General features: G+C 43.2%; 2 protein-coding genes across 2 annotated transcripts; one reads left to right on the top strand and one right to left on the bottom strand.

Annotated features, from left to right (window-relative positions):
* Nucleotides 1-35,608: 35,608 nt before the first annotated feature.
* Nucleotides 35,609-83,823, bottom strand: GGPS1 (geranylgeranyl diphosphate synthase 1). Its single transcript, XM_065401918.1, has 3 exons — nt 83,754-83,823; nt 42,891-42,961; nt 35,609-36,997 (listed from the first exon to the last, which is right to left on the bottom strand). Exons 1-3 carry the CDS (start codon nt 83,821-83,823, stop codon nt 36,236-36,238), a joined length of 903 nt encoding a protein of 300 aa, XP_065257990.1. The 3' UTR covers nt 35,609-36,235.
* Nucleotides 83,824-93,636: 9,813 nt separating this feature from the next.
* ARID4B (AT-rich interaction domain 4B) lies at nt 93,637-253,665 on the top strand. The gene is given in 25 exon segments (XM_065401912.1): nt 93,637-93,653; nt 93,655-93,705; nt 95,515-95,578; nt 138,562-138,672; nt 146,367-146,432; nt 148,751-148,841; nt 157,440-157,519; nt 161,623-161,714; nt 170,064-170,202; nt 179,321-179,400; nt 182,442-182,515; nt 183,389-183,534; nt 189,923-189,995; nt 191,667-191,761; nt 192,932-193,029; nt 197,157-197,424; nt 199,512-199,684; nt 220,087-220,344; nt 233,653-233,737; nt 234,663-234,855; nt 238,817-240,025; nt 244,419-244,532; nt 247,087-247,302; nt 250,229-250,375; nt 253,535-253,665. Coding segments are annotated over 25 exon segments (4,071 nt in total).
* Nucleotides 253,666-263,872: the final 10,207 nt, after the last annotated feature.

Raw genomic sequence — 263,872 nt, 5'->3', positions numbered from 1 at the left:
AAACACGGTGCAGGGCAGGGCGGATAAGACAGACCCGCTAAGGCCATCGCCCCGCACCGCCGGGAGAAGGCCACGGGGGCAGGCAGTGGGCCGGGGCCCTGCACAGGCGGCGCCGCCAGAGCACAGCGGGGAGGGGCCGCCCCGCAGCCGGCACGAAGCAGCCCGCGCGCAACGGGGGAGCGGGTGACTCAGCAGCGCGGGGGCCGCCACCAAGGGGCTCAGCGCCTCCCAGGGCGGGCGGGGCCGCTGCGTGGCCCCTGCCCGGGGGTCCCGAACCGCTGGCCGGCTCCCGCTAGCCGCTGTGGCCGGTACCTAAATCCCGCCGCGGCGCCCCGACCGGCTGGAGCTCCGCCCGGTAAGAGCCGTTCGCTCCCCAAACAAACCGACAGAGACCCGCCCCGCCGCCTTCCCATTGGTTCAAAGCGCTCAAGGCCCGCCTATTTCCCCCCGCCTCCCATTGGTCGCCCCATCGGAAACACTAAAACTCTCCTCCTCCTTCTATAGTCACAGAATCGGCGCCGTAGAGGCTCCTGGGTAACGTAGTTCTTCAGTCACTCCTCATGGGGAGCCACGAGTTACCCGGACCACAAATCCCATGATGCATCGCGGGGCGAAGCTGCAGAGGAATGTGTGCGGATAGCTCTTTTCTGAATGGCTGTTGGTTGTGGTGCGTTTCCTGATTGGGCGAATAGTTCCACGCTGTTGTTGCGCGTGGCGGCGGGGATGCAGTGAGCCGCCTGGGCCAGTGAGCGTTCAGCTGCGGCCCCACTAGGCACCAGCCCGTCACGGCTTCGGGCTGATCAACTGGGTGGCCAGAGTGGATAAAAATTGATGATTTTTTTAAATTGGATTTTTAATTAAATACCAATTTATTTCAGAAAAATAAACCTACTTAAAATTAAACGTGAAATTATTACAGTTTATGGTAAGGCCTAAATTTTCACCTGTTAAAATAGTTAAGTACATGTTTGCTGCCACTTTTTAAAGCAAGTCTAGCCCCTGAAACCAGGGTTAGTCACAGCCTAAGCACTTGGAACCAGTTTGTTGAAGTGCTAAACCAGCACTTTTCTGTAGGTACAAAAACATTCTCTTTTATTTCAGTTTATTCAACTACTTAAGTTCAATGACTAGTTTATTCAAAGTTAAAAAACAAACCGGAAGTTGAGAAAGGCAGAAAAGCTTGGTTTCCTCATCCAAAAATATGAATACAAACTAGGTTTGTGAGGAGGAGATTGACTAGTTTTAAAATCTTGAAGAACATGGTGACCAGAAACAATCAATTAATTCATTAGCAACAGATACTTTCTTTGTCTAATAAATTAGTTTTAATTATAAAACATGTTTTGATACTTTTTTTGAGAAAACATTTTTATATCTAACTCATTTAAGAGTTTTATTTAAGTAATTAAAACATTTTAAATTGCTGGGTTTGTGCATTTTTAATCTGATTTGAATTTCTAATCAAATAGAGCTTGAAACAAATCACAAGTAAAAAAATAATAATCAGAGGAAATACATCATTCACCATTTTCTAACATAAAAATGTAAACATTAAAAATTGAACAAATGTAAGTTAAACTATAACATTCCTTAATTGTGTATAAATACGGTGTGCATCCTCCTGGTTAGCAAAAAGCAACACCAAAATTAGTGTAAAGACTATATTTAGTGGCAAATCAATATTTGTCTGTTAATGCTTACCAACCAATAAGAATTAACCTTTCAACTAAAAAGTACAAATGTAAAACAAGATTAAAATTGATTATTTAAATCAAGGTTTCTTGCTTGCTAATTTAAATCATTACTAAAATCAGTGACTGAAATCAATACATCTTGACATTGGTACGGAATTACTGAACAAATGTCTCCCAAGGATGCAGCATCTCCTGTGTGTTCTTATGAATGAGATACTGGACTGGGAATGAGGACTCCTGTGTACCAGGCTCAGACACAGACTCGGTGTGTGACCTTGAGCAAGTTACAGATAAAATATTTCTGAAGTGAAAGCAGATTGTAGGTGCCCAAATTAAGATACCTTGGACCTAATTTTCAGAGACTATATTGCTCCCACTAACTTCAACTGTCATTTAAAACTCAAGGCAACTTTCCAATCATAGGATCTTTTGACTGAATGAATGCACCCTGTATTCACACCCTAGACACTATTGTAATCACCTTTGTACAAAATATATCTGTTGGGGTATCATTTGAAAACTAATAATTCACTGGTCAATATCTTGGTGAAATGTGTGTAGCAACATTATATGTAAAGTTATGAAGATAAGCTGAAATCATGATGAAGTGTGTTTACCAGACAGAAGGGGTAAAGTTGTTCCTTAAAGACAAAGGTCAAGCTGATGCCTCTAGCCAGGTGTCATCAAAATTGACTGGCAATCACTGGTCAAGTGCCATTATTTGGCAATGGGGGCAGGGAAAGACAGGAACAGATCAATCTGTATTTTAACACACAACAACATGAAACTTTTTTCACCATGAGACTCCATGTCTTTTCCCTCCCAGCTGGAAGGAACTTTATCTAGGTGTTAGCCAATCGGGCTCGTTTCCCCCTGGAGCTTGTTCAATTACCCCCAAGGAGGCACGGAGACAAGGATACGGGCACCAAGTCTTTATTTCGATCAGCTGATCGGGTGCTCTATCGTGGCCATTGCCAGAGGAAAGAGACACACCTTACTGGCTCAGAGTACTCTCTTATATACTAGTGTACAAACATGTTTACGTGCGACGGTATACATTTCTTAAATTCCTCTTTGGAGATGCTAGGGGTCTGTTTAACATCTTTCCCCTAGGTATTTTTGTGTACGTGTATCTAAGAGAGATTACATACATGCAGGGATCAACTGGGATAATAAACAGAGGGTATGGATTAACTGGGGTGATAAGCAGAGGAATGCCCTGAGCGGATAGCTGTCTTTAACTATTGCTCTAACAGTTATCCCCCCTTAAAAGCATTTTGAGAGCTTCTAGACCCCCCAGTCCTCCGTTTTTATTGGTTGATATAGTGCCATCATTCGTTGATATACAATCTGATTAGTCATGCGTTTAACTAATGCAACTAAACAAGGAGCAAAGCAAGCTAGGGTTAATAGGGTTGCGATACAAAATACAACAAAGAGGAAACCCTTTCGGAGCCATTCTATTTGTGGTAGCCAGGAGGTAAACCAGTCTGTGTCCCACCCTCCCCAAGTTTGGACTGGGACATGGGTTAACTTTCTCATTTCCTTTGTTAGCTGTTTTACCACCTTCCCATTATCATCTATTTGTAAACAGCAATTGGACTCGTTTAATTTTGCACAGACTCCTCCTTCTTCTGCCAGCAAATAATCAAGGACCATGTGGTGCTGATAAATTGCATTTCTCATTTGAGTTGACTGATCAGCCAAAAGGTCGAGTGCTGTGGCTGTCTGGTTAGTGACTATTTCCAGAACAGCCTGCAATCTAATTATCCGGTTTAGGTTATAAATAGGCTCCCTGGCCCCAGATACTAACTCGCTAGGGTTCCAAGTGGCTGGTCCATAATGTTCTATAATTCTTTCAGGAGGCCACTCCTGAGCTCCCCACTTTTGGGAACTCCCGGCGGTTAAAGAGGAGTCCACGAACCATTTTTCTCTAATTAGGTCATCATATACTTTGACTCCCAACTTATTTCCCAGTGTTTGGGGTAGCAAAAAGAACAGGGGCCTAATATACCCAACATAACATACGCCCGTCCAATTTGGAGGCAACCTTCTGTAAGCATATTGCCCGCAGATCCAATAATGACCTTTTAGGGCCCAAGTCCCTTTAGCAAAGGGACCATCCCAGGTCTCAGAATCCTCCACGGTTGTGTCAAAATATAAAGAATTACCAACTCGAAAAGGCGCTCCCGTAATGGTAGGTTCACCTTCTGAGTCACAGTAGTGGCATTTCCAAGCTCCGGCCCCCGCCTTCCAGATACAATTACAGCCTAGTCTGGGCTTATCGGTGCTAGACCAAAAATGATTGAAGAAGGTCCGGGTCCCATTATGGTGCTGCCATGCCCACTGATACCACCGTACCACATGATCTTTACTAGTGGTATTGTCCCGCTGGCAACTTAGAACGAGAGCATCAAAGAACCCGTCTAATCCTACTGCCTCACAACCTTTGCCCCTGTGACGCTGATAGGAACATCTTACCCAGCTACTATTAGTAAGTTTCACATGGGTACGGTTCCATCGTCCTTGGTACCTGGAACAATCATACGTGTTACAGTTGGAATCATAGCAATCGTATCCTAGGGATAAAGTCCAATCACATTTGCTTTCTCCTAAGTACACTCCCCCTTGCCTCGTCCGGTTAAGGCAAAAGGTTCCCGTTCCGGAAGAATAGAGTCGCCAGGGACTACTATCCTCAGTCCATATTCCCGTTCCTTCGTGTACTATGCTTAAGTTACTGACCCACCATTTGGGTTGCACCGGCTGAGCTACCCAAGGCCATTCATTTAAACCTCCTGGACCCCCACATACCCAACATTTACTAAGATTAAAAGAGCTTGCTACTGTTTCCCCTAATTGTAAAAACCTATTTTCCCAACCATAGCAATAATGGGAATACATAAACAGAAATATTATAAATGACTTCATTGCCTCTTTCTTTTAAACAGTCCCTTTAGTCCGTCTAATCCTTGGTACTCCCAGATGGAGTCTTCGCCTGTGCCACCCCGGGCTTCCGGTGCCAGGGCGGGCAGAGGGCTGGTGTCCTCTTTTGTTGGCTCGTTCTCCTGACTTTCCTGGTTAGGGTTTAGAAAACGTTTTACCCGTGTATGGTGTGTCCACTTGTCGCTTCCAAGGATCTTAACCGCAGTCTGGCTGATGAGCGAGACAGTATACGGGCCGTCCCAACGTGGAGTGAGGGGATCACGCTTCCACCTCCTGATAAGGACTTGATCCCCAATCTGGAACGGATGCACGGGCTGGTCCAAGGGGAGGGCCTGGAAAGATGCCGCGTATCGATGTAGCTGTAACAAAACAGATTGCAGCCCAGATACCTGTTTCCATAAAGAATCGTTCCCCACTTCCCAGTTTACATCTTCCCGGAATCCTGGGATAAGTACCCGGGGGGGAAACCCAAAGACCAGTTCAAAGGGTGAAAGTTTAAGACCCTTACGTGGGGCCCTTCGAACGCGAGTCAGGGCAAGTGGTAGAGCATCGAGCCACTTTAAACTGGACTCTGTACATATTTTAGTAAGAGTGTCCTTGAGAGTTCTGTTCATTCTTTCTACCTGTCCTGAGCTTTGCGGCCTCCAGGGTGTATGCAATTTCCATTGTATACCGAGGGCCTGAGAAACCTGCTGAACCACTTGTGAAGTAAAGTGGCTCCCCTGGTCAGACTCAACTACCTCGGGGAGATGGAAACGAGGAAGTATTTCATGTAACAAAGCCTTAGTGACAGCTCGGGCTTGACAATGTCGAGTGGGATAACATTCTACCCATCCAGTGAGCTGATCCACAAACACGAGTATGTATTTATAGCCCCTACAAGGAGGCATTTCAGCAAAATCAACCTGCCATCTCTGAAAAGGGAAAGCAGCCCAGGGCCGTCCTCCCATTGGGGCAGGAGGGCCGCTCCCTTTTTGGTTTGTTCGCTGACAAACAGGACAATTACTGACAATTCTTTGGGCTTCCATGTGCATGCCCAGCCCCTTAAGGGATCGGGTAGCTAAATCAACCATGGCTCCCGACCCCATGTGTCCCTCTCCATGCAAAAGCCGAAGAATTTCCTGAAGCACTGGTCGAGGGACAAAGATTTCTCCCCCTGGTAATTTCCACCATCCAGAGGAAATCTGCCTGGCTCCTGCAGCCTTCGCATGGCAAATTTCCTCAGCTGTATATTGGGGAGGAGGAGCCTCAGCCTCTGTGTCTTGGACCATCAGAAGCCAAGAGGCCCCGTCTTGGGCGGCCTCCTTCGCAGCCTGATCAGCTAGGTGATTATACCTACGCTGCTCGGCTTCAGGGGCTTTTCCATGGGCGCGCACATGTATCACGGCAACCCGGAGGGGAAGCATCAGTGCCTCAAGAAGCACTTTAATGAGACTTCCGTGTGCAATCTTTTGGCCTGAAGCTGTAATAAACCCTCTTTCCTTCCATAGGGTTCCGTGCGCATGCACCACCATGTAGGCATAACGACTGTCAGTGTACAGGTTAAGAGTTTTCCCTGTTCCCATTCGGAGAGCCTCTATAAGGGCCACTAGTTCTGCTGCTTGAGCGGATAGATTAGGGCTGAGTTTAAACTTGTGCACTCCCTTGCCCTTAATCACTACCGCTGCCCCAGTAAACCGCTTGCCGTTCACTACATAGCTAGATCCATCAACATACCCCTCGATATCGGGATTGGGCCAAGGCAAGTCCGAAAGGTCAGGGCGGGGTTTGGTTTCCTGTTGCAAGACTTCAATACAGTCATGAGTGGGGCTAGCCCCACGGGAAGTCTGGGGATCAGGTAGCAAGGTAGCTGGGTTAAGGGAGCTAACGGTCTTAAAAGTTAAGTTAGGGGCCAACAAAAGCCCTACCTCATACCTAGTATGTCGGCTGGGATTTAAATGTTTTTCTCCTGCGCCTGTTCCCAGTATTTGAGGCACCCCGTGGGGGACCACAACCTCAGTGTCCCCACCCAGGGTCAATTTTTCGGCTTCCTGGACAAGGAGGGCAGTGGCCGCAACAGCCCGTAGACAGGCAGGCCACCCCTTGGCGACAGGGTCCAACACCTTTGAATAATATCCAATAGGTTGCCATGTTGGTCCCGACCTTTGGCATAGGACTCCAGCTGCTACCCCCCCTCTTTCATGAACATACAAGGTGAAGGGTTTCCGGGGATCTGGGAGGGCTAGAGCTGGAGGCTGAACCAAGGCTTCTTTAAGCTCTCGAAATGCTTTTCCCATTTCCCTACTCCATGTCCAGTGAAGCAGACCCTCCTTAGTCAACGATTCATATAATGGTTTAGCCTTTCCCCCATAATCAGGGATCCAGAGCCGACAAAAGCCAGTCAATCCCAGGAAAGCCCTTAACTCACGGGGATTCCGGGGTTCAGGGCTGTCAAGTATAACCTGGATTCTTTCCTTGCCCAAACTACGTTTCCCTTGGCATATATGATATCCGAGAAAGGTAACCTGTTGCTTAACCAATTGAGCTTTTTCCTTTGAAACCTTATAGCCCTGTGCCCCGAGGTAGTTAAGGAGTTTTACTGTCTGTTCTTTACAGGCTGCTTCTGTTTCAGTGCTTAAAAGCAGATCATCGCAGTACTGAACTATATTGCATGAGGGGTGGTTAGCCAGAAACGGAGCCAGGTCCCTTTTCAACTGGCTGCCAAAAATCTCGGGTGCACAAGTAAGTCCCTGGGGGACCACAGTCCAAAGATACTGAGCCTTGTAGTGAGTATCTGGGTCTTCCCATTCAAAGGCAAACAGCCTTTGAGATTCCTCATCAAGGGGTATAGAAAAGAAAGCATCTTTTAAATCTATCACAGAGAACCAGCTATGGTTCTTAGGGACCTGTCCCAAGATAGTATGAGGGTTTGGGACTACTGGATAGGGGGCCTCTATTAGTTTGTTAACCTGCCTTAGATCTTGAACCAATCGGTATTGCCCATTAGGTTTAGGGACTCCTATTATCGGGGTGTTATATGGGGACGTACCTTCCGTGAGCCACCCATACTGCAGAAACTTTTGAATAAGAGGTTTTAACCCAATCCGAGTGGTTAGCTTAAGGGGGTATTGTCGAATTTGAACCGGGCTGCTCCCTTCCTTAAGAGGGATATGCACTGGTAAGGCATTTCTGGCACGGGCTACGCCTCCCTCCTCTGCCCATACTTCTGAATGGACCCCTTGCAACTGGTTCTCATCCCTCCCCCGACCCTCCGGAGAGAGGTTTCTAGCACTCAAGTGCCATCTGGTAGTTAGAGGCTTGTTGCTTAGGAAGCCTGACCTCCATAGTTCCATTATCAAATGAAATTTCTGCCTGTAACTTAGTGAGGATGTCTCGTCCAAGAAGTGCTATGGGACAGGAGGGGCTACAAACGAACTGATGGGAAATCTGATGATCCCCTATCTTTACGAGGAGAGGCAAAGTCTTTTCCAAAGCTGTAGTTCGTCCCTCAATCCCCTGTACCATTGCACATCCCTGAGCCCTACCTCGGGGAGCCTTATTAAGGGGGAGCAAACTAAGGGTGGCCCCAGTATCAATAAGGGCTTCAATTGGGCGGCCCTCTATTCTGATTTTTACTGTGGGATCCAGGCTGGCGGCTTGTGCTGCCAGGAGGGGCCGCTGGGTCCCCCGGCCTCCCTATGGGGAGGAGGATTCTTTCCCCGGGAGTCCTGTATTGTTGTAGAAGATAGGGAGGGGCGGAATTCTATCCTTACACTCCTTTCCTGCAACCTGTCGTTGGGGGCATTCATTTTTCCAGTGCCCTTCTCCCTTACAGATGGCACACTGATTCCGACCCAGACGGGGGCCTTTTCCCTTTCCCAGTGGCCCTGTCCGTCCCTTACTTTTGCCCCCCTTTTCCTCATATCCTCCCCTCAGGGCCATGGCCAAGGCGCGGGCCCCTTTCTTTCGCTCTTCATCATCCCTTCGATCGTAAACCTTCATGGCAATTACTAACAGTTCCTCTATATTTTTGCCCGCCGCCCCCTCCAGCTTCTGCAGCTTTTTCCTAATGTCCTCATAAGATTGCCCAATAAAGAGGGGAATTAGTACCTGTTTCCCATTAGCACTTTCAGGATCCAAGTCTGTGTATCTTTTGCAAGTATTACAGAGCCGCTCATAGAAAGCAGCTGGATTTTCGTTCTTTTCCTGTCTTATGTTATACAGCTTGGACCAATTCGGGGTTTTTTGGATACAGCGTTTCATTCCCTGTACTATGGCCGCGGCGTACTCTCTATGTTTAGGCTCGCCAACTTTATTCTGTGGCCAGTCAGGGGGGTTCTCAGGCAGCAGATCATCCACCTCTGTCGAGGATTTCCCTTGCTCAAGTAACTGTTCGCGAGCTTTTGAGAGAACCAAGCGTCTCTCCCCTGCGGTTAATAGAGTATTAAGCGCAACTCTCATATCGCCCCAGGTAGGATTATGAGCCGTAATTAAGGTCTCAAATACCGCAGTTAGTGGGGCGGGGTCCTCCGAAAACGGGGGATTCTGCTGCTTCCAATTATATAAGTCACTAGTGGTAAAGGGAACATATATCATATTAAGCTCACCATTGTGGGCCAAAACCTCTCGAAGGGGTGCTTGAAATACTGCGTCACCCTTCTTACCCGATGGACTAACAAATTTTATTTTCATTTCCCCAGGTGGATAAGTGGAATCTATGCCCCAGTCCTGGGAGCCAACCTTGCTCCTTGTGTGACCAGCTACCGGGCTATGCGAGGGGGTTGGGGTGGACTCTTCTTCGGAGGAGTCTTGGCTATTTGACTCATCCCTTGCTTGGTCACTCGGCTCCTTTTCAATTTTTACGGGTGAAGGGTCACTTGATTCCTTTCTTATTTTTACAGTTGAAGCGTTACCCTGAGGAGGCGGGGAGGGGCCCCCATTCTGGGGTGGGGAAATGGGAAGGCCAGGGTACAAGGGAGGAGGAGGCATAGGATCGGGGGCCGAAGGAATTACAGCTGGCGGGCAAGATTTCTTAACAGGAGGACAGGGTTTTTTAATAGGATCACGGGCCAGTAGAGTTTTAATGGTCCTTGCCTTACATTTTTGCAACCATGGGGGAGGGTTAGCCACCAGGTCCTGCCAGATGTCTATATAGGGGTATTGGTCCCAATGCCCATCCCTGATCACAATACTATGTACTGCCTGTACGGTTTCTGGCTTGAGTGTCCCCCCCTCAGGCCATTCTACCCCAAATGTTGTCCATTCAAGAGTACAAAACTTTACAAGATTATCCTTACATAATGCAATTCCATAATCAGTATGGTCTCTAAACTTCTTCCAGTTACTTAGCATACATCTTAAGGGTGTCCCGGAAGAGGTACTCTGTCCGGACCCCATCGTGCTCTTATCCAACTTTTCGAGATAAGGAAAAGACAGGGCTCTAGCCCTAATTTAGGGAGACACTTGGTCACGAGGTTCGGCTGACCCCCCTTGCAATCAAGATATCCTGGTCACCGGGTTTCCCCTCGCAGGAGTCTTGGGGCGGCTGAAGTCAGCTTAAGCCTCGGACCTGGTCAGTGTTATTTTACATGAATAAAATCACAGTCTTTTATATTTTTGGTTTCCAGCAGATCATTAAGAGGAAAAACAAGATTACTCCTCCTATGAACAAGAGCACTCCCTGGGGCTTTTCTAAGTCCCAGTAATCATCCAGAATGGCCCACGGACTCGTAGAGTTAGTGGAATTATACATGGGCCATTCCTTATTTACTTAACAACATAATAACAAGGTATACACAGAATACAACAGTGCCAATACACCCTTCCTTACACAGGCTGCCTAGAGGGCATCTACCATCCAACCCACACTTCGGGGGCGTTATTCCTCAAACCCAGGAGGTAAACGCACTTACCGCCCGGAGTGGCCGCGTCCGGCAGTTGGATCTTCCCTTCTTTGGAGCCGTCCTGCTTCCGTGTCTTTTGGAGTTCTCTTTAGAGGGGACACAGCCGCCCCGGCCGATTGTAACAACCTGAGGCCCGAGCAAACCAACGCTCAGGGTGGCCACTCCTCAGAATTGCCCTTGGCCGCCGGTCAGTGCCCCCTACAGGGAGAGAAGTCCCTTCGTGGTCGCCATTTTGTTAGCCAATCGGGCTCGTTTCCCCCTGGAGCTTGTTCAATTACCCCCAAGGAGGCACGGAGACAAGGATACGGGCACCAAGTCTTTATTTCGATCAGCTGATCGGGTGCTCTATCGTGGCCATTGCCAGAGGAAAGAGACACACCTTACTGGCTCAGAGTACTCTCTTATATACTAGTGTACAAACATGTTTACGTGCGACGGTATACATTTCTTAAATTCCTCTTTGGAGATGCTAGGGGTCTGTTTAACATCTTTCCCCTAGGTATTTTTGTGTACGTGTATCTAAGAGAGATTACATACATGCAGGGATCAACTGGGATAATAAACAGAGGGTATGGATTAACTGGGGTGATAAGCAGAGGAATGCCCTGAGCGGATAGCTGTCTTTAACTATTGCTCTAACATAGGGGTAACTAACCCTCCGGAAATTGCATTTCAAAAGTGAAGGGCAAAAACACCCCGGTGTATTCTCTCTCCCTCTCTCACTTAAGATGACAAAGGAACCAGCCTTTGGACTTTGGGAGGGGTTCTGGCCTGAGAACTTGGTCAGCAGTGTTGCTGGGAACATGTGGTAAATATTTTGTCTTGAACCAAGTCTAGCTTGTTAAGTTTAATTACTAGAAAGTGTTTTTTATCTTGTAACCATTTCTGACTTTAACTCCTTATACTTGTACTCTTTGTTGTAGTTAAACAAATGTTTTGTTTTGTTTTTTAAATCAAAACTAATCCAGTGCTGTGTTTAAACTGAACTGTTTGGGTAACTCCAGTTAAAGTAGCAAACTGTTGCATATTTGCCCCTTACAGGGGCAATGGACCTCTAATATCTAAATTTCCCAGAAGAGGGCTGGTTAGTGCAGAACACACGGTTTGGGGGAAATTTGGGACTGGGAATGTGTTGTGATCATCCTGCACGAAGTAACCAAGGCTACTAGAAGCCAGAATATGGCTGGTGTGTTGCTGACAGGCTGCTGGGTCAGAGCTGCTGGACCAGGGCTGCAGCTATACTCAGAGTGTGACCTGCATGCTGTTTGTGAGCAGCCCAGGTTGGGGGGGCTACAACAGCAAAGCTTTGTGAGGCACCCAAGGTTGCAAGGTAGGTGGTGACAACCCCTCACTGGTCTGGACTGCACCCCGGAATGTGACAAGTTTGCACTGGGTTTTTCACCTAATGCAGGGATTCAATCTCTTCATCTCATCTCAACCCTGCGTGGCCGTGTTGTTCTGTTAACACAAAGTCCAGCTCTGTGAACTCAGCAGTGAGGTGAGCATAGTACCTGGCTAGGAAACGAAGCCTGGACCAGGCAGTTAGGTGTAGCAGGAGCATGGTGACTGAATGCAGAGACTCATGGACACAAGGAAGAAGGTGAGAGGGAAGAAGGAAGGAGCGTGTGTGAGAGAAAATAGAAATAAAATAAAAACCAGGTAAGAAGAGATGCAAGAGTCAACATGGAAAGAAAAGAGGAACCCAGATGTGGCACTGAGATCAGATAAGTGCCTCTGTTCTGTGCTGTACTGAGCTGGGATACTCAAGTGAAGAATATGACAGGGAAGGCTGGGAGGGAGAAGTAGGTAGTGCTGCAAATATGGGAACAAACTGGGGAAATCCCTAGGTCAGCGTGGCTAAAAAGTCAATAGTACTTCCAGAGGTTTAGTGTCTTTTGGACACATCTGGGCAAGACTGGTGCAGCAAGATGGGGAGGTTCCTGGAGCTTGAAATTTGGTATAGGGGTGGAGGATACGTATAAAATTAAAGAATTTTAATTAGTTTAAAGTTTGGTTAAGAAATATATGTGTGTTGTAAAGAAAGGCCCTTGACTAGCAAGTAGAAGGAAGGCCTTGAAAGTGATGAGGTATAAAGCGAGAAGGAATGAAGTAAGGAGGATGTCTGGTTCAAAGAATAACTAATGAGATAAGTGAAAGTTTCTAAAAACAAAGTCTCTGACTGATAAGGGTGACTGCAGATGGTTTTAAATAAGAAAAAGAATCTGTCTTAAAATGAGCCAACATGGCCCTTCCCATCCCACATACCAGTGTTATCTCAAAAACTAGGGTCTATGTGAACGGAGGTGCAAATTAAAAACTGTTGGTCAGCAGGAAGGAGGGGAAGAGAGAGGGAGGAAACTCCTTGGGGAGAAAGGAGGGTGTAAATCATATCTGGATTAAGACTGGAAATAAGGGTGAACTGTCTCACATTGGTTTTTAGCTGAAGTCAATCATTGGCAATGATGTCACTTGTTTGTTGAAGGGTATAAAAAAGTAAACTCTTAAAGGGTTCATCATTAATACCTACCTGACCAGGCTGGAGCCAACTAACATGGATCTAAGCATCCCTAGATTTAGCCTGTTTGTAAGTATCTTGATCAAATGCCTATATATGTTTTGTTACTGTTTGGATGTAATAAATTGCTTATTATTTAGGCTTTTTAGGCATGTTTAGAGCAATTGTATAAATATCATTTGGCTTTTGGATTTAGTAAAGGAATTTATACTTAAATTAGTGTTGTGGTAACATCCTGCATACATAACAACAATTCCAACAAAGGGAGTTGTAGCAGGGTATTCTGGGGACTTGCAAAGTCTGCTGCTATTCTGCAAACTTTCTGCATTTCACAGACACTTAATGAGGCAAACAGGTGTGTTTTGTCTCCTTAAATGAACAGACTGATCTTAATATTCTTCTGAATGTTGCAGGAGAGAGCTGGACATATCAGACCACATGAGTCTAGGGAAGTTTGGACAGCAGGTATATTGGTGTCTGGTAAAGACATACGTGTGCGAGATAACTGCTGGCAGGCTATTGGATTCTAAGTGGTTGAATCAGAGCTGTACAGCATACCGAAACACACAGTGCATGCTGGCTGCATGTATGTTCCAGACAGGTAGCCATAAGTAACAGAAGCATTTCGTGTTCACTCAGTTAAAATACAAACAATGACAATTTCTCACTGTTCTGAATTGCACCCCAAAATGTGACACCAACCCTCAAATATTTTAATGTCCTTTGAAGCTGCCATGGACTTAGTTCACCTTGAGGCTCTGGTCCCTGCAGGCCTATTAAAGCTCTCCAACTTTCCGTCATCCCTGGTTCTGCAGGACAAATGCGAAGTACTCCACTAAGGCAGGAACATTCAGTTGCACACATACAAAATGGAAAATGACTGCTAGGAAGGAGTACTGTGGAAACGAGTGTGGGGGTTATAGTGGATCACAAGCTAAATATGAGTCAACAGTGTAACACTGGTGCAGAAAAAAGAAGAAAAAAGCAATCATCATTCTGGGATGTATCAGCAGGAGTGTTGTAAGCAAGACACAATAAATTCTTCTGCTCTATTCTATTATAATAAGGCCTCAACTGGCGTGTTATGTCCAGTTCTGGGCACCAATTTCAGGAAAGATGTGGACAAATTGGAGAAAGTCCAGAAGAGAGCAATGAAAATAATTAAAGGTCTACAAAACATGACCTATGAGGAAAGTCTGAAAAACTTGGGATTGTTTAGTATGGCGAAGAGAAGACTGAGGGAGGACATGATAGCAGTTTTCAAGTACATAAAAAGTTGTTACAAGAAGGAGGGTGAAAAATTGTTCTCGTTAACCTCTGATGATAGGACAAGAAGCAATGGGCTTAAATTGCAACAAGGTTCCATTGCCCTTCAGAGGTTGGGTCTCCTCAAGGTGTTCTGGCTCTTGACCTACCTTACTTAATAAATATTTAAAGCTTTGAAGAAAACAAAACTAAGGATTAAAACTTTGTTTTGTCAATTTTTGATGTATGCTGTTCATATCTTCCTTTAGGTGTACTCAGTTTTAACTCCATTTTAACAAACAAGCAGCAAGAGGATTCTGAAATATTACAAGAAAATAGATTTGGAACCTGTTCTACAGAAAAACATGCCTGGCCAGAATGGAGAACACAATTGGTAACTTTCAAAAAAAAAGTTTTTAAAAAGATTCAGATTATAAGGAAAATAGAAATCAAACAACTTGGGTTAAAACTATGATGAAAAACATTGTGAAATAATGTGAAAATGTCCCATTTTTAATTAAGACATTTTCTATCAATCACTTTAGAGTACATATCTTTCAAAATTGATGTTTTTGGACATTAAAGGCAATTACTTATGAGATTATGCAGGAATAATATTAAGCATAAATGTTTTATTTTCTAAATCAAATTGAATTAATATTACATTTTAAAGTGGTTGGTTGGTGTCTGCATCAAGTTATACCCATAATCGTATACTGTAATACTTATCAAGTCAAGGAAATTTTATCACAAACACTACATATTGTAATTAACAGCTGCTTACCTGATATTAACTGTGGTTCTTCACAATGTTCTGCACGTATGGATCCCATGTGCCCCAGCACAGGAGATCAGAACAGTTTCATTAGCAGTGTCCAGTATGGGTCACACATGTGCCCTACATTCCCTCACGTCATCCTCCTCTCCCTGTCCTGATGGCATAAAGGGCACAGTAATCCCAACTGCAATTCAGTTCCTTCACTACCCAGAATACTCATTTATCAGACTGAGCTGCAGGGCTAGAGGGTGGGTCGTGAGATCCACATGTTCAGAATTTCTCAAAGAACCACAGTTACTATCAGGTAAGTTACCACTCTTTCTTCTTCAAGTTACTGCATATGTGAATCCTGTGGCATTATGCCCCATATTCTTCATAGTAATATTGTTATGATATGCTTGTGGCATAACTATGATGTATTTTATGTAAGAAGGTCATGTAAAATACCATTGAAAAGGTTCTGATTCTCTGAATATGATATGCTTATCCTATTTGTATGCATGTATCATTTTGGTAACTGAAGTTAGGAATATTATCTATGCAGCTATTACAAAAGTGTTTGCACCTGGGGAACGCCCACTAGGCAGAATGCAATCAGTCTAGATGGCTGGCTGGGAAGGGGCATTAGGGAGAACCATAGGTCTTAGAAGATGTTAATCTCCCACGGGGGTGGGGTGAGGGAAGTCTTCCTGATGACGCTACAAACAGCCTCTGCGTCATGGCTGCTGTGGCCCTAACAGGGGCATGTGACCAAGTCACCTGGTACTGGACTCCATCATAGAATACCAGTGTTTTTCCACTGAAAGGCATGGGTACTAAAGTTGGAGACAAAAGGTTCCCAACCATATGCAAAAGCTATTTAAAGCAGGGAAGTGACATCACGGTGGTTCTTGTGACTCCCCCGCCCAAAAGAGATGCTTGGAAACACCTAAGAAATGAGGACTGAACTGGGCAGAAGGGCTGGAAACAGGCTAGAGGGATTTCTAGCCTGTAAAAGGAATACCTGGGGTTTTAAGCTGCAAGCAAGTGCAGCTTGCCCTTAAGAGCCTGCAGCCAGGTTAAATCATCATTTAGGGTGAGAATTTGCTACTCATATCCAATTTCTTTAGTATATAAAGCTTAGATTACTTAGCAAATAAAACAAAAACGCAATCTGCTTTGATCTGTTTGATATCACTTTAAATCTATCTTTTGTAGTTAATAAATTTATTTTTGCTTTGTCTAAAACCAGTGTGCAGGAGACATTACTTGGCGTGGAAAGTGGTGTATATTCCTCTCCACATTGAGGGAGGGGGCGAATTTCATGAGTTTATGCTGTACAGTTCTTTGTGCAGCATAAGACGGTATAATTTTGGGTTTCCACTCCAGAGGGGGGTGCATGCCTTAGGAAGTGGGAGGTGTCTTAGCTGAGCCTTCCCATCCAGAGCTGATCTCAGCATCTGTATGTAGCTGCAGCTGGATGTGTAAAGGGAGCCCAGGCTGGTGGGTCAGGCGGGCTCAGTGGTACCCCAGTTCCAGGTGGCACCCGGGAGGAACCTATCACAGATCCCACTTATAATGATTAACTAGCAGTCATCTTCCAGGAAGTGGGAAGTAGAAGTTATTTGAAAAAGAGATTGCAAAATAGCTCTTCCAAATCAGGAGTCAGATCTTGAAGTGATGACTAATGAATAGTGTTTCTGTGAGCCGATGAGCCTCCCCCCCCAGTGGTTAAAGTCCGTGGTGGCAGCCCTGCCTAATGGTTCTGAGATAGGAGAACCCAGGCCCTCCCACTTCACTGGGTTCCGATCCAGGGGCTCCCTTGAGTCCAGCTAACACTCTCCCATGGACCTTTCCTGACATTCTACCCCTCCCCTTGGGGCACATCCTGGCAGGCTGATGTCCCTGGAGACCTGGTCCATGGGTCTCAGGAGGGTAGGGAATCTCAATTACACATAGCAGACCGCCCCAAAGGATGCCTTCCTGGCACAGTCCCTCTCCCGTGGTGAATGCAGGTCTGCCTCTTTCTGTCCACCAACCTGCTGTGCTGAAGAGACTCCCTTTTAAGACCCTCCTCCAAATGGAACATGCCCTGCAGGCCTGTCAGGGTGGGGTTTCCTGGGCCCAGAGTTGTTCTTTCACTCTTAATGCTCCAGTGTGGGGTTTATCCACCCCATCAGACACACCCCTTTAGTCTGGTGCTGGGGTGTCCGAGTCAAAGTCTTGCAGTCCTCGTCCAGGGAAAAAAACCTCTGCATTCTAGTGTTTGTTCCCTGGCCTGCGGCCTATATGGAACTGAGCTAGCGGAAGGGTGCATGATCCATTATGAAGAGCAAGGGATTTCCCAGTAGGCAATACCGTAATGCTTTTATAGCCCATTTTACCATCAAGACTTCTTTTTCTACACTCAAGTATGTCTGATGAAGAGTATTGGATGTTCTTCCCCCTCAAAGTCCAGGGATAATACACCCCAGCCATACATCTGAAACATCGTCATGGAATATGAACCGTTGCAGAAGACTGATTCACTGCGCAGGAGATCTTTCAAGGTCCTGAAGATTTGGTCACAGGCTTCAGACCAAGCAACCTTCTTGAGGCTAGAATTCTTCACCAGGTCCGTGAGGGGTCTGGCTATCATGGCAAAGCTGGATATGAACTGTCCATAGTACTTGGCCCATCCCAAAAATTGTCTAACTTGCCTCTGTTCATGGGTAGGGAAGTCCATCAAAGCCTGGACTCTCCTAAGTGAAGGCCTAAGTTTTCCCTTTCCGACAGTGTATCAAAGATACATCACCTCATGAAACCCCAATCAGAACTTGGCTGCGTTTACTCTGAGGCCAGCGTCCTCAAGGGCCCGTCTGACTGCCAATATATGCTCAAGGTGTTTCTCCCAATCACAACTATAAATGATCATATCTATGCAAGTTGCTGCACACTGATGGTACAATTGTAGGATTGCATCCATCAACCTTTGGAAGGTGACAGCAGCCCCATGAAGGCCAAAGGGTATAGTCTTGAAGTGGTACACGCTGAAGGTTGTTGCAAAGGCTGTTTTCTCTTGAGACCCAAATGTTATCAGAATCTGCCAGTAGCCCTTGGTCAGATCTAGGGTCTTGAGCACCACGACAATGGGGCTCTGCCACCTGCTGTGAGATTCCTCTACCATCCGCAGGTCCAACATTGCCTGAAGCTCCTGATGTACAGTGCCCCGCATTTTTCTGGCCAGGGGTGGTGGCTTTCCCAGACCTTCTGCCCAGGTTGTTATGATGTGGTGACAAATCAGCTGGGTTCTCCGAGTTTGTTCTGAGAAAACAAAAGGGAAAGATCGGACCACCTGCAACACTGGAGCCCACAGGGATAGCTAGAGCCCTTCCCCCTCAAGAACCATGTCTGAGTCCTGAGATAACAAAGCCTGGAGGCCCAGTTCTGGATTGGGAGGGAAGGATGTTATGAACATGCTCTCGTGGTCCTGCCAGGCCTTTAGAAGGCTTATGTGATAAATCTGGGTCTCTTTCCTCTTCCCCAGTTGCTGAATTTCATAATCCACTGCTCCCACCTGGCATACCACCTGAAGGGCCCTTGCTATCTAGCCATTAAGTTTGACTCTGAGCTGGGCAGTAGCAGCAGTACTCTGTCATCGAGTTGGAATTCAGGTGGGCTAGCATCCTTGTCGTAGATTTATTTTGACATGCTTGGGCCCTTAAGAGAGATTTTCGTTTGTAAAGGCTCCTAATGTCTTCAGCTTTTCTCATAGCCAGAGAATGTACTGTACTACCCTGGTCCCAGGTTTCCCAAACTAGATCTCAGATCCCCTGGGGTTGCCTTCTGTACAACAACTCAAAGATCAAAAACCCCATCAAGGCCTGGGGGACTTGGCACACTGCAAATAGGAGGGGTGGTAACAAGTGATCCCAGTGGTGGGGGTCTTCAGCCACAAACTTTCTTAGTGTCCCCTTCAGTTGAAGCATTTGACTAACCCATCTGTTTGGGGGGGGGGGGGGTGATAGATGGACCTTCTCAAAGATTTGATTTTCCGCAGCTCACACACATTCATCATCAGTCATGATATGAAGTTTGTCCCCTGGTCTGTTACTGTTTCCTTGGGGATCCCCACCTTTGTGAAGACCTTCATGAGTGCTGCCGCTATGGTCACCGCATTAGTTGTGCAAAGCAGAATAGCCTTAGGATACAGTGTGGAACAATCTATGATCATCACTATATGTTGGTGTCCAGTCATGCTCTTCTCTAGTTGCCCTATCAAGTCCATATCAATTCTCTCAAAGAGAGTGTCTATTACTGGCATTGGCGGTGTTCTTGTGTCCTGTCAGCTGGCACTCCAGGCAGAACATGCAGTAATCTTTCACCTTGTTAGCCAAATGGGCTCGTTTCCCCCTGGTGCTGCCCAATTACCCCAAGGAGGCACGGGAGTCTAGAAGACGGCTTCAAGTTCTTTATTGATCAGTCAGCTGAGTGGGTGCTCCCCTCGGCTAGTGCCAGAGAGAGAGACACACCTTGCAAGCGCAAAGCAGGCCTTTTTATATCCAGTAACAAACAACTTAGCGTGCATACATTCTGCTAACCTATGGAATTTTTAAATTCCTTTCTAGGGGTAAATAGGATACATCTGTTGGACCTCCTTGATTGATTATTCTTCTGGGGGTCTTCAGGATGCATATGTCCGACTTCCTTGATTGATTGTCTTGCTATACATATATCCGGGAAACGGGGCTATGTGCATGTGGGAACAGCTGGGATAATAGGTGAGTAGTTGACCTTTGCTCTAACAACCTCTTTGTGGATGCCTAGCCAACAGAACTGGCTGGTAATTCTTTCCATTGTTTTCTCCCTCCCCAGGTGGTTGGCACATGGTATTGAATGCACAAGCTGGAGAAACTCCCTCCAAAAGGGGTGGGGTACCAGGAGTTGGGCCCAGACTTCACTAGTCAGGGAGTCACCCTATAGGCCTATACCAAGCAGTAAAAGTGTTCCCTATCTGTACTCAAAGCTTGGCCATCATACTGCCCTCTGTGGGTTAATTACCTCCCTGTTGACAGCAGCCAGCTGTTCATATGCCTGGCTCATGGTGCGATCTTTGTTCGGTTCCCCGATGACATCCTTGTTCTGGGTCAGCTATTCCGTACCCATGGGGCTTGGAGTTAGTGGGTCCTGCTGGTCTTTCAGGGGCTCCCCTGTCTGTTGTGAGATCCCTTCCCTGGGATTTGTTCACACTCCTGCATTAGCCAGTTCTACTTCTCCCATGGTCTTGAGCTCACGCTCAACCCTCTGGGCTGAGTCCCTCTCCCACACTTGCAAGACTTCAAAGTACTTCCATTCTCGGCCCAGGACCATGGGGTAGGCAAGAGCAGCTGCCCCTCCCCCCACATAAAGAGTCTCAGTGTGGTTCTCCACGGTCAACTGTAGCTCCTTCGTGCGGTATGGGCGTACGTCCCCCTGTATACACTGAAGGAAGACTGTGTTGGACAGCTTCCCATAGGCCTAAATCAGCTTTTCCCTCACAAAGGTCTGGCTAAAGTTAGCCTGTGTGGTTAGCCAAGCCTAGCCCAGATGCAAGGAGTCACACTATAAAGCCCTACCTAAGTTAGTGTATTCTCTCTGATGCTGTGTTCCCTAGTGGCTTGCTAGGGCTTCTGGAGTCAGATCCCATGGTTCTTTGTGCTGCAGTAAACTACTCTTCTCTGTGGTTCTTTCCCAGTGAATTGTAGGACAACTTGTCTGGCCTTCTGGGCACATGGGGTGGGGAGTCTGTGGGAATTACAGGAAAGCATTGGAAGTGATTTAGCCTGTGTTCTCATTGCAAGGGGGGTGGCTTATCAGCTCAAGTGAAAGCAGAACAGATACTCTAACACACCTAACCCCAGCTGTGCTAGCTAGCTAGGATTAAAAGCACCACTTTTCTCAGAAGAGAGGTTTTTATGTATGCATAGAAGGATGACATAGGGCAACATCTGAGCTTGAGCCCAGGCTAACTCTGCAGTGAAGTTATCCTGCAGTGAAGATATACCCGTAATAAGCCAATTTTATGAAAGATAAAAACAATAAGGGTTGAAATAGAGATCAATAAACTAGGCCCCTGGTTTCCTGCTATGCTACTTGAGTTTTGGTAGTAACTGGAAAAGGAAACCACAAAACATCAACATTGATGAATGAAGTCTTAGTTTTCTATTTTACAGCACTGTATATATCAAAGTTATCTGAGAAACAACTTGTATCATAAGAGCACCTGGGCCTAAAGTTTCAGGGTTCTAAAGTTAACATTTGTGCAAGTGCTGCTCAGAGCTACTAAAAAATATCCAGTAATGATTCTATACAGTAGATTCCATCTCTTTAGCTGCCAGCAAGAAGTTACTTTTATCCAGCAGTTGCTAATAAGTAAAAGATAGGTTTGTGACGCTCCAGCCAGGGACAGAAGTGCGGGGAGGCCTTCACTGCCTGCAGTCCTGCAAACCTGCCTGCAGGGAGGACAGCAGCCTAGAGGCTGGGGCTTTCTACAGGGAACGGGAGTGCTGGAGCTGACGGAGCTGCATACTCATAACTCTTCCTGCACACACTCCAGGAGGTTAAGGCTCAGCACATTGTTCCCTGCATGAAATTCCCCAGCAGGGCACAACCTGGAGAGCACAGGGAGAGGAACCATGCAGTTCCAGCATCAAGACTATAGCCCCAATCCCTGCTACTGGTCTGCCTACAGCCTCCCCTCCCAGCCTGCAGGCAAGTTTGCAGGGCTGCAGCCCCCTCCTTCCTCTTGCCCTTCCCACAGCCTCTCTTCCCAGCCCACAGCCTCTTACCTCCTGTGTGCAGACAGATTTGCCAGGTGGCAGCCCCAAAAGGAAGGTCTGGGGCAGGCTGAGCACCGACTGCAGGCAAGTTTGCATGGCAGCAGCCAAAGAAGGCATGTCCCAACACATCCTTCCCTAGCTGCAGCCTCCAAACTTGCCTGCAAGTGGCACCTTTCTTTCAAAAAAGGTTGATAATAAGCAGCATGCCCTTGCAAATATCCAAATCCTGTTAACAGTGATGTTAATGATATGGGATTGGTTCCCAGCAACATGTTGCCATTAACTGGAAGTTGTGAATATCAGGATTTCTATTAAGTGGAATCTATTGTAGTTACGTATATCAGACTACCCCTAAAAAAAAATAAAAATGTAATTTTCAGTCAATTCTCATGCAATACATAGATTTTTTTTTTTTTTAAACCAGGCAGTATTTGCTTCTGCTGCTCCATTTAAAATGAGGAACTCCGAGTATGGCTGGATTAGCAATACCTTTGTCAGATTTTCTCATCTTCCACCCATTCTTCTCTTGGTTAAGCACAAAACGGACTGAAGCAAGTTTCAAATTTGATTTCCATTAATTGGTTGTAAGGGAAGATGTTAATTTTATACAAGATTATCCAGACAGCATGGAACAGATTGTTTTTCTGGCAGCAAAAATTGGGAGATTGTTAGATGAAAACACAATATAGTTATGTAACTATCTTTGCTATTCACTGATTTTTGCCCTAGTTTTAATCATGACCAGGAAAAGCTAGTTGTATGACAGTTACATGTAATCAGTAGCTGATAATTTATGAATTGGGTAATTTTAAGTGTAATACCTATTGTCTTCCAACACAATTTTATAAACAAAGGGAGGAATTCTGCATAATTTACACACCATATAGTCTTTCCTAGCAGCAGGATGTGTGTCCCCTTTAAAGTTCTCTCCCTTTCAACTGAAACAGTTTAAGTACTGTGATTGGTTTCATGCTGGCTCTTCCAGAGGAAGGAGCTAGCACTGAAACATTACGCTAGATGAACTGCTCTCACTTGGCTTCAAATAAGGAGAGAGCTGCAGATAATGAAGATATATCAGACCAATCTCTCAGCAGGAAGGTGTTCTTCACCTCTGGGTAGCTCAGTACAGGAAAAAGAAGGATATTGATTTTTTTTTTCTCTTTCCTGAAACAGTAAATCCTCACAGCCTAGTTAGAGGAGTTCCATTTAAATCCTCATCCAGCAAAAGCTTCCATTGTTCCAGACAGAACACTTATGTGCTACTGCTTTCAAACAGTTTTTTTTTTTTTTTTTTTTAAATGCAGAGGTAGCTCCTTGAAAATGAATTTGCCTATAACCTTGAGAAGGCAGAGCAATGAAGACTAGAATAAAGAAGAGATGTACCATCTACTGAGCCCCACGTACAGCTATTACGTTTGATAGGAGTTCACATTTGCTAAGTGTACAGTAATTAGAACTGATCCAATAATGAAAGGTTGACAAAGAGTGAAGTTCTCTAATGGCAAGTGCATTTCTAAACCCCACATTTAGTATTTTACATTACAGTGAAAATAAAATAGCATATAATGCCGCAAGAGGTTGCATTGCCCTTTTGGGAAAGGCTGCTGCTGGAGCTTTACTGGCCACAAGAAAGCAGGAAATTCATTGGCTGGGTTAACTGGTTAACCCTTGAGAGGAGGTGGGGGCGGAGCCAAGGTTTAGTGTGGAAGTGGGAGAAGAAATGCTTAGCACACCATTCGGGTCCTCATTCAGCAAAGCATTTAAGCATATTATGCAAAGGTAAATTAGAGTGAAAAGATTTTTGGAGAAAACACTTCAGTCTGTTCCCCCATTCTTTGCACTTTTGTCACTCATGTACAAAACACATTCAAGAGACACGAGATTTTTTTTTTTTTTTTAAATATTGGAAACATTAGGTTCTATTTCAATCTGTAGAATCAAAGCAAAAAGGGAAGGAACGACAGCAGCACTGAAGCTGTTGCTCTAGCCATTAGGAAACAGTAAGTTTGGAAAATGTCTAAAATGCCTGAGGACGGGAAGAAAATGGGTGGTGATTGAGATCATGCCTAGTCCATAAATCCAGCTGTCACTAGATAAGGAAGAGGAGAAAGTATGTGGAGTTACGTTTTTGGGGGCTTGGTTTTAGAATCTAGAAGTTTCTGGAAGGTGACCTTTGTACCTGACAGTAATGATATATAAATATAAAACATTAACTCATTTTATTTTTCCCTAGGGCAAAATTCATTGGGTGGTTTCTCATCCTAATTGTAGTAAGAAAGCTGCTGCTCAACACAGCTAAAAAACGGCTACTCACCTCGTAACGGTTGTTCTTAGAGATGCATTGTTCATGTCCATTCCAATCAGGTGTGTGCACGCGCACGTGCACGGTAGCCAGAAGATTTTTCCCATAGCAGCTTCCCATCCGGTCAGCCTGAGCACCCCCAGGAGTCATGCCTTCATGGCACTCAATATAGAGGCCTGCCGACCCACCACCCCCTCAGTTCCTTCTTGCCGGCTACTCTGAAAGAGGGGTAAGAGGGTGGGTATTGGAATGGACATGAACATCATATCTCGAAGAACAAGAGTTACGAGAAGATGAAGAAAAAATGATTACTCAAGTGCTTGTTCATGTCAATTCCAATCAGGTGATGCACAAGCCTAAGTTTAGGAGATGGGGTTGGAGTCTTCCACTGATTGGAGTAGTACTCGTCCAAAGGCCGCATCGTCTCTGGCCTGCTGGGTAATCGCATAGTGCGTGGTGAAAGTGTGCATGGAGGACCACGTCACCGCTCTGCAGATTTCCTGAGTGGGGACCTGCACCAGGAACGCTGTTGATGAAGCCTGCACCCTGGTAGAGTGCGCAGTGATTGGGGGTGCGGGAACCCCCACAGGTTGTAGCAGTCACGAATGCAGGACGTGATCCATGACGAAATGCATTGTGATGACACACGCAGAGCTTTTCAGAGCTGCCACGAATAACTGGACTGATTTTCTGAACGGCAACATTCTCTCGATGTAAAAGGCTAGCGCCCTGCGGACATCCAGAGAATGAAGTCTCTGCTCCTTGCCGGTGGAGTGCAATTTAGGGTAGTGTAGTGGGGTGATCACCCCGCTCTAGTCAGAAAGGGGTTAAAACAAGCGCTGGGAAAGGGCTGCCCCGAGGAGCCAATCAGGGCAGCGCAGGTAGCAGCCAATCTGGGTCCGGTAGGGCTGGTATAAAAAGGGCTGTGAGCTAGGAGGCAGGCAGTCTCACTCCAGCCTTGGGGTGGGAAGGACTGGGCTGCGTGGGAGCACAGGATACCTTCAATAAAGCAGTGCTGGGGAAGAGGCAGGCTGAGTTGGGGAGCTCAAGCCTGGCAACCTCCCAGGCTGAGGCCTGACAGGAAGATGCATCTGAAGAAGTGAGGTTTTTACCCACGAAAGCTTATGCCCAAATAAATCTGTTAGTCTTTAAGGTGCCACCAGACTCCTTGTTGTTTTTGTAGATACAGACTAACACGGCTACCCCCTGATGCCTGACAGGAAGGTCTAAGGAAGTACTGGGGCTGCAGGAAAAGGCAGCAGGTCTAACCCCCTAGCCAATGATGAGTGGCCATTGCAGACTGCAATTTACCTCTGAGTAAAGGGGCTAGATGAGGACTGGCAGTGGATCACAGACGTGAGGTGGGCTCAGGGGAGTGGGGTTCCCTGGGTGAGGGGCAGCACGCCAAGGTAAGGGGCACCGTGGTCCAGGAGAGACGTGAGGCCTATACGTGGTGAAGATAAAGGGACTGCAGAGGGGTAGGTGACAGAGGACGAGACACCGGCCCATAGAGGACGCTCCAGGGCTGAGAGCTAATTCCCAGACGATCAGCAGGAGGCACCGCCGGTGAGTCAGCGATCTGCTACAGTAGAATACTGGGAGAAAGATGTCCTGGTTGATGTGAAACTGTGATACAACCTTTGGGAGGAAAGCAGGGTGAGGCCTGAGCTGAATCTTGTCCTCATAGAACATGGTGTAAGGAGGCTCTGATGTTAGGGCGAGCTCACATACCCTCCTCGCAGAGGTTATCGCTACCAGGAATGCCACCTTGTAAGAGAGGTACAGCAAGGAGCATGTGGCCAACGGTTCAAAGGGTGGTCCTATGAGCCTAGAGAGGACCAGGTTGAGGTCCCAGGTGGGGACCGGCTGACGGATGTGGGGGTATAGCTTGTCAAGCCCTTTTAAAAATTGTCTGATCATAGGATTAGCAAACACTGAGTGGCCACCCCGCGCCCGGATGGAAGGCCGATATGGCAGCTAAGTGCACTCTTATTGAGGACAACAAAAGCCCCCGCTGCTTCAGATGGAAGAGGTAATCCAGAATGAGCAGCACTGAGGCTAGTGTCGGGCATGAATAGTGCTGCGCCGACCAGACTGAAAATCTCTTCCACTTGGCAAGGTAGGTGGCTCTAGTAGAGGGTTTCCTGCTGCCAAGGAGACTTAGTCAAACCTGTTCTGGACAGGAAATCTCCATTGGGTTCAACCATGGAGCTTCCACACTGTGAGGTGAAGCAACACAAGGTTCGGATGTGGAAGACGACAGTGATCTTGCATCAGAAGGTCTGGGAAGAGTGGAAGGGTGACCAAGGCTTCCATGGACATGTCTAGGAGAGAGGTGTACCAGTGCTGACGGGGCCAGGCTGGTGCTGTCAATATGACCTGAACTCGTTCCCTCCGGATCTTGAGTACCACCTTATGAATGAGCGGTATGGGCGGAAAGGAGATGGCCTTCCCATGGAAGGAGGAATGTGTCCGCTCTGAAACCTAGGCTGTGATTCTGGAAGAAGCAGAACTGCTGGCACTTTCTGTTGTGTCGCATGGCAAATAGGTCTATCTGGGGAAAGCCCCACCTCTGGAAGATTGAAAATGCGATGTCCAGGCGAAGGGACCACTTGTGGACTTGAAACGACCTGCTGTGGTGGTCTGCTAGCTCATTTTGTACATACACAGATGTCCCTTCAATCGTCCTGAGAGATCTTGATGAAAAGTTCACAGAGGTACTCTGTAATCCTCAGCCAAATGTTTTAGAGAGGAATGCCTTATTTCTTCCTCCATAGTAGGACACTTTTCCAGCCATTCACCAGCAACTTCAGCAGGCACCATTGCAGTACACAAGCTAGTAGCATATGGACCCAGGTGGCTTCGGGATGCCAGCAGCAGCTGTGCTCGCTCTGCCTGTGTTACCTTCAGGAGTGCTATATCAGCTAAAATCACCACTGCCTGTGGGAAATGGCACCAATATTCACTGCCTTCTACTACTAGAATCATGCAAGCCAACAATTTCCTCATTGAAACTCCTGGTGGGCCATACTCACCCAGGCTCATGCTGTGACTGGCACAGTACACAGGCAATTCCAAGCAGATGTCAGAATGTAGTCTTAAAACTTTAGGGGAACAAAGGGAGCAAGTTCAGCATCTTAAGTTTGTTTCTATAGTGAATATGTTGACAATTGACCTCTGTGTTTTATCTTCAGCTGCTGTCGCTGCAGCCTCCAGGGTCTCTCCCTCTGCACCTCTGGGACACCTGAGCCAGTAAGGAGAAAAGGGGACTTGGGATGACCTGTTCAATGAGATCTGCATGCCCGTGCTGCATTGAACAATGAGGACAGGGCCTGGATGATGAATACTGAGCAGAAGGAAAGAGTGGACAGGAGAAAGGCCCAGGAGTCCCAGCAGAAGAAGGAAATGCACCAGGACATAAGGGGACCTTTCAGGCAGCAAAGACAGATGCAGTAAACTCTGGTGGACTTGCAGGTCCAACAATCCTAGGCTTGTGTCCCTCTGCAGCCCATTGAGAACTCAATCAGGACCACCCTATTTCCTGCTCTCCCCACCCCAACATTTCACATGGCATCAGAGATCACTGCACTATCTCTATCACTGCTCCCTGCGGGCCATTAAAGACAATCACAGCTTCACATGAACTGTGGCTTCCATATGGCAGTATGTGTATATGTCTAAATGAAACAGACACGAATATCATTTCCGTTTCATAAGCTCTGTTCTTAATGTATTCAGTTTTGTTAATTTTTTTAATGTATTTGTTTTAAAATTGCCCATTTCTTGCACTGATTTTGTTACATAATTAATTAATTAATTAATAATTAATTAATGGAGATATCCCATCTCCTAGAACTGGAAGGGACCTTGAAAGGTCATCAAGTCCAGCCCCCCGCCTTCACTAGCAGGACCAAGTACTGATTTTGCCCCAAATCCCCAAGTGGCCCCCTCAAGGATTGAACTCACAACCCTGGGTTTAGCAGGCCAATGCTCAAACCACTGAGCTATCCCTCCCCCCCTATATAATACATAATACAACTCTATTATTTGGAACATAATTCAACTTTATTAATTCACAACATATGCTGCCAAGGGATCAGCAGTTCTGAACATTATCAATTAGCTGTTATTGCATAGTGTCACACAACTCATAGGATCATTTACAAACAAAATTACTAGGTGCATTGACATACAGCAGTCACCACATGACTCCTACCAGGCCACCAAAAAACATGGCCAGGTATAGAACACTACAAAATGCTGGCTCGTTGTTAAAATGGTCTTTCAAAGGCTCTGAGCCGTATACCTCTAAGTTGAGCTCTTTTAAGGACCCTGGTATCCAGGGCTGGCTTTAGGCCGATTCCCCGGAATCAGGCCCCGCGCCTTAGAGGGCCCTGCACCTTAGGCGCCTTTTTAATTTTTTTTACTCATACTCACACTCACTTGGCGGTGGTCAAATCCGGGTCTTCGGCGGCACTTTGGCGGCGGGGGGTCCGCTCCGGGTCTTCGGCGGCATTTCGACGGCGGGGGGTCCTTCAGTGCCGCGGAAGATGCGGAGCGGACCCGACCCCCCGCCGCCAAAGTGCCGAAGACCCGGACTGCCGCCGGGTATGCGAATCGGGCCCCGCAGGTCCTAAAGCCGGCCTTGCTGGTAGCTGGCTGTTCAAATTCAGCAGACAGTCACTCCACCTTTGCCCTCCACTCTGGCAGAAATTTTTCCCCATCACTTCACATATAGCATGCAGGACACAGCGTATAGCTATAATCATTGGGATATTTTTCTCACCAAGGTCCCATCTTGCAAGTAAACAATGTCAGCAACCCTTCAAATGGCCAAAAGCACATTCACCTGCCGTTCTGCACTTGCTGAGCCAATAGTTGAACCGTTCCTTGGTGCTGTTGAGGTGCCTGGGGTAGGTTGGGTCACCCATGATCAGTATTGGCATTTGAATGTTCCCAGTGGTAATCCGCTGGTCAGAAAAGAGTCTTCTTGTAGCTTTCTGAACAACCCTGTGTTCTTAAATGAGTGTCATGCGCCTTCCCTGACCAGCCCACACTGATGTCAATGAAGCATCTCCAGTGATCGACCAATGTTTGCATAACCATAGAAAAGTAGCCCCCTCTGTTGATGTACAGTGGCAAGGTGCTCTAGTGCCAAAATAGGGATATGCATGCTATCTATTACTCCACCGCAGTTTGGGAATCCCATTGCTGAAAATCCATCCATCATGTTCTGCACACTGCCTAGAGTCACAGTCCTGCATAGGAGGCAGCAATTAAGGGCCACTATGGTGGATTTCCTCACTTCAAATTGCTACCGTCAGTCAGGAATCAATTTGGCATCGCAAGTTTCACAGTACAATTGCCACTCGCTTCTCCACCATCAGTGCAGCTCTTGTTTTGGTGTCCTTGCGCTAGAGGGCTGGGGCGAGCTCAGTGCACAGATCCAGGAATGTGGTCTTGCATATTCTGCAGCCACTGCTAATCATCCCAAATCTTATGATCCCACAAGTTAGTGCTTGTTTCTTGGGCCCAGAAGCAGCGCTCCACCATCTGCAGCTGCTCCATGAATGCCAATAACTTTGAACTGGTTCTCACTATGTCCCACAGCAATCTGTCCTCCAAGGAATAGTCATGTTCCCCACTCATTTAGTTGTTCTTGTTGCTCTGCAAATATTCCAGGATTGCGTACCCAGGGCTTGCAACGCTCATGACAACAGAGCAGAGCCATGTAGGTTCCATGCTACTGTCAGAGATGGCAGACCGTGAGTCAATAGCAAACTGGGAAGTTGACCCCATGCTCCTAGTCACCCCTGCATGACTTATTTTAGCCCCTTCATTCATTGCCAAAACTTCCCAAAAGACATCGTGCTGGACTGCACAGTGGGATAGCTACACTGCACTCTATCGATACAAGCCCCCTGGTGAGTATGTGCACCGCCGACACAAGGAGCCAAGTACACATGTGCACAAGCGATGTACTAACTGTGGTGGCAGTATGCCGACGTAACTTGAGTTGACATATGTTTGTAGTATAGACGTGGCCCTACAGTCACCCAGAAATTGAAATGAGAACTATGGGATTGTGTGCATACATATTTTCTCAATTACATTTAAAGTTTAAGACATTAAATCACAAGGAGAATTTTTGGCAATATATCTGAAGCACGGAGGTAACTAAAGACAGTAGGTGACCATTTGCTATGTTACTATTTGCAGTTAATCTGTTTTTATGTTGTTGTTTTTTAAACTGTCACCAATGAAATGTTTTTTTTAAACTTGCGTGCCAGCTTTAACATCCAATATGAACCTTTGGCTATTAATGCAGGTTTGACATACCTTTAAGTCAGAAAATCATCTGATTTGATATAACCAAACTAGTCTGCTCTAATACTTAAGAGATTCCATCACAAGTACAAAGGAAGTAAATACTCCACTGATTCTTAACTCAGGCCTGGTCTACACTAGGCGTTTATGTCGAATTTAGCGCCGTTACATCGAATTAACCCTGCACCCGTCCACACCACGAGGCTATTTAGTTCGACAGAGAGGTCTCTTAAATTCGACTTCTGTACTCCTCCCCAACGAGGGGAGTAGCGCTAAATTCGACATGGCCATATCGAATTAGGCTTGGTGTGGATGGAAATCGACGCTAATAGCTCCGGGAGCTATCCCACAGTGCACCACTCTGATGCTCTGGACAGCAGTCCGAGCTCGGATGCTCTGACCAGCCACACAGGAAAAGCCCCGGGAAAATTTGAATTCCTTTTCCTGTCTGGGCAGTTTGAATCTCATTTCCTGTTTGGACATCGTGGCGAGCTCAGCAGCACTGGCAACGATACAGAGCTCTCCAGCAGAGATGGCCGTGCAATCCCAGAATAGAAAGAGGGCCCCAGCATGGACTGATCGGGAAGTCTTGGATCTGATCGCTGTGTGGGGCGATGAGTCCGTGCTTTCCGAGCTGCGCTCCAAAAGACGGAATGCAAAGATCTATGAGAAGATCTCTAAAGCCATGGCAGAGAGAGGATACAGTCGGGATGCAACGCAGTGCCGCGTGAAAATCAAGGAGCTGAGACAAGGCTACCAGAAGACCAAAGAGGCAAACGGACGATCCGGATCCCAGCCCCACACATCCCGTTTCTACGAGGCACTGCATTCCATCCTAGGTGCGGCCGCCACCACTACCCCACCACTGACCGTGGACTCTGAGGATAGGATATTGTCCACGGCCGGTTCCTCGGACATGTTAGCGGACGGGGAAGATGAGGAAGGAGATGAGGAGGACGAGGCAGTCGACAGCGCTTACCAAGCTGATTTCCCCGACAGCCAGGATCTCTTCATCACCCTTACAGAGATCCCCTACCAACCGTCCCCAGCATTTAACCCGGACACAGATTCAGGGGAAGGATCAAGCAGTAAATGTTTTAAACATCTAAACATTTATTTTTAACAGAACTGGAATATTAACAATAAGAACAATGTGTTTTTAATGATTTGTTTGCCCTAGGCGCTTAACTATTCAGTCCCAACTATTTAAAAAAAATCTAACAGTGTCCGGTTGTGCATGATTCTGCTGCCCAAGCCGCTCCACTCTTTAGTCCCTGCCAGTGCAGCTATATTAAAATCCGGTCTATATGTCCGGGGATAGAGCTGAAATCCTCCAGGGACATCTCGAGGAAGCTCTCCTGGAGGTAATTGGAAAGCCTGTTCATCAGGTTCCTGGGGAGAGCGGCCTTATTGGGTCCTCCGAAGTAGGAGACGTTTCCGCGCCAGGAGATCCTCAAGTACTCCGGGATCATAGCCTTGCACAGCATGGCGGCATACGGCCCTGGTCTTTGCAGGCTTTCCCGAAGCATCCTTTCTTTATCGCTGTCTGAGATCCTCATGATTGTGATGTCGCTCATGATGACCTGCTTTGAATTAGGTAGGGGACTGTTAGTATTGGGACTGCTTGCCCGTTCCTTTACAGAACTGTAACCACCGGTTTACAGCCACGCGGTGGAGGCGGGAGAGGGGCAGCATACAGGGATCTTTCCCTGGGACAGCCGCGAGGGGGTGGGACAGGGGCAGAGTTCATGCTTGGCCGATTGCTGGCAGCAGAGACTGGCATTGCTTTCAATGTGAAAGGAGGCCAGTGCTACTATTAAAGTTTTAAGCAGCCACAAGTCTACGGCTTACCATGTCTGCCTGCTACAGAAATTCCGGTGTCCTGCCCCGCTTCACAGATCGGCAGTGCAAGACCCCAGGCACTGAAGGCGAGGTCCGAAAATTCGACCTTGTCCTGAGTGCGCATGTGATAGGTGCAGTGCATGGTCTTGTTCACAGATCATGTTCTTTGTTCACAACTACATTTATTTTTCGGAGGAATTCACTACCTTTTTCTCATTCCCACAGCCACATCTGCGACTGTCTCCCAACCCAGCCTGGCATCACACTCCCAGAGGCTAGCGCACATTAGGCAGAGGAAGAAGACGACGCGAGAGGACATGTACTCAGAACTAATGGGCTGCTCCCGAGCCCAGGCAGCACAGCAGAACCAGTGGAGGGAGAATTTGTCCCAAATGCACCGGACACACATGGAACGTGAGGAGAGGTGGCGGCAGGAAGACCAGCAGGCGACTCAAACGCTGCTTGGACTTATGAGGGAGCAAACGGACACGCTCCGGCGCCTTGTTGATGTTCTGCAGGAACGGAGGCAGGAGGACAGAGCCCCGCTGCAGTCTATCAGTAACCGCCCTCCCCCGCCACCAAGTCCCATACCCCCCTCGCCCAAAGTCCAAACAAGGAGGGGCGGCAGAGTCCGTGAAAACTCTCACTCCACCCCTGCAGACTGCTCAAGCACCAGAAGACTGTCATTCCCCAAAATTTGAAAAGTCCTTTCCTTCCCACCTCACCCAAGCCCCCGTCCAAGTTTCGCCCCGCAGTTTCATGTGTGGTTGTTAATAAAAAATATGTTTCTGTTCATTACTGTTTCCATCATGTTCTTTTGGAGGAGAGTCTGTCTGAAGGGGGGGAAAGGGCTTGGTAATTGGACAGGACAGTCACCTTCAGCAGGGTACAGAGGCGGGGGCAGGTCCAGCAGGAGGGCACATACACAGTGCAGTGACTAGTTACCCTGGTCATTCTGGGAGGTGGTTTTCATGTTATGTGTGTGTGTGTGGGGGGGGGGTTGCTCTGTGACTTTGTGGCGGGGGAGGGCAGTTACAGATCTTATGCAGCGGTCCTTTTCCTGGATCACAGAGCCACGCAGCAGGGGATCTGTAACCCTCCTCCCCCTGCCATAAAGTCACATAGCCCCCACATACACGCAGTCCCGCTCAGGAGGGCTGGCAGGCTCCGTTGAAACAACCAGTCCACCACTGCAAATCCTGTCATTCCTGGAGTTTAGAAGCATCATTTGCATCAGTACACTACACCCGCTCCCCACCACAGTCTGCGTCCCAGGTTTAAAACATTCCCGCGAAAACAGTAATAAACACAACGGTGTTCATTAAGAAAATAAAACTGATTTTATTTTTTTGGAAGGGGGTGAAGGGGGTATGTAACTGGAGAGGATAGTCAACATTAACTGGGTAAGGAAACGGGGGCAGGTTCAGCTTCTCTGTACAGAAACTGAAAAGTCACTGGTAACCGTGCTCACTCTGGAACCTAGCTTTCAAAGCCTCCCGGATGCACAGCGCGTCCTGCTGGGCTCTTCTAATCGCCCGGCTGTCTGGCTGGGCGTAATCAGAAGCCAGGCTATTTGCCTCAACCTCCCACCCCGCCATAAAGGTCTCCCCCTTGCTCTCACAGAGATTGTGGAGCACACAGCAAGCTGCTATCACAATGGGGATATTGGTTTCGCTGAGATCACAGCGAGTCAGTAAGCTTCTCCATCTTCCCTTGAGACGGCCAAAAGCACACTCCACCACCATTCTGCACTTGCTCAGCCGGTAGTTGAAGAGTTCTTTTTCAGTGTCCAGGGCGCCAGTATAGGGCTTCATGAGCCAGGGCATTAGCGGGTAGGCTGGGTCCCCAAGGATCACTGTAGACATCTCCACATCCCCAAGAGTTATTTTGTGGTCCGGGAAGTAAATACCTTCCTGCAGCCGTCTAAACAGACCAGAGTTCCTGAAGACGCGAGCGTCATGAACCTTGCCCGGCCATCCAACGTTGATGTTGGTAAAACGTCCCCTGTGGTCCACCAGTGCTTGCAGCACCATTGAAAAGTAGCCCTTTCGGTTGATGTACTGGCTGGCCTGGTGCTCCGGTTCCAGGATAGGGATGTGAGTTCCATCTATAGCCCCACCGCAGTTTGGGAATCCCATCGCGGCGAAGCCATCTATGATGACCTCCACGTTTCCAAGGGTCACTACCTTTGAGAGCAGTACCTTAACGATTGCGTTGGCTACTTGCATCACAACAACCCCCACGGTAGATTTGCCCATGCCAAAGTGGTTCGCGACTGACCGGTAGCTGTCTGGCGTTGCAAGCTTCCAGAGGGCTATGGCCACTCGCTTCTGGACAGTCAGGGCTGCTCGCATCCGGGTGTCATTGCGCTTCAGGGCAGGGGACAGCAACTCACAAAGTTCAAGGAAAGTCCCCTTCCGCATGCGAAAGTTTCGCAGCCACTGGGATTCATCCCAGACCTGCAGCACTATGCGGTCCCACCAGTCTGTGCTTGTTTCCCGTGCCCAGAATCGCCGTTCCACAACATCCACATGACCCATTGTCACCGTGATGTCCTCGGCGCTGGGACCCGTGCTTTCTGACAGGCCTGTGCTACTCTCAGACTTCAGGCCCTCACCGCGGTGCCGTAGCCTCCTCGCCTGGTTTATCTGCATCTGCCTCTGGGAAAGGTGGATGATAAGCTGCGAGGCGTTGACAACGGCCACAACTGCAGCGATGGTCACAGCAGGATCCATGCTCGCAGTGCTGTGGCATCCGCGCTGTCACTAACCAGAAAAGTGCGCGAACTGATTTCCCGCTGGCGCTTTCAGGGAGGGAGGGAGGGCGGTAGTGACGGACGGATGACGACAATTACCCAAAAGCACCCTCGACACATTTTTTTTACCCAGAAGGCATTGGCGTCTCGACCCAGAATTCCAATGGGCAGCGGGAACTGTGGGATAGCTGCCCACAGTGCACCGCTTCCAATGTCGACGCTTGCCCCGTTAGTGTGGACTCACAAAGTCGAATTACTGTCCTTAGTGTGGACACACATGTTCGACTTTGCAATATCGATTCCACATATTCGATTTAAGTGAAATCGAACTACCCTCGTAGTGTAGACATAGTCTCCTTTAGGTAACTGAGGGTATCAAGAAATTGGGACTACGGTGGTATATCAGACCAGAGTGTTAGTGCCACTTGAATGGACAATGCCTGTGCCCTTGCTGGCCAAGCTAATGCTCTGAATGATTCATGCTAAAATAACTCATGATTTCAAATCCATTTGGCAACACTGATTTGCCTATTATACCATCGTTCCCCACATCTGGCTCTGTGGCGACACATCTAGATTGGTTTGTTGTACAGCAAAAGTCATTGACCATTGTGGAGCCTTCCTTCTCCTTCCATTCCACTTTAATAAAACCTATTTTTGTTAACTTTAAAAAGGACAAGGAATATATTGCAAAAAAGTGTTACCTAAATCTCCATGTTTAAAAAAAAAAATACAAAAGTTCCTAAACAGAGCAAATTCAATTTAACATGGAAATTTAGTCAAACCTATCTCAATCAGATTAAAACCTGCAATGATCTTAGAGGACACAAACTCTATAGCTAAAATAAACACCACTGACTGTGCAGTGGAGATTACAACTGAAAGATTCACATGAAAAACTAAAATTAACAATTTTACCTTAACAGATCTATGCAAGTTTATTTCTCTATGCAATATTTTGTAAGCAGTTGTAATTAAAGCTGCAGAGATAATTTGTGGTGCATACAAATACCCTTCAATTACTACTTACACAATATCTAATATAGCAGTTTCTATAAGTAATTTTAAATAAGCATCATTTCTACACTTTTCTTTACATCGATTTAGTAAGAAAGTCTAGTTAATACATTCTGGTTTTAAAGTTTCCCTCCCCAAACCACAAGTCAAATCAATTACTTAATTTTCATTTTCTTTGAACATTTTGCTTAAGTGTTCAACTAGTGCTACAAGTTCAGGATTTCCCCCAAGTGACTCAATCTGTTTATATGCTTCAGATTCAAGCTTTTGCAGCGTTTGCCGAGTGTACTCAAAGGAACCTACATTCTCAAGGTAATGTACACAGTATTTTTTTATATCTACATTTTCTGTCCTTTGACGCAAAATATTCTGCACCTGAGTGCTTTCAGGTCTGGACCAAATAGCATGAATAGTTGGGAATGAGAACTTGCCCTCAGTTAAATCTTCGCAAAAACTCTTGTTCTCACTATATTCTTTGGAGTGTAAATTAGCATAGTCGTCTCGTATTTGGAAGAAGAGCCCAAGTGTATTAAGGAGTGGTTTTAAGTCTCTTTTATAATTGGAGAACAACTGCATGAGGCCCACAGCTAATCCAAAGAGACCACCTGTCTTTTGCAGTACCATGGCTTTATACTGTGCTTCTGTAGGACAGGTGTATGTATCTCTCCAGTAAATATCCAAACCTTGGCCCTGATGGAGTTCCAGCAGCTGACGAGTGAACACTTTCACAGCTTCTGGGTGATCAAGTGTTAAAACCTTCTGCAGACCAAGGAAATACACATAATTAGCAGAATTTATTACAGATGGAATTCCATAGATGCTATGAGCCACCGGAAAGCCCCGTCGTAGCTTTGAGTTATCTTCAATGTCATCTATGAGTAAGCTGGCATTGTGCAACATCTCTGTCACTTCAATAATAACCTAATAATACAAGAAGAGAAAAGTCTTACATTGTAAAATAAGTTCTAAATTTGTGGAATATTTTGCATTTACACTGAATTAACTTAGTATTTTGCTTATTTTTAGTTGGTCCACCTCCTCCCTCTGTTGCGAGGGGCTCCCTAGAGCTCCATTATTGGCCTTCTGCATGAAAATTATTTTTGCAGCCACATCACACTGGTAGCTCACGGTCATCCTGAGATCGACCAACACCCCCAGGTCTGTCCTCCTCTGTTGTTTTCAACTGATGTGCCTCCAGACTGTAGCAGAAATTAGACCTTAAATTCATGACCTACATTTTTGTACTATTGAATTTCATCCCATTTCTGTCACTCCAATCTTCAAGGTCATCCAGATTTTCCTGTAGAACATACTGATCCTCCTTCATACTGATGAGGCCTCCCAACTTTGTATCAGCAAGTTTCATTAGTACACTCCTACCTTTTGTGCCAAGGTCATTCAGAAAAATACTGAACAAGATTGGTCTTGGAACCAATCCCTGAGGAACTCCTACTAGTAATCTCCCTCCAGAATGATAATTCACCCCTCAGTACTACCGTTGCTCTCTCCTCTTTAGCCAGGCAAGGGAGAAGTGTGGTTCCAAGATGAGATTTTTGGAAGCAGATGAACAGTCAGTGGGAAAGCTAGTTTAAAATGGCAGAAACTGTAGAGAAAAGACACATGCTAGCATTGAGATTGTATGAAATCAGAGTACATTAGATGGGGGCATGGCCTGTAAGATAAGATGGAACAACTATTTTATGAGAGGAGACTAAGAGGTTAGCTTGTTTAGCCTAGCAAAACGAAGGCCGAGAAGGGATATGAATTGCTCTCTATAAATACATCAGGAGGTAAAAACCAGGGAAGGTGAAGAGCTATTTAAGCTAAAGAACAATAGTGCCACAAGGACAATTGGATATAAACTGACCATTAATAAATTTAGGCTGGAAATTATAAGGTTTTTAACCATCAGAAGAGTTAAGTTTCTGGAATGGCCTCCCAATAGGATTTGGGGGGGCAAACATCCTAATTAGCTTTAAGAAAGAGCTTGTCAAGCTCTAAGAGTGGGATTGTATGACAGGGATGTTCGGGGCATGGGGGGGGGAGGGGGGGCAGGGCTCAGCCATCCTGGGGTCCCCTTCCAGTTTAGGTCTTATGTTTCTAAAGCTCATGCTTCAGGGCTTAAGATGATCACTTGCCGGGGTCAGGAAGGGACATTCTCTCCCCTCCCCAAATACATTTTTTGGATCTCCTTCCTCTGAAGCATCAGATGGAGATAGGACACAGGGCAGGGTGGGCCAGTGCTCTGAGATGGTATTGAGAATTCTCTCTCAGATTCTTGCTCAGAATCTCATCGCCATATGTGGGGTTGGGAAGGAAATTGTCCCCCAGGTCAGACTGGCAGTGACCTTGGGGGGTTTTTAGTCTCTACAGCTTGGGGCATAGGTAATTTGCGAGGATCATCTGGGTATCTTTCACTTAATTCCCTGCCATTGCATGGGGCTTAGGTATTGGTACATCTCAGTCTCTCCTATCCTCTTCCTGTGAACACAGTAACAGTCTCCTGAGGGTTGTAAAACTTTGGTCTAATTTCAGTTGTTGAATTTAGGTGTGTGGATGTCTGGATGGTATTAGTGGCCTATAATCTACAGGAACTCAGGCTATATGATCTGATAATTTCTTCTGGAGTTGAACTGACTATGAACACCATGGAAGGTGTTTAAAAAAAAATAAAAAGCAGCAGCTTTCAACTGGATCCTGGCATAAATAAGGAGACAGTGGAATTGACAGGATTGGGTAGTGTGGAAGTGTTTCTTTGTACTAGAGAGAAAGAAGAACATAATTTTGCATATTCTGAAATCAAACAACTAGGACTTGGGGAAGCAATCATCTAGAAGAGACTAACAGAAATGTTCATCCATCCTAACCGGTGGAGATAGTGTAGCAGTGTTCACAAGCAATGGTGCAAAGGTGATGGGTGATATGTAGACTTGGAGATGCAAGATGCAGCATTCGTGAACAAGGATGATATTTGCTGTCAAAACTTTAAGTAAGGGAACAGTTGTTTGATGGTGCTTCTTTTGCTCAGAAGTGATTCTGACATTTAGCTGCCTGGTAAAGAAATTAAATGAATCCACAAATGTATTTGGTCAAGACAGCCAGTGTGGTGCCAGTGAAGAACATAAAGGTGTCAGAAGATATGTAATTTGATTATCAGTGGCTTAAAAGTGATAGTTAAGTTAGGGGAGAGGTCAACAGTCAGGAGATTGAAGACTGCAGTGATCTGAGAAGTTAGCCTCGTAGGATCCCTTACTGGAACCAAAGAAAGAAATGCTTAATAGAAAGAGCTGAATGCTGTGGACTGCCCCATATTACAAGGCTTCATGCAGTTAAAGTCACAATGAATTACAGAGAGGCAGCAGCTGCTCCATAGTTAAGGCTGAAGCCAGCTTTCCATTCTAAGCATGATTTTCAAACCTACCCCTTAAAGAAAGGAAAAAAAAAAAAAAGAAACCCAATTCCCTGATATTTCATGCACTGTATCATCCCACTATAGACTCTCTGGAAAGTTTGGTACAAAGTCACTCAGAAGTTTGTGTTGTAGTTTTATTTCACTCATACATTGTTGTTCATTAAGTTTTTTGGCTAGATCTCGCTGATTTGAAGTTTCTGTGAACCACATTCTACTAAGAAGTCTTAGCCTTTCCTAAATTTTAAGATGGTATCTGCAGGTTTTGTGGTAACATTTCAGGATGTTATCACAATAATAAAAAAATGTGTGTATGTCTATATGCACAAAAAGTATACTACACATATTTTAAAGTTATACATTTTAATGTACTTTTCAAAACATGGATGGCCCATGGGTAGATGCTCATGAAGGGTGGAAAAGAATAGCTGACAGGGAACTAGACAGAGTGTATGTGGGTCTGGAGTGAACGAATGCGATGAAGCCACCTGGGCACAAGTAGTATTGGGAAATGGGAAAAGGAAGCCCCGTGGAAGAGAGAGGTTTTCTCAGAAGGAATGTGGCCTATTCCTGCATTGCTTCAGTACTTCACTGGAATCCCTGCACTGCTTGAGGGGCCTACAGGAACAATCACTGATTAAGTTAAACATTTAAAATCCAAGGATGTTGATAGAGCTAATACAGCCTTTGTTAACTTTGACTGGAAACAAATATTGTTTCAGAAAACAAGAATACCGCCATGCTTTTATATCATCACAGGAAAATGGAAAAGAAAATAAAGATTATGCTTCAGATGTGCTGTCTCTGAAGGTAGGCAAATACATAGTTCAGGTCACCCAACCAAACTTTACTCTGTCCCTAAAATGCCACCCTCAGAACAACCAGAAACAGACTTCTTTATCCACACACTGCATAGGAACTAGGACTGTTGATTAATCACAGTTAACTCACGTGATTAACTAAAAAATTTTTTTTACTGCGATTAAAAAATTAATTGAGATAAATCGCAGTTTTAATCGCACTGCTAAACAATAGAATACCAATAGAAATTTATTACATTTTTGATGTTTTTCTACATTTTCAAATATATTGATTTCAATTACAACATAGAATACGAAATGTAAAGTGCTCACTTTTATCATTTTTACCATGCAAATATTTGTAATAAAAAATAATATAAAGAAATAGTATTTTTCAATTCACCTCATACAAGTACTGTAGTGCAATTTCTTTATCATGAAAAGGCAATTTACAAATGTAGGGTTTTTTGGTTACATAATTGCACTCAAAACCAAAACAATGTAAAATTTTAGAGCCTACAAGTCCACTCAGTACTACTTCTTGTTCAGCCAATCGCTAAGACAAACAAGTTTGTTTACATTTACGGGAGATAATGTTACCCACTTCTCATTTACAATGTCACCTGAAAGTGAGAACAGGTGTTTGCATGGCACTTTTGTAGCCGGCATTGCAAGGTACAGTATTTACATGCCAGATATGCTAAACAGTCATATGCCCCTTCATGCTTCAGCCACCATTCCAGAGGACATGCTTCCATACTGACGCGAATTAAAAAAAAAAAAGTGTTAATTAAATGTGTGACTGAACTCCTTGGGGGAGAATTGTATGTCACCTGCTCTGTTTTACTTGCATTCTGCCATATATTGTGTGTTACAGCAGTCTCTGATGATGACCCAGCACATGTTCGTTTTAAGAATGCTTTCACTGCAAATTTGACAAAACGCAACGAAGGTACCAATGTGAGATTTCTAAAGATAGCTACAGCACTTGACCCAAGGTTTAAGAATCTGAAGTGCCTTCCAAAATCTGAGAGGGATGAGGTGTAGAGCTTGCTTTCAGAAGTCTTATAAAAACAACACTCTGAGGAGGAAGTTACAGAACCCGAACCACCAAAAAAGAAAATCAATCTTCTGCCAGAGGCATCGGACTCAGATGATGAAAATGAACATGCTTCGGTCTGAACTGTTTTAGATTGTTATTGAGCAGAAACAGTCATCAGCATGGATGCATGTCCTCAGAATGGTGGTCGAAGCCTGAAGGGACATATGAATCTTTACCACATCTGACACAAATATCTTGCGACCCTGGTTAAAACAGTGACCTGCGAATGCCTGTTCTCACTTTCAGGTGACACTAAAGAAAAAGCCGGCAGCGTTATCTCCTGTAAATGTACACAAACTTGTTTGTTTGAGCAATTGGCTGAACAAGAAGTAGGACTGAGTGAATTTATGTTTTACATTGTTTTATTTTTGAATACTTGTAGGTGAACTGAAAAACAAACAAAATAAATAGTATTACAGTGCAAATATTTGCAATAAAAATATAAAGTGAGCACTGTACACTTTGTATTGTGTTGTAATTGAAATCAGTATATTTGAAACTGTAGAAAACATCCAAAATATTTAAATAAATGGTATTCTATTATTGCTTAACAGTGCGATTAATTTTTTTAATCGCTTGACAGTCCTAACAAGAACCTCAACATTGAAGTACGGTCACTAATGAAATCAACGTATGGACTGGCTGGATAAGACTGTCAGAAATAAGAGTTGGAGAATTGATCTCGTCAGATAATATTTGGTGAGAAGAAGCTTTTATACCTTAGATGTAGTTAATTTAGAAAAAATGCACTGCAGACTAGATTTCTGAAAAGAATGTTTGACTTGACAGAGCCACATGGTGGGGGCATACAGCCAGACACTGAGGGTTCCTGACATGTAGTCAGAAGTGACACCTGCCAGGAACTGAATATTAGGTGAAAGAACCCTGATCCCTGGTTCAGTGCGTCTGACTAGGGTGTGCTGGTGACCATCCATCTCTGCACTGAGGCGCAACATGATCATCATCTAGATGCTTTGCTCAAAACTGGCACACAACAAACAACTGATTAGTTATTGAAGACTTCATACAGCCGTTGGCTTGTGATTTTGACATGGGAAATATCAAGCAACAAATGGCCCTTTCCCAACCCACTGTGCTTAATGTATGATTTGCAGAGCAATTGGCTAGTTTCTCAGACAGGTCACTGAAAGTGCTGTGTTAAGGGATCGAGAGGAGGACAGTGATAGCTGTTCAATTACAACCTTTAAGGATAAACAGGTTAAATACACATTTTGGAGAAACACGTTACACACAAAAACGTAACATTTTGAGTAATGTTAATAAGCAGATGTTTTCCTTTTTATGAACATTAAATTCACAAGGCTGCAAGGCATAGGAAACTGCTTTCCAACAAGCCAAGCCACCTTCTGCAAAAAATAAATGGAAGAGTTCGGGATTCATCAGTATTCGATGCTATCTAAACTAAGGGAATCCGTCATCTGTATCTCTTATAGTTTTAAAAATACCTCCTTTTTTAACCAATAAAGAGAAAGTGACTGGTACCTGTATTTTATCTTCTGGAACATTCAGCCAGTGATTAAAGGCCTGTGACAGTTTGGTTCTCACTTGTTTACCTGTAAAAAAAGGTTTAAATATTGAGGAAGGAAATTCCATAAGATCAAATAGACAAAAAGTCAAATACCGGTACAATAATTCCATGCCTCTATTTCTAACAATTACCACCCACCACTATAAGAACAACTGGTTCAATAAGAACAAAAGTTGATCAGTACCAATGTCCCCAATGAGTTTTGACTTAAGTTGGCAGATTATAGTAGCTTAAGTACTGCGGGAAGTGGGAAAAGGTGGACTGCTTCCATAACATATAGAATAAGCAGCATCTTGCTTAGTCATATCAGTGGCCTCACGTTAAACATCTCATGGTGCTATCTAGAAACAATGCTACACTACATATTGCTATCAGTTACAGTAAGTTATATTTAGACATTGCTGTAATTAAATTGGTAAAATAGTTTATCGTTGACCATGGTGGATGAAGGGCAGACTGCAAGTCTGTAGTTTATATAAATCTGACAGCAACTGACAAATTTTATAAACCTAAATTTGTCAACATTAAGGACTTTTTTGGGGTATGTAACAAGAGTTATAAAACAAGGTTTCAGAGTCAGATCAATCATTTAACTATCAAACATCTGATCTGCTAGTGCACTGATCTCATGTTTTATTTATTGATCATCCCTTCATTTGCAGCTGGTCCTCCCACAATATACCAGTCTTATTTTTCCCTTGGGCTAACTGCCATCATAGCAGTCTGTATTCCAGCCAGGACAACAAAAGTGGAATTTGACTTATTTCCGTTTCTGCATCGCATTGGAAATCCACTAACTAGTTCAATGAGGTTCGTTGGCAACAGAAAGGTAAGCAACTGGGCAGCAGAAATAGTCTGACAGAGCCAATACCAAAGAGATCCTTAATACACATTTTGAACAGAAGGGAAATTTTTTTTCAGAAGTTTTATAAAACTATTTGTTCTGGAAATCTCTCCCAAAAAACACTAATAGTAATACTTGATTCTCAGAATTAACCAAAATAGAGCAAGCAATCACCTTTTTCTGAGAAAGATGAAAGACAGAAGATTTAGAGTCCAAATTTCACTTTTAGAGGAGCCAAGCTAATAATCATTCTAACTTCTGTTTTAACACAAAGTAGGAAAAATTAAATTTTAATTAGTTTAATGCATATTAATACGCATATGCCTATACATTTTTTGGAATGAATAGCAACTACCAGATCAATTAGGGAGAACACTAAAACAGATATCTTAATACGAACATAGAGTTCAGGTTCTCCTGAGCTCAGCTTCCTGATGGAACAATTTCAAAATCATATTAAGTCAAGCATCTCTGTAAATACAGCTCTTACTAAGAGTTCCTGTGAAAATAGCTTTATACAAACCACAAAGCTGGGCATGCCAGAATCAGGTTTCAGACTGTTTTTACCCTATTCCTTGCAGAGCAAAATTAAAGAACTTGAAACAGATCAATTTCACATGACTAAATTAGTTTTGGGGACAATGACCAACCTCTGAGCATCCTGCAAGTGTTTTAAAGTTGGACTGTTTAAGTTAAAGATTTCAGAGTGATAGCTGTGTTAGTCTGTGAATCTGTAGTTTTAAGAATGCTTGATAGAGATCTTGTAGGTGTTTGTCTCTGTCTGAGGGATTGGAGCAAATACTCACCTGCTGAAGTGAAAAAACAGATTGACAGAGCCAGAAGAATACCTACTCCAGGACAGGCCCAACAAAGAAAGTAACAGAAAGCCACTAGCCATCACCTTCAGCCCCCAACTAAAACCTCTCCAGCGCATCATCAAGGATCTACACAACCTATCCTAAAGGATGATCCCTCACTCTCACAGATCTTGGGAGACAGGCCAGTCCTCGCTTACAGACACCCCCCAACCTGAAGCAAATACTCACCAGCAACCACACACCACACAACAAACACACTAACCCAGGAACCTATCCCTGCAACAAAGCCCGTTGCCAACTCTGTCTACATATCTATTCAAGGGACGCCATCATAGGACCTAATCACATCAGCCACACCATCAGAGGCTTGTTCACCTGCACATCTACCAATGTGATATATGCCATCATGTGCCAGCAATGCCCCTCTGCCACGTACACTGGCCAAACCGGACAGTCTCTACGCAAAAGAATAAATGGATACAAATCAGACGTCAAGAATTATAACATTCAAAAACCAGTCGGAGAACACTTCAACCTCCCTGGGAACTCAATTACAGACCTAAAAGTCGCAATTCTCCAACAAAAAAACTTCAAAACAGACTCCAACGAGAAACTGCAGAACTGGAATTAATTTGCGAATTGGACACCATTAAATAAGGCTTAAATAAAGACTGGGAGTGGATGGGTCATTACACAAAGTAAAAACTATTTCCCCATGCTAATTTTCCCCCTACTGTTACTCAAACCTTCTTGTCAACTGTTTGAAATGGGCCATCCTGATTATCATTACAAAAGTTTTTTTTCCTCCTGCTGATAATATCCCACCTTAATTGATTAGTCTTGTTAGAGTTGGTATGGCAATACCCATTTTTCATGTTCTCTATGTATATATATCTTCCTACTATATTTTCCACTGCATGCATCCGATGAAGTGGGTTCTAGCCCACGAAAGCTTATGCTCAAATAAATTTGTTAGTCTCTAAGGTGCCACAAGTACTCCTCGTTCTTTAAGTTAAAGAGCGTCTCTCCAATTGCTCTGTGAAGGACCTACCCAGAACAGGGAGTATGAACAGCATGGGGCACTGGGAATTTGCACATGAGGGGGTCAAAGCCCCTTGCTGTGCATGCACTCCCAGGAGGCAAAGGTCAGCCACCCCTTTCTTTAAAGACCCAGCTGCTCTTGGCTCTTTTACTCCCATGGAAGATGGAAGGATGTTGGGTATGACAAAGTTCACTGTGCCTACCAGCCCTCCCAGGCTAGCCTGTGCTGGTGGGGGGCAATCTCAGTTGTCTTCCCAGCAGGCAGAGGGCAATCTGTGCTGTCTTTTCAGCCTATCTGCTCCAGGTCACAGATTTTGTGGGGGAGTTGGTCTGAGGATCCCTACAGCATGCCTCTTCCAAACTCAACTCACATGGTCCAAGTTTCCTTAAGGGAACAGGGTAAGCAACCCTGCTTCCCCGTCTCAGCCTAGGTACTCCCACTCTCCTGTCTCTTCAGGAGACTAGGAATCCCCATTACTCCTGTCCCCTGCTCCTTCTGATTCCTCTTGTGTGTGTGGTCCCTTCCAGTCCCCACACTGCCTCTCCTCTGCTGGGGGAGACCAATGAGGGGTGCTGCCTCCCCTTCCTCACCTGGTTGTTTCACAGATTTTTTTTTTTTAATTCAGAGGAGAGAGGCTTCTACTTTCCCCTCCAAATCCACTGTCTCTTGGCTTCTTGACCTGTTCTGTGGTAGGGGTCTTACTCAAGGTAATCTACCCTTCAGGGGGGCTTGCTCTCCTCCAAACTATCTCTGGAACCTGTTGATGAGCACAGGGGCAAAGCACTAAACATAGTGCCCCATATCCATGTTGAAGGTTCTAGGGAGCAAAGAGAGGAGTTCTCTCTCCATCCTGTGCAGAGATCCGGGAAAGTAAACGTCCTTCTGGTCCCAAACTTCAAAACAGGAGCAGCTAAAAGCTACCATGGTACTCATACTGCAGAACCTGGAGAATAGCATACAGATGAGTTCCCTTCAGAGCAGTTCACAAAAGTAATCATCTTTCATATTGAAATAGGAACATTTACAAGTTAATCGAAAGGTCTGAAATCCATTTGAGGGCTTCAGGAGATGCTATAGCTCCTGTAAATGAAAAGGTGGGGCACTTGGTTCACAGTGTTTGACAGTTTGGAGGTCTCCGCATTCATGCTGTGGCAAATCCTCGATTCTTCTTTAGTGCAGCAGGTGCACGCAATCCATGTAACGTCCCAATACTGCTGATAGTCATCCACTGTCTTTAGCAGAGCAAGAAACCAGGAGAGGTTTAAAGAAACCAGGATCATCTTCATGATGTATGTTATTTATGTCAGAGCCTGCCCATTGCATCTGCCAGGGTTGAAGTTGATATCAGAAGAGCTTCTCTAGATGCTCAGAATGGTCAGAGGGGCTTAAGACAAGTGTAAGGTCATGGAGTGGGAGCTGTGGTTAGTAACAGCTTTCTTGTACTTATGCAACATATTCCTCTCTCACTGGCTGGTTGGAGGAAGGATGTTTGTGAGGACTGGAAACCAAGGCAGTACAATGGACTTCAGGGTACCAGTTACAAGTCTGAGACATTTAGTTGGATATCAACAAGGTCTATGCAAGCTTTTCCCCTGAACAGGTACACAGTACTTAGCCGTGGAATAAACTGATCCCTTGGGAGGCCATTGTACAGACTCTGCTTTTTGCCAACCTGACTGCTGATGGAAATGGAACGCTCTGTCCAAAAACACTGACCTAATGAATCAAAACATCTGGTTGCACTGAAGAGGTTGGATCACTTCAGCAGAGCCCCTTATGCCAGATAGTGTCACAGGCTGATGACAAGTTGCAGCTGTTTTAAGCTTCTGCTGAAAGCTGGCCTCAATATGTGTAGTCAGTGCAAACAACTGGTCACAGCAGTTTTGCCCTGCCCTGAAACCTGCCTATGCTGGGGGAACCATAGTCTGCCTCGCCAGGATTGCTCGCGCCAGTAATCTCTCTCTCCTCTGTACAACATACATAGGGCAATAGCTTTCGGGGTTATTGAATGGTTTTCCAGGTGTGACACTGTGTAATTAAAATATAATCATCCAAATCATTATTTCTACCATTGTTATATACTTGCAACGAATCTTATGAAGAGTGTAACACGTGGCCAGAAAGGGTTAAGCATCCTGCAGGCTAATTAACCCACAGTCAGCCTGTAGAAACATGTTAGAAATGGTAATTAAGGCTACTCAAGGCTAGATAGGCTAGAACTTTGAAATGCAAACCTGTATTGTTAAAGAATTAGAGGTTATACTAATGGTGTGTATCTTAGAGGATAGCCATGTAAACAGACATTTTCTGTCTGTCACTATCACTATTAATTCAGAGATCAAAAGGGAATATTAACATTTAGATGAATCTTGGGTGAAATAAGTCATTGTCTATATGTTTCTTTGAAGTTTGTAATAGACTGTAATGAATAAATTGCCCTATGTTAATTTGTGTAACTAATTACTGGTGGTGTTCAGGAAACAAAGTTACATCAAAAACTTATTGTTTACCGATGACTGTATGGGTAAACAGGCTGCTAGAAAACTGTATAAAAAGACCTATGGGTCCTGATCCTGTCATCTCAGATCTGCTTGAGGCTTCAATGCAGGAGAATCTTAAGATACAAGATTGAGATCCCAGTGCTGACTAGTCTGCCCTGAATATGATATTGGACATTGGACTATAACCTATGGACTAAAATCTACAAGAACTCTTTGCAACTATAAAGCTTACCATCTCTGCTATAAATCTGAACCTCAAGAACTGAACTCATGTCTGTATGTATATTGATCTTTTAACCATACTCTCTTCTTTTTAAATAAATGTTAGTTTACTTAATAGTAATTGGCTGTAAGCATGTATTTGGATAAGATCTGGAACATTTATTAACCTGGGAGATAATGTGTCTGATCCTTTGGGATTGGTAGAACCTTTTCTTTTATATGATGAAAGAAGATTCTCAAAATCATAATATTTGACTTGGGTACCTGGCTGGAGGCCCGAGGCTGGATTACTTCAAGGGAACTGTGTTGTTGGCTTTTGGGCAGCCAGTGAGGTAATAAAGAAACTGTTTTGTGCTGGCTTGGTAAATTTAAGCATAGAAAATATCCACCAGCTTTGGGGATTATCTGCCTCATTCTTTGCAGATCACCCTAATTGAGTGACCTCAGCTGCCTTCCTCCCCCCCACGACCCCAGTCACACCAGGTTTTAAAATGGCAATGACCTTGGTGGTGATGGGGGACTTCAACTACCCAGATATCTGTTGGGAAAATAACACAGCAGGGCACAGATTATCCAACAGGTTCTTGGAATGTATTGGAAACAATTTTTTATTTTAGAAAGTGGAGAAAGCTACTAGGGGAGAGGCTGTTCTAGATTTGTTTTTGACCAAATAGGGAGGAACTGGTTGAGAATTTGAAACCCAAAATGGAAGACAGCTAGCATAGGCGCCGACTTCTCCTCTTTCCCCTGGGTGCTCGACCCCCTACCTCTGCCTCTGGCCCCACCCCCACGCCATCCCTTCCATGAGGCCCACCCCTGCCCTGCCTCTTCCCACCCCTTCCCCACCCCCATTCCAACCCCTTCCCAAGTCCCCGTCCCAACTCTGCCCCCTCCCTGCCAATATTCCAAACCCTTCCCCAAATCCCCGCCCTGGCCCTGCCTCCTCCCCTGAGCGCGCCACGTTCCCGCTCCTCCCCCCCACCCCCCGAGCATGCTAAGCGCCGCCAAACAGGCTGGGAGGGCAACGCTGGGAGGTAGGCGGGGGAGCAGCGATGTGGCACGCTCGGGGAGGAGGAGAAGGTAGGGCTGGGGGAAGGGGAGCTTGGCTGCCGGTGGGTGCAGAGCACCCACTAATTTTTCCCCATTGGTGCTCCAGCCCTGGAGCACCCACGGAGTCAGTGCTTGTGGCAGCTAGGGTGCAAGTGATCATAAAATGATAGAGTTCAAGATTCTAAAGAATGGTAGGAGGGAAAAGAGCCCAATAAAGATAATGGATTTCAAAAAGGCAGACTCCAGGATTTGGTAAGTAAGATCCCATAGAAAACAAGTCTAAGGGTGAAGCCTGTTCAAGAGAGTTGGCAGTTTTTCAAAGAGACATTATTAAGAGCACAAGAGCAAACTATCCCAATGCATAGGAAAGATAGGAAGTATGGCAAGAGACAACCCTGGCTTAACCAGGAGATTTTCAATGATCTGAAAACTCAAAAAACATACCAAAAAAGTCCTACAAAAAGTGGAAACTAGGTCAAATTACAAACGATGACTATAAACAAATAAGTGTGTAGGGACAAAATTAGGAAGGCTGAGGCACAAAACAAGATTAAACTAGCTAGAGACGAAGGGTAACAAGAAAACACTCTACAAATGCATCAGAAGCAAGAGCAAGACCCAGGGCAGGCCCATTACTCAATGAGAGGGAGAAAACAGTAACAGAAAGTGTGGAAATATCAGAAGTACTAAATGACTTCATTTCAGTTTTCACCAAAAGGTTAGTAGTGCCTGGACATCTAACGTAGTGAATGACAGTGAAAATGAAGAATCAGTCTAAAATATGGAAAACAACAAGTTAAAAATTACTTAGACAAGTTAGATGTCTTCAAGTCACCAGGACCTGATTAAATACATCCTAAAATACTTAAGGAGCTGATTGAGGAGATATGACCATTAGTGATTATCTTCGAAAAGTCAGGAAAGACAGGAGAGATTCCAGAGGACTGGAAAAGAGCAAATATACGACCAATCTATAAAAAAAGGAAATAAGGACAACCCGGGGAATTATGGACCCCAGTCAGTTTATTTCAGTATCTGGAAAGGTAATGGAGCAAATAATTAAGCAATTTGCAAACACCTAGAAGATAATAAGGTGATAAGTAATAGTCAGCATGGATTTGTCAAGAAAAAAAAAAAGTCAAACCAACCCAATAGCTTTCTTTGACAGGTTAACAAGCCTTGTGGATGGGGGAAGCAGTAGATGTGGCACATCTTGACTTTAGTAAGGCTTTTGATACTGTCTCGCATGACCTCATAAACACACTAGGGAAATACAACTAAGATGGAGCTACGAGAAGGTGGGTGCATAACTGGTTGGAAAACCATTCCCAGAGAGCAGCTATCAGTGGTTCAGAGTCAAGCTGGAAGGGTATATTGAGTAGGGTCCCGCAGGATTCTTTTCAATATCTTCATCATTGGTTTAGATAATGGCATAGAGAGTACAATTAAAATTTATGGACGATACCAAGCTGAAGTAAACAGGACAAAATTCAATAAAGACAAATGCAACTTACTCCACTCAGGAAAGAACAAATCAGTTGCATACATACAAAATGGGATATGACTGCCTAGGAAGGAGTACTGCAGAAAGGGATCTGAGGTTCATAGTTGATCACAAGCTAAATATGAGTCAACAGTGTAATATGTGCAAAAAAAGCAAACATGCTGGGATGTATTAGCAGGAGTGTTGTAAGCAAGACACGAGGAGTAATTCTTCTGCTCTACTCCACGCTGATTAGGCCTCAACAGGAGTACTGTGTTTAGTTCTGAGGGCCACCTTTCAGGAAAGTTTTGGACAAATTGGAGACAGTCCAGAGAAGAGCAACAAAAATGATTAAAAGTCTAGAAAACATGACCTATGAGGGAAGATTGAAAAAATGGGTTTGTTTAGTCTGGAGAAGAAAAGAGAGGGGACATAACAGTTTTCAAGTACATAAAAGGTTGTTACAAAGAGGAAGGAGGTAAATTGATCTTGTTAACCTCTAAGGATAGGACAAGAAGCAATGGGGCTTAAATTACAGCAAGGGCAGTTTAGGTTGGACATAAGGAAAAAAACTTCCTGTGAGGGTAATTAACCACTGAAACAAACTGCCTAGGGAGGTTGTGCAATCTCCATCATTGGAGATTTCTAAGAGCAGGTTAGACAAACACCTGTCAGGGATGGTCTAGATAATATTTAGTCCTGCCATGAGTGCAGGGGACTCGCTTAGATGACCTCTCAAGGTCCTTTCCAGTCCTACGATTCTATGATTGTCACCAAGCTGTTGGGAGTTTGCTGGTGGTGATGACTACAGTAAGTAGCGCTGCCATCCAGTGTGCAAGTATCTAAGGAAGTCTGGAAGAATGCCGTCAATGCCAGCATCAATCTCAGTTCTTGTAAAGGACTGACAGACTTGACAAACGGGCACTTCGTGGGCAGAACTCCGTAAGAGGTGTTTTTGCCTCTTTTTGTTTTGTCAGCTTACAATAATTTCTGAATTAGGTGGCTAGCAATGCTGCTAACAGTGACTTGCGGTATGCGCACAGGTAATGGCACCACTTCACAGAAGGGTCCACACTTTACAGCTTGAGTGCATGAAGTCTGTGACCTCCACTGTTGCTGTCCATTGTTGTCATCTTGTAGACCAGGGTGCCCAACCTACGACCCACCAGAGCATTTCAGAAGGCCCGCAGCCTGCTTCAATGCAGGAGATTTATTAGCATTAGATTTACTGCACCATCTACTCAGGACACTCCCTACACTAACACAGGAACAAATCAACATACCCTCAGAGCCCCGACCGGGGTTATTCTATCTACTACCCAAGAGCCACAAACCTGGAAATCCTGGACGCCCCATCATCTCTGGAATTGGCACTCTCACTGAAGTACTGTCCGGATATGTGGACTCTCTACTCAGACCCTATGCCACCAGCACTCCCAGCTATCTCCGTGACACCACTGATTTCCTGAGAAAACTAAAATGCATTGGTGATCTTCCAGAAAACACCATCCTAGCCACCATGGATGTGGAGGCTCTCTACACAAACATCCCACACACAGATGGAATACAAGCGGTCAGGAACAGTATCCCTGATGATGCCACAGCACAACTGGTTGCTGAGCTCTGTGACTTTATCCTCACACACAATTATTTCAAATTTGGTGACAATATATACCTCCAGGCCAGTGGCACTGCTATGGGCACCCGCATGGTGCCAACATTTTTATGGCTGACCTGGAACAACGCTTCTTCAGCTCTCGTCCACTCACGCCCCTTTTCTACCTATGCTACATTGATGACATCATCATCTGGACCCATGGGAAGGAGCCTCTGGAAGAATTCCACCCCGATTTCAACAGCTTCCACCCCACCATCAACCTCAGCCTGGACCAATCTACATGGGAGGTCCACTTCCTAGACACCACGGTACAAATAAGTGACAGTCACGTTAACATCACCCTATACTGAAAACCCACCAACCGCTATGCCTACCTTCATGCCTCCAGCTTCCATCCTGGACACACCACACGATCCATCGTCTACAGCCAAGCGCTGAGGTACAACTGCATTTGCTCCAACCCCTCAGACAGAGACCAACACCTACAAGATCTTCACCAAGCATTCTCAAAACTAATATACCCGTACGAGGAAATAAGGAAACAAATCAACAGAGACAGAAGTGTACCCAGAAGCCTCCTGCTGCAAGACAAGCCCAAGAAAGAAACCAACAGAACTCCATTGGCCATTACCTACAGTCCTCAACTAAAACCTCTCCAATGCATCATCAGTGATCTACAACCCATCCTGGACAACGATCCCTCGCTTTCAGAGGACTTGGGAGGCAGGCCAGTCCTCACCCACAGACAACCCCATGTTTATATTATTTTACTTTACACAGGTGAGTAAACAGAAACAACCTACGTACAGTATTGTCTATCTAAATATATATGAAACAAGTTTAACTTAAAATATAAATCAGTACAGGTAACTTTAAATCTTATTAAAGATATGTAGAATCTGTTTGGTCCACACAAGGTTGTGCTTAGGTTTACGTGGCCCTCTTGTGTAATAAAATTGGGCACCACTGTTGTAGACTCCATCATCAATTCCAGGAGAGCTGTGGCTAAGTCCAGGTCACCAGTAGCTTCATACTCCCTTAGGAGCGTTTTGCTCTCTCAACTCCATCATGGCATAAAGAAGTTCCTGTAACCAAGGGTGATATTCTTCTTTGAAGCTTCAATAATAAGCTTTGTAAAAGAGTCAAAGTTTTTGGAATTTGGTGGTATGCTACTGATGTTTTTTTTGAGACGCTGGTAATGACAGGGAGTTTGAGGACAATGTATGCCACCACTGGCCAGTGCTGACTGTGCGGAAAGTGGTCCAGGACAGTTTGAGAGGCAATAAGTGATGATCTGCTGGAGTCAATGGACACAAAATGTAAGTCAGGTGTCTATTCTTTTTTCTTTTAGGCTGAATGGAAGGTACCCTTTTGTTTTGCATTGAACAGCTCAGTGAGCTGTTCACCTGCAGCACTGTTTGTTGAATAACCCCATGCTATATGGTGGCTATTAAAATTGCCAGGGTACACAGACGTCTTATGATTGATATTATGATTAAGAGTAAAGTCATCATGCTAATGCACAAGATGAAGTGCAATAGACTAGAAACAAGACAATGAAACCATGCACAAATTAAAAAAAATGAGTCACCTCCTACCTCTCGTTATAAGCTATTTCTGTGTTCACTGTAACAGCTGTAGGTACACACTTAAGTGCAAATACAATTTTCAAATTGGTCCTCAGTCACATTAAGAGGACTCTAGTTATAACAAACTTATTATCTGTACCACTCAACAAATGGGACAAGCAAGCACATTTCAGCTATGTGCTGTAAGTTTTCACATTTCCTGATAAATGAGCTAAGAGTTCTCCAACAAGGTGCTTTAATTTTCTAAGAGATTTTCTTGGAGCAGATCAAACTAAGAACAGCTGCTGGGGAGAAAAACAAAAAACAAAACAAAAAAACACCACCAAGTCTGCAGTTTCAAGATACTGAATATATCCCACAGCTGTGTACATTTAGTGAACAGTGTTGTCTGCTGGTGAAATATTTCAATACTTCTATGGGGAGGACTATTCAAAGGTAATACTGCACTTAGGTAATTTTACTGCGGTGCTGTTAGACAACTACTATACCAAACCCATAGCAACATTGTTTACTTTGCTTACTCCTTAGTGAATTACATGCCAACGGAGAGAATAGTTGGTTTTAATGCATTAGGCAGCTACTTCTGCTGTTATAAGCAGGTTTCCTAAAAATAAGCTTACAGAACATTTGATGTTCAATAACTGATTTAATCATGAGATATACAGCTCTGCATTAGTATGAAATCTAGATGGACCACTACATTATATGAAGAATTTAGCATATTTTAGTCACTTGTCCTAGACAAGCATTTGAATTGTTAGACTAGTCTACCCTAAACAGTAAGGCTGTCTAGACACTGTATTCAAGGAGAAAGAGAACACCATCTGTACAGAAAAGCATTCATCTTTCCCTTTATTTGCACAGATTTCCTGTGACCCACTTTTTGAAGAAACACTATTGCATCTCTCCATCTTGCTGTTCTAAGGAGTCAGTAAAGTCAGGGATACTGGCATAGTTTAGTTACGTGTACTTGCTCCATTTCCCTATTTTTGAAAAATGCTGACAGCTATAGCATAAAGGCAAGGAACGAAAAGCCTCTGAAAGGCCATACTAATATAACTCAAGTATATGCACAACAGCATGCCACTACCTTGTCCAGGCAGGAGGCAAGCAATCAAATAGAGGAAAAAAGACAGACATTGAAGGAAAACATACAGATAGAAAACTGACAGGTCTGAAACAGATGTCTTAAAGGGCACTGGGAATTTATTTCAGGGAGAGTGAAAGGAAAAGGAGAGTAGTTTTAGATTTAAAGTCTTTACCAGATGTGTTCAGTCTTTTAAAAAAAAAAAAAAAATCAGCACTGTGTATTATTACTGCTCTGTCAGTCACTCTGGGAAAAGCCAGACACCAGAGAGATTATATAGCTCAAGGCATATTGTGGTCTACTCTTCAGAGTAGAAAGAGCTTATTATAAGGCAAGGCAGACCACAGTACATTTACAGCTGTAAAATTCCTGGTTAAAATCAGCTTGTTGCAATCAGAACACTACCAGCCACCTAATTTTATTTGAAAAATCAAAAGGCATTATTAATACTTAAACAAGTAGAAGCTCTGGATAGGAAGACCACCTTTCCAATGTTATTATTTTAAATACAAGTATTTTAAATAAGAGAAAGCTAGCTAGCTTAAATAAAAATCAAACATATGAAACATGCAATATTTGAATCACCATCACTACTATAACAAGTTGGGGCACGGTAGGAATAAAACCTTAGCATTAAGAAAGGAGGATTAAGTTTTCCAGGTACTAGTCTAATAATTGGATGCCCATTTTGCTCTCATTTTCTATGAGTTTCCCACATCATCTTTTAGGGTAGATGTAGATCTCTTTCACGACATGGTTGGCATTTCATAATTCTTGCTCCTCAGGCCTCCAACCCCCATCTTCCTCTTCCTAGAACATCATGGGATATATTGCTAATGTGTGGATAGTTGCAGCACTTCCGCAACTTTCATATGACTTTGAAGAGGACAACTGAACAACACCCCCACCCAGAATTTTCCCTACTGTTCTTAAGAATTAAGCCTCCAAAACAACTCTTAAAAAGCAGATTTCTCCACTAACTGAGGCAGCTACCCAGGGCCATGGCCTGGTTGCATAAGGAGCATCTATAGGATTCTTCTCCTTGCATTTGGTTCGTCAGCAACAGCATTAAAAAAAAAAAAAAAAAATTTAACTCCATTCTTTTATAACAGCAATCTAGAGATAAACTTAGTATTATATACAAATATACAACTAAGTTGGTGTATGGAAATCCCTAAAGCTGTATTGACAAGTCCTGCTACTAATCACTTTCTTCAAACTTAGTGACATTGATCACATTGTGGTTGATGTTTTTCTACTGTGTCCTTTCTTTTTACTTGATAGTATCAGTTAAAGTCTTTCATCTCATGTTTATCTACAAATTTCCGCTTTTCTTACATTTAGATGCATGACCTGTTTATAAATTTTCCTATCAAAACTCTACATAATAAGCTTTTCTCCTTCCTTCCTTATTTTAATATCTTAATTTTGAGTTTAACTTTGGCTATTGTTAAAGGGATTTCTCCCTTCATAAGTAGTCAAAAGTTTGTGTCTATGCATCCATCAACTTTCCATCTTTTCATTAACATAGCTATTTCCTCTAAGCTAGCTAGAGATTACTTTATATAGAATGGAGAGTAATCCTTCGTATTTCACAGATGTAGTGAATAGTTTTTCAAATTCTATCAGCTTTCTGCTTAGGTTTGCCTTTTTGTGTGGGTGAGTTGGCAAATTTCTCAATGATTGGTATTGATATATTGGAAGTTTGGTGTCTTTTGGTGAGTTGTGTATCATCAAGCAATCAAAATGTGTGGTTTCAAAACAGCCGGCCAAGTTGATATACCTATAAGTTCCTAAACATCAAAACTTCCCAGGCTTTTACTGGGGTTAAATTCCATATTATCTACTATGAGCAATGGCTTAGCTTTCTAAATAAGTTATCCCAAGTTTCTACTATTGCTTTCATAAAAGGGTGATTATACATTGATTTTGGCCTATAAAAGATTTCTTTAACCAGGGAATTGGGTAAATTTGATCCCTCAAAATGAAATCTTTCTGGGTCTACCTGCTGCTTATTAGGGTTTGGCATTAGCTACTACACTAGGTTTCTAATCTGACTAGCTTTATAAATGGCGCTTAATGTTTGATAGTGTCAATAGTTTTTGCCATGGTCTCTGTAAACTAGACTGCTTAACCCTGGATTTCTTATTTACTCAATTTAGTTTAATCAGAAACTGCCCAGAACTAAAACCAGAGGTGTTTGGAAAAGGATGTTAATTTAAGGTAAGATATTCATCTTAACTGATGCAATTTTGCCTAGCTATGAAATTTTGTATTTTGACCAATTTTCCAGATATATCTTGATGCCCTTAAATCAATGGAGCATAATTATTATAAGTCTTACTAGCTTTTAGGAATGTGTATTCCCAGGTATCTTACAGAAGTAGTTACCAATTTGTATTTGTAATTCTCTTTTATATCTTTCCATAGATCAGAGCACACACTTACGTGCAGGAGTTCTGATTTACCAGTTTTTTAAAATCCTGATGTTTTGCCAAATGATAAGATTTCCTCTTGAAACTCTAGTAGCATTAATACCATCTGCATAAAGTTACCATAGGGAACACAAGTTAATTTCATTTATATTAGGATTATTTCTGACCAGTTAGATGAATGACTCCATTACCATGGCAAAAAGAGGTGAATAATGACATCCTTGGTGTGTGCGCACACGCCTCAAAAAAAGGGAAAATTTTATGATAAATATCCAGTTACTCTTACAGAAGACTATCGGTTGGAAAATAAGACCAATCTAATTTTGAAATTTGGGGCCTAAACCAAAGCATTCTTTACTTACAAAAAAGAACATTAACTAGCATGCCAACTATTGCTCTGCAATGTTGAAGATTTAACAGATGGTGAAATAAATTCTAAGACTGTTAGATCAATAGGTCTTTTAATCCTAGTTCTGTGTAATGCCAGGTTTATTATAGTATTAAAACATCAGGGTGTCTTTTTAATTTAATAAATGCATTGTGATTGAGACAAAGCCACAGGCAGAGCACCAAACATCACTAGACGCTTATATTAACTGTTCACTCCCTCTCATATCTTAATGTTCTAAAAGTTATAGTATTTTTTTTCTCAACATACTACAGAAGAGAGATTTTAGCAGAAAGTATAAATGTAACATGCCTGTTTTCCACACTACTGTCTTAACATTATTTAATATTGTAGTACTTATTACATCACACATCTTCAATGCACTATTATGTATCTCTATAGTTCTGAGAGTCAACTGTCAACCCTTCTCCCTCAAAAACAGACAGGTTCTCACAGGTACACCAACTCCTTCCAATATTTGTATTAAACACACATTATACCAAAAATCAAGCAGCTGGGCTATAGCGGGAAGTGAAAGTGTAAGAACTTGTGGACTAGAACCTGGGACAGCTGACGTTCCACTGTGCTACTAGGAGGTCATGTGGAGCCACAGCCAGGGAGCACTATGGATCACAGGTGCCACAGGAAGTACCACCCAAGGAACCCAGGAGTGACAGTACCCTACAGCTCTCTGATTGGCCAAGTGCCCTATTTAATCTTGGAGGGCGCCTGAGGAAGTTGTCTGGGCAACCACAGACTTTTGGCTTGCTGCATCTTCAAAGCTCACCTCATCCCCGACCCCAGCTTGACTATGAAACGGACTCCTGCCTCCAAACTGGTTCTACCTCTAATTGGCATATGACTCTGATCCTGGCTTACTGAACCCGGCTCTAGCAATTCCTCTGACCCCTGCTCACCGACTACCATCCCTGATGTGTGGATCCCAGCCGAGCTGTAACTGCTAGGCCAGACTTCCTACGTCCCAGTCTTCTACAGAATGCAATTTCAAACTCAACACATCCTGTTGGCTGTGTCCACTCCAAGCTTTTTCTGAAAATCACCCAACTCTACTGGTAATAAGGATCAGAAGATTAGTGTGAACTGGCCATTAATACTGGTGAATAAAAAACACTCCAAAAGAGGTGACCAATATATTCTAGTGCTTCTGCTGTGGCTCATCCCAGTGGAGAGGATCCAATGCAAAATTTTCAGGTATGGCTCACTGCAAACAAGATCATAGTGTTTTCAGAAACTAGGTAACTTTCATACCAAGAAAGAGCAATTGGAGGCCAGGGTAACGTAGTTTTCTCCCACATATGCAGCTTCTACACTGTCATGCTTAACAAGAATTCCCTGTTGACAATGCAATTTTCACCATTTCCTTCTTAATAATGAATGGTAACTAACTTGGCACCATCTACACAACTTCCAACTTATTGTTCCAAAAGAAAGTTAAAAGCTCCTAGGCTAAGCATACACTGCTAGACAGAGCTGGAGAGTTCCGATTTGGGGACCGGGGGTAAAGAAGTAGACTTCAAAGAAAGGGATAAGAGTACCTGTAATGAGGAATAAAAGGGGTGTGCCCCTTTTTTGATTTATGATACAAAGCCTCAAGTTGGTTTTTATTTTTAAACTAGAAATGGCTCAGGTTTTGCCCATCATGTCTCCTCCTTCCCCACACCCACAAAAAAAAAAAAAAAAAAAAAAAAAAGTTAAAAGATAGAGAAACCATGTAAATGAGGTATGATTAAGAAAAGAGGTCTTTAAGAATTTAATCTCACTCAACTGAAAACAGATATAGACTGAAGGGCTCAGAAAAAGCCCACAAGGAGTCCACAGCAAAACATCCAAGCCTTCTTTACATAAAATTTAGTGTCTTTCTGTGTGTGTGTGTGTGTGTGTGTGTGTGTGTGTGTGTGTGTGTGTGTGTGTGTGTAAATTGCAAAGTCAAGCACATGCCAGAATTAAGGTTGCCTGTGCAACCTTAACTTGGCCCCTTTATGCATGAGAATACAGTCTTTAATTACCGGTACATAACACACTCCAAACTCCTCCCTCTTTCAGTGCTCAGAATGGATCTGCTCAGGAGATGAATCACGGTGGTGTAGCACAGGAGGCTCTTGGCTGTAGGACCCCTACCTCATTCGGGGAAGTCAGGGGTGTATCTGTTGTGGTAACTGGAACAGGCAGGCCTAAGCCTACCCACAACTAAGGTCCAACCCCCTCAATTGAGGCTGTTAAAACGCCAGTAGGCAAGACCTGACTGCTCAGGCATCAGAGAAACAATCATGGACACCAAATGTTGGTTCAAGAAGAGGGCCAGATGCATGCTGGAGGAGTAGGCCCACAAAAAGTTAAAACGGGAAATGTAAATGTGGTCCAGCTGGGAGTGGGAGAGAGATGAAAGTGTGTGTGTTGGGTGTGTGGGTTCTCTGAGGCCTTTTCAATTAGAGACTCCAGGGGATGGGCAGCATTGCCCCACTTTGCTGCCAGAACCTCTTTGGCTAGCTCCAGCTGCTGGACCTTCTCCTGCAGTGTGGTAGTAGGAACAGCAGTAGTCCCTCCTCCCCCTTTTAAGACGAGAGAGAGTTGCTAGGCCAGTGACTTGCATTTGCCACACTTGCCTCCATTCCCTATCACCAGTATCCAATCCTCATTGGGGGTTGGAGAGTAGGCTCACAAGGCAACGGCGAACAGATGGGGACCAGAGGTATGAGGGTTAGTTAGGAAGATGGGGAAAGGGCAGTTTCCCCTCAAGATGGACTGGCTCCCTGACATTGCCTATAACCCTACCTTCTGAGTACCCCACCTGACTGTTAACAGCTAAGTGGTCCTGTCAGCTCAGTTAGGTGTAACTACCCCAGTGCCAGGGTGGATTTGATTTAAATCACTAGTCAGGAAGACTATTTAATCATGGATTTCTACATAAGAGTGCATTCTTGTTGGTTATAACCTTAATACATATTCTTCTCTTCACAACTCAGAGATAGATGTAGGTTTCGTTTTTAGAAGGTACACATTATACATTTTTAAGTGATTTATTTTGAAAGCTTTTCAGATTAGTTTTACAGCTGTATCAGAAAATGAATGATTGTTTGGTTATTTCATTTACCAAAGGTAATTGAAGCAGATATTTATGAAGTCATTGGGAGGTGAACAATCTCCAATTCAACAGGTTAATCATTAATATTTGGAGGATTTTCTTGCCATGCTGTATTAGGAGGAGAACATCACCAGACAGACATTTAAATTGTTTTATTTAACTAAAACAACAACATTATGTATTCGGGATTTTTTTCTTCAACAGTAAACAATATTTTAACAAAACAAGCATATGAATTTTTGAATTTAGTTAAATATTCAAAGTTTTAAAATCAGGTTTTTGTTAAAATTGTTTTAACTAAAATAGTTAAATGAATTTTAAAAAACAACAACAACAAGAATTAAATTGACTAGGTCAGCCAGATCAACATGAGAAACTTAAAATATTGGCTTCGGCAGCTAACTCAGTTATCTTCACCTTCATTTTCCTGTTTGCTCATAATCTGGAAAAGAAAAACGAGCTTTGCTGCTTTTTCAGGTCCCAAACGATTTCTCAATTTGGAATGAATTAGTCCAAAGGAATAAAATATTCTTTCTACACCGGCAGAAGATGCTACGGCTGTTAAAAGTGAGATCATCACTTCCACAGTCTCTGAGTCCAAGTGCAGATAACTCAAACTATAGAAAATGATGGTCATCTTGAAGGTGGATAGTCTTCAGAATCCTGTATGTTGAGGATGGATTCTCTTAAACAAAATAAGTCAATGCAGTTATTTAATTATTATTACCATACTGCTCATTTAGTACTACTCACTGCATTCACTGATACTCAGTACTACTTTAAAGGTGAAATTGTAAAAGAAAAAAATGCCTATTTCAACTATTTTTTATTACAACTGCATCTAAAATGCTAGTACCATAAAGTAACAACTATATTTTTTGCTTAAACATGAAAATTCAAGAATAGTCCAGAAGGAAGACAGGCAGTCCTTAAGAAAGAAGTATGAAATAAAAAAAGTTTACCAACCTGAAGATCCTGTATGTTCAGACATGTTCCTTTCAACGCAGCTTCCTCCTGAGAAGGAACACTTCTCATGATGTTGTCATATTCGGGCAACCAGGCCTTGCATTTCTTTGTTGCACTCTTTGCATTTTGCACGTATTCCTGTCTTACCCACAGGTAGAGGAACTTCATTAAAATATTCCCAAACTGGGTCTCTTTTACAGCTTTCTGCCATTATAGGTTTTTCCTCCTAGTGAGAATGGTATGGTAGATCTCAGATCAATGAAAGCTACACTCAGACCTCAAGACTTCTGGAATATGCTGCTCAAACAGTTTCACTTTTGTTTCTACTGCCTGTCCCTCCCTTCTCACATTTATCTCCAGACTTCTCCTTGTCCAGATCTATTCTGCCCCCAACAATCTTCTATTCATTGAACTTTTTGAAACTTTGAACTTTTAGAGAGAGGTAAGGGACTGACTCTCTGTACACAAATTTGCAGAGGGACAACAGGGTTGAGGTCTGTTATTTCTCACCTTTATATATTATTTAAAAACATTTTTGCTGTTAATAAGCATGTTATCTCTGGAGACAAATCCACAGTTTGAGAACTGAAAAACTTAGCATCTCTGATGGTATCTTCTAGACTGAGCACTGAGTCCCATTGGATAGATAGAAAGATTAACCTAAATAATCTATACAGAAGCCCCTGGAACCCCATAAAATTGGGTCCCTAATCCATGAACTATTGGAATTCATTTACAAAACTTTTCTTAAACATTACATGAATATATTCTCATACTATAGAATTAGAATTTATAATCCCTATTCCATGATGAGATATCTTTGAGCTATAATGCATCTATCTTTAGATGGTTTTTTCCTCAAAAAAATCCGATTTAACTAAAAAATGTTAATTTTTTTTTTTAAATTATTGATTTTTATCCACCCTGCTCAGTGCCTAAGTGGGATTTGTCAGAGACACAGGGGCAGAGGGAACCAGGCAGTGAGAGTCCGTGGTGGTGGCGGCAGGGCCAGCACCCTCCTCGGTATTAGGGGTGCCCAGCATCCTTTGTCAGGCCAAGGGACAGGTCCCTCCTGACATGCCCCAAAGCCTGGCAGAAAAGCAAGCACTGAATGAATCCAGTAGAGGAAGCCCTGATAGAGTATTACAAAAGACCCCTCCAGATTCCCCCTGCCACTCACTAAGGGCTTGGCTACACTCGGGACTTCACAGCGCTGCCGCCAGTGTAGTCGCGCTGCCAGCGCTGCGAGAGAGCTCTCACAGCGCTGTATGTACTCCACCTCTCCGAGGGGAGTAGCTTGCAGCGCTGCGAGTGAGCAGCGCTGCAGGCACTGATTACACTGGCGCTGTACTCGCTGCGCTCAGGGGGGTGTTTTTTCACACCCCTGAGTGCAGCAAGTTGCAGCGCTGTACAGCGCCAGTGTAGCCAAAGCCTAACTGTAGAACCTGGGAGGATTACTTGCCAGCGGAACAAAAGCATGCAACAGAGGATGGGATCTTTGCAACCCAGGTGGAGAGGGGTACTGGGAAAGGTGTTTTCCCAGGGATGTAAGAGGAAGCTAAAAAGGTAGCACTGTGGAGGAAGGACAGGACAGAGCCGAGAGCCATCAGTACAGCCAGATCCTCCAAGGGCTCGAGAGGGACAAAGAGGCCCCCACCAAAAATGCTTTTCTCCACAACCTTGACGACGGCCTGAGATGGAGGCAATGTGGGGCCATAGTAGTGGCAGCAGCTAATAGAGGGATAACAGATGGCGATGGGACAGCAGGTGGGGCAGTGGCCACCTAGGTACATGGCCTGGGGGTGAACGGCAGATGCTCCCACAGCTGGTAAAAGGGACAATGGGGTTGAGATGGGTGGGAGATGTGGTAGCAGTAGCCACTGCAGATTTCTGGGCAGGGCTTGTTCTTGCCCTGGCCTTCCTTGCTGACTGAGGGGGCTCTGCCAGTAGTGATGGTTTGGCAGGGGAATCCCTGCCTGTGCCTTCTGCTACAGACCTGATGGAAGTGCTGATGGTGCTGGTAGAGCTGTTGATAGCCATGGGTAGGGCCCTACCAAATGTGTGGACCATTGTGGTTAATTTCACAGCCATAGGATTTGAAAATTGGTAAATTTCATGTTTTCAGATTTTAAAATCTGAAATTTCAGTTATAACTGGGGGTCCTGACCCAAAAACAGATTTTGTGTGTGTGTGTGTGTGTGTGTGTGTGTGTGTGTGTGTGTGTGTGTGTGTGTGTGTGTGTGTGTGTGTGTGAGAGAGAGAGAGAGAGAGAGAGACAAACCTGTTGTGGGGGGATGGGTCATGTGATTGCCACCCTCACTTCTGGACTCTGAAAGGCTCAACTTCCTGATTGGTAGATACGGGCATCTGAGACAGTTTTGTAGGGTAGTGCGCTCAATTGGTAGCCTCAAACTTGAGAGCCACAGCCTTAAGTTATCAAAAACAAGTGAAAAAAAGTTCTGGTTTCAAATGTCATTAATTGAATGTCAGCATGGAGCATCCAGCAACTGTGTCTTTCTTCAGTGCCTGTCTCTGTACTGAAAACACCTGTCTGAGTTTAGACCTTGCGCTCTCTACATCCACAGAGTTTGTTGGAATTGTTAGACAGCGCTGAGCTAGCCTTGCAAGATGGGGGATTCTGCCTTCCACTGAGTTCCAAAACTGTAGCATAGACAAACTACAGTCTGCTTCTTTTGCAATATTTTTGTAAGCAGGCATCTCCAGCCTACAATTCTTATCAAAGCCAGAAATTGCATTAAGTGAGTTTAAATCCACCATCAACAGATGCATTTGTACAGGGTCAAAAATAGGCACTGTTTCTAGGAACCTTGCTGCAGGTTGTGAAACTTTTGAGCCATTTTTGCTACATCGCTTGACTCTTCCCCGTAGTAGTAGTATTGTTCTTGCATGTTCAGCGCAGCTCAGACACCTGCTGACCACTGGCATTTAACTCAGCATTGTCAGAGTGGTTTTCATTTTGACTGTGCTTCAGCCCAGAACAGTACGTACATCCATTACTTTGTTGTATGCTTGGTAGATTGTGACATGTCGAGATTCAAACCAAATGATTAAGTCCATGAGTCCTGTGACATTCTTGGCAACAAACTGAACATCCTCTTTCAGCTGAGCATCGTTTAGAAAAGTGGACAGTTCTGTTAAAACCTGCGTTTTCGGTGTCAGTGTCAGCTCTTCTGAGACAAACTCAGACTAGTACTTCAGGTGAGCTGCATGGTATTGGACAGGCCAAAACTGGGAATTCCAATGAGTAATTACTGGCTCGGGGTGGGGGGGAGAATGCAATGTTTTTGTTCCCCAATTTCAGTCATGTTTGCAATGTGCTGCCTGTATTGAAGTTTGAGGTTAGGGCAGTGTTTAAATATCTTTTTAATGTAGCTGACCAGTTTATTACCTTTATCAAACTTGCATCTCCACAGCTCACTGACAAGAGAAATTATATGTGGATTACATGTAATATGGACAGCATTTTGCATCAGACCTCGGAGAAACGATTTGAAAAATTGTCACAAGTTGCATTGTCACTTATGAAAGTAGATACTTTGTCAAAGTTTGCACTGTTAACTACACTATACTTTCTCAAGCGATAATTAACAGCACCCTAATAAATGCTATCGGCGAGCACTGTTAGCTTTCTTGTCTATACATCTTTGGCCTTGTCAGAAATAAAAATCAAACAGAACATGCAGTACACCGTTGTCTTGCTTAATCGGTGGACTCATCCGAAATAATTGCAAAAGACTCACATGAGTTAATTTGACTTAATCACCTCAAAATGTGTAGCAAAAGCCTTTGGAAGGTAGTTCTGTTGTAGCTTATTCGCACTTGGTAAGCAACCGGCATTTTGTACATTCCGTTGAATTAACTCATGCAGCTTTGGATGATCAAGTTTTCCAACGGTATATTAGCACTTGCAAATGCATGCACAAGTTCCATTCTAGCTAAATAACAGGTCTCAGAGCTCTGTCTTATTAAAAAGAGAAGATATTTTTTAAAAACTTTTTTGTTTACCAGCAATGCACTATCCGCAGCCCTCTTTTTGCTTCGATGGGTTTCCGAGTCTAAGTGGCACTGAACTGTTGCCCAATGTGTGAGATCCAGTGAAACACTGCAGCTTATACAAAATAATTTGGCTTCCAAATTCTTTAACGTGATCCGCTGCAGTAATCTTTGAGGTTTGATTTACTTTGAACACTCATTTTACAGTAATTGCACGTCTTCTGGTAGGCAATCAACTGAGATCACTGTATTACAATACCTCCCCAATGTCCATATCTACCACTCAGTGAGTTGAGCCCAGAGTGTGATTTGCTACTGTAAAGTGTCAATCAAAAAATTCTGTCAAGTGCCTCACCTTTCTTTTTATTAAAATAAGCTAATAATTGCATCTGGAAGGAGGGGCAGTTCCCTGTACAATCTCCCCTCTCCAGGCAGCTGCAAAAGGAGGGGGACAGGAAGCGAATGGGGATGAGAGGGTGCGGGAGAGATACCCAAGAGCAGTCCTGCAGAGAAAGAGCAAGTCCTGTCCTGCCCCATGCCTGGATTAAGCAACTAGGACAGTGGTTCTCAAACCTTTTTACTGGTGACCCCTTTCACATACCAAGCCTCTGAATGAACCCCCCCCCCTTTATAAATTAAACACTTAATACATTTAACACCATTATAAATGCTGAAGACAAAGCGGGATTGGGGTGGAGGCTGACAGCTCACGACCTTCCATGTAATAACCTCCCGACCCCTTGAGGGGTCCCAACCCCCAGTTTGAAACCCCCTGAGCTAGTAGCCCTCAGCTTGGGTGCTCCCAGCAGCACAGGGAAGATCAAACCCACCTCTTGGTGCCTCCTCCAGCTGCAGGAATCTCTGGGGCTGCTGCCCAGTCCCAGAGCATCCTGCAGGAGGGGGAGGCACCCAGAAGAGGGTCTGATCTCCTTCCCCCCCACCCCCCAGTGGCTGTGCAGGGGGATGGACAAGTCCTGTCCCTCCCCAGACCAGACGAAGCTAGGAACCACCTTTGCTGGGGTGCTCCTAGCACCAGGGAGAGATACGATTTCACAGGGAAAGGCTTATTTCATGGTCCATGACCCGTTTTCCACGGCTGTGAAATTGGTAGGGCCCTAGCCATGGGGCAGCTGGAGAAGAAAGCCAAGGTAGGATGACAAAGGAGGCCAGGGATTCCCCCCCTTCCCTCAGTCTCCCCCACCAGATAGACGAAGGTGCCAGAGCAGAAGACTCACCCATCGCTGGGGTCCACCCTCAAGCGACGGTGGTAAGAACAGCCACTGGAGTGGGGGGGGCAGGGGGAAGAATATAAAAAGGGGTGAGGGTAGGGAAAACAGATGTTACCCACTCCGCTCCATGGGGCTGCACATGTGGGGAGGAGAGAACTAATGGAAACTGGAAGGAGTAGTCAAACAAATGAAAGGGAGATTGGGGATTACAGTTGGCACTGGGGTGGAAAAAAATCCCAGCTCTTCGAGCTGCACTGTAGGGACTGTATAAGTAAGTGTGTGGGGGGTGGGGGTGGGGTGCAATGATCGGTGAGATAACAAGGGCAGGGAATGCACAGTACATGGGGCGAGTGGGGCCAGCTGAAGCAGTAGGTAACAAACAGCAAGGGAATAGCTCAGGCAATGAAATGTGGGAGAGAGGGGATAACAAGAGGACTATGTGACGTGTGTGTGTGAGGGGGAAGATCAGGAGCAGTGAACCATAAGCGGGGGACTTGTGGACAAGCAGGGGGAGAAGAGGGCCCAATTAGCGCAACAGAGTGAGGGAAATCTGAGGAGGAGCACATGCGCACCCATGTGAACTTGCCTAGTAAGTAGGTGGTTACTGCAGACCCAAGGCAAGTGAAGACAGGCAGGTGGTGAGCAGACTCAACGGGGGCGTGGACAGAGGGCTCCAACATAACTCCTCCTGCCCTCCCAGCAGCAACGGCAGAAGCCAGCAAGCAGCCTTTTTCTCCAGCAGCAATGGGAAAAGGAAGTCCGTCCAGAGTGATAAGCACATCTAGGAGCGCCGCCAGCTTTTTTGCCGCCCTAGGCAGCAGAAGGTCCCGCCCCCGAAATGCCGCCTCCGACAGAGGCGGCGGAAGGTCTGACCGCCACGGTTGCCGCCCCCCCAAATGTTAGTGCCCTAGGAGACCGCCTAGGTCGCCTAATGGGTTTCGCCGGCCATGTCACTTTTCACAGGTGGTCACTAATTCTGTGTGTCCAAACTGATAGAGTCTTACTTGCAGGAGTTTTGGCATGCACAGCTGTAAATGAAGTCAATGGAGCTGTGGCTTTGAACACAAAATGTCATATAATGCTAAGTACTCCAAAAAAGTCAGGTCTTAACTGTGTCAAACTGGGCACCCAAGTTTAGTTGATACTGTTAACTTTAAGCTTTCTGTGCTTCAACTTGCCATCTGTAAAATAGGGATACTACTACTCCCTTTCCCCACCCCAATCTCACAGGGAAAATAAATTGATCAATGTTTGTGAAGCACTCAGGTCTTACACTGATGAGCACCATGGAAGAGCCCACGATGACATAATTCTGTACTGGAAGAAGGGTTTGAATAATGTGCTGTAAATAAAAAAAGACCTAGAGTCACATATTGAACAATGAGAACAAGAAGATATTGAACACCACAGTGGACACATCATCCTGTTCACTAAGCCAGGCAATCACATGCAGGAGAAGGAGCGTGTTCAGTGTGCACAGAATCTTTAAGATTTTAGCTGCTAAAATCTTAAAGAGCTCTATGACGATGTGTAAACAGGTTTTCCCAAAGGCTTCTAACTTGGCCAAGTTCGGGTGGATTTTCAGAGGATCAGTAAGAGGCACATCCCTGACACAAAAGCCATCCACCAGCCAAAATTTTAAGTCCCTGCTCCAAAGCATGTGGGCATTAGAGTTTCTCAGAAAAGTAAATCAGAAGTTTTTGAAATGGTAGAAAAGCATATTTTTCCTTAGCCTTGTTCTCAAACAGGTGAGTTGTTTTGCCCTGAAATTTAAAAACAAAACAAAAAACTTTAGCCTGAAGTACACTATTTCAACCCAAATGGCTTAAGTTTTGACAAAAAATAAGCAACTGAGAACAGTCTTATAATGGGAAATGTTGGGCAACTTTAGGTAGTGCTACCATACCAGCCCCACCATAAGTAGATCCCCATAAAAGTAGATCTGATACTCTTAAAATCCTTCACAAAAAAGGTAAAATATCAAAGGTTAGTATGACTAAAAAGTTGTCCAGAGCACTTTTGAAGTATGTTACATTTACTTTGTAGTCTGGAAGCCAGCGATAATGCCAAGGGGTAGCTGGCACCTCCCCCCAAAATAGTTATTTCTACCCCTTCTGCCTGAAGAAGCAGAATAGTAAGGGAACAAACCGCTTCTGCTGCTGTGGTATACAAGGTGTGACTGTGGAAGTGATTGTTTGTATTTCACTAAACAAGTACTTCCTTACCTCAGAGAACAGGAGACTGCTGCTGAAATGCACAGCCTATAGGACACACACCATCTGAAGTGATATTTCAACTAATGACCATTCCTGCATCCCTGCTTGATTGGGGAATATCCCTGAAGGCTATGACGCTGCAATTCAGACAGAGGCACCCTGTCTTCCTCTCCCCACCCCAGCAAACAGAAGCCAGAGGGGTTAGCTGGGAGGGACGCTGCTCTCAGCCTGGCCAGATCCCTTAGGTACTGGGCCAGAGCCAGGCCCAGGCCAGTCCACATGCAGGGGGGCAGGTGCAGTTACACCCACCCACCCCTAGCCCAAAACAGTAGCTTGCAAGAGGGGCCTGGGACCCACCTGTGACACCCTTATTTCTGTATACAACTGAAAAAATATCAAGTGATCATTGACAATTTCAGAACTTTTCTGAAAACAAAATGCAAAGAAAAGCAGCTACTCTAAAATTTGCCACGACTCACCCTCAACTTCAGAAATAGGCCTAACTTTGGAAAAGCCAGCAGGAGAGTGCTCTACCAGCATAACCTCTGAACTCTGTACCTTAGGTTATGTCTACACTACAGTCGGGATCAACACTCTGAGATCAATCCACCGGTGGTCGATTTAGCTGTAGTTGCGTTGCGTAGGTTGACTTACCGCGGTAGTGTAAACATAGCCTTAGATAATGACAAAGGTGGCATCGTAGAAGAATCTGAAGTAGAACATTCAGCATCAGATTCACCACCAGATGAAGACGACGTGGAAGGAAATGACTGGGTAATATGGTGAACAGAAAGCTGAAATGGAACCCACTTGATAACAAGGTCATCCCAGGGAATAAGATTCCACCAGGACCAAGTGATATTGTGCAAGTTGTATCTGACGGCCCAAAGCAACCACACCTAAGATCTTATCCTCAAATAAAATACAAGAACGCGTGGAAGCAGTTTCAGAAGAGCAGCTTGGTTTATGTTCATGGATTGAATATAGCAAAATACCAAATGCAGCTTACTGCTTCCCATGCACATTTTTTTCCAACCTCCACTGCTGTAGAAAAATCTGTTTATTGGTAATGGATTCAGCAATTGAAAAAAAGCTCTGGCAAAGGATAGAGGATTCTAATAGGATGAAAATAGAATCACAAGAGCTGTCAAGTGGTATAGGTAGGCTTCATTTGAAGATATTCAGTCAAAAGATGGTCTTTCAGTTCAGTCACAAATTACTGACACATTTGATTTACTGCAAGAGAACTGTATGTATATCAAAGTTGTGGTAGATGTCCTGCAACTCACTGCAGTCTGGAGGATTGCTCAAAGAGAAAGCAGCAATGACAAGGGCAACTTCCTGGAGCTTCTGACTAACAGCCAAATACAACGATGTGTTAAAGAAAACAAAGTGAACCATGCAATGCAAAATACACCCATTCATCAATACAATATGAAATCATTCAACATTCCTGACAATATATTTGAATGCATAAGCCAAGAAGTGAAAGAGGCTAATATTTTCTCTATATTGGTTGACAAAATTAAGGATGTTAGCAAAACAATTGCACTGAGGTATTATTTGCATAGCACTGTATGACAGATTTTTTGGTTTTCATCCTGCCAAGTCACTTGATACAAAGTCCTTAAATATGTGAAGAACACATTGTCAGTGTGGTATTGATATACAGAACTGCATTTCTCAGACTTACGATGGTGCCAATATTATGAGTGGAAATTTTAGTGTGCAAGTTCCTACGGGAAGAAGTACGGCAAACATTGCACATTCACTGTTTCAACCACAGGCTCAATTTAATTATTGTTAATGTATGCAAAGAAAACAAAACATTGGATATCCCCCCCCCCCCCATATCCTGGATCAGATATACTTGCTAAATTCATAGCCTTTCAAAAGGAAGTACAATCCAAACAAAGTTTTGGAATTGAAGTTGTGACACTCAATGGGCATGACAAGTTTCTGCTTGTAATGCTATGAAAAAGACAGTTTAATCCATTCTCGTGTCACTAGCTGTATCAAGATATGTCAAGAGGTGACAGGGCAGTGGATGCACAAGGTGTTAGTGCAGACTGACTTTAAGTTGAATTTTCCTTCACATCCAAAGGAGAACAATAAAGTTACCTGACAACTTGCAAGCAGCTGAGTGTGACTTGTCTCAGGTATGCTTATCTATGAACACTAATATCAGTGAATTTCTGAACATGAGTGATTTGGAAGATGCATCTGATGAAATATGGAATCAAGCCATTACAATCGCTTCAGAAAATTATTTCAAGCTACCTGAAGTTTGGGGACTACATAGCTGTGTATGAATTGTGTGGGACTAGGTGGGATTATTCCTCCATCTAGTGCTGCCTGTGAGAGAATATTCTCATGCCTTCCATGTGTGCAAGATCACCTGAGGAACTGCATGACAAGTGATCGGCTAAGGGACTTGGCTGTCATGGCTACTAAAAAACAAAGTTGAAGTCTCTTGAACTGAAGAGCGCTGTCAACAGATTTGCTGCTGCTCACAACAGGCACATCAAGCTTAAGAAGGTAAATAAATTGTCAGACATTTATCCCCATTCTATAAAGTATGTGTAATAAAATCCTTGCTCCCCCAATAATGGCTCGTCACCCCTTTGCTCCCTGAACTAGTTATACTAGAGTTGCCCCTGCTGGAAACATATGTAATTCTGTCGACATATTAATGATAGAAAGGTAAAAGGTGTCATTTGATTGAAATTATGATTGTTGATTTTTTTTTTAAAAACCAGTTATATCACCTTCCATGGGGTGGGGGTGGGAGTGGGGAGAATGAGACCCATCTCTACCCCAGCTCCAGGTCCTTCTGTTGGTGGGAATTGATATAAGGTCATTGGAAATGGATGACTACAGTTTCATTTGAAAGCTCTTTCTCTCATGAACACAATGGTACTAAACATGACAAACCTAGAACAATTACATAGATATAGATGAGAAAATGTTTAAAAATGAATGTTTTTTAAATTATACTTTAACGCAGGCACAAACACAGTTAACACAATACTCTCAGTTGAGGGCCACAGTTTATCAGTTAATGCTCAGAACATGACACCAGATATATAGATCTAGATCTCTCATATATTTATTTATTTATTTATATTTTAAGATTATTATAATGGAAAGAGTGCTTTAAGTTTATTTGCGATCAGTAAAAGAAGCAATTCAGTGGTACTGATTATCAGCTTAGTATATTATGCCAAGAGTTGTAATGAGGCACTGGTTAAAATATCAGCATCCAGCTAGAAGTTAGTAGAATCCATCCAAACAGTATGCACAGTTACATAAAACATACATTTAATAATTACAATCCCAAAAGAATTTAAAATTTCCTATCATTTTTAAGCATCACTGGGAAGATGGAACACTGACTAGTAGCTGAATCTTTAGAAAATACCACTCCAAAAGACCTGGTTAAAAACAATGCTTGGTGGCACATCATATGCTACAACAAGCACACCCACAAACTGAATTTGGAAGGTTGGAAAGGAAGTACATTGAGCATCTGGGAAAAAGTTGAAGATGTCGGGCAAGTGCTAGCTGTGGGCAAGGCTTGCCTTATACTAGAAAATCATGCCATGAGACCAAGAATAACTGCTTCTTGAAGGCAACCATTAAGCACACTTTCAACATGTGTAACAGGTGAGAAACAGCATGAAGCAGTCACTCTAAGGGCTAGTCTACACTGGGGGGGGTGGGGGAGAGATCGATCCAAGATACGCAACTTACGAATAGCGTAGCTGAAGTCGAAGTATCTTGGATCGAATTACCTGGGGTCCAGATGGCGCGGGATTGACAGCCGTGGCTCCCCCGTCGACTGTGCTACCGCCGCTCACTCTGGTGGAGTTCCGGAGTCGACGGTGAGCGCGTTCGGGGATCGATATATCGCGTCTTAACGAGACGCGATATATCAATCCCGGATAAATCGATTGCTACCCGTCGATACGACGGGTAGTGAAGACGTACCCTTAGCAAGAGCACTGCACAGAAAGTAAAGTTAAGTGAGGGTATTGATTCAAGACGCCCACACATACAATGAATATCACATTGAGCACTACATCAGGAATATATGTAATATGTTGCATCAAGAAGGTAAAAGTAAAGACTCTGATTTTACAACTGTAAACTGTATGACTGAGCTGGAGTTTATGAATTACCTTGCAGAGGTTCTAATGGGGATAGGGGAAGTGATGGCGATGGCCAATGCACAGGCTAAGTATGTATAGAAAAATATGTGGTTTGAATGGGAGTGAAGAACAAATGCTAAACAGAAAAGTTCTTGAAGACTCAAGATTAACTATGGATATGGACATAATTTTTAGCAATCCTATCTACAGAAATAAGTCACAGTGCATATTCTTAAGAGCTGCAAAAGACATGCAGCTATCAAAAGCAGAAGGCGGCACTTAAGTCAACAATAATAGAGACCATTTGCAGCTGCTAAATTTTTACAGAAAAGTTTTTTGTCCTACAGTAAGTCGGAGTTTCAGGGATCCATAGCTGATGTCAACCCTGAAAAAAAAAAAAAAAATAGTGACACATGTACTTCAACTGGTGCATCAGTGGTCACAGGGACTTCAGCACCAGCATGAGGAGCACAAGGCTGTCACTTTAATGGAAAGCTTCACATACGAGTGCTTAACTGAAAAGCAGATTTCCAAAACGTATATGACAACTATGTGACATGTGTAATCTACCTTTACAAATGGCTGTTGGTTTAACAATTCATTCCAAAGCCCACAGAAAATTCCTCGTGAAGCTTATGCATATATTGGGTCCTCCACTGACCACAACAAAGTGTTCCACATGGAGACTCCAACTGCAAACAAGGTTATTTGCCACATGGAACCGAATGAAGGTTTCTATATTCTCTCAGACTTTGTCAAAGGTAGATCTATATTTTGTGCTGCCAATAACTTAAAGTTCCTCAAAGGTACAGCAGATGGCAATGGTACCCTTTGCGCTATTGTTATGGTCTGCTACCAGGAGCATATTAAGAGAGACCAGTCCCAGCCTCAAGTGCTGTCTGGACCAGCAAAGAACCACTCCCTGAAGGAGCTTCATGATTCACTTTCCTACCAAAGGGTACTCCTAAGGGAATTCTGCATCAAAAAAATTATGCAGAAGTCTGCAAATTTTATTTTTCAATAAATAAATGTGGAGGCTTCAACATGGTAGTGGGGAGCACAGGCCACTGGCTGCACAATGGGGGATCTGGATGCACGCAAGTTCATTGGGTGGGGGTTTCCAGGTGCAGAATCCCATTGCCCCTGCAAGGGTTCCAGGTGAAGGTGGTTCGGGCTCAGCAGGGGGGAAAATGGGTATGGGGGCTCAGCGAGAAGGGGTTCGACGGGCCTGATTAAACAGGGGAGCTCCAGCTACTGCCAAGCGGATGCTGGGCTCCTGCTTCCCCCCATTCCTCTATCCCCCTTCCTTCCCAACTGCCTCCTCCCCTCACCCACCCCGGGCATTCTGTTGTACAGAAAACAGGATGGCTCACAGCACACAGGAGAGCAAGAACAGCATTAGTACCACAAGACGGCATCCATCTGTAGAGTCAACTAGCCATAGGGGAACCCTTGTCCACCTGGGCAGCTCTGTGCTTGCAGAAATGGGGGGCAGCGACATGTGACCCTGTGTGCCCCCCCACCTCCCCTCTCTTTAGAGGGGCTATACCCCTGGGCGTCCCGAGCTGCTTATGGAGATTTACCTCTGCCAGCTGCTCTGGGCACTGGAAACCATGCCAGTGTGTAACTGCTTTGCATCTTCCCTTTGCTTCCCCATCATTTTCTGTGGGGAAGCAAAGAAATCTGCAGGGGGACATGAATTCTGCATGCACACAGTGGTCCTGAATTCCCCCAGGAATAAAGGTCCAAAAATTCTAAAGTAAGTCATCCAGCTTTCAATGAAACAGTAATTAAATTCGCTATAGTAGAGCTTTCCCCATTCACTAACCTTGACCTAACTTGATTAGTGCGCAAAAGTAGGATGCGCTCCAGAAATGAAAAAAATCATTCAGTATGGCTTCCATCGAAGAGCCAGAAGATGTACCCTCAAGTGATCCGGTCACCCAGGACATACCATACTGCACCATTTCAGGAGAAAGGTAGATTGCAACTTGGTCAGCCTTTAAAACTCAGCACCACATGAGGTGCCAGAGTAAAAGACTCATATATGCATCCTGCCAACCACAACTGCTAGCCTCACTGATTGCTCAGGTCACTCAGAAAAATCGTTACGAACAAGGGATCGTGTAATAGTCCGGTGCGGGGGTCGCGCCCTCTTAGGGGCCGTCGGGCGCCAGGCCGCTTCACTGCACGGCCAAGTCAGACCTCGTATCCGGGAGGTCTAAGGGTTCCGCCCCTTAGGCAGGGGCTAAACAAAAGGCTCCCTGCCGCTGAAAGGAGTTCCAGCCCTCAGGCAGGGCGGGACAGTGGACCAGTCCTAAGCTCCGGTTCCTTCAGCCGGAGCTGGGGACTTACACAGTTCAATAAGCCCGAAGGCTAGCTCAGAGCGGGGTGATACCCAGGGTTCGAAAAGGGGCTCAGGTCCTTGTGGGAGGAGCTGAGCACTAACCAATAGTTCAGGGGGGCTCAGGTCCTTGCAGGATGAGCTGAGCGCCACAAACTTAGTAACTCCAGTCCCTCAGTCAGGGAGTGAGCAGGCAGGTAATGGCAACCCAGGCCCTAGGTCGGGGCAGCAAACAATCAGCCCAGGCCCACAGTCAGGGCTGAGCAACAGAGTCAGTAATTCAGCCCAGGCCCTCAATCAGGGCGGGGCAGCAAACAGTCAGTCTAAACTCAGGCCCTCAGGTAGGGCTGAGCAACAAAGTCAGTGGTTTAAGCCCAGGCCCTCAGTCAGGGCGGGGCAGCACAACAGCAGTTTTAGGCTCAGGCCTTCAGGGAGGGGCTGAGCAAACACACACGCAGTTCAGGGCTCAGGCCCTCAGGGAGGGAGAAGGAGAGACTGCCACCCGGCGTGGGGGTGGCAGGGGGGAACACAGGCCCACCCACTCCACTGTGTTCCAGCCCGGGGCCCTATCCGCAGCAGTCCGTCTGCCGCGGGGTCAGTGGGGATCCTGCCCGCAACACACTGACATAGGCTCGGGGTCTGCTATCCCCGGGCTACTTCCCATCTCCTCCTCCATGGGTACCTGCTCCTCGCTGGGCTCGGCAGCGGGGTCCCACACCATGGGCTCCTCGGGTTGCTGGGGGTTGTCTAGGTCGGGCCGCTCCTCCGGTCTCGGGTCCGGCTCAGGTCCGGGTGGCTCCTCGGGGTACCGTGCTCGGGGCAGGCTCGGCCAGTCCACCTCGGGGTACCTTCCTTGGGGCAGTCTCGGCCGGTCTGCCTCGGGGTACCGCGCTCGGGGCAGGCTCGGCCAGTCCACCTCGGGGTACCTTCCTTGGGGCAGTCTCGGCCGGTCCACCTCAGGGTACCGCGCTCGGGGCCGGCTGGGCCAGTCCACCTCGGGGTACCTGCCAAGCGGGAGGTTTGAGTGGCGCTGGGTATTAGAGTGCCTGGGTCTGGGGAGGCTCGGCCCGTCTGCGTCCAGGTACCGGGCTCGGGGTAGGCTCCGTCTCGCAGGAGCTCGGGCCGGAACGTCTGTCCTCTCCGGCCGCTCGGCTCCAACTGAGTGTTGGGGCCGGGCTTTTATACTTCCTGTCCCGCCCCTTGACTTCCGGGGGGCGGGAACAGGTGGTGGTAGCTCCGCCCACTTGAGTGGCGGCTCTGGCTCTTCCCCCTCTGGGGTTGGCTCCGCCCACCTGGGTGGCTGTTCTGGCTCCTCCCTCTCAGGGGCCGTCGGGAGCCAGGCCGCTTCACTACAGATGCGTTCACAAGTTATCAAGTAATGGAATGACACTGGGTGACTGAGCGCATGCAAAATTACCCTCCTTTCTCGGGCATACGAGTCTTGGAGAATGGACTGCTCACACCATTTATGTATGAAATACCATGAGCTCACAAATAAATCCTTCAGCTAATCAAATGCTCTTATGCAAACACCAGATGCTCACTAACCTGCATGTTTGGCAAGCAACCTACTTTGTACAGAAATTTGCAAGTGCAGCGCGGACAAAGATCAGTGTGATGTTTTAGCAGCGATGCCCTTGATAGAGAGGACACCGATGACTACTTTGATGAATAAATGTTTTCAATCCTCCATGTCAAGGCTGACTTCCCTAGGATTAGTCAAGATCATTGTGTTTATGTAACCAATACACTGCTGTGTTAAAGTAGAACTAAAAATGTTGATTTTTAAAATTTCTCAAATATCTACATACTTGTTCTAGGTTTGTCATATTTGGTACCATGGAGTTTATAGGAGAAAGTGCTTTTGAATGAGACTCCTCTGAACCCATTTCCGACAACACTATCATCAAAATTTTCACCAGCTGGAGGATGCAAAGCTGGGAGGAGTAGGGGGAATTCTTCCCCTTCCATGCCACAAAGGAGGACACCATGGAAATAATGATTTTTACAGATCAAATGACAAATCCCTTTCCTTTAAACCCTCATTCCATGGGTGAGGGATAGACTATACTATGCTCCCAGACTATCGTTATATCAGTGTGTTCTACAGAGTACAAGTGGAATCATATATACACATAAATAAATAAATAAAAGAAACATACTTTATCAGACCTGCAGTCCACTTAATCCTGTATTCTGCAGTGGTTGGGTCCAGATGCTTCACAGAAAGATGCAAGAAACCAGACAGAAGTGGGATTAGCTGCACCTCATGAAGATCTCAACCTAGTCTCTGGTATTTAGAGAGAAACCCTGAGCCATGAGGTTCTCTCTTCCAAAACTCTAAAAGAAGAGTAACTAAAGACCTCTGGATATTCTGGTTATCCATATAATTGTCCAAAACTTCTTTGAAACCTTCTTGTCCTCAGTGACATCCTGTAGCAATGAGTTTCACAGTAATTACATACCAAGTGAGAAAGCATTTCTTTATTATAGAATTTGTCACATTTCAATTTCATTGAATGCCCATTTGTTTTAAGAGACCAGGACCTTCTGTTCTCCTGATCTACCTTCTCTAGATTTGTTATATCCATTCTAGGCTAAGGTAAACAATCCCTGATGTTTCAGTCTTTATGTGAGAGGTTTTCCATACCCCTAATCATTCTCATTAACTTTCTTTGACCTCCCTCCTTTAAGATGCAGTGACCAGTACTGACAAAGTATTCTAGATAAGGGCATCAACTACTGATTTATAGTGCTATTACATTTTCTGAATTGTTTCCCATCCCATTCCTTACACATCTTAACATTGCCTTTTTGATTGCAGCTGCACATTGATCAGAAATCTTTATTGAGCGGTCTATAATGATGTCAAGTTTCTTTCCAGACTGGATATTGTTTAGAACTCTAAGGTACATGAGTAGTATTCCGCACATTCCTAAGTGTGCATTACTTTGCAATTTATCAACATTGAAAATCTGCCACTAAGTTGCCCATTCAGCTAGGTTGGTTAGGGTCCCTCTGAAGTTCTTCTGTGTTCTCTGGACTTGACTAACCTAAATAACTGTCATCTGAAAGAGGTTTTCTATCTCACCATGCATCCTTCTTTCCAGAACATTATTAAAGTGTATGGTAACACAAAAGAAAGGAGGTAGCAAAGGAGATGCACAAACGGAGAAGTGCCACTCCATGTTTCTTCCATGCTACAGTAGAACCTCAGAGTTATGGACACCTTGGGAATGGAGGTTGTTCGTAACTCTGAACAAGACACGATGGGATGCTCCTCAGGACAGACTGCTTGGAGCAAGGGCTCACAGCTCTGCCTGGCGAGTGGGAGAGGGCAAAGGCAACTAGTTCTAGCCCCCTGGGCTGCAAGGGTGATGAGGCACCTGGGGGCACTGCAGCATCAGTGGGCACACAGTGCAGGCTGTGGCCCTTTAAAACTGAGCTGCTCCTCCAGAGTGTAGCGTGCTGGCAGGAGCTTGGGCTTCAGTAGCTTACATTCCAGGCCAGGTTTCAGTAGCAACTTGGGAAGTTTATTTCCCAGGCTCTGAGCTTGCATACTTCTCCCCCTTCCAGCCAGGGTGGGGAAGAGAGGAGAAAACAGCATTCACCACCTCTTATCTGTAAGTGGCTGCCTTGCACTGTGGCAAATAGGGGGTGGGAGTGGGGACAGGCAGCCCAGATGTGCCTACCTTTAAGATGCAATACAGGCACAGTACAATATTTGCTGGTTTTGTCTCTGCTGATAGCTTACTTCCGGTTCTCCATTGTGTCCAGTTGACCGGTCAGTCTGTATCTTTGAGGTTCTACTGAACTCTGCTAATGTCACTGACAAAACCATGCATCTCTTCCATGGATAGAGGACTGCAGTCTCAGATGGGTCAATCCCTCATCTTTCTAAAGTACAGAATATGCTTAAACTTTAAAAAAGGAATTACTAGTAACATCCCCTACAGATCTCGGTCATAGCCAAGACCATATGCCCCTCCACATAGATGGGGATAAAAAAAGATGTTATATCGGTTTACACTCTAGAGATGACCCCTTAGAAGTGTTCTCTTTTGAAACAGCCTTCTGTCAATCTCGAAAGTATTATAATGATAATAAATGAGGTCAGCAAAATGAACAGTCCATTTCATAGTCAAAAATGTACAGGGTGAAATAAAGACATCACAGTAGAACCTCAGAGTTACGAACACCTTGGAAATGGAGGCTGTTGACTCTGAAAATGTTCTCATGGGTGAATACCCACTTCGTCAGATGCATGTAGTGGAAATTTCCAGAGGCAGGTATAAATATGCAGGCAAGAATCAGTCTAGAGATAACAAGGTTAGTTCAATCAGGGAGGATGAGGCCCTCTTCTAGCAGTTGAGGTGTGAACACCAAAGGAGGAGAAACTGCTTTTGTAGTTGGCTAGCCATTCACAGTCTGTTTAATCCTGAGCTGATGGTGTCAAATTTGCAAATGAACTGAAGCTCAGCAGTTTCTCTTTGAAGTCTGGTCCTGAAGTTTTTTTGCTGCAGGATGGCTACCTTTAAATTTGCTATTGTGTGTCCAGGGAGATTGAAGTGTTCTCCTACAGGTGTTTGTATATTGCCATTCCTAATATCTGACTTGTGTCCATTTATCCTTTTACTGGCAACTTCTCTTCTCCTTCCCCACTTCAACCAGAAATAGTTGATAGTCACACTGGAATTATATGTGGTACACAGATTATAACTGCTGCACTCGTAGGGATTAACAATGAAGTTCACCATAACCAAAGGGAAGTTTCACTACAAGACCCTGCCTACGTCAGATATTTGGCATGCTAAAGAACCATCTGTACCCAGAGTATGCCTATTAATGCCACTTGACCACATCTAAAATTTCCCCCAAGTATGCACAGGCATTCACATCATTTTCATTAGACTTACTTTTAGTCTTCAAGAGAGTTCACAGTACAAACTGGATGGAAGTCACTGCTGTAATGTTTTACTATTTCCTTCCTATATGGGACTAGTCACTGCTTTGGTGGCTTCTCAGATTTATTTTCTATACTTCACTGCTCAGGGATGAAAGCTACAGAAGCCACTTACCTGTACACACACCACAACATATGCTATGGTGTTGATTTGTGAGTTATTGTCCTAGTGATCAGCTTCCTTCTGCCTGAATTGTTACCATGTCTCAGAGGAGGCCCTCCTCTGAACATACTACCAGCTGGCCTGAGACCAATATACAACCCCCGGCTGACCATCTGGGGAGATTAAGTGACCCAGAACAGCAGAAATTGGTCCAAAGGAAAATTCTGGTGTATGACCAACTGTTTAAGCAGCATGCTGAGAAGGGCGTAACTGAGAAACTAACAGTACAGAGAGATCAAAAGGTCCAAATACACCAAGGCACCGGTCAACAGTAGGCTCAGGATTGACTATGTCCATTTCACAAGAGCTGGACCAAGTCTTTAGCACTTTCCGTTTCACCAACCAGAGATATATTGGACCAGTGGCTCCAAACCTTTCCAGACTATTGTACTTCTTTCAGGAGTCTGATTTCTCTTGCATACCCCCAAGTTTCACCTCACTTAAGACCTACTTGCTTACAAAATCAGGCATGAGTGTCACAGCACACTATTACGGGGGGGGGGATGATGCTTACTTTCTCATTTTTGCCATATAAAAATAAAAATGTACATAAACAAATTTTATGAAATTTTAGTTTGTACTGACTTTACTAGTGCTTTTTATGTAGCCTGTTGTAAAATTAGGGCTGTCAATTAATTGCCGTTAACTCACGCAATTAAAAAAATGATTAATAGCAGTTTTAATTGTATTGTTAAACAATAGATACCAATTGAAATATATTAAATATTTTGGATGTTTTTCTACATTTTCAAATATATTGATTTCAATTACAATGCAGAATATAAAGTGTACACTGCTCACTTATTTGATTACAAATATTTGCACTTTAAAAACAAAAGGAACAGTATTTTTCAGTTCACCGCATACAAGTATTGTACTGCAATCTCTTTATGGTGAAAGTGTAACTTACAAATGTAGAAAAAAAAATAACTGCACTCAAAAAGGTAAAACTTTAGAGCCTACAAGTTCACTCAGTCCTACATCTCGCTCAGCCAATCACTCAGACAAATAAGTTTGTTTACATTTACGGGAGATAATGCTGCCCACTTCTTGTTCACAATGTTACCTGAAAGTGAGAACAGGCGTTCGCATGGCACTTTTGTAGCCGGCATTGCTAGGTATTTACATGCTCGATACGCTAAACATTCGTATGCCCCTTCATGCATTGGCCACCATTCCAGAGGACATGCTTCAAAGCTGATGATGCTTGTTTAATAAATGTGTTAATTAAAATTTGTGACTGAACTCCTTGGGGAGAATTGTATGTCTCTGGCTTTATTTTACCCGCATTCTGCCATATTATCCGAGACTATAACATGAAATATGACTCAGCACATGCTATTCATTTTAAGAACAGTTTCACTGCAGATCTGACAAAATGCAAAGAAGGTACCAATGTGAGATTTCTAAAAATAGCTACAGCACTCAACGCCTTTCAAAATCTGAGAGGGACGAGGTGTGGAGCATGCTCCACAAGTCTTAAAAGAGCAACACTCCGATGCAGAAACTACAGAACCCCAACCACCAAAAAAGAAAATCAACTTTCTGCTGGTGGCATCTGATTCAGATGATGAAAATGAACATGCACCAGTCTGCACTGCTTTGGATTGTTATCGAGAAGAACCAGTCATCAGCAGGGACGCATGTCCTCTAGAATGGTGACTGAAGCATGAAAGGACATGAATCTTTAGCGCATCTGGCATGTAAATATCTTGCAACGCCAGCTACAAAAGTGCCATGCGAACACCTTTTCTCACTTTAAAGTGACACTGTGAACAAGAAGTGGGCAGCATTATCTCCTGCAAATATAAACAAACTTGTTTATCTGAGTGATTGGCTGAATGAGAAGTAGGACTAAGTTGACTTGTAGGCTCTAAAGTTTTACATTGTTTTGTTTTTGAGTGCAGTGTTTTTTTACATAATTCTACATTTGTAAGTTGCACTTTCACCATAAAGAGATTGCAGTACAGTACTTGTATGAGGTGAACTGAAAAATACCGTTTCTTTTGTTTTACAGTGCAAATATTTGTAATAAAAATAGAAAGGGAGCACTGTATACTTTGTATTGTGTTATAATTGAAATCAATATATTTGAAAATGTAGAAAACATCCAAAAATATTTAAATAAATGGTATTCTATTATTGTTTAACAGTGTGATTAATCACAATTACTTTTTTTAATCGCTTGACAGTCCTATGTAAAACTAGGCAAATATCTAGATGAGTTGATGTACCCCCTGGAAGACCTCTGTGTATTCCCGAGATTCTCAACCAGGAGTATGTGTACCATTGCATTAGACAGTATATTGGTTCCTTACAATGGAGTGGTGAGGGGAGGGGGAAGAACAATTTCTCTGAATTGGATAGGTCAGAGGGACAATCTCAGAAGTGCTAGATTTCTCCTAGTCTAGTCCTAGTGGTTAGGATTTTCTAAATAGAAAATTCTGCTCCTTTCAGTAAAAGAATTAAACTGCTCAGAATCAAATTCCATACAAGTCAAGACTGGACAGAATTGTCCTCTACTTATTCTTTTGAATTTGATCACTCTCTGAAAACAAGTAAACACAACAAAATGGTAAAAGGACACTTGCCTGGCAGTTGAAGTAAATACTTGTATGGCTCTAAAAGAATTCTTTCAGAGGTTTCTTCCATTCCCTCCATTTCAAGAAGCAGTGTTTCACTCTGTCAAAGAAAGGAGACTTCTTACTACCACAATCAATGTTAGAGAATTAAAAAAATATATATAATGGAAGTCAGCCCCTAATTCTAAGAAAGAAGGGAAGAGATAAGCATGCTTAAGGGATTTAGGACAAAGGCCCACTTAAAAAGTGTTGCTTGAAAGAAAACCATCGCTTTCTAACCATCACTGGCTTTACATTACAAAATAAAGTCTGCTTGCTGTTGCTTTATATACTTTAACCAGCACGTTTTAAAAACAGGGGAACTTGTTTTGATTTTTGAGAAAGCAAAAACCATTTAAATTGAAATTCATTATAAACAATTTTAAAATCTGCTTTGATGTTCGGGTCTTTAGACATTTTAGATATTCTGGCAAATGGGTATTTAAAAAACTAGCTAATAGAATCCCACACAACTATCAAGCACCATTATGTAGATATTTCTAAAAGTTAGAATCAGAATAATTCAAATTCTAAACATGTGTTTATGTCCAGGAACGAATACACACAATACACAAGTTTACTATAAGCTTCTGGATTAAAAATAAAACAAACTGAATTTTTAAGGCATATTTTAAAACACTCGAAATTTTTGGCTTACTTATTCTTTCATATTTGTTTTAAAATTCATACCATTATGTCTGCTATGTCCTATTCTTTTATATCCGTTTAAGTGTTTGATTCTCTATCCTTGTTTTTTCTACCATGTATTCCATTTGTGTCTCAAGTTCTCTTACTGCCAATTATGGATTTGTCTGTATATCTTATTCATCTTCTAATGTTCATTTCTCAGTTCATGTCCTCTCTCTCTCAGGCTCTCCATTTGTGACTTTTTTCAGATTTCTTTCTGTAATCCATTTTCCTTCCTCTCACCTCTAACCTTTCTTGCTGCACTGCAGATGCAGCAGCTCAAAACTCAATGCTTTTAATGTCATCTGAAGACTGGAGCTGCAGTGGTAGTATGAAGTTTCATTTTACTTCAGCAGCAGCCCTTGCCTGTTTAGAAGGCATCTTGCAAGGAGTGTTTTGCCTTAGCAGTTGAAGAATGTCCTTGGCTACCAGCCAAAAACCCTGCTGCTAGATTTATAAGTGTAATGTACTCATTTTGAAAATAGGCATATGAAGGAGAGTGATCAAAATTTTTGCTAAAATGTAACTTTATTCCATTTACTATTTCCAGACCGTTTTCCTAGATGACTCTTGGTAACAGTTTTCTCCACATACACAGGAAAGACTTGTATTACAAAAAACATAAATTAACACTTAATGTAGCGCAGCCTCCTTAACAGTTAGTTAATTTATGGGTAATCCAGACTGCAATACCCTTCCTCACACTGAACAGAGTACCTTGCACCATTAGTCGCACCAAATTCAGTGGGACTACTTGCGAAGTAAGAATATCACAATCTTACCCCAAAATAAGGATGGAATTGGGTAAAGAAATAGAGACTAGGAAAAAAAAGACAAAGGGAGATCCTGGAAAGGTGAGAAACAATTCTATGAACTGCATTATGCAATGCTATGAGTTTATCATATTGCCAAAAAACTGTATTCAAATGGTTATCCAAACACATGCCCTTTTTGTAAAAGCACAGGGCCAAAAGCTAAGATTCTGAAAGCTGTTAATTTCAGAGAATACGAATTTGAAACTTAAGATTTCCCCCCAGATGTTTCCCAGAGCTATACAATATGCAGAGTTAGTTGCACACTCTTCTGCTACAGTAAAAGTATTTGGCAGTTATTGCCAAATGAGATTTCTAGAGAAAAATGGTTTTTCGATAGAGTTCTTCAAAAGGTGAGCATATAGGTTTACCCTCTCTTCAACATAAAAATGTTGTTTTGTGATGCCTTACGAAGTTCTCGATCAGATACAAAATATTCAGAAATTCCTACTCACACGGTGCTGCGCTCACTATGCAATGTCTTCAAACTGTTACATACATGCCCAACCCTAATTCCCTCTGCCCTTTCACAACAAGAGGTCACTAGTTAAGACAGTTTCCCATACCGAGCTGTAAGTCACTGGGTGGTCCATGGAGAAGATATCATTGCCTCTTTCTTGTTTCCAGATGCTTTTATGGGTGTCCAGACTAGGCTTGACAATCTGGTCAATTGAGCAGTCAAATAACGTTAACCAACCATCTATTTGATCAAGGTAAAATATTGTTCTATATTCCACCAAGAATGCCCCAATGTAGGAGGTGACCTAACCTTTTAACTGCACCATAGAGCCATTCTTCAGAACTTCATTTTATTGAGTTTCTCATTTTTCAGCGTTAAAATAACTCACTTAAGTAACTTGTTTTTTGTAATTAAGCATAAGAATTTAAAGCTAACCTTATTGGAAATCATACAGTATTCTTTTGGTACTGCTCTAATAGTTAACACTTTAAAATATCTGACCGTTTGACATTTGACAATATTTGACCAATTATTTTTGGACCAGTCAAATGCCCAACCTTAGATCGGACTATTTTTTGTCAAGAAGAGAAGGGAATCCTACAGAAGCAGCTGAAAAAAATAAAAGGCAGCCTAACTACTTATACAGAGAACAGGAACTGATGGTCAATGCCACAAGAAGAGCCCCATGAAGAGGAGAACAAAGCAGTCAGGCAGTAGATCCACTGCAAGAGGGTCAAGTGGCAAGGCAACACATCCAGTAGAACAAAGAACAGAATGACAAGAAAGTCTGTGCAGGGGAAGGGAATTTAAAAAAAAAAAAAAAAATAAAAATAAAAAAATAAAAACATACAGGCAACAGAAGCATGTCCTCTTGCACAAGTGGCAGAGAAACTTGAACACTGAATAAGAGAAAAGAGCAACACTAGAAACTGGAGAGGGCAGATGAAGACTAAAAACAAATTCCGCACCCTGCCCATTGCATTAGACACGCCTTGCACAAATACATGAAAAAAATAATGGGAAAGTAAGCAACTGATCAAGTTGCCATAAAGGAGTTATGCAGTTGCAAACAGACTAGGAGGTGATCTATGAAACCTCCTCTATTAACATATGGTCCACAATATGAAGGAGCTTGAGAGCCCCCCCATTAGGAAAAAATGACATTTAAAAAAATAACTATACTTTTTGACCGTTTCCCAGTGAAAAAATAAAACAAGGTCTCAGTCAGCCTCATGTCATCTCTGTCACCCAACACATCTTCGGGTCACTGTGAATTAAATTTGAGCAAACTAAGGCCACTTTACTTCTGAATGAGTGCACTCACAGGGATTTAACATGCTGTTTTCAATTAACGGAAGATGTGAATTTAAGTAAAACTAATAGCAAAAGGAAGAATAAAAAGATGGAAGATATGAGCACTCTGCGCGCACACACACACACACACACACACTAAAGACACTGAACAACATTAATCAAGGAACCAAAGGACACAGAAGAAATTCCTGAATTGCCTCTGCACTCATGCTAGGAGCTGGGGTAACAAACAAAAGAGTCTGGAATTGCTCATTTATGAGCACAAATTTCGTCTAGTTTGTAGTACTGAAATCTACTGGGATTATGTGCATGATTGGAATGTTAAAACAAATGGTTATAACATTTAAGAAGGATGGAGTGGGCAAAAGGAGAGGGGAAGTGGCGCTATGTCAAAGATAGCATTACCTATTTCTGAGTCTCTGAACTCAGAAGACAGTGATCTTGAATGCTTATGGATCAATGTCCTAAAAGATGGGGTATTAGTTGGTGTCTGGTACAGATCACCAAGTCACACTAGGTTCCTGGGGGCTGGTCATCCTGTTCCCTATTTATAATATTTAGGAGGGGAAAGGTGCATGCTCACAAGGGACTTCAGTTTGACTGACATGCTAGAAGTCTCATGCTTCCCATACTAAAACATTCTTGGAATTTCTAAACATTACAGATGACAATTTCCTAACTCAAGATGTGTTGAAGCCAACACAGGGGAATTCTTTATTAGACCTTGTCTGAACAGATAAAGAGGAAGTGATTACAGAACTAAAATTAATGGTAGCTTCAGTACAAGAGATCATAAATAAGTAAATAAATGTGCAAGCAGAATAAAGTCCATACCAGTAAAAAAAAAAATAAAAAAAATAAAAAAAAAAATTATATATATATATACATATATACATACACACACACATACATACACACACACATACATACACACACACTTGGTTCTTTAGTAGGGCCACTTTCACAAAGCTGAAAACAATTCTGAGCCAAATCAGCTGGAAGAATTTAATTAGAAAAATGAATAACTGGAAATCATTTAAGAACACCTTACAAGATGCCCAAAAAGCCACAACAAAAGAAAGCAGCAGATCTAGTTAAAAAAAACTAATCTGCTTTAGAGGGGAAGTGAAAGCATGCATATAGATATAGATAAAAAACAAGTGGAAAAAAGGGAAAGTGATAATGAATGAATATAAGGCAGAAGTTACAAATTGTAGCAAGCTGATATAGGAAGCCAAGGGACACAACGAAAAAATAAATAAATCTATGGCCAGCAGAGTTAAGGACAATAAGAAGGAGTTTTGCAAATATATTATGGACCATCAGGATTCTTTTTGTTCCTTACTAGCTGAAAGTGGTAGAATCATCAATAATAATGCAAAAAGACAGGAAGTGTTCAATAAATATTTCTGTTCTGTATTTGAGGAAAAACAGATGATATAGTCTCATCATAAGGTGTATAACACTTTCCATTTCACTATCTCTCTGGAGGATGTCTACTAAAGTTAGATATTTTTACCTCAGCAGCTCCAGATAGCATTTTTAAACCTCTGGGATTCAAGTTAATTGGAGAGCTCACTGGATTTTTAATGCTGATTTTCCAATGTCTTGTAGCAATGAGGAAGTTCCAGAAGACTGGAAAGACGCTAATGTGTGCCAAATTTTTAAAAAGGGTAAATGAGATGACTTGGGAATTAAAGGCCTGTCAGTCTGACACTGATCCCAGACAAAATAATGGAGTAGCTGATACAGAACTTGTTTAATAAATAAAGGCGGGTTAAGTAAGGTAATTAATGCAAAACTGCATGGGTTTATGGAAAATAGACCCTGTTAAACTAACTTGATTTTTTTTTTTATGAGATTACAAGTTTAGTTGATGAAGGTAATGGTGTTGACACAGTATACTTTGACTTCTAACGCATTTCACTTGATACCACACAACACTTCAAATAAAAGACTAGAATGATATAAAATTGACATGGCACATGTGAAGTGGATTAAAATTGGCTAATTGTAACTATAAACAGGGAATAGTCATGGATCAGTTGTATTTCCAGTCGTGTCCAGCAGGGATTGGTTCTTGGCCCTATGCTTAACATTTTTATCAATGACCTGAAGGAAAACAAAAATCACTGAAAGTTTGTTGATGACACAAAAATTTGGAGAGTGGTAAATAAAGAAGAGGACAGGTCCTTGATTCAGAACAATCTAGATCACTTGATAAACTGGGCACAAGTAAACAATAAGCATTTTAATACAGCTAAATGTAAATATATACATCTAACAAAGAACGTAGGCCATGCTATACGATGGGGGTCTCTTTCCCAGGAAAGAGTGACTCAAAAAGATTTGGGGGGTTGTCACAGTGGATAACCAGTGGAACATGAGCTTCTAGAGTGATGCTGTGCCTAAATGAGCTAATGTGATTCTGGGATGCATAAACAGAGGAATCTCGAGCAGGAGCAGAGATCATTTTATCTTTGTATTTGGCACTGGTGCGTCTGCTGCTGGAATACAGTGTCCTGTTCTGATGTCCACACTTCAAGAAGAATGTTGATAAATTGGAGAGGTTTCAGAGAAGAGCCATAAGAATAATTAAAAGACTAGAAAACATTGATAGACTCAAAGAGCTCAATCTATTTAGCTTAGAAGGTTAAGAGGTAACCTGGTTACAGTCTATAGTATCGTGGGGAACAAATATTTAATAATGGGCTCTTCAATCTAGCTGAGAAAGGTATAACATTATCTAATGGCTGGAAGTTGAAGCAAGACAAATTCAGACTGGAAGTAAGGTGTAATTTACCACTGGGACAATTTACCAAAGGTCATGGTGGATTCTCCATCATTGACAATCTTTTTTCTAGGAATTATTTTGCAGAAACTACGGCCTGTGTTATACATGAGATCAGACCACACAATCACAATGGTCCTTTTGGACTTGTAATCAATAAATTTGGCTTTACTGTCCTAAATGTGCCAGTATAGACACACCTTAAAATATATGTCATCATGCCACCTAAGCCAGTGATTGAATAGGAGACCTCCAAAGAAAGTGGCACGAGCAATTCAGCAGCTAAGAAGATTCCCCAGGAGGGTTAAAAAGCACGTGCAAGGAGAGAGGCTCTATTTCAGACCTAATATAGAAAAGTTATTGTTTGTTATAAAAAGCTTTCATAGCCCTCTTTGCAAGAGCAAAGGTGTTCACAATGCTGTTTCGGCCAAATCCCAATTTGGTTATTATATTAGTTTACAACAATTAGCTTCAGTCTGAAAATTTATTCTTCACTTTGCCTCCTAGACTGCTGCATGGTGTTGCTGGTACCAAATGAGGTATGTTCCAATCCATGGGCAGCTAAATATTTCACTTGTGGAGAAATGATTTCTTAATGGAGGCAAGTGTTGCCCAAACAGCTCAGTAAAATATATACTTTAATAGAGTATTTAACTTTTACCGTAATTTTTGCGCTCTCATTTTACTACCACCAATTCTATTACTTGTTTACATTAACATCATAGTATTCTAGCACTTTCCAAAGAGCTCTCAATTTAAAAGACAAAATCAAAGTAGAGACATGCAGCAAAACAACTTAAGTGATCAAGGAGGTATTAGGCTATATAGTAATCTAATTGGCTAGCACAACGCATTCCGTTTTGTGAGTATAGCTTAGCCAACTCCTTCAACATAAGAATCACCTCAATATTTAAGGGACTACAAAATGTAGATGAATGCAAGTTAGATTTATTCAAAATGTCCTCTAAAATATATTTATTTAAGCACATCCCCTTCAGCATTTGCCACGTTGTTGTAGCTGTGACAGTCCCAGGGTATGAGACACACAAAGTGGGTGTGGTAATATATTTTAATAGCCCTTCTGTTGGTGAGAGACAATGTTTCAAGCTTACACTGAAAAAGAGCTCTGAGTAAGCTTGAAAACTTGTCTCTGATCAACAGAAGTTGGTCCAATAAAAGATTATCTCACCCACCTTGTCTCTAAATACGGTCTGCAATTCTTAGAGCAGCAGCATCTAATAAAACCAGAAATTAAAACCAGGCTAGTCTCAATATCCAAAACATATGCATTACAAGTTAATATTGCTAGTTTTAGCAATCTAAGCAGTTCAAGAATGCCAAGCAGTTTTTACCATTACTGTTGCAGCAGGTCCTTGAAATGGCTCCTATTGAGCCAATTTACAGGTTTATCTTAAAAATTTTACTCGAGGGCATTCTGCGCAAAAAATTAAAAATTCTGCACACAATATTTTTAAAATATGCAAATTCTGCAAGTTTCATTTGTCAATAAATAAATGCACAGGCTCCAGCATGGCAGTGGGGAGCACAGGCCACTGGCTGCACGAAGGTAGGAGATCACCCTACAGTCCCCCTCAGCTCCCAGACATGGACACTGCAGTGAGGCTGCACCTGATCCTGACGCAGCACAAGGCTTGGGCTTGCCCCAGAAATACCCTGGGGCCCTGCCCCTCTGCACCAGGTGCGGGGCAGGCAAGCTCAACCATGCAGGATCCAAGTGTGGATGGTCTCAGCGTGGGGGGATCCAGGTGTGGGGTGAGAGAATTCTGTGTGGGACAATCTGGGTGCAGGCAGCTCAGTGGGGGAGTAGGGTGACCAGACTGCAAGTGTGAAAAATTGGGACGGGGTGGGGGGGTAATAGGAGCCTATATAAGAAAAATACCCAAAAATTGGGACCGCCCCTATAAAAATCGGGACATCGGGTCACCCTCGTGGGGGGGGGGGTGGAGAGATCTGGCTGCATAGAGGCTTGTTGGGAGGGTTGCAGGGGCAACTGGACTCCACAGGGGCTTCCAGGTGAAGGTGGTTGGGGCTCAGCGGAGGGTCTGGGAGTGGGGGTATCAGCAGGGATGGTTGTGGGAGTGGGGCTTGGTGGGGTGGAAGTCTGGGTGCAGCTAGTTGAGGGTCAGTGGCATGAGGATCTGGATGTGAGGGCTCAGGGTGGTACAGGGTGGGGCATCAGGGTTGGGGGTTTGATTGAAGGAAGCTCAGTGGGGGGTGGTCTGGGTGCAAGGGGGGGTTCTGGTATGGAGGGCTAAGGGGGGGGGTTCTGGATTACCAGGTGAGGCTTGGCAGAGGTGTCTGGGTATGGGAGGTCCGGATGCATGGGGGTTGGGTGGATGGGGGAGCAGTTCCCTGTACCGAGACCCCTCCTCCCACAGCTGAGGAGAGATGGGGGCAGGAAACAGGGGAGGATGCTGAGCTCTCTGCAGCTGGGGGAGGTTTCTGGGAGTAGGTCTGACATAGCCCCAGCAACTCCTCACAGGGGAAGAGGAAGTCCCATCCTCTCCTGCCTCCAGCCCAGCCGGGACTAGCAGCTGATGCTAGCTCAGGGTAGGAGCACCTGGCTGGGGTGTCTCCAGCCCCGTGGTGATTTACCTCTCCACTGGCCGCTCTGGGGGTCTGAAACAATGTGCCTGCGCTGCTAAGGAGTGGTGTGAGAGTGCTCTTGCATCTTCCCTTTGCTTCCCTGTCAGAAATTTTTTTTTCTGCGGGGGAAGCAAAAAAAATCTGCACGGGACATGAATTCTGCGCACATACATTGGTGCAGAATTCCCCCAGGAGTTTAAAAAGATTAGTCATGGCCAGAAGTTACATAGAAATACCATCTTATTACAAATTTACCATTTATTACTCAAATGACTGAATACATAAGTGCAAATTTTTATTATTTTAAAGTCACTTTTAGCCCAGCAGCACCTATACAGCAGTAATAGGTGATGTCTTGGCAAACACTGTCTTTGATCCAAGCTATCATCCATAGGGTTGTCAGGCGTAACTAAGGGCAGAATTTGGTCTACCGAAGTCTATTTTTAGTGGTAACAGAGAAAGCAGAGAAGGACCATTCTGCTTTTAAAAACCTACATTAAATTTGCAGGACTGGCAATTCAGACATACAATCTTTTAACTTGTAAACTGAATGAAACTGAAGTCAGAGAAACAGTCACCATGGAACCTAACTATGCCACAACTACACTATTTTCAGAGCTGAACTGCACTTTAAATATCTTTACAAAGAAAGCAAAATACTCAACAGAACACCAAATGGCTAAACCCGCAATGACTTAGTAACAAAACTCAACTACACACGGTTCATACTGAGGGCTATTTATTGCTTACCTCTGCCAAAAGCTGGGTACATCAGCTCCAGCAGTGGCTTTGATTACGTATATATGCTGTTGTTGCTTAAATTACAGCGCCATTTCAGCAAAAGCCAGAGCGAGACCAAATAGCGGCCCCTTCAGCCCCCGAGAATACTGGAGCCAGCTCAGCTCAGCTCTGCCTCCCGGGGAGGCGCCACCCTCAGAGGCCGAGTCCGCTTTCAGAGCGACCCCAAAGGAATGGAGCGAATAGGGAGTCCGGATGCTGCCGGCCCTTTGCTTCCCCTCAGTTCTCCCTGCCGGTGCCGGCCGAGCGGTCAGGCACAGTACTACCCGCGGCAGGCTCCGGGCAGCGACCGAACCGGCGGCTGCGCCGCGAGACCTGCTCCCGCTTTCCCCATCTCGCCAGCCGGGACCCGGGCAGGTCCGCGCGCAGCGGGGCGCTCGTGTCATGGCGCAACGTTGCCCCGGGGCGCGGCGGCGGCGAACCAAGCCCAGCGGGCCGAGAGGAACAGGCCGGGTAGGCGCCAGGGGGCCGGGCAGGTGTCGCTCCCAGTAGGGAGCCTCCCCCGGCAGCACAAAGGAGCCCGGCTGGCGGCACGGACCGGGGAGACCGGAGCACAGGGGTGGCGGAGGGGACCGGCGGCGCCCGAGCCCCCCACCTACCGCCGGCCGGGGTCACATCCGCCTCCTGCCGCCTCCTCGTTCCCGGGCCTGGCCAAGACGCACCCCGCGCCGCCGTTCCGGCCCAGGCGGGTTCCCCAGCTCCGACACCGGCAGCAGCGCGTTAAAAACTCCACCCACTTCCACCTTAACTGCTACCGCCACCACCCTCTTCTGTTAGGGGGGAAAATGCGCCACCAGGGCTTCACTGCGCAGGCGCTAGGCCCGCCCACTTGTTTTAATTAGCACTCGATTCGTCCCACCCCCTGGCGGCCCCTCATGCGCGATGCATCATGGGATATGTGGTTCGGGTGTGAAGCTCAGCTGCTTCATGGGCGTAGAAGAGCGGCGAGGGAAAGAACGGCGTTACCCATGAGCCTCTGCGGCGCCGAGTCTCTGTTTCCATAGAATTGGTGGAAAAATGACGTTAGTGTTTCCGATATGGGGGCCAATGGTGCAGGGAGACGGGTGGGCCTTACCGGTTCCGGACCAATAGAGAAAGTGCAGGGCGGGGAGGGGGCGGGTCTCTATCCGTCAGTCACTTTGTGAGGTGGGGGGAGGGGAGTGAGAGGCTCCGAACGGAGCAGCCACCGCCAGCGCCGGGTCCGGGCAGGGGGGATCGGCCCCATCATACGCAGCGCGGAGCTGCAGCCGTAGCCAGAGCCCTTGCTGGGGGATTGATCCGGGGCCAGCACCAACCCAACGGGTCGGGAGCCGGGAGGAGGCTTCGTCCACCATCTCCTCCCGGGTCAGGGAGAGCCGCGGGCGGGCGCCGCGGAACAAAGGTAACAGCGACAGCAGGAGAAAGAGCCGCCCCGGCCCCGCCGCCAGCGGGTGAGGGAGCGGGGCGGTCGCTGCTTGTGGCCGTTCCCAGGCGGGAGCGGGGTTGTTTTTGTCCTGGCGAGACTGCGGCGGGACTCGCTGATTTCCCCCCCCCCCCCCCCGCGCGTGAGGTGGGGGGTGGTGAGGGGCTGGAGTCGCTGCGGGGCGGCGAGGAGCCCGAGAGGGGCTGCCTCATTACTGCCTCTGCTGATCGGGTCCGGCCCGCTGCGCTGGGCAGTTGCGGCTGTTGCTGTTAAAACTCCTGTCGCGGAGTCAGCGCTTTCTTTTATGGGGGTGGGAGAAGCTGCCGCCTCTGTCGGGATCCACAGAGCCGCAGCCCCTCCAACGGGGAGAGCTGCCACCCAACCCCCTCCTCTTCCTCATACAATGGAGGAGCAGCGGCCCCTTCCCCCCCCCTCCGCCGCAGCAAAGTGGGGGGGTTTCCAGGGATCAGACATCGCCGCCCCCCTCTAGCCCGCAGGTCTCTGGGGAGAGGATTGAGAGCCCCGGCCCCTGTGAGCTGGGCGCGGAGCGGGGACTCTCCTGGAGCAGCCGGAGAGGCTGGGGGTGGGTTGTTGTTGTGGCAAGTTTCTCCTCCTCTGACAGAAATGGCGTCAATGGCAGCGAGTGAAGGGGAAGCCGAGCCGCGGTGTGTGGGGGCTGGAGGGAAAGCAGTGGCCGAGCAGGGGGAGGGGGGACTGAATGGGGAGATATCGCAAATGGGGGGTGGCGAGATCTGGGAGAAGGGGGGTTGACCAGGATCCCGGCGGCTCCCCCGCCTGTTCCCCCCGCGCTCCGGTGCAAACGGCTGGTGCGGTGGCTCAGTGCTTTGTTTTAATTCCAGGTCCAGCCTCGGCCGCTCAGCCCCGATCGGGGGCTTTTTTCCGCAGCCTGAGCTCATCATGAAGGTAAAACCCTCGTCTCTCTGTCTGGGAAGGGATGGGGAGAGGGTTGCTTGAGGGAATGGTGCCCGATTTGTCCCGGCCCCGCTCCCCGGTGCGAGGCTCGGCGCTGGTGCGGATCTAGGCTGCTTCGCCCCACTGCCGTGGTGGTGCCTTAGATGCCTTTGGTGTTTGCTGTGCAGGTTTGGCTCCGCCAGGTTTTGCTGAGGGACTGTGTAAGTTCACTGCGAGCAGGTCGTTCCCTTTCCGAAACCACCGTTCGTAGGGGAATAAGGACATGGCTGCCGGGCCAAGCTTGACGAAGGAATAGGGGACAATCACTCCGCTTCGGAAAGTAACATTGCAGAGGAAATATCGGCATTAATTGAGGTTGAATGATGGATTTACTTTCTGTGCCTTAACGGGAGTTCTGTAGAATTAATAATCGTGAGCTGAGGAGGTGGTGTCTGTATAGAGGATGCTCTGCAGTGAAGGTAGTGCTGTAGGATGCAGAATGATTTTCAAACAGCTTTTTAGTTTCCTTTTTAGTGCTGTGTGCAGTATCCACATACACCATTGTCAGTCAGAGGCATTTGTAGACCATTGATACTTGGTATATTAGGCAAGCCTGATTGAAGTCATTGTTCCACTCGATATAGATGTTTTTGTGAAGAATCTTGCATTTCATTAGTAGATTTATCAAGTGTGATTTTCAGTCTTTTCCCTGATTTACTCTTGGTGAATACAGTGTCTTGTTTTAAATACTGTTATTTGTATTACACTAGCACCCAGAGTTCTTAATCAGGATCATGCCCCCATTGTACTGCATTAAATCTGGCTTCTAAGTTTTATAAAACTTATCAACTACATTTGTTGTATAACTGCAGAAAAAAAATTGGAATATATGTACAGCCTGTCAGCTTTATTATTCGTTGCTAAATACAGTAATCTCCCGCTAGAGTCAAACTTCTTTGGGGTTCTGTACATGTGTGCCCATGTGTATATTATATCAAATGTATATACAACATTGTATTTAGGAAACACTAGAAATAGTAGAGGATACAAACAGTTCTATTTAACTGGATTCAGTAGGGGATACTAAGCACAGTAAAGTACCTAAGGTTCAGTACATTCCCTTTTGATTACCAATGAAAGAGCCATAAAATGTACAGTTTTAACTATTATTCCCTATGTCTTTTCTTTAATGGGGGAATAACTTAGTGAGGTCTGAAGTAGTGCGCCAATATTTGTATTTCATTAATAGGTTGCATCTAGTAAGAAATAAAAACTATGGTTAAACGTTTACAGCAGTGTTATATGGAAGTTCCCAAATTGTGGTCCATGGCTTGCTGGTCTGTGGAGTGCTGGCTAAATACATGGTCCTCTTTCTACTCGTGTCCATGTGGGGGGATGGAACAGATAGGAGCAGGAGATGAAATCTAGAGCAGGGGTTCTCAACCATTTTCTTTCTGAGGCCCCCACAACATGTTATTAAAAACCCCATAGCCCACCTATACCATAACAACTATTTCTCTGCATATCCTGTAAAAGCCAGGGCCGGCATTAGGGAGTAGCAAGCAGGGCCACTGCCCGGGGCCCCACACCACAGGTGACCCCACAAAGCAAAGTTGCTCAGGCTTCGGCTTCACCCCAGCTGACCGGTCTTGGGCCTCGAGCTTCAGCCCTGCATGACGGGGCTTCAGCTTTCTGCCCTGGGCCCCACCAAGTCTAACACTGGCCCTGCTTGGCAGACTCCCTGAAACCTGCGTGCGGACCTCCAGGGGGCCCCGGACCCCTGGTTGAGAATAGCTTATCTAGAGTAAAAGGAGACAGAGTGGTGAACTTTTTTTTCCAAAAGGATCTAAAGGCAGCTAAATATATAGAAGTACTTTTCTAATACTACTTTTCCGTGTAAACAAATGCGTAATTACCATGGAGATACTGTTGTTCAGATACTGTGGTTAAAGGATACATATAAGTGCCTACATATACAACTGTGGAGGTGAGGACCACAAATGGGAGGGGAAAGTGTGCTATAGCACAGCATGAAAACCCCTCTTTTAGCTCAATTGAATAAGTAGCGAAAGGCTTAAATCTTAAATATCAGACACAAAAGCCTGTTATAGATCCATATTTTAGACAGTATTTTAACAAAAGCTAGAAGTTTCTTTAGTTATACATAAGATTCAGACTGCCATTGACACAAGAAGTTTGATTTTTTAGCAGGATTTTAAAACTTGTTTTGTGATTTGTTCATGATGAGATCTGAACTTCTGTGTGGTCAAGATGAGCAAACCGACTGTCTGGAATTTCCCTTTAAAATTTATTTGGGATTTAAATTGGAAGATGTAACTCTAAAAAGGAGCTTCACTGTAACTAACAGCACAAAAATAAAATAAAATTTTAGCGGGTTTTAAGCTTCCAGAGAGTAATACAGCATGTCTCATGCTAAATAAATGTATATCAGTTTACAATTTTGTGAGTTAGTTTGCATATCCATAAGGATATTGCGAGGATACAAGTTTGTCTAATCAGAAGTAATAGAAGAGAGTGAACAGGGAATTCTTTTTTTCTATTCACCTACATCACAGAGTAACTGAATGACTGATAAAACAGAGTGGGATGGTGCTTAAAAAACATGACTGATTTTGTTTATAAACTACTGGAAGAGTGTAATGATGGACATTTTTGCATTTAGAGGATTGAACTCTAAAGACCCAGTTTTACAATGAGCCTGCCCATATTGTGCCTATTGCAGGATTGGGGCCTAAGCCTTGATTATTGATTTAGTGATCCTTCCTTCAGATGAAGGATTCATAGATTCTAGGACTGGAAGGGACCTCTAGAGGTCATCGAGTCCAGTCCCCTGCCCACGTGGCAGGACCAAATACTGCCCGCATGGCAGGACCAAATACTGTCTAGACCATCCCTGATAGACATTTATCTAACCTACTCTTAAATATCTCCAGAGATGGAGATTCCACAACCTCCCTAGGCAATTTATTCCAGTGTTTAACCACCCTGACAGTTAGGAACTTTTTCCTAATGTCCAACCTAGACCTCCCTTGCTGCAGTTTAAGCCCATTGCTTCTTGTTCTATCCTTAGAGGCTAAGGTGAACAAGTTTTCTCCCTCCTCCTTATGACACCCTTTTAGATACCTGAAAACTGCTATCATGTCCCCTCTCAGTCTTCTCTTTTCCAAACTAAACAAACCCAGTTCTTTCAGCCTTCCTTCATAGGTCATGTTCTCAAGACCTTTAATCATTCTTGTTGCTCTTCTCTGGACCCTTTCCAATTTCTCCACATCTTTCTTGAAATGCGGTGCCCAAAACTGGACACAGTACTCCAGCTGAGGCCTGAGTAGAGCGGAAGAATGACTTCTCGTGTCTTGCTCACAACACACCTGTTAATACATCCCAGAATCATGTTTGCTTTTTTTGCAACAGCATCACACTGTTGACTCATATTTAGCTTGTGGTCCACTATAACCCCTAGATCCCTTTCTGCTGTACTCCTTCCTAGACAGTCTCTTCCCATTCTGTATGTGTGAAACTGATTTTTTCTTCCTAAGTGGAGCACTTTGCATTTGTCTTTGTTAAACTTCATCCTGTTTATCTCAGACCATTTCTCCAATTTGTCCAGATCATTTTGAATTATGACCCTGTCCTCCAAAGCAGTTGCAATCCCTCCCAGTTTGGTATCATCCGCAAACTTAATAAGCGTACTTTCTATGCCAATATCTAAGTCGTTAATGAAGATATTGAACAGAGCCGGTCCCAAAACAGACCCCTGCGGAACCCCACTCGTTATGCCTTTCCAGCAGGATTGGGAACCATTAATAACAACTCTCTGAGTACGGTTATCCAGCCAGTTATGCACCCACCTTATAGTAGCCCCATCTAAATTGTATTTGCCTAGTTTATCGATAAGAATATCATGCGAGACCGTATCAAATGCCTTACTAAAGTCTAGGTATACCACATCCACAGCTTCTCCCTTATCCACAAGACTCGTATCCTATCAAAGAAAGCTATCAGATTGGTTTGACATGATTTGTTCTTTACAAATCCATGCTGGCTGTTCCCTATCACCTTACCACCTTCCAAGTGTGGAGTCCGTGTATTTTGTGGATAGGGCATTAATTTGGGAGTCTGGAGATCTGTTCTATTCCCATCTCTGCCACTGGCTCTTTTTGTGTGAACAGTTCATCTTTACTATGCCATATTCTTCCCATCTGTGTAAAGAAAATAGGATATTTACTCTTCTTTGTAAAACTCCATGGAGGAAGAATGCCATATAAGAACTAAGTAGTAGTATTAAAGTAGTATTAAGTTCACTTAACATGCTTAGTTATGGCTTAGAACTGTGAGGGGAACAATGGTGATATTAAGTATCAGAGGGGTAGCCGTGTTAGTCTGAATCTGTAAAAAGCAACAGAGGGTCCTGTGGCACCTTTAAGACTAACAGAAGTATAATGGTGATATTGTCTCCCAACACAAGGTTTCTCATCCTTTTTTGAATCACTCCCCACCTTAGCATTTTTTTAACATGGACCTGTCCCCACATCCACGAGGGTACAGGCACCATTTCAGATTTCAATAGGAGGGACAACTTTCAGCTGGGGTCCAGGGGCCACTTAAGCCCTGGATGCTCTTGGATATTTTTTTAAGATAAATATGTAAAGATCAGTCTATTTCAGAAGCATTGTTGTGATTATTTCCTATACCACCCAGCAGTGCCCCCCAAATTCATTCCCCCAAATCACCTGACAGGGCCCTCCCACCCCATGCTCCTCCCAGATTACCTAGCAGCGCTCACCCCCCTACTCCTTGTAACCCCACCTGGCAGTGCCCCCACCCACTGTATTGCCCCAGCTTTAAATGACCTGGCAGCGCCCTCACTTGGTATCTTCCCCTTCCCTCAATCACAAATCCATGGCTTCTTCCTACAGTGAGAGTGGAGGGCGGGGGTACGTGGAGAGGATTCTGCTGGAGGGAGGAGTTCCCACTCCACATACTGCTCCTCTAGGTGTTCCTGCTCCCCAGGGTCAGTACTCTCTACCACAGGTTGGAGTTCAGCAGGTGGAGTCCCCTCCCATCTAGAGCTGCAGTGACTGATAGCACCACAGGCCAGTCATGGCTCTCCTGTGAAAGTTGGGTTCTGTGAAGCAATCCTAGGGTCCACTCAAAGCACCAACTGCAGCCCATCCTCCATGCTCAAATCAGCTGGCCATTTGGCCCACCTGTGGGCCCCTCCCTCCCTCCCCCCCAGCCTCCTTGCCTTCTCCTAATTTGTGTACCACCCCTTATAGTCAGTGATAGCAATGTATTCCCCACAACAGCACATCTAGATCCAAAGAAATTAATCCCTTTGTATACTAATATGTAACACCTCAGCCTACCAAGAGTGCTATGTACATAAGCTGCAAAGATGAAAAAACATTACAGTTTTGTTTATATAAATGTTGGAATAAAACCAAACTGGATGTTCTACTAGAGGTAAACAAAGCTTTTCTCTCTTGTAATCACATACTGGCCTAAACTAGAGAAAGGCTAGAGTAGTGTGTGAATTGCTATAGCAATTTCTGAGTTCTAATTGGGATTTTCTTAATCACATTGCGTGCCTTGCACATGACTCTTAGCAAAATAAGAGTGTTTCAGATGGTTAAAGAATCTTGGATTGCCAGCAGGTACCTATTTACGAAGTAATTATGTTCCAACAACTAGTTTTATATAACACAATTGTTGAAAAGAAGTCTATAAGCTTTCTATCTTAAATTTTTTTAAAGTCGGGATTAACTCTACAAAAAAGACGTACAACATGAGGTGTACTTTTTTTTGTTTTTTTAATCTAAAGTTAGGGCTGCAGATATTTAATTGGAACTTAAGCACTATAGTTAGATATTTAAAAAGTGTTTCTGAAAGTATTTTCCTTTACCTTTTGTTAGTGAGAGCACTTAATATAAAATTTCTCACTGTGGCTTGGAAATGTACTTGATGCAGACTAGCTATATGATAACAGAAGTAGTCAATATTGTAGAAACTTAGAGTTGCACTGTGAACCAAGTACAGTAGAACCCCATTTATCTGACCCTCCTTTATCCAACTCTCCGTATTAACGAAACAACCAGCAACACAGGTCCAGAAGCAGATGATCTCTCCTATGGCCACTAGACGGTGCTGCAGCCTTGCGTTGTCCCATTCTCCGGATTATCCGAATTTTTGATTATCCGATCTGGTCCTGGTCCCAGTTAGATTGGATAAACGGGGTTTTGCTGTGTGTGTCTGGTTAGATCTAATGTGGTTGTAACAAAAGAAAATGTTGAAAAATACCTATTTAAATGTTAGTATATCCTTGACCTTTAAAATTGGAGCTTTAATATGCCAAGCCTAAATTACAGTTTTACATAGTTGTAGATATATTTGTATTCCATAGCCTCAGGTGTGGGGTGCTCATTCAAAACTGACAAAGCTGTGCGACAGGAAGAATGTGTTTTTTAAACATCTTCATTTTAAATTTACATATTGGTTTCAACAACAGTCATTTCACAGTGACCTATCTAGCTCTCCTACAGAGGTCACTGGTGCAGGCTTACGCTACGACTATGCTGCCAAAAGCCAGTCTGCTACTCCAGTCCATTGTGTTATGTCCATATTTCCAAAGTGAAATATGTCTTCTAAACTTTTAGTAACTAATTTCCATCCTGCAGCACAGGTCAGCTGAAAGTCAACTGCTCTCATGCTCATGCTACAGTCTAGAAACTAGTTAAGGAATTTAGTGACCTTTCATTTTCTAGTCAGCTGTGTGGGCGGCAGCAGAAGTGCTGGGGTGGCACAGGAACACTACTAGTTGGGGACTGCTCGCGTGAAGAAGTAGGAGAACAGGTAAGACTTGTGGTGTATTTTTCTCCAGAATTGGTTTTTGGTTTGCAAGAAACCACTCCTTTTAGAAGAAATGCTCCCCTTATGCCCCTTACTAACCAACTTCTGGTCACTTTTCAATTTCCTCATGCTTACATAATTACGCAGAAAGAAAAGCAAACACTGCTTTACAGAACATGTCTGAATATCTTAGACTGGATAGAATTTGACTTCTTTCATAGCTGAAATGTCAGCCACCTTATATCATACAAGAAGTGTATAATTTGAAAATCCATGTCTTTAATATTTAATCATTTAGTAGAAACTGAGATACAGGAGCTCCAAGGTAACCTAGGCTAGCTTGGGCGGTGGCGGGTGGAGAGGTCTGCTTTAACTGAGGAAAGTTTGTTACTATCACAGTTCAGGGCAAATGCTTCTGTATTTTCCCTCAGTGGTCCAGCAAGGGCACCCATTCTCAGACTTCAGCTCCCCAGCAGTTGCCTTCCTTGGGCAGAGACTGGCATCTTTTTCCTTTCTGACTGGGGAATTTCCAGGCTGCACAAATCCCTGCCTTCACTGTGTTATTCCCAGCCGAGACAGGCTGTCCACGCACGCCTGCTTGCTTTAGAGAGGTTTACAGGTGTAATTGCTGCAGTTGTAACTACCACACACTTCTTCTTATGCAAACCTATTTTATTCTGAAGATAAAAAAGCACTACAAAGAAAACATATTACAGCCAATAAAAGAACCTACACGTGCTAATAAGCTTACTTTTATCCTAACATGGATTCTGGCAGGAGCAGTCCTTCAACCCCCCCACCCTTGTGGTTACCAATTTGTGACAGCGTCAGCTGAGAACAAGCCCCCAGTCTTACAAAATCTCAGTAGGCCCAGTCCCTCCAACCCTACTCTAAGGATTGGGGCGCTCCGTGGACCAGGGTTCTGTCCATTTACTGGATCAGGAAGAAGGCCCTGAGTCAGTTTAAAACCAGGGTATTCACCCAAAAACCCTATCTTTGTTTGTTGGTCCCTGGAGAATCTAGTTTGAATTAGTATTTATGTAGCTTTTCCAAGGCGTGGCTTCAAAGGGCTGATAAGGGAGGAAGTACATTAGCATCCCCTCCCTACTAGAGAAGGTGCATACAATACTATAATAACATGTACACAGTTGCATTTTTAATACAATGTACCCCAAATTTATTAACCCCAATTCAGTAAGGTTCAATTTAATTCAGTAAACATTATCTTAAGTCCTCAACGTTTGTTCTGGATATTATAGGATATTGTCAATCTGTCGCAATTAGCAGTATATGAGTCTAGGAAGAAAGTAGATTAGTTTTCGTTTGTTCTCAATCTTGGTATCAGATATATTTGGATCAGTATTTTCACGTGCAGGGTAACTAGTGTACAGAAGATACTACCTAATGTAATAATAGAAGCTGCAACACTAAATATATGATGCTTATGCTCAGTAAAACATTTTTAACTGGACAATCAGTAGCTTTTATAATCTGAGAATATGATTGCTGTATATATTGCTGTATTTGTGTGTGGTGTAGGACTGTGCAAAATGTGTGCTACATTTGTACATTTTTAAAAGATATGATTTTTTTTGCACTATATTTTAAAGCCATAGAGAAGAAAATGTGAATTCTTACGCAATGTGCTGATAGCACCACAGAATACATATAGCTAATGTTTTACAGTTAAACGAGACAACCTTTACAAGGTTCAGACTTCAAAAAGCTGTGTGGCCTTTTTGTGGGAAGATGGGGGGGCAAGTCTATTGGTCTTCCCACAAATTGCTTATTAAGAGTCTTTACTGAAAACTTAGGCATTTTCTACACTACACAGTTTGGTCGGCAAAAGGCAACTTTGCCGACCAAATAGTGGAGGTGCACACACTAAAAAGCTACTTGTGATGGCAAAACAAAACCACCTCAACAAGAGGCATAAAGCTTTTGTGGCAAAGTTAAAGCGACAAAGTGTCCGTGTAGATGCTGCTGTTTGTTATGTCGCCATAACTGCCTCCCCCAGTATCCCAAAATGCTGTTCACTGCTCTGCTCACTGTTTTGAACTTGGCTGCCCTGCCTCTCCCCTTTCAAACTCCTGGAAGCTTTGACATTCCTCAGCCTGGAGAGCTCACAGAGCTGCTGGGGAAGCTGCTCCCAGCAGCTGAGAAGGCGGTGGGAGGAAATCACAGAACCATAGGTAGGCAGACATAGCGGGCTGCTGCTATGGGGGCGGGGAGAGACTGTTGTCCTATACAAAGCTGGGGACTGATGTGGAGGGGGGGGATAAATACCCACAGTGCACTGCTCTCTGTGTCAGTGCAAGAGCTGCTAGCATGGATGCGCTCTGCCAACACAAGGAGCATAGTGTGGATGTGCAACAGCGGTTTAATTAAAGTAGCATAACTTTTGTCGACAAAACTTGATAGTTTAGACAAGGCCTTACTATCGTGCACGTTTTCCACATATACCTGAGTTTTCTTATTCAACTGCAGCTTGAAAGTACACAGCATTTTGGACTCTTCTTATACAGTTGACTGAATAAGTATTTTAATGCCATGCATGTGAGAGACAAGTATTTTAATAATGAAAATTTAGAATTTAAACTTGTGTGGAGCCTTTCAGCCTCTACAGTCCCCAGTTCTGTACTGACCAAAAGTTTGTGGAAATATGATGGTGGTTCCTCTTAAGTTTCATCCATCATAATTGGCAATCTAGCAATTTTTAGAGGAAAGCAAAAGTCAGAATATGCATATACTTTGAACTTACTCATCTCCAGGGCAGTGGTGAAGAATATAGACAAGTTACAGTTCATGAGCTTGCACTTCTGCTGCTCTTGTTGCCTGTGTATCTGAGTAAAACGTGCTTCTCTTGTGCTTTTCCATTTAGCCCTTTGAATGCTAGGCAGCTATTTCTGTGGGTACACTTGCAGTTGTGCTGTCCTCTGGGTACCTCTTTCTCAGTGCCTAGTACAACTCAGAAACAATGGCTTCTGAGAGATTTCCGAAGGCCTCGGGGGAGCCAAGGGAAATTGTTTAGTACCATCCTAATAAGAAATCTTACTTAGTGCACTGTAACTGATCTAAAGTATTTAGAAACATGACTAAACTGGCCTTCCCATATTGCTAAACGTGGAGGATTGGGAGGTAGCTAGATGGGATGATGACTGCAGGGCTTCCAGTACAAAAAAGGTTGAGAACCACTGTACTACCCTAACTTGCACAGAGAGTAGCATTTCTTGATAAGAGGTTTTCCCCCCCACCAGACTGAACTCCTGTGTGCTCTTGTCCTTCACGCTGGCCTCCATTCTGAGTAAATGTTCAGCAGTCACTCCCTGCTCAGCAAGAAGTGTTTTGCTGGAGCTTTGGAAAAGTAGCTATGAGGTAGTCACAGTGAGGTGTAGTGGAGTGTTTCTGCAGAAAGCTAGAGATAGTGGCAGACCAATTCATAGTTCACAATGCAACTGCTGGGCACCAGCCACTGCCCAAGTGAATGCACGTGGACTGTACTTGCAGATGGAATACTATCTTTGAGTTCCAACCACATTTTATCAATTTCTGCTTACTTTGCCTTTTAAGCAGGAGCTGAACTGTGCATTCATGGGTTCAAATATTTTAGCCTGTGCAAAAATCTCAGACTTTTTATCAAGAGATTTAAATATTGATTTCATAGAGTAGATATTTATGCATACATTTACTGATTTCATGTAAGCCAATTATTTATAGCAGGCAAGTACACTACAAATGCACTTTTACAGTGAGTTAGATCCTCTTTTGACTACAATATAAATTGCTGTCAGTGCTGGTGAAGCAAATATGGGGTCCTTAAGAATATAACCCTAAATAGCACAGAATTATTTTATAATTGTGCTCTACACTAGTGGCATCTGTGTAATTATTTAACCAATAAGGCTTATGGGATTAAGACTGCTTGTAATTGAGGAAGTAATTTATTTATTTTTAACATATTTTATATATCCATGATTTCAGTTTAGTGAAACTACATAAGATTTATTTTTTAAAATCACCTTGTTTTAAAATGAACTAATGAGTAAACCCCTCCCCCCAGTAGAACTTGTTGCCCCACAATACATAAGATTACTCAATGTCAAATATTCACTTGGCTGTTCTGAGTGTTCGTCTATCAAACATTGTTTCTATTTTCTAGTGTAAAAAACAATGATTGAGAAACTTAAACTGTCCCAGATTAGGTGTCAATGTCCAACCTCTGTTTATACATTTTATCTGTTCAGTCTGTATGCTAATAATAACAACAATAATTAAAAAACAAAAATAAAAATCTTAAGTAGTCTTTATAGAAATGTGGAGGAGTGGTGACAGAACTGAACTTCGTTATACCTAATTCATCACATGCCTAGGTTCTGCCCCATACAAGCAGATTTTTGGGGGGTTCCATGCCTTACTCTGTAGCTGGATACTTTTTTATGACTTCAGCACATTCTTTCCTTTGCAGTTTTAATTTGAAGGATATTGAATCCCATCTGCAAGTAGGATTGATCTCTGGAAACTTTACAAGGAAATGTTTCAGTACCAAAGGAATTACAGCCTGCATCCTCTTCTGCCTGCTAGTGTCTCTTTATTATAAAGTATGTGGGTACATATGAATTGCCCAGTAATGTCAGTGGTCCATCTAGTCTGGTATTCTGCTTCCTGGTAGTGACCAATACACGATGCTTTCAAGGACTGCAAAACCCCCTATCGTTTACTTAACTGACCAATCGTACAGTGCTCTAGCGTGGGTGAGAAGTTATGCTTTCAGGTGACTATTTTACATCCTAATTACCTTCTTAAAACTTGTAGTTGTGCAAGCCTATTGATCATAAAATTTAGTCTCTAAAATTCCACCACACTAATAATGACTTTCCTGTAGGATTGTAAGAAAGATAGGGTATAAAACAAACCTTAGTTAAACATACTGCTTAACTGATTACTTGTACTATCTTTCTTAGGGTTCTTTGAATTTTGATGCTTAACTAAACAAAAGGACTCTATAAAATTATATTAAAATTTCATTTTATTAACTACCCTTAACAACATCAACTACTAACATAAGGCATAAGAAGGCAAAAATAGTATTGGACTATGATTTTGCTAGCATAAACTAGAAAATTGATTCTGAAAACCTGGATGGTTATCGTATCAACCAAACAACACAACCACAATAGAAAATAACACTTTATAATCAACCGTTGTCCTGGGAAGGTGATTTTGTTCAGATATTAGACTGAGTCCCTCAGAATAGGGCCTCACTTGTGCCAGTTGGTTATTGACTCGGGTGTTCCTAACACAACGGAGGAAAAGCCAGCCATAGCTAAAACATAAGACAATTTGATCAATTACTTACATGCCAATTCACCAAGGTCTCCTTCCCAATTAATTTATAGTAGACAACCCTTTTAACTTACTTCCCAATGAATTATATTAGCTCTAGGATCTGATTAAACACTCCTAACTGTCCAACATAAGGACCTACATTTAAGACAAACTGTATAGACTGAGTGCAGTTCAAGAGACTTGCACACATGGTCTCATTTTATGCCTGTACACACCTAGAACTTGAAAGACAGCATGAAACCACAGTGTTTCACAGGCTTAGTTAACCTGTTACAAAAGAAGAATATACGCTTACTCTGTGGCAATCTTTAAAGCAGATACAGAAGCATGTATGCTTCCTTACTTATCAGATACCCAGTTTCAGGAAGTAGTCAAGTGATTGGTTTGGGACATGACACAAGAGAAAGTCTGTCTGTTACTTTTTGCCAGATTTTTGCTCAGCCATCAGCTTTCAACTGTTACTGGTCACAGCAGGAATTGAGACTACAAATGAAGGTGGAGCAAAGGATGGACACAATTACAGTCTTTTCCCAGTTTGCTAGCAGGCAACATAAATTCCTGTAAAATAGAAAGAGATAGTTAAAGGTGCCTATCTGAGAAGATACTCCATATCACCAGGAGGACGCCCAGGTGGCTGGCCCAGGACCTCCGTCTTCTCCTTTATAGGTGTCCTCAGTTTTCGGGAAGCAATGTGTTGAAGGAGGCAGGCCATTTTATTCCATTTCTTTTGGTGGTTCTTCTCAGAGATGCTGGTGTGGACAAATCAGAAGGTGTCCATACTTCTGCCAAAGATTCAAAATGAGAGGGGGAGGGATAGCTCAGTGGTATGAGCATTGGCCTGCTAAACCTAGGGTTGTGAGTTCAATCCTTGAGGGGGCCACTTAGGGATCTGGGGCAAAATCAGTACTTGGTCCTGCTAGTGAAGGCAGGGGGCTGGACTCGATGACCTTTCAGGGTCCCTTCCAGTTCTATGAGATAGGTATAACTCCATATATTATATTTTATTTATTTAGAGTTGTCCTCTCACCATTCATTTGGGGAACAAGGCATCATCTGTGAGTTCTTGCAACGGGGACTGGAGTTTTCCACTCTCTTGATGCAAAACATCTTGTCATACCAGCTTGCATAAGATAAATTAGGCTGTAGCTGATAGTACAGCCTATCTTGGGACGTACACCAAATACCAGCTGGTTTGATTCGGTCAGCAACTTACCTCTGCAAGTTGCTTTTCATGGGTCCTTTTGCGGTGCATCCCTTGGCCAACTTCGCAGGCTATGTTTGCACAAGTTGTAGTTTCTCCATCATCACTCTGCTAGTTGCTGAAATGTTCAGTTTAAAGGTCATAGTTTATACAAAGTCCCTCCACATTCTTTGATGCTTTTTAGACTTGTTTTACTATGTAAAGTAAATATGTAAAGTCTCTTCAAGAACGACTGTTTTCCAGCAGGCTGGAACAGATGTATAAATTTTCCATTTCAGTTCTCCTTATTTTAAGAACAACGATGGGACCTTTGTTTGTATGGCTGAGCTGTGTCTTATTGATCAAATAAACAATTACATGTTCTGATTATTATTCTGTGATCAAGTGTCTGTATAAACACTATTTGGTTACAGAGGAATTTATTTATTGCCTTTTCAGCACGGGTGTATTTCACTAATTTGATAGCATAAGCATGTTTGATTGCAAATAGCCTTATTTCTTCACTTTATTGCTAAACTAAAATCACTATGAATGCAACCCTTGTCTTTCTCTAACTGGATTGCCCATGAGGTAAACCCTGTTATTAAAGTTTATATTTTTCCCAAAGCTGTATCACTTATGGTCTACTTCTATTTTACACATGTAACATCATTTAATCACAATCATTGGTTCAGTTTGGTTCCTTAAATTTTCCAACTACTGTATCTGGCAACATAATATAGTATCTTAGTATTTGATATCTATATTTTAATTCATTCACAGATAAGGGCAAAAAAAGGAAGACTCATCAGCTAGACCAACAGTACACTCTTGTGAAAGGCTGCAGAAACTCTCCGTTTCCTCAGACTGGAGAGTTTGAAGAAACTGTCATTAGACTTTGAGGGTATTTTTCTCTCAGCCCTCTCTCTTTGCTTTTTTTAAAAGCCTTGATGCCTGCACAATTCTTAAATAGTAGTAATTCGTAATTTTGGGGCCTTAGTTATTACAATAGCAACGTCTATTGCTATTGCAATGAAGTTGCCTATATTGCTGTGATAAGGATGATTATTTTATTAACTCACCTATCGTGGGAATGTTGCATTTTTCTTGTGGCTAGCTGAGGTCTTCTAGAAATGACTCTTGTAGAACTTTTGATGACAAAACAGAATTTCAGCTATACAGGGGGAAACAGTGGAATTGACTATGTCAGTTGTGCCAAGTAAAACTAGAGAGACTCTTTGCTCTTTCAATTATTGTAAGCTTAGGTGTTGCTTGATTTCCCCTCCACACCTTTATTTTTTATGTTGACTGTATCCCTTAACTCTCTCTTCTCTTCCCATAAATGATTGCAACATTATACTACTTTAACCCTCCCTCAGAGCATGGAGTGATTTTATTATTAAGAAGGCAGATTATCTGATCATTGGAAGCTGGTATTTTTCCTTGCTGGAATCATTTAACCCTTTAGCCAAGAGTTAAAACAGTCTTTGGGCAGAGCTGCTCACTATAACGATTCTGGGATAATTCAAAGCCTGAGGAGTTGTAAGAAATAATTGAGTGTTGCAGAATAGCTTCAGCACTTCTGGAAGTGGTGATACGAAACTGGGGCCTTCTCAGTAAGTTAAAATGGTGTGTGTGTGTGTGTGTGTGCGCGCGCCAACCATCATAGCCACAAGGCATAGGCCCCAGCAGACAACCATTATGTGCACTGGTGCAGCAGTCAGAACCAAAGAAACTGAGGGATTCTGGGTGACTGAATTGTATAAAACATCTGAAACAAGTTGCTTTAGATGACTTCATTTGCTAGCTCCTGGGAGCCAGGATGGTCTGAATAGCTATACATGCAGAAGTTCCTATTTACTGTAGAATAAAAATCAGACCCCCATTTCCTCTGTAGTATGCATAGACTTAAATTATGTGGCCTGGCTTCTAGAATTATGAAGCTCTGTCCCCTGATTCCTCTCTTTTCACACCTACACTCAATCAGTGAGATATTTGGAATTTAAATTCATTTCTTTATACTACCTCCAAAGTGTACATTTTCAGTTTGCTTCAGATTTGTATTGACAAGGAATAACTGCATTGTAGGAGCTGTTGTGAAAGCTAGAGGTTTTGATATCAGATCAATGGACAGTTGGTGCTTTTTGGACCCAAAAAGGCATCTGATTTGCTTTTGGTATCCAGGAGGCAGTCAGGCTTTGGATGCTATGGAATGGTTGCATCCCTTCCTCTTTAGGGCAGAGCTGGTTTTTAAATTTGAGAGGAGTGGGTTTGACTTCCTCACGCCACCCACCATGGACAGGATCAAGCTACACTACTTCAACATATGCACCCCTTTCCACTGTCTGCCACTACATCCACTAATGGCATAAGTCTAATTAGAGTGGTGATTCAGCTAAAATAATCAGTAAAATGGTTAACACTGAATCCTGACAACACTTTTTAAATAGTAGAACTCAATTTAGTTGAATAGGAACAGTTCACGTCTCTGTTTCAGACTAGCTATAGACTGAGACATCACTTTATTGGTTGCGTTCAGTTCACTTTTTGAAGCCTGTCTTCATAAGCCCCAATGCATAGTTTAAATGGACACTAAGGGCTAGATTCACGAGGGTGACTTAGGTGCCTGACTTTCACTTTAGGTGCCTAAAAGTCTAATATTTAGGTACCACTAGCATTCACAAAACCACTGTTCAGCGGTTACCTAACCCTGTAGGTGTGTAAGTTTCCACTGGTAAAGTCATGGAGGTATCTAAACTTCTGCCAGTATGCATGTGCAAAACCACCTACATTCTGATGGAGTTGAGCAACTTGTGTACTAAACCCCAGAAGGATTCTTAAGCTAGCATTCCCCTTCATATCTCACCTGTGGGGCCTGATCCAGTAGACATGCTCTGAACACCCACAAGACAGGGAAAGAGATAGTGGTTTGTCACACAGGTGACTACTGCTTTGCCTCTGTGGAGGTAGACGATAAAGAGGGGAATGGACTGCTAGCAACCTCCAGTTTAACTTCAGCCTGTGGGACTAAATCAACAATAGATTATTGACAGGAAGTAGAGTGGGTTGGGAGAAGAGACGCTCATATGTATATACCAGGGGTTGGCAACCTTTCAGATGTGGTGCGCCGAGTCTTCATTTATTCACTCTAATTTAAGGTTTTGCGTGCCAGTAATACATTTTAACATTTTTAGAAGGTCTCTTTCTATAAGTCTATAATATATAACTAAACTATTGTTGTATGTAAAGTAAATAAGGTTTTTAAAATGTTTAAGAAGCTTCATTTAAAATTAAATTAAAATGCAGAGCCCCCTGGACCGGTGACCAGGACCCGGACAGTGTGAGTGCCACTGAAAATCAGCTCACATGCCGCCTTCGGCGCATGTGCCATAGGTTGCCTACCCCTGCCTGGTATATACTCTTGTTAGATTTCTGCAATTTAGGAATATTACTGTTCCTCATACGTGTTTTACAGAGGAGTGCTGTAGATTTAAAAAAAAAAAAAACCCCACACCTCTTCCCCAAACTAAGACTACTGCTATTTAAAGGTGGCATTGTCAAAATTGAATTAGATCCAGTTATCTCTGTTTACGATTATGCAGCCTGATGATCCATGCATGTTTTCCTCATGAGACATAGTACTGGCAGATATTTCCATTAATCTGGGCAAAGCAGGAGTGCATTGCAATTACACAGCCTCCCACTGCTGGAAGTCTTGCTTCAGATCCTGATAAAGTCCAGTTTGAAAAAGTTTAGTGATCTCATCCTGGTTTCTCGTATAGGTTTGTCTAGACAGAACTGGCTCACTGATTGATAATATGTTCTGAGAAGAGTAATTTCTGTGACCCTGGGAGTTGTTGCCAGTCAGGAGTAAAGTGTAGCATTGGGTCTATCTATAGTAGACAGAAATGGTACCGTTTATTTTGTGGCACCCACATCTAGCTGGGAGGACTTTTGTTTCTTTCCCCCTCCCAGATCCAGCAGGCTGCTGTGAGGTATGTGGAAGACATCTCCATTACTCTACCCCTCTTTCTTCCTGTTTTGAGAATCTCATGGATCTACTCATATCTTTTACCCAGCAGGGTAAATTAAGATGATTATCTGTTTCACTGCTGCCCACAGGGTTATGAATAGGACCTGTGGAACAGATAAGAATCCTCTTAATTTCAGTCTGCTTCTGATGCTTAGAAAAGGACAGAAGCTCTGCCTATAAGATCAGGAAGATCAGTGCATCAGTTTGTAGTTGTGAAGATAACCCTTCCTAATGTAAAGGTTAAGCTTTCATTAAAGATTAAAATTCTGCAAAAGTTGATGGCTTATGGCCCCACACTTGTTAGGGAAAATGTTGCAAGTAGAATCTTCAGTATCTATGCTAAAGGTCAATTCAGTTGTGACCCCAAAATTAGTCTGTCTCCAAAAGTTAAGCTATAGGTCTCTAATGCCAACCATCCCTGTCATAGGTGTAGTGATAATTTAAATAGGCACCAGTCAGACTAAACTGTTTGCCCTCCTCCTATATCTTGTTTGGATATCCTCGGATTTCTTACCATCTCTCTCCTACTTTTTCCTGGGATCGGAAACTGAACAATTAATTGAAGCAAAGCTATTAAAATTTGATTTTTAATGTAAAGTCGTTTTTTGTTCTAAATATCCCATTTGTATTACAGTAGCAGTTAGGGGCCCTCAATTAGTGATGATGGCCCCATCATGCTATGTACTGTTGCATATATACCATAACAAGACGGTCCCTGCCCCAAAGTGCTGCTGGTGAAAGTGGGTGGGCATGTGGGAGAGGAGAAGCAAAGGCTTTGCTTAAGGACCATTCTGAATATGAAGAGTGGTTTGTGGACATAACTAATATCGATACTAAGAGCAACAGTTTTAATTGCTGTTTTCTCAGAAATTTTCCTTTCAACCATGTTGAGGTTAGACTAATGCTCTGTAAAAAGTTAAAAGAATATTGATTTGGGCTCAGTTTTCCATTCATTATCTAAATAACTTTACAGGATGGAAGCTGGCCTCACTATGTGTGAAATGATATTACAAAAAAAAGTAAAACTACAAGTAAAGATCAGTCTAGACAAAAATAATCTATAATCTGATTAAGGTGTTATTGTAAGGTTTTGATCCTTTACTAGTCAGGTAGTTCTTTTCTCACTGCATTTCATGGGATTTGTTACTACCTAAACCTAGTGATTAAAAGCTAATAAATGTAGCAGTATGTAATACAAATGGTGTTTTCTTTAGCTGTTTTATTATATATTATTCTGGGTTTGTTAAAAATAGAACTACTTTTTACACCACATGGGATTTTCGTTTTTTTTAATGTAGACTGCAGTAGAGCCAGCTGAATAACAAAGATTTCAACACAATGCCATAGGAGGTGAATTAGGTACAGTAACTCCCCACTTAACGTCCTCTCGCTTAACGTTGTTTCTATCATGGAGATATACCTATCTCATAGAACTGGAAGAGACCCTGAAAGGTCATTGAGTCCAGCCCCCTGCCTTCACTAACAGGACCAAGTACTGATTTTGCCCCAGATCCCTAAGTGGCCCCCTCAAGGAGTGAACTCACAACCCTAGGTTTAGCAGGCCAATGCTCAAACCACTGAGCTATCCCTCCCCTCTCTTACGTCCCTGCTCAATTATAGAACATGCTTCATTTAAAGTTATGCAATGCTTCGCTATAATGTCGTTTGGCTGCCACCCATCAGCTCCCCTACGCACACCCCCCCCAGCGCCTCCCACCCGCTGGCCGACCCCGCGGATCAGCGCCTTTCCCCTCCTCCCCCCGCCTCCTGCCCGTGGCAATCAGCTGGCTTGCGGTGTTCAAGAGGGAGGGGGGAGAAGCGAGGACTTGGCATGCAGGCTCCCCCTCCCTCCCCTGCCTCCCGAACGCCGCCAACCAGCTGATTGCCGCGAGCAGGAGACAGGGGAGGGAGGGGGGAGGAGCAAGGATGCGGCGTGCGGAGTAAAGGGGGAGGAGGGGGGAGAAGAGGTGGGTTAAGGATGGGGGCTTGGGGAAGGGGTGGCATGGGCGGGCCGAGGTTTCCTATAGAGATCACTCTTGGGATGAGAGCTCAAAATCCTCTGCATAGCAGTGGCAGGAAGAGACTATTCTCTCTCACCGATCTCAACACTCAAGATGAGGGATTGTCACATAATTTCCTTTTGACCATCAAAGGCTTTGTCCCACTCCCAGAAACAGGTGGAAATATGGAAGTAGTAGCCCTCCAGAGACCATCATGAATGGTCCAAAGTCCAGTTTAAGAACCTCTGATTTAGTAGATTAGCTGTTTGTTCGGAGGGGTTCAGTCTGTTGGCTAGTTTACCTTTGTTCTTCAGTTCAGTCTCTTGTTTGGGACATTAAGGGATTCATAGCTGTAACTGTGGCACAGTGGAATCCAGGAAAGGCAAACTTTAAGGGCTTTCTATTGCTGGGTCAAAAAACTATTAATTAATTTTGTCTGAACTACAGGGCATTTGCCAGAGTTGTATGACTTTAACATTTTTCCACTGAAGGCTGAAAGGAATGGATAATGCTTCATAATTTCGATGATCAGAAGTATAAAGCTACTTAGACCTGAAATGAGGATCTGAGCACATCTCTGCCCCAGCATTCTTAAATTTATATTGTGCCATTATCTAAGGAAAAATCTATATATGGATCAGCTCAAAATGCCTTCAGAAAGCTTGAGGTTGGTTGACCTACAGATTTTAAGCCTTAAACATCTTTGTTGACACTAAAGAAGAGGAGGAAGGGGAGGACTCATTTTAGCTCTGCCCAGTTCCACTCCTGCTTGAACAAGAGACATGAACCCAAAGATAAGTCAGTGAGGAAGGCATCTGCTTGACCAAGATAGTGTGTTTGTGCTGTATACATTAGATCCAACAGGGACTAAAACTGAGTGACTGGCTTGCCTGTGCCAGTTCTGAACCTTCCAGAAGACTGACTAGAGAGGGTGTAATACTGAAGCATGATATTAGGCTTTCCATTTTGTTCTCTCTTCCGTTTCCTGGTAGGACTCTCTTATTAGACTCAGAAGGCTCTGCACAAATTTAATACCTGGAAGAAATTCTTATTGAAAGAGCCTTCTTAGAGGTAAATCATGGCATCTGAGGGCTGAGGCGTAGGCTTATGTAGAGATCTTAGACTTGTGCTCTGTTGTCTGCCATTGGTCCTGAGATCGGGTGAAGGAGTTTAAAGTCCCTTCCATTTATGTTCTGCAGTGACTTGCACCAAGGATCTTACCTCCCTGGCCTTCTCTAATGATTTGGGGTGGATTTACAATTTTACCATATGCCTTTGATTCTTAGGCCTCATAGATCTATTCTTGGTGTCAGCCACCTATGGGCAAATCTTTAAACTACAAACCCAACCATATTATGCCAGGCTACACCAATTAAGTATTGAAAGGATCCTATGTTACTGTTTGAGAAGACTAAGCCCATTTGTAAGTATAGGTGGTCAACATTTGGAATTTCCATCCCATAGGAAATGCCAAGATTTTGACATTTCTTTTTCCCAAATGGGACAAAGTTGAAATTGTGGAATTGTTAGCAAAACAAAATATTGCAAAAATTGTTCCTCTAATGCACTAACAAGTGAAAATGAAGTGTTTTGTCAGTGTGACAGGGTTGGAGTAGACCCCATCCAGTGCGGGCTGAGTGCACCCCATCTCTCTTAGGGCATAGAGGTGGGAGGTACTTAACCTACATCTGTGCCTCCTTAGTCCGAGTCAATATACTCGCCCTTCTTAGCAGGGCAATGAGGCCTAATGGCCAAAGTAGATGTACTCTCCCCTAATAGCTGGGCAGTGCGGCCCAATGGCCAGGGTCCATATATTTGCTTCAGTCGGCAGGGCAGTATTCACCCCTCTTAGCAGGGCAGTAAGGCCTTGTGGCCAAAGTCAGTACATTTGTCCCTGGTAGCAGGGTAGTGAGGCTCAGTGGGGAAGGGGACCACCACGCACAAAAAGGGGGGTGGCAGCCCGGGTAGGGGGGTCCAGGCCTTACCTCTCCACTGGACCCCAGCCCAGGGCCATGGTAGTGGCAGGAGCGTGTGCCACTGAGTCAGCGGGTGGGGGGGGGGTTCCAACCAAAACATGCTGACTCCAAATTCCAGTTCACTAACCAGGCCGCTATCTAATTCCCCATGGCTGCTTCCTACCATAGTTCCCACTTCTGTAGTCTGGGCATCTCTGCAGTCCCCAGCAACTCCGGACTCTGCGGGGCCTCCATAGGTAGCTTGGTATCTGCCTGGGTTGCGGCGTCTCCAGCTCCCATGGCCTCGGGCTTCGGTTGATCCTTGGCTGGAGCCAGCGGCATACCTCCTTCTTCCCTGGCGGTCAGCCACAACTGAGCTGAGCTGCTCCCTTTTATACTAGTGCATTTGGAGCAGTGTTTCTCAAACTATTGTACTGGTGACCCCTTTCACATAGTAAACCTCTGAGTGCGACCCCCCCGTTATAAATTAAAAACACTTCTTTATGTATTTAACACCATTATAAATGCTGGAGGCAAAGCAGGGTTTGGGATGGAGGCTGACAGCTCGTGACCCCCATGTAATAATCTCGCAACCCCCTGAGAGGTCCCGACTCCCAGTTTGAGAACCCCTGATTTGGAGCATGCCCAGTAGAGTTGAGAGGATGTGGTTTCCTCAGCCCACAATGTAGGGTTAACCCTTCCCTGTCCAGTTCGGGGCCGAGTGTGCCCCGTCACAGTCAGTTTTCAGGGAAAATTGACAATCAGTATGTGTTTGAAATGTTTAGATTTTGTTGAATCAGCATTTTCCAACTAAAAGGTTTCCCATTGGAAGGTTTTCCACTAGCTCTATTTTTAAGTATCATACGCCATGACACCTATGGTTATAAATCTTGTGGCATACTCTACTCAAAAGCAGTCTAAATGTATTCAACGTTGTATTCCATCTTGTTTTGACCTAGAGGGACCAGAGCATATGCAACTCGATTGAAAGCCACTTCAAAAGACTTGGCCAAGGTGTCAAACTGAAGGTTGCTAGCTAGAGCTCAACTCATACATTTACACAGCATTACTCTTGACTTACTGGCTAAGTCTTACTTCAAGGATGTCCAGTTTAGGAGAGCAATTAAAAAGGGACTGTCAGTTTGAAATCTAATAAAAAAAAATGTTTCTAGTTATGTGCTTGTGCCAATTGCCTCTACCCAATGTGTGGCATTAGGCTCTGTTTTTAAAAGTTGAAAAGTGCTGCTGGGGGATTGCATGGGGCAGTGAAAAAGAAGTGATTAGTAAAGCTGATTACAGAAAGTAGTGTCACATCCACAATAAAATTGGGAAAAAAGGAATATTCATCTTTGTTGAAGTAATCTTGGTTGTTACTGTAAGAGCTGCACAATTCAGAGAGAATGAAGATATGTCCCTTTATAAGTTATAATCCTCTATCTCTAAGGGCTTGTCTATACTTACGCGCTGGTTTGGCGGCAGGCAATCGAACTTCTGGGTTCGATTTATCGCGTCTTGTCTGGACGTGATAAATCGAACCCAGAAGTGCTCGCCGTCGACTCCGGTAATCCTGCTCAGCGCGAGGAGTACGCGGAGTCGCCGGGGGAGCCTGCCTGCTGCGTCTGGACTGCGGTAAGTTCGAACTAAGGTACGTCGACTTCAGCTACATTATTCACGTAGCTGAAGTTGCGTACCTTAGTTCGAATTGGGGGGTTAGTGTAGACCAGGCCTAAGAGTGGGGTTTCCTACAGACAATACTCAAAGGAGAATATATTTTTGTCATCACCTTCATTTATTTAAAATCACTTTTAGTCCTTCCGTTCTTAAAATAATGATAAAGAATGCTAGGATTTAAAATTCTGAGATTTTAAAAGTCTATGTAAAGTTGAGGATATACTGACCTGGAGCTAAACTGCTTTAAGCCTATTTTGACTCAGAAGTGGAAACTATAAATAACTACATCATGATGCTTGACTGCTCGAAGTATCACAACAGTATTATTAACAAAACTTTTCTGTATTTCATTCTTAGAATAATTCCATGTTAACATGACTTCTGTACAAAGCAGTTGTGCCTTGTAACTTTGAGGCTTACCGTATTTTTACACTAATAATGGGTCTTGAGACATCATCATATTATATCATTAGTTTCCCCATCAGTTTTACCAACATTATAGATCAGGGATCTGCAACCTTTGGCATGCGGCCCGCCAGGGTAAGCACCCTGGCGGGCCGGGTTTGTTTGTTTACCTGCCACGTCCGCAGGTTCAGCCGATCGCGGCTCCCACTGGCTGCGGTTCGCCGCTCCAGGCCAATGGGGGCGGCGGGAAGCGGCGGCCAGCACATCCCTCGGCCTGCGCCGCTTCCCGCCGCCCCCATTGGCCTGGAGCGGCAAACTGCAGCCAGTGGGAGCCGTGATTAGCTGAACCTGAGGACGCGGCAGGTAAACAAACCGGCCCTGGCGGGCTGCATGCCAAAGGTTGACGATCCCTGTTATAGATAGTTCTAAACGGCTAGTTTACATTTCACTATTTAGAATTGTCCAGGATGACAACGTAGACTAGACAGTTTCATATTCTCACACAATAAAGTAGCACAAAGTTTAGGTTGCAAATACTACTACCGTATGTTGAATTGAGTCATTTTTCACAGTAAAAAAATTGTATATATTTTTTTAAACAATGAAACATCGGGCCTAGACAACCTATCCCCTTTAACAAGTGAAGTGTTATTTATACTACCACGTCACAACACGCAAAAGCTGATAAAGCAACTACAGAGAAATTTACCAAGTTATGCTACCAGATTTTTAAAAACACTAAGAAAAACACATTGATATTCTAATCCTCCTATAATGGGATGCCCTAGATTTAGTGGTAGCCACGTTATTGCAGGGATTACATTTACCTATGAATATAAGGAAGAGAGAGTCTGATTTGGCCTGTATAGCTGGGAGGCAAAGGGGTGAAGGGTGTTTGCTAGAGTTCAGCTTCTTAAAGCTAAAGCAGTGAACAGATTGTTGCTAAGTAAAGTGTTTGTAGTGTCTTTTCAAAACTAGTATTATGATAAGGTCTCAATTCTAAACTGAGATGCAGCCACATGTGCACTGCCTATCTGTCTGCTACTGCTTTGAACTCATTTCTAATGGGTGGAGGAATAAGATTTGATGTATATTATCTCACATCCAAAAATTATAAAGCTTATCTCCTTTGCTAGAAAACTATAGGATGGTGGGTTCATAATCATTCTGAATATTTTAGAAATGTTAGTTGGTTAGAAAATAATCTTATTAGATCCTTTGGTACAAAACTCTTCAGGAGCTTTTAAATTTTTTTTGTAACAACCCCAGCACTTTACTTGGTGATTCAATACTCATTCAAAATTGAGAGCAAATTCCTTCGATTAAGGTTTGAAGGTACCATCATGATCTGTTAATCTGAGCTACAGATTACTTAATGCCTTTTGTGTCTAGTGCAATAATTTGTGGTTTAACATTTTAGAAAGACATCCATTCTTGATTTAAAGACTCCAAGTAATGGATAAATTTACCCCACCCCTTGGTAATCTGTTCCATTGGCTAATTACCCATGCTGTTAAAGTTTATTTTCAGTTTGAATGTTTTAACTTTGCACCATTGGATTCTTCTGTCTTTGCCTGCTAAATAGTCTTCCAGTATCATTTCCCGCTCTAAGTTATTAGAGTATTGCTCCTAGGGGAATTCTGTGCCAAAAAAAAAAAAAAAAGATTCTGCAAAATTCCATATATTTTATTTGTCAGAATAACATAATTTTTTACACCAGTTTCAATTATTTTGGTAATTTATTTCAAAATATCTGTCAGCAAGTATGTCTGTAACAATACAGACAACAAAAAAGATTCCCCCAGGAGTAGCGAGTTTAAAAAAAACCCTGCAACAACCCAGTTCCTGTTTCTCTGTTATGCTTTTGTTGGGTGCCTCAGTCTGGGTGTGTCACATTTGCCAGTTGGGCACCTCTCAGAGGAGAAAACTGTCCCTCCAGTCTCAGACACCCATACCCCCTACCTTCCAGAGCCCATGGATCCACAGAGAAACAGCTTGATGCTGGGTCCTGGGCTTGTACAGAGTTTCCTGCATGCCACCTCCTTCTTTCAGGAAGTGCTGGGAACTGCAACTGCCTGGCACCCTCCAGCTCCCCCTCCCCCTCTCCCCAGCAGTGTCTGTTTTTGCAAGATGGAGAGCTGGGTTCTTCTGATCCAGCAGCCCCTAGTGGCAGCCAGCAGCTGTGCAGCACCAGTTCTGCGGGGGGAAATGAAATTCTGCACAGAATATTAATTCTGTGTAAATTCTGCATTGTGCAGTGGCGCAGAATTCCCCCAGGAGTAGAGCATGATCAAGCACCTTTTAACCTTGCTTTCAATGAACTAAATAAATTGAGCTTCTTCATTTTCTCATTGTAAGATATTTTCTAAACTCATTCTTTTAGCTTTTCTGTGACCCTTTTCAAGTGACATCAGAACTGTGTACTATACTCCAATAGTGGTCTGACAGGTGCTACCAAAAGGTGTTTAAAAAAACAAACAAAGCCAAGCCATCACCTTCCTACTCCTACTTGATATTCCTGTTATACATTAGCCCTTTTAGCCACAGCATTGGAGCTAGTGTTGAGCTGCTTATTCACTATGACCTTATGGGGCTAGTCTACACTTACAGCACTGCAGCTGCAGTGCTTAGTGCAGATGCTACTTACGCCTCCCTGAGAGGTGGTCGCTATGTTGACAGAAGAAGCCCTCTGTAACAGGGGCTTGGGTGGCTGGCTGCCTAGTGGTGAGATTGCCTGGCTCTCAGCTCCCTGTGGCTGTGTGGCCTTAGCCTTTAAGGCTGGGGAGAGAGGGACCTTGGCCCTCCCTCTCCACCAGGTCCCAGCCCAGAGGTCTGGATTGTGCCTTGCTGTGGTCCCAAGCTCCTTCGGGCGTGGCAGCCACCAGCTGGTGAGGATGAGCCCCACAGTCTCCCTGGGGCATTGGTTCTCAATCCATGGTCCACTTGCAGCCTAGTCAGCACACAGCTGCGGCCCATGTGACATTTTCAGGGCCATACAGATAGTATATACATAGTGTGGATGCGGCCCACATAACACAGAGAGCGCTGCATATGTGGCCCACAATGGTAAATAGGTTGAGAACCACTGATCTGGGGTTTTCCTCAGTCAGTTATCTCCCATGCTGGAGATTTCTTCACAGTCTCCCTTAGCTGGGAAACCGGTGCTTACCTCCAGGTGGCTGCCCTGGCTGGCAGGCTTTTTCTCTGTCCCTGCAGGCTGGGAGACAGCTAGTTCCTGCCTCTTCACCAGTCAGCCCTGAACTAAGCCAGGCTCCCTTCTTTTACCCCCCTCTCCTCCAGGCCTGGCATTGGCTGCGGATATAGTGGAGTGGGGCTAGCTGGGCCCAAAGGCATTCTTTAAAACCCTGGCTTTTCTGGTTGGCAGTTTCTCTGGTTCATCACATCCTCCCCTCGACAGAGTGCTGTCTACACCAGGAATTAGACTGGTGTAACTGCATCGGTCAGGGGTTTGGAAAATCCACACCCTTGAGCGATAGTGTGGACCAGGGCTAAATAAGTTCAGATGTGCATTAAGTCCTCTTCAGAGTCACAGTATGGGCTGTATCCTGGAAAGCAATAAATATAGCCTGCATTCTTTGTTCCTAGATATACAACCTTCCTGATTTTTAAAAAGTCCTTTGGAAGTTTGAACAATTAATCCCTTCAGATTTTCAGTTTCTGTGCTAGAGGTTGTAGTCTGTTTCAGACCTTGTTAAAACTGAAAGAGGTCATTCAAATTTTTGTGCTAGAGAAGAAGCCTGATAAACTCCTTCAAAAAGGAGCTTAGAAAAGTCAGGTTAGGTAGTTATCTTATTCTTCTGTAACAGTTCATCTTTAACATTTAACCAAGCTATAACTTAACTCAGTTATATGCTTCTCTTGAAAACAGTATATAAAAATGCAAAGTCAGTCAAATTTGCTTTTTAAAACTTTATTAAAAATGTCAGTTGGTTGCTATGGAAATGATTGTGACTTCAAACAGGATTATGGAATGGAGGTGAGGATAGAAACAGCAAGAGCAGTAATTCAGAATATCCTGCTTTCATGCAGAGTCTTTAAGAATACAGAACAAGAGAAGAGACATACAGACAGGATTATACAGAAGCAGGATTATTTCTAAATAGAGCCATCAGCAGCTCTTAAGTGTTTGATTCAATAAAATGTTTGCTTTCTGTGGTGATACGTAATAGTAATTATGAAAATACAATTTTCTATCCAAGGATTTCAAAGTACTTTGTAAACATTAATGAAGTCTTGGTAGCCCTGGAGATAGGTATGTATTATACCCATTCTACAGATATGAAAGCTGATGCAGAGAGTAGAGACTTACAGTTTTACAGGAAGTGCATGTCAAAGCTAGGACTAGAATCCAAATGCTTTGTTTTCTGGTCTGGTGCTCTGTTACTATTAAACTGTCAGATTTGTTTTATGCTAACTAGAGTACCACATCAAATATCAAAATCTTCAAAGCCGTAAGATGAGAAAATTAAATACAGTTTGAATTTGTGAGTAATCACAGCAGTTAAATTCCTGAATTTTAGAGAGCGTAATTGATCCTTGATCCTGACCTGGCTAGATTGATTTAAATCAGCAAGTAGGAAACTATAATTTAAATAATAAATTTTCATCTTGTTTTGCATATGTACCTTAGCTGCTTTCCTAAAGAAAAGTTGATTCTCATTATTAGCATAACCATCAAAACATGTTTTGCAACAAAATATAGCCTTTACACTAAGTTTGGTACATTTTTGCTAGCCAGGAGGATATGCTACACACTGTAAGCAATTCTATAGCTTAATATGTTTGTTTAGATTTTTAATTTTTGCGTTTTTAATGTAGAAAATGAGACATTTCTCATTTATTAGTATTAACTTGTTATTTGTGTCAAACTGCACCTGGATTGGAAATGAAATTCAATTAAATGCGCAAACAGCATTTTAAAATGGTTATTAGTTAAATAAGACTACCTTAATGTGCTGCAATTTATTAATGTTTTTATTTAAAACTGATTTATTAAACAGAGGAAGTATAATCTGTAGTGAATTGAATTGATTGTTTCTGGTCACCCTGTCTTTCAAGATTTTAGAAGTAGTAGTTCTCATTCTCACACTTCATTTTTATTCAGAGGATTGGAAGAGAGGAAACAAGTTTTCCTGCTTTTCAGCTCCCAGTTGGTTTCTCGACTTTGTATGAGCTAGTCATTGAACTGAACTAGTTGAGTAAATTGAAAAGAAAATGTCCTCTCTGCACCTGAAGAAGACGCTACTACTGTCAAAAGCTGGTTGACTCTCATCTCTGGTTGGCACAAGATGAGGGAACAATGAAAAAGATGCAACAGCTTGTTTAGGGGGATAGTATCAACTTGAAATAGTTTAAAAAAAGCCCCAAATCTTAATCTTAGTTTCAAGTGTCATACCTGCTATGAAGGAGCTATGCCAATTTGTGACTTAACACTTTTTTAAACAAGTGTTTGTCACCACTGTTGCTCTGTGAAGGTTACTCACACACAGGGTATGTCTACACTACGGGATTACTCCGAATTTACAGAATTCGATTTTTGGCAACCGATTGTATAAAGTCGAGTGCATGCGGCCACACTAAGCACATTAATTCGGCGGTGTGTGTCCATGTACCGAGGCTAGCGTCGACTTCCGGAGCATTGCACTGTGGGTAGCTATCCCATAGTTCCCGCAGTCTCCCCTGCCCATTGGAATTCTGGGTTGAGATCCCAATGCCTGATGGGGCAAAAAACATTGTCGCTGGTGGTTCTGGGTACAGCCTCACCCCTCCCTCCGTGAAAGCAATGGCAGACAACCGTTTCGCGCCTTTTTTCCTGGGTGAACTGTGCAGACGCCATACCACAGCAAGCATGGAGCCCGCTCAGCTCAAGACAGCAGTCATGAACATTGTAAATGCCTCGCGCATTATCGTGCAGTTTATGCTGAACCAGGACCTGAAAAACCAGACGAGGAGGAGGCGGCTACGGCAGTGCGGCGACGAGAGTGATGAGGAAATGGACACAGAATTCTCTCAAACCACGGGCCCCGGCGCTTTGGAGATCATGCTGTTAATGGGGCAGGTTATAGCCATGGAACGCTGATTCTGGGCCCGGGAAACAAGCACAGACTGATGGGACCGCATAGTGTTGCAGGTTTGGGACGATTCCCAGTGGCTGTGAAACTTTCGCATGCGTAAGGGCAGTTTCATGGAACTTTGTGACTTGCTTTCCCCTGCCCTGAAGCGCCAGAATACCAACATGAGAGCAGCCCTCACAGTTGAGAAGCGAGTGGCGAAAGCCCTGTGGAAGCTTGCAACGCCAGACAGCTACTGGTCAGTCGGGAATCAATTTGGAGTGGGCAAATCTACTGTGGGGGCTCCTGTGATGCAAGTAGCCAAAGCAATCACTGAGCTGCTGCTACCAAAGGTAGTGACTCTGGGAAACGTGCAGGTCATAGTGGATGGCTTTGCTGCAATGGGATTCCCTAACTGTGGTGGGGCGATAGATGGAACCCATATCCCTGTCTTGGCCCCGGAGCACCAGGGCAGCCAGTACATAAACCCCAAGGGGTACTTTCCAATGGTGCTGCAAGCACTGGTGGATCACAAGGGACGTTTCACCAACATCAACGTGGGATGGCCAGAAAGGGTTCATGACGCTCGCGTCTTCAGGAACACTAATCTGTTTAAATGGCTGCAGCAAGGGATTTACTTCCCAGACCAGAAAATAACCGTTGGGGATGTTGAAATGCCTATAGTTATCCTTGGGGACCCAGCCTACCCCTTACTGCCATGGCTCATGAAGCCATACACAGGCAGCCTGGACAGTAGTCAGGAGCTGTTCAACTACAGGCTGAGCAGGTGCAGAATGGTGGTAGAATGTGCATTTGGATGTTTAAAGGGTCGCTGGCGCACTTTACTGACTCGCTCAGCCAAACCAATATTCCCATTGTTATTGCTGCTTGCTGTGTGCTCCACAATCTCTGTGAGAGTAAGGGGGAGACCTTTATGGCGGGGTGGGAGGTTGAGGCAAATCGCCTGGCCGCTGATTACGCGCAGCCAGACACCAAGGCGATTAGAAGAGCACACCAGGAAGCACTGCGCACCAGGAAGCGCTGCGCATCAGAGAAAACCAGTTTCATGACTGGCCAGGCTACGGTGTGAAAGTTCTGTTTGTTTCTCCTTGATGAAAACCCGCCCCCTTGATTGACTCATTCTCTGTAAGCAACCCACCCTCCCCCTTCGATCACAGCTTGCTTTCAAAGGAAATAAAGTCACTATCATTTAAAAATCATGTATTATTTATTAATTGATTATAAACATAGGGAGAGAACTGACAAGGTAACCCGGGTGGGGTTTGGGAGGAGGGGAGGAGGGAAGGAAAAGGCCACTTCAAAAGTTCAAAATAATAACAGCCTTTTGCTTGGGCTGTCCACTGGGGTGGAGTGGCAGGGTGCACGGAGCCTCTTTCCCTCCTCCCCCCCCCGCCCCCCCCCCGCGTTCTTATATGTCTGGGTGAGGAGACTATGGAACTTGAGGAGGGCAGTTATACAGGGGCTGCAGCGGCACTCTGTGATCCTGCTGCTGTTCCTGAAGCTCCACCAGGCGCCGGAGCATGTCCATTTGATCCCGCAGCAGCCCCAGCGTTGTATCCCGCCACCTCTCATCTTGAGCATCCCTCCTCTCCTCACGCTCGTCCTTCCTGGCCTCACGTTCACTGGCAGCTTTCCTGTACTGTGATATCGTGTCCTTCCACTCATTCAGATGAGCTCTTTCATTGCAGGTCGATTCCATGATCTCAGAGAACATTTAGTCTCGCGTCCGTTTTTTTCGCAGCCTTATCTGAGATAGCCTTCAGGATGGAGGAGGGAGGCTTGAAAAATTTTCAGCTGCGGGAGGGAAAAAAGGGAGAGAAATATTTAAAAAGATACATTTTACAGAACAATGCTTATACTCTTTCATGGTGAACAACACTATTCACATTACATAGCACATGTGATTTCGGTACAAGGTCGCATTTTGCATCTTAATATTGAGTGCCTGGGGCTTTGGTATTAGAAATCACAGACGCAGGTCCGGGCAACAGAATTCAGCTAGCATGCGGCCATGGTAAGCCATTGTCTTTCAGCTTCTGCAAACTTCATAAAAGCAGTGCCCTCCTTTCCCACATACCAAGCAAAGCCCGTTGAGTGCTGCGGTTTTCCTGTTAACGTGCAGCAGCAGAAACCAAACTAACCCTCCCCCTCCCTCCAGTTCTCTGGGATGATCGCTTTGCCCTTCCCCCCACCGCGTGGCTGGTATCAGGGAAGATTAGGGTGACCAGATCACCCAGGTCAAATATCGGGACGCGGGGGGGAGCAAAAAAAAAAAAAACTGCGGCAGACCAAAAAAACAACACCCCCCCCTTCCTCCTCAAGCGCTGGAGGGAGGCCCCAGAGACACAGGGGGAGCACGGGGCCGGGGTGAGTGAGAGTCCGGCCTGGCCCCGAGCGCAGGCAGGACTCAGTCGGGCGGTACCTGGAGGGAGAGTAGGGGGGCGACCCGCGGGGACAGGCGGCGGCTGTTCTCCCCACCTGGGCAGCGGGACTCGGGAGCAGCCGCTGCTGCAGCTCCCGCTGCCGCGGGGGGAGGAAGCAGCCACTGGCCAAGCTCAGTGGCTGTGGCTCTGGCGCCCGTGAACCCCCCCGAGCCCGGGCCTGCTGCGGGGACCCAGGGGGCACGCTGCGCCCAGCCCCTGGCCAGTCGCGTCTGGGCTGGCTGCCTAGCTGGTGCAATCCCGCGGGCGGCCCCGGAGTGGGGGCAGCAGGCCCCAGCACCCCTGTCCCCCCAGGGGAATGAATGGGGCTGGGCTGCCGATGCCTCCGCCCCGGGGCCGCTGCGGGATTGCACCAACTGGGCAGCCAGCCCAGACACGACTGGCCAGGGGCTGGGCGCAGCTTGCATGCTGCTGGGTCCTCGCAACAGGCCCGGGCTCGGGGGGTTCGGGCCAGAGCCACAGCCGCCGAGCGCCATGGCCGCTTCCTCCGGCTGCGGCAGTAGGAGCTGCAGCAGCGGCTGCTCCCGAGTCCCGCTGCCCAGGTGGGGAGAACAGCAGCCGCCTGTCCCCACGGGCCGCCCCCCTACTCTCCCTCCAGGTACCGCCCGACTGAGTCCTGCCTGCGCTCGGGGCCAGGCCGGACTCTCACTCACCCGCGCTCCCCCTGCATCTCCGGGGCCTCCCTCCACAAGCGTTGGAGGGAGGAGGAATGGCGTGCTTGGGGAAGAGGTGGGAATGTGGAGAGGGAGTCAATGGGGGAAGGAGGGGGCGGAGTCGGGGGGGGGGGGGCGCGAGCCCTTCCAGGCTCCGGATCCTTTGCTTGTTTGTCCAGTGTCCCGACCTAACATTGGGACAAACAAGCAAATATCGAGACAGTCCCAATAAAATCGGGACATCTGGTCACCCTAGGGAAGATCCCTGTTAGCCAAACGCAAAAAGCTCAGCGCCAGTGCCCCCCCCCACCCTCCCCCCTCCACACACACACACCGCTTGGCTAACTGCAGGGAAGGATTTCTTTTCAGCCACAGGCAAACAGCCTAGTAGGAACGGCCACCTCTGTCCCCTTAATTAAATTCCCGTATTTCAACCAGGTTACCCTAAGCGATATCACTCTCCTGAGGATTACACAGCAAGATAAAGAACGGATGCATGTCTGTTTGCTCACGCAGCAGCCCCAGCGTTGCATCCTGCCTCATCTTATCTTCCTGACGCCACCTCTCATCTCGAGCGTCTCTCCTCTCCTCACGTTGGTCCCTTCTGTCCTCACGTTGGTCCCTCATGTCCTCACGTTGGTCCCTCCTGTCCTCACGTTCACTGGCTTCTTTCCTATACTTGCAAACCGTCTCCTTCCACTCATTCAGATGAGCTCTTTCACTCCTGGTGGATTGCATGATTTCTGCAAACATCTCGTCTCGCGTCTTCTTTTTACGACGCCTTATCTGGGATAGCCTTCGGGAAGGAGGAGGGAGGCTTGAAACATTTGCAGCTGCTGGAGGGAGTGAAAAAAGGAGAGAATTTTTTTAAAAGATACATTTTTCAGAACAATGCTTATACTCTTTCACGGTGACAAATACTATTCACATTACATAGCACATGTGATTTCTGTGCAAGGTCGCATTTTGCCTCTTAATATTGAGTGCCTGTGGCTTTGCTGCTAGAGATCACAGACGCAGGTCCGGGCAACAGAATTCAGCTTGCATGCTGCCATGGTAAGCCACTGTCTTTAGGCTTCTGCGCCCTGCTTTCCCACATACCAAGCAAAGCCCGTTGTGCTGCAGTTTTCCTGTTAACCTTCAGCAGCAGAAAACAAGCTAATACCCCCCCACCATCCAATTGTCTGGGATGAGTGCTTTATCCCTCCCCCCACCGCGTGGCTGGTATCAGGGAAGATCCCTGCAGGAACCAAACTAACACCCCCCCCCCCCCCAACCCGCCATTAATTCTCTGGGATGAGTGCTTTATCCCTCCCCCCACCGCGTGGCTGGTATTAGGGAAGATCCCTGCTAGCAAAACGCGAAAAGCTCTGGGCCAATCCTCCCCCCTCCCCCTTTGCACTTGGCTAAATGCAGGGAAGGATTTCTTTTCAGCCACAGGCAAACAGCCCAGTGGGAACGGCCACCTCTGTCCCCTTAATTAAATTCCCGTATTTCAACCAGGTTACCATGAACGATATCAGTCTCCTGAGGATAACACAGTGAGATAAAGAACGGATATTGCTTGAATGCCAGCAAACACTGGGACCATACGCTGCCAGGCTTTGTCATGCAATGATACCAGATTACTTGCTACTAGCATGGCGTGGTAAAGTGTCCTACCATGGAGGATGGAATAAGGCTGCACTTCCCAGAAACCTTGTGGCAAGGCTTTTGGAGTACCTCCAGGAGAGCTTCATGGAGATGTCCCTGGAGGATTTCCGCTCCATCCCCAGACATGTTAACAGACTTTTCCAGTAGCTGTACTGGCCGTGAATGCATCCCAAGTCCTCAGGGCAAATTAATCATTAAAAAACGCTTGCTTTTAAACCATGTTTTATATTTACAAAGGTACACTCACCAGAGGTCCCTTTCATGGCTTCATTGTCTGGGATACCGCCTTGGGAGGGTACTTCAGTCAGGCTGAGAAAAAGATCCTGGCTGTTGGGGAGAACGGAGTGCTGTGTGCTCTCCGTAAGCTCATCGTCGTCGTCCTCCTCCTTCTCCTCATCTTCCCCGTCCGCAGAATCCTCAGGCATGGCTAAGAGTACCTCCTCCTCGGAATCGACGGTCAGGGGTGGGGTAGTGGTGGCGGCCCCCCCCTAGAATTGCATGCAGCTCAGCGTAGAAGTGGCATTTCTGCGGCTCTGACCTGTTTGCTTCTTTGGTTTTCTGGTATGCTTGTCTGAGCTCCTTAACTTTCACGCGGCACTGTAGTGAGTCCCTATTGTGGCCTCTCTCCATCATGCCCTTGGAGATTTTTTCAAATGTTTTGGCATTTCGTCTTTTGGAACGTAGTTCTGCTAGCACGGAATCCTCTCCCCATATAGCGATCAGATCCAGTACCTCTGGTACGGTCCATGCTGGTGCTCTTTTTCGATTCTTGGACTGCATGGTTACCTGTGCTGATGAGCTCTGTGTGGTCACCTGTGCTCTCTACGCTGGGCAAACAGGATATGAAATTCAAAAGTTCGCGGGGCTTTTCCTCTCTACCTGGCCAGTGCATCCGAGTTCAGATTGCTGTCCAGAGCGGTCACAATGGTGCAGTGTGGGATAGCTTCCGGAGGCCAATACCGTCGAATTGCGGCCACACTAACCCTAATTCGAAATGGCAATGTCGATTTTGGCACTACTCCCCTCGTCGGGGAGGAGTACAGAAATCGATTTTAAGAGCCCTTTATGTCAAAGTAAATGGCTTCGTTGTGTGGACGGGTGCAGGGTTAATTAGATTTAACGCTGCTAAATTCGACCTAGACTCGTAGTGTAGACCAGGCCAAAGGAAACAACAGTAGAACCTCAGAGTTACGAACTGACCAGTCAACCACACATCTCATTTAGAACTAGAAGTACGCAATCAGGTGGCAGCAGACACCCTCCCCCCCTCCAAGCCAATACAGTACAGTATTTTGTTAAATGTAAACTACTAAAAATAAAGGGAAAGTTTTAAAAAAAAGATTTGACAAGGTAAGGAAACTGTTTCTGTGCTTGTTTCATTTAAATTAAGATAGTTAAAAGCAGCATTTTTCTTCTGCATAGTAAAGTTTCAAAGCTGTATTAAGTCAGTGTTCAGTTGTAAACTTTTTGAAAGAATGACCATAACGTTTTGTTCAGAGTTAGAAACAACCTAGATGTTCCTAACTCTGAGGTTCTACTGTATACAGTGAAATTGACTATGCATCATGTTAGATACAAAGTTCAACAAACTGCATAAATGTAAGTAGTCTGTTCTAGTAATACGTGTTTCCTGAAAAAATTATACTTACAATAACAGGAACAATTAAGTTGATGTCCCTTTTTAGCTACGTTGGATAGTTGTAACTGAGGTTCCCACTAGAGTTACTTGAAGTATAAACAGCAATAGTCAACTATTCAGTGTAGTTTTGTTGACTGAGGCCCTGATCCTGCAGTAAGTTCTGTGGGCAGTTCTCTTGTGTGGAGCTTGCTGCAGTTGTACTTAGCTATGAAAAAACTGAAGAAAGTTTTCCCCTCACAAGCTGGTCTGTCTCAAAACTCTTGAAGGCAGTACTTTAAGCCTTGTCCGTTTCTAATGTATGGACGCTTTATGTGGTGACAGTGAGAAGACTGAAAGTTTATTAGGAGAGCAGTAAAATAGTTTGTGTTATGAGGAAGAATTAATCAGATTTGGCCTGTGTGTAAGACAGTTGTAGACAAGTTGGAGTATATTAGGGCAGGTCCACACTATAGTTGATATAACTTACATCACTCAGGGGTGTGAAAAAGCCCCCTCACCCCCCACAGCGACATAAGTTTCACATTGTCGACACTGGCACTATGTCAGCAGGAGAGAGAGACGAGACATAGCTTCTGTTTCTCGCAGAGGTGGAGTAATTATGCTGATAGGAGAGTGCTTTCCCGTTGGCATAGTGCGTCTTCACCACAAGCGCTACAGCGGCACTCCTGCGCTGATGTAGCGCTGTAGTGTACACTTGCCCTTAGAGGTTCAGATGTGAAACCAAATGTAACTTGCAGTAGTGCAAGTAGTAATATTTTTTTATGTGTTGGGTGTTAGAAGTGAAACTGTACTTCAAATATTGAGCTAGATGTAAGGGGTTAAGATAGAAATCACTGGATTAAATGGTTATTTGGATTTACAAGTGTTATCCAAAAGAAACTTGAACACCTGTTTTTCAGGGGAAATAGCCTTTATCATCACTCTGTTCAATAATCCGTCATCTCAAGCTAATCAGACTCAGTTGCATCACTTCAGCAGCATAGAGTCAAAATAGCTTAATAATTAGCCATCTCTGAAGAGGCAGTGGTTGAGACTGAATAGATCATGCTTACATTCTAACAAGTCTCAGTAAAACTAAGTTAAATGCTATAGTCTATCTGAATACCGTAAGCAATCTGCTGCATAAGAAAACATTTAATTTACCAATAGGGGGTAGAGATCTGAATCTGATGCAAGATGATGGATTCCCTGTAACCTTCAAAATTATTATTCATTTGGACAATTGAAAGATCTGATTTAGTTGGGGATTGAGTGACTGCTAGAGCTGGAGGCAGGAATTGCACAGTTGACTTTTGCTCCTCTAAGCAAACCTTGCCTCATATCTTGCTGTATTCTCTTGGTTTTGAACCTCTGCTTTCCACTATTCCATTTTTTTTAAATACTCATGGATTGGGGTGGCTAAGGAATGCTAAAATTTGAAGAATAGGTAAATGCAGCAAGTGCCAACTCAGCTGCAGCATGGGTGCAACCGACTTAAATTGTGGAGGACATGCAGGGCATAAGAAGGCTTAACACAGGGGTGGGCAAACTACAGCCCGGAGGCCACATCTGGCCCTTCAGACGTTTTAATCCGTCCCTTGAGCTCCCGCTGGGGAGCAGGGTCCGGGGCTTGCCCCACTCCACGCGTACTGTAGCTCCGTGCAGCTCCCGGAATATGTCCCCCTTCCGGCTCCTACACATAGGGGCAGCTAGGGGGCTCCGTATGTTGCCCCCACCCCAAGCGCTGGCTCTGCAGCTCCCATTGGTCGGGAACTGCAGCCAATGGGAGCTGCAGCGGCAGTGCCTGTGGACAGGGCAGCATGCAGAGCCACCTGGCCACGCCTCTGCATAGGAGCCAGAGAGGGGACATGTCGCTGCTTCCGGGACCTGCTTGAGGTAAGTGCCACCCGGAGCCTGCACCCCGACCCCCTCCTATGCCCCAATCCCCTGCCCTAGCCCTGATCCCCCTCCTGTCCTCTGAGCCCTTTGGTCCCAGCCCAGAGCACCCTCCTGCACTCCAACCTCTCATCCCCAGCCCCACCCCAGAGCCCGCACCCCCAGCTGGAGCCCCCCCCCCCCCCGCCCCAGTCCGGAGCCCCCTCCCACACCCTGAACTCCTCATTTCTGGCCCCACCCCACAGCCCTCACCCTCTCCCACACCCCAATCCCCAATTTTGTGAGCATTCATGGCCCGCCATACAATTTCCATACCCAGATGTAGCCCTTAGACCAAAAAGTTTGCCCACCCCTGGCTTAACAGGTTCCTCGAAAAGTATTTTAGTTTAAAAAGTTATTGAGGAATGCAGTCTTTTCTGCTTGATTTTGACTTTAGAAGAAAATCAGGCATGTCAAGCTTGGTCTCCCCCCCTCCCCCCCCCGCCCCCCACTTAAACTTCGAGGACCTGTTTGGGGATCTAGGCATATTTGTGAGCCCTTTTCAACAGCTCAACTTTCATTCTTTTGGCTCTTCTGAAATAATTTCTCTAAGTTATCCAGTCATACTCTTCCAGGCTAGATAGGACCTGAATTTCTAATGTTAAAAAAACTAAGACTTTCAAACCTCCTTTACATAACAAGTACAAGAATTTCCAAGAGCCCCCCCCCCCCCCCCCCGCCTTGCACATTACCTTTAAAGCTGCAGAGCCGGCTTTCCTACTGAGCATGTCTGCTACGTTTGTTGGTTTAATGCTTAATCTTGTTTCTGTGTGGCTTGCTCAGAACATCCTATGTGGTGTGTGGGGTACAATGAGGAACACAGATTAGGATATAAATTATATAATTTAGGTGAATATATAAAGCTCTTGGGAATCCTGAATAAAAGGCAGCATACAGAAGTAATAATGACATGCCACAGACTTTAGAGTCATTCAGATCCAATAATACTATGCAATTTTGCGAGAAGGTACAGTGATGATCTCATCCCACATAGCTAAAGAGAGCTGACCTCATTAACAGTCCCCAAAGAAGCTATGTAAGAACAAAGTATCACTTACTTTTGTTCTTCAAATACTAATTTTTAAGTGTTCCTGTTTGTTCTGAAGTGTTTTCAAACCTTTAGCTCCTCCATCTCATTTGAAAGATCAGAACTACAGTGCTGGATTGATGTCTAACTGTAGGAGAGATGGATTCTTCTATGGCATGGGCATCTAACTGTCAATCCTATGACGCATAATCAGTTTGAAGGCTGAAGCTGAATCACTCCAAAAGTATTGTTGGCTGCCAAAGAAAATTCAGCCACTGAACTGGTAGAAATTGCTAACAGGTCACCTAGAGACAGCTTGTATTTAAGTGGTAAACCAGCTTTAACAGCACTAACTGCCCCCTTATATATACAGGGACTGTTTTCTTCAAATAGACTACATAACAGTTCATTTGAATTTGAGGAACTAGTGAGCTAAGAGAGCAAAGAAGCTAGTCTTCCTATTTCAATTAACGAAGAATTAAGACCTAGATAAAGCTGCAATATTCTAGAAAGCCTAGTGGGTAACACTAATTACAAAAGTATTTTCTTCTTGGTCATTAGTTTCTCATTTTATTTTAAAACTGATCAGTGGTTTTGATGCTGGTCAATTTTTCTGCAAAAGAAGCAATGTGTTGAGGATCAAAGAATACCATAGTTGCAAAATTACTCCAGGTTTGTTTATATTGCCTAAATTAGTATCATACATGTCAATCCCACTATGATGATGCACAAGACTGACATAGGAAGTTTTTAACTTGCTGACAGAGCTAGTCCTGCAGTAAATATTCACTCTGCCCTCTTTGGGCCCCTAGAGCAGATTCCTTTCTGAGACAATGTGGAGTGCCTCTTTTAATTAGTCTTCACCCACCTCACTTCCTTGGTTAGTACCATTAGTTTGTATGGCTGAGGTTGATTTTTAAGTTAACCCAGATATGGAAGTGTGGCACTAATGAGCAACAGGAAGAAATCCACATATACCACCATTGTTATAAACACACACACACTGTACATTTTAGCACATAGATAATCCCTGAGCTGTTGTGCATTCTCAAGTCCTCGATTAGCAAAATAATCATAAATTCAGTGTTACTTTTCCTACTGTATCCACAAGCACAGATCCAACGGCATATTACAAGCACAGCTCCAGCAGGCCCTTGGGCCTGTGCTCGATAAGTTACTCTCCACAGGCCATCAGTCATGAAAAGCCTTGCCTGCAGCTTTGCCCATCAATCTCCTTAAGAGGACACATTTAGTTTAACTACAATCCTTACTTAATCTAATGCAGTCCCTGGATTTCTCGCTGATCCCAGACAGAAAATATAGGTGTTTCCTGCTGCAGCAGCTATACTCTGGTTTCAGTCAGTGAGTTAGAGAAACTTCTGGCAGACAGCTTCCAGTTTCAGGCTCCTCCTATCAGACAGCTCTTCTTAAAGTGACAAAACTTGTAATAGGTCATTAGTCATAACACTTCCCAGGGCTGGTGGCAATTGCATAGCTATTTAATACATTGTTATCATAGAATTTATTTATTTAATTTGATAGTTTTTAATGAACTTTTTATAAGCCCAATATTCCTCAAGTACCTTAGTTTTAACAAACAGACTTTAGAACCATTTCTCTTTTATTTAAAGAGACTTCCATTTTGTCACAGAGGTGCATCAATGTGTACTGCTGTTACTTTGGGAAAGTTGGATTATCAGGTCCATGCTGAGAAAAATAACTCCACATAACTATCTGGTCATAACAGTTGTCAAAAACAGTTATAATTACTTATTGCAGCACACCTAGCATATCTCACACAGAAGTCTTTCCTACATGTGAGTGTGTAAACTGGGAAAGTTCAGCTGAGTTTCTCTTTAATTCTTCTAGCAGGAGTGGGATTCCAAGTGTTTCAGGCTTCACACTGTGGCCCCTGCATTTTACACTGCCCTCTGGAAGGCATGACTCTTGCAGCACCTGTCACTGTGCTGCCACAGCTACTCCTAAGAACACTCACTGGGGTAGAGGTGGAAAGGATTCTGAATGCCATGGGGAAACAGTCTGCAGTAATTTGGGCAAGCTTCCCCTTTGAACTTGAGGGCTGAGGAGAGGGAAGCAGGTCCCCACCAGATTCTGACCTCCACCTATAGCCAATGATTGTAGTGTATTGTTCATTTACTGTGTGGTTATAATTAACTAACATGTTATGTCATATATAATTATTGTATGCTAAATAGAGTTAAACTTTAGGATTATAGAAGTATAAGATTGATCAGTATGTAGAGGGAATAAGCTTATTCCTTAATTAACACCTGGGCACACTACAAAATACAACAGGGTATCAGGCAACAAACCCTTGCTCTTGTTCTAATCTATGCACAGCATAGGGGACTCTGAGGTTAGGAAGGAAGTGAGTGAGCATGCTGTGGAAGTGGCACTCCTCTCTTCCTCAGTATGTCGAGAACTGCATGGGGGCTTAGGGCCTTAGTTAATGTTAATATGGTGATATCAGTATGCCTCAATAATATTCCTTCAATAGGGTTATTTTACCCAGTGAAGGGAAATGATGCTTACTACAGTTAGTCTTCATTAATTATACATCTGTTGGTCCCTGTAAACAAGTTCAATGTTTATTGGTCAGCAGTGGGTACACAATATTTAATACTTACAGCACTTTCTATGCATAAAGTGCTGTACACATGCTAACTGATCTTCAGCACAAATATTTATCTCAATGGGTGACTATAGGCCTGAATCCCTAACTAACAGAAGCTTTATGCTCTACAGACGGTGAGCTTTCAAGATTGTGAAATAATTAGCCAGCTCACAAGCATGCCAGAAAACTTCTTGTGACTGGTTAAAATGATGTGTCCTACTCCTGTTAAGAGAAGATCTGGGGGAAAAATTTTATTGGTGTCAGTATTGCAGAAACAGGTGATTTTCATAGGAAATCAAGTTTATATAAAAGAAAGGCTTGGAATATGGAGAATAAAGTGTATTGAAAGTATTCATGACACATGCTTGAAATAATGTATCAGTTTAAGAGGAAGTTTTGAGACTAATCAGTGCCATAAAATGTCTATTTTAAATAGTGAGGAGTTTAAGGAATGAATGTTAATTTAGTGAGCGTAGTAGGCATTGAACAAAAAGGTATGTTATATCAGAGACCAGTGCCCCGTTATAAAGTGCCCCTTGAGGTTTTGTAGGTAAGGTTGAATTGACTTTTTCTCTTGAATCAGGGATTCATCCACTTCTGTATAAAGAATTCAGCATATCCTCAAATTATAACACTTACTGAATATATAGAATGTGTTATGTATTTGTGGCTTAAATGCTAAAGGTTCTCTTCTAGCCCCCAGGGCTTCAGTCTGGCTCATTCCCCAGCACACTGAATATATAGAATGTGTTATGTATTTGTGGCTTAAATGCTAAAGGTTCTCTTCTAGCCCCCAGGGCTTCAGTCTGGCTCATTCCCAGCACACTAGGAATTTATATTTTTAAGTTCAGGTTCTTTTCTGGGGATCAGTAGAAAAAAGATCTTTGTACCTCTTGCTCCAAGAAGGTAGATTAGGTATGGTAGTCATATGTTCCCAAGACCTTCCACTGGAATATGTGGAATGGCCATCTAACTGATATAGCAATAGCTGATGTCAGTAGCATGTGTCTGCCTATGTGTGTTCACATTGGATAGGTTCAAGCATGGGTAGTCATGTAGATTCAGATGAGACCTACAACATTTCCATAAATTAATCTTCTTAGTCTGATAATTACCTTTTTAAGTTAGGAAAGTTTGAGGGTTTGAAGAGGCTGTCAACATCGCTATAATCTTTTAAAGGTATCAGTATTTGCAAGAAATTTAAGGGGGTATTTTCTAATTTAGATTTTTACTAACTGCAAAAGAACATTCGCCACAGACTTTGGACACACTTGACAACTTAAAACAGACCAACAGTTGACCTACTGAGAGCACTACCCTAGCAACACCAAGCTTACTACTGCAGGAGGGGGTCCCTGCCCTTCCCCAATTACAGCCATTATGTCTCTGCTATAGCTGTAATGTCAATCATCTTGTGTTTGAGGACTGATAATCATGGAAGTGTTTGGGACATTAAAGGCCCCTTGTGTTCCTCTCTCTTCCAGGCCATTGATGAGCCTCCATATTTGACAGTGGGCACTGATGTGAGTGCTAAATATAGAGGAGCCTTCTGTGAGGCCAAGATCAAGACAGCAAAAAGACTCGTCAAAGTCAAGGTATGTAGTTTTCCTGTTAATTTTTCAGAAAAATTCATGGATATTGTGAATGCCATAACATGCAGATACACTTTACTCATGATACACTCAAGGGGCTTAGTCACATCCATTACTCAACTCCCCTTCCATGCTGACTGGCATTGAAAAAAGGTGCGGCATTAGGGCTCCTGCATGTGCTACCTAACCATCCCTTCAGGAGCATCATGCCTATTTCTCTTCTTCAGGCAGTGTCTTCAGTTGCCCTTCCTGTGATGCTCCTTTATGCCTGCCTCCCACACTGTGGCCCCTAAAGCCACAGGCTTGTTGTACAACTATAGTCTTAGGACTTGTCTAAGCAAACTGTGTGTGGCAAGTTGGGAAGTAAATGTGCCTCATACTAGCTTGCCAAGCCCTAGAGGTCTGAGTGGACCCTGCTGATGCTCATTAAAGGTTTCCCCGATGTATTTTATCTACTTCCACTGTGAAAGACATGCTTTTACATTGCAACTTGCCATGTACTAACTGTTCATATAGACAAGCCTTAAGATGAGATGTAGTTCATTTTACAAGTATCCATGTTAGTCTGTATCCACAAAAACAACAAGATGTCCGGTGACACCTCAAAGACTAACAGATTTATTTGGGTATAAATAAAACCCACTTCTTCAGATGCATGGAGTGAAAATTACAGATGCAGGCATTATTATACTGACACATGAAGAGAAGGAGAAGAATGTGTCAGTATAATAATGCCTGCATCTGTAATTTTCACTCCATGCATCTGAAGAAGTGGGTTTTTTACCCACGAAAGCTTATGCCCAAATAAATCTGTTTAGTCTTTAAGGTGCCACCGGACTCCTTGTTGTTCATTTTACAATTATTTTTCCATAGTTTAAGGCAGTGCTTTTTAGGAACACATGACTTTACCATCTAGCAGACTACTACTGCTTCAGAGAAAGGGGAAGCCTCTTCCATCTTCAGATGAAGCATCTAGTTAACTGTTAAATGCTATTCATATGTGGACAGGAATTCCTTCCTGATCCCTAAGCTGTCCAGTTGATAATTGACGCAATCAGTATAAATCAGATATAGTCTATCTGCATGTTGTAGAGGGAATACTCGGTATAGCTTTTAAAGACTATTATAAACTAGTTAAAATACAACTAGAAGTATACAGGGCAACTTCTGGACTTGTCTTGAGCAGTTAAATCTATTATCGATCATCTAAGTTTGTATGTTTGAATAACTGTACCAGGAAAGTGCCTGCTCAAGTTTTCTTATCCATGCCTATGAAAAACCCAGTGGAGAAAGCTAGGAGGGATCAAGAATTAAGGAAAACTCAGTACTGTAATACTATCTGTTGTTAAATTGCATCTGAGCTATTGTGACAAAACACTTTATTGAATAACGAATCTTCAAGAAAATATTTTTCACACTATAGCTCAGCTGAAATCTAGGAGCATAATATTACAGTACTGAGCTTTTCCGTAAGTGCTCTTGATCCCTGCTCGATCCCTCCATTGAGTTGCCTGGTTGGAATAAATGAAACACCAAAGTAAGTTTTCATCGTTGTTGTTGTAGTGAGCACTTGACTGTTTCCTGCTATTACTGACTTGGATTATAAAGTGTTTGACTCCAGTTGCATGACTTAGCTCTGTATAGACAGCCATTGCCTTAGGCTCTCAGCTGGTGTCCGCTATAATGGTAGACAGCTAACACTTATACCAAAATGTAGGATGTGTTTTAAAAAAACTTTAACAAAATATAGTGCTAAAAGAACAGTTCACGAAGTTGTTGCAACATGAACAGTTAAGAATTTCTCCTCCAGCTTAGTGAAATCTGTGTTAGGAAACCCCTCCAGCGTCCCTAAGCATTTAATATAATTTGACCTTATTTATGAAAAGTGTGCATTTACAGAATAGCTTAGACATTCTGTAAAAGGAAGCTGCCTTCAGTATGAACAAACAATGAGTGGAAAGTGTAAACTTACACCTTATTAGGGCCGGCTCTAGGCACCAGTGTAGGAAGCAGGTGCTTGGGGTGGCCAATGGAAAGGGGCGGCATGTCCGGGTCTTCGGCGGCAATTCGGCGGCGGGTCCCTCTCGGAGGGAAGGGCCAGCTGCCGAATTGCCGCCGAAGAATGAAGCGGCATGCTAGAGCTGCCGCCGATTGCGGCTTTATCTTTTTTTTTTTTTTTTTCCTTCGCCGCTTGGGGCGGCAAAAAAGCTGGAGCCAGCCCTGACCTTATTGATCTGTATGAAATGATAGACACCGGAAAGGCAGCGAGAGTGGGATACAGGTGAGACCCACTAGCCTGTGCTATGAAGACCTTCCATAAAAAGTTATCACAAAATGGATTTTATGGCCTGAAGATTACCTGAAGCATCTCCTTGAAGTGGTAGAATAAGTCTTTCTTGCCTCTATCTTGTTTTATTAACATCAGAAAACATCCACCACCTGCCCCAGTTAAAATCTTAATAAAACCATTTTATACAAGAACTACAAGGACATTTTAATATGGATAATGTCAGGTTCACATAGGCTGAGGCAGAATTTAACACAAGGGGCAATAGACGTGTACTAACTTATCTTTATGGTCCGAACTACCATGATTGTTAGCTTCTTGGGGCAGTGACTGTCTCTTCACTACCCATTTATACAGTCTAGGACAATAGAGTCCCAGTAGCTAGTTGGGACCTTTAAGTGCTACAGCAATACAAGAAGTTAAAATAGACTAAAGTAAAACAGTGATGTTCCTAAGTCTATTTTAAGTTTGAGATGTTTAACAAATAAGGAATTTTAAAAGTTCTTTAATCTAACAGTGACCCCTGATTTTCCCAAAAGTTATTCAACTCTTTCTGGCACACTTCTGATTTTTCAAGATTTTCAGCTGACACTTGGGCCATACGGGAATTTTTCATCACCAACTGAGTGCTTCTGAAGTTTTTGGTAGCTTGCTTGCTGCATATTTCCCTACCCCCAGTTGTTTGTAGCCTCTACTCCAGTCTCCTATCACACATAAGGGAGTCATCTTCATTTTACCAGGGAAATCAAAATTATCTTTATAACATGAATTTTAGCTTGCAGAGTCTGTTTAAATGTCATCAGCATGGTCTATTTTACATAATTCATGTAGGAAGAGCAACAGGCTTTTCAGGACTAGAAATGACTTACTTGATATATAATAAGTAGTTTTAGCTGTTCTCTTTTCCTCTCCTCCCCATTTAACTTAGTGGTGTATTTCTAGAGGCAGTTGTACGGTCTTGTATAAAAAAAATCCTATATAAAAGGCACAAGATCTTAACATAATTTAAGTTTTTCAGCAAAGAACCATTATTTCTGCATCAACTTCCATTCAACTCAGTAAACTGAATTAAATATTAAAGCAAATAATCAGTTCGGTATTTTTTGTTAGTATTGAAGTCATTTTTAGAATGTCTCACTTTTACACTTCCCCCTAGTCTTACGGGTGCTACCGAATTTTGTAACAGTGCAATCGTATTATAAAAATTGAAGTGGGAGACAGCTGAGATTTGGAGCAGTTTGGACTTCTAAAAGGTGTAGGAGGCAGTAAAGTTTCATGGTTCAAGAAGCAGAGGCTTTTGGAATGGAGATGGTGGCTCATTTCTTCCCCCCTCCCACCAGATAGTGTTGGGCATGTTAGTTTTACCCAGCGAATATGGCAGTTCTCCCCTCTTTACCTTATCCCCAATATAAACTGCTGCACCCAAAGCTAAGCATGTTAGTTGAATGTTTTAGTGATCATTTTTTAAATAGTTATGATATGTAAATAATCTTGATTAGGCTTCAGTTAGTGCCTAATTAAGATGAATAAAGGCAGTTCATACTTTGAGCTATTTTTCCAGCTAGTTCAGTTACAGACTTGACACACCATTGCTCAAGTAATTTCCTTCCCAGCAGTAAAGGCTAGAAACTTAATTTTTTTTTAAAAGTTAGAGTTTTTTCTTCCAAAATCTCTGGCAAGGGGTGGTTGTTTCTTTAACTAGTTTGTTAGCATTAGACACAAGACCTCCTGCATGTCGAGGTCCTGGACCATTAATTGTTGGTACATCAGCACTGAATTATAAAAAACCCAAATACAGTGTTATGTATACAGATAACTTCATGACTATCTTCCTTCACTTACCCTTTTGTAAGTAGGATACAACAGTTCCTCCTGGTGAACGAGGTGTTTCTAGTGCAGAGGTGGGCAAACTACGGCCCGCGGGCCACATCCAGCCTGCGAGACCGTCCTGCCCGGCCCCTGAGCTCCTGGCCGGGGAGGCTACCCCCTGGCTCCTCCCCTGCTGTTCCCCCTCCCCCGCAGTCACGCTGCCGTGCGGGGAGCACTCTGGCCCGCCGCTCGTGCCGGACTGCGCGGCTTGCGCCTGCCCACCTCCCAGGCTTTCCAATAAGCCAGTCCTGCCACTCTGAGCGGCATGGTAAGGGGGCGGGGAGCTTGTGGATAAGGGGTAGGGGGTTCTGGGGGGCAGTCAGGGGACAGGGAGCAGGGGGCGGTTGGATAGGGGGTGGAGATTCTGGGGGGGGCGGTCAGGGAACGGGGGTATTGGATAGGCATGGGAGTCCCAGGGGGCCTATCGGGGGTGTGGATAGGGGTCGGGGCAGTCAGAGGACAGGGAACAGGGGGGGTTGGATGGGTTGGGGGCTCTGAGGGGGGCAGTCAGGGGGCGGGAAGTGGGAGGGGGCAGATAGGGGGCGGGGGCCAGGCTGTTTGGGGAGGCACAGCCTTCCCTTCCCGGCCCTCCATAACGTTTCACAACCCCGATGTGGCCCTCGGGCCAAAAAGTTTGCCCACCCCTGTTCTAGTGTGTAAGAACTGTCCAGATACCTGCTTTGTCTGGAACTACAGTCCTAAACAGCCACACCTGAAACTAGACCACTTGCATGTTGAAGTACAAGGGATCCGTCCTATCATTCGTACTTGTAAAGAAACCATAATACCTGCGTTTCTCCAAGCTTTATAAATATGGGTTAAGAATTAGTCTTTAAGAAAGCTACTTGTGTCAGAATATTTCCATCTTACACAAAGTGCAGTGGGTATGTGTGACGGGGTTTGAGGGTGTAAATCCAGGCCAGTAAGAGGTTGTATCACCACTTGCTGTGCTACTCTTTGTGCCTCTCAGTGCTTTGCTGCTATAGCTCCCAGCCTGGGATGCTCATAACCAGCCTACAGGCATGCAGATCACAGCTCGAGTGTCTGTGTGCTAGACAGCCCTGGTTCAGCAGCTCTGACCCCAGCAGCCTGTCTACAGTCCCACTTTGGCTTCCACCAGCCTTGGTTACAACTGCAAGGTGACACCCCCCCCCCCGACCCAGATTTCCCCAAAATCATGTGCTCTGCAATGTCCAATCCTCTCCCGAACAGTTTAGAGGAACAAACGAACCATATTATTTCTCTGAAGACACAAAAGCATATGCTCAATAACTTAATTGGGGTAAATACGCCCCTTCATTTAAATAGTGCACTGAGTTGGTTTATAGTAAAAATAAAATTTATTAACAACAGGACATAGGTTAAGTGATGCCAAGTAAAAAAGAATAAAGTTAGAAAGGATTACAACCCCCCAAAAAGTGAAAACATGCATCTAAAAGTCTGAAACTTAATCTAGCAGAATACAGGCTTTGTGCAAGATGGCTTCTCTCACCAGTCTCCCTTCTTCCCTAGCCATGGCTGACTTTCTCTCAGTCAGGAAGTTCCACAAAAGCACAAGGGGCTGACTTCCCTTGTCTTCCTAGGTGAAAAGATCTTTGCCTAAACAGGTTTCTTACCTATATTTAGTTCCAAAGACTTCAACCCCCCTTTGGTTGAAGGATCCATCTTTCTCAGTTCCTAAGAGTGCTGTTCCCTTGTGTCTGTCTAGTAATGGATGCCAAAGAGCTAAGGGTGAACCTACCTGGTTCAGCACCTCCCCCTCCCCAGCAGCAGCAGAGTTTGGGTGTGGGAGGGGCAGGGGGTTGGGGCACGGGAGGGGGTGAGGCGGGCTCTGGGTGGCGTTTTCCCGGGGGTTCCCCAGAAGCAGCGACATCCCCCTTGCTCAGCTAATAAGGGGAGGCACGGCCAGGAAGTTCTGCGTGCTGCCTCCGCCCAGAGCACTGGCTTCACATCTCCTATCGGCTGGGAACCACAGCCAATGGGAGCTGCAGGGGCGGTGCCTGCAGGCGGAGGCAGTGTGCAGAGCTGTCTGGCCACACCTCCACCTAGGAGCTGAGTGAGGGGGATGTCGCTGCTTCTGGGGAGTCCCCCAGGTAAGCGCCGCTTAGAGCTTGCCTCACCTCATCCCATACCCCAACCCCCTCCACACCCAAATTCTGCTGCTGGGGTGGAGGGGGCGCAGTGGCCAGAGACTGCTGCTGCAAAAGTCACGGAGGTCATGGAAAGTCACAGAATCCATGACTTCCATGACCTCCGTGACAAACTCACAGCCTTATTCATAACTCTTAAGACCCACAGCGTACATACATTACGCAAGAATACTAATGATCAGTGAGTTATTAGTTTTTAAATGATACCTCAAGACATATTTTGTACAAAGATTATTACAATTGTATGTATGGTGTGAATACAGGGGTGCTTAGTGTCAAGGTACCAGTCCAGTGACACTCAGCATGAAGAGTCAGAATGCAAAGTAGTTTTATTCACCTGAACTATACATTTCTGGGCTTCATAAAGTCTATTTAAATGTTTTAGTGTTTGCAGTTTAGAAAACTGCACTACTCATGATTTCCTACCCACCAAAAAAAAAAAATTAACTCTAGCTTACCTAAGTATTTTCCCCCTGAGCAACATATGAATGCATGCATAGAATAAAGCATTGTTGCCTTACACCCAAACAGTCCTCCAAGAAGTTTGCATGGTATTTACCTTTAACAGGACAATGACAACTTAACACTCCTCTGAAAGTTTACCTAGGCTTTGTCTACACTACACAGCTTTTAGCGTAAAAGTTGGGCAGTGTAAATGCTGTTTGTCGGCACTTTTGCCGACAAAATAATTCCACCCCCTACGAGCGGGGTTCGCGTTGTCAACAGGAGAGTGCTGCTGGCAGCAAAACTTTTGTCTTTCGGGTGGGGCTTTTTTTAAGTGGCAGTGTAGGCAAAGCCTGACTGTTAAAAGTAACACTTAAGATCACCAACTGAGAGGCTAGAGAATTCTGTTCAGCTTGTACATTTGACAGCATGTTGTCTATAGCCACTTTTACCACTTCCCTGCAGAGTTTCCTCTGTTTTACATGTATCTTTCACTCAACAATGGGGAGAGAAACAAAACAAAAGTGAGATTGTAGAACCATAAACTGAGGCCAGGAGTACAATCTGAAGCTGTTTTTTTAAAGTTATAAATTTAAATAGAACCATTGCTTTAAGGACTATGTTTTGGGTCTAAATATGTTGACTTTATCCTTTTATTTGACTGATCAACCATTTTAGATGGCACCAGTTAAAATCTTTATGCAAAGTTTGTTTGTTTTTACAGCGTTTCTTTGCATCAAGGTCACTTGCAAAATAACTTCTTGGAAGTGTTTAAAGTTATCTTGTAAAACAAAAATATCTGAGTGATAGAGCTTCAGCAAATTGAACAGCTACAGGAGGCTGGTTGAATGCAAGATGAGAATTAGAGAAAAAGGAGTGCTTACGCTTTCATGTACTTACGCTGCTCAACTGTATCAAGTGATTGTTAGTTGAATTATATTTTCTAGGTAACATTTAGACATGATTCTTCAACAGTGGAAGTGCAGGATGACCACATAAAGGGCCCATTAAAGGTAATACATTTTTTGAATTTCAGTAGAATTCAAAGTCATTTATCAAAATGTGTTGATAGTTATGTCTATCTAAGGTTACACTTTTTTCTTTTTTGGGAATACTGATTAGCAAGGTAGAAGTCTTTCTGTAGGGATGAGAATTTAAAGAGTTTTTAAATATGTAGGGTATGATATGGAAATCTGTGGCTGGTCTGAACATACAGTCCTGCCATGACATAAGCCCATTCCATTGCCCATTGCAAAGAGCGAAACCCAGCACTGCCAGTGTAGAGTGACAAGGTATAAAGGTCATTTGTTTAGCAGATTCCCTGCTAACCACAAGGAGAAGATTAACAAGAAACTAGCCATCACCCTGAATATTAAGTAGTTTTAGCCGATTCATTTAAGATTTCTACCCTGCTACCAGGGGAGAAAACAAAGCTGGTTCCTCAGTTTAAGTGCTTGGTCACAAATCTTTTTTGACCAGCTTGCAGATGTTTTGGTGCAAATCACACACCCAATTTCCGTTTTTATGTGGGCTCCTTAAGAACATGAGGGATGTCCCTGTTTCCCTGGAAAAATCTTAAAGCCACACCTATTAGTTCCCCATTTTATTTTCTACCAGATCAAGAGATGTTAAATTGATAAGTCAATGTTAAATTGATTTTAGTATTCACAGGCATTTCATAGATTCATAGATTCTAGGACTGGAAGGGACCTCGAGAGGTCATCGAGTCCAGTCCCCTGCCCGCATGGGGGCACTAGTTTAAACCTGTCCTTACAGATTTTAGAATCTATATCAACTTTGTTTAGTTCAGCGCTAAATGCTCTCTAATTATGAAAGTAAATCATGTTTATTCACAATTTTTAATAGGGTTGGGTCCTGCCAGCATGGCGAGAACTAAGACTGACATGCTTATGCCCTAACTTTTGTTGAAGCTTTGTGCATATATACTGAGCCAGAATTGAGAATTGTCATGTCACAAGGCTTGAAGGTTTTTAAACATTGAAAAAGTCTCCGATATCATTCAGAGGCTGGATGTCAGCAAACTAGCCAGCTTTCTGGCTAAAGATGATGCAGAAACAATCAATCAAACTGCTTACCAAGGATCATATACTGGTCACCAACCTTGCAAGAGGAACCAGGCCAGTAATCCTAGGTGAACATGACACATTGATCAGTTGAATTTTTAAAAACTGAACAGTGCAACAAGACACTCTAAGGGCTTCCACACTACAGGCAAGGAATTTTAAAGAAATAGGTCTTGTTGACTATTTTACTGAGTTAGTTTACTCAATTGTTACTAGAAGTAAAGACTTTTATAGTAGTGGGAGAATTAACTTATGTTTTAGGGATGGGACTTTTGTAAGAAGTACAACTATGACCACTTGCCAAAGTTTAAGTACAGGAATTTGTCAAAATATAAAATACACATTAGTCACATTCTTTCAACTTTAATATTTCAGTGTAAACCAGTTTATATGGACTTCAGGTTTCAAATACCAATTCAGGAAATCAGATAATCTTCCTCTTGAAGCCTTTAGTGACAGCTTTTTTAAAAGAAGATCCTACTGGCTCAGATTTTCCAGTTAAGTGTAGTTTGATGAAAGGAAAACTGCTTCTTACCTCTACCTCATAGGGCCTACACCTCCCTCTCTGTGTTCAACAAAACACAGAAGCAGATAGGATAGTAAAGGGAAAAATAAAAGTGGACAGAAGGCATGAGTAGTAGAGGAACAGTATTGAAGGAAGCTGCAAAGCAAAAATGGTTGACATGATTTGTCTTCTGCAAAGACTAGTGGGGAGAATAGGCTTATAGTGCTCTCAGTCTCTTAATCTTCATATTGCTTCCTTCCTCTGGAGGTGAAGGGGATGTGAGCACTCAGTGCATAACTGATAGGCTTTTGGGCTTGAAGCTAAGAAGTTTGATTGGTTCTGGTTTTAGTCACTGTTGCTTTGGAAAAAACTCAGCTGGATGATTTGAACTGGCAAGCTGTTATACAAGAGAATGACATAACTCAAAACAGTTCTTATTCCCCACTTGCTGGCAGCAAAGAATGAACCATATTCAGTTATCTGGATTGGTTTGGAAAAATAAAGTAACAAATTTACAAATATAATTTTGAGCGAAGGTAAAAGGTAAAGTACATTTAACTGCGCTAAACTAGAAATTCAGTGCATCTGAGGAACACAAGGTTGGACCTGTTCTAAGCAAAGTATTTTTAGCATCTTACCCTCATTAAGATTTGCTGATTTAAAATATTTTTTACAGTCCTAATTCAGATGAATTATCTGTTTGAAAGTTTTCAAAAGTTAAGTAGCTTTTATATTATTTTAGGTAGGATCTGTTGTAGAAGTAAAGAATCCAGATGGAACTTACCAGGAAGCTGTCATCAACAAATTAACAGATGCAAGTTGGTATACTGTAGGTAAGAGAAATGGATAACTATGTCCTCAAACTGGAAAGTACACATCAGAAAAACATCACCACTTATCCAAAGATTAGCAACACTCGATCTGTTTTAAATTTGAGAAAATGCCTTTGGGCTATAAATGTATATCAAGAATATTCTCGGTGGGAAGTACTTAATAAAAACAAGATTTTGTATCTGTAGAAGCAGTTGCTTAACAGTGTTCCCTGTGCTGCACACTTTTGTCGAGATGATTTGGTAATAGCATATGGACAGGCTTAAGTTCACACTTTATGTACTGCAGGTAGTCTCATTTGAAGTCGATGGAACTGTGTAAAGTTAAGCACATGCATAAATCTTTACAGGATTAGCACCATATAGAAAATTACATACTTGAGTACTTTTAAATAGCAAATAGGTAAACACTAGACCAGTAGATAAAGTTATTCAAAGTTGAGTTGTCTCATATTTAAAGAGATTCACTCTCAAAAATGAGTTTTCTAACAAGATATACATGTTTTATTAGTCTAGAAAAGCAGTTTTCAAACTGTGGTACATATAGGTTGGTTTAATCAGAATAAGAATCCAGTCTAACTACACTGATAAATTGTGAAGGTGGTACACCAAATATTTTAGTTTTAGATGTGGTATATTAGGTCCTTGCTTGAGAACTATTGGTCTGGACTCTAGAATAATATGCTATATTGTACCTGCTTTTGAGGGTAGTTAGAAATAACTCGTGGTGATTTTAAATATTACAACAGCTGCAGTAACAGTTTACAGTACTTATTTCCCCCTAGTTTAGAACAAAGATAAAAGCTATCATAGCTCCTTTTAAACAAGCACATAACAATGTTGACTCTTCCTTTAGTTTTTTCCATTATCTAATCAAGTCCTAAAACATTTTTTCCGATGACTTAGTCCAAATGCCCTAGCAAAGCTTGCTTTCTGTATGCCCAGTTCAGATGGCCCTCGCTTTTCAGTGCTGTTTCCATGGCACGTCAACCAGTCTATGAGAGGCAGAAGGGTAGAGTACATGTAAAACTAGTTTTTCAGGTCTCAGGAACCAATACTCTCCTTAACACAGCCCTAAATATGGGAAAATTAAAAAGCACCAATTAAGGGTTTTTTAATTTTTTTATTATTATTATTTATTACTACAGTAACTCCTCGCTTAACGTTGTAGTTATGTTCCTGAAAAATGCGACTTTAAGCGAAACGATGTTAAGCGAATCCAATTTCCCCATAAGAATTAACGTGAAGGGGGGGGGGGGGGGGTTAGGGTCCAGGGAAATTTTTTTCACCAGATAAAAGACTATATATATATACACACGCACACAGTATAAGTTTTAAACAAACAATTTAATACTATACACAGCAATGATGATTGTGAAGCTTGGTTGAGGTGGTGAAGGCGGATGGTGGAAGAGGGTGAGATATTTCCCAGGGAATGCCTTGCTGCTAAATGATGAATTAGCACTCGGCTGAGCCCTCAAGGGTTAACACGTCGTTAATGTAGCCTCACACTCTACAAGGCAGCACGAATGGAGGGAGGGGAGACAGCATGGCAGACAGAGACACACACCCTGTGTGTGTGTGTGTGTGAGAGAGAGAGAGAGAGAGAAAGATGAGCATTGCCCCTTTAAGTATGCAGATCCCACTCTAAGTACATTGCCTTTTTAAGTAGATCAGCAAGTTGAGACAGCAGCTTCTGCTAGTAAGCTGCCACTGTCCTGAACCCCGTCGTGTCCCCTCCCCGCCCCCCCCCATAGAGAGATGGGGTAAGCGGGGGGCAGGAGCAGGGGGGAGGGGGACACCCTGACAGCCCCCCTCATCCCCCCCCTGCACAGTAAGCAGGAGGCTCCCAGGAGCAGCTCCAAGGCAGAGGGCAGGAGCAGCACATGGCAGTGGGGCGAAGGACAGCTGAACTGCCCAGCAATTGATAGCCTGCTGGGCGGTTGCCGCACAGGGAACTTAGGGGAGCGGGGAGCTGATAGGGGGGCTGCCGGTCCGCCCTGGTTCCAATCCCCCACCAGCTAGCTGCAACGGGCTGCTCTTTCTGCAAGCAGTGGACAAAGCAGGCAGCTGCCAAACAACATTATAAGTGAGCATTGTGAACTTTAAACAAGCATGTTCCCTAATTGATCAGCAACAAAACAACGTTAACCGGGACGACTTTAAGTGAGGAGTTACTGTACTGAGAAACTTGTCCTCTCCCCCTCCCTCCCCCCGAGCTCCATCATACAAAGAGATTAGGGGGAGACTGACCGATGGCAGTTTTTTAAGGTGAAGGCTCCCCTTGACAGGTAGTCTCTCCCATTACATAGGTTAATGTTGCTGTGGGGATCTTGTGCATGGACCATGTTTTTGGCTGATCTAAATGAAGCTTATTTTGGACTCCATGACCTCTAACATTTCTAAACTGGTAGACTGATCTGTTACACACAGGGATGCATAATATAAAACAAGATTTATAATACATTCATGCACATCATTAGCTGCAATTATGCATAAAGAAAAATATTAGCAATTGTGACCATTTATTATTAAGGGTTGCTAATTGTAAACTGATGCTGGAGAACTGGCAGATGAAAACTGACTTCAGGAAGTGTGTGCTAAGTGGAGTTCTGAGCAGAGTGATAGTTCTTCGAGTGCTTGTCATGTCCATTCTATTCTAGGTGTGTGTGCACCCATGTGCACAATCGTTGGAGAGTTTTGCCTTAGTGGTATCCGTAGGGTCGGCAGTGGCACCTCCTTGAGAGCCCCCCACGCTCACCCCCCATTCTCCACCTATCAGACTTGTGGGGGGGAGCTTGGGACCTCTGCCTTGCAGTGGGCTGGTGGGGTAGGGCTTCTGCCCAGTGGGGAGAGAGGGTCTCGGGGCTTCAGCCCCACAGAGCATGTCCGCTGAGGCTTGGGGCTTCAGCAGGAGCAGGGCTGAAGCCCCGAGCCCCAGCAGGTACGCTCCAGCTCTCAAACTTCTGAAGATTGTCGTATGCAGCTCAGAGGGTCAGTAAGTTTGGCCACCCCGGTATATAGTTTAGGTACTTAGTTAGCCTTTAAGTTAAGTGTGAGGTAGTTCGGTAGTTAGAGTCCCGGCTGGGACTTCACCCCGGAGTGGGGCATGCCCTGCTCTCCTGGTTTTCTGGTTGCTCGTCATGCAACAGGCCGATGCCTATTAGTGACCCCCACGACAGTTGTCTGAAGTGCTTGGGGAAGTCCCATAGAAAGAACAAGTGCAGAATCTGTAAGAACTTCGCCCTAGAACTCAGAAGGAGTGGGATATCCGCTTGAGGGCGCTCCTCATGGAGACTGCGCTTCGTCCTGCGTCAGAGCCCTCCCACTCTGATCCCACACTGAGCAGCTCGGCATTGGTGCAGAGCGCACCGCCATCGCTGGCTGCGTCAGACCTCGTTCCCCCTCACCGGCGCCGAAGCGGCAAAAGAGGAAGAGCCCCCCGGCACCAGAAGGGAAAGCAGCCTCGGGCAAAAGACCTATGTCAGGCCATGTGCCTGCCCTGGGGCTTCATGAGGGTACTGCTGAGTTCGGACCCTCCAGCCCGACCAGGGATCCACCTCTGACTCCCGGGAGCGGCAGGGGACCCCAGCTTCTCCTAGGTCCCTCGTTGCCTGAAGTGGCCCCGTGGTTAAAGAACAAGCCGTCTGACACCATGCCAGGTGCTAGACTCGGCTAAGGCCCCAATGCCTAAGGGCAAACCGGTCATGAGACCTCCCATAGGGCAGTGGAGCACCCTCTGGCCCCAGACTGGAGGCTTAAATCCCTGTCTCCGTGGCCTAGGACCCCGGTACCACATTCCCGGTCTCGGGTCAGAAGACCCAGGTCCCCGACGCCGCGCTCTCCCCCTACAACACATAGGACACTGGAGTTGAGGCACCAGTCGCCGTAGCACCGATACCAGCGAGCTGCCCTCCAAAGATCGCCACTGTGCAAGTCACCCTTGCCCAGATGGTCTCCAAGACATCAGTCCCCACTGGGGCGGGCTCGCTCCCTGTCGCAGCACTGGTCTCCATCCCCTCAGTTCCACTTGTCGGGCAGGCACCGATCCTCGTCCTCACCTCACTAGTCACCAACCAGGGTCAGTCGGCAGACTCAGGCCTCAATGGCTCCGCCCTGGTCTCCGTAAGGGCAGTGGTCGGCCTCGGACCGGGAGTTCAGCTCCTCGCCAAGAAGGGGTGATTTGCCGCCGAACTGCGAAGCTGGCACAGCACCTGCAGCGACGGCATGGCAGCAGGGACAATGGCCCGCTCAATGGCCATACTGGAACCCGTGGGGCGTGCCCATAATGCCAATCCTGTATTCCCACCAGTCCTCCCTGACCACCTCGGACAAACCGCCGCTGGTACTGAATCCAACGTGGGGGGCAGCGCATAGGACTCCAGCACCTAAGGAGCTGTCCCCGGAGAAGGAAGGGGAACCTGCCCCTCCCCCAGCGGTGCACTCGTCGTCATCTCCTTCCTAAACAGGCAGCCCCCCGATGACTTCAAGGAGCACCAGGCTCTCCTTAAGAGGGTGGCTACGAACTTGAACTTAAAAATTGAGGAGGTCCCGTAGGAGTCTGACGACCTCTTTAACTTTATATCCACCCCAGCCTGGGTTGCACTGCCCATCCACCCAGGCGTCCTTAAGATTGCTAGATCACTGTGGCACACACCCCTCTTCAATTCCGCCTACTTCTAAGAAGGCTGAAAAAAAGTTATGTCCCTGCAAAAGGGTTCGAATATCTGTGGCATCACTGGTCGATATTCACTGCTATTAATGAAAGGGATAGGCAGGGCCAAGTCAGTGGCACGCTGAAAAACAAAGATGCCAAGAGACTGGCATTTGGCAGAAAGATTTATTTGATGGCAAGCCTGCAATTTCAGGTGTCTAACCAACAGGCCCTGTTAGGCAGGTACAATTTTAACCTGTAGGACTCCCTTAACAAATTCAAGGAGGCCCTTCTGTAGGACTGAGCTCAGGAGTTCGCTGCTTTGGTGGACGAAGGCACAGTTGTGGCAAGGGGGGCCCTTCAGATGGACTGGGACACTACTGACTCAGTGGCCAGAATGGTCGCCTCTGCGGTAGCCATGAGGCGCACCTCCTGATTGCAGTCCTCCGGGTTATCCTAGGAGATGCAGGCCACTATACAGGACCTCCCATTTGAGGGGAGGGGCTCTTTTCCGAGATCACAGACTCGAGACTCCATGGCCTTAAACACTCCCATGCCACTCTCCGCTCCTTGGGCCTCCATACTCCTCACCAGGCCAGGAAGCCGTTCCGCCCTCCAACTCCTCCGCCTCCGCAGTCTAGGTCCTTGGGGACTCCCTGGCTGGGCACCTACAGGAGGAAGGATAGAGACAAGGGGTCTAAGCAGCAACACCCGTCATCTTCCTGTTGGTCTGCTCAGCTTGGGTCTTCCAGAAGCAGTCATTTTGAGGGTGCCCTTGAGGACGATGCCCCAGTCACCTCCCAGGATCCACCCTCCCACTCTTTCCTCGACTGCCTCTGCCCCTTCTGGTTGTCCTGGTCTTAGCTGACCACGGACCGTTGGGTGCTCAAAGTAATATCCTCAGGTTACATCCCGGTACACCTAGAATGGAATCAACGTGAGCACGCACTCAAAGAAGAAAAAACAGTTACCTGTCTTTCATAACTGTGTTGCTCATGTCCATTCCATTACCCGCCCTCCTACCCCTCTGTCGGAGTTGCTGGCAAGAAGGAATTGAGAGGGCATAGGGTCAGCGGTGCCTATATACCAGCGCATGGGTGGGGCACTCAAGGGGACGCCACAGCTGACCCTACGGATACTACTAAGGCAAAAATCTCTGACGACTGCATGTGGGCACGCATACACCTAGAATGGAATGGACATGAGCAACACATCTTGAGGAACAACAGTTATGAAAGGTAGGTAACCGGTTTTTCTCTTTTAAAAGAAATGGAGATTTTGTGAGATAAGTATGTTGTTCCCGGTAGGTATTACTACAGAGAAATTATCTGATAGAATAAGAAAGTAGGATGAGGGCGGGACATGGACAGAACAGAGGCCAAAATAGAATGAAGGGGAAGAGGCAGAGTAATAGAGAAGGGTGTGGCCATGAAGAAGAGGTTTTCATAATATAGAAGTGGACATGGGAGTTAGTGAGGTGGTGAAGCAATAGTGTATGGACATGTAAATAAAAAGTATACTTCAGAGTTCCAAATAGCCTGAAATTTGGATGGAATTGTAAAATGTGATGTGACAAATGCATGAAATCAGCAGTTTGCCAAAGTAAGTGATGTAGAAATAGATATGGGCTAAATGGTGGAGGCAGCTGGCGCAAGGAGTTGCAGTTTGAGGTTCAAAGTGACATGTGCAGCTGTCAAAGATTGAGCCTGAAAAAGAAAGGGAAGGTGGAAGTAAAGAAGGGAGGAGAAAGCTGACCTGGAGATGTGATTGAAGTTACTGTGCTTACCAGATAGGATGATGCCAATCTTGTGGGATCAGTGAAAGTTGGTATCACAGCTGCCAACTTCATCATGTCTAATGCAGTTCGGGAGTGAAATGACATTCGTAGCAGCAGCAGATTAGGAATATACTTTACCAGGCGGGTGAATAGAAGCAGGACTGAAAAAAAAACTTTGGAGATATTGGTATCTGTGGATCTGAGGAAAGTCTGGTTGAGAGCTGGGTGTTCCTGTCAGACTCCATAATGCTCAGTTTCCTTATTCAGCAAGTTTGTCTAAATTTACATTAGCACCCAGCCATCTTTAAGTACTGGGTGACATCACTAATTCAGAGAGTGACCTTGCTCACAAATTCCTCTGCTGAAAACTTCACTTGGCAAACAGTAAACACCATAGCAGTTATACAGCAAATTGTTACACCTTAGAGATTAATTCAGTTTGTGGCTCAGAGTCTTTATGGAATCATGCATTTGGGAACTGCTTGAAAACTGTATGTTCTACAATATCTAGGCACAGTGGGGAACCGTTTAAAGGCATGTCAACCTTCCTTGCTTTTGTAGGGCTAAGGCCTTGTCTACACTCAGGTTTTGATGTGGGCATGAGTCTTTCCTACCAAAATAATCAATACAATCCCTAGCTTGGGTCCAGTTATATTACTATTATAACAAAGGTGCCTTTTACCAGTATAGGTTATTCCCTTTGCTATAGTAGTATAAGGCAGTGGTTCTCAACCAGGGGTCTGGGACCCCCTGGTGGGCCACGAGCAGGTTTCAGGGGTCTGCCAAGTGGGACCAGTGTTAGACTCGCTGGGGCCCAGGGCAGAAAGCCTAAGCCCTGCCATGCAGCGCTGAAGCCAGTGGCCCTGAGCCCCGCCACTTGGGGCTGAAGCGGAAGCCTGAGCAACTTAGCTTCATGGGGCACCCTGTGGCTTGGTCCCCCAGACAACTGCTCTGCTTGCTACCTCTTAACGTCAGCCCTGACTTTTATATGCAGAAAAACAATTGTTGTGGCACAGGTGGGCTGTGGAGTTTTTATAGCATGTTGTGGCAGCTCAGAAAGAAAAGGGTTGAGAACCCCTGGTATAAGGCACCTTTATATACTGATAAGAGTCCACACTGTTGAGGTGTGGGGTTGGTACCATTTTACATTTTAACTATACCAATATATAGTTAAAGCAGTATTACTGGTGTATGGACAAGGACTAAGTCATGCCCTTGACACTTCTGATCTTTGTAACATCATTTGTGTATGTACAAGCACCTGGCTTATTTGGTGTCCAGAGCTTTTGCATAGAGTTCTACATCTTCAAGAATAAGCCTGCTGATGGGCAAGTTCCTCCTTTCTCTAAGATCTTGGAATAGCTGATTTGCATTTCAGTGACTTTCCCTGAAACCTTGATCTCTTGGTTTCCTTTGAAATTTTCAGTTTCAGGATAGTTCCTTTAAATGCAGTAAACTACTGTACTTCTGTCTGATAGAAAACTGGAACGGTTGCCTTGCTGGTGTATTTTGAAGGTAAAGAAGAAGAATATGCAAATGTGGCAGAGCTAGCATCTGCTCTCTACATGGTTTTTCACCATGCTTTTTGGCCAGATAAGACATTCTCTTGTGGGGACTTCATGTTGTTATACAGCTTAACAAAAGAAAAGGAAGATGCTCTCTATTATTAGGATGCCCTCAGCCAGGGGTTGGGGAGGAGTTAAATAAATTAGTCAAAATAAACACAGTATACAGAGTCTAACTGTCCAGGGTTCATAATGCAGGTACCTACCAAGTTTTAGGCATACCTTGGGAAGTTTTCTCCTGTTATAATCAGCTTGCGGAAACACACATATGTTGCAGGTTTTGGGATTACAGCCAAACTACACAAGTTCCCTGGAGTAATAGTTGATCTCAATCCTCTAGGTCCCTGAAACACTTCTAGAACTATAGAAAAGTACAGTTACCATCTAGTTTGGTGCTCCCTCTTAGTGATGAAACTGGGATTGGGTGTGTCATGTTCAGAAAGGGTGGTTCTCAATGCCCCGTCACAGAGAGTACTGGATTTCATACAGGGAAAATATTCAGGGAACTGAGCAAAGGATATTTCCATAGCAGGAAAATACAGACCAAGTATTTTTTCCAGTTTATTAACTAATAATCTGCCTTTCCTTTTTTCCCCTGGTGACAGTATTTGATGATGGGGATGAGAAGACTCTTAGACGCTCGTCTCTTTGCCTGAAAGGAGAAAGACATTTTGCTGAAAGTGAGGTAAGTGATTGGTGTCAGAATGAACACATCTTAATTCCACAGTGTTTATATTTAAAAATAATCAAAAAAATGCCTTTCATCCCAATTTCATCAGTTTAATTAGTGCCTTAGACTTTCAAAGGCTAAATATATTAATGCTGCTAAAATTGTGACTATGCAAAATATAATCCACAAAGTCTAGCTCATTCCTTTACACCCAGAAATAAGATTTGAGAGTGACTTCTCCAAACTAAAAGATGCCGTCAAAATTGACACTTCATATTTATTTTTTGCATAATGGGGTTCAATAGTGATATTACTTTATAAATTGAATTATTTTTGCTAGAAATACTTTTCTTAGCTTTCTCAGTAAGCATTGATTGAAAAAAGATACTGCAGTGTAGTGCATGACACACATTATGATTTGTATCCTCTCACATAATTACACTTTAATGGGAGCTGGTGCGAATGACCATGTTTAATTTGTAAATGTTGTTGTAATAGCTAATAAATTTGAAATCTCAGATACATCTGTGTGCTGTTGTTTTAGGTAGATTATAGCCTCTTGTCACCTGTTATTTTGAAGAAATGTTTGTCCCTCCAGAAATAAAAAAACTTTTCATATTTGTTTGATGTTCTAGCCTACAAACTAATTACTTCTAAAATATATAAATGCTTTCTAAACAATTACAGTGTTAAATCAGATGTTTATTTCTGCTTATTACACAAGACCGTGTGAACAGACAGACAAGCAGATGGACCAATATATGTGAGCATATTAATTTATCAAAGAGCTGTTTGAGAAAGTGTTCTGCTCAGTAGGAAAATTCTTTCTGTTCTATACTCAATTGAGCATGTTGCTCAGTTGTTGTGAATTAGGCATTTTTACTGTGCCTTTGTTAAGGTGCTCAAATTCTCTCACTAAAAATTCCAAGTGTATGTGCCTAACATTAAGCTCCTAAGTACCTAAATATGGATTTAACTATCAGTGGCCTGATTTTCAAAGATGATGAGCATCTGCTGCTCCTGTTGAATTTTTGTGATTTGTAGTTTCTCAGTGCTTCTGAACATCGGGCTGCTTATATATATTAAATATGGGGTTAGGAGCCTAACTTTAGGAATCCATATTTGAAAATTTTGGCCAAGATTATTATATAGGTTAATCTACCTTCCTGCTGTATGAACAAGAATGTCCATCAGTTCAGATTATTGTCTCTGATTCGCAGAAACCTAATTTTAAGGTAACCTCTCCTACTTTTCACTTTTGCCAGTCCCTTTTCTTTTCGGGTATCTGAGCACTTGGTGTTTAGCCAAAAATCACTGATTTCCAGTTCCCTCACTGTAATTGGGGGTTTACTCTGCAGTTCTAGTAATTGGTTCATGATATGTATTCCTTTACACTTGGAAGTTAAAATTGCACCTCCACTTTCTTCAGCACTTAGGCCATGTCTAAACTACAGTAGAACTTCAGAGTTATGAACCCCTCAGGAATGGAGGTTGTAACTCTGAACAAAATGTTATGATTGTTCTTTTAGAAGTTTACAATTGAACACTAACTTAATACAACTTTGAAACTTTACTATGCAGAAGAAAAATGCTGCTTTTAACCATCTTAATTTAAATGAAACAAGCACAGACAGTTTCCTTATCTTGTCAAATCTTTTTTTTAAACTTCCCCTTTATTTATTTTTTAGTTGTTTACATTTAACACAGTACTGTACTGTACTAGCTTTTTTGTTTTGTTTCTGCTGCTGCCTGATTGAATACTTCTGGTTCCAAAGGAGTGGTGTGGTTGACAGTGGTAACTCTGAGGTTCTAGTGTACATCATTTACAGCGGTGCAGCTGCACCTCTGTAGCGCTTGTGGTGAAGATGCTCTAAGCCAATGGGAGAGAGCTCTCCCGTCGACTTAATAACTCCTGCCTCCACGAACAGTGGTAGCTATGTCAGTGGGAAGCTCTCCTGCTGACATAGCACTGTCTACATCAGTGCTTAGGTTGGTATAATTTACGTTGCTCAGGGTTGTGGATTATTCACCTCCCTAAACAACGTAAATTATGCCGAAGTAATTTGTAGTGTAGACATAGCCTTAGAATTATGCCACGGTGCTGTTCTCTTGTTCTGAGCTAGGGTTTTAATTCTGTCCATGCCCATCATTCTGTGTAGAGTAAATATGTAACTTCCATCACAGTCACAGACAGATGTGTGTTTGCTTTTTGGTTTGAAAGAGGTGGGCTTCATCAGCTGCAGTGAGTTCAGTCTGACCTACAGAATATTTTTAATGAGAATCTGATGTATTCTTCATAGTTTGAAACTTGCATAGAATGAGAATGGTAAGATAAAGAAAGTTTTCACACTTCTTGAAGTGTAGTCTGGTAACATTTGTTTATTGTGTAACTAACTGGGGGAAATACCTCTTGTTTTTTATGAATATGATGCATGCCTTTATGTGTGTATATATGATGGGTTACTTGCTATGGAGTTAAATCAAAAAGGGTTAAAGGAACCAAGCAGGAAAGGTATAATAATGGCCTAGATAAGGGGCATCCCAAGGAAAATTCAAACACAATAGTCAGGTTTATTACCATGAATAGTGACTCCTCCAGCCCCAAATCTGGTGACATAGCTGTTTTGCCAAGGCTAGGAAGAGAGAGAGAAAAGGGAACACTAAGACATTACAGGATCCTGGATATAGAAAAGGATGAGGGTTGTGTGAGTGGCCAGAAAACTGCCCAGGAAATGACAGGAAGAGCTGACAGGCTGGCAAGGGGACACACAGAAACAGAAAGAGCCTGCTGCAAGCAAGACAGTCTGTTATTTCCAGCTGGAGATGGAGGTTGGCTGGAGTGAGGGGAATTTAAAAAGCTGGCAAGGAAAGATTAGGGTGTAAGTAAGACCCAGGTGTATATGCCTTTTATTGTTTTTATCCTTTAATCTGTGTGCTTTGTACCATTGGGGAAGGAATAAAAAAACCTGTATTTTGAAGATGGGTTCTTGTCACTTCAATCAGCTCCTGGGTGCTAGGAGTTAAAGAGCTTACAGGCATCAACTGCAGTTGGGCCTGTTGCATTAACACAGTTGGGAAAGGGGCCCTGATGCTTAGAGACCAAATCCCAGAGTGGTTGGTTGCATGGTTCCATCTAGAGTGAGGTGCAAGACACAGGGCCTGTCACTTGAGGGTATACTTGAGAGGGACTAGAAGGGTTCTAAGATGCAGTTTGTCCCTTAACTGTGTCAACTTGCATTTAAATAACAATAAAATATGCCAATAGAAAAAGCTCTAGGTGCCCTAACAACCAGTTATTTACAATTGTGAATGATAACAGAGAACGACTTCTCCATAAGACTCCCATTTCAAAGGCTTGCTATATAAGGTGCTGGAGGTCTGTGAGATCCTTCTTTTTTCACCCTCATGCTGAAAAGACCTAAATTAAGATATCGTGCTCTCTCAGCCTTTCCAGACAGTAAGTACCCCCCTTCCTAAATACATCTGTTTTAGAATCTTTGAGGAACATGTTGTTCTTGCCAGACTCTGTTCTTCACTCTTGCAAGAACACAGTTGTGTAATATTTTGTCATTAATTGATAAGAAAGTTAACTTCATTTGGTTTGCTGGTCTCTGTTGGTCTGCCTTGCTAACTTCAGTTTTTCTACATGAGGGACACATGTCCATTTCCCTTACATGTATAATTGGGATGTGGATCTAAGAGTGCTTCAGAAGCAGAATGTGCTTCATCTAGCAAAGGGAAGGGAGTATCTCATATCAGGATGTCAGACCCGCTGCCTGAGTTTCAGTTCTCCTTTACTGATAAGTGGTCTCAGAACAGGGCCTTCAGGGAGTGTGTGTGTGTGTGTGTGTGTGTGTGTGTGTGTGTGTGTGTGTGTGTGTGTGTGTGTGTGTGTGTGTGAAAGAATGTGTGGAAGAAGTTAGTTTCTGTGAAATGTTAATTTCTAAAAGACAAGGCCATTGTTTTTAAAGCAGTGCTGTCTCTGTTCTAAGTACATTGTCAGTAGGGAGACTTTCCAGTTACAAAAAATACATTTATTAAAGTATACAAACTTAGACTTTGTATAAACTCTTGAAAAATTGGTTTGAGTTTTAATGAGTTTAACAATCTTCCAACAGACATTAGATCAGCTCCCACTCACGAACCCTGAACATTTTGGTACTCCTGTCATAGGAAAGAAGACAAACAGAGGAAGGAGATCTAATCATATGTAAGTTAAATACCTTTCAATCATTTGTTTGAGCTCTGCATTAATTTACCTTGTTATATTGCGTCATTAATTCCAGAAGTTTTTGTATGTTTCAGACTTCTATAAATTATTAAGATACTTAGCAAGTTGAGTGAAAAGTGACATTATTCTAAAGTTGAAGGGAAAGTCAGGAAATAATTTTCCCTGTGTTGCTGTACTGCAAGACTTGTAACAAGTGCTCAATGTGTTTTCCAGCTAGCACAATTTCACTGTTCATTATGGACAAGAATTTTAAAAAAGAAAAAAATAAGAAAAAAACATGCAATAGATTTCCCTCTGGCAGGATACTAGCATAGGTTCTGAAAACAGTGGTTGAAATTGTGTTGGGCTCTATCTGTTTGAAAACTTTTTCAAACAGTTACAAGTCTATGATGGAAGGCTTTCTCTAGCTGACATGAGGTCTTTTTAGCCTCTAGGGTCCTGAAGCAGACTTGGGAATTCTTTACATAATTCTAGTCCCATGGGTAAAGATTGTTCACCCTCTTCAAAAGGGTACAACATTTGCAATCAGATGTGACACTGAAGAATAAACTGCTACAAATATGGTGTCCAAATTTCCATGGGACAAAACATCTTGATAGTCATGATCTATAGAAAATCTACATTAAAATCTCTGTTGAATAATTCCTCTTTCTTTTGCGTTAACAGCTCCAATGGTGAGCACAAGTTATTAACATAGTTATCAGAAGGTAACTTGGTTGTAATGAATCCAAGTTACTGCTCTTTTAGCTTTGTGTAATTGGACCTCTTGGATAGTATCTGCAAAGTAATGTTCAGTATTTTGCTCTGTGTAATTCATTTGACAGCTTTTACTCCTGGGGGAATTCTGTGCCAAAATATTTCAGCTTCTGCACAAATATTTTAAAATTCTGCATATTTTATTTATCAAAATAACATGATATAATGACACCAGTTTTAATTATTTTGGACATTTATTCCAAAATACCTGTCAGCAAGTATGTCTGTAACAATATAGACAACCAAATAGAGTCAGGAAATGTTTTTTGAGAAATACATTCATTACTAGGCATATTAACACAAAACTTTGAGTAATAATTCATTTAAACTACAATCCAGAAACATATTTTCTGCTTCCCTCAGAAGCAGTGCAAAGGCTTGGGGGACTCAGGGGTAACAGAGTAGCTGAGTAGGTAAGTTTTAGGAATGTGTAGGGGACAATTTCCTGGTGCAAGTGCTGGAGGAACCAACTAGGGGCAGAGCTCTTCTTGACCTGCTGCTCACAAACAGAGAAGAATTAGTAGGGGAAGCAAAAGTGGATGGGAACCTGGGAGGGAGTGACCATGAGATGGTCGAGTTCAGGATCCTGACACAAGGAAGAAAGGAGAGCAGCAGAATACGGACCCTGGACTTCAGAAAAGTAGACTTTGACTCCCACAGGGAACTGATGGGCAGGATCCCCTGGGAGAATAACATGAGGGGGAAAGGAGTCCAGGAGAGCTGACTGTATTTTAAAGAATCCTTATTGAGGTTGCAGGAACAAATCATCCCGATGTGTAGAAAGAATAGTAAATATGGCAGGCGACCAGCTTGGCTTAACAGTGAAATCCTTGCTGATCTTAAACACAAAAAAGAAGCTTACAAGAAGTGGAAGATTGGACAGATGACCAGGGAGGAGTATAAAAATATTGCTCAGGCATGCAGGAGTGAAATCAGTAAGGCCAAATCACACTTGGAGTTGCAGCTAGCAAGGGATGTTAAGAGTAACAAGAAGGGTTTCTTCAGGTATGTTAGCAACAAGAAGACGGTCAGGGAAAGTGTGTGCCCCTTACTGAATGGGGGAGGCAACCTAGTGACAGAGGATGTGGAAAAAGCTAATGTACTCAATGCCTTTTTTGCCTCTGTCTTCATGAACAAGGTCAGCTCCCAGACTACTGCACTGGGCAGCACAGTATGGGGAGGCGGTGACCAGCCCTCTGTGGAGAAAGAAGTGGTTCGGGACTATTTAGAAAAGCTGGACGAGCACCAGTCCATGGGGCCGGGTGCACTGCATCCGAGGGTGCTAAAGGAATTGGCAGATGTGATTGCAGAGCCATTGGCCATTATCTTTGAAAACTCATGGCGATCGGGCGAGGTCCCGGATGACTGGAAAAAGGCTAATATAGTGCCCATCTTTAAAAAAGGGAAGAAGGAGGATCCGGGGAACTACAGTCAAGTCAGCCTCACCTCTGTCCCTGGAAAAATCATGGAGCAGGTCCTCAAGAAATCAATTCTGAAGCACTTTGAGGAGAGGAAAGCGATCAGGAACAGTCAGCAGGGATTCACCAAGGGCAAGTCATGCCTGACTAGCCTAATTGCCTTCTATGATGAGATAACTGGCTCTGGGGATGAGGGGAAAGCAGTGGACGTGTTATTCCTTATCTTTAGCAAAGCTTTCGATACGGTCTCCCACAGTATTTTTGCCAGCAAGTTAAAGAGGTGTGGGTTGGATGAATGGACTATAAGGTGGATAGAAAGCTGGCTAGATCATCGGGCTCAATGGGTAGTGATCAATGGCTCCATGTGTAGTTGGCAGCCGGTATCAAGCGGAGTGCCCCAAGGGTCGGTCCTGGGGCTGGTTTTGTTCAGTATCTTCATTAATGATCTGGAGGATGGCGGGGATTGCACCCTCAGCAAGTTTGCAGATGACACTAAACTGGGAGGAGTGATAGATACGCTGGAGGGTAGGGATAGGATACAGAGGGACCTAGACAAATTGGAGGATTGGGCCAAAAGAAATCTGATGAGGTTCAACAAGGACAAGTGCAGAGTCCTGCACTTAGGATGGAAGAATCCCATGCATTGCTACAGACTAGGGACCGAGTGGCTAGGCAGCAGTTCTGCAGAAAAGGACCTAGGGATTACAGTGGACGAGAAGCTGGATATGATTCAACAGTGTGCCCTTGTTGCCAAAAAGGCTAACGGCATTTTGGGCTGTATAAGTAGGAGCATTGCCAGCAGATCGAGAGACGTGATCATTCTCCTCTATTCAGCATTGTTGAGACCTCATCTGGAGTACTGTGTCCAGTTTTGGGCCCCACACTACAAGAAGGATGTGGAAAAATTGGAAAGAGTCCAGTGGAGGGTAACAAAAATGATTAGGGGGCTGGAGCACATGACTTATGAGGAAAGGCTGAGAGAACTGGGATTATTTAGTTTGCAGAAGAGAAGAATGAGGGGGGATTTGATAGCAGCTTTCAACTACCTGAAAGGGGGTTCCAAAGAGGATGGATCTAGACTGTTCTCAGTGGTACCAGATGACAGAACAAGGAGTAATGGTCTCAAGTTGCAGTGTGGGAGGTTTAGGTTGGATATTAGGAAAAACTTTCACAAGGAGGGTGGTGAAGCCCTGGAATGGGTTACCTAGGGAGGTGGTGGAATCTCCTTCCTTAGAAGTTTTTAAGGTCAGGCTTGAGAAAGCCCTGGCTGGGATGATTTAGTTGGGCATTGGTCCTGCTTTGAGCAGGGGGTTGGACTAGATGACCTCCTGAGGTCCCTTCCAACCCTAATATTCTATGATTCTGTGATGATTCTATGAAGTAATTGCCAGGAAGGAGCCTGGGAGTGAATCTGGAAGGTTGTTGGGTGTGGGTGGGAGAAGTATGGAACAGTTGGGTTTTTTTTTTTTTTTTGGCGGGTGGTAGGGATTGTTAGGGAATTGGGGAGTTTCCCCCATGCAGACCCTGGCTGACCCCTAGCCTCTCCCATTCAGTCAGGCACATCTGTCCCCATTCCCCATGTGTCCCTGCACCCCCACTCAGCCACTCCTCCTCCCCCGTCCCCATGTGTCTCCGCACCCCTCCTCTTCCTGTCACCGTGTGTCCCTGCATCCCCCACTCAGCCATCCGCTTCCCCCGTCCCCATGTTGCCCTGCACCCCTCCTCCCCCATCCCTGTGTGTCCCTGCACCCCCATTCAGCCATCCCCTTCCCTCTGTTTCCATGTTGCCCTGTACCCCTCCTCGCCCCATCCCCATGTGTCCCTGCATCCTCACTCAGCCATGCCCTTCCCCCATTCCCATATTCCCCTGCAGCCCTCCTCTCCCGTCCCCATGTGTCCCTGCACCCCCACTCCCATTCAGCCCCTGGTTCAATGCTGTCATCCCACTAGCTCCTATGCTCCCACCTCAGTCTGTCCTCCCCACTAGCCCTTCTGAACCCCAGTCTGTGTGACCCACCATGTGCCCCGCTCTGTCCGTTCCCCCCACACCTTGAGCTGCCTTACCTGGTCCTGAGGGCAAGGCGCTGTGAGAAGCGCAGTCTCTCACATTCCCTATCCGTGGCTGGCTGAGCGGCTGCCTTCTCTTCTGGTGCCATAGCAGCCCCAATGGGGAAAAGGTGTGATTGCAGTGCCTCTCCAGCAGAATGTATTTTCTGCAGAGAAAAAAAAATCTGCGGGGAACATAAATTCTGCATGTGGTTAGTGACGCAGAATTCCCCCAGGAGTAAGCTTTGCACTAGAGCAATTGACTGAAGACATTACCACAAACAAAAAGACTACCCTAGTGCTTCAGTGTTCCTATTAAAAAATGTACTTCCTTCCAAAAAAAGAGAGGGAGATTTCTGAAGATTTCAAGCTGCAGAATTGACCATATGGTTCTACTGCAAACCCTACTTCTTGGAAGCAGAATAAAACATTTTGTGCTGTAGTGGGGAAAAAATAACTATATACAGTAGAAGTGGGTTTTATCAAAAATTTCAAAAGGTCTTGTGATTCCTTTTTTAGACATCCTGTTATTTTTCAAACAGTAAAATTGTTGATCCCTGAAGTCTTCAGCTTTATTTAATACTAAATTTAGTATTTAAGAAAGATGTGCTTCACAAGAATACAGTAGGGTCACCTTCATTCTGACAGGTGTGTAAGAAGAAATTTAAATAGTCATTTTTAAAAAAGAGTGCTTATATTTAACTCTTCCCTTGTTCATAATACTCTTAAATGTGGTGGATTTTTATACATTTTATTCTTTTCTATTTGGTACATTGAACCTGCCTATTGGGTTACAGAGCTTGAAATTAACACGTCTTTTCAGTTAACTTCCTTGTTTGCACCACCATCATCAATGATGTTTGGAGGGCTCTGTGAATAAAATTTTACTTTAGAGGCAGCATATTTACACATGAACCCAAACCATTGTTCTGCACCCTGAATACTTTAGTTTGTGATGGATTGCTTCACCTTTTGCATCCAACTGACTTGTGGCAGAGTCAGTTTGATGTACTTTCCTCAGTCTGTCTCTCTGTCTCTCTCTCTCTAAAACTTATTTTTCCCGGGTGTTTGTCTGTCTGTATAGGACATGGTCACAGCAGAGACAGCTCCCTCTGTTATTTTTATCTTATTGTCGACACTGACTGAACTGAAGTAAAGGAAAGGCAAATTGTGCACACACTGAGGGAAAGCTCAGCAGCAATTTCTCTATTCCCCCTCCCCTCAGTGTCCTGCTTTCCCTCCACCATACTGACTGATCTGACAAAGACGTTGGGGGTTAGACTGCTCCTCCTCTTTAAAGAGGTTCCAAAGTCTTATGAAGCAGCCTGAAAGATTTCTTTAAAAAGATTATCAATTTATGTGATCGCTATTTAAAAAAATTGGGGAAAAAATGCTTAACAGCATGATAAAGAAGGGAAAGAAAAGATATAATTGGGGGGGGGGGGAATTGAGACATGTAACACTTTTTTTTTAATCCTCCAATTATTCTCCTCATCTCACACTTCAGTCATTGGAGAACAGACCACTAAAGAATAGCAAAATTGTACTGAAAGGTGACACAGAAGAAGACATCTTTCCTATCTATCTAGCCTAACCATTAAATCCTCAGCCCTTTCTAGTTGTAAAACTTTGCCTATAAATTCTCCCAGCAGCCAAGTCCAAATAATACAAATTTCCAAAGGAAAAGGTTTGTCCCAAAGGCAGACCTTTTCTTGGTTTTCTTGCTTTCAGTTCTACCAGGTTCTCCATTCTAGTTGAAAGAAACTCTATTCCTAAAGAGAAACTTGAGGCCCCTGAAAATGTTCGACTATTCTGATTTCTGGCTAACTGATTGACACTCCCTTCATGTAGCCTGAGCACTGCTGGATTGGCTCACTGAAATTCATTTTCAGAATTAGTCATTTAAAAAAATTAGCACCTTATGCCAGATCTTTTTTGTTATTGTCCGAGGTGATCTTAATAATGATGGCATGACACAGACTATGAACTTCCCATAAAGCTAAAACTGACTAAAATCTTTTTTCATAGGATGTTTGAAGAATATTTTTTTAGGATTAATTGACATTTTTTGGAATTATTCTTCATAACTGAAAGTTTCTCCTTCCGCAGAGCAGAGGAAATGTTTTTGTTTAGAGAATTCCATGAAAAGTTGTCCTCTTTCAAAATGGCTGCTATCTCCCATTGTTGTCAATGGCACTGAGGCCACTGGCTGCCTATAGCATAAGATGGCTACTGTAGTAACACTGTTGGGGGTGGAAGGAGAACAATTTAATGTTTCTACATATCTGTTTAATCTAACTGCTTCAAATAATCATATACTATGACAACAAGGTGGAGTTAAATTTGTTTGGGTGTCCTGACTGTGTATTTTGGTATCTTAACACCTTTACATTTCTTTTAACTGTAACTGTAGCTTTGAATGTCCACATCAATAATATTTGGATTGGGGATAATTCAACATTCCTGTAATGTAGTTTGCCCTAAATTACTAATGTATATTCTCCACCATAACTCCATTTTAATTTCATATTTATTTGGGAACGTATTCAGGCATTCTGAATATCTGACCAATCTGCCTTGAAATCCTATTATTAGAGCTCTGGCCCTGGTCCTGCAAACATTGCTCTGATTCTTACTACTCACGGTAGTGATGTTAATCACATGCTTAACTGTTTGCAGGATTGGGGCCTAAGGTTGTGCTGCATATCATGCCATATGTCATAACCAGGTTAATTTTCCTTTAGATATGCGATAAGAATTTGACCCATGAACTTCATGTCACAAGTTATTCCTCCATAGAGATTCTTTACCTGTAAAGAACAAAATACATTCATTTTGTGCAATTTTCTATAATTATATTAATTCACAAGGATAAACTTCTTCATTAGTTTCTAAACTAACAGGGCTCAATGAATCCCCTGTGAAACTCTGTTGACTACCTTGGAGTTATACCAAAGATGAACTGGAGTCATTAACTTCTAAAATGTAATCTTCACTGGGATGGGAAGCCCTACAAGCATTAAGTAACATGCTGTTGGAAGAGTACAGCATTAAGAAAACAGGAAAATTAAAGAGTTGCAAAGAGATTGAAGAGCAAGTATTTAGTAGTTTTGATACATACTGTGAAACTTTGGCAATTCTAAAGAGGAATTTGATTATTTGTAAAAACTTTTCTATGGTACAAATCACAAGAGTATCTAAGTGCTTCACAATTAGTGTAGCCTCACAGCCCTTGTGAGCTTGGAAAGTATTGTTAACCTCATTCTACAGATGTGAAATTGAGGCACAAAGAGAGAAAGCAACTTGCCCAACGTAATACAAGAAGTTTGTGGCAGAATTGGGACCAGAACCAAGATCTCTTGAGTTACAATTCAGCCTTAACCTAACCAAGAGATAGTTGCTTTTGAGGTTTTCTTTTATTTAAACTGGTAACAATTGGAAAACTGAAGTGTTTTTGTAGCTGTGTTGGTCCCAGGATGTTATAGAGACAAGGTGGGTGAGGTAATACCTTTTATAGGACCAGCTTCTGCTGGTGAGAGACACTTTCAGGCTTACACAAAGCTCTTCTTCAGGTCTGAGAAATGTATTCAGTGTCACAACTAAATACAAGGGTTGCTGCTAAGCTTTGCTTCCTTTTTCTTCATGCTGTGGAGTTTCCATATGTATTAACTACTTAGGTTAAACTATCTGTTCCATTTTGTGTTTAGCTGTGGCACTCTGAGTACATTTCCCAGACCTGAAGAAGAGCTCTGTGTAAGCTTGAAAGCTTGTCTCTTTCACCAACAGGAGATGTTCCAATAAAAGATATTACCTCACTCACCGTGTCTCTCTGGAAAAAAAGAAGGCATTTAAAGATTTAATACGTTCTGTGATTTGAATTTTTATGCTGTGGTGATTCAAACTGCATCCTGAAAATTCTTTGGAGTTATAGTATGTGGAGCCTTTTCTATTTTTGTAAATTTCCTATAGAAATTTGAAAAAAATCTCTTATTATCCATGTTTTAATTTTGTTTCAGATAGTTAGCTTTGTACCCTCTCTGATTGGCAGGTTATAAATCTATACACTATTGTGAAGTTAAGTTTAAGTCTCTCTTGTTTCCCATTGTAGCCCAGAAGAAGAATCCTCTTCCTCATCCAGTGATGAAGATGAAGATGATAGGAAACAAACTGATGAACTATTAGGAAAAGTCGTGTGTGTAGACTATGTTAATGTGGATAAAAAGAAAGTTCTGTGGTTTCCAGCCTTGGTAAGTGTTTAATTTATATTTTTAGAGGCTTTTAATCTTTTCTAAGCACCAAATGAATAGTAATTGTCCTTTTTTCTTTGTCATGTAGGACTCACATGCAACTAGTGTACACAGTAGTATGTTTCTTAAAATTCAACAGTATCATAATTGTCCAGGGGAAATATGTATCAAAAAAGTTTGCTAATAAAAGCAAATGCTAATGTGGTTGTAATCTTCCAAGCAGTCAGACTTACTGATTTTCTTAATTTCACTTGAATAACTTGTGTTAGGGTTCACTGCTAAATAACCAATGTTAGCTTTTCTAGATTACTGTGATTTTTACTTCAGTACCAAGATTCATTAAAATGGATAATTTAAGAAATGCTCAGTAACTGAATAAGCACCTTGTTTTTTCTTCCATGATCTTTCTGGCTGAATACAAAGATAGTTTACTATCATGTTTTCAAGGAAATTTCCACTTAACTTCTTTGACTAAATATCTGATTTTAACTGATTTTTTTTTTTTTAACTGAAAACACCTAAAACTTAATTTGCATCTGGCTGGTATACTTAGTAAATGGTTTTCTCATACATAGTACAAGAATGGCTATGACTTTTTCACTGTGAGGTATTCTGCTCTTTTCTTTTTGGCTCTGGGAGCAGTCTTGCTGAAGACTCTTTATTTTTCATTTTAGCAAAGAGGCCTGTGCACTCCCTCTGTTGAAAAGTTGCTGTACTGCACCATCAGCCCAGTTAACTGTCCCTGGTGAGTGCAGTAGCTGTCATCCTCTGCTCTCACTCTGAAACTTGCTATTCCTCTCCTCCTGTGGCTTGCTGTGCAGTCCAGTGGCTTTCCGAGGGAGTGCAGCAGTGCCTGTGGAGGTGTGGGTGATGAGGCTCGGAGGGGAGAGTCATCAAAGCTGGCAAAAGCTAGCCAAAAAAAGGCAGAATATCTAGCAGTGAGATGTTGGTGTTAGTGGATGGTAGCATTATGAAAAATTAAAAATAAGTAAGGAAATAAAACATTTTACTTAGTTGAAGGCTGTAGTTAAAACTATGGTGGGATATCCCCACACCTCCTGGTCAGTACCTCTTGAGACAATTAGTTCTATTAGTTTAAACCTTTTTGTGTCCCTTTGGTTGGACAGGCTTCCTGGACACACTCATAACTGATCTACAAGTTCCCTTGATTATACCTTTGGCAACCTTCAATAGGTATTGGGTTTATCTGAAAATCTACGGTAGTGTTACTCAAGATAGCTAGGAGCTAAGATCTTCAAGTATAGCTGGATGGTGACAATGAATCTTTCCAGGAACTTGGTGAAGGCAGGAGATGTTTCTTTTGGCTTTTTCTTGGAGATTAAAATAGTTTGTTTTTCTTGGAAAATATTAGGTAAACAAAATAATTATTCTCTGGGGTATTTGTCCTGAGGACTACAGATCCAGAAGTTTAGCAATATTTTTTACTCTCTCTCTCTCTCTCTCTCTCTCTCTCTCTCTCTCTCTCTCTCTCTCTCAGAGACCAAAGAGGCAGTCATTCTTTAAAACTACAGCATACATCAAAGTTAGTTCAGTAGTGCAGCACAGTTCGAAAATAAAACTTCCCCACCACTGTGACCAAAACCCAGCAATTGTTAATCTCTCAGGTTGTTGCCTGAGTAGCCAATAACATTAGCCATAATAATAGCATAGTGTTGTCTCTGTTGCTTACCCAGACAATCTGGAACTGTGCAGAAAGTCTCAAAAATAAGCCTCTACTTGAATTGGCAAAATGAAAACTTCCATGCAAAAGCCTTGCTTGGGACAGGTTATTTTCAGAGCTTTTAGTGCTTGTCCTAGCCAGCACAGATTATTTTATACAAAACTCTATTCCACAGAGATCTACCCTATGCAAGCCACTGTCAGAGTAATACATATGGAGGGGAGGGTTTGTAAGTAGTCATAGTTCAGAAGCTCTATCCTACCCTCAAGTATGGAGTTTACATTTCCCCACATAGTACTGTTGTGCAAATTTCCCAAGGGTCAGAAAGTAGAGCATCACACTTACGAAATTTCATAGGACAACAACCTAGTTGTTATTCAACGTACTTAAGCTCTCTTTTAAAAAAAAAAAAAGTGTGTGTGTGTATAGCTTTTTCTCAAAAATGTAATCTTAGTCAGAAGTATTCTGCTTGGTTGTGGGTATAACTGCTTCAAGCTATAACTCACCTTGAGCAAACAAGATCATTCTCTTTCAGTAGATCATACTGTTTTAACCAAACCTAATATGACTAGAAGTAAGATCCCTTTTGTATTTATACAACTCTTTGCAGTATAGAGAACATAAATGTTGTAATACAAAAGTAAAACTGAAGTCTGTTTCATTGTCCAAACTGAGTGAATACCAAAGCAAATGAAGAGTATAAATAGTGAAAAGCAAATTAGATTTTAAGATTTGTGTTTCATAATGTAAGGTGTTAATGCAAACAATGAATCTTTTTTAATATAATTTTACAATTTGTTCTTACTGTCTCTTGAAAAAACAAGATTCGACACTTGTTCTGCTGCTCACCCTTCCACTCATTCTTCTCCAATTTCAACTCTTCTGTTTCATACATCATTTTCCATCTAATCATATGCCAGTACAGAGCATACTGTTGGTGCTCAACAAATGATTAATAAACACACTGCTGCCTTTTTGTTGCTATTATGCTGTGGTTTACTTATTCTCAAAATTTTACAGTTAAAACTTAAAAATGTGTAATCTGTACAAATTACAGAAACATACCCTGTCTCAAATTAACCAGAGGGTGTTTTTAAAATATAGTTTAAAAATAAAGTTAGTCCCCACTGTGGTTGTGAGGACTACTTCTTCCCAAGTACTATGAAGTTTGTGGTGTAAAGACGAGAGGAGAAAGAGAACTTATTTCAGTGCCTTAGCAGGAACCATCCTCAAGTTAACTTTGTAATCGGTTACGCAGCTCCATAATATACACAGCACATTGTGTATAGTGTAAAGTTAGTGCCAAAAAGATAAGATTCCTGCCGCCAAGGACTTATTTTCTCAGTTCGTTCAGCCAAGGATTTATTGCCTCCTTAAATTTTATCTTCTAAATAACATTATTTTGTTGTAGAGAAACTTTGGCTTAATTTTATTATACATTATAGTTAATAATGACTATATATTGGTGTGAATAATAGAGACATATACTTAAAATGCTGAATAATACACATCCCAGCATACGTTTTTTTTACTCTGTTATACTGTGTTTGGTATCATAGTACATATTCTCTGGACCACAAAAAAGATGGAATATCTTTGATGCTTCTGAAATGCTATGCTTAGTCAAGATACTGCGCAAACCTTAATTCTCAAAATATTCCTTTGTGGTAGGGAGAGGTTCATGGACTTGTTTGAACCTACACAGTGAGTCAGTAAGAGAGCCAAGCTTAGAAGTGAGGACTCTCTATGTTTAAGTACACTAGACCAGGGGTAGTCAATAACTGGACCGCAGGCCAAATTTAGACCACAAGCCAAATCTGGACTGCCAGGCACTTTTGAATGGACCCCAAATCTTTTTATTTGCTTACTCTCATTGTTATTTTTTATTATTGTCTCTGACATCTGGACCTTGACCGTACGTTGACCAAGAAATTTGGACCTTGCCAAAAAATAACTGACTACCCCTGCACTAGACTACGTTGCCTTTAATTTAAAGACCTAATTTTGTTGCGGAGTATACTAGAGGCTGCTCTTGTATAGTCTTGATCTAACCTACCTGAATGTTGTTAGAGAGGGTGTTCTGTAGGGCTCCATCTTGTCATCCCTCTTATTTAATGAGTACATGAGACCTTTGGAAAAGTTAGTGAGGTGGCATGGGTTGTATTGTTTTCAGTCTGCTGATTCCCTGCAGCTTTATAACACCATCTCCAGTGACCCACCTGGAGCTGTTGGTTTGCATTACTTATTGTCTGGAGATTAGAGCATAGAGGACGGCTAGTTGGCTGAGATTTGATCCAGAAAAGACTGAAGTGGTATAGGTTGAAGTAAGTCACCTGAGGCGATAGTGTGTGGGTGCTGTTTCTTCTCCTTTGAGGATGTGCACTGCCTTTGATTGACCAGGTGTACAATTTTGGGGTCTGGTTAGCTCCTGGCTGCTATTAGAAGATCCGGTAACAGCTACAGCCATGACGGCCTTTTTCAATTTGCAGATGATTAGGAAATTGCATCTGTTTCTTGGGCCTAGCAACAGTCATCCATGCTTTTGTCGCCTTGAGATAAGACTACTGTAATGTAATAAGACTACTACATGGGGCTACAACTTAATCTATTCAGAAACTGCAGCTGGTGCAGAATTTGATGTCCTGCTTATTAAACAGTATTTCTCTTTGTGAGCACATGAAACCTATGCTCTACAAAATGCACCAGCTATCTGTTGGTTTCCAAATGGATTGTAGATGTTGATTTGACCTATAATGTCCTACATTGCATAAGCTCTACCTATCTAAGAAATTGTTTCTATCCCAGTGAGGCCTTGGGACAAGTGCAGTCAGTGGAGTTGCCTGCACTGAAGCTCCATTACTATAAGAGGTGAGGGTGGCTGACAGGGCACTCTCTTTAGGTCCACAGATGTTTGGAATCCCTTTCTCCTCAGGTTCATAACATCCAGAGTCGAAAGCCTTCATGGCATTTGGCAATCATGGCATTTGGCAATCATGGCATTCGGCAAGGCCCACCCCTTGCATATGAAAGTTGGGTAAGGCTGGTTGTGGTGCTGTAGGACTCGGGGGTTGATTAATTTCTATTATATTTATACTGTTGCTGGGTTTATTTTTAAACATTGGTTGTGGGTGCCAGTGCCTTTGCTTGGCACATTTTTTATAGTTTATTTTAAAAAAATTCAATCTGCGTAATAAAGATTCTTCTTTGAGTGCTTGTTCATGTCGATTCCAATCAGGTGTGCGTGTGCCATGTGCACGGTCATTGGAAACTTTTCCTTTAGCAGCTCCCATCAGGTCGGCTAGGGAGCCCCCTGGAGTGGCACCTTCTTTAACTCTTGGGACGCTACGTCCAAGTACAAAGAAATGCTCCCTGCAGAGTCAAGAGTGGAGTTCTCAGCTCTGGTCGAGGAGGGGAAGGCAGTGGCCAGGACATCCCTTCAGCCTCCCTTGATGCGGCTGACTCAGAGGCATGAACCATCTCCTCAGGGATGATCATGAGGAGAACCTCCTGGCTCCAGGCTTCAGGTCTTCCCCCAGAGGTCCAACAGACCCTGCAGGACCTTCCCTTTGAGGGTGCAGGGCAGTTTTCAGACCAGACAGACCCAAGGCTCCATAGCCTCAAAGATTCAAGGGCAACAATGAAATCTCTGGGGATGCATATGCCTGCTAATCAGAGAAAACCTTTCAAGCCTCAACCCCAGCAACAGCAGAGGCAATATCAACCCCACCCATGGCAGGACCCTTACCGCCGTAGGGGCAGGAACAATAGGCATAGGCCTCCTAACCAGTCGTCATGCCAGGGCCAGGGTCCGACTAAGCAGCAGTCAGGATCCAAACAAGGGTTTTGATGGGGCACCTGAGGACAGCGTGCCAGACTCCATACCGGATCCTTCCCCCTGCTTTCTGAACCTTCTATCCCACTTTTACCGTGCGTGGTCCCTTATAACATCGGACCGTTGGGTCCTTCACACGGTAGAGGGATATTTTCTCCAATTCTGCTTCTCCCATCCCTCCCACCCCCCCTTCCCCGTCTCTCTTCAGGGACCCTTCTCATGATCAACTCCTTGTCCAGGAGGTGCATTGCTCCTCGCCTTAGGGGAAGTGGAGGAAGTTCCTCAGGAGCTAAGGGGCAAGGGGTTTTACTCCCATTACTTCCTAATCCCCAAAGCAAAGGGGGGGTCTCAGGCCCATCTTAGATCTGTGAGGACTCAACCAGTATATGGTAAAGTTGAAGTTCCACATGGTCTCCCTGAGCTCAGTCATTCCCTCCCTGGATCGGGGGGACTGGTATGCCACTCTCGACATGAAAGATGCATACTTCCACATAGCCATTCGTCTAGCCCACAGACATTTCCTGAGGTTTGTGGTCGATCACAAGCACTACCAGTTCACGGTGCTCCCATTCGGTTTATCGACGGCCCCCCAGGTGTTCACCAAGTGCATGTCGGTGGTCGCGACCTTTCTCCGCAAGAGGCAGGTACAAGTGTATCCCTACCTCAACGACTGGCTGCTACGGGGGTGTTCCAGGGAGCAGGTGGAATTCCAAGTCCAGTTAGTCACAAGTACCTTCCAGAGACTGAGTCTCCTCCTCAACGTGGACACATCGACGTTGTCACCGACCCAAAGAATAGAATTCATTGGTACGGTACTAGACTTGGTTCAGGTGAGAGCGATACGGACGGGGTCCAGATTCCAAGCACTAACAGAAATCATTCAGACTCTCCAGCGATACCCCACCATGACTGCAAGGGTATGCCCGAGTCTCCTTGGACACGTGGCAGCATGCATCTCTGTGGTCAGACATGCCAGACTGAGACTCAGGCCACTCCAGCTTGGCTCACCTCAGGTTATCACCCAGGCCAACACAGTTTGGACTCGGTAGTAACAGTGCTGGGACGAGTCCTAGACACCCTATGCTGGTGGCTGGCCCCTCACATGATATGCAAGGGAAACCCATTCAGCGCTCCTCAGCCGTCCGTGACCTTGATAACGGACGCATCAGATCTGGGTTGGGGGGCCCACCGAGATCTACAGATGCAGGGCAGGTGGTCGCAGTCCGAGATCCCGCTCCACGTCAATATAAAGGAGCTCAGAGCGGTGAGACTAGCCTGCCAGACCTTCAAGGACAGATTTCAAGGTCAGTGCATGGTGGTGTTGACCGACAATACCACTGCCATGTTTTACATAAACAAACGGTGCGGCCCGCTCCTCCCCTCTCTGTCAGGAAGCTCTTCAGCTTTGGGATTTCTGTATAGCCCACTCTATTCACCTGGAGGTGTCCTATCTCCCAGGCCTGGAAAACGAGATTATAGACCATCTCAGTAGGTTGTTTCTCAACCACGAGTGGTCAGTCCATCTGGATGTCTTACATTCCATCTTCCAAAGGTGGGGCTTTCCCCAGGTAGACCTATTCACCACCAGGAGCAACAGGAAGTGCTGCTCCAACGTTCTGCTCCTTCCAGAAACACAGTCCGGGCTCCATCTCGGACATGTTCCTGCTACCTTGGGGGAACAACCTCACATATGCCTTCCCACTGGTCCCACTCATCCACAAGGTGCTGCTCAAGATCCGCAGAAACAGAGCAGACGTGATCATGCTGGCCCCAGCGTGGCCATGACAACATTGGTACTCCATGCTTCTGGAGATGTCGGTGGACACCCCGATAGCACTGCCACTTTACCCAGATCTGATCACACAGGACCATGTTCACCGCTTTCACCCAGACCTCCAATCCCTTCATCTTATAGCTTGGAAGCTTCACGGTTAAACCCAACAGAGCTCTAATGCTTGGATTCGGTGAAGGAGATGTTGCTTGCTAGCAGGAAACCTTCCACCAGGGCCACTTATCTAGCTAAGTGGAAAAGGTTCTCGTGCTGGTGTGAGCAGTGTCGCACATCTCCACTTCAGACATCTATACCACTCATCCTGGAATACCTACTACATCTGAAACAGCAAGGGTTGGCAGGATCATCTATCAGGGTACACCTTGCGGCCATCTCAGCGTTTCACCCTGGAGAGTCAGGGTGCTCTGTATTCACCAACTCCATGGTAGGCCGTTTCCTAAAGGGTTTGGAAAGGCTATACCCACATTTTCAACCACCTGTACCCGCTTGGGATCTCAAGCTGGTCCTCTCCAGACTAATGGGAGTCCCGTTTGAACCACTGGCTACATGCTCCCTTCTGTATCTCTCGTGGAAGGTAGCGTTCCTAGTTGCCATCACTTCAGCCAGGAGGGTGTCTGAGTTAAAAGCACTAACCTCTGAACCCTGCTTCCCCCCTCCCCCCCCGGTCTTCCATAAGGACAAGGTACAGCTCAGGCCTCACCCAGCCTTCCAGTCCAAGGTGGCATCTCAATTCCACATTGGACAAGACATTTTTCTACCAGTCTTCTATCCCAAGCCGCATGTGAATGTGCAGGAGCAGAGTCTTCATTCGCTAGACGTCCGGAGAGTGCTAGCGTTCTACATTGAGTGCATGAAACCTTTCAGGAAATCGAACCAACTGTTCCTAGCGGTGGCAGACTGGATGAAAGGACTTCCGGTCTTCTCACAGCACATTTCATCATGGATCATGGACTGCACCCGTACTTGCTACGCCCTCGCCAAGGTTCCAGCTTCGCCTATTATAGCACACTCAACGAGGGCTCAAGCCTCATCCACTGCTTTCCTGGCCCAGGTGCCCATCCAGGAGATCTCCAAAGTGGCGACCTGATCATCCGTGCACATGTTTACTACCCACTATGCCATCACACAGCATGCCAGAGAGGATGCAGCTTTTGGCAGGGCAGTTCTCCAATCAGTGGTTCCTTAACTCCAACCCCACCTCCAGGGGAGAGCTTGGGAATCACCTGACTGGAATCGATGTGAACAAGCACTTGAAGAAGAAAAAATGGTTACTCACCTTCTTGTAACTGTTGTTCTTCGAGATGTGTTGTTCACGTCCATTCCAATACCCACCCTCCTTCCCCTCTGTCAGAGTAGACGGTAAGAAGGAACTGAAGGGGGGTCGGGTCGGCAGGGTCATATATTGAGTGCCATGAAGGCACCACTCCAGGGGACTCCCTAGCCGAACCAACAGGAGCTGCTAAGGGAAAAGTTTCCGACGACTGTGCATGCAGCGCGCACGCACCTGATTGGAATGGATGTGAACAACACATCTTGAAGAACAACAGTTACCTGAAGGTGAGTAACCGTTTTTTCCTCACTAAGGGCCCCTAACACTTGTATAGAGGAGCAGATTTCCTCTCCTGAATATTTGCAAGATTGGCCCCTAAAGGTGAAATCCTGAGAGTTGCTCAGCACCCTCAACTCCCACTGAAGTTAATTGGAATTAAGGGTGGTAAGCATCTTGCTTGGTTAGGCTCTAAATACTTTCTAAAAGTGTTATAAAAACAATATATATTTTTTTAATGTTTACCTCTTTCTTATCTTTTTGTAGGTGGTTTGTCCAGATTGTAGTGATGATATTGCAGTGAAAAAGGACAATGTTCTAGTTCGTTCTTTCAAGGATGGTAAATTGTGAGTAGAAACATAGAAGCTACCAATTAAATATGTGCATCATCTAAAGTGTGTGAGGAAGTAAGGGGTGTAGCAAAGAAACTGCTTTTAGCCGATCAATTATTGCAGCAGCTTTACTCTAGGTTTAGAAAGATATGAAAATGAACCATGTTGATGACAGTTCTATACTTATTACCTACAGGAAATATAAATCCACCCTTATAATTATCATCCCAAACTATATATGTGGTATAGCAGGCAAGGACTGCACTCCTGTGGGAGTTTGTGGGACAACTTAAGATTCTTGCTGCTTTGTTTAGAAGAGATAGCCATGCCTCAGAGAAGATTTTATAGGCCCACAGATATTGGAAAGGAAGGGAAAGAAGAGAATTTCTCAGTAGCCTGTTTCTTCATTAAGTCAATAAGATTTGTTTACCAGTATCATAGGAGTCTAGGGCAGAATTACCATTTCATCTGATTAAGAAAGTGCTCTAATATTGATTAGCAGAAGAGAAAAGAATAAATAAAAAATAGAAAATGAGAGTGCTGGCTCATGAAGGAAATATGTGCTCTTAAATGCTTGTGAGGAAAGGTGGGGCTTTGGCAACAGCAATGGAATAATTTTTTTCTTTTATGACAGATTCCATTTTTTATTCAAAAACGGTGGGTCCCCTCTGAGCTAATTTATGCCACTTGATTAAGTGTGACAGAACTCCTTTGCATTTTGCAGAAAGGATGTTGAAATATAGAACAGTTTCATTATAGCTTAGTTTTAGTTTCCTTCTTAACTTTAGAACAGTGGTGCACAAACTTTTCCAGTCACACCTCCCTTTACCATTTACGGAATCTGTCTGAAGCCCCACGTTCATTACTGCATGGCCAAGGCTAGTCGGTGTTAGGCATAAGCAGAGTAAGCAATTGCTTAGGGTCCCGAACAGCTCAAGGGGGGCCCCTATATGCTTTTTATTATTTTAAGGCTCCAGTCAGTTATGGAGGTCACGGATTCCATGATTTTATGTGACCTCTTCACCTCAGTCTGCATAGCGGGGCATCAGCTTTAGCCCCAGCTGGCGAGGCTTCAACTTCAGAAAATATATCTGCTTAAGGCCTACAATGGGTTAGCACTGCCTCCGGGCTGGGTGGCCCGCTGAGGTGTCAGTGGGTGGAGGTGGCGCTCCCTCCCCGCACCATCTGGGGGGCCCTGGCACGAGCCACCTGGCATCGCTGCTTGCTCCCCTTTCCCCCTGAACATTCCTCCACGCCCCACAGTTTGTGCACCACTGGTCTAGAATATGATTTCAGCAAATTGCTTGACAGTAAGTAATTCACAGAACTGTGCAGGTCAGTAGAGGAATCCACCTCGCACCATGGAACCCCAGTTCAGATTGGGATCTCTGGATATGACTACAATACCTATTACTAATATTTTCTGTTTATATAATTCTGAAATCTTTTTCACACTGATAATATTTTTTGTTAATTATATCAATAATGGTGTGAAGTTTTTGGTGACTTTTTAAATTAACATTATGCCTTTTCTGAAATCTCCCAAAATATTACTATTGATTATTGTGACACCTGCTATTAAGAGAATGCTTTCCTGAATGTGCTAATGAATGGATGCTCATGATTAAGGCTACGATTTAGTCATGGGTATTTTTAGTAAAAGTCTTGGACAGGTCACGGGCAGTAAACAAAAATTTATGTTCTGTGACCTGTCCATGACTTATATTATAAATACCCCTGACTAAACCTTGCGGGGATGGGGGGCGGACAGCGGCACCAGCTGCTGGGGACCACTGCCAGAGCAGCTGCTGCTCTGGCTGCCATGGGGACCGCTGCTTGGGCGGTCCCTAGAACCAGCTGCCCGAGGCCGCCCGAGCAGTGTCTGGTGCGGCTGGCTGCGGGGCCACTTGAGCGCCTGGCTGCAGAGCCGCTCCAGCAGTGGATGATGTGGCTGTCCCCGGGGCCACCTGAGCAGCTGACCCCGGAGCCATCTGCTTGGGCAGCCCTGGGGTCAGCCACACTGGCTGCTGCAGAAATCACGGAAGTCACAGATTCCTGTAGTCACGGAATCCATGACTTCTGCAACCTCCATGATAGACATGGAGCCCTGCTCATAGTCCACCCAAATTTTTAAGGCAGTTGGATTTTTTCAGCTCAATTTTTTTAATACTGTACAAAACTGTAATAGTGAAAAGGGTATATTTTAATTAACTGTCAGCAATATTTAACTTGCTGAAGAAGGTATTGTCTTATTGAAATAAACTTGCATGATAACTGGTGATTTATTGATGCCATTGTCCAAATACATTTCATATGCTCTTTCTACACATTTAATAGCTCTATGTATTGTTTGATATTATCCCTTTATAACAGGGACTGTCAAACTTTTTTTTTTCTGGGCCCCCCCCTTTGAAAATATTTCAAGCTATGATGACCCGTCCGCCCACCCCCGTCCCCCACCCGCCACTTTGTTACCGGACATAGCTTTCGTGGCATCAGTGCACATCCCTACAGAGCTAAGTAACTGTACCATGCCACCCTTACTTCTGTGCTGCTGCTGGCAGCATCTGTGCCTTCAGAGCTGAGCAGCCAGCTAGTAGCTGCAGCTATCCAGCTGCCCACCTCTGAAGACAGTGCCACCAGCAGCAGCGCAGAAGTAAGGGTGGCAATACCATACCATACTATTCCACCCTTACTTCTGCACTGCTGCAGAGTGATGGCAATGTCTTCAGAGGTAGGCGCTCGGCCAGCAGCCGCTGCTGTCCGACCACCCAGCTGTGAAGGCAAGGAAAAAGGATGAGTCAGGAAAAATCACGGACGTTTGTTTGTATTTCAAAAATCCGCCCGGGCAGAGATCGGAGGACCAAAAAAGAGGTCATGTCCAGGAAAATCTGACATATGGTAACTCTCGATCTCACGACCCCGCTACAATAGCCTTGCGACCGCCTTTGGGTCAGGATCCCCAGTTTGAGAAATGCTGGCTTTTAAAAATATGTGATTTTTAAAAAGTATACTTCAAATAATTGTTGCCTTGTCAACACTCTTAAATTCTCTAGTGCTTCTGTACCAAGAAAAGATGTTCGAGAAATTAGTGAAACTTCACCAAAGCCTGATGCTTTGTTAAAACAAGGTAAGAATTACCTTTAAATACAAAAAGAGCAATTTTTTTCTTGTTTAATTACAATTAGCTAGTGGTATATATCGCACCAAATATATAAGAAAGCATGTTTTTGCATTCTGTAAAATTACAGAAATATGGCTTCCCTGTGATGTTGTCTACAGACGTTTAGAAATGAAAAATTTCAATAAGTCATCAAGCACAATCTTTAAAAGCATTAAAACTATAATGCATTGATTATAAATGCTGGAACAACAAACAAAGGGAGTAGTAATGTAGTGGAAACCAGCTTCATGGATTTTGCCTGAAATCCAGTCCCCTGTGTTGGGCCTTCATAAAGTTGTTTGCATCATAGTGCACACATGATAGCCTTGAAAGGGTTGCCTTCACACCTTCTGCATGCTGGAGTGGTGGGCTCTTTGGCAAGCTACATGGTGTGCTCAACTAATCTTTGCAAAATAAATGCTTATATTATTGTTACCTCAATCCTCTTTATTCCCCATTCCTACCCTTCTATTTATCCACCAGTTGTGTCTTGTCATTAATTTGAACCCTAAATTCTTTAGGACAGGGATGCCTCTTAATTATGTGTTTGTACATGGCTTAGCACAGTGGGTTGGTGCCTTTAGGCATCACTTCAGCATAAATAATAATAACTGCAAATAGGTTGGAGTGCCTGATGCAGAGACTAATGGGTATGCATGGCTGAGCACCTCTGCATAAGGATGCAGATAAGGAGTGGCTGTGGAACAACACTGCTAAAGTCCTATGATTTGGGGATGGATTCTCACCCTTCCCTTGCCTTCCCCTAAGCTTTTTGTTTTGTTTTGTTTTTGAGCAAATTGATCCTTCTTCTAATGCTAATAAATGCTGGTCTTCTTGCAGCCTTTGACCAAGCCCTTGAATTCCGTAAAAGCAGAACTGTTCCCAGTAACTGGAAGACTGAGTTGAAAGAGGAGAGCTCCAGCAGTGAAGCTGAAGAAGAGGAAGAAGATGAAAAAGAAAAGGAAGATAATAGCAGTGAAGAAGAGGCAAGTATAACATTGCAAACTGTCTCTATTCTCATCAGCTGTATATTGGCACTCTGCTTAGAACTCATCAGCACAGATTTTCATGCTCCTTGTATCTTTAACACACATGTCTTTCTCAGATCAAATTCTCATTTGTAAAACCTCCCTGTGGAAACAAAATTAACAATTGTTAATGGACTCAGGAAGCTACCTCTTCACACACACAGTCAAAGGACTGAATCAATAGGAGCTAAAGATAGGTGCAGGCCCAGTGTAACCACTAGGCAAACTAGGCGGCTGCCTAGGGCGCCAAGATTTGGGGGCGCAAAAAAGTGGTGTCCGGCGTCACGGGAGTCAGCTGAGCGGGGCAGAGCAGGGAGCGAGGCCTCCATAACAAACCCACCCCCGCAGTGAGGGACGCTGCGCAGGGCGGTCAGTGGGAGCCTGCGGCGGAGCAAGGAGGAGACAGCGGCCGGGCGCGGCGACCAGCGCGGCCGAGGGACGGAGCTGTTGGGGGAGGCAGGACACGGTCCTGAGCTCAGGTGAACTTCGCCCTCCAACTCGCCACGCCTGGGGCTGGGCGCAGCTACCTCCTGGGACGAGGGAAAGTGAAACTAAACCCCGCAGCGTGACGGAGGGGAAAGGGCTGGCGCAGGTGCCGGTTCCAAATACTGACACACACACACACACACCCCAGTGGCATGTGCCAATGCACGGAGCCGGCCCTGATCCCCAGGGAGATTCTCACCTGCTCCCTGGGAGAGACCGGCTCTGCCCTCCTTGCCCCAGGGTCCCCCCCAGAGGGCGAAGTACTCAGAGCCTTGGAACGTTTAGAGACCCTGTTAGCTGGGGGCATTCTCAGCCTCCTCCTTGCTCATAGGTTCCCCCAGGCCAGAAGAGACCATTGTGATCATCTCCTCTGACCGCCTTGTATTAATTCTAATGAACAATGCCACATTATGCAGTATTCATTTTTGAAAGTTTATAATAAGCGATGCTCCGGGGGGAGGCGAGGAGGAGGGGGGGCGCAAGGTGGAAGTTTCGCCTAGGGCGCAAAATATCCTTGCACCGGCCCTGGATAGGTGAAAGTCCAAATCCAAAGATCGAGCCTAGGTTCAGATATAGCCCTCACTGCACCTGAAGCAGCAATATGTAAGGGCCAAGAGCTATGTTGTTGGGATAGGGCAGGATGGTGCAAGGGTGAGATGGGAATGAGAGACGTGCTGCCAAGTGTATCTTACTGTTACTCGAAAAAAGAACAGAACATACCCCTGACTAATATACATTCCTGACTACAGCATGCCTGCAAGCTAATTGTAGAGACTGAATGTCTCCTAGCTGTGGTTAAAATATATATATTTATTGTAACTATATTTATTGCAACAAAAATGATTAGGGGAACGGCTTTCATATGAGGAGCGATTAATAAGACTGGGACTTTTCAGCTTGGAAAAGAGACAACTGGGGGGGATATGAAAGAAGTCTATAAAATTATGACTGGTGTGGAGAAAGTAAATAAGGAAGTGTTATTTACTCCTTCTCATAACACAAGACTTAGGGGTCACCAAATGAAATTAATAGGCAGCAGGTTTAAAACAAACAAAAGGATGTATTTTTTCACACAACGGAAAGACAACCTGTGGAACTCCTTGCCAGAGGATGTTGTGGAGGCCAAGACTATAACAGGGTTCAAAAAAGAACTAGATGAATTCATGAGGATAGGTCCATCAATGGTTATTAGCCAACATGGGCAGGGATGGTGTCCGTAGCCTCTGTTTGCCAGAAGCTAGGAATGGGTGACGGGATGGATCACTTGATGATTACCTGTTCTGTTCATTCCCTCTGGGGCACCTCACATTGGCCACTTTCAGAAGACAGGATACTGGGCTAGATGGACCTTTGGTCTGACTCCAGTATGGCCATTCTTATGTTCTTACCTGACTTTCTGCTATCAACTGCCCCAAGGCTGGGTTCCACTAGTTTGTGGTGGTGAAACGTGAGGGATGAATTTGTCCTAATACTTTTTTAATCTTTCAAATAATTACAAAAAAATCTAAGTTGTTGTATCTCTCCTCTTTCCTCTCCTGTGATAGAATTGGTTCACTAGACGTTATCTCTCTGCCTACCCTGACAAAAAGAAGCAGAAGAACTTTCAGGCAAGGCGCCAGCCCACCCACTCCTCTTCCACCTCTGTCTTTTCTCCTTTGTTTTGGAAGTATGGAGTGCAGTCCTGTGCCTGTCTTCTAATTAACTGTTATTTTTCCCCCAGTCTCCAGTCCAGAAATAAAGAAGACAAGAGAAAAGATGAAAGTCAGAGGAAAGAACTCTGCTTTACAGCTGGCTATGAGGCTGTGTGTGTGGAGGGGGTCTGATTCCTTTATTTCTTCTGTACTTTCTCTTGGTGCTCAGATTCTGGCTCTCTCCAGAGCACCCCTCCTTTAGCCAGGGACTGGGAACTGTTTCTCTTGACTCAGTTATTCATCCCTGCAACGATGACTGCAGTGCAGCAGCCTAATTCTCCCATCCCTGGGTGGAGCTGTAGACACGAGGTTGAACTGACTGGGTCCTAAACGACTACTGTACTCTGTGTCTCAACCCATCTTCCCTGGTTGGGGCTTTTCAGGAGGCTGCAGGTGTGTGAGGTTGGAATTCTGCCACCTCTCAGGCTCACTTAGTCCTCATATGGGGTTTCAGGGTTTCAGGGTTTGCCAACTGCAAGAATGTCTGTCTCTGTCTGTTCTTACCTACTCATGCTAGCAGAAAGTGTGATGCTCACTTCTCCTGGAAGGGCCACTTGGGAGGCCATGGGTGAGGAGAATCTGAGCTCTTAAGTACTTCTGTTTTTAAGGGCTTGGCCTTTAGAGCCTTTGCCTTTGGGAGGTAGCTACAGCTCCTTTTGTGAGCCTTGCCTTCTTTGGTGAAGCTGCTGTTCCTTCCCCAGGCAAGCTCTCTAAATGCCTTGGTGAACAAGCCTAGCTCTTGACACCTTCAAATCTAATGGGATTTGCTTTGGTAGTTCTGAAATTGCTTCTCTAGTGTCTCCGGCATCTACTGGGCTGGAGGTTTACAAAGTAATGGCTAGAGCTTCACTTTCTTTTTTTGAGTGGCAGCAATATGATCCTGCCCTGTTTTTCTCCTGTCTCCTCTTTCCATTTCAGTTGTTATGCTCTGTGAGTTCCCTGCATGGGAGGCCTTTCTCCTCAGACAAAATATGTGAGAGAGCACTCTTGGAACTAGACAATCGTTCCCCTCCAGATTGCTCTAGCTCATCCCAGGCCATGAAGAATTTCATTGGTTCCCTTTTTACTACTCACATGGCCTCTCTAACTGTGCAGTTCAAGTCATGGGTAGGAACAGTTCTTTTATTTCCATCATCTTCATTTCACACTTAGATACCATGGTGATAGGTGCCATAGAAATCTGAGAGATTAGATTCTTTCCTGCTCTCTTTTTATTTTTTATTTTTTTTAAGGCTGCTTTCTGTCCAGTGTCCCCCTCCAAATGGGGCTCTGCCTCCCAGTCTCTTCTCCTTTACTAGTATGATGGGAATAGGAGGACTAGATCTAGCTTCAGCCAAATATGGAGGTGTGGACCTGGGTCCACTTTGAGTTATAATAAAATATATACAGTATGAGGGTTAGCAGTGAGCTGCTTGCTTCCTCAAGTTAGAAACAAGCTACTTTGCTGACTCCTTTAACCTTCATAATGCTGACAGGTACACTGGTATTCCCAGAGTGAACACCGATGAGATTATCTAAAGTAGCAATAGGCTGAGATGGCAGAATATTGAAGGTTATAAGTCGGCATCTAACAATCTCCCAGGATGCCTTGGCATCAGACTACAGACAGTTTGGTTCTTCATGAGATTCTCAGAATAGCAGGGATCACCTTGCTAAAGTGTCTCACTTCACTCCCCCTGCAAAATCCACTGGGTCTGCACACTCTGAGGATGTAGAAACACTCTTCTGTAGATCTTGGCGTATCAAACCTTAATTCTGTCCCATTAGCACATTGTCCTAGAATCTAGCAGGGAATTTAATTACAACAAGGGATACCTACTTGCAGTTTTGGTACCTGGTGTAACAAATATCTGCTCTGTGCTTTAGGAATAGTATCTTAGGGTATGTCTACACTTCAGTTAGACACCCACAGCTGGCCCGTGCGAACTGACTTGAGCTCATGGGGCTCAGACTAAGGAGCTGTTTAATTGTGGTGTAGATGTTCAGGCTGAGGGTTGGAGCCCGGGCTCTAAGACCCCATGAAGTGGGAAGATTCCAGAGCTCGGGCGGAAGCCCAAACTCAAATGTCTACACTGCAATTTTAAACAGCCCTCTAGCCCAAGCCCCACAAGCCTGAGTCAGCTGGCAGTGTCAAATTGCAGTGTAAGATACTCATAGGGTCCACAAGGGATGGCAGCAGAACCCGCAGCACTCTGCTCAGTATCTACAGCACCTCTGGTTTTTGGCTCTCTTAGCACTTGAAGGAAATTGGATACGTGATACTTCTTGAAACCGTAGGTATCCTGGGAACATCTGGTCAGTGCTTTCCTCCCTGACCTCTTATGGTTCTATGTGGTCACCCTCTCGTGACAAGCATTTTCTTGGTTGTGAGCCATTTGCCAAATCTAACTTTTTTCCTTCTCTTCTGACCCAGATTACTTCAGGGAAGGAAATTCCTGAATTTCCACAATATCTGAGACTTTTGGTCTAGATAGAATACAGTCCTACTTCTCATTTTGCAAAATATCCCTGGCCGTTATTTTGTTCCTTCTTTTCACATGCAAGAGAAGGTATTTATTTCAGTCAGACCCAGCACAACCTCCCTTATTTCATCTTGATGTCAAGAAGGATCTCTAGCTATGTCAGTGATCACATTAGTAGTTTGGTATGGGAATTTCTTTTCCCTCACTTTATACTAAAAATTCTTAATCTTTAGGCTGCTGTCAGCAACTTGGGCTGACCCTTCACCCACACGATCTGCTAAATTACTATATGGCCCTCTTTTACGCAAGTTTTTGTTATTAATTAATGTTAAATGGAGAATATGCCAACACATTAGAAGTATGTTTTCCTCTTGACTTCTACTGTGTATCCAATTAGTGTATGATGAGGGGGAGGACACGTACAACAAGAGAAAACTTCTTACTGGTAATTCTGTTAATTGTAGGCTTTGCCAGTCCTACATTCATCCCTCCACCTGTTGAGGCTATTAAGTGAGGAGTTATCTTTTTTATTTATATCATATTCTTAGTAATTGTATTCAAATTTTGTAAGTTTCTCAGCTGAGGTCTGGTGCGTCTACACACGTCTTGATGAATAATACTTTTGTCTCCGTGCTTCTGGATTGGTGAAGTCATAATGCTTAGGGTAAGAAGTAGAATGGGAAAGATGAAGGTGATATAGCAACAAAGTAATTTTTCTTTATTTACAGAAATGATACATCAGTTATACTCACAGAAAGTCTGCTATGGGTCAGAATTAAAAGGAATACAAAGAATTGAAACTAACTCCTACTCTGCATGCCTCTTTGAAATATCTTAAACTTAGTGATTAAAATTCCTAGAAGTTATGATTACACTAGAAGTAAGATGATACTCATATGGGAGTATCATCTTACTAATTAATTAATATCAGTTGAGGCACATGGTATTTCTGGGGATTTCCTAACCAGCTTGGGAGGAGCTGTTGGACTGAGCCACAGTGTCTTGCCATTGATCTCTGCTGATGGTTAATCTAGTGTAGAGGTTTATTACTGTCATAAGTTTAATAGCCACAAATATTTTTGATGTACCTATTCTGGATTTGTTTGTTTCAAATTAATTCAGTGTATACCATGTACTCTACTCCTCTGGCAATGTGCATGCAATGTCATTAACCTCAGCATGTTACTAGTGGCTTGTGGAACCACTGAAGAAAAAAGTACAGGCACAATTTTATCTTCCGCTTCATCTTTGAAAGTGACTTAATCCATCCAGGCATTAAAGAATAACCACATCTAATTATAGGACAAATGAATCTCAGAATTGTGTGTAATCTTTTGAGGAGCAATACTGGTGTCTACCAGACTCTGTTTTCTGCCTAATTTAACACAATTGAGAGCTTGTGTTGATTTATAAGAATTCTTATGACATTTTGATGATAATCTATTGAAAACCCCTAAAGATCAAACCATATATTTTTTACAATTTTTATTAGCTGGAAATAGCCTTTCCTGTTTCCAAATCGCTTAACATTCAGAGACCATATGCCCTCTGTATAGCATGCCGTCAGTGTCATTAAATTCTACAGTAAATCAAACTTTTTAATGTAAACTTAATTTGCTATAATAGTTTTCCAAATTAAAGTCTGGTAGTTAGAAGTGCTTAACAAGACAAGTGATAAATTTTATTTTCTTGTATTACTTATATTAGGAAGAAATAGAGCCTTTTCCAGAGGAAAGGGAGAATTTTCTACAACAGTTATACAAATTTATGGAAGACAGAGGTGGGTGTTTTATCTTCAATTATGTAATGTATATTGAAGCTTTGAGCTATGACCCACTATTGCTTTGCAATTCATTTTTGGGAACCAGTGTGGCCATATCCATCTCTTGCTGTGATCTGGGAGATTGTAGTCTGTCACTTGACCCTCTTTGTCTTCTCAGCATTCATGAGTGCTAAAATGCAGACATATCCCTGCTTTGAAAAATAAGTGGATATGCTTCATATACCCCTGTATATCATACACTATATCCTTGTGTTGTATATAGCTGTGCATTTAATGCCTAGTTTTGTTCTTAATTCTATTACTGCATACATTCCATTTCATAATTTTAATAAGATGCCTCAATAAATTTATTTTAGAACGACAAATATCATTTGGATGGTTCAATTCATTCTGGTTTTAGCTCGTGCCTTGTAATACCACCTGAATGTTTGTGGTGTTGATAAGGGAAACTGAAATGCCTTTAAAAACATATCCCTTTAATATGTCAAATCCTTAACAGATATATAGGGAGAGATTACAAATAAATATGCTTTCAGAAATCAAATACTTTCTCTCTTAATTGTGTGGTAAGACTTGCATTCAGAGGCCTCTGTTTCACCTACACACACACACACATGAATTGTGATATCTTTAGTGGATTGAGATAAAAGTGAGCTTTTAAATAAAGCTGTATAGTTTGATTATGGTTTTTATTATCTTATTGTTAAGGGCCTATCAAATTCACGGCCATGAAAAACACGTCACGGACTGTGAAATCTGGTCTCCCCCTATGAAATCTGGTCTTTTGTGTGCTTTTACTCTATACTATACATATTTCATAGGGGGGAGACCAGTGTTTCTCAAATTGGGGATCCTGACCCAAAAGGGAGTTGCAGGGGGGGTCACAAGGTTATTTTAGGGGGGTTACGGTATTGCCACCCTTACTTCTGCGCTGACTTCAGAGCTGGGTGACGAGAGCAGCGGCTACAGGCCGGAAGCCCACCTCTGAATGTAGAGCCGCCACCAGCAGCAGCACAGAAATATGGATGGCATGGTATGGTATTGCCACTCTTACTTTTGCGCTGCTGCCTTCAGAGCTGGGCAGCCGGACAGTGGCGGCCGCTGACTGAGAGCCCAGCTCTGAGGGCAGCAGCGCAAAAGTAAGAGTGGCAATACCATACCATGCCATCCATATTTCTGTGCTGCTGCTGGTGGCGGCTTTGCATTCAGAGCTGGACTCCCGGCCTGCAGCCGCCACTCTCCAGCTGCCCACCTCTGAAGGCAGAGCCGCTACCAGCAGCAATGCAGAAGTAAGAGTAGCAGTACTGCAACCCCCCCTACAATAACCTTGCAACCCCCCCCCCCCCCCAACTCCTTTTTGGGTCAGGACCCCTACAATTACAATACCATGAAATTTCAGATTTAAATAGCTGAAATCATGAAATTTGTGATTTTTAAAATCCTATGACTGTGAAATTGACCAAAATGGGCCGTGAATTTGGTAGGGCCAGACTTATTGTATAAATAGAAAAATAAATAAAGACTGTACTATGAACATGATATGGTCAGAATCAAAGAGCTTGCAGTAATATAATTAGTAACGTGAAATAATTTAGGTATAAATTTCTGGTCTTGTGCTCAGTAAAAAGACACATTTCAAAATATTTTAATAATTGTATTCTTCCACAGGGACTCCTATTAATAAACGACCTGTACTTGGATACAGAAATTTGAATCTCTTTAAATTATTCAGACTTGTACACAAGCTTGGAGGATTTGATAATGTAAGTATTAAAGTTAAGATGGAAAGTATTTCAGACGCATAAAGTCTGAGGAAAAAAATATTAAAGATTAGATTTAAGTCATAGTAAATAAGACTCCTATACAAAAACTCTAGGAATCTGAAAAATTAATCCTGCAACATAGTACACCCAGCAGCATTATTAAAAAAACAAACATTCAAACAAACAGATTACATAATTAATTTCTTTGTGATACATGCAGTAGATCTAACTATTGCTGTATAATAATGTAGTCAGTCAGAGTACTTCCTTTTTCTCTGAGGATTCAGTGAATACCTGTCTGAGAACCTTTGTTTTAGACACTGAGCAAATAGTAGAGACTTCTAAATCGCTGCACAAGACCTCAAAAGATACAGACTAACACGGCTGCTACTCTGAAGACCTCAAATGTAAGCAATCTGAGTTAAGGTTTCTATGGCATCCTTAACTCCTCCCCACTGTGGATCATATATAGAAGACTGTGCTGGCTGGAATTAGCTGAACTGATCTTGAAGCAGCAATTGGATCACTTACTTGGAATTCCTGGGGAAGTAGACTCTATTCCTACTTTTGATGTCTTCCTATAAAATTAACTTATGAATTGGTCATGTATATTCGTACAGTAAAATGCAGTGTCATCTTTCTGATGCTAAGGGTCACATACTTAGAGAACAAGATGTGTTACAGTACCTTTTGAGGACTGTTGGAACTGAGCATACTAAACAGGTTACAAAACTTGAGCACATTAAGAGAGTAAAAGGCAGTGGAAGAGCTGATAGAGGCAGTTTCTGGGGAACCTGGGTATTGCACCATTCAGGACTTTAAAAATTGCCACATACGTTTGAACTGCCTTCTTTATTTTAAATTAAAACTCCAGCTTTGGTAAATAAGGTTACTATCAAAGTAAGTTTTTGTTATAACCCACTTGGCTGACTCCTGCAGTTTGAGACTGTGGCTTACTGAAATGCAAAATGACAGAAGTTCTAAACTGACGATAATAATTCTGTGCAGCAGAACAGTGATTTTTTTGTTGAATACATTCTTTTGTGGATCTGAAGAAATTTTTTAAAAATTGTTAGCATTCATCTATTGTTGCAAAGATAATAGACTTAAATTAGTCTTATGGTTTGTACTAGATTAATGTGCACATTTGTATTTTGCTGTGTGTAACAGATTGAAAGTGGAGCAGTATGGAAGCAGGTGTATCAAGATCTTGGAATACCTGTGTTGAACTCAGCTGCAGGATATAATGTTAAATGCGCTTACAAAAAGTAAGTGATACAGCACATGTAAAATGGATGAAATATGAACAGTGATACCATTGTGGGGTGTTTATGTATAGATTCCAATGGAAACACCTCTTTTATGAAAAATAGTTACTGTCAATTGCATATTATTAATTATTTTGGAATTTTAAGAATCAGAAATGTAGGACTGGCAAGGACCTTGATAGGACATCTAGTCCAGTCCCCTGCACTGAGTCGGGATTACAGCCTTGTCTACACTACAAAGTTTTGTCAGCAAAAGTTATGCCGCTTTAATTAAAGCATTTTAATTAAAACCACTGTTGCATGTCCACACTAGCTCCTTGTGTCGGCAGAGCACATCCACACTAACAGCTCTTGCATTGACACAGAGAGCAGTGCACTGTGGTGGCCATCCCACTGTGCAATTGGCTGCAGGGTGCTTTGGGAAGGGTTTGCAATGCCTCATGGGGCAGGTACAGCGTCACATGATGAGGTTTCTCAATCCCATCCTACTAGATTGCCAGTTGCTTTTCAACTGAAGTTTGGTGTGGGGGAAGGAGGGAAAGGAGAGTGGTGTGTCTGGGGTGGGGGAGACAGCAGGCTGACCAACCTATCCTGAGGCAGGGGGAGGGGGACATCCCCTCCACGTCAGCCCCCAGCTCTGCTCGGCATAACAGTCTCTCCCAAAGCAGCCTGCTCTGCCTGCCTGCCTATAGTTCTGTGATTCCCTCTGAGTTCTCCCAAAGCCTCGTCAGCTGCCTGGAGCAGCATCCCGAGAAGCTCTGTTTGCTCTCTGTGCTGAGGATTGTCAAAGCAGCATGGCAGTCCTGCCAGAGGCTGTATTCCTAGTGCAGGGCAGAACAGGAGCATTCCACATTAATGGTTAGTTCCCAATCCCAGAGCAGAGCAGCAGACCCAGCTGTCAGATACTTCCCGGAGCTTTGAAAGGGAGGGGCGCATGCCTGCAGGACAGCAGAGATTAAAACAGAGAACAGAGCGGTCACAGCAGGCATTGCGAGATACTGGTGGAAGCCAGTTATGTCAACAAAACAAACAGCAGAATCTACACTGACGCTTTGTCACTTGAACTTTGCCGCAAAAAGCTTCATGCCTCTCGTTGAAGTGGTTTTATTTTGTCGGCAAAACAGCAGAGTTTTGCCGCCAAAAGTAGCTTTGCAGTGCGTACACCCCCCCTTGTTTTGTCTATAAAAGGCAGCTTTTGCTGACAAAACTTTGTAGTGTAGACAAGGCCTAAGTTGTTGTTCACCTCATGCTATACTTAGGATTGTATCTCTTCTGTAATGTATGTTGTTGTTCTCTGTTGTGTCAAACATAAGCTACTTGCCTTCACAACCTGTCCATTCCCTATCTGTCCTCTCTCATTTAGCATCAAAAGGTCAACTCCTACCTCTTATTGACCCCATGATATCAGCCTCCTTTACCCACTTGTGAAATTTTTCAAACCAGAGCCTTTGTGCATTCTACCATTCTGCCCCTCACGCTTGAAAGAAGATTCCTGTAAACATCTGCAAAACTAATTCACTATTCTTCTCTCCTTAAAATTCTCCTCTGCCATTAAGCCTATAAAAAACTTGACAATAGCTGGGCCACTAGCGTATCAAGACCGCTTCCTACCATGCTGACCAATACTGTCTCACTGTTTCCTTGTACTCCCTCTTTGGTCTGTTTGTATCTATCTGGTGTCTCTTGTTTTACACTTAGATTGTAAGCTCTTTGGGGCAGGGACTGTCCTTTTGTTCTGTTTGTACAATGCCTAGGACAATGGAGTCCTGGTCCAGCATTGGGGCTCCTAGGCACTATGATAATACAAATAATAAAAAATAATAATAGATATAAAAACTTCTCCAGTGCCAGAGGAACTTAAATCTGTGGTTTTGGATGGGGGTTAGTTTGCCACAATATCTTAAAATATGTATATATTTTGATGCATTTTTGCTCTTTTTTTAAAAAAAAGTACAGTAAAAGTTTTGTTATCCGGCATGTTGGAGGAATGGGGGGTTAGTCAAAAATTCCAGTTAACTAAGAGTTATGCTTACCAATGGAGGGAGGGAGTTTGGTTGCGGGAGGCGGCTAGGGCTGAGGGTTGGGGTGTGGGCTCTGGGAGGGAGTTTGAGTGCTGGAGGGGGCTCGGGGCAGGGTGTTGGGGTGTGGGAGGGTTTTTGAGGTGCTGGATCCGGGCGGCGCTCACCTTGGGTGGCTCCCCGCAAGCGGTGACATGTTCCAGCTGCTCCTAGGTGGAGGCGTGGCTAGGCAGCTCTGTGCGCTGCCTCTGCCCGCAGGCGCCAACCCCACAGCTCCCATTGGATATCCAATGGGAGCTGCAGAGCCAGTGCTCGAGGCGGGGCGGGGATAGCGCATTGAGCCCCCGTGGCCATTCCTCTGCCTAGGAGCAGCCGGGACATGTCGCCGCTTGCAGGGAGCCACCCGAGGTGAGCGCCACCCGGATCCGGCACCCCAAAATGCCGTTTTCTAGAGCTTTCTGGTTGGTAAAGTCCTGGATAACACAGCTTTTACTGTATTGGGAAAAAAACAAAAAATGGAAGTGTAAAAGATAATAGGAAGGTAAATCGGAGGAGTGGAAAACCTTGCATTATTATACATTCTATACTGCTGGTTGTCAAATGTTTTTCCACAAAGCCCTTGATGATGTCCACAGAATGAAGTAATTGGGAATCAGTAGTAGGGGATTGGGATGTTAGGAGGATGGGAGGTGGTTTGTGAAATGATCTCTCGCTCTGTTATGAAGTGGTCAGTAGAATTGAAGTTTTTGAGGATAGCTATATGGTATCATGAGAGAACTATCATTAATTTCTATGGTCAGGTGGCTTTCACATTTGTATTTTTTTGATACTGATGTTCCTAGATAAATGAGTAAAAGGTAAAAGATGGTGGCTTTAACAAGTTTTTGGTTAATTTTTAATATTTTTTGTAATGTCAAGACACTACTTTTGATAGGTATTAGCCTTATGTTAGTCCAGTGCTTAAAATATTGTGGATTTTCTTTAGCTGTTCTGGAGAAGCTCTGTAGTGTAAAGATAAAGATACAGAATAAAATGGTAAAAAGGTACAAGAATGAGAAGATTATAAATAAATGTATAAAAGAAAAAGCCAAGCATTTGACTTGTTTGTAATGATATTTATACATTACTGGGGTAAGGTTTCTGGAACAAGGAATCTCAGCACAGTGAAATAATCTTTGGTAAATATTTAGGTATGGTGTTACCATTAGTATTCTCCAAGAGCTTTAAGAAGTCAGTTCAAATTCCATAGTATTAAGCTAGTCATTGCTAATGATATGATTGGTTTGAATGATCTTCTTTCTGATGCAGATATAATAGCATTTGAGAAAGGAAGATAGAGGGGTAGAATCACAGAATATCTGGGTTGGAAGGGACCTCAGGAGGTCATCTAGTCCAACCCCCTGCTCAAAGCAGGACCAATCCCTGCAGAAAAATAAAAAATGCTTAATGCAGTATTGCAGTAAAAAGTCACTTTGTGTTACAGGATGACATATCCCAAATTCACTGAAACCAGGGAGTATTATCAGTTTTGAAGTTTGGAGTGTATTGGTTTCAAGGGATTGCTTGTTTCTGTCAGTGTTTATAACGTGCTATCACATGTGGCCTATGTCATAACTAATAATCAGAATCAAGTAGGTTTCTTTCTAGGAGGCTCAGAAAATGCCAATTGTAATTATAAGCTTAATTTTCAAATTGGTTTGACAGTTCATTCAAGATGAGAAGCACTTCTTGAGTTTCCATATTGCAGGGCTGAGCAAACTGGACACTGCTTTCCTTTGATTTTTCCTTTCCTGAATTGGTAGAATATTTTTATTCCTGTTCTTAAATGTTTTCTGTATTTTGGGTATTTCTGTTATACTGGTTGATTAAGAGGTATCGTTTGCATGTGTTTAAATATAGTAAGAAGTAGAAACAAAAAAAGAAAAATGGTCAAACTGATACCAGATTTTCACAAACAAGTTTTATTAGTCAGTTTTAATATAACCTATTTATTGTATCCTATGAAATACATGTATTTTATGTATCAAAGGTGTAAAGATCTCACTAGGTTAATATATATGTAAATTAATGTTAGCGTCATGTCATGGAATTTAATTTTTCTTCCTTCAGATATCTATATGGTTTTGAAGAGTACTGCACATCGGCTAATATTGAATTTCAAATGGCATTGCCAGAGAAAATGACTAATAAGCCCTGCAAAGAGTGTGAAAAAGAAAAAGAATTGAAAATGCGTGAAGAACCTGAACAGGATGTAAAAGAAATAAAAGTTGTTAAAGAAGAGCATAAGGAGGAGGAAGAAGTGATCATACAACAGGAAGAAACAAAACCAGCTGAGAATGATAATGAATGTAAAGAAGATGATAAACCCACCTTTCTGGTAAAATACTTTGTTTATGTTAAGCCAAGTTGCTAAATTGAGGTAGTGTTTGTGAGGGAAGTAGGAGGTAGGGTATTAAGTAGGGCTGAAATCACCTTGGTGGAGTTAAAAAAAAATAAACACCTAAACAGTTTAGCACGTTGTCTTGATAATGCATTGTTCTTTCCTTATTATTAATACTGATCATATCACAGCTCTGAAAATAGGGTTTGGTGGCTGACAGCAGCTGCATAGCTAAAGGAGGATAAGTACAACATACTATGGGCCAGATCCATCTCTGGATGTATGCTGGCTGCTGCAGAGGGTCTTGGAAGCAAAACGTCCATGACCTCCTACAGAACAGCTACAACCTACAGTCAAATTCATACCAAAATGTGTGGCCTACTTTGGCCTGAAAGGGGCTGTATCCTCTTAGCAGCTGTAATTGTAGGATTTCTGTTTTGAACCTGGCTTTAGATTTAGGTCTCAGTCCTATAGTGCATTGCATCTGCATGGACACCTTCCATTCCCATCCCCACACCAAAATCAGTGAAGTTCCACAAGAATTCAGGGATCCACCCCAGGGCAATGCATTGCAGGACTAGGACCTATGCACTTCAGAGGGATCTGCAGGCACATGTTTAAGCCTTTAGAAAGTGCCATTGAGGTTGTTGGGATTCTATGTAGGCATAAAGATTTGTCTGAGGCCTTGGCTACACTTGCAAGTTACAGCGCTGTAAAGCCTCCCCCAGCGCTGTAACTCACTCCCCGTCCACACTGGCAGGGCACTTACAGCGCTGTATCTCCCTGGGTACACCGCTGCAGGTACTCCACATCTCCGAGAGGAATAACAGCTGCAGCGGAATGGCTAGGACTCACGGGTGTAAGTGTAAACGCTTGCAGCGCTGTACTAATCACCTTGTCAAGTGGCCAATCCTCTCCATTGTTGTGACCGGCTGCAGGAATGCCGGTTTCAAAGCTCGTACCACAGAGAGAAGCAAACAGTTTGCAGCTTGCTTTGAGTGAGTGAATGAATGAGCAGGGGGCCGGGAGTTCGGAACTTGCAAACTAGAGAGCTGACATGCTCCAAAAAGCACTCTCTCTCCCCCCACACTCCCTGTCACAATCCACCCCACCCCCCCATTTTGAAAAGCACGTTGCAGCCACATGAATGCTGGGATAGCTGCCCATAATGCACCGCTCCCAACACAGCTGCAAATGTTACAAGTGTGGCCACGCCACTGCGCTGGCAGCTGTCAGTGTGGACAGACTGCAGCGCTTTTCCCTACTCAGCTGTACGAAGACAGGTTTACATCACAGCGCTGTACAGCTGCAAGTGTAGCCAAGGCCTGAGTGAAGTCATTTGTAAGTCAGGACTTCAAGCTACTCCCACACCACCCCCACAAAGACACCTGAAAAGGGTGGCAGGAGCACTACTTGACATCTGTTTTTAAGGCCCACTGCATTTAGGGTGAAATCTTTAAAAGGAAATTATCAAAGAGATGCTGTCCATTTAAAAATTGCATTTAATAAAAACACTAGGACCTAAGATTATTAAAGATGACTAAATTTAAAATATTTTTATTTTTCATTTGAATGCTGTTAATTTTTTTAGTGCTGTTCAGTTTGGAGAATGAAAATTGATTAGTAGGTTTTACTTTTAGTTTAGTTTCTAGTCAGCTTCGCTTTTGGAGTCTCGTGAATTTGGCACAATTAAACAATTTTGAGCTGCACAGAAAAAAAATGTTAGTTTTTTGTTCAGAGGTTGTTTCCATTGGAATTGAACGAAATGTAAGGGAAACTAGAATGTCTTGAATGTTTTTAAAGCTCGTTTTTTGAAAGAAATTTGGGTGCGGATTTGTTCTGGCAGCTTCACTTTAAATGTTTCTTCTATTTAAAACATTAATGGTAGATTCTGTAGCTCTGACTCAAGCAATCCTTCTGCAAAATTTAGTCATTTAATAACAAAGAATATACAGGGAATGGTAACACTCCTAAAACTTTGAATTATTTCTTCCAGTTGGTTAAGTGTGTTTTGTCTGCCTTTTTTCAAATACTTGTCATGTTGATTTCTATTGTAGGTTAACTGCATTTTTATATTTTCTTAGGAAAACAAACAAAACTTGCAAGAATCTATGTATACTCAGTCTGACCAGGAAAAGGAATTCAGTTCAACCAAAACAGAAGATGAAGCCAATCTTGGAGATAAAGAGGAAGAGAATATTAAAGAAATGGAAATTCTTAACACAAACATGGAGGCTGAAGAAAAAGAAAAATCAGGGTAAGAGGTTTTTTTTTTCAAGTTAAGGAACCTGATGTCACTGATGTTTTAGTTAAAAATATGTTTGAACGTCAACATCAAACGGTATTGTGAGACCCTAATCCTGCAAAGACATAAGCATGTGCTTAACTTCATGTACCATGAATAATCCTATTGAAGTTAGCGGAGCTACTCACATTGCTAAAGCGAAACATTTGTATGAGTCTTTCCAGGTTCAGAGCCTAAATATTTAAAACCCAGTGAGCAAGGGGAAACATACAGAGTATAAGTAATTTAAGTCTATTTGCTTAAAAAAATAAGGTGGCCATCCTAGTGGCCTAGTGTTTGCTCAGCTCTGCTACCTGTATGGGGTGGTTTTCTGGTTCCCACCTCTTGCTCTTGGGAGTGTTATGGAGACAGTGTTATAGGAAGGGAGTATCTTGCATCTCTCAATAGCAGTCTTTGGTTGAGTAAGAGATGATTTTGACAGGATCAGAAGATACTCCTTTCCAGTTCTTCACAAGAGAAGGCGAATGCAAGTGAATTAAAATGAAGTAATATCGGTGCTGGGGCCCAGAGAGTCAGTGGATGAAACAGGGAAGCAGAACTTTCCTCCCTGCATGCATGTGTGTATGTATTCTCCACAAAACAATGGATAGAAAGGTTTTCATATTTAAACGCAAAAAGATTTGTTCCATGTATTACCTTCATATGTCTGCCCTGAGGTCAAAATGGAATGGTCAGTTCTTAATTAGACCTAGCATAGCTAACAATTTACATCCTTGACAAGAACTGCATATACATTGTCGTGTGTCTGAGCGCTATTCAAAAGTTGGGAAATCCTAAACCATTGTGTTTTGGACACACATCCTGCCCCTTAGAATCATAGAATATCAGGGTTGGAAGGGACCTCAGGAGGTCATCTAGTCCAATCCCCTGCTCAAAGCAGGACCAATCCCCAGACAGATTTTTGCCCCAGATCCCTAAATGGCCCCCTCAAGGATTGAACTCACAACCCTGGGTTTAGCAGGCCAATGCTCAAACCACTGAGCTATTCCCCCCCCCCCCCTTTCTCATCTGAGGGTGAGAGCAGCCCAAAAGATGATAGAACTTGTGTGGTTGAGCTGCAGGTGTGAAGAAGGTGTGCAGAAATGCTCTAGAACTGTGTTTTATGGAGATTCCATTCACTATACCATGGAAGGGTTTCCTGAGCCTGGAATATAGATGTGGCCACTGCACTGGATTTGGCCCATAGGAAATTGGTGAAACCATTGTGTAAATATTGCATCATTGACACATTTCACTATTTAGAAAGGAGATAGTAAATAATTGATTATACAAAAAATATATTAGGTAGAGTAAAATAATTTGCATAGTTAAAATATAAGATGATACATTTTTAATTGGAAATCTACCCAGACAATAGAAAAAGTGTGGTGAAGAGAGTTATGCCTCTTACTTCAGAACTGAATTTGGCTCAGTGTCTTTAAAATGTCACCCGGCAAGGTCTTTTAAAAGTGTGGGACATCTTTCTAATACTGATGTTGACCAAATAACAATGTAAATGAAATAATAAAATTATAAAACTATTCTCAAATAACAATTTGTATCTGTTTAACTTGGGATCAGATTAGTTCCTCTACATGAGGAGAAGGCTTGCCTAGAGGATAGGAAGCTCCATGAGTTTCTCCTTGCACAGTTTCTACCAGACTGCTCCATTGTGGGGAAGGCAGGATTTCAGTCCCAGCTTGCAGATTTTAGGATATCTGCTGGAGGCCAGGAGTGTCTTTCTAGAGGCCCTGTACTCCACCTACCAGTGTCTTATCACTCAGTCCTTTTGAAACAGGGTTTTCCTGCTGACCTCCCTCCTGTAATCCCTTCTAAATTGGGTTCCGCAACACAATGGGGCTCTGTGCAAAAGTTAATACAGAATCAGGTGGTATTAACTTTTGAGCTTTTCACTTCCATTTTATTTTGTGTAGAGGGGAGGCTAAGTGTGATATCTGCAGCACACTAATTCCTCTCCGGTGCTATTCCCTGGCTACTCTTGTATCCCGACCATGTTGAGTAGTCTACACAGATCTGAAGACAGGGAGACAAAGCAGCAGAGATAGCTGACATCTCCCCACCCCTTCTCTATGGGCAAGGATTGATGTATATGTACGGTCCTTTGTGTGCTGATTGAGAGGTAGACAATCTCTGGGCAATAGAAGATAATGAAAAATTGGTTTCTTAGTGTTCTTATTAGTGTCTTAGTGTTCTTATTGAGTATGTGGAACATCACTCTTATGTTGTCTGTTTCAAAGAGAACTTTCCAGGGTTTTGGAAACTCATCCTTCTGCCTAAATTAGAATTCCCTCATAGTTAATGTGTCCAAGAATAAAATGGCAAAAGGCTATCAGTCTGGCAACTTCAGGACATAAGTTTAACACTGCTAGTGTCAGGAAGAAATGTCCTCCAGCTACCTCAATGTAGTATTGCATAATTAGGTGCCTTCCTCTGTTGTGTCTATTGAATTATTCATTTTGTAAATATTGAAGGCCAGATGGACTATTTTTCTTCAATATGGCATTTCTTGACTTCCTAGAAATTGAATCATTTGACAGAAAAAAATCCTTTAAAGATACCTTATGTGGAGACATGCCACATATATAAAGTGCTATTGAAACAATCTGGCCCAACATTCTTTTTTGTGAGGGGATTTCTCATGGATAGTCAATGAAACTAAAAGGCAACAAATTTAAAACTAGTAACAAAAAGTACTTTTCTACACACAGAACAATTAGCCCATGGAACTTACCCCCTCAAGATTGAGGCCAAGAGCTTAACAGGATTTTTAAAAAGATTGGACATTTATATGGATAACAAGAATATCAACTTTTTATCATAAGGATTAAAAAAGCCAAACAAGATTTTTGAAACAGATAAAAGACCTCATGCTTTAGGGCATAAGCCAAGCTCTGACTAATCAGAATTGGGAAGAAACTTTCTTTGTGGATCCATAACTGCCCTCTGGAGGGGTTTCTTAGGGTTACCATACGTCCGGTTTTTCCCGGACATGTCCGGCTTTTTGGTAATCAAACCCCCATCCGGGGGGAATTACCAAAAAGCCGAACATGTCCGGGAAAATACCGGCCGGGCACTTCCCCTCCCGCGGCTGCTCTGCTCCTCCCCTGACTCTTCGGCTCTGTTTAAGAGCCGAGCTGCCCGAGCGCTCTGGCTTCGGGCAGCCCCCGTGCCTCCGGACCCTGCGCCGCCGGCCGGGCACTTCCCCTCCCGGGCTCCAGCTGCTCTGCTCCAGCGGCGCAGGGTCCGGAGGCACGGGGGCTGCCCGAAGCCGGTAGCGCTCGGGCAGCTCGGCTCTTAAACAGAGCCGAAGAGTCAGTGGAGGAGCACAGCAGCCGGAGCCCGGGAGGGGAAGTGCCTGGCCGGGGGCGGAGTGTCCGGAGGCATGGGGGCTGCCCAAAGCCCGAGCGCTACCGGCTTCATGGTTTGCTGGGCAGCCTCCAGACCCTGCGCCCCCGGCTGGGCGCTTCCCCTCCCGGGCTCCAGCTGCGCTGGGGAAGCGCCGGCCAGGGGCGCAGAGTCTGGGGGCTGCCCGGCAAACCGTGAAGCCGGTAGCGCTCGGGCAGCCCTTTTCGCGTGGCTGGGAGGGAGGAGGGGGAGTTAGGGCGGGGACTTTGGGGAAGGGGCGGGGAAGGGGCAGAGTTGGGGCGGGGCCGGGGGTGGGAAAGGGGTGGGGCCAGGGCCCCGTGGAGTGTCCTCTTTTTTTATTTTTTGAGTATGGTAACCCTAGGTTTCTTGCACCTTCCTCTGAAGTATCTGCTATTTTAGGATTAGTCTACGCTACCACCCTACATTGGCACAGCCGCACCGATGCAGCTGTGCTACTGTAGCGCATCTGGTGAAGACACGCTATGCCAACAGGAGAGCTTCTCCCCCCGACATAGTACAGTGTGGACACTGCTTTAAGTTGATGTAACTTATGTCGCTCAGTGGGGTGGTTTTTTCACACCCCTGAGCGACATAACTTACATCGACTTAAGTGGTAGTGTAGTCAAGCGCAGAGACACAATATTGGATTAGAAGGACTGCTGGGCTGAGACAGTTTGGCAATTCCTGTGTTCCTGAGTATTGCCTTAGGGTTAGTTTACACTTCACTGTTCGTTAGTTTACATTTCATTGTTTATATTGATGTTCCTCTGGCCTGGAGGTAGCCAGATAAGATTCTCTTTGGAGCCCTTCAAAGTAACTCTTGTTATAGTGCTGGAGGATCATAACTGAGAGATGCAAGATGCTCCATTCCTCCATGCTCCTCTTCCTGGCCTGACTATGCTGTCTCTGCAACCCCTGCCTGGCTTGGGGTGCCATCGGCTGGATCTCCCTTTGGACTGTTGCTTACTAGCATAGAGCACTAAGAGTGGGAGTACTGGACTAGCCCACACCCAACATTCTCTGCTTGCTAGTACCTGCAGATGGAATTCTAACTTTCACTGGCTTGAAATTTCCTGGACTCTTTCTTTGAGAGAAAAAGAATCTTGCTTGACCAACATCTACTAGGTCCTCAATTAATTTTTGGTTGTTGATGGAACATATGGTTAAGTATTTCTGACCAAAATATTTTCTTTTCTAAACGTATAGTTTTGAACTCCTCTGATCCTGATACTTCCACTTTTTAGCACTTGACCACAAATTTTCCTAGGAATTGAGACTAGCAGATTGTGCCAATATGGAAAAAAATGCTATTTAGCAGACTTAAAAAAAGTCTTATAAACTAATAGCTCTTTTAAAAAATTAAATAAATTACTTTAAAAACTAGGGGAAAACTCATGGTACATAAAATAGAGATCAAAATCTGATGGCAATTTTCTTCTCTGAGTGAACCTATGAATAATAAGAGTGGGCCTCACTAAGTGATTTAAGATGATCTTTCTCACTTAATAGTGAGGATAACATTGAAAACTTAGCCCTGTATGTGAAAGTGAGCAGTGAAATACCAGACAGCAAGACTGTGAACGCATATCTTTGCATGCACAAAAACCTGCATTTGTGTACCTTACTACCAGCTATGCATGTGCATATGTAAGCTTTTGTTTAAGGAATGCAAATTTTGTAGGCATGTTAATGGAGACCATTAGATAGGGATTTTTTTTAAGACACTTAATGACAAGAATATGTAAGAAAGTAAGTCAGAAGCTGTGTTTCACATACAGGAGGTAACAGGTTAACAGATGTAGTGTGTTTCTTCTGCCCTTTGCAGTTTATTCTGTGGGTACTTCGAAAAGTAGCATAGTTTTTTATTTACTATTGTTGTAGCTGTGTTGGTCCCAGGATATTAGAGAGATAGGGTGGGTGAAGGACCTGAAGAAGAGCTCTGTGTAAGTTCAAAAACTTGTGTCTCTCACCAACAGTAGTTGGTCCAGTAAAAGATACTACCTCACCCACCTTGTCTCTAGTTTTTTATTTGTCAGAAGAGGTATATTTTGAAGGCTTTGTGATGAATGAATGTAAAATTGTAGGAGAGGGATTTAAAATATCACAGGAAGGTGTGGGTTAGTGTGGCTGGCTGACAGTCATATTGGTTGGCTTTGAACCAAATAAAGCACTATACATTAAAGTTAACTCATACAGTAAAATTTAATTTTGTGTAAAGTAAATTATTTGAGGGGGGGAAATGCGTCGTCTTCCTTGCACAGTTGGTGTGAACACCAGTTTAAATTTTTCACTGTTATTGTAAGCACAAAAAGATCAATTTATACCAAGTACATTTGTATAGCGTCATATATAGGGACTCACCCATTTGGTCTGTGCATTGTATTTCTGTGTGTATGTGTCATCGGGGCATGCCTCTCTAGGATATCCTCTTGTGGTTGTTGTGGCCCTGCAGGTGCATTGCACTCAGCACCCCTTGGGTCTTTTTCAACAATTGCCCAGAGCAGGAAATGGACCGCTTGTGTGGATTGATCTAGGCTGAGGTTGATGGTGGGATGGAAATTATTGAAATCATGGTGGAATTCCTCAAGGGCTTCTTTTCCATGGGTCCAGATGATGAAGATGTCATCAATGTAGCGCAAGTAGAGTAGGGGACGAGAGCTAAGGAAGCGTTGTTCTAAGTCAGCCATAAAAATGTTGGCATACTGTGGGGCCATGCGGGTACCCATAGCAGTGCCGCTGACTTGAAGGTATATATTGTCCCCAAATGTGAAATACTAACACTAAACTATCTAAACTGCTACATGCCACAAGGAGCCACAACAGTAGTTCCCTTAACCCAGCAATATTGTTAACCTTTCCAGCTATACTCTTAGCCCAGCAGAAGAGTCTGTCCTATCTCGGGGCCTCTCCTTTTGTCCCTCCAGACCCACGAACATGATACAGTTCTGCGGTGACCTAGAATCCTACTTTCGACGTCTCCGACTCAAAGAATATTTCCAACATACCTCTGAACAGCATACTAACCCACAGAATCCCCCCTACCAGCACTACAAACAAAAGGATTCTGCATGGACTCCTCCGGACGGTCGAAACAACAGACTGGATTTCTACATAGATTGCTTCCGTCAACGTGCAAAGGCTGAAATTGTGGATAAGCAACATCACTTGCCCCATAACCTCAGCCATGCTGAACACAACGCCATCTACAGCCTCAGAAACAACCCTGACATCATTATCAAAAAGGCTGACAAAGGAGGTGCTGTCGTCATCATGAATAAATTGGAATATGACCAAGAGGCTGCTAGACAGCTCTCTAACACCACATTCTACAGGCCATTATCCTCTGATCCCACTGAGGATTACCTAAAGAAACTACACCATCTGCTAAAAAAACTCCCTGACAAAGCACAGGAACAAATCTGTACAGACACATGCCTAGAACCCCGACCAGGGACATTCTATTTGCTACCCAAGATCCATAAACCTGGAAATCCTGGACGCCCCATCATCTCAGGCATTGGCACCCTAACATCAGGCTTGTCTGGTTATGTGGACTCTCTCCTCAGACCCTACGCTACCAGCACTCCTAGCTATCTTCGAGATACTACTGACTTCCTGAGGAAACTAGAATCCATCGGTGATCTTCCAGAAAACACCATCCTGGCCACTATGGACGTAGAAGCCCTCTACACCAATATTCCACACACAGATGGACTACAAGCTATCAGGAACAGTATCCCCGATAATGTCACAGCTAACCTGGTGGCTGAACTCTGTGACTTTGTCCTCACCCACAACTATTTCACATTTGGGGACAATATATACCTTCAAGTCAGCGGCACTGCTATGGGTACCCGCATGGCCCCACAGTATGCCAACATTTTTATGGCTGACTTAGAACGCTTCCTTAGCTCTCGTCCCCTAACGCCCCTACTCTACTTGCGCTACATTGATGACATCTTCATCATCTGGACCCATGGAAAAGAAGCCCTTGAGGAATTCCACCATGATTTCAATAATTTCCATCCCACCATCAACCTCAGCCTAGATCAATCCACACAAGCGGTCCATTTCCTGGACACTACTGTGCTAATAAGCGATGGTCACATAAATACCACCCTGTACCGGAAACCTACTGACCGCTACACTTACCTACATGCCTCCAGCTTCCATCCAGGACACACCACACGATCCATTGTCTACAGCCAAGCTCTAAGATATAACCGCATTTGCTCCAATCCCTCAGATAGAGACAAGCACCTACAAGATCTCTATCAAGCATTCTTAAAACTAGAATACCCACCTGCTGAAGTGAAAAAACAGATTGACAGAGCCAGACGAGTACCCAGAAGTCACCTCCTACAAGACAGGGCCAACAAAGAAAATAACAGAACACCACTAGCTGTCACCTTCAGCCCCCAACTAAAACCTCTCCAGCGCATCATCAGAGATCTACAACCTATCCTGAAAGATGATCCTTTACTCTCACAGATCTTGGGAGACAGACCTGTCCTCGCTTACAGACAACCCCCCAACCTTAAGCAAATACTCACCAGCAACCACACATCACTGAACAAAAACACTGACCCAGGAACCTATCCTTGTAACAAAGCCCGATGCCAACTCTGTCCACATATCTATTCAAGTGACACCATCATAGGGCCTAATCACATCAGCCATACCATCTGTGGCTCGTTCACCTGCACATCTACCAATGTGATATATGCCATCATGTGCCAGCAATGCCCCTCTGCCATGTACATTGGCCAAACCGGACAGTCTCTACGCAAAAGAATTAATGGACACAAATCTGACATCAGGAATCATAATACTCAAAAACCAGTGGGAGAACACTTTAACCTGTCTGGCCATTCTTTGACAGACCTGCGGGTGGCTATCTTAAAACAGAAAAACTTCAAAAACAGACTCCAACGAGAGACTGCTGAGCTGGAATTGATATGCAAACTAGACACAATCAACTCAGGGCTAAATAGGGATTGGGAATGGCTGAGCCATTACAAACATTGAATCTATCTCCCCTTGTAAGTATTTTCACACTTGCTTCTTATCAAACTGTCTGTACTGAGCCATCTTGATTATCACTTCAAAAGTTTTTTTCCTCTTACTTAATTGGCCTCTCAGAGTTGGTAAGACAACTCCCACCTGTTCATGCTCTCTGTATGTGTGTGTATATATATCTCCTCAATATATGGTTCACTCTATATGCATCCGAAGAAGTGGGTTGTAGCCCACGAAAGCTTATGCTCTAATAAATTTGTTAGTCTCTAAGGTGCCACAAGTACTCCTGTTATTCTTACTACAGGAGTCTCCTAGCTCTCCTCCTTGAAACTGGAAGTAGATTTTAGGTCAGCTGTAGAGCTCAAGCAGTTTCTCCCCAAGCTGGCCCTTTTCCCAATTTAAAAGTGCTGAAGGATACAATTTTAGGCTGATGCTTTAACCACATTAATTTTAATAACGGGTCTTGTGAGGTTATAGTCCAGTACTTCATGTTGAACAGCCTATTCCAACTTCCTGATGTGTAAGTGTGCAAAAGTCTTTTTTGTTTTCTTTCGAATGATCTGTCCAAAAATGTCTGAAAAAACAATCACACAGTAGTTCTTCTTCGAGCGATGGGTCCCTATGTGTATTCCAAACATGGGGGTGAGCATGCACGCCATGACTCTGGAGCTGGAAGGTTTTCTTAGCAATGTCTGCTGACCTGCATGTGTGTCATGCGGCGCCTCATGTTCACAGCTGAGGGTATGATAGGCCTGTCAGTGCCTCTCCAGTTGCCTCTTACCGCCATGTGCCTAGAGTTGGAACCATTGTTCCTTCGTGCTCTTAGTCTTTTCGCTAAGACAGTGACTTGGTCAGTTTGTATGTAGTTGTTCCTTCTTGTAGATAGCCGTATATAGTAGTTGTTAATTAGTTAGTGATAGTTCACCCCTTTTGGGATACACTCTCCCACCCCCTGGGGACTATGCCCTGCGTTCCGGGGTTTAAAAACTGTTTCCTGCCCACGCTTGTTCTCCCTGAATGACGAGCACTAGTGGGGTCTTTACTGCCTCAGCGAGGCTCACATTGCATCTCATTGCTCGATTTGTAAATATTTACTGCCCCAAACTTGGGAAGCTTGGGAGCTCCACCTCCGAAAACATCTAATGGAGTAAGCAATGAGATCGAATGCTCACTCAGATTCAGGACCATCAGAACAGCATTCGTCACCGGCGGTGAGTGCTCCTCCCAGCATTTCACATGCCCCGGATCCAGCAGTACCGATGGCCAAAGAGAAGCCCAGGCATGAGAGTAAGAAGCACTCTCATGGGCATAAGAGCAGATTTCCATCATGGGCTGCTTCTAAGCGCAGCGTTTCCTCCTTAAGCCAGGCCAGGTCGGGTGAGATGTCGCTCACCAACACTGCTGCACCAGCACCCAAGCTTCCCCAGGTGGAGGGTAAAGCTAAGTGGAGATGGGATCTGGCGGTACTGATGGTCGAGCCAGTACCCGCTCACCCAGACCAATCCCTGGCATGTGCACTGCCCGTCTCACCGCCACCTTCGAGCCGTCTAGGCCAGCCAGCCCGTGGATACTAACTAGGTCTTCTGGCATCTCCAGTAGCACTCCCCAAACTCCAGGCCCTTGGGAGCCCCTTCTCTCAGCAGAGGAATTGGTTCTCCACTCCCCACTGGACTCCCGCTCGCTTGCGAGGTCCCCACTCCAGTGGAACTGCTCCTATTCCTGCCGGACAGGCCCCTCCTGGCACTGCACTGAGCCCCACCCGTTTTGTTGGTTTCACGACTACCAAAGTCATCTTCAGAGTCCAAGGACTTCTCTGAGCCAGAACCATCCTTCTCCCCAATGGCTTGGTGCAGCTCGGACTCATGTCCCAGGCCGCCTCATCCACCGGCATATGACCCAGCAACGAGAGTCTGGTATCGGTACACGTGGGGCCCACCGCATGCCCAGGACCCATCCTCTTGGCTTCACTAGGCACCCTGGGACCCCTACCACCAGTGCTATCCGCTCTGCCAAGCCTCCTACAACTGTGCCCAGGCTCCTCCACCAGCACTGTTAGGCTCAGAGGAACAGGCAGATGTATAGCCAGTCCTGCCGGTCCCTATGGTCGCTTCCTCCTCACCTGACGAGGCGCTCATTCCTCCCTTCCTCTCTCCCCCAGATGATCAAAGGCAGTATCAGGACCTGTTGCGGAGGGTGGCAGTGGACTGGGCATACAGCTGGAAGAGGTTCAGGACCTGCAACCCCAGCTTCTGGACATCCAGGCCTCAGGGACCTTCTAGGGTGGCTGTCCCTATCAATGATGCCATTCTCCAACCAGCACAGACAGTATGGCATACCCTTGCCTCATATGCCCCCACACCAAAGCAGGCAGAGTGGAGGTATTGTATCCCAGCTAAGGGAGTGGACTTCCTCTTTTCTCACCCACCTCTCTTGTGCATGCAGCAGAGGAACAGGTGCACCAGCACACACAAAAGTTGACCCCCTCCAGACCAGGCGGCTAAGCGATTGGACCTATTGGGGAGAAAGGTTTATTCCTCAGCAGCGTTGCAATTTAGGATTGCAAACTACCAGGCTCCGCTAACCAGGTACGATTTTAATAACTATGTGTGGCTAGTAGAGTTCCAGGATGAGCTGCCACCAGAACAGCAACAGCAGTTTCAGGCACTGGTGGACAAAGGGTTCCTGGTCGTCAAGGTGGGCCTCCAAGTGGCGGTTGATGTGGCCAACACGTCCTCTTGCTCCCTTGCAACTGGAGTCGTCATGTGCTCATGGCTCCAGTCATCCAGCTTTTCTCAGGAGGTTCAAACTACTATCAAGGACCTCCCCTTTGACAAAGACAATTTGTTTTATGTGAAGATGGACAAATCTAGGGTTACCATATTCAAACATTTAAAAAAGAGGACACTCCACGGGGCCCCGGTCCCGCCCCCGGCCCTGCCCCAACTCCGCCCCGGCCCCGCCCCAACCCCACCCCTTCTCCGCCCCCATTCCAACCCCTTCCCCAAAGTCCCTGCCCCAACTCTGCCCCCTCCTCTGAGCACCCCGCATTCCCCCTGCTCCCTCCCGCTCTGATCTTGGTTGGGGGTTGCTAAGTGCTTCCCTGCTCTCCACTCTTCCCCCCGCCCCTGCAGCCTCTGCGCCCCCTGCTCCCCACTCGCCCTGCAGCCTCTGCACCCCCCTGCCTGCCCTGCCCCTGCAGCCTCTGTGCCCCCTGCTCCCCACTCGCCCTGCAGCCTCTGCGCCCACCTGCCTGCCCTGCCCCTGCAGCCTCTGCGCCCCCCCTGCCCCTGCAGCCTCTGTGCCCCCTGCTCCCCCACTCGCCCTGCAGCCTCTGCACCCCCTGCCTGCCCTGCTCCTCCTCGCCCTGCAGCCTCTGCACCCCCCCCGCCCCTGCAGCCTCTGTGCCCCCTGCTCCCCACTCGCCCTGCAGCCTCTGCACCCCCTGCCTGCCCTGCTCCTCCTCGCCCTGCAGCCTCTGCACCCCCCCGCCCCTGCAGCCTCTGTGCCCCCTGCTCCCCACTCGCCCTGCAGCCTCTGCACCCCCTGCCTGCCCTGCTCCTCCTCGCCCTGCAGCCTCTGCACCCCCCCGCCCCTGCAGCCTCTGCGCCCCCTGCTCCCCACTCGCCCTGCAGCCTCTGCGCCCCCTGCCTGCCCTGCCCCTGCAGCCTCTGCGCCCCCCGCCCCTGCAGCCTCTACACACACCCCCTGCTGCCTGCCCTGCTCACCCGGCCGAGTGAGAGCTGCGGGCTCCACGTGGACTCTAACACTGCCGGCTGCTCTGTGGGGGAGGAGGGAGCGGGGGAGGGGGAGGGACTCTGGCTGCTAGAGGCCCTAGTGGCTGGGAGCGGCTTTCAATCAGGCCAGGCGTCCAATCAGCCGCGCCGCACTCCACAGGAGGGGAAATCCCGGACATTTCTTCTTGATTAGAAATCCCCCCCGGACGGCCATTTAACACTGAAAAACCCGGACATGTCCGGGGAAATCCGGACGGATGGTAACCCTAGACAAGTCCCTTCGCTCTTTGAAGGACTCCAGCGCCACTTTATGATCCCTAGTGATCTACACCCCGGCTCCGCAATGCAGGCACCTGCAACAGCAGTTCCTTCCCCACCAGTATACACCCTACCTGGCCTATTACGAGGGGCAACAGAAAGCCCCATGTAAGTGACACCAGTTCCAGCAACAGTGACCCACAGCCTTTGCCATGGCCACCTCCTCAAACCACCCACAACCAAAGTCCCAGTTTTGATGGTTTGATTGAGAACTGTGAACATTCCCCTTTGCCACCTGCAGTGTCTCATATCATCTTTGGGGGCTATCTTGCCCCATTCACTCACAATTGGGGCAAAAAGTACCACGGACAATTGAGGCCAGAATGCATATAAATGTGCTAGAACTGAGGGCAGTCCATCTTGCATGCCAGGAGTTTCTTCCTTTCATTCAGTCCCACCATGTTCAACTACTCTCCAGCGTTGTAGTGGTGGTATACATCAACAAGCAGGGCAGTGCCAAGTCTCCCTACCTCTGTTCCAAGCCCATCCACCTTTGGAAATGGTGCATCAAACACCATGTGTAGGGCCCTGCCAAATTCACAGCCATGAAAAACGCGTCACAAACCGTGAAATCTGGTCTTTTGTGTGCTTTTACCCTATACTATACAGATTTCATGGGGGAGACCAGCATTTCTCAAATTGGGGGTCCTGACCCAAAAGGGAGTTGCAGGATGGTCACAAAGTTATTTTAGGGGGTTGCAATATTGCCACCCTTCCTTCTGCGCTGCCTTCAGAGCTAGGTGGCCGGAGAGCAGTGGCTGTTGGCTGGGCGCCCAGCTCTGAAGGCAGCACTCCACCAGCAGCAGCACAGAAGTAAGGGTGGCAATCCCATACCATGCCACCATTACTTCTGCGTTGTTGACTTCAAAGCTGGGCAGCCAGAGAGTGGCAGCTGCTGACCAAGGGCCCAGCTCTGAATGCAGCAGCGCAGAAGTAAGGGTGGCAATACCATACCATGCCATCCTTACTTCTGTGCTGCTTCTGGCAGCGGCTCTTCCTTCAGAGCTAGGATCCCTGTTAGCAACCGTCACTCTCTGGTAGCTCTGACGGCAGCGCCGCCACCAGCAGCAGCACAGAAGGGTAACAGTACGCAAACCCCCCTACAATAACTTTGTGACCCCTCCGCCCCCACAACTCCCTTTTGGGCCAAGACCCCTACAATTACAACACCGTGAAATTTCAGATTTAAATATCTGAAATCATTAAATTTACAACTTTTAAATTCCTAAGACTGTGAAATTGACCAAAATGGACTGTGAATTTGGTAGGGCCCTAACTATGTGACACTACAAGCCATGTACCTCCCGGGCACCCAAAATTCCCTAGCTGATGCCCTCAGCAAGATACTCTTCCTCAACCATGAGTGGGAATTGCACAGTGCCATACTCCAATACCTCTTCCACAAATGGGTCACCCCATTCTGGGATCTCTTCATCACTTGTGAGAACTGCAAGTTGCCCCTTTATTGTTCCAGGAGAACCATATGGGAGGACTTGCAAGACAAAGCTCTTCTCCCTGGACAGGTGACCTCCACTATGCTTTTCTCCCCATTCCCCTCCCACAAGTGCTATGCAAGTTTTGCTAGGACTGAGCTACCGTAATACTTATAGTCCTGTTCTGGCCCCATCAGTTTTGGTTCATGGACCTCCTTAGACTCCCCACCTATACACAACTCCATCTCCGATCTTCTCACACAAGATCAGGGCCAAGTATGGCATCCCAATCTGGGCCCTCTTCACCTCATGGCCTGGTACCTCTGTGTTTATGCACCCCACCACCATCCGTTTCAGGAAAGGTCTCCTCAATACCTTCCCACCAGTACTCTGGCTCACACCCCCATGGGACCTTAATCTCATTCTATCCGCCCTCACAAAGCCACCCTTCAAGCCAGTGGCAACATGCTCCCTCTCCCATCTCTCCATTAAAGTAATATCCTTAGTGACCATTACCTCATCTAGATGAGTCAGCGAACTGGCGGCCATGATGGCTGACCCCCCTTGCACCGTATTCCACAAGGATAAAGTTTCCTTATGGCTCCACCGTAAGATCCCTCCAAAGGTAGTGTTGGAGTTCCACTTCAGTCAGTGCATTCACTCTTTTCTGCCTCCTATGCAGACAGGATCCTGCACTCCCTCGACATGCACAAGCATTCTTATCTCCAGAGGACCCGCTCCTTTTGCGCATCGACTAAACTGTTTGTGACCATTGCCGACTGGTCCAAGGGCCAATCACTTTCCTCCCAGCAAATCTACAAATGGGTCTCCAGGTGCATGCACAAATCCTACACGCTATCCAACGGACTGCCGCCTGACAGAGTTACAACGTGTTCTACACAGCGCAAGCAGCCACATTGGCCTGCCTAGTGGCTGTCTCGTGGCAAGACTTTAGTCATGCAGTAACATGGCGCTCCGTACACTTGTTCATATCTCACTATGGCATGACCCAAGGGGTGGCTGTGGGTTGCACCGTACTACAGACTGCACTTCCTCTCCCTTCCTCACACCGACCTCCACAGTGATCACTGATCACTGTTCACCCACGTTTGGAATACCTGTAGGGACGATCACTCAAAGAAGAGGAGGAGGCTACTTACCTGTTACTCAAGGTTCTTCGAGTTCTGTGGTCCCTATTTGTATTCCAGTACCCACCATCTATTCCCTCTGCTGCAGACTGGACTACTCAGCAATAAGAGAGTCACTGGAGAGGCATTGATCCACACGGCCTATTATACCCTCAGCTGCAAGCATGAGGGGACGCACATGCAGGTCAACAGACACTGCTAAGAGAACTTTCTGCCTCCAGTGCATGGCACGCATGTGCACCCCACATTTGGAATATGTGTGGTCCCCACAAATGGGGACCACACATCTGAAAGAACCTCCAGTTGCAAGTAAGTAACCTCTTTGGTGGTAGTAGTAGTGTAATTCTACTAGTGAGTACATGAACAGACAGCTGGAAGAGAGGTAGGGGATTTAGAGATTTGGCAGCGAGAAGGTTCATGGGGGGTGGAGAGGGGCTCTTCTGTCTACGAAGAAAAGGATGGAGAGTCACTTCTCTAGATACACCTTTTGAAATAAATAAAAGCATTGGAGAGGAGACTGTTTAAGGATTTGGAGGCTGCAGTGAGGTCCAATGACAAAAGCTTTGGCAGCATTGCAGCTGATTCAGACATAAGAGTCGGGAGGTAATTGGTATAGTGAAAAAAGCCAAGGGGGTGTCAACAGAAGTTGAATTCCCTGGAGGATTTTCATTCGCAGTTCTGGGAGATGTGGAGGATCATCCTAAGGCTCCCTGCTGTCTTCATAATTTGTTAGAAATAGTAGTGTGTGCCAAAGCTAATGTGATCCTCTTTTGTCTCTTCTTCCTCCCTTGTTCTGATATTTTCGTTTTCCTGCCTTTTAATCATGTGACAATCTTTCCATATTATTACTCCTGTAATTAAATCTACAGTAAACATGATTCCATTTGAGTCCCACATAAAGAATGCTATATTAATGTGTAGTAATCCATGTTGTTTTCCTGGGTCAAACAAAATAAAGGGCCAAAAGCTATATTCCGTACCAAAGCATTTGTATGAAGCAAGCTGAGAGACAAACATCTAAATATTAAGATTTAAAACAGCAAACTAAAATTATATGCAGGAGTAATAAGTCGACAGTTCAGCATTTATATTTAGACAGCCTGTCTCAAGTATACCTAATATCCAGTCCCCTGATGCTTCATCATATTTATAGAATTACAGATGGAGACCCCAAAAACCTTTTTTTTCCCCCAGATATTTTATTTTTATAGTAGCAGCTAGAGGCCCCAACCAAGATTATAAAGAGCCATTGTGCTAGACATTGTATAAACACATAAGAGACAGTCCATGCCTCAAAGAGTTTGCACTCTAAACAGACGTGAGAGACAGGAAGTGTTCTTATCTTCATTTAACTATAGGAACTGTGGTACAGAAAAGGTTAAATGTCTTGCCCAGTGTCACACATGGAATCTTTTGCAGAGTTGGGAATTGAACCCAGATCTCCTTGAGTCATAGTTCAGAGTCTTAACTAAAAAACCCATCCTTTCAAGCCAGATGATGTGTTCAAATAATGAAAAATATTTCCCACTTCAGAAGGACTATTCTGACTTTGACCAAGCGAGGATAAATTAAGTTGACAGAAGATTCAGCACCCCAGAAATCCACAGATCCCTATATTAACTTAATGCTTGGTTACATTACTCTTACATTTGTTAATTATTATTTATATATGCTGCCATGTTGTTGGTACTGTATGTATGATGAGATTTGGTTTTGACCCCATCCTGGGGTTGTGCAACAACCCTAATCAAATGAACTTTTTATTGGCTGAAGATGCTGGAAAGAACTTTTACAATAAGGATTGGTAACACTCTTTCTGTCAGACACAATGGCCCTAAAGATTACAGGGTATAGCACTTTCCTACATAACAGTACATAACACATACTATTTCATGCATTCATATTTATTTGTTAATATACCCGCACAGTGGGTATGTTTGTATTTGGCCTATGTGCCTCTGTATTGACAAAAATGCTACTGTAGAGTAAATTATGGCTATAATTTTAAGTAGTTTTAAAATATTTAAAACGTTTTAAACTCCCTCACTGTATTGTTTGAGTTTTGTGATATTCATGTATGTGTGTGTGTATTTACACATATTTTAATATATTTGCTTTATTATTACCAGATATTTTAGAATTATAAATGCTTCCTCCTGCCTTTGATTTTCTGCTTCTAAGGGCTGAAGCTTCCACTCTGTGGAGTTTGAGGGTTTCTTTAGCTGGTTGCTGTAATTTAAATAAGTGAGCTACTTACAACCCAGTCCTTCTCACCAGCTGTTTGGTATTGTTTGGGTTGTTGGAACACAGTTATGGTAATGCTCCATTTATGGTAGTGCTCCACTGTCTGCCTTTTCAACATAAATGCATCTCTCCTGTTGTGCAAGGGAGGGGGCTTTCATATCGCTGCAGCTTTGTCATGACTATTGGTTGGTTTGTTTTTGTTTGTTTTTATTTTTAAGATTGTAATTGCTTCCAAGAGTCTTGTTTGTTTCCTTTTTTATTAGAATTTGAATGAACAGCAATGCAAGAAATCTGACATTCACATGCATGCATATATAGCCAAATGAGATTTCTACAATGCTCACTGGAATGCCCTGGCCACAATTTTCTCTAAGAACTTCTGCTTCACAGCATTCAGTTCCTTTCTCTTCATCTTCATACCTGGGTTTGAGGTCTTGAAACAGGAGTTTATGGCCTTCATAAAACAGATTCCACTCTTTCCTTGCAACTTCTGGAACATGCTTTTCCTTTTACAGAGTTCATTCAGGGATATAATCTGGCAGTTCTGCTATTCCCAAAATATGAATATTCTTGGCTTTTGTTTGGTTTTCTAGATTCTCCAACCTGCGATCTAACGAGGCCACTTCTCACTGCACTCTTAACTGCAACCATCTCTGATGACATTTCCTTATGCTTCCTGGCATTTCCCTCTACCTGTTACAGTCCGCTCTCCACCTTACCTACTTGACCATCCAAGTTGCTCAGCTTTACAATGAGGGTTTCAAATATCCCCTCCAGAGAAGTCCTGGTAGACTGTTGTAGAGTCTATTTTCGCATGAAATCCATTGATGCACCAAGAAAGCCACCATATCTGGTGGGTGGTAAGAGGAGACTCCAAACTAGTCCAGGCCTGTGGGTTGCTTTACAGTCGGCTGCACCGTAATTGGACAGACTTTGGAAGAGTCCTTGTTTCTCCTTTTCAGGCATGATTTTCCTCTTTCAGAAATCATTAAGGATTCTGCCATCAGGTTTTGAAAAATTTCGCTCCAATAAAGTTTATTTCATTAAAATTGCCAGAAAATCTCCATGGCACTGAAAACTCTCAGGCATATCTTGCTTCTGCAACATCTTGGCTCTACCCTCAACCCCTGTCTGATACTTTTGTTTCCATAACTTTTTTCTTGTAAGTCCTTAAAATTACAGTAACCATGAGCTGCAATTTGCTAGGATTTGTAAATTACAGCAGCACTGGAGCACTTTGAGAGCACTTTATTGAAAGCTAAATACCAGACAGGTCTAGGTCATGATTGTCAAGGAATTCTCCAGCCTATGGGCCAAATCCTGGTCTCCGGGAATTTAGTGGGAGTTTTCTGGTTAATTTTTGGGTCAAGTATTTGACTATATTGGGAGAGATTGGAGAGGAAAAGAGTTGTAAAGTAGCTGTTTATTGATATTTCAGTTTAATAACTTTGGTGGTTTTAATTATATTAGCAAAATAGACCATTTGAAGTATGTTGTATAATTAATGTGATATTCATTAATACAAAACTCTGTAGACTTTTAAGGATGGAAGTGTCTGTTTAGTAGAGTCCTCTCTATCCTTGGTGTGTATTGAATTTAATAGATATATTTTGGGTTAACTGATAACATAGTACATAAACACTCTGGGAGTTTTAATTTTTTTCTGATGGCATATGCATGTATGCATGCAATGGGCCATATCTATTCCTAGTGCAAGTCCATTGAAATCAGTGCAGTTGTGCTAGGGATGAATTTGGCCCACTATTTAGAAATCACATGGCAGCTAATTAAATAATTGTGATTTGATATTGGCCAAATGCCTTTGGTAGAAAACAGTAAAATGTTGTTTGATCCCTTTCAAGAGAGAAAGTGGCTGTGTTAAATTAATATTTTTGCCTGTACAGTCATATGGAAAAATAGACTCATATCAATATTAATATAGACTTTCTTATTTGTACTGTATATTAAAAACAGAAGTTGACTCAAAGGCTGATAGTTGTATCTCTTCATAAACAGTTTTTAAACTGTGCAAGAATATTTGTTCTGGTTTTCAGGTTTTAACTGATAGGAACCTATGATTTTTAAAAACTCCATGTGTGGCATGGATCTATTATAGGTTGTATATGGAGGAATAAGAACAGTCCCAAAATCCAGTAAGAATGTGCCTTAGAGAATGTTTAGAGGTTAAGGCCCAAATAGCCTTTGTTTTGGGCCCCCATCTCTAGAAACTTAGCACCAGATTTTCAGAGGTGCTGAACACCCTATAGGTGTCACTGATTTAAATCAACAGGATTTATCTGTGCTCAGTACCTCTGAAAATCTGGCCCTATGTTTCTAAAATCACACCTGAAATTACAGAGACTTCATGTGAAATTTTTGGGTCTCAACATATGTATGTGTGTGTGTGTGTGTATGTGTATGCTTGGCTATTTTATTTTTGAAAACCTTTAGCAAAGAATAACAAGGTCATAAATTGGATATTTTTTTTTAAATCCTCCTATTTAGGATCTGTTGCACAAAACTTGCTTTAATGGCAATCCTTTCAAAAGAGAATTGACTCATTTACATGGCCATTGTGAGGCAATGGATGTAACAGAGCGCAGATCTTTATATGGTAGCCAGTCTTACAAGTTTTACAAGTGGTAACTTTCTATCTTGAAAAATGAAACTTAGGAATGTTTTCTCTATATTGAGAAGAATGGGTTTGAGGTGGAAACATAGGTATTTTAGCTACGGGACCAGATGAAGGATTTGAGAATTGAATAATAAAAGCTAAGAACATTAAACAGTTTTTATACCATACAGTACAACTTCACTTCTCTCAGATGTTGATGGATTTTTTTTCTCTAAACCGTCATTTTTTAATCTTCCATTGCTGTAAAAGCATCTTAGTGTCATTATATTCTATGTGTGCTTTGCTCTATTCTTTTTAGTTGATAATACTAATATAACACTGAGGCAATTTCACATATATGGAGCCTGCTGTTTCCAGCCTCTAATGCATCCGCAATATTTATCAGTATATGTGGTTTGGAACTGAAAAGCTTATGAAGTATCTTTTATTAACTCTACAATTTTTTAAACCTTTCAAGAGATGACACGAATAAGGAGGAAGATGAAGATGAAGAAGAAGCAGAGGAGGAGGAGGAGGAAGAGGAGGAGGAGGAGGAGGAAGACAACAATGACAACAATGAGGAAGAAGAGTTTGAATGCTATCCACCAGGCATGAAAGTCCAAGTGCGGTATGGACGAGGGAAAAATCAAAAAATGTATGAAGCTAGTATTAAAGATTCTGATGTCGAAGGTGGAGAAGTCCTTTACTTGGTGCACTACTGTGGATGGAATGTGAGGTAACTTAAGTTTTAGCTAGTGATTACTTCCGTAAAATACTTCTAAAATACACTTGTGTATTTTAAAAACTAACTGCATATTGAATTCCGTACTCTTAACTTTTAGTACTGGTATTCTATGAAGGTCATTGTACTGTATTAAATTATTTAGATTTTTAACATATATAAATACAGTACTTCGTGACTTAGAGCTTAGGAAAAATCTTCTTAAGGTGACTTGTTCAAGGAAAACCTCACTCCTGTCTCAGTTTTCTTTTAAACACCACCAAACAACAAAGGAAATGGCAGTTAGCCCAGTTCTTTAATAAATTTCTTCTGTGGCTCTGTTCAGCCAGTTTTACTGCATACCACATTTGAGTAATCATACACTTGATTAAATCTGTATATGCACTTCTCAAAGTGCAGCACAGAGTACAAAAGCAGTTTGGTGGCATTTACCAGTAAAAAGAGATAGGAGGCCAGTTTTCATTTGGAAAAAAGATGTATTTTTTGCTGGACATCCATACTTGAGAAACCATATTTCACTTTCAGCTTCAGGTTAGACATATCAGTCACTCTGTGCACCCAGGATTCTTAATTGCACATTAGTAAATTGCAGTAAATAATTTCACTTCAATTGTTCAGACCTATTTTTTCCAATTGCCCCAATCTTCTGAACAAGACTCTTCTTAGCCTGGTGGCTTGTTATGCCATTCTTATTTTATTGGTACCATACCTGGAGTTTGTTCTTAATATAGTATTATTGAAAAACTGTTGAGGCTTAACTTATTTTTTTAAGTAAATCCTGTAGTAGAAACTTTAGTGGGAATAAGATACAAGATACTTTGAAAAAGGCAAAAAAAGTAAAGCTTCTTGAAATCTTTTAAGCCAATTATCTAGTCTTCTGCTTTTTTGCCATTTCAACATATCCTTTTCTGCTAACTGTTCTCAGGCTGCTGTCTTTTTAAACTTTGTTTTACTCAGTATGAGATTAACAGGGCTTTAGAAGCAAGAGGTTTGAGGCAAATCTAACTTCCTTCATGAAAACCCTTATGAACCTTTTATCATCTTCACCTATCATCTGGACTTGCATTACTTTAGTACCTCTGGCCAAGAGGACAGAACAGAGGTTTCTTTGGACCTTATACAGTGCTGGCCGGATCAGCTGGCAAGGGTCACAATTGTAAAAGCAGGCCACTTTTCTCCTTCCGTTGATTCCACCATTTGCATCTGATTTCACTGAATGCATCACCCAAGCACCTACTGATCTGGGGAATTACCGTTCATTATTGAGGCCTCTGACTTCAGTCTTTTGCAGTATTTGTAGCTTGTACACCGTACTGGAATGGCCTAATTTTCTTTTACATAAAAAAGAGTCTTCAGGAAACATCAAGTAGGCATGTCAGAGAAACAAGGCTATAGGATCCATTCCTTAAATGTCAATATACTGGGGGAAGCAGAGGTCAGTTTGGGGTTTAGATAGGATTTGGAACACTACTAGTATTTCAGTCATTGCCACGAAGGACTTGCCTTAGTATCCAGACTGATGAAATTTGCACCCTGGGCCTTTGACAGTTGCTGCATAGACTTCAAAAGGGATTCGCATTTTAAAAGTCCTTTTGAGATGTCTTCATTGTTTTTTAATTCAAAGGAGAATCTTAGGAAGAGCTTTACGAATAAATTCTCTGTCTCTTCAAAGTAAATGTTATCAAACATGCTACCGGGTGAAAGAGTCGGAGGGGTTTACTCAAGCAGCACTACTTCTTAAATCTGGAAAAAATCAGAAGTTGAAATCCAGCCTTCCTCTTGCAGACCCTCAGCAGCTTCATTGTTAAAGGAGAAGTCAAGATTGTGTGTTTGTGCGCTATGAACTCTGAATTTTAAACAAATGCATAGATTGATATCAAAAGGATCCTTCCTATAGCTAGGATGTATTAGATATTAAGGGCACCTTCAGTTAACCATTGACCCCCACCTCCACCAAGGTACAACAGTTATTTTCGACGTTTTGAAGTCTTCACTTGCTGCTGTTTGATCTTTTCTGCCAGCTGAACTGCATGTATGTTCCTTTCTAAAATGCCGCCGATCAAGGACAGTCTTTTTGGAGGGTTGAGAGAATATATTTCACCAAAAAGTGTTTAATCGTTTGGGCCTTCAGAAATTTTCTTAACCCCATACAATTGCTATTTAGCTACTGGAATTTATAAAGACCATCACACAGGCTAGTTAGTTTAATTCAAATGAGATAGCGGGAAATGTTGGATTAGACAGTCCATCACTATCAGGGCAGGTGAGTCTACTGCACTCCACGTCTACAAACAGCATTTGTCACAACTGTGACATGCCCCCACTTAAGGTAACATCTTGGAATTTTTGTGGTGTCAAGATATGTAGTCTGTCACATATTCAGCTTGACAACTGTCTTTGAGTCAATTCCAGACTTGAAAAATAGTTGTTTTTCCTTGGTGTTTCTTGGTATTCTATTGCTCCAGGGAGGTTCATCTTAGAGGTGTGTGTGTGTGTGTGTGTGTGTGTGTGTGCGCGCATATTCTTTTTCTGTTAAGTCTTGGATTTTATTCAATTTTTAAGTAGAACAAGTGATTTAAAAACCTTAGTTCATGTAATAATTGTCTCAGATGGTTTAGAATCCATGGTCTTCTTATCTCTGTTCTTTTTTCTTTAAGTTTAAAATTGTTTTTTCCTCCATTCTAAACACTATATCATGTACTACGTATTCCTCAAACCAAAAACAGTCTAATCAAGAATTCTTCAACACTGATGGCATTTACTTAGAAGTTCTCATTCCAAGAGGATATTATCCCTCCCTCAGTCCATGCCTTATATCAGTATATCGGGGATGAAAGTAATATTAACTGTTCTGATATTCAGAATATTTATGCTTCACTACACTTTTTTGAAGAACCATTTAGTGATACTAAGCATAGTAGGACATTGTCAACTTTCTTGTATTAATTAGGGAAGCCTTGAAACTGAGTAATTTTCTAGCTGCACTTTATCTTGTGGAGGAGATCACCATTACTACTTGTATGGATGAAGGAAGTGGGTACTGCCGATAAGGGAATCTAAGTTGGGTCTCTTAGAACAGGAATCAGACTCTCTTTAATGGAAGAAAGAGGTAATGGTACTGGTACTAGTACTAGATGCATGTTCTCTCTTATTAGAAAGAAAATTGTTTACATACCCCATATTTTTTAATATTAACCAGAAAGCTCGAGATAGAGAACAATCTTAATATCCTTTTTGCCCCTGAATAGGAAACTTTGGTTTACTTTACACTAGTGATGACATTGGTGTTAGATCAGGTAGCTAAAGCTAATCCCAACAGACTCAAAACCTTACTAGTTTTTTATGCTTAGAACTAGATTCTGATGACATCTATTTGAGGTGGGGACTAGTATATTTAACCATTCTCCTGAAACCTGGGGGAATGTATCTTTTGGGAAGTAACAGTCCTAGAGAAGAAGATTACTCTGTATTCAGTTTGAAGATTGAAAGGGGAGATGGAACTAACCTAGTGGACTCAATGGGAATGAGATGTTCTCAATCATAAAATTGCAATCCTGCTACCATGTTCGTCTGAGGAAAAAGTGAAAAATTCTCAGTTGCAAAAGACATTTCTCGTGAGATTTTTGCATTCTGGAATTGCTGATACATAGTTCTATAAAGTTGTTATAGTCAGATGCTTAGAAGTGTTGGGGATCCCCTTTGTGGTTTGAAGGGTCACTTGCTGAATTTTGCACAATTTCTATGGATCTAAAACTTCCTTAGAACGTGCAGTACAAGTCCCTCTAATTGTGGTATTTGCAGTTTTCAGCTGACAACACTATGCAGATAAAATAAAATACATTGAAAGGTGAATTACAGAGGGTTTTGAAATATGAATTAACCCTGCAATATGTGCAGAATGCCCCAAATAGCATGGCGCAGAGGAGCATATTCAGCACAAATTCTAAATTAATAATCTTTGTAGGTCATTTAAACTCTTAACAGGCTGGCTGCCAGATGCTCTGACACCCCAAAATGCATCATTCTTGGACGTTACAGCTATTCTGAAATTATACCGTATCCCTTTTTCTTTTGGAAATTTGGTTGGGGGAAATATTAGTTACTTACTTAATTGACTGTTTTAAGTTTTTTGTGCTTCACAGTTAGATGTTGAAGCAAAAGAGGCTTGAGGTACCCCAGGTTTGAGGAGCCCCTGAATAGTGTATGTAATTGAGAAAAGTTATGAATATTCAGAGTGAAGCCTGCTTGAGGGCATCACTTGAGACCTTCAGAACCTGGTTAAGTAATATAGGAGGCTTTACCTAATGGTCCAGGCCATTTGGAAACCAGCTTTAAAGCACACTCAATATGAGGGTTGCTCTCTAAGTAAAACTCCGCATGCCTGACAGTCATTGGCATTGACTAAACTGATATTGAGGAGTGTTTTATTTTATTCGTTTTATGTGGACTCATCCAGGGTTTGAAAAATCCACTTCCCCATCTGAAGTAGGACTCTGTTGGGTGAGTGCCATTAGCTTCTGCAGAATTTTAGCTTTCATAAAAAAAAAAATTCTAATCCTTATGGTTGTGAAGATAATCTTCCAAACACAAACTGAGTGTAAAGCAATGCAGTTATGTCTTCCTAAGTCTGCAGAGACTGCTCCAGTACTGCTAGGGTGGAAGGGGAGCCCAGCTGCTGCTCTTTCTGCTATGGAAGTCTCACAGGATAATCACTCCTTTTAGGAGTAGGGTTCCCTAGAAGTGCCACCTTCCCAACCCTTTGCACCATGGAGCACTGTGGAGGGGACACGCCATCCCAGCAGAGGGCTCTGTGTTTGTGTGGAGGCCTCACTGACATTTCGCTACCCCATCACAGCAGAAGGCCAGCACACATACACAGAGCGCTTTCTTGGGGTGCAAAGAGAAATCCTATGTACATGTGACTGACTGGCTGGAGGGGCATATGGCTCAAGAAGAGCTGTGAGTAGGAGTACCATGTATTTCAGCTTGGCATGTAGGCATAGTGCTATGGGCTAGCATTATGGTAATATCAATAATTATTATTAATAATAATAACTAATAGCCAGCATTGGGTATGTTTTTTGTGGTTTGAACACATAAGTGCACTGTATGTCGGCACACTTTGTCAATAAATACATTCTTCTCAAAATGTAGCTGGTTGTTCAATAGTGTGCAGAATTCAAGAGTAAAGAGAAAAGTCTCAAATGGAAAAAGGGTTGCTAAATGTGCAAAACCACTTAATTTTTTTCTATGCGTTTTGAAGAAATAAACAGAGGAAGTATGAAAATTGAATTTGTTCTTTTCTCTATTAGGATAGCAGAAGTTTTGTGCCTTTTTGGCAGAAAGCTGTGTGCGGTTGTCTCTACGATGGTATAGGCTGCAGCATCTGTCCTTTCAGTTCTCGACTATGCATTGATGATGGTCAGGGAGTTAGTTTTGTCCATGCTTTCAGGGCTTTTATTAAGAAGGTGAAAAGAAAACATCTTCCACTGATGCTGCCTTGTCAGACCCTAGCCTGTCTCTTGAGAGCCTTGCAAGCAGAGAGAGCCATCTCAAAGGACAAAATCCAGAAGTTCACCTTATTGTTACTTATTAAATCATTCAAGAGAGATACAGAAATGTTTTCAGCTCCCTCACCTTTAGTGTTAATCTTAACAAAAAGAAATACTTTTACAGATAGGTTGTGGAACTCATTGCCACAATATGTCATTGAGGCCAAGAGCTTAGCAGGATTTTAAAAAGGATTAGACTTCTATATGAATAGCATACTCTGCGTTGTTATAGTAAATATTTTTTTTAAAAAGCTTTGAAAGGGATATAAACCCTTAAACTTCAGGGCATAAGCAACCCTCTTCCTCTCAGGAATTAAGAGGAAACTTTCTTGGCGACCAGCTTACATCATATCTACCTACTGCAGAGTTTCTTTCTCTAAAGCACCTGGTACTGACTGTTGTTGGAAACAGCATCCTGGACTAAATAGACTTTATTCACCTAAGGAAGTGGTTCCCAAATTTTAACAACCCGTGAACCCCTTTCACTAAAATGTCAAGTCTCGCGAACCCCCTCCTAAAAATGAATATTTCCAGGGATTTTCTCCTTTACCTGAGTATAAATTATAAAAGCAGTGATCTTGGGAAATATAAAATTTGTTTTTATGACATGCTTATTACACACTAATTATTTATCATTTCAGTATTTTTATTACCATATATACTCGATCATAAGCCGGTTCGTTTATAAGCCGACACCCCCCCAAGATGGATAAGTAAAAATAGAAAATTTTAATAACCTGTTCCTAAGCTGACCCTATAATTCAGGGGTCAGCAAACTTTGGCTCCCGGGCCATCAGGATAAGCCGCTGGTGGGCCGAGATGGTTTTTTTACCTCGAGCGTCTGCAGGCACGGAGGTAAACCTAAGTAAACAAAGTGTCCCGGTGCGCCAGCTGCTTACCCTGACAGGCCGGGACAGCAACTGGTGGGGAAATTTTTTGGGGGGGGGAGAAGCTGGGAGTCAGGGGAGTAACCCCTGTGACCACCCCCCCACATGATCCCACCCCTAGCCCGGGACCCCCACACTCTCCCCATCCCATCCCTTCCCACCTTATCTGGGGAGGGCCAGGGGAGGATGTCTCTGGCCTGGCTGGAGCTGCTCCGGCAGGCTGGGCAGCGCGGCGACAGCCTGCTCCAGCGTCCAGAACAGGCGGCGCGGCCGCAGCATGGTCCAGCAGGCTGGGCCGGACAGCATGGCTGCAGTATGCTCTAGCGGGCTGGGCAGCGCGGCCACAGCCTGCTCTGGGGGGTGGGGCCGAGCGGCACAGCTGCAGCCTGCCAGCCCCGGAGCTGCAGCTGCTTCGGAGGCTGAGGGGAGAGCAGCATGGCCAGAAGCGGAGAGACTCTGGCCCTGCCTCTTCCCTTCTGGCTTTGCTGGCTGCGCTGCCTCTCCTTACTCCCTCTGTTGGGGGGAGGGGCGGTGTCCCACCTCTCCCTCTCTATACCCGTTCATAAGCCGACCCCCTTCTCTGGTGCTTCCCTTTTTTACTAAAAAAATTCGGCTTATGAACGAGTATATATGGTACATTATGAAAATGGCAACACTCTTCCAAGATCTCACTTTCGTAGCTTATATCACTTTGAATAAGCCTGTTATAAGACAAGGCTCCTAGGAGTATCAGATGTGAAACAGCATGAAGGTATTTAAAAAGCCAACTCAGAGTTCCTCCTACACAGGCATTCAGGTCTTGAGCAGTCCAGGCAAACAACGCACGTTACAACAAAGCTTAAACTTGTTCTTCATAATAATTTTAAAAACAATACAAGCTGCCTATTTAATTTTAAAAACAGCAAAAAATATCCACCTCCCTTTCAATTTCTTATAAGGAGTCTTGAAGTTTAAATCTCCTCAGTGTGATAGATATGCTTGCTTTGATCTGCTTGGCTCTTGGAAGTCCAGGGGCTCCGGGCTGCTGGCCCCGTACTGTCCAGAGTTCTTAGGGACAGCTCTGTCCACCATTAGGGATTTTTTTTCCCGAGAACCCCCTCAAACATTTCACGAACCCCCAGGGATTCACGAACCCCAGTTTGGGAACCACTGAGCTAAGGATTTGGTCCTGTATCCTGTGGTCCATCTTAATGGCATACTCAGTGTGGATGAGTACCACAGGACCAGCAAGGATCCCCCCAGAGGGATATGAATTCTTTATCATTTTCTATGAGTGAGTGTTCATTTTTCTTTCCTTTTTTTTTATTCAAAACAGGCTTTCTGAAGGCAATCATTTTAACCAGAAAGATAAAGAAGCTTCAATCCCTTCTGGTTTAGTCCTCCAGTCTTAATTTTGATTAAAAATGAATGGACTCTTCTTCCTTGTCATAGATTTCTCCCTAAAGTATTTCACATGAATTTTACCTTTTTTGCCCTTATACCTTTCTGTTTTTAATGAGTCATTTCATAAAGATACCTTTCCTTCCTTTTGGGCATAGAGCCAAAAGAGAACCTGTCTCCAAGCAATATGATTTCAGATAGTAGACTTTGCAAATAGAATCATAGAAATGTAGGGCGGGAAGGGACCTCAAGAGGTCAAGTCCAGCCCCCTGCGCTGAGTCAGGACCAAGAATATCTAAACCATCCCTGATGGGTGTTTGTGTAACCTGGTTTTTAAAACCTCCAGTAATGGGGATTCCACAGCCTTCCTTGGAAGCTTATTCCAGAACTTAACTACCCTTGTAGTTAGAAAGCTATTCCTAATATCTAATCTAAACCTCCCTTGCTGCAGATTAAGACTATATTGGTTTTTATCCTACCTGCAGTGGACACAGAAAACAGTTGATTACTGCCCTCTTTGTAACAGCTCTTAACATATTTGAAGATTGTTATATCGCCCCCTCCCCAATCTTTTCTCAAACTAAACATGCCCAGTTTTTTTAGTCTTTCCTCATAGCTCAGGTTTTCTAAAGCTTTTATAGTTTTCTTGCTCCCCTCTAGACTCCCTCCAGTTTTCTTAAAGTGTGGCACTTGAAATTGGCACAGTGTTGCAGCTGAGGCCTTGTTTGTGCCGAGTAGAGAGGAACAGTTACCTCACGTGTCTTACATACAGTACTCCTGTTAATACATCTTAGAATATTAGCCTTGTTCACAGCTGCATTACATTGTTGACTCATCAATTTGTGATCCACTATAACCTCTAGATCCTTTGCAGCAGTCCCCCGCCTGGCTAGACAGTTATTCCCCATTTTGTTTTTGTACATTTGATTTTTCCTTCCTAAGTGTAGTACTTTGCACTTCTCTTTATTGAATTTCATCTTGTTGGTTTCAGAGCAATTCTCCAATTTGTCAAGGTCATTTTGAATTCTAATCCTGTCCTCCAAAGTGCTTGCAACCCCTCCCTGCTTAGTGTCATCTATAAATTGTATAAGCATATTCTCCAAGTCATTAATGAAAATACTAAATAGTACCAGACCCAGGAGATACCCCAGCAGGACCCCCTATAAACATCCCCCCAGTTTGACCATGAACCATTGATGACTTCTCTTTGAGTCCAGTCTTTCAACCAGTTTTCACCCACCTTATAGTAGTTTTATCTAGATCACATTTCCCTAGTTCACTTATGAGAATGTCATGTGTCTGTGTCGTGTCAAATGCCTTAATAAAATCAAGATATATTATGTCCAGTAGGCCAGTAATCCTGTCAAAGATGGAAGATAGTTTGATTTGGCATGATTTGTTCTTGGCAAATCCATGTTGGCTATCTGACCACCCTCTTTTCCCTTAGGTGATTACAAATTGATTGTTAATTTGTTCCAGTATCTTTCTGGGTATCAAAATTAGGCTGACTGATCTATAGTTCGCCAAGTTCTTTTTGTTCCCCTTTTAAAAGATAGGTACTATGTTTACCCTTCTCCAGTCCTCTGTGACGTCACCCATCCTTCATGAGTTCTCAAAGATAATGGCTAACGGTTCTGAGATTGCTTCAGCTAGTTCCTTAAGTATCCTAGGGTGAATTTCACAAGGCCCTGACAAGTTGAATACATCCAACTTATCTAAATATTCTTTAACTTGTTCTTTCCCTATTTTGGATTGTATTCCTTCCCCCTTGTTGTTTATATTAATTATGTTATCTGGTCACATTTTACCTTTTTAGTGAAGACTGAAGCAAAATAGGCATTAAACACCTCAGCCCTCTTGAAGTCATCCATAAATAGCTCTCCTTTCCTCCTGGTCTTTCTCTTGCTCCTAATGTATTTATAGTACCTCTTCTTTATTTATTTTTATTTATATTTATTTTCTTTTATGTCCTTTGTTGGGTATAACTCATTTTGTGCCTTAGTCTTTCTAACTTTGTTCCTACATGCTTGTGCTATTCGTTCGTACTCATACAAATACTTGTACCATATACAGTCAGTTGCCCATTCTGGTAAGTATTTAGGATCCATTCAGTCAGTCAGAGCCCTGGTGGCTTCTGAGGTATTTTTTTTCTAACTCCCTGTATGTGAGTTGTTAGATTTTGTAGAACTGCAAGACTAACATTGACCTTTCTCCACTCCTCACCATCTCCATCCATCCCTGAGAAGTCACTACTTCACAGTTCTCCAAAGGATGCTATTTTGTGGACAGAATCCCAAACTGGAATAAGTAGGTTTTATTTACCAATAACTGGTATTCTCCTTTGGATGCATCTATCTATTTTCAAATGCCTACTATTCTCTGATCACACGCCAAGTGAGGGGAGGACCTGCATTATACAGACATGTGGGTAAAGCGGGTCAATAGACAACAATTCATGTTAATGACTTGAATATTTTCTAATGCCAGTGTCTATGGGGAATTATGTGCTGTACACATAAATCTCTAAATACCATGGAACACTGAAGATGACGGTCCACTTGGAGAATTCCACTCGCAGCATAGTAACCCAGGTTTTTCTCTTATTAAAAGTGCATGTTTCTTTTAACCTAGAACTGAAGAACTTCTTTTCACATTCTCAACTCTTGTTCTTCTTTTCTTGAGTGAGCAAATCATTTGAAGCCCCATTTATGAAGTAGAGATGGTTCAGTTGTGTGACTTTAAAAATGTTGCAACTCTATAGGGCAAAATATAAGACCCTGCAAAATCTATAAATTCCTGAATGTTCTTTTGTACTTGTCCCTAAGGATCATATCCTCTCAGTGCTTTAAAGGTTTATGCTTCTTAAATTTGAAATGTGTGTGTTGGTATAGATAATGCACACAGTAGCATTTTCCACTGAAAAGCCACTTTGGGGATTTGGACACCCAGTTCCCATTTAAAATTGAGAACTGTATGACCAAATCCTCTAGGAGACGTTTTGAACATCTCAGTCTAATGTAGCTATAGGTATTTCCTACCAGATTATTGAATTTAAATTACACCAACTGGTATGGCAGCATTCCAGTGTCATTCATCTGACAGTGATGACATACTAACCTTTGAATATCAATCTAAGTCTAACCTAACATTGAGTGTTTTAAGTCACTGGAGACACATGCAGTGTTTAAAGTTAGTTTCTTTATGTGGAAAATTATTTTTGTTGGGGTAGCATGTAGAATCGGTGAATAAGGCTGCAAGTGGTATAGTGATGTAATCAAAATTGAAATGAAATTTGTAGAGTACTCAATTTTCTCTGTGAACATGTTCAATCCTAGTGCTGCTTTCTCTCATAAATTTAGATCTAAAAAAATCCCTTAGCTCTGGAGTGCATGGTCCATTCAGAATTCGGTTTGGTGTGATTCCATCATGTTAACATGAGCTTGATCTAAAGAAACCTTACTTTAAACCACAGCAGTTATGAATTTGCTATTGGCAGGTTTACCTGTCACCTAAGGATCTAGAGAAAGAAAGAAATCTGGATCTCTCTACCTATGTCTAACCTGGTCATTAAAATTAATTTAATCAAAATCATGTCCCTGATAGTGTGGTCACTCTCAGTACATTAAGATTTTCTAGGGAAAAAGACTATGAAAATTTGTCAGCATTTAATAAAGAGAAAGGTCCATATGAAAAATAATATTGAACATATTTGTGTTCCAATATGAAAACCTCTCTCCTTTCATATCATTATTATGTTTCTGGATGTCATTCTTTGTTTTATGAGTGTGGGGGATGTGAATGGGTAAAGCACTAAATTTATCTTCTGGACTCCTCTGTTCAAATCTTGATTTAGGTCATAAATGAAAATGAGTTTGGTGGCCTCTTCAATCCCTACATTGGTCAGTATCACAAAAGTTACCAGAGTTAGGCACATTTGTCAATGGTTGCTAAGATGTGGCCTGGGACTGTAATAGCAGAGGCTCTACAAGTCAAAATAGAGGTGTAATGTCAGATCTGTGTGAGAAAGCTTAGCATGAGATCTAGCTCTGCACTGTTGTGCTAGTTGCATACTGTATTTTCATGATACTGTATACACATTTTCATGACTACCAAATGAACTCCATTTATACACACACACACACACACACACACACACTTATTTGTTTTTAATTAACACATTTCTTATTCAGACACTTTTTGAATTCACAGTGTAGGCAGGCCAAGGTATTGTGTTCATAATAAACTCATTTTTTTTATTCTTAACTTTACATAGTGCGTTTTGTTTTTTTTAATTGTTGTTAGCTTTCTAGTCTGAGCACATTTCTATCATGAATGTTCTTAATGAGAATATATATGTTCAGCAGTCTTGGATTTTGTACTTCACATGTACAGTTTCAGGAGGTGGGACACATGAGGCAGTTGATGTACATATGTTAGTACTATTTATAGAGCATCTAACTGATAGTACCTTCTGATATCAAATAAAAAGTTCCTAATGCAAAAATCCTTCTAGATCTCAAGGGGAGCTTTATAGAGGATACAGAATCAGCTACAAGGAGTTTTTCTTTTCTTTTTTTACCAAGCAATCAGGTTTTCTATTACTATAAGAATTTGTTTTTAATTAGTAAGATGATATACTATATTGGGAAAATTTACCTTGCATATCTGTACAGCAGTATATGACTCAAGTATTCTGCTTTCCCTATGGGCATGGATATCCCATTATTATTTGATATAAATTATATGCACAAAAGGAGAGCAGAATATTAACTTTGAATACTACCATCCCAGTATGAGAGGAGAATTTTGCCCTATATGCTAAGAAAGAAAAGATTTGAGATTTTGCAATACTTTACAATACCTAAGAATATAAGAACACCCATACTGGGTCAGCCCAAAGGTCCATCTAGCCCAGTATCCTGTCTTCTGACAGTGGCCAATGCCAGGAGCCCCAGAGGGAATGAACAGAACAGGTAATCATCAAGTGTTCCATTCCCTGTCACCCATTCACAGTTTCTGGCAAACAGAGGCTAGGCAGGAGCACCGCCAGCTTTTCTGCCGCCCAAGGCAGCGGAAGGTCCCGCCCCGAAATGCCACCCCCCACAGAGGCGGCGGACGGTCCCGCCGCCGAAATACCGCCGCAGTCGCTGCCCCCCAAATTGTAGCGCCCTAGGCGACCACCTAGGTCACCTAATGGGTTGCGCCGGCCCTGAGGCTAGGGATACCATCCCTGCCCATCCTGGCTAGCAGCCATTGATGGACCTGTCCTCCATGAACTTATCTAGTTCTTTTTTTAACTAGAAGATACGGTAGAAATATATTCATTACTTTTCACTCTTAAGTACAGAGTCTGTCTGCATATGGTTTCCATTACATGTTTTACTACTTTTTCTTTCCCCTGTAGAATGTGTCTTATGAAATTTTGAATGTTTGCTTAAAATTCTGTTTATATATATTTTTGAAATGCTTGCTTTCACATTTAGATATGATGAATGGATAAAAGCAGACAAGATAGTGAGACCAGCTGATAAAAATGTGCCAAAAATAAAGCATCGGAAGAAAATAAAGGTAGATTTTTTTCTATTAGATCATTTTGCTGCTTAATTTACTTTCATATAGACTGATTTTATAATTATAGCCTTTAAATGGACTTGGAAATTCATGATAAATTTAAAATTAGTTTCTGTTAGCCTCTTAGAAGCATACACTTTTTTAAGCATGATTTTTGTCCTTCCCTTTTGAAAGATAGCTTTTTCCTCCTCCTCTTCCCCCCGCACTCCCAGTTCGTCTGGTGCACCAACAGGAAACAGAGCCATTCCCTCATCAGCGATGGCAGCACAGCACCAGGAAATAAAATTTGCTAGCTACCCTGCTGGCTTTGAAGCACAAACCTGTGTCGAATCTACATAAATGTGGCTTGTATCTTGCTTTTAACTTCTTGCCAACTGTGGTAGATTTAAAAAAAAACCACAGATATTTTGGGCCAGATCCTGGTCAATTCCTTGTGCGGGGCAGAAGGGTGTGAGCAACCTTTCCCCCCCCACCAACAGGCTCCATGGCCATCCCTGCACTCTGAACACAAGGACTACTAGAATCCAGTGCCTCTGATAGAGCCAGACTTGCCTATAGCCTCTCCTCCTTCCTCATTAGCACAGCACAAGGGTGTGCCATTCAATCCAGGCTGTCACAACAGTCATGCCTTCTCTCTGCAATATCCCTTACTGCAGGGTCTAGCATAGTGGAAGAACGGTTTAGCCCTTAAATGCTGAGAATATTCCTCATCAGATATAAGTGTTAAGGAATTCACATTTTTGGTGTTAATACTTGTGCATAAGACAAAATACAGTACTTGCATATTCTTGTAAAGGAACAAAGAAAAACTTATTCTTAGGTTTTGTGTTCAAAATCACTGTCTGCATTGCTAATTGTAATTCACCTTAAATTATATGTTAGCATTAGAAGAGTTTTTAAAATGGTTTTTTCCTTAACCTAGAATAAAACTGACAAAGAGAAGGATGAGAAGTATTCTCCTAAAAATTGTAAATTGCGACGCTTGTCAAAACCACCCTTTCACACGAGCACATCACCAGAGACTGAGTCCAAACTTGACAGCACTGAAGCCAAAAACTCTGAACAAGCTCCAGTTAAATCCATAGAAATTACTTCTATCCTTAATGGGCTACAAGGTATTGTACATGGACTTTCTAATTCAGTATGTAATCATTTTACCAGTATTTAAAAGTGACAGTACAGAGCAATTGAAGCAAACTATAAATAAGGCTGCGAGTTTGTCATGGAGGTCACGGATTCCATGACTTTCTGGGAGTTCTGCAGCAGCTGGCCCAGTGGCCACATGAGCAGCTCGGGTGGCCCCCAGGCCAGCCACACCGGCCACTGCTGGGGCAGTCTCAGGCCACCGTGCCCCTCCCCCCAGCAGCAGCAGGAGTTTGGGTTTGGGAGGGGGCTCAGGGCAGAGGCAGGGGGTTGAGGTGCAGGAGGGGGAGAGGGCTCTGGGCAGCGCTTATCTTGGGGGGACGAGGGGGCTGTCCAGCTCCCAGGCAGAGGTGCGACCAGGTGGCTCCGCATGCTGCCTGTGTCCACAGGTGATGCCCCCGCAGCTCCCATTGGCTGTTGTTCCCAATCACTTGGGGCAGGGGCAGCATGCAGAGCCCCCCTGGCTGTGCCCTCCTCCCAGCACCAGCAGGGGCCATGGGCCACCGCCCTCCCCCCAGCAGCAGCGGATCCCCTGGGCCGCCCCCTACCCTCCATACCATGCACATTTTAGTTAGGGGTATATAGTACAAGTCATGGACAGGTCACGGGCCGTGAATTTTTGTTTACTGCCTGTGACCAGTCCATGACTTTTACTTAATATACCCGTGACTAAAACATAGCCATAACTATACATTGAAACTTGTGGAAGAGGAAGTTTCCTTCAGAGCATTAGGAGATTATTATTATAAATTCAGAGTCTGTCTCTCTCTTTGCATGTCTTTTTATTTATAAATTGTTTTATATATATTTTGCACATAAATAGCACATTTTTGTCTAAAGTGCTAAAAACATACACAAACTTTCTGAATAGATATTCTGGATTCAGATGATTTCTGTAATCTTAAAAATAATCAGTTCACTTGTAAAATAATACTTTGAAAAGTTTTTCTGTTGTGTTTTCCCCTTTTTGTGTTTGACAAAGTATCCTTGGCTGTTCTTTTTAGAAATAACAAAATGAAAAATTATAAAATTATACAGGAAACTAATTCTACCAGTATAAAAAAATATTTAGGAGCCGTGATAGTGACATCATTAGTGACTCCGCAGTTAGTTATAATTGGCTTTTAAAAGCCAATTTGACATGTACACAAGTACTTTCTCAAAATAGGTGCTTTCATCTGAAATCTCTTAACTTTTTTGAAAATCTTTAAAAATAGTGCATCAGATTTTCATGTGGTTGTAAATCTGCATAGCTCCATTGCAGTTGATATAACTATACCGATTTACACCAGCTGAGGAGCCACCCCCGAGTTGCAAAAACATCATAGCCTAGAAACTCCATGTTTGTTTCATTCAGTTTTCCTTGGTAATTAGTGCCTTAAGTATTTTTAGGATATTTGGGTGGTTTTATAAAGTTTTGGAGCTGTTCACTTCAAGCTTTTCAAAACGGTCAGGTTCCTGTAGAGTTTATGAACTTGGATGGTTGACTCTTTCAGATGACAATATTAATCTAAGCTTTCATTTAAAGGTGACATAGAAAGGAAAAGTGGATTACTGCTATTATTTATGATGTATAAAAAAGACCTGAAAGAGGTGTGGAGATTTTTTTCTGCTGGAGCTTTAGATTAGAAATTCAGGTCCTGTCTACATTGAAAGACTCTGTGGAGAACTAGCAGGATTATGACAGCACAAGTACTAAAAGTGAAATCTGATTGAGGGAAAGAATGTTTTTTAGTTACACAGTCTAAAACAATGTTTTAATACCTATTTAACTAAAGTACTGGGAGAAAAGTTCTTTTAGAATTCAATATCTTAACCCTTCATTTAAAATCTGAGAAAGTTCCCAATATACATTTTGCAGTCATCCAAGAAGGCTTCTTGCCGAAAAAAGAATGGAAGTGTGACAAGCAGAGAAAAAACAACTTTGAAAGATAAACAAAATCCACAAACCTTTCACACCTCCATCATAAAGAAGAAAAATACACATATTTGTAGTTCGCTGTAGGCTAGTGGGCAGATTCACCAGCCAGGCAGTCCAAACAAAGCCCAAACCCCTCATGTTCAGTTTCCCATCCCTTTCATCTGAGCAGGTTCTCTGATAAACAGAAGATGCAAAACTTTTCAAAACAATACAAAACACTTGGTAACCGAGATCTTCCTGCAGGTGAGAAGTGGGTGGACACATCTTTTCTCAAAGCCTTCTCTTTCCCAGCTACTGTGGAGACACCCACACTAGGACTTCCCTGACACTGAGTTTCTCTAGTCTGCTGTCCCCGCCTAAGAGACAGGAAGCTATATACCTGGTTTCCTGTAGGTCACATGCTTGCACCTAGCCATGTGCCTGGAGACTACAGCTCCCATTTGTAAAGGGTCCTAGGATGCTAAAAGGCGCACTAAGACATGTACATCTGCCTCACGGCCAACTGGTTTGTTAGGGTACTTCTACACATCAATAAAAGCCCTGCAGCAGTGAGTCTCATAGCCCAGTGAAATTACTTGGACTCGTGCTGCGGGGCTTTAAATAGCAATATAGATGTTTGGGCAGTGGGCTCAGGCCAGAGCCCGGGCTCTGAGATTTTTTTTCCCCTCGCCAGGTTTCAGAGTCCAGGCTCCAACCCAAGCAGGAACATCTACACTGCTATTTTTAGCCTTAGTCACTTTAAAAAAAAAAGTCAAGTCTGTATCCTGAGTCACCTAAAAAACCCTTCCAAAAACACACACCACAAGCTTCCAGCCTCATTGTGAAGATAGTCTTCAAAATGTAAACTAATGGCTGTGCTTGAAAATTTTTGTGAAATGTTTATTAATAAATAGTCTTCAAAGCTTTGAACCTCTATCCTCTCCAACATGAGCAAAAGTTTCAAGCCCTAATTTTGGAGCAATATTTTGCCCAGTTTAAAATTAAAAAAAAAAAAGTTGAAAAATAGCACAAAATAATGAAGTCTAAAAACAAACAAAAACACCCTCAGCTCTTTGTGTTGTTGGAGCTTGTAGGTGACTGAATCAAAGTAAACTTTTTTTTTTTTAAACTGGGCTGTGATATGAATGTTTTCAGCCAAAAGTGAATATGTGTTGCCTTGAAAACTAGCAACAGGGATGAAAGCCTAGTCCCATTGAAGTCATTGACTTCAATGGGGCTATGATTTTGCCCTCTGTTTTGAACATAAAACTTGGTACAATTTTTAATTTAGATGATGCTAGCTACAGGTCAAGTATACTAGTAAAAAGTGAGCTTTATTTTGTAAGGTGTGGACATAGAATGCGTGAGACTGCAAACCCAGATTTCAGACATATTAAGGTTTTTAGAAGTGAGCTTCAGATGGTAGTGTTCCTCAAGTAATAATAATAGCATAAATCATTAACAGTTAGAGATGATAAACCTAGCTGGAATTTACAAGTCGTATGCAATTAGAAAAATGTTGTAGTCTTTTCTTCTATACATCTATATTTTTCAGGTTTGGAAGTAGGGCAAATAGCATTTGTAAATTGTAACTATTAGTTAATATTAAAGATTTAGTGCATTTAAAGTCTAATATTAAACATTCTTTTGGGCTGTCATGTCCATTTGTGTTATACAGAAGATTCATATATGTGTGGATTAATAAAACAGAGTTTTATTTAGACTTGAATCTGTCACTTCATGCTTTCTCTGGTTCTTCAAAAAAGTATGCAAATACCTTAGAGGAATTCCATGGAGATGTTTTATTATATGGGATTTGCAAACTGACAAGCATTGCTGCTTATCTAGTTATTACACTTCCTAATAAAATGAAGTTTTTAAAAATCTGGTTTTTTTTTTTCCTACTGGGTACATGAAAACAAAGGATTTTAATAGTACTAGCTTTAGTGTGTATTGCTATCTGTTTATCTATAATATGTTTGTTTATTAGTTGTTTTTTTAGTATTACTTGTAACAGATTTTTTTTTTAATAGCTTCAGAAAGTTCTGCTGATGATAGTGACCAGGAAGATGACCAAAGTGTCCAAAATGTACATAATGATGGCAAGGAGGAATCTCCAGATGAGACTGTGAGCCAAGACAAAAATGAACTCTGTCCAAAAGAAGAGCAGAGCAGCTCATCTCCCCAAGAAGAGGGGAAAGCCCTTGCAGACGTAGCACCACCTAAATCAGTATCCAAATCACCAGAAAAATTGCGGAAAGAGCTGGAAGAATTATCTGATGATACGGACTATGAAGGAGAGGATGAAGCTACAAAGAAGAGAAAGGAGGTCAAAAAGGAGGTAGTAGATAAAACAACAAAGTCACAGGTAAAACGTGGTAAGCGAAGGTATTGCATCACTGAGGAATGTGTAAAGACTGGGTCACCTAATAGAAAGGATGAAAAGTCCAAGAGCAAAGACTCCCATAGCTTAGAACATAGTAGTAACAGCTCCTCAGATGAAGATGAGGAGGACAAATCTAAACTAAAAATAACACCAACTAAGAAATACAATGGGATAGAGGAGAAAAGGAAGTCTTTAAGGACAAGTGGTTTCTACTCAGGGTTTTCTGAAGTGGCAGAAAAAAGAATAAAGCTTCTAAATAACTCTGATGAAAGACTTCAGAATACCAGAGCTAAGGATAGAAAAGATGTATGGTCCAGTATTCAGGGACAGTGGCCCAAGAAAACATTGAAAGAACTTTTTTCAGACTCTGACACAGAGGCTGCAGCCTCACCCCCACATGCTTCTGAGGATCCTGCAGTAGAGGAGCAGCTGCAGACTCTTGCAGAAGAGGTTTCTTTGCCCAGCTCTGAACTAGAAAAGCCTTTACTAGCCAGCATAGATGTTAAACCTGTTGAGGAGAAACCAACGGAAATGAGTGACAAGAAAGTTGAATTTCCAAGCAGTGGGAGTAATTCAGTGCTAAATACTCCTCCTACAACCCCTGAATCACCTTCATCTGTCACTGTAACAGATTCTAGTAGACATCAGTCCAGTGTAACAGTCTCAGAGACATTGGCACCAAATCAAGAAGAGATACGAAGCATCAAGAGTGAAACTGATAGCACAATTGAAGTGGATAGTGTTGTGGGGGAGCTGCAGGATCTTCAGTCTGAAGGAAATATTTCTCCAACAGGCTTTGATGCCAGCGTCAGCTCTAGCAGTAGTAATCAACAAGAACCAGAACATACTGAAAAAGGTAAGGAGAAAACCTGAGTTGTCGAACATATATTCCTCCTCTCATTTCTTATACTGCTAATTTATTTGTGTTTAACTGTTGCTACGTTACTTGGAGATTGGTTTAAGAACATAAGAATGGCCCTACTGGGTCAGACCAAAGGTCTGTCTAGCCCAGTCCTGTCTTCTGACAGTGGCCAGTGCCAGGTGCCCCAGAGGGAATGAACAGAACAGGTAATCATCAAGTGATCCATCCCCTGTTGCTCATTCCCAGCTTCTGGCAAACAGAGGCTAGGAACACCATTCCTCCCCATCCTGGCTAATAGCCATTGATGGACCTATCCTCCATGAATTTATCTAGTTCTTTTTTGAACCCTGTTATGGTCTTGGCCTTCACAACATCCTCTGGCAAAGAGTTCCACAGGTTGACTGTGCGTTGTGTGAAGAAATACTTCTTTTTATTTGTTTTAAACCTGCTGACTATTAATTTCTTTTGGTGACCCCTAGTTCTTGTGTTATGAGAATTAGTAAACAACACTTCCTTATCTACTTTCTCTATACCAGTCATGATTTTATAGACCTCAATCATATCTCCCCTTAGCCATCTCTTTTCCAAGCTGAAAAGTTCCAGTCTTATTAATCTCTCCTCATACGGAAGCCGTTCCATATCCTTAATTATTTTTTTGCCCTTTTCTGAACCTTTTCCAATTCCAATATATCTTTTTTGAGATGGAGTGACCACATCTGCACGTATTCAAGATGTGAGCATACCATGGATTTATATAGAGGCAACATGATATTTTCTGTCCTATTATCTATCCCTTTCTTAATTATTCCCAGCATTCTTTTCGCTTTTTTGACTGCCGCTGCACATTGAGTGGATGTTTTCAGAGAACTATCCACAGTGACTCCAAGATCTCTTTCTTGAGTGGTAACAGCTAATTTAGACCCCATCATTTTATATTAATAGTTGGGATTATGCTTTCCAGTGTGCATTACTTTGCATTTATCAACATTAAATTTCATCTGCCATTTTGTTGCCCAGTCACCCAGTTTTGAGAGATCCTTTTGTAGCTCTTCGCAGTTTGACACTCTTAGAGGAAGCAATAGCCTGCTGTGCCTTTTTAAAACTATGAAAATAGTACAGTAGAAAGGCCTGTAATCAATCAGTAAATATTTGACACTCCTTCAGGAAGTGTTTCTTGTCCTTTTAGTCAGCAATCTAATATTTTAAAAATCACAAATACAACATAAGCTGTATCCTGGAGATTGCACCAGAACCCCAGACCAAACTGTAAAGCATTGTACACTTGATGTCTGTGTGTCATAAATTGTCTGGATACCTTTTATTATACTGTGTTTGAATATGCAATGTACAGTTTCTCATTAACATTTGTATTTACTGTGTGTTCATGGTTTGGAACAACTAGCTGTCCAGGATTGTTCCTCAGGCAACCATCTCAAACTGATTTTTAAGGTCTGACTAACTTGCGTGAGTTTTGTAAAGGAATTTGCTGCTCTCTTAGGTCCCAAACTGAAGAATCGTTATTCATATTTATAACTTAAAACAATCCACCTTGACCACAATTTTATTAATAGAATACATTTTCAAGGAACATCAGAATTCACAATTGTTATTCATACTCCATGAAGACTTAGATACTTTTTTGTTGTATTTGTGATCCTATAGATATTTAGGAGCTTTTCCATATTAGCCTGCCATTTTCAAATATCAACAAATCAGTTGAAGGCAATTGCTGTAGGCTTAAAATTATCATACAAGGTCTGCTGTGGAAGTAATTCAGAATTTTTAATGCCACTTTTAAGTGCTGAAAATAGAGGCTGGAATTTTTTCACTGACATAACTCAAAAATGGATTTTCATTTTCAAATTCAACCTGCAAAAATGTAAATCCCTACTAGGACTCCACAGTGGAGGAGGGGAAAGAAAAGGCCCAATCCTGCTAGCACTTGTGTACACGTATAAGTATTTGCAAGGTTGGGTCCTAAAGCTATTTTGTTAAATTCATTAGCTATATATTAGTCCAGTCATTTTTATTATAGTCTACCAAATATTTTTTAGTTTACATGGCTGCCTTTTGATACATGGACTAAAAGGAACACATTTGTTTTTAAGGACACACACAAAAATTCACATTCAGAAGTTTTGTTTTTATTGCTTTCTGTAAAATATGCAACTTAACCGTTCAAGTGTGCCATATTTTCTCCCATAGATAAGCATAATTACTATAATATGCATTAAAATTAATAAGCTAAAGAAAACAATTACAGAGATATGAACAGGATTCTGAAATTGCAATATAATTTTTTTTTTCATCTTAGCAATTTGCAACTACCTTTAGGAGAAAAATGCTTAACTGAAAGTTTTCTCAATCGGCTGCTCTCAGAGCATTGTATCCTCTTTAGTTCTGCTCTTGTTATGCTTCTTGCAAGAGAATAATTAGGATTAGAGAAAGAAATTGATTTTTGGAGCCTGTGATAAAGTAAGTCTATACAACCCTCTCACACTTAATTATGGGTAGGTTGAAAACTTGCTGTTCAGCTTCCAGGTACTATGTATAAAAAAATGTGTACTGTGTGAAATCAAGGATGACTCCTTTCCTTTCAAGTTCTGTTTTGTTTTGTAATATCGGTCACACATTATCACTTTTTTATATATTCTGTTCTAAGCGCCTCTCCAATTTTTGTGGTCATGCTTCTCCATTTGTAAAATGCAAGGTGCCCATGTTTAAAAACAGGATTGAGCATGAGTCTGTAGTTTCTTAATTTTAAAATGATTTTGCTACAGGAGCCTATGGTATCTGTAAATCAGGCAGTTTCTGAGTCTTGTACAGTTCCCATTGGATTTATTTTTTTTTAAACCAGAGGTCCTAGAATATATTTCAGTTTTCCCTTCCTCTTCTAGTTTTATTCCCTATGGCCATAAATACCAGTAGTTCTTTCACTTTTTAAATCTGAGAAGCAGAGAGGTGGGGAAAAGGCAAAATGAAAGGCTGTTGGTACTTCAGAATTGTCTGCTAGACTTCAAAACACTTTCATTTCCACAGAAAACCATTCAAGCAGGTTTAATGCATAATGGCTTTATTTTTTTTTTCTTGAAATTAAGCTGTAACATGCTGTCCACGTCTAATTACACTGATGAAGAGTTTCTAGGTGGTGGTGTTTTTTTTTACTATAAAAGAACAAGAGTATGGTTGACATATGTTAATGGACTTTATTCACAGGATGGTGGGATCTTACTTTATTATGGTATTGCTGGATGCTTCTGATTCACCAGCCAGAGGGATTCCTAAATTTTAGAGTTCATACTTATCCCATCTCATCTGGGGAAAAAAAAAAAAAAAAACCCAAAAAACAACCCGATACTGTTGATTGGTGCCTTACATGTTCTATGAATGCACTCTGATAATGTTAAGTAACAGAGGGGTAGCCGTGTTAGTCTGAATCTGTAAAAAGCAACAGAAGGTCTTGTGGCACCTTTAAGACTAACAGAAGTATTGGACTTGTGTCAGATATCAGGAATGGCAACATACAAAAACCTGTAGGAGAACACTTCAACCTGCCTGGCCACACAATAGCAGATGTAAAGGTAGCCATCTTACAGCAAAAAAACTTCAGGACCAGACTCCAAAGAGAAACTGCTGAGCTCCAGTTCATTTGCAAATTTGACACCATCAGATCAGGATTAAACAAAGACTGTGAATGGCTATCCAACTACAGAAGCAGTTTCTCCTCCCTTGGTGTTCACACCTCAACTGCTAGCAGAGCACCTCACCCTCCCTGATTGAACTAACTTCGTTATCTCCATACTGATTTATACCTGCCTCTGGAAATTTCCATTACTTGCGTCTGATGAAGTGGGCATTCACCCACGAAAGCTTATGCTCCAATAATTCTGTTTAGTCTTAAAGGTGCCACAGGACCCTCTGATAACATTGTTGGTACTGTTGTTTTTTTAAAATCTGTATTATCATCAAAGAGAAGTGGAGGTCTTTTCTGATTCTTTCACTTTTAATGAATCTTGATAAATTTGTCATCTGAACAAATTCCTATTCAATTTGCAGTACTTGAACACCAAAATGTCCATGTGTGTCAGGAAAAATTGTATTGAATCATATGACCTATTAGTTACTTGCATACATCTAACACATTTTCTCTTTTATTAGCAAACTTTGTCTGCTTCCCACCCACCCCCAGTATCAGTTACTGTTGTTTACACATAAAATAATTAAATCCCTGCTAATGGCAGCTGAGAAGAAAAATCACGATTGTCTGTAAACTTAAATCTCAGAAGATCTGCCTGAGGCTTTAATATAGATAGATATGCCTTAATACCTAAAATACAAAGTTGTATAGTGTTTTCACCAAGAATTTAACGATTTGTTAAAATTGGAGTCTGTACAGGTCAAAAAAGACTTAAAGATGCTCAGGGAGGAGGCGGTTCCTCAAAAAAGCAGAAAAGAAGCCACAAAACATCAGTGGTGAACAACAAAAAGAAGAGCAAAACTGGTAAGTATAGCAACTTGGTGCAAAATGAAACCTAGACTTAGAGAACATCTTGTATTTGAATGACAAGTGAAGGAAGTGTTTATATAAAGATAACGTTTTAGAAAAATGTGCTAAGTAGAGAATTCATAATAAATGTTAAAATGATGAAGCTGTTTTCGCTGAGTGCAAGCGTATTTAAAATTTCTTGCTATGCTGTTTCTCAGATTGATCCTATAAGGTGCTCAAAGCCTTCAGCTCCCATTGAATTCAGTGGGACTTGTAAGCACGTGGCACTTTACAGAGCCTGTTTTTATCAAAGAGGAAAGGAAAGAAAATATTTTGGGGTGTGGAAATACATACATTTTAAGGAGGGGAATAGGAACTCTGTGCAAAGTGAACTTACATACTATGCAAGATCAGTTTTCACACAATTTCACATAATTTAGAGGTGGTATTATTATTTGCACAGTACCACCAGTGTAATTACACAGGACCTGTATTCATCCACCTAAACTATTTGCTGCATATTGGAACACTTCACAAGTACATCTGACTTTTAAAGTAAACCAAATAAAAAATGAGGAGGTAACATCAGGATGTCCTCATAAGTAGATGTTAATTAATGAATATGTAGATCATTTTCCTGCCTGCACTATGAAACTAGACATTTGCTCTGCATTATCCTCTAATGGAGGCTACATCTTTACTGAATGTACTCTAAAGTATTTAGTTTGTGATGTTACCTGAACAATTCTGAGGTGAAATTCACTCTTCCCTACACAAGTCCCAAGTAGTCAGTTTTTGTGCAGGACTTTCAGTGGCAGAAGTTTGACTTTTATTTTTTCACACATAACCCACTACCTACCCATTTACTTACCTTAAGGGCAGGTCATGTGTAACCTTAGATTTATATGTTCCCCCTTAGTAATTTAAAAATAACAAATAAAGCCAAACTGAATTCTTTACGGTTTGAGCCTGAAGGGCGGTTACAGATAATTTAATTTAGTGGAGGACTGTGAATGATTCAGTAAGTGATAAAATTGAAAACTTTATTTAATATAAAATATTTAAGCAAACAGGCATTACAACAGGGGTGGGCAAACTACGGCCCGCGGGCTGGATCTGGACCATCAGGGCTTTGGATCCAGCCCGCAGGATTGCCACCCCTGTGGCGCCACTCCCAGAAGCAGCCGGCACCACGTCCCTGCGGCTCCGGGGGAAGGGGAGCAGAGGGCTCCGTGCGCTGCCCTCGCCTGCAGGCACCACCCCCCACAGCTACCATTGTCCGGGAATGGGGAACCGCAGCCAATGGGAGCTTCAGAGAAGGTTCCCACAGGCGAGGGCAGCGCACGGAGCCCTCTGCTCCCCTCCCCCAGGGGCCGCAGGGACGGGGTGCTGGCTGCTTCCGGGAGCGGCACGGGGCCAGGGCAGGCAGGCAGGGAGCAAGCCTGCCCTGGCCCTGGTTTGCGCCGCTGCCATCTTGGAGCCGCTCCAGGTAAGCGGCGCCGGGCCAGAGCCCGCACCCTGAACTCCTCCTATATCCCACACTCCCTGCCCTGAGCCCCCTGCCAGCATCCCAACCCCCTGCTGCACCCCCCACCCCAATCCCCTGCTGCACCCCCTACCCCAACCCCCTGCCCTGAGCCCCTTTCCGCACTCCGCATCCCCTCCTGCACCCCAACCCCCTGCCCTGAGTCCCCTCGTACACTCCGCCCCCCTCCTCTGCCCCAACCCCTTGCCCTGAGCCCCTTCCTGCACACTGCACCCACTCCCTCCTGAACCCCAAACCCCTGCCCCAGCCCTACATTCAGGGCCCTGCATGCAATTTCCCCTCCAGATGTGGCCCTCGGGCCAAAAAGTTTGCCCAGCCCTGCATTACAATATAATCTATACTGCATTTATACTCACATTCGAAGAGGAAACGATGCATTATGGGGTGCTCAATACCTAAATGACAAGAATGGGCATAATCCTTTCTCTAACGGTACCTTGGTGGTGGATGCGTGTACCTAATCTAAAATTAACGTGCTACCCTTTTTATAATCAATTATAATAATGCTCCTTAATTAATTAACATTAAATTTACTTTTTTACCATAATTAATATCTGCATAAATGCCATAGCAATATCTATTAATATAAATAGCATTTTCCAAAACATTAACACTATTTAAAACACTTGTAGAAACCAGCTAGGACCAAACATATTTGCAATATGACCTGGGGTTGTGTCCTAACTTATCTTCAGCTTGCTTCTAAATTGTCTTGATTCATTTTATTCATATTTTACCAGGCCTTGCTTGACTATTTTCAAACCTAGATTTTTGGGCCTACTTACAAATCAATATTTCTATATAAAAATAAGCAAGTACCACCTGTATAGGCAACACATGGGGTTGCAATTCAAATCCTACTGCCCACTCTGTACCTCCCTCTCTTCACCGGGGATGCATTTTACCCTTTCTATATTGAAAAAGAGGTATAACCCCTTTTCTGATATTTGGAACCAGCACTTGAGGAGTTAGTGATTTGATTAATAAAATAAACCTATATTGTGTATTTTTGTGTTTCTTCAGCAAACAGCAGTGATAGTGAAGAACTTTCTGCTGGTGAAAGTATGACCAAGTCTCAGCCAGCAAAATCAGTTTCCACTGGAATAAAGTCTCACCATACCAAATCACCTGCAAGAACACAATCTCCAGGAAAATGTGGGAAAAACGGAGAGAAGGAATCTGATCTCAAGGAACAGAATAATCGTTTGCCTAAAGTTTATAAATGGAGTTTTCAAATGTGTAAGTGCCTTTTTTTAAACTAGATCTAGTTTGTTCCTGAAGTAAGAAATAGTAAATAAAATACTAAAGTATTTTCTTTCAGAATTACTTTCAGTCCTAACGTTACTGAATTTAGTTATCTTTCTCTAAGATTAACTTTTAATTCTTTTTGGGTGAAACTTACTGTGATCAAAATGCAGAAAGCCCCCTGTGCACTTCCTTATATACCACTTATTTTTTTACACATAGGGTTTAAAGTCATTCTTAGGTTTTTGTGCACACTGTCCAGTACTGGTGTGAATGTCATACTTCTTACGTTTAAGTTGACTTGTGTACCTTTTTTTCTTTTCCCCCCTGTGATGATCACTCAGAAGTTTCCCAGACTTGGTAGTCAGTCAGATTTCTTTGTGTTCCATTTTACCTTAGCAAAACTGGAACCAGAACAGATTTATATCCTGTTATAGCAGTAAACTTCTCCATTTTGTGCATTAGTCAGCTGTTCTTGGATAACTTTGGTGTGTTGTGAGGCATGAAGTTGGAGTGAATGTGCTTTAATCCACATGAAAAATTCATCAGTAGCTGATTAATGCAGACCCTGCAGTGCCTTATTGGTACTAGAGAGTGACTTCATTTTAACTTTTTTTTTTTTTAAATAATCCTTTTTTAGAAAACAATTTGGGAAGGAGGCAGTTAATGCAATACTATCCTTCCACTGGGGAAAAAAGGAGGGCAACAGAAAATACATGGGGAAAGGCTTCAACACCTCTTCTTTAATGTAACAAACATATTTAAGACCCTTTTTCCCTCATCCTGTCCTCCATAAGTCCAGCTGCCCTTTCAGCAATAGTTTGTGGTCCAACAGCCATTTTCATCTCTGTTTCTATTGTAAACTCAGACTTTAGGTTTTTGTTGTTTTTGTTGTAAAGTGAGAACTAGAAGTGGCTGTTGGGCTACAAGCTATTGCTGAAAGCATAGTGGGGCTTAAGGGGGATAGGAGAAGAGGGCAGCTTAAAATTGTACTCACTCCCTTCTGACTTTCTGCCAATCCTCCCCCTCCCTTATGTTCCTAAAAAATAGAACTGGGAAATCAGGAGCCTTTAAATCAACTTCCAATTCAGATCCCTCAGGCTTCATGTCTTCAACTTTATAGAAAGGCACTGCTTTCCTGCACACCCCAAAGTGGCTGTCAAGACTTTCCTCTTCTTGGTGATGAGGTCTCATTTGTATACCTTTGCATGGCTTTTACATCCATTTCAAGAGCTCCACTGGTCAAGTTAGAATGTCACTTTGGACAATTCAGAGCCAGATGTTACGGCTTTGATTTTAAAAGTCCAGATAATTAAGTCTTGGTCATAAAACCCTCCATGATCCTCTCCTCTCCCCCAAGTACACATTCATGAATAAAAAAAGAGCAGAGAATTCACCTACACACAGGGAATTCTTCACTTGCCATCTTCAGTCATTTTAAGGACCAGAGGATCTGACCCTAAACCCTTGGAGCCCAATCCTAAATCTGTGAGTAAAGCTCCAGAGTAAAGGAACTTTGCTTGCTGAAACTGTGAAGAAATTGAGAGGACAGAATCCACACACCCATCTCAAAGCCCTACAGCAAGATCCATTGCAACTTTGTGTTGGTATAGTGCCCAGCACAATGGGACCCCATTCTTGGTTGGTCCTTGGGCACTACTGTAAGAAACATGATTAAAAATAATTCCTTCATCACACCAAGGTCACATTCCACTTCTGCTGCTGATGGGAGAATAGCAGACATAGCTTTCTGTTCTCCTTCAGAAGTGTGTAACTATGTGGCTCTGTGCTGTGCTTTCATCCACCAGTCATGCCCCTGCTCTACCCAAACCCCACTCACCAGTCCGCTCAAATGAGATGTGCAGATTTCCCACACAGCTCCCATAAGGGTGCTTTTTTATTCCCTTCTTCCCTACCCTCCTGCACATCAGACACAGGGTAAGATCTGTTCTTTTTTGCACCTCAGGTGGCACAAAGGAGTTGAATTTTAACCATAACTGGTCAGCTGTGAATTTCCCTGGCAGAGGGGAACTCTCAGTGAGAGTAAAACCATCAGAACCAGTGCCTGTTCCTACTGTCATCCCAACATAAAATGCCAGGGGAAGGAGAGGCATATCGGGAGTAGATGGGGAAGGAGGAAGAGCTCTGTTATGCTACACTGATCCTCAGTTATTGTACGGTCCCTCACTTAGAGCAGCCCCTAGTATGCTCTAATTCACATTGGAGCCAGCACAGACTGTGCTACAGAATCATGAAGCCATAACTGTATGGCTCTCTGATGGCCATGCTACTCTCTTTGTCAGAGCTCTGCTTGTCCCGAGTTGAGACTCATGCCCACAGACTTTAAACTGTTTTTGACCCCATTTGTGCCCATCTAATGATTCAGTTCTTGATATTTAATCATGGAAAAATTCTTATTAATCTTCATAAGCATAAAACAAAAAACCTTGTTTGTTTTTTCCCCCCCTCAAAAATATTTGCCTGTCTGCCACTCGTGGTGTTTGAAGAGGAAAATCTGTATTGATAGATGTTTGCTCTGTTGTAGCCATGTGGTTCCAAGATATTAGAGACATAAGATGGGTGAGATAATATCTTTTAGTGAACCAATTTCTGTTGGTGAAAGAGACAAGCTTTCAAGCTACACAGAGCTGAAGAAGAGCTCTGTGTAGCTCGAAAGCTTCTCTCTTTCACCAACAGTGATTGGTCCAATAAAATATATGACCTTACCCGCCTTGTCTCTCTATGGTGATAGATGGCAACAAAGTTGCTATGGTTTTTAGCTGCTTTGTCCTCTATCTTGATACTTTTCCGATACCCTCCCCGTAGGATCTGAACATCTCCCAAGAATTTACAACTAGAAAGTTTTATGGAAAGATCAATTCTATATTAATAATTAACTAAGGTGTTATTTAACTCACAGCTGACCTGGAAAATCTGACAAGTGCAGAGCGCATAACAATCCTACAAGAAAAACTGCAAGAAATCAGGAAACACTATCTGTCCTTAAAATCTGAGGTAGCTTCCATTGACCGAAGAAGAAAGCGCTTGAAGAAAAAGGAACGGGAAAGTAAGTACTTGAGGTTAAATTCTGTCCTCTGTTAGAGCCCTGCAGTAGGATTACCCATTGTAGCTGAGGAATTTGGTCCTTAGATATCTGCCAAAAACTTCAAATGCATATACCTGTTAATTTCCAACAAGTTAAATTAAAAGTCCAAAAGAATGTTTTTCTTGGGTTGATCTTTGTAACATGTGTAACATTTATGTTGCCATAAATGTTGGGTAACTCTTCATGAAAAATTGTTTTTCCAGCATACCATACAAGTATGTTTGTCATTTTAATAGGTGCCAACAATAGAAACCATGATACGAGTTTCTTTTGTTTCACTACTAATGCAGCCTTTATTTTTTTTAAAGAATACTGTCAAGTTAAAAAAATCATATATGTTTTGAAAGACAAATTTCCATCTTTGGCCCGACTCCAACAAAGCATTTAGGCAGGGGCTTAAATTTAACCACATAAGTAGTCACATTGACTCTGATTACTCATGTGCTTAAAGTTAAACACTTGCTTACGTGCTTTACCAGAATGGGCTTTTTTTTAGCAATGACAGATTAGTTTGGGGTTTTTTTAATTTCAGTTTTAATTATGTAATGTACTTTTCACTAGTTATACTGACTTTCTTACTCTTTTGCACCTTGTTCAGATAATGAAAACCTAATAAGGTTCATCTGTTTCTATTTCATATACTAGCACAGGACTGCTGTGTTTGTATTATAAAAACTAGGGGAACATTTAAGTGCAAAGTGGTTTTCACTGAAATTCATGAAAACATTTCTATTTAATATTAGGTTTATATAATCATTTAAAATACAAAGCCTAAATGTTTGCACTTAAACTACCTGACAATGCCACATGACACTGTTTCTCGTGATTTCAGTGCAGCCATCTGAGAAGTGTGGCAAATTCATGCAATGTCCTGGGCTGGTATTCACATTAATAGCATTTGTAAAATTGTCAGCAAAATGTTTGTATAGATATCTAGAAATTCTTCAAAAATTCAAGTAAAAATGATCCCACAAAAATACAATTCAGACATCCAACATTTTTAGTCAACAGCACTGCATATGAAAAGAACATTTTCAGAGGGATGTATTCTATTTTATTCTCTAAGAGGATCTACATTTTTTGAAGAATTATAAAACTAACTTTTTCTAATAAATGTATGCAAAATTCAATATTACTAACTTGATTTTCTTTACAAATAAGTATCATAATTTACTATAAAATGATTTATCATGATTCCATGATAAATTATAAAATATTAGCTCTCCATTAGCCACAGAGGCATTACTTAATGAACTACTTCAAAGGAACACCATCTTAAGTCACACTTCTCTCTGAAATGTTATACCTACTGTTGTTATAAATAATATCTATTATTACTGCTGAAAGATATTGGAGAGAAATAGTATTTTTCTCTATTCTTCATTTGTTCACTTTGTACGTTTGACAGCACAGTGAAGTCATAGAAATGTAAAGCTGGAAGCAACAGGGGTAGGTTATCTTGTCCATCCCCCAGCACTGTGGCAGGACTAAATATACCTAGACTATCTCTGAGAAGGTGTTTGACGTCTTTTTAAAAATCTCCAATGATGGAGATTATATAACCTCCGCTGGGAAATTAATCCAGATCTTAACTATCCTTATAGTGAGAAAGTTTTTCCTAATATCTAACCTAAATGTCCCTTGCAGCAGATTATTTCTTGTTCTACCTTCAGTGGACATGGAGAACAATTAATTACAGTCTTCTTGGTACACACGTTAACATATTTGAAGACTATCAGGTGCCCCCTCAAGTCTTCTTTTCTTAAGACTAAACATGCCCATTTTTTTTTAACCTTCCTGATAGCTCAGCTTTTCTAAACCTTCTATCATTTTTGTTGCTCCCCTCTCTCCAGTTTGTCCACATCTTTCTTAAACCATAGCACCCAAAACTGGACAGAGTACTCCAGCTGAGGCCTCCCTAGTGCCAAGTAGAGTGGGACAATTGTCTCCTGTGTCTTACATGTGACTTTCCTCTTAATACAGCCAAGAATTATATTAGCCTTTTTCACAGCTTCATCATGTTCTTGGCTCATGTTAAAATTTTGATCCACTATAACTCCCAGATCCTTTTCAGCAGTACTACTGCCTAGCGAGTTATTCCCCATTTTGTAGTTGTGCATTTGATTTTTCCTTCCTAAGTATAGTACTTCGCATTTGTCATTACTGAATTTCATCTTGTTGATTCAAATCAGTTCTCCAATTTATCAAGGTCATTTTGAATTCTAATCCTGTCCTCCAAAGTGCTTGTAACGCCTCCCATCATAGTGTCATCTGCAAATTTTATAAGCACATTCTCCACTCCATTATCCAAGTCATTAATGAAAATATTGAATAGTATCAGGCCCAGGAGAGACCCCTGTAGACAGGGCCGGCGCAACCCATTAGGCGACCTAGGTGGTCGCCTAGGGCACTGCGATTTGGGGGGCGACGACCGCGGCAGTATTTCCGCGGCGGGACCTTCCGCCGCCTCTGTGGGGGGGGCGGTATTTCGGGGCGGGACCTTCCGCCACCTAGGGCGGCGGAAAAGCTGGTGGCGCTCCTGCCTGTAGGACTCAACTAGATGTATCCTCCCAGTATAACAGTGAACCATTGATAACTACTCCCTGAATATGGTTTTTCAACCAGTTGTGTACCCACCTTATAGTAATAGTAATTTATAGTAATGTAGTACTGTATAATGGACCATACAGTTAGTTTCCTTGTTTGTCTTGGTCTTTCACACAACAACAAGAAATTGTAAATAATTAATTATTAATTAAAAAATGTGTAGTAGTTGTTGGAATCAGTGGATACTGACCCTTCTTGTATGACAGGGTTAGAACCTTTTGTTAACCTCACACTAATGGCATATGACGAGCCACAAAATAAAAATTAGCTTTTTATCTGCACTCCTCTTGTTATAACATGATGGGAAAATCACAAAAATTGGCAAGGGCACTTGGGAGCAGGTGAAACTACTTTTAATTCTTTTTATTATTTTAACTAGCTAGATTTGAAGTTGATGGTGTCCCTTTAATGTTTATTATCTGCTTTGAGGTTGCTAATGTACATGCAAAGTATTTTTTTTTTAATTTTATTTTAGTACATTTATTTAAACCTTTTTGTTTTTCTTTGTCATAGGTGCCGCTATTACATCATCTTCTTCTTCCTCACCTTCCTCCAGTTCCATTACAGCTGCAGTTATGTTAACTTTAGCAGAACCATCTATGTCAAGTTCATCACAAAATGGGATGTCAGTTGAGTGCAGGTGACAGCAGGACTTGCCAAAGCACTTTGCACTTAATGGCTGCTGAGGGCCACTTTTTTTTATACTGCACGGTGGCACAAAATTCAGACAAGCACTATTTTGTATTTAAAAATTGTTTCTTGACAAGCTAACTTTGCACTTAAGTGCACTTTTATGAAGAAAAAGTACAACAAACTGCTTTTCCTCAAGCAATAATTGTTTCCAACTTGTCTGGGAATTGTACGTCTAGTGACTCGAAGGCCTTCCACTGTGGCAAATGGAGAGGCTGTTCACTGCCTGTAGAGACAGTACAGTAAGCATACAGTTGTTGGATGGGCCTAATTGATGTGTTAAGGCTTACTGTACATGTATTCCCTGGTATTTTGTTAAAGCTGGAACATTTGATATTTTTCCATTTATTTATGACAAATATTGAACCTATTTTCATTTGTACAAACTAATTGTTTTTTAACTTCTAAGTCACCTCATAGTGGCTTTAATTGTATAAGTCAAGCACATGTATTAAATTCAAAACCTGCAGTTAGTAGGATGTTTGACATCAGTCCTCATAACCAAATATGAAGATTCTCTTTTAAAAAGACTGACTAATGTTTACAGGTTTGAATTAGGCTAATAGGTTACTATGGGTTTTAATAACCCATTAATTGGAATGGAACTACTGTACTTTGCCATTTTTCTATGAATCAGTATTTTTTTTAATTTTGATAAAATACATTATGACAAAAGGAAGAAAATGGCTATCAAACTGTATTAAATCTTAAACAATGTATAAAGATTGTATTTAGCCAGTTTAAAGTGTATATTTATTCATAATGGATTATAACAGTTATATTTTTGTGTTTTCTTGTAAATGTTTCTTTTCCCTTAAAGCAACAAATATTTCATTTGTAATGCTTATTTTATTACGAGCTGCAACAGAGAGGACTTCAAGAAGGAGAAAGCTGTGTTAATATAGTTTGTGGTTGCTGATATGAACACTGCCACAAAAGGATAGTTGTTTTTAATATAAATAGTTAGCTGAGTGTTAGACATAATTTTTTTTTTAAATGCCTTGTACAAAATCCAAAACCAACTCAAAACTGTTTTCACATGTATTGATTTTATGTTGTATGAATCCCAAGCTTCTCTCCTGTTAATTATACATCTTTGTAAGACATTTGTATATTGCGGAAGTGTTCATTCAAGCTATTTAATACCTGGCACTGTTAATACACAGTACTTTATTGTACAGATTGTTTTACTGTTTTAATTGTAGTTCTGTGTACTTCTTTTGGCTGGGGGAAAAAGGGGCTGGCATGTTTTTCTTTGTTTTTTGGCAATACAACATGTAATTTCAAAAGGTTTTGTTTGTAGATGCTAGAGTGTCAGAATCCTTTACATTCGACTTTTCTAAGAAAAGCGTTTTCAGTCTTCGTAGTGTGTGCTTACGGTAACTGATTTTATTGAAAATGGTTTCAAAGTATTCAGATTTGTACAAGACTGTAAAAATTTGTTGACAAACATTGAAGGAAAAGCTTATAGAAAACTATAAAATATATATTAGGTTCTGCAGACAATGGAGAATTATGTAATATATTGTACAAATGTAAGCAAAGGCCTCTGAAATAAAATGCCATAGTTTGTGAATCCCTGATTTTGTTTCTAACAGTTTAAGTAATTTTAGTGTGTTCATTTAAATGACACCAGACTGTAGAATCAATTAAGCTAATTGTATTGGTTGTGTTGTAAGAAATAAATATATAAGGAATAATTTTGAGAAAAATATAGTGGGCCAAATTCTCTTCTCAATTTGGCCGAATTCATCCTATACAGAGCCATGCTACTGATTAATTTGGCAAATTGACATAAATGAGGTAGCATCAGTATAATTAAAGACTGAATTTGATCCACTTTAATTCAGTTAGTTTGAAAATGTGAAAGAAAAGATGCTTAAGGTATTTGCTGACCTCTAATATCTATTGGCCAAGTTCAGATGAGGTGAAAGCAGAACTCCAGTGAAATAACTGGAAATGCTCCTGCTTACCCCAGGTCTGAATTTGATCCTTTGCATACAGACTTCACTCATATGATTAAAATGCTATTGTATGTGCAAACTGATACATTATCAATGAGACTTTGTTAAATAACAAGTAATTAATATGCAGTTTAGCAAGACTTGACTATGTTAATTACTAGCATTCTGCCATCTGAGGCCCCGATCCTCCAAACACTTAGGCACATGCTTAACTTTAGGACCATGAGAAATCCCATTGATTTAAATGACTTAGCTGACTGGTCATAGTAGTAAAGTTAAGCATGTGCCTGTGTTTCCCCATCAGTAGATGTAACTTGCATTGGTTTCATTGGGAATTGCTCCTGTGGAACTGAGGGCAAAGTTCACGCACTGGACTATGCTTCTGCATCTGCTTTTTGACAAGATAGCTTTTACTCTAATAAAACTCTTACTGGCTTTAGTGGAAGTCTGTCTCAGTAAGCAGGGCAGGATTCTATCCTTCCTGTATCTTTTTTGGTCTAATTACTCCATGTTATCTTCCTCCCTAATCCATCTTCCCCCAGAAATCTGATTTATCTATTTTGGGGGGCTTTCTCATTGATGGGAATTGTTTTGTTTCTTGAAAGTGGAGAGGAAAACTAGAAACCACACATTTTTCATTAAGGTGAATGATACTCTCATTAGCAGTAGAATAATATTGCAGGCAGCCATGCCATCTAATGCAGATATTATCCCTTTCTTTACTGTATTTATTTCCATGTAATTTAATGAATAATTTCAGTATTATAAATTGCTCTAGAGGTGTTAAAGTGAAGTTCCATTCTGAAAAGTGATTCTCTGTATATGGTACTCTGCAGCTCAGTATCTCAACTGATTCCAAGAAAAAAATGTTTTTACCTGTCAGGTCTTCAAATTTCCTAGATTCTTTGAATCATGTGAGCTTTTTCCTTCTCTCATATCACAAGTAATAAAAATTCTTCTTCAAGTGCTTGTCCATATACATTCCACTCTTGGTGAGTCTCATGCACCCCAAGAACTCAAAATTGGAATCTTTTTGCCTGCAGTATCTGTTGGGCCACACCTGTGCCCTGTGTGTCCTTGCACCCTTCCCACCCCCATCCACCCAGCCAAGAGCATAAAGGGAATAATGGGCCAACTGGCCTGCAATTCCTTCTTACTGCCTGTGGCTGCGAGACGGAACTGAAAGTTGTGTCCCTGTCCTTCTCACATTTGCAATTCCAAAACAAAAACGTGAGTACACAGTTACCAATCTGATGTAGACTTCTACTTAGGTTAGGATTTGATCTGGGCACAGTTTTTCATCTGAAACTTGTTTTTTGCAACAACAACAAAAAAAAAAATTGCAGATTTGGATTGACCAAAACACTTGGTGAATTTGTATAGAATTTGGAAAATTGTCAGGAAAAAAAATTGGAGATGTCAAAATTATTGTTTGACTTTTTTTTTTTTTTAAACAAAATATTTTGATGTTTTGGGGATAGATTCCCAAGCAGACTTAGAGTGCCAGTCAAAAAACCGAAGAGGAGGAGCCCTGGTTTTATACAAATAGCCCAGGGGGTTAGGGTACTCACATGCGAAGTAGGAGACCCAGATTTGAATCCCCGTTCTGGAGCAGGAATTGGAACTCAGCTGTCCCAATCCCAGGTGAGTATTCAACAACCAGGCTATAAGGTCACTCTCTCACTGTGACCGAAGTAATGTTTAATTATTTAAACAAGTGGAATAGCTTCAACAAGAGAGGTTTCTCTTTGGCTTTGAGATCTGTGCGTACCCTCTTGTGACTCTAGCCTTCCATTTCCAAATTTCCTTTGCTTTTGTTAAATAGTGCCCAAAATCAAAATGAAGCATTCTGTCCAACCCAAAACATTTTTGTAACTTACTGATTTGCCAAAAATTCCCCCCAAAAAAGTTTTTGGGTTTACCTTTTTTGGGGGGGGAGGGGGGGTGTGAAATTGCCAGCAAATCAAATGTATCAGTTTATTTTCTAGCCAATGCATGCCCCACATGTAATTTACACATAGCTGAATTTGGTCCAGAAACTTCCATGAGAATCCTGGCTGCTGAAGGAGGGCAACATCATCCCCCTATTTGGAGACTCAGAAGAAATAGGGAGCAGAATTTTCAATTCATCTCATGGCAAAAAGTGAATCCCTGAGTCTTTTTATAACCCAGCAGTTCATGGATGTGAGAAAATTGAACAGCCAGTTCAATCCTTTTCATATCTAAAGGAAAACCAACATTCTGTAGTAAAACCCCCATCCCCCAAAAAACACTAATGTAGCAAACTTTTCTGAGTTTCCTACAGTTCTATATCCCAATATTTCCTTGAAAAGAAAGATTTCCTCTTCATAATATGATACAATGTGACATCATAGCACTATTGGCTATGTAAACAAGAACTGTTTATTCAAAATTATATTACTATTATAATAGCGCAAACATGACATTTGGGCCCTTAATATATGAAGAACTAGGGCCCTGATTTTTAAAAACAAGTAAATATATTGCCTCAGTTTCTGGGTGCACTGTTTGACACCTTAAAGGAGCTTGATTTTTGAAAACTTCTGAACACCCCACTCTGAAAATCAAGCTCCTTTAAGGTGTGCCATCCTGAGCACCCAAAATTACTAAACTTTTGAAATTGTAGGCTGAGAAGCAATTTTTTTCTCCACTGCAGCACTTTTCAACTGGTTCCCACAACACAGAGTTCCCTAAATCCAGCGGATTTAGTCCCTTGATGATTGCCCTTGCCTATGGAAAACCTTGGGTGCCACAGAGCTAGGCAGTTGAGGCTCCTAACTAAGCTCCTCTTATCCTCTCTAGCATGGGCATGGCCAGGGCATCCCTGGCAGCAGGAATGTACCATTGAAAACTGGCACAAGAGACAGCATCCTGAGATCGGTTCTAACTTGCAGCAAGGGTATGGAACAAAACTGACACCTGGATGGCCCCACAATCTGGACTATAAAGACACCTTTAAGTCAACTTTGCATCCCTGTAGCTCACTTAGGCTATAGCAGGGGTCTCCATAGGCACTGACTCCCCCGCCTCCCAGCGCACCACGTCCCTGCTCCTCCACCTACCTCCCAGCACTTCCCACCACCAAACAACTGTTTGGCAGTGCTTAGGACTTTCCAGGAGGGAGAGGAGAGGAGCAGGGATGCGGCATGCTCAGGGGAGGAGGCAGAGAAGAGGCAGGGCCGGGGCGGGGATTTGGGGAAGAGGTTGGAATAGTGGCAGGGAGGGGGAGCATGAGCTGTATGCTATTCTGACTTGCACATTATCGACAGAACTTTTGACTATGAGTCTAATCCAACCCCCATTGAAGTCAATGACATTCTTTCCATTGATTTCAATGGGAGATAAACAAGATCCTAAATTCCAGTTGCAGAATATAGTACTGGTGAAGAAGCATACGTGAGAACACTGCTGGGCTGAAATTACAAGGTACATTTGCAGACCTGTGTAAAGGGGTCCACTCACCATAGGAGCACCTCCTTGTGGGTACTCCACCCTTTTAGGCCTCTTGTAAGAATCCCTAATCCAGGACAGAACCACAGGGTTTACTCTCCTCCTGACCTCCTCGTCTCTAGCCAACTCCCTTTCCCTCTAGGGAGTGGTTGCAGACCTCCACCCTGCAGCCTCTTTCCCGCTGTCACTTCCTAGCTTTATCATCCTAGCCCAGGTTTTCCCCCTGCTGGGCTTCATCTTCCATTAGTTCTTATCAATTCCTGGCTTCCCTCCAGGTGCAACATATAAGGTTAATTGGCCCTTTCTGGCCCACATTTACCCACTCTGGGCTTGTGTGGGATGGACACCCCATCACAGGCTGACAGAAAAAAATGTTAACTCATACAATTAAGGCTGCCAGCTAAGTGGCCAAAAATGAAATGACTGTCAAAATTAGCACTGACATTTTGCATTGCAGTTTTTAAAAAGTTAATACATTGACTTTTAATGGCATACTATATTATTCTTCATTTTTTACTATACTTTTGTATCATTGTATGAAAAGGTTTCAGTGATGCGGCCCTCGGGCCAATGTACTAGTCCTCATGTGGCCCTTGTGGTGATTTGAGTTTGAGATCCTTGGGCTATAGTATATACATTGCATAATACATTTATACATTGCATAATCTTCCAAGAACCATCTTTTCTTTGTACTTGCTATCTATACTATATAGACACAGCTTATATTTTGTATATTTTTAGATGACTGTCAAAGTCATATACTATGGTTAGGCTTGCCTGAATTTGATCTTTATTAAATAATGTTGATGTTTATTTTTAAGTATTTTTTAGATTGTCAATTTAAATTTTCAGTTTTGCAAAATTATGGTGGGGGAGACTAATGACAGTAGATGGTGAGATTCAAAAAGTTAAAGCTTTATAACTTTAAACAGAATTTGTCAACAGATCAAAATATACAAAATAAATATCCTTAGATCAAACTCAAATAATTTTCAACCAGCATTTTTCTTACTTTGCTTATATGTAAATTTCAGTTGAAATACCTTTCATTGGTTTGTGTGTATGGCAAAATTGACATTTACCAATAAAATCTAATCCCTTCAAGCCTAAATATAGCACATATAGCAAGTAGGGAAAATGTAATATGTATTTGTTCAAAGGAAATGAAGTTAGTGTGTAAATGAATCCTGTGTGCCCTGTGTTAGTGAATTTTTGTGTTATAGTAAGGATCTGATATAGAGTATATATGTTTGTACTGGAAGATTGAGAGACGAGGACTTGTACTTATTGAATATCTGACCGTCTTGTAATGAGCTTTATTAAGAGAGAGCAGATTGCCATCATCTGGTAGTGGGATCCTTATCAAAAGTTTATTCATTGGGTGCCAATAATTTAAAATAAATGTTTTGACATCTTAGGTTATTTGTAATAATGTGAATATTTTGTTTTAATTTCCAGGAATACCTGTTTTCTCACATGTCAGACACAGACGTGAATATTCAAATACAATGATCAGAGCAAGAAATTAACATAAGTAGAGAACTCTCTCCAATCAAAACATGACCGAGGAAGGGAACGGTCCCTTGATTCTGAAGACCTTAGATGTTAGTGACAGGTTGCGATGTTTCCTTTTACAGTTCGTTCTTGAAGGACGCCTCATTACAATACTTTCTATTTTCCATGTCTAGTAGGTATTTAGGTGAGAATTGTTTTGTTCCACATGCTACCACAGGGTCATCCTTCTTTACCCAGACTCCAGTCCTAGAGTTACTTTCAGGCTGAGAGAAGTGCTAGAAATACTGGAAAAGATTTGTCCTAGGTCAGATGGCAAAAACAGTGAACCATCCCCCAGGCCAGCCCGAGATTATGCGGTAGTGCCTTTTGTTAAAGGTGCTCCTTTACCAGAGTCACAGTGCTCCTACGCATTTGTCAAATGGGCAGAAATTTAGCAAAGCCATCAGAAACCCAAATAAGAACATAAGAATAGCCATATTGGGTCAGACCAAAGGCCCATCAAGCCCAGTATCCTGTCCTCCGACAGTGGCCAATGGCAGGTGCCCCAAAGGGAATGAATAGACAGGTCATCATCAAGTGATCCATCCCCTGTCACCCAATCCCAGCTTCTGGCAAACAGAGGCTAGGGACACCATTTCTGCCCATCCTGGCTAATAGCCAATGACGGACCTATCTTCCAAGAATCTATCTAGCTCCCTTTTGAATCCCGTTATAGTATTGGCCTTCACAACACCCTGTGGCAAGGATTCCAGAGGTTGACAGTGCACTGCGTGAAAAAAATACTTTCTTGTGTTTGTTTTAAACCTGCTACCTATTAATTAAAATTGGTGGCCCCTTGTTCTTGTATTATGAGGAGTAAATAACATTTCCTTATTTACTTTCTCTATATCACTCATGATTTTATAGACCTCTATCATATCCCCCCTTAGTCGCCTCTTTTCCAAGTTGAAAAGTCTGAGTCTTATTAATCTTTCCTCATACAGAAGCCATTCTATACTCCTAATCATTTTTGTTGCCCTTTTCTGAACCTTTTCCAACTCCAATATAACTTTTTTGAGATGGGGAGACCACATCTGCATGCAGTATTCAAGGTGTGGGTGTACCATGGATTTATATTAAATAAACCCCAGCCACTAACAGGGGCTGTGGCTATGCCCGGTATTGGTACTGCGCCTTTGGAGGCAGAAGGAGAATGCTCCGCTGCATCTTGCCACAGGCACGTTCCTCCGTTGGGCCAGAGGCGCCGTCAGCCCGGTGTGGTGTTTAGGAGCTGCATGTGATTATTAGAACTGGGAGCACTGGCTGTTGGGAGTCTGAAAGGACAGGAAACAGGAAGGAGGAGGGAGGAGTTGAGGAGGCTGAGTGAGAGTTACAGAGGGTGCAACTGCAGCTTGGTAAAGAGGTTTCCACTGTAAAAATAAAGTCCTGTTGAAGCTTGTTAGTACCTTGCCTGGTTGATACAACATTTTGGCGACGAGGATGGATCTTCTACCTCTGAACCCACCTGCACCTTTTCTGCAAAGCCCAGGTGAGCCTCCAATTGCTTTTACTGTCTGGATCCGTATGTTTGAGGCTTATCTGCTTGTAATCAGTGCTACAGAGATTTCTGAAGTAAGAAAGCGTGCTCTGCTAATCCACTGCCTTGGAACAGAAGGGCAGCGTATATTTTACACTTTTCCCCTTGCAGATGATAAATATGAGACTCCACTCACTGCATTGAAGAATTTTTTGTGCCAAAAGTGAATGTAGTAGCTAATCGCTACAGATTTTGCCAACGTGAGCAGAAACCAGGGGAGACTATAATGCAGTATATTGCTTCCCTGAGGAGTCTGATTGTAACTTGTGACTTTGGGAATATGGCAGATGAGATGATTAGAGACCAGCTCATTGAGAAAACAACCATGCTTTGTGTAAGAGAACGCTTACTTCTAGAACCACAACTTACACTAGAAAAAGTAATAACCATTGCTACTCAGATTGAGTCAGCTACAGCTGAAGCCAAAATAATGAGCAAGGATACGGTCCAGACTGTAACTCCTTTGCAGAAAAGTTCACTATCGCTGCAGACAAACAATTGCAAGACGAAAACTAATGAAAAGCCACTGAATCAGCAAATGCAAAATACAGTAAAAGCATGCTTTCGCTGTAAAAAGCAACAGTGAGTGAATGCCCACTTCATCAGACGCACGAAAGCTTATGCTCCAGTACTTCTGTTAGTCTTAAAGGTGCCACAGGACCCTCTGTTGCTTTTTACAGATTCAGACTAACACGGCTACCCCTCTGATACCTGCTTTCGCTGTGGATCCCCACAACATCTTGCAAGCTTCACAGGATGTCCAGCAAAAGTAGCTCAGTGCAGTCATTGCAAAAAGATTGGACATTTTGCTAAAGTTTGTCGCAGTAGCCAGTTCAATCAACAGGTGCATGCAGTTACAATACCAGATGTTACTGTGCTGAGCGTGGACAAAACCACTACTGCAGGTATTCCAGAACAGATAAAGTGCACTGTAAACATTTCCGCCATACCCTCAGGCAAATCACACCCTATTCAGCTAATGTTGGACACTGGCTCAGTAGTATCTATACTACCTGATTCCATATATTTGCATTACTTTAAAGATGTGCCTCTTACTGAACCCAAACTTCAGTTGGTGTGCTATTTGAAAAACCATATTCCAGTACATGGCTGCCTGCCAGCAATAGTTACTTTTGGTGATTCTACATTGTCCACAAAGGCACTCCTATCCTTGGCAGAGATTTATTGGCTGCTTTAAATCTCAAGGTAGTTAATGGACAAATTGATCTTCCTCAGCAAAGCACTCTTGCGTTACACACACCAGTTTCAGCTGGGACCCAACACCAGTTGAGGAGAAACTCAGCTGTGCTTATAGGTTTCTGCATAAAGCTAAAATGCAGAATAATGTGATGCCTGTACAACAGAAATTACGGCCAGGGATGGACTCTCAAACTGAAGCACTCATAAAATCCTGTGTCACTTGCCAAATGCATGACAAGACAGCAGTGACATGTACCCCTCCATTACAGCCTGTTCCTCTTCCTGAATCTGCATGGGAAAAAGTAGCGATTGACATTGTAGGACCCTTTGATACTGCTCCAATTGACTGTCATTATGCCATCACTTTAATAGACTATTTCAGTAAATGGCCTGAGGTAGTATTTACATCGCAAATCTCTTCTGCTACAGTAATTA

This window comes from Emys orbicularis, chromosome 3 (genome assembly GCF_028017835.1).
Source record: "Emys orbicularis isolate rEmyOrb1 chromosome 3, rEmyOrb1.hap1, whole genome shotgun sequence".
NCBI classification, from domain to species: Eukaryota; Metazoa; Chordata; order Testudines; family Emydidae; genus Emys; species Emys orbicularis.
This window is presented reverse-complemented; position numbering and strand designations above follow the sequence as displayed.

Excerpts from the sequence above, each read along its gene's own strand:
- GGPS1 (XM_065401918.1), bottom strand. The coding sequence starts at position 83,823 with ATGGAGGGAATGGAAGAAACCTCTGAAAGAATTCTTTTAGAGCCATAC. Across the intron at positions 42,962-83,753 it reads GTATTTACTTCAACTGCCAG|GTAAACAAGTGAGAACCAAA; the intron begins GCAAGTGTCCTT and ends CTTTTTTTACAG. Across the intron at positions 36,998-42,890 it reads TTCCAGAAGATAAAATACAG|GTTATTATTGAAGTGACAGA; the intron begins GTACCAGTCACT and ends TTGTATTATTAG.